At 35.5% G+C, this 288358-nt stretch overlaps 6 protein-coding genes across 7 annotated transcripts; 3 read left to right on the forward strand and 3 right to left on the reverse strand.

Annotated features, from left to right (window-relative positions):
* The first annotated feature begins 2641 nt into the window (after positions 1-2641).
* On the forward strand, positions 2642-27920 carry LOC137406450 (vacuolar protein sorting-associated protein 33A-like). The gene is made up of 14 exons (XM_068093035.1): positions 2642-2741; positions 2892-2957; positions 5306-5445; positions 5703-5898; positions 8462-8578; positions 13994-14168; positions 17936-18123; positions 19704-19794; positions 21438-21512; positions 23641-23720; positions 24495-24581; positions 25708-25845; positions 26996-27155; positions 27426-27920. Exons 1-14 carry the CDS (start codon positions 2646-2648, stop codon positions 27632-27634), a joined length of 1818 nt encoding a protein of 605 aa, XP_067949136.1. The 5' UTR covers positions 2642-2645; the 3' UTR covers positions 27635-27920.
* A 55-nt stretch (positions 27921-27975) lies between these two features.
* LOC137406449 (BTB/POZ domain-containing protein KCTD3-like) lies at positions 27976-62608 on the reverse strand. Its single transcript, XM_068093034.1, has 12 exons — positions 62485-62608; positions 59588-59687; positions 58621-58694; positions 52924-53147; positions 49345-49447; positions 48176-48369; positions 44801-44916; positions 41523-41727; positions 39877-40047; positions 37237-37380; positions 30082-30289; positions 27976-28496 (listed from the first exon to the last, which is right to left on the reverse strand). The coding sequence occupies exons 1-12, from the start codon at positions 62526-62528 to the stop codon at positions 28163-28165; spliced, it is 1917 nt and encodes a 638-aa protein (XP_067949135.1). The 5' UTR covers positions 62529-62608; the 3' UTR covers positions 27976-28162.
* Positions 62609-64604: 1996 nt separating this feature from the next.
* Positions 64605-74438, forward strand: LOC137405991 (thyrotropin-releasing hormone receptor-like). The gene is made up of 4 exons (XM_068092487.1): positions 64605-65180; positions 67529-67791; positions 71961-72184; positions 73687-74438. The coding sequence occupies exons 1-4, from the start codon at positions 64694-64696 to the stop codon at positions 73802-73804; spliced, it is 1092 nt and encodes a 363-aa protein (XP_067948588.1). The 5' UTR covers positions 64605-64693; the 3' UTR covers positions 73805-74438.
* A 13254-nt stretch (positions 74439-87692) lies between these two features.
* LOC137406454 (MSL complex subunit 3-like) lies at positions 87693-159809 on the reverse strand. Of its 2 annotated transcripts, XM_068093039.1 has the most exons (14): positions 159711-159809; positions 158925-158995; positions 156354-156380; positions 154145-154237; positions 145502-145664; positions 141856-141969; positions 140607-140728; positions 138140-138277; positions 133570-133712; positions 129372-129526; positions 102411-102519; positions 99381-99465; positions 95977-96045; positions 87693-88033 (listed from the first exon to the last, which is right to left on the reverse strand). In XM_068093039.1, the coding sequence occupies exons 1-14, from the start codon at positions 159792-159794 to the stop codon at positions 88021-88023; spliced, it is 1386 nt and encodes a 461-aa protein (XP_067949140.1). In that variant the 5' UTR covers positions 159795-159809; the 3' UTR covers positions 87693-88020. The 2 variants fall into 2 exon arrangements, with proteins under 2 accessions (XP_067949140.1, XP_067949141.1); XM_068093040.1 differs by lacking the exon at positions 154145-154237.
* Positions 159810-160093: 284 nt separating this feature from the next.
* On the forward strand, positions 160094-240755 carry LOC137406567 (26S proteasome non-ATPase regulatory subunit 1-like). Its single transcript, XM_068093160.1, has 24 exons — positions 160094-160229; positions 164959-165076; positions 166338-166456; positions 169065-169200; positions 170940-171063; positions 172103-172246; positions 179685-179828; positions 180046-180213; positions 181500-181637; positions 181916-182004; positions 182687-182823; positions 186033-186148; positions 187976-188164; positions 189500-189610; positions 190005-190109; positions 190892-190956; positions 215864-215978; positions 217926-218042; positions 220249-220351; positions 221411-221580; positions 223264-223470; positions 226756-226878; positions 233045-233165; positions 240555-240755. The coding sequence occupies exons 1-24, from the start codon at positions 160208-160210 to the stop codon at positions 240638-240640; spliced, it is 2967 nt and encodes a 988-aa protein (XP_067949261.1). The 5' UTR covers positions 160094-160207; the 3' UTR covers positions 240641-240755.
* Positions 194531-201837, reverse strand: LOC137406089 (D(2) dopamine receptor-like). Its single transcript, XM_068092616.1, has 6 exons — positions 201710-201837; positions 198544-198735; positions 196463-196606; positions 195724-195871; positions 194957-195523; positions 194531-194740 (listed from the first exon to the last, which is right to left on the reverse strand). The coding sequence occupies exons 1-6, from the start codon at positions 201835-201837 to the stop codon at positions 194531-194533; spliced, it is 1389 nt and encodes a 462-aa protein (XP_067948717.1).
* Positions 240756-288358: the final 47603 nt, after the last annotated feature.

Raw genomic sequence — 288358 nt, forward strand, 5'->3', positions numbered from 1 at the left:
TCTGATAAGGCAAAACACTCTTTGTCACCTTTGGTGTTGCGAGAGTGCCTCATATGTCTAACAGGATGCTCCAATATATTTGGTCCTTGGTTCAACATAACCACTGATCATGTTTTGCTGTTAGCTGGGCAGCCCCTCATTTCGCGTATGGTCCTTGGTAAAAAGCTTTGGTGGAAGCGTCTGGAGTTCACAGTAATTGACGTTGGATCGCCGCAAGCCGCCGAGCTTGCAATCATTGTCATCATTGTACGATCATTTACTATCTCGTCATACGCTGACGAGAGTGCACTGTGAGTGTCTTCTGCTTGCAGGATGCAGATCAGCAAGTTCAACCTGTGGTTATGTCATCGCTTTTGAAGCATTTTCAGGCCCAGTTTATTTCGTGCATCACTTACACTTTCCCTTTTTAGTTTGCTTATGAATCGTATTGCACTGTTCTGTACCATCTCGACATCATGTATGATGCTCTTTGACAATAGACCCCACATCGTGTCAGCATTTTCTAGGATTGGTCTGCATAGGCTGGTGTATGCTATGGAACAACCCTGTTTAGAGGCATCATGTAGTACATATTTCAGCATGCCTGGGACCTTACAGGCTTTTTGGGTTTTTTGTTTTACTTATTTCTCAAATCTGAGGTCGCACTGTAGGGTGACTCCTAGATATTTCATTCTCTCCTTCCATTCGAACAGTGTGTTTCCAAGTCTGTAGGTCAGAAGCACAGTCCCGTTGCCAAATGCAATTGCATGGCAGTTCGAGTTGTTGAAGGGCATCTTCCATTTGGAGGACTAGTTATGTACGGCATTCATATTTGACTGGAAGTTAGTAGCATCTTTGTCAGAGTTTACTCGCTGATATACTAATGTGTCATCAGCATAAAAAATAACACAACAATTATCAACACTAGTTAGGTCATTTATGTATGTAAGAAACAATTTTGGTCCAAGTGCAGAGCCCTGAGGTACTCCCGATATTACTAGCAGTTGTTTGGGGCACTGGCCACCGACTAAGACTTTGTCTGCGATTAGTGATAACATCTTGAATTCAGTTTACAATCTGAGTGTTCACAACCGGAATCTGTCATAGTTCTTGGTCTATAAGGCTTCACTTGCAAACAACAAGTCGGGGTTCAATTCCCAAAAAAAACCACTGGTTGTGACAGGAATCCAACCTTGAACTGTTCTTTGCAACTGGTCTCCAGTCATCAGGGTTCTCTTACCACTGGACTCAGACATGTTTAGCCAAGTTCACAGAGCCATTGTCTGAGCAGCAATGATCTTAAAACCACACAACATTTTCTGCTTCTAAAAAGCTAAGCAGACATTATACTTGATCTTTGAGGAATCGCTCACCAGGAATAGGTTAAAGTTGGTTACATCATGCCTTTCTACACTGACCTCTGAACCTATGTATCGCTTGGTCTACGCTTCTAGTCATTTGTCTCTCGTGTAAAGTAATAATAAAAGTCTTTTTTAATAATAGCAATATTCTTAATTTAATTTTTTACATATTGTTTAATTCCCATAGTGATTTTGAAAGAGGTATTATAGGTTGTTTGAGCTGAAGACTATCTTTACATGCTTAACGGGTGTCATGCATTTTTAACTTTGTTCTGAGGTATTGACTCTTCAAGATGTTGATCTTAGTGTTCCTACGAAGCAGTTGTACTGACTAGCAGTTCAAAAAGGCTTTCAAGCCTTAAATTGTAGATGCAGTAAAGAGGTCACCTAAATTCTCGGGAGGTTCTTACCGTTTTTTTTTTGACTTTGCAGTTGAAATAACTTCCCTAAGAGTGATGTAGCTGGTTGCTGATCTTTAACAGGATTTGTTATTAACCCAACTTTTTGACATGGACAGTAACAAGAGTCTTTGTGTTTCTCAATTGCTTTATTCTAAAAATGATATGGTGTAGGTTAGTAACAAGAGTCTTTGTGTTTCTCAATTGCTTTATTCTAAAAATGATAGGGTGTAGGTTAAGTTTTCTTAGCTTTCTAATTAGTCTTAGGTTGCAATTTAGATTGAGAATTAGGTTTGCAGTTCAGCTGCTTTTAAAATATAAAATGACAAAAGAGTATTTTTTCTAATATATATCAAGCTGCTATCAGGGTGTCTTGTCAATAAATGAAATGATCAATAAACACCATATGTCTTTTCAAACCATCACAGGAAGTTATTTCTCCAAATGTATAATTACCAGCTGATGAAATTATCTGCACATCACCTGATGGTTTACAGCCTCATATTTTTGTAGTCTGGCAAACTTAGCACGACTTAACTAAATATCTCACAGTTCTGATGGGTTTTGCGAATAGAGTTATATTTCAACTAATTTATTTTTTAGCTATGTTCAATATGTTTTATTCTATGAATGTTTTACTTGTGATAGCCAGAGAAAGCTCTTTTAACACTTCCATATACCTCATCGCATTGTTGAATCTGTCGGTTGAAAAAGTTTTTTCTAGTCTTATGAAAAACTTGACAATCTTTAGCACAATTTGCTGTTTAAATTACCGACACTTGATATATATATTTATGCTTTATAAACCTTGTTTAGAGTAATTTTAGAATAGTTATACTCATCATAAGTTATACAAATCAGATGATTCATAACAATTAAGACTTACATTCATTTTCAGACAGAGGGTATGGCATCTGACTTCTGCCGTATTAAGCTGTCTGAACTAAAAGATTTCTATCGCTTTGAACTTTTTTCATTTCTTGAAGAGTGTGAAGGGCCAAAGGTAAGTGGGTAGTGATAGACATAACTTATGTGCTATTGCTAATTATTTAATTTAGTAGTTCTACATGCATCAAAATTATTGATTACTCTTCTTAAAGTAAAGCTTCATGAATTTCATAAAATGCAAATACAATAATTGTTACTACTGCAGGCACTCATTTGGGATGATGACCTAACAGGTCCGATATCATCCTTGTGTGAGCTCGGGGAACTAAAGGTAAACTACCATATATAACCTACTTTTGTCGACATTGTCTGCATGTGGTCAAGTCTTTACATACAGTTGCCTTATTTGTATGAATTTTCCAACCTGCAATGTGAAAAGCAAGCAAATATTTGTCTCTACTCCCGAACTCATTTCCAATATATAACGTTTTTAGAAGTATTTTAATTTTGTAAGTAAAAATGAAATAATCTAGTGAAAAGAAACCATGAAAAATACAAAATTGACAAATTATTTCGTTAGTACAAACTTACTTTAGTAAGTCCCTCTGCATATTTTCTTTAAAGGTTGGCTTGCAACAAAAGTCACTTTACAGTTATTTGATATCAAAAGATTCACCATGTTTTACTCTGTCTGTTGTGTTGTAGATGCCAAATATGTGGAAATGTGATTACAAGTTCTTAAAAGCTCAAAAACGTTTGAGCTCATAGTTTGTAGTCTCATTATTTCAATGACGTTCTCAAACATTGTGTTATTGTTTTGACGCGTGATGTTATCATGTGCAATAAAAGGCCAACAAAAGGCTCGATATAGAACTTCTCGTAGCACTAGTTTATGACAAACACTTCGGGTTCTACCGAAAAGCCTGTATCAAATATAGATGCTCACTACTTTACAGTTTTGTTTCGGCTTGGTGTAATCATCTCGTCGTAATCTGATCATGTGATCCATACTTCCTGCCAAACAGCGCGAATAATTTCTGCAACATTTTGCGACTATCACAGGTGACCAACAGGCTCGTCATGTTTATCAGGATTATATGCACTCCTTCGAGCTAAGGTTAAAAATTTAAACGAATTTTCACTGTAGGTTTTGAGATATCAGTGCTCAAAGTGACAGCATTTCAATGATGATGAAACAGACGCATAAAGACAATAGACATGGTTTTATTGAATGCCTGAAGAATATTTGTGAAAATATTTCGACGAATGAAGTTGCATGAAAGTGTGAACAGAAACAATCGCGTTCAATTATGTCCCATTTGAGCCGTTTTGGAAAGGGATTCCAAACTACGGCGTTTTCGTGATGGCTGCGATTAACTGTTCGTTTTTGAGCTTTTAAGAGCTTGTAATCACATTTCCCCATATTTTTAACCTACAACACAGCAGAGTAGGACATGGTGTAGCCTAGGCAAGGCTCTCTTGGGGGGTGGACTCTCTCTTCCCACCTTCCCCCCCCCAAGAGAGCCATGCCCAGACTAGACATGGTGAATCTTTTGATACCAAATAACTGTAATGTGAATTGTGTTGCAAGTCAACCTTTATTTAACCTTCTAGATTTGCAAGGTAAAGTAACAATAAAAACTCATTTTCATTAATTACTTTTTTGTCATTTATTCCTTCATACTGATCTCTAAATTTGTTTTAATGCACCGCATGACCATCTACAGCATTTAGTAAGGAGTTATCATAATTGGAGAGTTTTGGAAATGAATTAGAAATTAGAAATGAATTGGAAATGATCATAAATGTTTAATATTTAAAGCAGGCACTGGAAGGTATAAATTCGTAGCTAGAGGTTGGAAAATCCTGCAAATATGTTGTTCTTTTATGCCTTGTAAGGTTCCAAGTTGTCTGTATAGTTTTTGGTATTATCATCTAGGCCTATCTGTCTTCAATGTCTTAAACCTTAGCTATGAATATGACCTTCAATTTTCCTTTACTACAAGACCCTGACAAACCTTGAACTTATGGTGCTGGTATGTTGGTGATGTTATATCTATTAAAGTACTGAATTGGTTGGAACTTGCTTTTCGTAATTAGTACAACTGTAGTTATCTGCTCCATCTGCGTAATGTGGTTGTTGCTGATTTGGCAATCACTGACCTTATGTTTATATTGTTTTTGTTCTCAACTCCTCATTATTATTTGTGATCATTGGCATCTTTCACTTTTTCTGCCACTTGGTTGACCGCAAACATCTAATAATACACTTGCTCACTGTAGTATTTCAGTTCAGGGTTTAACCCCTTTGAGATGATGTTAGTATCTATTATTCCTATAAACAAAAATCTCCAAGTAGAAAATATTATAGCAAAATCAAATGATTGTAAACTTCTTTACTCGCGTTCAAGCTAATCACTTCTCCAATCACAAAAACAGCGCAAAGATCGCGTGGTAGACATGTAAAAAGTAAGGTAACATAACTCCAAAATATTATACATTACACTGTAAGTTACAGGAAAATGTCTCTCTTATACTCTCTATTTGCCACCGATTATCAAACTTAGTACAGATATCTTTGCACAGATCTCTACTGAGACTCTCTTCCTTAAGGGGCTAATTGATACAACGCTTAATTTGTGTGCTCTTTTCAGCCAGTCGGATGAAAATGTTTTGTAGAGCCGAGATGTGGCACGGATGTACTCTCTTACTATCGAGGACCTTCCAGTGAATACAATAGAAGAAAACTACAGACATATAATATTCCTAGTCAGACCTAACATTCGTAAAATGGATAAACTTGCTCTGCTAGTCAGTAGGTAGGTCTAAAACAAATTGTCTGTATCTCTTTCCTTTTAGCCTGGTAATAAATTCTCTAATGGACGTGTCTATGTTAAGCATTTCACGCACTTTTCACAAAACTTATACCAGAAAATGGAGCAAGTTTCGGAAATCCGATTTTTTTCGATTTCTTTTTTAAATCATGATCTTTTTCAGCTCTGTTCATGGATACTCTGCGCTGTCTGTTAAATCTGACAATTGCTATACAGACACACACACACACACTCTATTTTAGAAGTGATCGCTACTCTAGTCGCAATGCAGCTCGGCAGTTTCACATACTGTTCATGCCGAATGAGAGTGAAGCATGCTGTAGGAAACTAAAGGAACTAAATGTGTTCGGATCATTCAGCAGTATAGAGTCACTAGGTGTCTACCTCCTTCCTCTCGACACAGACTTACTCTCTATGAATAATCCTCATTTTGTCAAGGTAGGTCTTCCTTAACATCTTCTTTACATTTTATACAATTAGCAGTTATCCAAGAAGGAGCTCGAGCAATGGTATTAAATAGCTAAATATTGTTCTATTTCCTGATCAATTGCGATGGTTTGATCAATATATATCAATGAATGATCTTTGATTGATTTTCATGTACTACTACTAGCCTCCATTCATTGAAGTCTTTAAAATATTCTTTTTTTATAAAACTCCAGTTAGCTGATGGTCTGTCAATAGGCAGACTAATCTGCATGAGTTGATTTGGTAGAGAGGGCAATTCAAGCTTAGTTGTCCTTCTTGTTTTTCGATAGGTCGCTTTTTAATAATTGAGCCTCAATCTTCGTTCCAACCACTTTGTTTCGACTGCTTTAAAAAAATGTTATTACTGCCCTTATAACATAAATTCTACTTGAATGTAAAGACTTTATGTAAAGTTCATGCTGCGTATTACTTGGGAAATTCCATATAACGTAAATTGTCACGTCGGTGTAATTGTCCAACTTCGATACATGTGAATTACAAGCGTTCCATAGTTATTCTTAAAAATACTATTTTCTCTTTTGCCACATGACGATTGGGGGTATCCGTATCACATATATTAGTACATTCACATTCTAGCGTGAGAGATCATCATCAGGTGTACCGATAAAGCAAAGAGAATAAGTAGCTGCACAAGTATTCAGGAATACTCAAAGGTGGTCAATTGGTATGGCTCCTACCAACCTGATTATCACAAATTGGAGTACCATTGAAATCAATCTCTCCATCTTGGCCTTTTAAACATGGCTTCGGAAAAATAAACGGACCCACAGACACCGCTCTTACAATAATAAATTTGTTTAACTCTTTTATAGACATATACAAAAAAAATTTTCTGTTCACTATAGACCTCGCTGTCTAAAAAAAGAGTGAAAAATCAATTTAACATGAGATTGAAGGTCTGCGCTCACTTCACCATAAAATTACCGTAATCATGAACTCTAAACCAAGTGAGAATGATATGGAAAACGAGAAGGGTTTTCAATACAAACCTATAATACAACAGTCACTTTACAGCCATAAAATTGAAGAATTCGGTTTAGTTTTTTCTTATTTGAAGGGCCAAAGGGGTGCGGTTAGGATGATTTTTTTACGGATTAAGCAATTTACAGGTATTTTAAAGTTTGTATAGCGTAAAATCCCTTTAACACACTGATTGTTTACCTTGTAGGAGCTAAGAGTTCTACTGTATTAATTATAGCTTTTTTGTTATTTTAAAATAGCTCTTAATCATGTATAATGCATGTTCAGAATGTTGTTGAAATATAAGTATGGTTTGTCAAACTTGTTTTTACCAACATATATTTTTGCTAAGCTAATATACTCTGCTGTCAGTGGCCAGCACTAGCTGTACTGCATGACATAACAACAACATTGGCAGTAGCCAATGTTGAAGGTCATTATTTTCAGTAGTTGTGCCCACATTAAGGTTTCAAGTGTATTTCAGCGTATTCATGGGCACCAGCTGCCATCCTGTCAACTATCATACTATAAATTTCTCACAAACCATATTCTTTTATTGCCTTTGTCCCATTGTCTGCAGAACTACAGCAGTACAATGGACTAAGAAGTTGTCTCCACTCTTAGTATGTTCTATCCTATGTCTATATTTCATTACCTTTGCCTCCAGTCCAATGTGTGTAGATGTTAACATTCGAAAGTCTGCTCAAAAATAGATGAATGCACCAATGAATTGTACCTCGACACACGCGCTTAATGCATGTTGACCGAGTTCATATGTCAAATCTCTCGTATCTCAAAGCAAATTTTCTTATATAAAATAACTAAATACAAATTAATCCGTTCTCAACTCTTTGGAAAAACTACTTGAAACTCCATAATACGATGAAAAAACATGCTTTTAATTGTTGTAATTCACCCCCTATGCTCACAAAGTAATAAATATCTATCTCATGGTTATGAGCTGGAATAAATAGTAACATTATAATGTATAATCCTGTGCTGAGTTCTTATCTTCGAGACAGATGGTAGCGTCTAACAGTGCTGTGAGAGAAACTTGACTTCAACACATAATATAAACTTTAAATTTAACATAAATGAATTTAGCTTAGTAAGCACTCACTTAAACATAAGTTTTAATTTTACACAAAACTTAATTCTAATTTTATCTTCATTCTTATCTTTTCACACTTTCTGCTTGGCTCTTTTTGCCTCGCATTCACATTCAATTCTAGCCAGCCTTTTAAAAAAAATTTTTGAACTGATCCGATGAGAAAGACCGTGCGATGCTGTTCCCGTAAGCAGCCTTTAGCATACTCGGCCACATAGTGGCTGTATCTTGAACCGTCTCATATGCTTGTATCTCAAATTTGTCTCTTATTTCAACGCAAAAAAGTGACTCGGAATTTTCTCTTGTTGTTGAAATTCTCATATGATGGGACATTTGTATGTCAAGGTATGACCATATTTAAAACCATCTGTAGATGTTCCTGTAAGGAATGTTTAACTATCTTGTTAATTAGACATTCCCATGTCAGTCTTACTGTGTTAACAGAACTGTTTCATGGATTCTGACTTCTCCGCCCTGCACGATGTTGCCAGCTCTATTATGACAATTCAGAGCATCTATGGTATCATACCTAATGTGTACTGCAAAGGGGAATGCTCCAAGGTTAGTACAGAGTCTTTGGTAGTTTTATTAACATTATGCGGTTTACACATCTGTGAAACCTAGTGTTTTGTATTTTTGTTTAAAATTAAAGTATTTGTTCAACTGTTCATTTCATTTCACCCCAGCGAGTCACGTAGTGTGGCTTGGTACAGCGTTTGCGCATTGCCAAGAGCCACTCGGCGACGCGCAACATTTCTGGTTTAGTACAGAAATGTTTCTATATCAGGCCAGAAGCATTTTATATGAAGATGACTAAACCTTTCGGTACGGTTTAGTCATCCTTATTTTAAAAGGCCGAAGCATTTTATATGAAGATGACTAAACCTTTCGGTACGGTTTAGTCATCCTTATTTTAAAAGGCCAGAAGCGTTTTATATGAAGATGACTAAACCTTTCGGTACGGTTTAGTCATCCTTATTTTAAAAGGCCAGAAGCATTTTATATGAAGATAACTAAACCTTTCGGTACGGTTTAGTCATCCTTATTTTAAAAGGCCAGAAGCATTTTATATGAAGATAACTAAACCTTTCGGTACGGTTTAGTCATCCTTATTTTAAAAGGCCAGAAGCATTTTATATGAAGATGACTAAACCTTTCGGTACAGTTTAGTCATCCTTATTTTAAAAGGCCAGAAGCATTTTATATGAAGATGACTAAACCTTTCGGTACAGTTTAGTCATCCTTATTTTAAAAGGCCAGAAGCATTTTATATAAAGATGACTAAACCTTTCGGTACGGTTTAGTCATCCTTATTTTAAAAGGCCAGAAGCATTTTATATGAAGATGACTAAACCTTTCGGTACAGTTTAGTCATCCTTATTTTAAAAGGCCAGAAGCATTTTATATGAAGATAACTAAACCTTTCGGTACGGTTTAGTCATCCTTATTTTAAAAGGCCAGAAGCATTTTATATGAAGATGACTAAACCTTTCGGTACGGTTTAGTCATCCTTATTTTAAAAGGCCAGAAGCATTTTATATGAAGATGACTAAACCTTTCGGTACGGTTTAGTCATCCTTATTTTAAAAGGCCAGAAGCATTTTATATAAAGATGACTAAATCTTTCGGTACGGTTTAGTCATCCTTATTTTAAAAGGCCAGAAGCATTTTATATAAAGATGACTAAACCTTTCGGTACGGTTTAGTCATCCTTATTTTAAAAGGCCAGAAGCATTTTATATGAATATAACTAAACCTTTCGGTACAGTTTAGTCATCTTTATTTTAAAAGGCCAGAAGCATTTTATATGAAGATGACTAAACCTTTTGGTACAGTTTAGTCATCCTTATTTTAAAAGGCCAGAAGCATTTTATATGAAGATAACTAAACCTTTCGGTACAGTTTAGTCATCCTTATTTTAAAAGGCCAGAAGCATTTTATATGAAGATGACTAAACCTTTCGGTACAGTTTAGTCATCTATATTTTAAAAGGCCAGAAGCATTTTGTATGAAGATGACTAAATCTTTCGGTACGGTTTAGTCATCCTTATTTTAAAAGGCCAGAAGCATTTTATATGAAGATAACTAAACCTTTCGGTACAGTTTAGTCATCCTTATTTTAAAAGGCCAGAAGCATTTTATATGAAGATAACTAAACCTTTCGGTACAGTTTAGTCATCTATATTTTAAAAGGCCAGAAGCATTTTGTATGAAGATGACTAAATCTTTCGGTACGGTTTAGTCATCCTTATTTTAAAAGGCCAGAAGCATTTTATATGAAGATAACTAAACCTTTCGGTACGGTTTAGTCATCCTTATTTTAAAAGGCCAGAAGCATTTTATATGAAGATGACTAAACCTTTCGGTACAGTTTAGTCATCCTTATTTTAAAAGGCCAGAAGCATTTTATATGAAGATAACTAAACCTTTCGGTACGGTTTAGTCATCCTTATTTTAAAAGGCCAGAAGCATTTTATATGAATATAACTAAACCTTTCGGTACAGTTTAGTCATCCTTATTTTAAAAGGCCAGAAGCATTTTATATGAAGATAACTAAACCTTTCGGTACAGTTTAGTCATCCTTATTTTAAAAGGCCAGAAGCATTTTATATGAAGATAACTAAATCTTTCGGTATGGTTTAGTCATCTTTATTTTAAAAGGCCAGAAGCATTTTATATGAAGATAACTAAACCTTTCGGTACAGTTTAGTCATCCTTATTTTAAAAGGCCAGAAGCATTTTATATGAAGATAACTAAATCTTTCGGTACGGTTTAGTCATCCTTATTTTAAAAGGCCAGAAGCATTTTATATGAAGATGACTAAACCTTTCGGTACGGTTTAGTCATCTATATTTTAAAAGGCCAGAAGCATTTTATATGAAGATAACTAAACCTTTCGGTACAGTTTAGTCATCCTTATTTTAAAAGGCCAGAAGCATTTTATATGAAGATGACTAAACCTTTCGGTACGGTTTAGTCATCCTTATTTTAAAAGGCCAGAAGCATTTTATATGAAGATGACTAAACCTTTCGGTACGGTTTAGTCATCCTTATTTTAAAAGGCCAGAAGCATTTTATATGAAGATAACTAAACCTTTCGGTACAGTTTAGTCATCCTTATTTTAAAAGGCCAGAAGCATTTTATATGAAGATAACTAAACCTTTCGGTACGGTTTAGTCATCTTTATTTTAAAAGGCCAGAAGCATTTTATATGAAGATAACTAAACCTTTCGGTACAGTTTAGTCATCCTTATTTTAAAAGGCCAGAAGCATTTTATATGAAGATAACTAAATCTTTCGGTACGGTTTAGTCATCCTTATTTTAAAAGGCCAGAAGCATTTTATATGAAGATAACTAAACCTTTCGGTACGGTTTAGTCATCCTTATTTTAAAAGGCCAGAAGCATTTTATATGAAGATAACTAAACCTTTCGGTACGGTTTAGTCATCCTTATTTTAAAAGGCCAGAAGAATTTTATATGAAGATGACTAAACCTTTCGGTACGGTTTAGTCATCCTTATTTTAAAAGGCCAGAAGCATTTTATATGAAGATGACTAAATCTTTCGGTACGGTTTAGTCATCCTTATTTTAAAAGGCCAGAAGCATTTTATATGAAGATGACTAAACCTTTCGGTACGGTTTAGTCATCTATATTTTAAAAGGCCAGAAGCATTTTATATGAAGATGACTAAACCTTTCGGTACGGTTTAGTCATCTATATTTTAAAAGGCCAGAAGCATTTTATATGAAGATGACTAAACCTTTCGGTACGGTTTAGTCATCTTTATTTTAAAAGGCCAGAAGCATTTTATATGAAGATAACTAAATCTTTCGGTACGGTTTAGTCATCTTTATTTTAAAAGGCCAGAAGCATTTTATATGAAGATGACTAAACCTTTCGGTACGGTTTAGTCATCCTTATTTTAAAAGGCCAGAAGCATTTTATATGAAGATAACTAAACCTTTCGGTACGGTTTAGTCATCCTTATTTTAAAAGGCCAGAAGCATTTTATATGAAGATGACTAAACCTTTCGGTACGGTTTAGTCATCCTTATTTTAAAAGGCCAGAAGCATTTTATATGAAGATGACTAAACCTTTCGGTACAGTTTAGTCATCCTTATTTTAAAAGGCCAGAAGCATTTTATATGAAGATGACTAAACCTTTCGGTACGGTTTAGTCATCCTTATTTTAAAAGGCCAGAAGCATTTTATATGAAGATAACTAAACCTTTCGGTACGGTTTAGTCATCTTTATTTTAAAAGGCCAGAAGCATTTTATATGAAGATGACTAAACCTTTCGGTACGGTTTAGTCATCCTTATTTTAAAAGGCCAGAAGCATTTTATATGAAGATGACTAAACCTTTCGGTACGGTTTAGTCATCTTTATTTTAAAGGCCAGAAGCATTTTATATGAAGATAACTAAACCTTTCAGTACGGTTTAGTCATCCTTATTTTAAAAGTTTTTTATTAATGAATAGTTAATTAATTAACCCATCAGGTCTGTCCTTGAACATTTAGGAAATTGCCTTAGCTGAGTTTCGCTTTGCAAAATCATTAATTTTTTTATCACAATGGATAGCCACGGCAGACCCATTACAGCTCTCAAGGGGCTTCACCATTTCGATCACCATGGACTTGTGATGATTACCTATTGCATTATAGTACTGGTGACAGTGATTATTTTGTTTTTAATGATAATAATAGTGCCACGGGCTGTAGTAATAATGATAGCTCTTCTGATTCGGAACATGCTCAAATTGTTAGTCACAGCTTATTCTGTAACACATTTGTTAACATTTTCATAGCATCAACTGGTGTAAAATCGTATGCTGATCAGTTTAAGATTGTTTCATAGAGCTTTGTAGCTTAGTAAGCTAGGACAACTTACATGTGCCGTTGTTAAATATTAGATTTCGTCCTGGTAAAAAATAATTCGGTAGCGAAAGAGTTCAGTGAGCTCAAGTCGTACAAACTTTTCTTGGTAACAATTTTTTATATTTAATTTTTTGTTACAACTTGTTTCACGTTTACCTTCTTCAGTTGCTTTAAAAGCATTGGTACGTTCAAACACGGCCGATTAGACATTTTTATTGCTGCAATATGAAAGAATCAGTCGTCTTGCTATTTTTAGCTTAAAAAGAGAGATTTTGTATGTGCTGTTTAATGTACTAATACATGTATTGTATTTAAAAATTCGGATAAAATCGAAAGCAATATTACTGCGGTAAGAGATTGCGAATTCTATCTGATTGGGAATAAAAGAAATCCAGGACATCACCATGTTTTGCTACTAGCTTATAATATGTTTAAAATAATATTATAAATATTTTATTTACACGGAGTTGTCTCCTCTACTCAAAACCTCGAACACTGCGGCCTTTAAATTAGTAGTACACTCTAAAACTGATTCATTAAACCTGAAACACGCATGAGCAGATGAGTCACATTCCAATATTCTTTTGACGTACCATTTATGATGAGTAGCTTTTACTCAAATTAGCAGGTGACAGTGATTGGCTATTGTTGTCTCAAGTTCCTTGCTCACTATTCAAACTGTTTGGAATGTAAATATTGACGTTTTGGATGGTTTGAGCATTAGACACAGTCATTACTCAGTGATCAATCAGCTGGCATAGGATTATGATAGACTTTGTTAATGAAATGTCATAGTTCCTTCATTCCTACTCATTTTTACTCAAGTAGCTAATATAGTGATGAAACTAAAATGATGAGCACCTTTAATTGTTAAGGTTGGATTGTTAGCTATGTTTTACAGTTAAAGTTAGTACATATCAAATCATATCAACTCATCAAATCATATCAGCTCATCGAATCTTACCGACTAATCAAATATATCAACTCATCAAATCAACTCATCAAATCATATCAACTCATCAAATCCTCCTAACTCATAATATATATAAGCTGTGGTGAGTGTCACGGGCTCAGACAGACATGTTCTGTAGAGGGTGCTGAATATGATGACTAGAATGAGAAGGGAGAAAGCAGGTACAGAAGAGCAGATAACTCCTCAAATAGATAATCTCATTATGCTTGACCGCACAGTTGACCTGCTGACTCCTTTCCTTTCACAGCTTACATATCAAGGCTTCATAGATGAGCTCTTCCAAATGCAACTCAGTAAGGAATCATATGTACATTTGTCTATAGTATGTCTCTTGGTTTGCAGTGGGATACGTAACATTCATTCCATAGCTTGACAAGTAGTATACATGTAGAATGTGGAAAAAAATCTTTACTTTTTTTGGTTGGGGGTGCTAGTCAGTACAAGTCGCTTAAGCTCTTTACCAGGGTTTGAGAGCTGAACCTTCAGCAAGTATTGTTTTATCTATGTGAAATCACTGACAATAAGGCTAGTAGGTTGTTAGTCTCTGGCCTGTACTCTTCTTCTTATTCAATATTATGATATTTTCAACAGCGAGTGGGGATGTTTATCAGTTTCACTCCATATTGCTGTCAGTAGTTTTTATCATACAATAAGGTACAGTCAAACCTTTACATACAATAAGGTACAGTCAAACCTTTACAGACAGATTAAAGTACAGTCAAACCTTTATATACAATAAAGTACAGTCAAACCTTTACATACAATAAGGTAAAGTTAAACCTTTACATCGAAATTAAGGTACAGTCAGACCTTTACGTACAATAAGGTACAGTCAAACCTTTACATACAATAAGCTTCAGTCAAACCTTTACACACAATAGGTTAGTCAAACTTTAACATACAATAAGGTACAGTCAAACCTTTACATACAAATTAAGTCATCACGAGATCTGCTTGGTTTGTTAAAACTTACACGTTGAACCAAATGGCTCTCCATAAGAATACCCTGCAATTCGCTTATTTCATTCCTTAATTTCAAAACTGATGATAACTCTTTATTATAGCCTGAAAACAAACGTATTAGATATACATGTACCGTACTTTTCGGACTATTAGCCACCACTTTTTTCTGATGATTTGAGCCATGCGGCTTGTATAAGGGTGCGGCTATTCTGTGGCTTTTTCTGTGACCGCTAGGGCGCCTTAACCAGAATCTCCGGTTAGTGCGCCTTTAGCGGTGAAAGAAAATATGAAACAGTGCCTGACGGTCCTGTTTCGTTAGGCACTAGGTTAAAAAGCGTCGGTTAATACGAAACAGTGCTGTTAGACACTGTTCCGTTTTAAACAGGAAAGTTGCTGCTGCAGTAAAAGGTACCGTGCTGAGTTCTGCAGCCTATACAAAGGTGCGGCCTATGTATTGTTTTATTATCATTTTTTGGAAAATAAAGCAGATGCGGCTTATATAAGGGTGCGGTTTATAGTCCGAAAAGTACGGTATTTATATAGAAACAACTAAGAACAAATGGATTATATAAATCTTTACTATAATAAGAGCCGTGCCCGTCCCTCCGAATCCGCGCTAGGAGCATAAAGAAAAAATATTGCCCCACACATAATATTTTGATTCCTGGCCAAGCACGCAACCATCCGCACCACTCCACTACCCGTCCAGTTCACACCTAAGAATAATTGTGCGCATAGTTATTACACATGATGATCACAGCGCATGGGACTACCAGCGTACTGGTATTTATAAAAACAGTTAACTATAAAATTAACAAAGTAATCTTTATCATAATAAGAAAGAGTTGTGTCCGTTCATTCATCCAGGCTCAAGCCACGGTTAAAGGTTGGGATAAAAGATTATCTCATCTGGGATTCAAACTCGCATCGTTCTGCATCGGTAGACCAACACTTGAACATAAATCGACTGCTCTCTGGCATCTTGGAATAATTGTGCTTATAGTTATTACTCCTGATGATCTCTCACGGTGCACCGGGTTGTCAGGGTACTAGTGATTAATAAAAAGACGGTTTAGTTTTTACTTTGGCTGAGAGACATGCATATGAAAGTGTAGACTTTGTGATACGTAGGTTCAGAAATAGAGTTGGTGATAGAAATGCATAGCATAACTTACTGGAACATAGACTAGGTCAAGTTTTCACCGTCATGTAAGTTTTTATTTATTTTTGTTTTACTTACATCATCACCTTCACTGAAATACATCAAAAAATTTTAGACGCTGTATGTTGGAAATTACTCATAGTGTATGTGTTAATAATTTGCTCAAATTTCACCTTATAAGTCGTAGCGATTTCAAGTAGAGGTTGAGCTATCGTTGAAAACTACTGTGACTATTGAACTGTATTCAGATATAAATATTCAATTACATATTGCCCTACCAGACAAACAGAATGCATTTAGTAATGTTGAAAACTCTGGCCTCTCTGTATATCATTCACAAGACACAGTGCACATCTTCATCTGATATTATTGACATAGTACTCAGGCAGTCTGGTGAGCCGTGAGAGATCGTTATGTGTAATAACTATGTGTACTAGAAATTCCACTGTCATACAGCCCACGACCAAAGTGAGATTGGAAAAAAGAAAAGGTACTGATGGTTGAGAAATGCAATATTAGCAGTCAAATAGGATAACTGCAATGGTAGCTGTAATGTACTGGGTGTTATTATATACAACAAATAGCAATAATGAAAGGAAAAGATTATATGTTTATATCTCTCCTCCTGCAAAAAAAGAAATGCAATATTGGCCAATATTAGAAGTAAAATGCACTGATATTATTAGAATAACCAATATTATTTATATAGTAATAATAAAAAACCAATGCACAATTTTGTTTACATTTCAAAACGGCATAGCTGACAATATCACGAAGTTGTGATATTTATATAGATTTTTAGAAAATCTGTACTACGTAGTCATTGTCCTGTAGTCATCCAAACTTATAATTAATTATTGCAATAATCTCATTAGAACCGTTAGAAAAAATATCATCGTCATGCCTTTACTTACACTGCATTAGATTTTTAGAAAGTCTGTACTACGTAGTCATTGTTCTGTAGTCATCCAAACTTATAATTAATTATTGCAATAATCTCATAAGAAACATTAAAAAGTATCACCGTCATTTGCTTTACTTATACTGCGTTGGACATCAGTTAGAATGGGAAAGTATTCAAATGTGTCGCAAATGAAAATGAAAAAATTGAAATCGGCAAAAAAAAACGATTTCTGTACTCCTACGGTAATTGCCAAAACCTTCGGCAATTCGACAATGCTATAGACTGGCAAAAAGTGCACGTTATTTTTCGTGAAATGCGCAAGACTTCATCGTTCTATTATCTGTCCCTCGGCGTTTCAATTTTCGGTCTTAACTTTTATTAAACCAAGCTTTTCAAGTGTTTTGTGGCGATTTTCGTTGAAATTAATCTGTCTATTTGTGTATAATCCGATCAGATGGGTAAGTTTTAAAATAATACCGACGGTTTACAAAGACTTGGTAACATATTTAAATAGGTTTAAATGTGTTTTGTATCATTATTATACTTTAACGACTTTACATAACGATGCTTAAATTTGTTGATGAAATTTCTTGACGAGGGTTTGTCTCATTGTTGATGAATAATTTTCGTAAGTTGCGTGCACATGCATTTATCATAAAAACTCCCACACTTGGCTCCGCTCGTTTGGTCGTGGGATAATTATTCTCAGTTGTGGAAAGATGGTTGAGCTTTACAGATGGTAGCGTGCTTGGCTGAAAATTTGAGTATCTGGGTTCGATTCTCATGTGGCACAATTCTTTTTCCTAACGCTCTTAGCTTGGTTTCCGGCAGACCGGCGGACACAGCTCTTGTTATAGTAAAGATAATATCAAATACAATGATTCTAATCATGAGAGTATTTAAAATGGCTGTAGGGTCAGACAACTCTTCATTTTTGAGGCTGTAAAAATTTTTCTAAAAATAGTTCAAATATCCAACTCATAATGAAATGTGTTATTTTCAACTCTTCAAGTTATCACGATGGTTTTTAGATGCAATACAAGTGCCAGCAGACAGACTTCCTTCGAGTGCTGAGCAGACATCTTCTGACCCGAATGACAAGAAGAAGGTCGTGCTTACGTCTAGTGATAAACTCTTTGCTGAATTGAGGGACAAGAACTTTAATGCTATTGGTCCAATTTTAAGTACTAAGGCTAAGGCTGTCTCCGCAAAGTATGAGGTAGTTCACTTCAGGTCTTCATTTCAACTCTTTCTCTACCAAATTAAATTGTTTACCAGGACATACCTAAATATTCAATAAAATATAATATGTGACAAGGGCGCATATGACGTGTCATAACTTTTGAACCACATAGTCTACAAAAATTAATTTGATGGCAAATTCATCACTGTAAAATTTTACGTCAATTGATGCCATAAAAAAGTCCACACATGTGTTGCAGTAGGATATCGGACACTTTTTCCCACTTTCACTACTACCATATCGTATTAAGGTTGACGAGTTATCAATATTATTATAGCTTAAAGCATTTTTATTACTGTTAAAAATAAAATAATTGCTTTTAGAAGTATTATTGTTTAATAGATAATTACTTAAAGTCCATTGATCTGCAATTAGTGGCTGTAATGCGTCTGACATGGCTGGTTATTGCGAAGAAGAACTTGCGATAAAAAATGAAGTCTTTGCAGAGCGAAACTAAACTCAGCACAAGCAAATGATCGTTTCCTTTTGTCTTAGTACAATCTCAATAGGCTAATTAATTAACTATTCACTAAATCAGAAACGTTTTCTATGAAGCCGCATCTCGTGGCTCTTGGCCATGCGCAAACGCTGTGCCGAGCCGCACTACGCATCCCGGTATGCCAAGAGTTAAATAAGATGTTATAATAGAACATACACTCCACAACAGTTGAAAGAATGAATATTGCTCTGATTGGCTGTGAGATTGTGTTGACTGAATGTCTTTTCTCAAGCAACTTGAAAAGTTTTTAAATTCATGGAAACCTTAATTTAGATTGCTTGAAATATAAGCATAGTTCAACTGACTAACTTCTCATAGCAACACGAAATCTTTTGCAATCTACATTTTTGCTGACCTACTACAGCATTCAGTTGTTGATATGCAGCGTTACAGCTAACTGCATCACTTTTGCTAGCATGCTGTATGACAGATACTGACAGATGTCGTAGTACTATAGCAGTTCGGCTGTAACCTTCATGACCAGCGGTGTTGTGTATGAGCTCTGTATAATCCCTTTTGCATTTGACGAAATTGGAATTTGCTTTGCTTGTTTGAAATTTTAATGCTATCTAAGCTAAGTATACAGCTGATTCAGTCAGATCCTTGGAGGAGAGGGTGTGCACCAAAATTTACTAGCGTACAAAGTTGAGGCGATAAAGGCGATCTCTTTTTGTCAAGATTTCAATAAAATTTGAATTAACCGATATGATTTGGTAAACAACGAAATAAAAACGACTCAAGCGTGAAAATGTTTAGAATGGAATAGCTAGCGATATTTTAATGCTCAGCATTCGAAAGTGCCGTTTCCATCATTCGCAAGCATGATGGATTTGATAAAGTTTTGCAAATCACAAAACTCGCTTAGCTTGCGGATTTATGCTATTTCCATGATGCGGATAACTTGCGGATTGGCTCAAATTTGCGCATCATGCTCGTCATGGAAACATACTAGTGATTAAAGTTTTCGTTATTATTTAGCAATTGTCTGATTTGCTAATAGTTTTCTTAGTCGTTCTCTTTTTTCCACATATTCACTTCTTAGTTGCTTCTCTTTCAGGAGCGCAATCATGCTAAGACTATCGGAGAACTGAAGCAATTTGTCTCTCAGCTACCTGTCATGCAGAGTGAGCGGCAGTCTATAACAACCAGTGAGTTACTCTCGTGTTGAAGCCCTTGTTTTATTTCCTTGATGCCATAGTTAGCCTCTGTTCTCACATTCCCTTAGCCTGAGGCAGCAGTAATAATAAATAGAATAAATAATAAAAAGAGCTATTGCTTAGAATAAGTAGAATGTGTTCCCAAGCTTGCCATGTCCTCCTCTTTCTTTCTCCTTGCTCTCTCTACCACTCGTAGTCATCACTCAAGCTATTTTCCCATGACCAAACACGAGCGGAGCGATTGTTTGAGAGATTTATGATAAATGCATGTGCACACAACTCATGAAAATTATTCATCAACACCGTCGCAAACCCTTGTACCGAAATCTCATCAACAAATTTAACCATTTTTCAACGGAGTCGTTTACGTATAATAACGATATAAAACACATATAAACCTATTTAAACATGTTACCAAGTCTTTGAAAATTGTCGACAATATCCTAAAACTTACCCATCTGATCGGATTATACACAAATAGACAGATTAATTCGGCCTGAATTTGTTATTAAAACTTGACAAGCCTTATTTTTATCAAAATTAAGACCAGCAAACGAAACGTCGGGCGACAGAGAATAGAACGATTAAGTCGTGCGCATTTCACGAAAAAAAACCTTGCGCATTTCACCAGTCTATAACATTGTCGAATTGCCAAAGGTTTCTAATAATTTTCCCTTTTTAATATCTTGCAAAATATTTAATTATAAAAATAATTATTTGATTTTATAAAATTATCATAAGAATAATTATTCGAATTTATTTGTCCGAAGGTTTCTGTAATAAACGTAGACCGTTTGAGGCGTAGACCGATTTACAGGTACGAAATTGTGGTACACAGTCTATCAGCCTATGTTTTTTCCCAATTACCGAATGTTTCATTAAATTATTTAAAGATGAATTGTTTGTTTCCAGATGATGATCATGATTTTATGGACATCATTGACCTTGAAAATATTGCACAAAACAATATTGCTCCTCCCAACGCTGCCCCTTTCATCATATTCCTCGTTTTCAATTTTTAGATTGTCCTGATTTTCAAGAACTGCATAACAACTTTCTAGGCAGACTTAACAACAACATATCACAGCTCACGTGTACTGAATGTAATGAGAAACATTTCATTACATAATGCTCAAATACAACTATGTCATACGTGCCAACAATTTCCCTGTCAAATTCCTAGATTACTAGAATTTCCTTTTTGAAGTCGTGCTCCCACAAATTTATTTTATATCATCTCGAACAACTCTCATTTACACTATACTCTGTCAATTCCTGCTGACAGCTACTTTTTCAACAACCAGCACTACCCTTTCTTTTTTCCATTATCATTTATTCCATTATCAGGTCGTGGGCTGTATGACAGGGAATTTCTAGTAAATATTCTTGTTTCAAAAAAGGAAAAAATTAATTGATAGATAATTTTATGATATCGCTTGCATTTATTAAATTTACAAGAATTGACAAGGCTAACAGCTTAGAAGCTTTGGTAATGTTAATAACATAATATGACATGATTTTAAGTTTTATATTCAAGCTGGCCTCACTGTAGTTTTTCATTTGTTTGGGAGTTGCCTTCTTCCGATGTGTTAATCATTAAAGAGAGAATAATTTACATACTACCTTCCTTTCAGACACAGCCATTGCTCAGATGATAAAAGAATATATAGCAACTGAATCATTCAAAGATGGACTGCTGTGTCAGCAAGGTATGATCTAGAAGGATTTATGTTAGCACTATGTTTCTCACATGCCATGCATATCTGTTACAACATAGGTGCTAGTGCTACTAAAACCTTGTCATAGGCTGGACCAGTTCCATTAATATTTTGGCTTACTGGGCTTTTAGTTTCATAACAAAACTATGCAGTTACAAAGCGAAAGTTGCAATTAAGCTGGCAAGTACAGATAATACAGTATTTGTTGACTTAAGGCTTCTGCAGAACCCAAACTATAAAAATTAAGTTGGATATTCAGTGTTTCACTTCAATTTTCATCACACTACCTTATATTTTATAATCTAAAAACAAAAATTGTTTTTCATATTATTACACCAGTTTTTTATTGGGAAATAAATTGACATATTATGATGTCTCCAGCTTGATAGTTCTGGTGTGCCTCACAAGTTACTTCCGATTTATAAGGAACCAAATAAAAATGGCCCCCTGATCACATGACTTGTTGCAAAGTATTCAAATTTGGTATCATTGAGTAGCTGAAAGTTCACTTTTTCTGGCTTAAGTAGATTTTTCCATTTAAATAGATATTTATGGTAGGGCAACTCTAGAAAACTTTTGTTACATATGTCCAATGGTATACAGCCCCCAAGGATAGCCGACGGCTTTCATATGGGCGGGGTTTAATGATCGAGCTCTGTTGGGATTGTGCTGGCCTGGGTTTCAGAGCTAACACAACTCTCGCGGGGCGATCGCGTTGCCTTGTTAGGTTTTGGAAAACACGACTCGCTGTTATCGTTTCATTAGCTCATTCAGTCAGTAGACCCCCCGGTTCACAATAGCAAACCTTGAATTTCTACAATGTAGGGGTAATACCTAACCAAAATAATGGATCCATGCAAAATAAAACACTTCAAACTACCTACTTTTACTAATTTTGAAATTGGTAAAGGTCGTAGTATATGCTTAAAGTTGAATATAATTTACCCAAAATTACCCGAACAACGGCCTTTTTTCCCTAGTTTTTGATTAATATTTTGCCACCCCTAAAATAAAATGACGATGTCTTTCATCGTTGTCACATTGTTTTACCTGGCCAGTAAGATGGGGCAGCAGGCAAAGCTGTGCAGTGTAGTAGTTTTCATACTCAAAATCTAAATATAAAACCGAATTTGGGCTATGTTCCGATTGTGACCATTAATATCACGAATGCTTGTGAATGGCAACTGACTGATCATAATGGTGACAATATTGGGATACTATATTTATTTGACAACAAAATGAATTCAACAGATGAGTAAAATAACCACTATAGTTCATAATATCTGTAAATTTACAAGGGGCTTTATTCAGCATATTTGTTTGTTCGGGTGCCGTGTTCGGGTTCATCCCAACAGAGCTCAATCATTAAACCCCGCCCACATGAAAGCCGTCGGCTATCCTTGGGGGGGCTGTATATCATTGATCTGTCACATGAAGCGCTGTTGGATGGAACCTTTGCCTGTCGTGCTCAATTTGCTAGATCTGTAACTTACTCTGGTTACAGGTCGGTTGGTTCACTAGACAGACAAGGTTAATCAGATTTTTAAGAAATTGCGAAAATTACTTTGGCCATTTGGTTCTTTGAGTCATCTATTTGGCTGATCCTGTAACAGTCAATTCATTTAATGCTCTAGAATCTTTAGTATTGTTCAGTCAGACTCAGATACGCTACAGGTTTGTTTGTACACAATGTTAGAAGTACATTGAATATGAGCAGGTTAATTAAGTTTACAGAGCATTAATTGAGCAACCAATATATTTAATATATTTAATATATTTTTTTTAATATATTAAAGAATTTCCGAATGCTCGAGAGTTCAGAGAGCAAGTTGCAACCATCTGAATACTAAAGACTATCAGAGGGTGACGAGTTTTACAGCCTTGCCCTAGGTTAAATATTCTGCCCACGTTTATATTGATATGTTTGCATGCAGGATATTGCTAGAGTCTATTATTAGCTGTTGTGTCAGTCGTGTAGCATTCGCGTGCTCACTTTGACCAGCCTGTTAAGTACTGATGCCATGTCAGAGTTCAGTCTGTCTGCACGTTTTGTCTGCCGGCTCAGAGATTAAAGTGCCCCATGAAGGAAATGAACTAGATAGGGTTGCTGTTATTATAGAGTTGCGCAGTGGATTGGATGTTGACAAAGCAAATGTTTATATAGAGGATTGCATCAGCAGGATGGAGCCTTTACATAAGGTAATAAATAGATTGTAGCAAATTGATAAATTTTCTTTCTAAGACAACTGCCTGCTTAGACATACCTGTGAAGTTCTTTCAGTTTTTCTCTATTTTCTGTTTTTTGGCAACGAACAACCACTAAAAATATACCTTTGACTGTCGGTTGCATGATGTCACCAGCACCCTTGCAATATGTCAATATGTGTCTGGCATGCCGTAATAGGTCAATAGGTCAATTGCGAGTTGCTAGTTTTTTTGATAAAAAACATTTAACAAATTATAAAATTTGTTATTTTTGCTTTGCACCTGGCATGGTCAATGCTGAAGGTTACCGCAGCTCAATGTATTGACGATGTATTGCAATAATCTATAATTTAATGCCATCCGCATGATAAGCGAGTTTTCACAAGTGATTAGAATAAATTATATTATTATATTTCAAAACAGCAGTTTATGTCAACTGCAAGCTTTTCTAAAAATGCTTTAGCTGTGTACTCAACTCAATGTTATGGATGTGCTTTGAAAGCTGGTGATATGTTGTACATGTGCTGCAACATCAAGGCTTGGAACATGTTGCACACATGTTGCAACAGGAAAGCTTTGACATGTCGTACATGTGCTGCATCATAAATGCTTTTAACATGCACAGGTGACGTGGCATAAATACTTGTAACACGCTGTGCATGTGCTGCAACATCAAGGCTTGTAACGTGTTGTACAACAGCTACAACATCAAAGCTCGTAACGTGTTGTACACATGCTCTAACATGAAGGCTTTGACATGTTGTACAGGTGCTGCGACTAATTTCTATTCAGTCATTCTGTGGGGGAGGATTGAAGCCAAATGTCTTACAATTATACAAGACAGCCATAGTGCAGGTTAGTGTATATTAACTAATATAAATTACCATTCAAATAAACATCTATAACAAGCCATTCATCGATGCACATAGTTGTATTGTATCACATTACTAGTTGACATTAAGAACAACCTGTTACCTTTTTATCACTTTTTATCTATGTTCGAGTGTTTTTCAACTCAAGAAAGTTGAGAGTGCTTAATGATTGGGTTCTAGTGATTCATTGATGTTTAGTAATGTTAAATATCCGTTGCAGATATTAATTTCAAAAGATACATTTATTACAAATTGGGTTTTCCTTGAAGACATGGTATTTTAATCTATAGGCTCTAAATATAATATATAGTTCAATCTTGGCCTGAAAAGTAATTACATTTCAATATTTGCTTCGCACTTCAAAACTGGCATTTGTGGGAACAACTATTCTTGCGAATGCAATTTGTGTTTAGTATTATTCCATAGCTAACGAAATAATGGTAAATACTGCAAGTGGTAACATATAGCATTAATTCAAATGCATTTTATGAAATTATGTAAAACACTAAACTGATGAAGTAATAATCGGCAAAAGGATTTTTACACTGGATATCTAAATGAACTTCTCGACAACTATTTAAGACTAAAGAAATCTTTTTTCTGGGCTTATGAAAGAATTTTCGACAGAACACTTTCAAGATCTTTTTGAAACATCACAATAGACGAAAAGCTGGTAAAAATTAAAAATAATACAAAAATAAACAAATATATATTTGTTTATATTTATGAAAAATTCTTATGTAGATGATTTTAGAAGAAGTGTAACTGTATTTTATGTATCTTAAATATAATTTATTAAATATTTATTTTTAATATTTTGTTACATACAAGTGTAAGTTCTAATCCTCATTCTGACTCAACTGTTTCCTTAATTTTTTGGACACCAAAATATTTTCTGATAGCACAAATTTGCGTATGTCCAATTATGTTTAGCCAGTAATAATGAATGAATGTAATTACCTTTCATAAAAATGGCTGTGGGTATATATCGCGAAATACTACGGACTAGTGATGTTTGACTTTAAACTCTCTCACAACTCAAAACCACACAATTCAAACTTGCTATTCACTGTATGTACATGTTCAGCAATTAACCACTCGTTATTTAGGTCTATGGATATCAGAGCATTATTCTGTTAAACAATATGGAAAAAGTTGGTTTAATAAAGATTCAACGAACTAATTCCAAAGTCTATCCAGCATTGAGGAAGAGCTTAAATTTACTTGTTGAAGACATCAATGAGCAGGTATGACCGTATGATCCGTCTCCTACAGGAGCTGGATGTAAATGTTATCACAAGTATTTTTGCTGTGTATGGCGACTATTGTAAAATATTTGATCATAGCCTTTGAACCTAGGCACTGGGATACACAAGTTGAGGTAATCACCTTTCGGACTGCCTATGGTGCGTAATCTGTATAGCAATATTGAGACTAAAAACTAACTTGGACATATGTACATGGAGTATTCAAAACACTTGTGTTAATGATGACGTTGTGGAGCACCAAGTTCTCTCTTTAATAAAAACTTATAAAAGTTTGCTGTAATTTTAAATTTTTTGAGCTAAAAATAGCTTGCATAAAGCAATAATAACCAGCACAGCTGGAAAAAGTCTATACCAAGGCTAAATACAGCCCTGCGTTATTTTTGTTAAAAATATACATTTTTAATATTTGTACTAATGAAAATGATATTGTGTTACTGAACTTAAATATACTTAGATATCCTTAAACATCCTGATTGACTAATATTGGTTGATTGATATCCTGAATTGACTGATATTGATTGAAATATATATTGATTGACTAATAATTGATTGATATCCTGATAACTTAAATATCCTGATTGACTCTCCGTAGCTCATGTACATTTTATCTTTGATTGTAGAATGTATATTTTCATTAAAATATAATTGTTGTCATATTGCCTACAAACAGCCCAAATTTCCGAAGTGTGTTTTTTTTCTAGCCCAATATGTAATTATTGTAATGTTTGCTCGTGCTTGGATTGGCTTGCAAAACAGTGTTTTGTATCACACCTATTTTTATTAAATATAAATTATTGAGCTAGAGAGAATTAACCCAAAGTATGCACACACATTCCAACTGAATTTAAACTTTTCAGGCGAGTTAACTCTTGTGAAGAGATTTTAAAGTTATAGTTAGAATATCAACTATTAATCAGGTCACAGTGCACTTACCTCTACTTAGCCGGTTTTACCAAAGCTAAAAAGATAACTCATTCATTAGAAATCTTCATACATGATACATGTTCAACCACCTGTTACCCATTCAAAGTGTTTTATATTATTTGTGCATTATATTATTATATCTTTATTATTTTTATTGTGTATTATTGTACTATTATTATTGTATGTGTAATTCGTCAACTTGTAGAATCCTTCCGATATTGCCTACGTGTACAGCGGCTACGCCCCAATTAGTATACGACTTGTGCAAAATGCACTCAAGCCAGGTTGGAGGAACTTCACCAGTAGCTTGCCAGGAGAGGCTATAGAGGAAATTCAACAGCTGCCTGATGGCGTTCGCAAGCGACGTCAGTTCATTTCTTTCTCAATATGTTGATTTGTTTACATTTTAATATTATTGAAGTTGAGCCAATCCGCAAAATTGTAGCAAAAAAGCTTGTCCCTCGAGGAATCTATCATCACTGTTCTGAAGTGTTGATAAAATACAATGATCTGTGAGAATTTAGCCTCTCATATTTCTAAATATAAATTGTTGTTTGGGGATGTTGATTTACATATCTCAACTCTAAAGATTGTGAAACGTTTACATCAGTAATAATGGCTGACTTTTGTTTTAGGTGGTTCAATCACGTCATCAACCAGTTTGCAAGCTGATAGAAAAGTGACGTTAGTCTACTTTCTCGGTGGCATCACTTTTGCAGAAATTGCTGCCCTACGATTTCTACAGCAAGAGGACCATCCTACGGAGTACCTTATCGCTGCCACACATATCACGAATGGTGACAGCTTCATTAACAGCCTTGACACGCTATCGCATGGCTTATAGTGACAAGTTTTGCGGGTGGCGGAGCTGTAGGCAGAACTAGACTATCCTGCAAGGACATGCTGACTTCAAAAGTCTTGGTGACGGATACTGATGCAATGATAAACAGCGAATACGTTAGCGTGGTCGTGTGATATTTGTTATAATCATGGTAGATATAATTGCTCATATGTCACACCCATACTAGCATTAACTTCATCACCACACTTTTACTCACCTTATTTATCCCAAGATTAATAATAATTAGTATTATTTTTATATTTCATTATAAATAAATGATTATATTATCTATGGTTTTATGTCAAATTTGAGAAATTGTGCGAATATTCTGACTCGCCAACATGAACCAAGCCTTTGAGGGTTTATTGTAATATAAATTTTTGGAACTTTTGCAGAATCATAATTAATAGTATGAACAGTGTCATTTATTTACAAAGTTAAAATTTGTGTGAAATTACTTCAAATGCTTTGAAAATTGTTAAAAGTTTCTCATCCTGAAAAAAGATGAATCTGCCAATGTGATGTTGAGAACTAAGGCACATTTGAGCCCTGAATGTTTGGGGGAGCTGTCGAGGGGCGCGTGGCTGACACTAGAGGACTTTGAGGAGTGCTCGTGGTACTGACACAGCCCCGCTGTGTTAGGCTGCGCTGTGATATACCCCTGAGCAGGCTAGGTGAAGGACTAACATTTGGAGTTGTGTGTCTCGAGTTACTGACATCGCAGAATTCAAGCATGGAAACCAAATCGCTTGCAGTAGGGCCCCCTGGTGTTTCTCCGACTGTCTCATTCTTGCTATATAAGTCCAAAGCAGTGGTTAGGTCCCAAACTTGAAGGCTTCCATTTGAATGGCCAGTAAACAGGTATCTGAAAATATAATTGGATAGTGAAATCTCCCTGATCAACTTGTCATGGAATTTATGAACGAGGTCATTCTTATATAAGCACATATACACAAAAAGCATACGAATTTTGTAAATTTGAGATTGACATAAAAAATCGAGTCTTAACAGCCACAAACGAGTCTGATGAAATGTTGGGTGGAAAGGTTGCTCAGCCTCGAAGATATATCAAGCAAAGGTTAAAATAGACCCCGAGAATTCACAGATAATTCTATTTGTTTGCACTGAACTCTCCACCTTTCCAAGCATTTTCTAAAGATTGTAAACTGTTAAGCAAAAAATTCTATGGTGTTTGCATGTAGCTATGAACTGCTATGCCTGTCATAGATTCTTAACTACATGTAATTCAATTGAATTTAGATTAAATACCTCCCAACTGTTTTTTATAGCTTTATTTGGCATCAATATAATTTCCAAAGAGAAGTGCTCTCCATAATGTGCTAGTTTCAGTTATAGTATAATAATAACCCATATCACATATTTACTGGAATCCATTCGATATATTAATCCGCATGATATGGTGTCAGGAATCCATTTTAAGGCAGTCTGATAGTACATGGAAATATTCTTTTTTTGGAAGAATATGACAGCATATTCGAAAAACAGACATGAAAAGTTTTATATCACAACGTAACAGTTGCAAGGGAAGACAGATTCATATTTGCATGGCACAACTCCCCCTGAACAATATGCCGGTTAACCAACGCTGGAATAGTCGTGGAACATACGAGTTAGAGCATACGAGATAGACATAGAGACAAGCATAGAGATAGACATCCAATAAATATGGTTTTATCGCTGCTCTTTCATCTCGTGATGTCATTGCTTGAGAACATTTACGATTTTAAGATAGCATAGGCTGGTCTCTGCATCATCAAGTCGCAACATGAAGTGAAATTGGTGGATAAAGTCACAGCTAAGTCTGCGTATTTGATAGTTCGAAACTAGCATTAGAAGTAAGTTCGGTTAAGGTCACATAGCAAATTTTATGCTGTTAAAAGGAACATCTAAAAACATGCGGTTATTATACTCTGCTCTATGCAAAATAAACAAATCCGCGAATTAAATGGTAGAGTACAGTCTCACCATGGACTTTGAGAAAAGGGTTTTTGTTAAGATTTTTTATTTACAGACATGAACAAGGTACCATAACATTTGAATAATGAGCTAAAAAAAAGGTTCAGCTTTGGATTAACTATGAATTCCGAAGCGGAACCTTGGCTGCTGTTTAAACAACTGTAGATATATTTTCTGTCACCATGTGCATAGTTTTGCCATAGAAGTCATGATTTTATCATGAGACATTGAACGGCCACAACGAATACCTAAAAGGATTTCTATAGGTGCCACCAAAATGAGGCTAAGTCAGCAAGGTTAATCTACAAAAAATAACAAGACCCGTTTAGCATTAACTAGGCAAACGTTTTAAAACTTATTTTTAATAATCTTTTAATATATTTTCTGAAAGTGAAATTTTGGACTCCTAGAACCATTTTACTACAGACTTGCAGACTGACATGCAAGATTGTGAATCGATCACATGAACCTACCTTCGAGGTCGAGAACCCATTCGACTAGATCCTTCGCAGTCGTGCACGCAGAAGGAAGTTATCTCGCTGCCATCGGTGGACCTGATAAGACAGACGGTGTGCCCAGTCGCTGCCAATCGAATGTAAAGCATATCGGTTTCAGGGAGAACCTTCTGTACAAATATCTGCTGGTCGTCACTTGAGTCCCCATATGGACCCACATGGTTACCTGTAACAAGCAGTCTATAGGTAGACATTGAAAGGTACTATCTATACATATGGTCTGTCTACTCCACCTCCCTACAACACTCCTTATGTACGCACACTTTACATGGTTGTAATAGCTTCATTGAAGAGAACCTTGGTAAAGTTTGCCACTCTTTTAGAGAGATCGTTGCCAAAGGGTTTACAAAGGCAGAGAAGGAGATAGACCAATATCAAGAATTTTTGTGTATTTTGTAGGGCTAAAATGCTTATAGCTATGAATTCTCAATGCCAGTAAATCTTTTTTGAAGTTATCTGCAAATATTCAAGTAATTTGTTTTTGCAGAGCTTGTTTAAAAAGCATTGAATTATTTTTTATTGTAGCAATCTGACAGAAATAGACATACTAGAAATTACAAAATGAGAAAATATATATACATATTTATATATATAAATGAATAGAAAAATTAAAGAAGTAGTGTATGTAAAGTGAAACCTCAATTTATTAAGTTAATCCACTCTGATATTTCCTTCGTATGTTAAAGCCTTTACATATTGGAGCAGATATTTTTATAATAATATATCGTGTAAAGATAAATCATTCCATAAACCAAATACTCCAAATATTTATACATCATATTAAGAAAAATGCATTATATAAAACTATGTAAAAAACTACATAAAACTTTAAATTATATGTAAAAATTTAATTAATAAAGTAATAAACTACAAAAAGAGATATGGTTACTTTCCTTGAAAGACACTCGAATGAATTGTAGGCTTGAAAATGTGTAGCTTCAGAGTGAAAGTACGTGATAGAAATATACAATACAACTTACTCTTACTTACGCTAGTTATAGTTTAATTTATTATCAAATAAACTTAAGCAAATTAGTAAATAAACTCCATTTATACAGTTTTATTATTTCCATGCCATATTTTTAATTCGTGCCTTTACTTGCAAGTAAATGCAGTTTAAATTTATTTAATTTATATTTGTTGATGTTTCTACTTTAAGTTTAATATTTCCACATATATTTATATATGGTTAGTACTGTTACAAATCTATAACGTTTCTAGTAACCTCAGACACGACGTTCGATGTTAATTCATAAATCAAGAGAAATGTTTCTACAAATTTCAATTCATAACTCAAAAAGTCACACACATAACAAGGGGAAATGTAATGAGGAAAGAATTCATATACATATAAAAAAGGCGATAGCTGTGCCGGCAGAATAAATAGATGCATGCAAAGGGTAGAGATGAGAACAATACATAACAGCATTGACTATGACACTTGTATAACTAGCCCAGCCATAGCACTAGTACAGTTACATAGTAGGACGGAGCCAAGTGAAGACGTAAAGATTTGAAGCATTAATTTTAAAACATGTGAAATTAGCTAAACACACGTTATAGTATTTTACTGTCTATGAACCAGTGTACAAATACAATCACAGGCTAACTCGAAGCTTTGGCTAGACCTAACTGGAATCACTGAGCACCAACCTATCAAAACACACCCTTTAGTATTTTTGAAAACTTGTTACTGTGACATGCCCATCTGCATTTGTTTTATGATTTATCAAAATTGCTGAATTGTTGCATTTCTATAAATTCAAACCATAGCTTAGTTGAAATTGAATAGCTTTCAAACATTATTATGACCTGTTTTGTGGCATTTGTAATAGTTTTAAACTTATTATAACTAATCACTGGCTATGTTAGCCAATCTAGAAGGATTTTTATAGGCATCATTTTCGTTAGTCATATAATGTATTATTGAAATTAAGGTTGTCTCTTATGGAAGTCAAGACAAACAAACTAAAAACATTGAAAAACTCCGCAGTTTAAATGGCAAGCATCTGACATACGAGCGAGCGGGTGACAACAAGTGAGCAGACTGACGTTAACTGGAGAGTCACATTACAAGAACAGATTATATTGTAATTAAATAAATTACATTCCTACAGAGCGCTCATTCGAATTCATATTTATTTAATAAAAATCAAGCATTTCTAGACATTTTCGGCATCTCCTTACAGGTGACAATAACCTCTCTAATAGACACTTTGATCTCAAATGCATAATAGTTTGATGAGATTAACCCTAACTATATGTCCAAGTGTGTCAGAACTCCACACATCCGCAATATGTGTCACCTGAGAACCACTTATATTTTATCTACATGCAGATATGATTATGTGTATCTAATTTCCAGTGAAATGGATGCTTCTAAGTTTTGGGTGACATTTAGATAGCCTCCATATGTTCCAACAGCTGTGAATAACAACTTTGCAAACTTGAATAAGACATGTGTAGCGAATAATGCTAGTAGTTAAAATGTTTGTACCACCGAACAAACCTACAAGCTACAAACCTGCAGTAGTGTGTGAAATAAACTGGACCTCTTCGTTGGTCAACTAAAACTCTCATTTACAATATTGTTACTCATTGTGAATTTTGGCAATCGCCATAAATTATATATTAAATTAATCCATATTTTGTCCTGATTTCAAATACGTAAATCAACCAGCTGTAAAATTATTTTAGAATGATTATGTAGGCTAAATTCTGAAAACTTCACTTACTAATACTTAAAGACAACAATCTGTAGAGATATGATCACATGACATACATTCTTAGTTGCTGATTTCAAGTCATATACATGCATATGACTTCAAATAAGCGAATAAACTATGTCCAGTTTATTTCGCACATCACTGGATGTACTTTTCAGTGTTTATATACCAAAAGAACTACTAAACTATGAACAGCGCAGGTAATCCTAGGCTAATTGAGAAATATCTAGCAAACCCTGAGAGCTGTGGGCATCATAAGAACAAACTGATGAGGTCGTCTTAAAATTATCCAATGTTAATAAATATTGAGGACATCCATCGAAGTGGTTCATTCTGCACGGTTGTGCAAGTTAGTCTTTATTATTGAGCTATTATTGGCTATTGCAATTTATACAAGCAAAAAATGACAAAATCATATGATCTAATCACACATGAAGATCAATAAATTTTATATTTTGCAAAACCAAGCAGCCAGTTTGTTTTTTTTAATAAGAAAATGACGCCAACCTTTCTCAAGAAGTAGTTCAACGCTTTGTTTTTGTGCGACATCATGATTTGACCGAATAACAACAAAGAATTTCCAAGTAAGTCCAATTAAAAATCCAATGATCTAGAACTGTGAAATCATCTTGCTCATTTTCCTAAGAACCCTGAGAGAGAAAGAGCAATATTTACTCTATGAGAATAAGTGTGTTAAATGCAAGATTAAGTGTACTTCGGGGACAATCTAAAAACAAATATATCTCGTCAAGCCTCGGTCAAACATCCGCCGGTTACATAACAACTCTTAAAAAAGTAAACAGGAACTCATCAAATCTACATTTATAGATGTCTATGGAGACGATAGGTCTTCTTCCGACGGCGACCAGACCTACAGATATGAATGAATACTATTGTAGATGGTCAGACAGAGACAATGATTTCATCGCTTCCCAAAAACAAGCGTCGCTGGAATGATTTGCTACAATGGGAGTTGCTAATGTTTCAATAACTTTATGGAGCACAGGATATTATCTGTGATCAGTAAGTTGAGGTAGCAGATGTCATGCTAAACACCTCCTCAAAGCTTAGTTATCCATCAGAGGTACACAGCGTTTGGCAATCATCCTTCTTATCACAATGCTGTCGATGCCTAGGATTTCAAACTAATAAATTACCCACGTTGGAACATATAATCGAGGCATGACATTGACAGTCAGTGCATCGTGCAAAAGTGGTTATGGGTAGACAACTTCACACAAATCCAAATGTAATTTCTCAATAAAACAATCTGTAACTGTTTGACTCGCTTGCACACTATAAGCGACGGCGGGTGATGACAACTGCGATGTCTTGTCTTTATCGTTACGCAGCCCACTATCTAGTCAACTAACTAAAGAGTCTACCGTATTGTTATCACAGCATCGTCTGCTTCTCGAGGCCTTTGAAAACAACATTCTTGTTCGACAATCATCGTTGTGCTCTATCTCATCACTACGAGTTGATATACCTTAAAACCTCTATTTGAACGCCATGGCACTATTTTTCAACCCCTCTATAGTGGTGGTAATATAGATGTGGCCTTCAATTAGGTTTTACGGTACATGTAATTATGGGTACATTGTCATTTCACTTAATCCCTTGGATACACATGGCTAAAGGCTAATTCAAACTGTATCGCTGTAAGTTGAAGTTGTCCTCTCGGCGATTATTCATCGACTATCCGCATAGTAAACTGAGGTATCACTGAGTCGCTGAGGCAACGCAGATACGTCGGGAAAGAATGCAACTGTCAAACGCTCTCAACAGTTTGCCAAACATCCACGACAGCACCACTTCGGCGCTGGTGATTGGCTGTCATAAATAAGTTGCTCTATATTTTTTCTATGACAGTTGCTGCAGGACTAGTTTTTGCAGGACTAGTTTTCGCAAGCACATGCCGCGGACTATTCACCGATGTAAACGCAGATAGGTTTGTGATAGTGTGAACATTGTTATCAGAGACAATTACCGGAGTATTGCGGAATTAACGCCGACACATGAGCAACACATGTTTATGGTGAACACGCATAAGATGTAAACTTATACTTCATCTGCAGAATTTTTAGAAAGAAAGGAGCACTTGACAAAAAAACATAGCTTATTTTAATCTACGAGGGCCGAGTATGTGAAAGTGTTAATTTTCCAAGAAAGAATTTCCTCTGACATTAATTGATCCAATGACAAATCCCTACTTACAGGCCATGATTAATATTTAAATGTTTTAACCGCTGCAGACAGTAATCAGATGTAATCAAAAACATTCGCTGTAACTGTTACTACATTCATATCAGCTTAATATGAAATAATTGAATTCGATTAAATTTCAGGTTACAACTAAAAACTCAAACAGCAGATCAAATGTAAATAACGTTCATAATCTAAAATCACTGCAACTGTGAGTAGCTAATAGTTGTGACTTTCAGCAATAAATAACTTAGCCTGTGAACCAAACGTGTTTTCAAAATAGTAATAATCTACAACCTGGTAATAGTATGGTATTAATCTATATAAACTTGATTGATGATTTTTTTTCACTATATGAAAATCTGCAAGCACTTTTATAAAGGAATAACAACTCCTACAGCATATGCCTTCATGACCAGCAGACGATTATGGTTGCAGCCTTTCACTGATGCGTAGACTCGAGTTTATTTTTCAACAATTTTCCATTTTCTCAAGGTCTCTCAGGGTCACATAGTGAAAGATAAACTAGGAGACTCAATAAAAAAACTGCATTACAACACAACAAGATATGAAACTTCTTGGTAGAAGTCAAGAATATTTTCCCCTCTCTTCATGTCACTCTCATTAGTTTAGCCCTAGTTTCTACTATGAGGTAGGCTAACCTGACAAGGATTCTCTACAGTGCCTCTTTATATTGCAAATACACTTGCCTGTCATAAGTTAATCATGAGCAACAAGAGCTGTGTTATGAATTATAACCAACCAATCATAGGCCAGAAGCGCTGTATTATGAATTATAATCATCCAATCATAGGCCACAATTGCTGTGTTATGAATCATAACCAACCAATCATAAGCCACAAGTGCTTTGTTAAGAATTATGATCAACCAGTCATAGGACAATCCCCATACAAAGCAATCTTTTTATCTCAACGGCCGGCTTCAGACAGATGGATGGACACCATTCTTACCGTAATAAAGATTACGTGTAGCATTTATAGAGGAATATTCATGCACATGTAGAATCCAGAAATGCACATTTTAGGGCTCTAGAACAAATTGAACGAAATTCAGTGCATTCTTACGAAAACAAGTGAGCCAACATAATAGTTTTGCATGCAACATGCGTATCAGGATAAATCAAATTGGTAATCTGGTACGTAGAAGTCTGGCAGCACATCTATATAACGACTCAACATCGGTAAAGCTGCCATTACTCTGCTTTACTCTACACATTGTACTAAATTAATGATGTTATTAACAATAAGGTGACATTCTTTCCCTTAATATACCTGATAATACCTTTCTCTTGGAAGACAAAGGTAATTTAAAAGCAATATGTTAAAACATTTAATGGATTTCATTGGCTAACTGTTGTCTTTTTTTGTTTTGTTTTATGATTTTTGTATGGCATAATTTGGGAAACATTTGTTTGAAATGAAACCATTGCCAATAAAGTAATATATATATTATATTATACAAGATAAGATAATGAGTTTTAATTTGTGCCTATTCAACAACAAGATAATCACATTCTCTATTTTCCAACAACCTGAAACAATCAATTGTAACTTTGGCTTTAAAAATGGAAACCCATAGCGGTAAAGCAGCCGCGGTCTCATACCTCTAGCGGTAAGGCAGCCATGATCTCATTCCCCCAGTGGTAAGGCAGCAACGGTCTTATACCCCTAGCGGTAAGGCAGCCGTGGTCTCATACCCCTAGCGGTAAGGCAGCCACGGTCTCATACCCCTAGTGATAAGGCAGCCACGGTCTCATACCCCTAGTGGTAAGGCAGCCACAGTCTCATACCCCTAGCGGTAAGGCAGCCACGGTCTCATACCCCTAGTGGTAAGGCAGCCACAGTCTCACACCCCTAGCAGTAAAGCAGCCGCGGTCTCAAACCCCTAGCGGTAAGGCAGCCACGGTCTCACACCCCTAGTGGTAAGGTAGCCATGGTCTCATACTCCTAGCGGTAAGGCAGCCACAGTCTCATACTCCTAGCGGTAAAGCAGCCACTGTCTCACACCCCTAGTGGTAAGGCAGCCATGGTCTCATACTCCTGGCGGTAAGGCAGCCATGGCCTCATACTCCTAGCGGTAAGGCAGCCACGGTCTCGTACTCCTAGCGGTAAAGCAGCCACTGTCTCATACCCCTAGTGGTAAGGCAGCCACGGACTCATACCTGCTCGGTAACTGTTGAGTGGGTCAACATCCTCAAGGGAGAGAAGTTTAAAGGAAGCTCGAGGAAGAGGGCCTGGCTGAGTGGAGATCATTCCTCTGAACCTCGTTATACTCCAAGTCCTAACATGGTTGTAGTCTGTACATACTATAATAGTACATGCCTATATTATACTCCAAGTACTAACATGGTTGTAGTCTGTACATACTGTAATAGTACATACAGGTATTATACTCCAAGTACTAACATGGTTGTAGTCTGTACATACTATAATAGTACATGCCTATATTATACTCCAAGTCCTAACATGGTTGTAGTCTGTATACACTGTAATAGTACATACAGATATTATACTCCAAGTACTAACATGGTTGTAGTCTATACACACAGTAATAGAACAAAAAGATACTAGAGTCACTCCCATGTAGCTTTCATGCAAATAATTATTGCTCAATGAATGTGATTTGCAATCCTGTCCAAAGGCATAATTACCAAAGTCAGAGACATAACAAAGCCCCAATGCCCATCCCAAAAACTAGAGAGATTGTAGCGCCCAACACATATTATCATTATTAGTAATATTATGTTAACAGACACTCCATATCTTAGCTCCCCCTCTTCACCCCCCCCCCCTTTTTAAAGCTTGCATTTAATCATGCTGCTGATGCGTGCTTGAGCAGACATCAATATGACCAACATAAATACTGTGACCACAATCATGTATTTATCCACCAGTGACTGGCAAATTGGAGACACTCAAGGTCAAAGAAATACATAATATATTTCTATAACACAAAGAATAATATTTGTTCTCATAAAGCCTCATCTGTGAGATGGATAAAGCTGTCCCAATACTTTATACTTTATATTGTACAACACAAGGTGTCTTTAGTTTGTGCAACATAAAATTAAACAGTAATGATTACGAAGTGCAAACAGAAGCCATCATTTGGTGAATACAAAAGGCAACATATAAAGATTTTAACATTCAATATTAATTTTTTCCTGGTAATTAATTTACACAATAGAATTCAGATAACTTTCACCTAATTCAGTTTTTCCAACAAGTTTCACATGACTGATTTCTTATAGCTAGTTTCACATAATTGATTTTTCATAACTAGTTTCACATAAGTGATTTCACAGAAATAGTTTTATAACTCATTTTACAGAACTATTTTCACATAATTAGTTTCACATAACTCATTTCCCATATTTAGTTTCACATAACTCATTTCCCATATTTAGTTTCAAAGAACTCATTTCCCATATTTAAGTTTCACATAACTAGACCTATATAACGTATTTCTTTAGACTATTTATGACACAGCACTAGTGTTCGGCTGTCGATTATAAGTAAGTCATTGTTGCTGCTAAGCTGTCTGTTGTGAGAAAATTGATCATCAAAACCATCCAACTGTTCAACATGTAAATCAGAGTGTGAGGCAACATTAAACAGAGCTGAAATCGTACATTATATTGTCACTGACTGCTTATCATTGAGATTAACATATTAATCACTATTCAATATCAGAGTTGTATAAAAAGGTTTGACAGATATTACTGAAAATTGAGTTGGTCACACTACGGATGGCCTCGATTAACATGCAATCATGGTTCATCGAAAGGTTGCCTGGTAGTCACATTGCATTTTCACTCAAAAAATGAAGTAAAATTTGTGCTCTATAATTATATATATATATATATATATTATAGAGCAGTAAATATTTTAATTTATCTATATATATATAAATCTCAATGTTTGCCAGTCGTCTATCGTTTGTGTGTCCAGTCGTCTATCGTTTGTGTGTCCAGTCGTCTATCGTTTGTGTGTTCAGTTATAGCGATAAGGTTTTAGAAATGGAAAAGAATTTCGCACTGAAACTCTACTCGAAAAGCCCAGTTCTGCAGACAGGTGTGTTATCCACTACTTGCAATACAACGCGATAATTGTGAACATACTTATTACACCTGCCAATCTTTAATGGTTAAAATATCCACACTTCACGCTTCACCTAGCATGCTCAAACTAATTTACAAAAAGAAAAATCTTACTAGAATAAAAATATATGCCCAAACTTCCAAAAATGCTATAAATATATATGTATATATATATATATATATATATATATATAGCATAAACTTAATGAAACTTATAGCGCATACAAATAAATAAATACTTTTATTTAAAAGTCAGAATGGTGATTGTTGTTCATGTTGATTAAAAATAAATTTTCTGTACAAAACCTTTTTATTACCTGTGCAACGCCCGACATTCAACTAATAAAGTTATAAAAAAACATTATATGAAAATAAAACTTTTGTTAAAACATTTGGATAAATAATACCGCTTACGTATGGAAAATAGATGTGAACAATGCACTTATGTACTTACATAATCTGACTCAACTAAAAATCCATATACTAGATGAAATAAACCTAGTATTTTGACAAATTTTATCCACATGAACAAAAATCTTTTTAAAGTATATTCAACGCCCATCCATGGAAGAAGCAAGATTAATGACAGTTTCAGTATTATCTCAATTCTAGATTGAGTATTACGACACCAGTCTTCCTAATGCGCACAACACTCTGCAGTGATTAAACAAGGTACGGTTAGGGTAGTTGAGAGAAGATTACCTGAGAGAAGGTGTTTATCTGACAAGTCCACTCGGGCGACAGGGCATTTGTGTACGGAGAATGTCTGAAAAAGCTGGGGTCCACGCCCGACTGTTTCTGGGTGCTGTATTATAATATTGACCGTGCCTTGATGGGTTCCGTAGGCCAACTCAACTCTGTTTCCGCTGATACCTATAGATTAAATAGTCGGACAATAGCAAATAACTCCAATATTGGAAATATGGGTCAGTCTCCACAGTATGGGTCACAACACTTGGCACAGTGGTCAGACTTCTACAGCATATGTAATGCCTACAGTACACAGGATGATAACATAGGGCAGGAGTACAACTTTCGGACCATGGTTCAGTCATCCAAAACTAATATCAGTTCCACAGAACATAAGTCAGGCTTCCAGAGTATGGATCAGTCCCCCAAAGCACGGGTTAGTCGTGGAGACCTTGGGGCATCTCCAGAGCATGGAACTTTCCTCCAGAACATGAGTTAGTATTTCCGGGCATGGTTCAGTTCTTAACACATAGGTCAGCTCTGAGGGCCCGAGTCATACTCCTAACGCGCTGATTTCCATGAGCATGGGCTAATCTCGCAAAGGTATGAACCCAAGGATAAATTAGGAATATTGCAACAGAAAACCTAGCAATTTAACCACCGGCCATGAGCTAATAGAAAGCAAAGGGCTGACACCAGGTTCTCTGTATTTTATTTTTAGGTGGTCAGTAAAAAAACTGTCGACAACTTTAAAACTAACGTTAAATATTTGGTTAAATATTTAACCAAATATTGGTTAAATATTTAAAAATACTAACCAATGAGATGTTGGTACCATAAACAAACCTAGTTCGAGAAAGACTAACTGGTACAAATGTGTTGGAGCCGTGTTAGTGTGACCCTTCAAGTCTTGAAAGGTCACTCACATCAAAATGTGAATGATCTTAACAGAAAGCATGAGCATTTTTCTGTAATTTAAGATTTTGTTTGTTGTTTTAGGTGATCTGACTACCAGCATGTTTAAAGATGTAAATCGACAAAATCTGATTGCAGTTAAAACGCTTCAAAGAGAAAGACTTCTCCCAAAAGGACATCAAGAGTCGCACGTCCTGTTTGCCCCTCTCTATGTGACATCAGCTCTTGCGTTCAAGTTGCATTGTTAGGTGTTTCTATTGAGATTTATTTTATTTTCTATTTGCTCATGATTGTTGGAATAAAACTTCAACTACAGCCTCAGATACATTGCTATAAATGTGTCAAATGATTTAAAGAAAGGTTGGTTAGAATTTGTCCCAACGTGTTCCTCTAAATGCTGTGTAAACATGTGAGTACACAATGCTGATTAGACCATATATTACTTGAAAACAATATGCACGGCTATTGACATCATTTTTAGAAAAATCTGTGGAAAAATTTTTTCTGAGCGTTTAATTGCCATCCAAATTTTGTCGATTTTACTCTAAAAACATCCTGGCAGTCAGACCACCTAAAACAACCAACAAAATCTCAAATGGTAGAGCAATATCTCTACATTCTAATAAATTCTTTTAAAATTTAACGTAAGTGACCTGTAAGATAAAGACCCAGGATACAAGAACATTTACAACTGTGAAATACACCATGAAGCAGGGTCAGGGGCACCGGCACGCTAAACTTACTAGTAGTAGGAGAAACATAGACGCTAAGGGCTGTTATTGCATGTTCATTGACATCGTGGAACAGTTCTGATATGAGCAGATCATTATCCTTCATTCTGAGAGGAAACTTTTGCATGTCTATGTAATAGATAGAGCCATTGCGGCAGCCGAGGAGAAGATTGGTGCCAGCCACATCAAAGCTTGTGATGGGAGTTACACCCTGCACCTGTAGAAAATTGTCAGTTACCCTTCAGTTCTGTCACGCATTGTCTATTTTAAAAACCGCCTGCAGCCCATTGTCAGCTTCAATAATGACCATGTTACCTGAGGTAGCAGGTTTCTTTCTCCATGTTGGGATGTAACTATTAGTCAATGACTATGAAGCCAAGTAGTCGACTAAAAGGGCAATATACTAAAAGATCAATAAAAATATCACCGCGGACTCACAATCGCAAAATATAATTCATGGAAGAAAGTCAACAATAAAATACTGATCATTTGATTGACAAATACATTCTTAATAAATTATTAAATTAAACAAATTATTCTCACGAGCACAAAGCAATACGTATGGTGTTTAAAGATTTGACATTAAATATTTCTATAAATCAAACTAAAAAATGTATGGGTAAAATAAAAATATTGATTTGGAGTTGTCATAACATAGTCATGCGACATGAAGCAATAAATATGACCGATTAATGAATCTCATTTGGTAATTGTGTGTGTGTTTTTTAATCCGAGTAAATGATATGCGCTTCTACATTTTCTGGCCAATTTGATCCAAACCTCACGCATACGATTCGCGCCTTCCACCACGTCGCCAAAAATGTTTGGTTTCAAAACTCCGCCTGGTACCAGAGAATCAGCCAATTAAACACCCACCTGGAGGCTGTCTGATTGACAATGAAATAAGTCCTAACTGCTAGTTTCAAATGAACAGCAGTTTAATTTAAAGTATCGAAATGTTTATGACTGATGAATATTAAAGAATCGATAGAAAAAAGAAAAGAAACTTGCATAACTTAGCAATCCATTCCATTGACCTTTGACCTAATACAGCTTCCACTCTCATATTCATCAACACATGAAACAAAATTTCATGGAGCCTTCTTAAAAAGCTATAATGAACTAACTGGCAGATATTGCAATTTTGATAAATTGATTATAAATTGATAAATATTGCAATGGACATAAATTAGGTCATGGCCTGGGAGCTTTTTAATGTGTCAATTTTGACCACTTAGTAGCAAGACCTTCAGGGTCACAACGGCGATTCCTTTCTAAGCCATTCCTAGCTACCCTCAATTTCATGACCATTGCCTAAAAAATTCTATTCTCACTTCAAAAAAATGTTAACAAGTTAGCATTTTATTATTTCTGGCGATAACACAACCAGTACAGTAACTAGTAATGAAGGGTAATTATTGCGTTTATTGATCATTCTTATGATGAAGAGTCCAAGCATAGGTAACAAAAAGTGCAGAAAGGAACAGGATTCAGGTAAAGTGATAAAAAATTACATTGTTCCTATTGAGCCAGTTACGTTCCAAAAAGTTTATCAAAGCCTGTCTATCAAAGTCCATCAATCAAACCGACAAGGATGGGGTAGAATTCATTGTGATTTAGGGCAGTGCATTTAGTTCTATTCCCTACACTCACCATGGTGGGGTGGGTGAATATGACTTAGCCTCCATCCTAGCAACTACTCAGTGGCGTATCTTGCTATAGTCGCTGAAGCCCCGCAACACCTCGTAGCGTTGTAAACATTTTCTTAGCGACAGCGTTTTCAACAACTCTTTTATATTAAACTCTTGAATAATGCGTTGAATATTTAATTATGTTTGCATGATCATTTTTAACCCTTTGACTATCGATGTCATGGTGTTTATCCTCTCAAAGTGAAAGCATGTTAGATTAAATTAGTCCGCTTTTGGTCACACTGAAAACAACATGGTGGTTTGATCCAGAAGTTGCTCTAGTCACACTGGAAACAAACGACAGAGTCATTCAGGTGTTGTTTTGGTGACACAAGCCTTTAACAACCAGCTGTTATTCAAACAGTGTATTTGATTTGGTACAGGAAGCTAACATACCGACGTATAATTAGTTGTTTAGTTATTGTACTCGGGTCACTGAAACATTCCACGCCCTATGAACTGGCCTGGGGGAGATGCAGGAACAGAGACCTTGACCATTAATTAATTAGTTTTAATATCTCTAAAACAACCTAATTCTTTATTACTACTAGTACCAGGGCTATCTAGTGTGCCGTGACAGATCGTCAGGTGTAATAACTATGGGCACAATTATTCTGAGATACCAGAGAGCAGTCAATTGGTGCAGGTGTTAGAGTTTCGGTCAACCTAGCTGAATGTTGGACCTTTTAATCTCGTTGAAAGTAATCGTATAGATGGATAGACAAGGTTATTATTATAGTAGACTAACTGAATGCCCAGTGTTGCCCGGGTAATAAAAAAGACTGCACAAAAAATTTATTTTTATTCAACATATAACAACATTTACCATTCTAACTTTCAAACTTCATAACATGAAATAAGTGTTTTGCGCAGTTCAAATAAAGTAAAACGAAAAATAAAACAAATGTAAAGGTTTTCGAACTTTTTCAAACAACTAACTTTCAAATTCCGTATCATGAAAAAAGTGTTTTATGCAAGTGAAATAAATACAGAGAAAAAATAAAACAACAGTAAAGGAGTTTAAATGTAAATGTGAAATAATTAGCAAGTAATGGCTAAATAAAGTCTGTTTTGCTGCGATTACAATAAGTAATTTGGTATACAATTAAATGACTTTTATTCGGTTCAGTGTTGGGATCGTAAGGCAAAAATGCAGCAGAGTGATATAGAAACCTATAGTAATTATCTAATGCAAACGTCCCCCGGTAAAAATCAACTAAATTTTATATACTGTACGTCCTGTACATGTGCAAAGCGGCATCTTTAATAGATTTACACGACGGAAGATAAGAGTAATGATGTCACGTGATTTCTTGAAACTGGCCCAAATGCAATGAGATATCGACGAAACTGTTTTATAATGTCAAAAGCCCGGGGTGAGTCACTTGATGTTCGAAAACTTTATCTCATATGACATGCTCATTGTAGTTCCCCAAATGGGGCCAAACAAGCATTTCAAGTGGCTAAGATAAATGTTGAAAATAACATTTCTTCAAAACACAAATTAAATTATTAAATTAAACAACAGCGCATGGTTGTCAAGATTTGACAATGAGATGAGACAGAGACAGAAATGACAGTGAGATGTCAGAAGCATACCTGCCAGTGTTGTGACATGGAGTGCCAGACTCCCAGCTTGCCCGACTTTCCCAGCGCCACGAGCTGACTGCCGATAAAAAGTAGTTCATCCACACAAACGGTTAGGTTGAAGTTACCTGGTAACACATCAATGTACAGATGTTCAGATTAAAGTTACCTGGTAACACATCAATGCATAGGTGGTTAGCCTAAAGTTACCTGGTAACACATTAACGCACAAATTTTTAGTTTGAAATTGTGTATTTGGTAACACATTTATGCATCATATACATTAATGTATGTATTAATGCATCATATAAATACATAAGTTAATGCATACAACAATGTATGCATTAACTTGATGCATTAATGCACATTGGTACACCTTACCGTCGTCGATGGTAAGGATTATGTTACCTGATGCATATATTTTTGGGCTGAAGTTACCTGGCAACGTGTCAACATCACACAAACAAATGAAAACTCAGTACAGCAATGGATAGGAATTAAATAGGTGACATGGAATGCTCCTCCAAGAAATGGAATCTGGACTATCTTAGCCCGAGACCATGGGTTTTAGCTTTACCTAGCCACTACGCAATCTGCACTGATAGCAATGATTGAAGTTGGTGTATAGAATGTGGTACGGCAATTAATCTCAGAGGATTCGGAGATGTTCTATTATTCTATTAATAATGTGAGATTTACATTAGAGGGTGCAGCCTCAGAATTGTTTTTATACAAAAATTGAAGTCAGGAACTTTTGAATGTAGAATACAGTCAAGACTCTACTTATTATTGCCTAATATACGAATTTTCCAACACACAATGCACATGTAAAATCCCAGCAAACATTTTAGTCTGCATAAGCAATTTTTAATCTTTTTTTTTTATTTGGCAGTCCATTATCATTTTCATAGATGTTTTTTTACATATGGTGCCACCAAAAAATCAAAAAAAATTCAAAGATATTGGCATGTGGCGTCATAAACGTAAAAAACCAAAATTTATACAAGGAAATTTGAAACTACTAGGTTTAGATATATCTTTCCTCTTTAGACAAAAGATTAAAATAATTAACTGTAGAATTATGTGTAATTGGAGAAATGCAAAATAAACTCTTCACATAATGGATATCTGATACTGTCTATCTATATTGGTCTATCATATATCTATCTATATCTTTTTGTACTGAACTATCAACCTCTCTGCATAAACTGTCGGTTTTTTTTCTACAGTATGCGTAAAGATTCAAAAACACCCTAATCCTTACAGAGTCACACTCTCTTAAAAGTCATGTTGTTTGACTTGTAACTGTAACGTCATGTTGTGAACTTGGCTATTTGTTCTGCAGCATTTCATATCAGTTTCTCATCACTATACACAGTAGCTATTGTGATCGCTTATCTCCCCAATGACACATTACAAATCTTTGGGTAAGTACAAGATAAAATCATTATGGCGTTCTGAGCTTGTCTATACATCCTAAATAAAATAAAATAAAAATAAAATCCTAAATAAAGAAGCGAATGAAAACTAAAAATAAAAAATACAAAAACAAAGAGATAAAACAACTAAACTAATTTAAACTTCGAACGGTGAAAATAGAGCACATATTGGAACCAATTTTCAAGAAAGGAAGTTACTCAAAGAGTTGCATCTCTGTAGGTGAAGATGAAGAATTAGAGGCTGGTGAAAATTTAAAGAAAACATGAAAATTATCAAATTATAACACACATAACAGGTTAGTTTAAACTATACCTAGTTCAAGCTAGAGTAAGTTACAAGTGTACGTTATGTATCTCTACCCCTGTACCATCGAACTGCCAGAACAGGATGCAGTTCCCTGCACCCTGTTCTGGCATCGACAAGCCTATGCTTCCTTTCAGTGACTTCAAAAGTAAAATAATAGTATAATAAAAACCTCTTTGTATTAAATAATTTTCCATTATTTTATTCTTTGCATTTACCTTATACAAATTTATTTGCCTCATTGTTATGTGCAATCATCTGCACTACAATAAATATCACTTTTTCATTGTAAGTGTCTGTTATGTAAACGCTATGCATTTTCACAATTTTGCCATTTTCACATTTTTGCCATTTTCACATTTTTTGGCCGATATCCAAATTTCACATCTATACACTCTATACCTTCTGCAAGATCACTAAAGATACTTACTTTCAAAACTATCCAGTTTCTGGTTTCTAAGTACCAACATCTTAAACAATCACCTGGGGGCTGTCTTATCGAAGATGGAAAAAATTCCGACCTCACTGCTAGTCTGCATCATTTATTACGAAGTTAATGTGGGTTTTTGAATGAATTAAAGGAATTACAGTGTATTCTCATAGGAATATTTGATTCATCAAACGACAGGTTCAACAGAACCCAAAACATATTAAATCTTTATGTGGATTCTTGACTGTATGTTCACATGCATTATAAGGTCATATCCAGGTCAATCTATCAAGGTCAATCTATCAAGGTCAATCTATCAAGGTCAATCTATCAAGGTCAATCTATCAAGGCCAATCTATCAAGGTCAATCTATCAAGGTCAATCTATTAAGGTCAACCTAGGAAGAAAACAAGCTGCTACAGCACAAAGTTCATATAGAAAAGACTAGCCTCTCATCTACCTGCTGGAGCGGCTGAACACCTACCCGCCCCTAACCCTACAACAGCAGAGTAGACACATGACTGCATCAGCAATATATATAAATATCACGACAATGAACAGACAAGAAAAACATTATCCATCAGTTAACCTCAGTGGCTCTAAACAAAGCACTTGCCTTTGACGGAATGATAGGTTTATTTTGAATCTCCAGTCATATTCAGAGAAATTGTCTTGGCCATTCACATGTCAAAGTTCAGATGACCGAGTTTATAACGAGATGCTCAAATTCAATAAAACAAAAAGTTGATCGTGGATGTTTTAACTAGGATGTTTTACTAACTGCAAGCATTAACCAGAAATACACACTGTAGGCCTATATATTCTTGTATAAAAAACACAGGCTACAACAAGCCACTCGCATTTCTAAACTGTTAGAGCCAGTTCATGAGAGAAAAGAGAATTAAGAGCACCCTGTAGCACCTGCTCAACTATACACATAAGTTGTACATGAAAAAGAGGTTTATGTGGTTGCAGCCCCATAAACCTTGCGGTTAGCGTAGCCGCCACAGCAAATGCAGAAAACTGATTTTCCTAAACCCTATTTATCTGCTACAAGAAAAACGGAATTTGCAGGGAGACAAGTTGGAGAAAGAAATATAGAGTTGGATACATACAGTAGATGGACACAATGTGAAGGGAGTACAGCTCTAATTTATAACATAAGGGAGGGTTACATAGCGCACCATAGTGCGCAATTAAGATCGGGACCTCACCTATGTCTGTAGCCTCTCCTGCGCTCGTAACCTGCCAAAGTCTGACGGAGCTGCCATAGGATGCTGCCACTAGACGGTGAGTGCTCTCCTTTGAAGTGCCCGACTGGGCTTTAGCATTTATGGCTAATCTCTCTATGAACTGCTCCATATGAGGACTCGTCCATATGCAGTGCCACAGGCTACGCTCCCGTATTCTGAGATAGTAGCAACCCAAGTAAAAAGACCTTTAGATTACTGGATGCTAATAGTGAGAGCTGTAGAACATGCACAGTTACTGATAATTTACCCACACAACATTGATTCACTTTTTAACGTATAGTAAATGGAACAAAGTGCCCTTTTTTAATTAGATAATTTCAGGAAACAAGATCATAAGAGAATATTGGTGCTGCCAGAATGATCTTCGACATAATAAAATGTATCTCTAAAGTGCAAGAAGCGAAATTCGTACATTTATGGCACCAGAAAAATACACACATCTGGTGTTGAAACCAGGATCTAAAACATTCAATGCTGAGACTGGTTAATTGACACTAGTAGGAACTGCATCTCAAAACTGAGATGGGTCGGAAATATTTAAGTTTTGAGGCCAATTTCCATAAGTGAAAGCCATTGCTAACAGCTTTATGACATCCTTTCATGATCGTTATAAAATACAAGTAGATAAAACAGTGTCAGCAATAAATCTATGGTAAAGTCATCAAAAGGCGCTTTGGCCATTTAGAAAGCTTTATCTATTTTCCTATTTCTACCACGTCCGGTAGTCTGATGATGGCTCAACATCTGGTGATCTTAACTTTGGCAAGAAAGGTGTTTCTTCTATGGTTTTTGTAGAATACTACCAGCTGTTCAGCTGAACCAATTTTTCCACTTTGCTTGGGGCCAAATCCGGGTTCCGGCACATGTTTATCCACATAAAGCTATGAAAACTGATAAACATCATACGTCCTTGGGCAAGGCTTACAGTTAGCTGATCTGAGAATGAAATGTATCTGCTTGTAACATGATGCTGCATACAAAAGTACAGAAGCAGGGACCACAACTTGGCAGCCTTATCAGTTAGTCGCGTAGCCTGTCTTCGCAAACACAGCCAATTATATTTTGAAAACAACCAAGGAACCAATCTGCAATCCCTAAAGTTTCCCTGTTATTACCACACGGTGACTTACTTGTAAATACAAATATTATGTGGGTAGGCTGCAGCTATCCAGTTGTGGTGACCTTTGATCAATGTAACCTGTCTCAGAGCTTTTCCCTTGCCACTCACAGGAACTGCAATTGTGTATCCTTTCTAAGTATAATCATCAGTGGTCTACAGTCTAAACTGCTTCTACATTGTATGGAAACCAGATAAGCGCATGATGGCTACGAGCAATAATGAAATTAAGAAATTGTCTACTGGTCAAATCATACCACCAGCGATTCACAGCATTATTTGTGCCCTGCTCCTACACAATGCAGTCAAACCTTGACTAGCAATCACTTTAACGAAAGAATCTTTTGAAGTATAATATAAAACTTGAGGTAATAACTGCATTTCCACGCTTCAAATGGGTTTGGAGTTGTCCATTGCTGACGAATTCGAACCCTACTGTTTCAGCGATGCGGAGTTGCACTATATATACCTTTTCAAGATTTGCAACATATTACAGCGAATGCTTTTGCACAAATTAGCGATGTGAAATGGCGTCAAATGCGTTCATATTTTGCTGCTTTTACGATTTGGAGTGGAAGCAACTCCAAACCCATTTGAAGCACAGAAACAGTAATTTCCGACAGAACAAGCCAAGTTTACTGAAATATTGCAGTTTTGTGAGTCTCGGATATGTATTGTTTGATTTTAAAGTGCTCAAATAATATTAATGATGCTTCATAGATTTTACTTTTAGTGTCACAATCATGCAAGTCTAGAAGACAAGTGCAAGGGGTAACAGTAGTCAGAGACTAAGGCAATTGTTAGAGTATAGCAATAACTTATAGATAACAATTCATTGAAATACCGACGAAACCTCCTGGTAGTGATCATGAGAAAAAGAAAAGGACACAGGAAAAGAAAGTGATGCAATAAAAAAAAAACACCTAAAATGAGTGAAAGTAGGAATGCTGGATGTGATAGATTTAAAACTGATCATAAAATACAACTTCAAAAATTTTAAACACAAAAAATGAAAAAACATGTTGCGTTAATTCAAAGTTCGTGCAGTCTATGTTAATCTAGCGGCTGTATCTCTATCCCCATCTATCACGCTATCCTTTTTTATCGTCAAGGCAACACCTCAATTCTTGTTTTTAGCATAAAAATAATGTGACCATAAAACCTCTTTTTATCTTCAAAAGCAGATATGTATAGTAAGTAGGCCTACAAGCTGTACATCATGAGGTACAATCTGTACACCATGAGGTACAAACTGTACACCATGAGGTACAAGCTGTACACCATGAGGTACAAACTGTATACCATGAGGTACAAACTGTATACCATGAGGTACAAACTGTACACCATGAGGTACAATCTGGACACCATGAGGTACAAGCTGTACACCATGAGGTACAAACTGTATACCATGAGGTACAAACTGTACACCATGAGGTACAAACTGTACACCATGAGGTACAAACTGTACACCATGAGGTACAAACTGTACACCATGAGGTACAAACTGTATACCATGAGGTACAAACTGTATACCATGAGGTACAAACTGTATACCATGAGGTGCAAACTGTACACCATGAGGTACAAACTGTATACCATGAGGTGCAAGATATACACCATGAGGTACAAACTGTACACCATGAGGTACAAACTGTACACCATGAGGTACAAGCTGTATACCATGGGGTACAAGCTGTACACCATAGGGTGCAAACTGTACACCATGAGGTACAAACTGTACACCATCAGGTACAAACTGTATACCATGAGGTACAAACTGTACACCATAAGGTACAAGCTGTACACCATAAGGTACAAGCTGTACACAATGACTATGGAGTCTTATGATCTGGGCGAGAGTCTCCGCGTTTCATGGAAAGAAACCTTGGCAGTCAGAGCAATCCCTGACAGTTGCTGAGACCTAAAGCTAGGTTTACACTGTATCACTGGATGCCGGCATTGTCATCTCTGCGATTGTTCAACTATGTGCACCATGAACCGAAGGCATCATCAATGCGGATACATTGGGAAAGATTACAGCTGTCAAATTTTCCCGATAGTTCGCCGATTATCCACGACAACCCTGACAATGTGCACCACTTCGGCGATGGTGATTGGTCATCGCGGATTTCTTGATCTATATTTTCTTGCATGGCAGTTGCATCGTTTCATTGACAGTCGTTTCATCGTTTTCGCGGCCACATTGTAAACTGAGAACACTATTCTAAAGGACTATTCGCTGATGTAAGCGCAGACGGGTTTGTGATTTTTGAATACTGTTATCTCAGACGATCACCGAAGTATAGTGATTAATACTGACATATGTTGATATAGTGTGAACATCCGCGATATCAGTGACTCCTGCGTGATAGCTGGGTACTGTACCCAAAACTCACATACGACTATTGTCCGACACATTGTACTACACACACACACAAACGTAAAGTGATATAAATCTGATTTTGTCCCACTTTCCATGCCAACACAAACAAACATTCAGGTCGCCTTGACTCTTAAGAATTATTGTAAAAAATTACTTGATTCAGTTCAGCATAGTCATTGTTAGTTTGAACACAAGTCAAAACTTCTCTCTTCCTAACAAAAGAAAGTCCATCCTGAATCCAGCAGTTATATGAAACATCCTGACAAATTTAACCAAATCTGTGGCATGGAAAGAACTGAAAATTGCTTTCAGACGAATAACTACAGCAGTTTCTCATCTGATCTACACGTATGTACTTAGTTACTTACCTATGCAACCTACTGCGATACTAGAGGTTAGTCAAGTCCAGAATAGCATGCTTTATTCATGCCCATCATGTTTGATAATGTGGAAGAATATCATGAGAATTGCTGGTGATATGTGTACACTGTTGCAGTCACATAGTATGGTTACTAGGTTACATGGACACGAGTGTGCATGTTAGCATTTTCCCCCTCACACCCACTCCACTTTTACCGCATTGCAAATTTTAATATATTATATATATTGAGTTTTATCATTGATACTGACACATAATTAAATAATATATTTAAGAATTCATTTTACAGGATAGAAGAATCAGGCAAACTAATTTACTAAGAACTAGCAAAACTAAAACACTTAAAAAACTGTCGAGGTGTTCATGAAACCTCTGTTAAAATATTAGAACAAAGAAGTGTTATGTAAGTGTAACGACCTTCTGTAAAATATTGCGTATTAAATTGTCAGTTCTTTTTATAATGATGGTTGGAATGGAAAAAGGACAATCCTGGATTGTAAACTTTGTAACTAGTAATGAACAAGTGTTTATGATATATTCATACCTTGCCACTCACCTGCTACCTCTGTTTATTACTTAAGGTTTCACTTATAGAGGGAGAAAGAGAGACAGGGAAAGGGAAAGAGGGAAAAAAAGGGAGAGGAAAAGGGAAAGTCTTATAGGGTGCTTGAGTTCCTTATTTTTTTTCCAGCATCCAAAGCAAAAAGGCTTCAAAATTTTTCCTTTGAGCACTAATTTGTTTTTAATCTGAGGTGTTTGAAAAACAAGGTTAACTGTAATATAATACGAGCAAAGTCTATCACATGGTGTAGTCAAATATCAACACTTACTGGAATGGAAAGCTCCCTCACCATACTCGAGTCCATGCTTGCATTTGAATGCCTCAAGCGGGTCAGCATCTGAGTGAGAGAGTTCTGGAGGTGGAATGAAGCCATGGAACAGGACACCTCCGCAGGAGGCTGACATGAGCTCGCAGCAGAGGGAGAGACGGTTAACAAGAGGGGAAATTCCATAGTATTCAGCCTCTTTCTTCAACGCGGTAAGTTCATGATGCCTAAAGGTACAGCATATTTCTACTACACAATACTCTAGACGGTTCAAAAAAGCAACCAAAGCTCTGATGTTGTAAGTTCCAATTGTGAGGAACAGTTGGAGCTAATATGTTTGAAGCGAAACAGCTATGTCATGCTCTAATTGATCAGTTCAGCACAATCGAAGTTCACATCTGATTGAGTGATTCCATACTAGCGAACAAAACTATAGCGATATTTTTTCGCTACTGCTTTATCAGCAATGTTTCCTTGCTAAAGTTTCAATCATCATCTATTCTATATATATATATATATATATATATATATACATGTATATATATATATATTATATATATATACATGTATATATGTATATATATATATTTATATATATATTAGTATATATATATATATCTCTAAGTTTGTCTTGTGTTGGTTTTCTGTTGGCCTGTCCAGTTATAGCGACAAAGTTTTAAGAATGAAAATTTCAACGTGCACTGGATTTGAACTTGGAACATCCAGTTCTGCAGTCAGGCATTTATTCAATACACTACACGACAACTGGCTATACTATGGAATAAATTGTGCGCACACTCATTGCTCATGCCAATTTTTCACAGCTTAACGCTGAACACTTCAGCTAGCATTAAGCTAGAAGCACTGGCCAGAAGGAAATGTTTAAAATGACATGGGCAGCAAGACTAGCGATCAGTATAAAGTGGTAGTAGGCACTGCAGCCGTTACAGTATGAAGCACACAGGAATAAACACAGAACACAGAAATAAGCAGTTACCATCATTTAAAAGTTAAAACGGTAAATGTTGCATATGTTGATTAAAAGTAAATTTTCTGTGCAAAAACTTCTTTTATTACCCGTGCAACGCAGGGCATTCATTTAGTATTTATATATTTAAATCTCCAAGTCTGTTGTATGTATGTCCAGCTACAGTGATTAAAATCTACGAATGAAAAATCCATGACTTGTTACCAGAACCTCCGGTTCACAAGGCGACAATCTAACTCATTAAGCTATACAGAATACAATTGATTCATTGGGCAGATAGTTTATACATGGGTTAAAGTACGCATAGCGACTCTACATTACATACAGCATCACTAAAGCCTGCTCTCACAGTTCTTATTGGTAACTTTAGCAATACATATACTAGCTTACTCAAATTAGCCAATGGCAACTTGCCACTGTTTATAAACTGTTTTTAATACCCATTCAATGCAGGGCATTCGGCTAGTAATATATATATATATATACATATAAATCAATATATATATATAAATCTCAAAGTGGGTCTGTACTTCGGTTTGTCCAGCTATAGCTAGTAAAATCTTGAAATGAAAAAATTCGCTGTGGGCTGGATTTGAACTGATGGAGATTGCAGCCACAAGTTTCAAACAACACATTTAACCACTGAGCTATACAGTCCTTAGCATTCTATAGCTCTCATCATAATTATATCGTATGCATACGCTAAATGTGCACTTTTGATTATTAACCAATATTACCTTTTGCATTTGTTATTTTTTGAAATTGTTTAAAAACTAATATTTTGCGACCATTACCAATTTTTTTAATTTGTAATTTTCAAATTTACCGTTTTCATTTCAAATGTGCCGTTATACTTCTATTTCCGGTTTTTCATAAGGCTTGATTGCTCAATCGGTAAAGGCTAATACTTCACACGCGAACAATTGTATTATCTCGGGTAGGAATAGCCTCTACACTCTCTCTGTTCGGTCAGACAAAGTACCAAACAAAGACAGTACGATATCTCATATTTACATTTGTACCAGTATCGAAAGGTACCAGTATCGTCGTATTCAAAGTTTTGATGGATAGCTTCTGGTGGAACAGTAACCTTGTTTATACACACACACTTCTATGCACGAATTTTTATTATTAGTTCAACATATTCAGGACTTTTATTTTGTTTTCTCAGTTCATATTAATTGTATCATTACCAAGTCATTTTGTATTGTAATCGTAGCAAAACCGACTTAATTTAGCCATTACTTGCTAATTATTTCACATTTACATTTAAACACTTATAGTCGTTTTGTTTCTTAATTTATTTGACCTGCACAAAACATTTTCTTCGTGATATGAAGTTTGAAAGTTACAGTTGTTTGACAAAGTGTGAAAACCTTCACAGTTGTTTATTTTTTCTCTTAATTTATTTCAACTACACAAAACACTTTTCTCATGACATGTAGTTTAAAACTATAAATGTTGTAAATGTTGTTAAATGTTAAATAAAAATAAATTATTTGTGCAAAGATTTTTATTACCTGGGCAACGTCGGGCATTCAGTCGTTGTCTATATATAAGTGTTTGTTGGTTTGTCGTATGTCCAGTTAGAGCGATAAAACACGTACGAAAAACAACTTCGCACTGAAAGTGAACTCACAAATTCCAGTTTTACAGACAAGCACACTAACCACTATGCCACCTTGCTATACTATTGAATAATTGTGAGCTTATTACACCTACCAATCTTTACTGGCGATTGGTTAAAATACGCACGTTTCACGTCATAGCTACTGGCATGCTTGAACTACTAAAAGAAAAATATGTGGCCAAACTTCCCCAAAATGAACATTTCCCAAAATTAAATATTTGTATATATATAGCATAAACTTAATTAAACTCATAGCCCACACAGAAATAAACTAACACTTTCATTTAAAAGTTAGAATGGTATGTTGTTTATGTTAATTAAAAATAAATTGTCTGTGCAAAAACTTTTTTATCGCCTGTGCAACACTGGGTATTCGGCTAGTGTAAAAATAAAGCTGGCGGTCTAGGAATGACATAAATTTCCAGCAAAAGCAAATTCACATTATCGTTTATAAACTGAGTATATATGTTCTTGGTTCAGACCCATATGACCTCTCCTTGGTAACTTTTGTTGATTAGATCGAAATATGTAGGCGTCATAAGCCTTGGTTCGAGTGTTATCTAGTCAGCCCTGATATATGATACTATGTGTATTATGTATGTGTATTATGTATGTGTATGATGGTTGTTAGATGTTTCACAGCATTTCACAGGAACGTCTTTTTGGCGTAAAATCCATGATGCCTCATTTCAAGTGTTAATGAATGTCAAAATAATATCTCTAACAGTAAAGCAAAACTTGTGTCAAGGTTGTCCATATAGATTGCAGAATTAGGGATTGGAGGAGTTTATTCTGTACCTTGATTCGCTTGTTTTATTGTCTATCAAAAACATTTTTACTGCACAATGATCGCGTTAATTAAACGATTAACGCCGATCAATACAAACACGCGATTAACTGAGTTGAGCCAATTAATCTTCAAATAAAATGCAACCGAGGTGGTTTATGACAAGCAACACTTTTTTACCAATTAAATACAACCACAATTATTTTGCACTCAACTATGAAAACACTAAGTGAGTCACTAACGTAAAACTTGTTTATACAACGAAAAAAGAACCGTGCCGATCTAGTTGTAAGTGGGTCGTGTTGTTAGTTGTTTGAACATGTTTCTAGGTAATAGCAACAACAGCAATTTCAGTATTATTTAATATTTCACAGTCTATTTTTGTTTATATTTAAAAACTTTTTTAGGTAAATTATACATGTATTTTAATTTTTCAAAAAAATCACATTCATATTTCAGCTTTAGAATAATAGTAAAATAAGATTGACACTTTATTAGAACATGAAAGCAGAAAAATGTTCTCCGTACTAGGTAGCGCATTTACAGACGTTGTTTGTAGCGTAAACAAGAAAGTGAAGTGCAATATATGCCAGAAAGAATTTGCCTACCACCACAGCACATCATCATTAAGATGTCATTTAACTAATTCTCATCATACCGCTCAGAATTCATCACCGGCTGTCGCAGACAACTACTACTGCTGACTACCGCCACTACTGTCTCCTGTGAGCGGCTATCCTTTAAAGCTAGCATTATTGTATGTAGGAAGAGGGCATCTCTTCATTCGGATAATGTGAATAAACTGTGCTGCCTCAACTTTTGGCTGGCTTAATTATAGACTTTCACGGGCTATTTTCATACTCATAATAATTAATACGTTGTAACTTATGTACATTGTACATAACATGTACTCCTGTTAACAATAATTGTCTCAAATATAATTAATTTATATGTAGCTGTATTATTTGTTTTCGAATATGCAGGTTTTTGCTAGATTAATTCCAAGATTAATTGAAGATTAACTGGTTCAGACCAGTTATTAATCGTGATTAATTTCTATAATCGTTGTGCAGCTCTAATTTTTACTGAAAAGGTCTTCTCAAGTGTCAGTAAATCGTCCACCATGTATGCTGCTTTCTGACACTGCACAATTTTTAGCAGACATCAGGCGGATGGAGCAAGATCGATTTTTTTTCCATGATTAATATTTTTTAGACAAGATCGATCATTGAAGCTGGATCACAGCAATTGTATGAAACTATTTGCATCGTTCTTTGCTGGCATGATGTCGATCAGGGACTATACAGTCATACCATGACATACGAGCTTTACACATTCCAAGACTCCTATGTCAATTTTCGTGTATCCCAATGCAATATTTCCTATATAAAATAGCTAAATAAAAATCAATCCATTCTCATCCTCTAAAAAACCACCTAAAAACAGATATTACGATGAAAAAACATGTCTTACTTGTTGTAATGCACTACCTATGCTCACAAAGTAACAAATACCTATTTAGTGGTTATGATCTGCAAGAAGATGTAACATTGTTATGCACAATACTGTATGGAGTTCTTACCTTCAAAACAGATGGAGTGACTAACTGCGGTCTGAGAGAGACTTCAGGCCACCAGGCACCGTGTTTGGTTCGCTACACTTTCATGACACTACTTAAGATAACATAAACTTAAAATGTAACCCAACTGAATTTAGCTTACTAAGCACACATTTAAAAATAAATTTCAATCTTACACCAATATTAATACTTATTTTGTGTTACGTTTATTTTTTATTATCTTATTCTGGCTTGGCACTTTTCGACGCGCTTTCGCTACCACTTTTAGCCAGCCTATTTAAAACTTTTTCAAACTGGTCCGACAAAAAAAACCGATCAAAGCTGTTCTCGTAAGCGACCTCTCAAATGGTTGGCCACCTAGCGGTCGCATTGAGACCCGTCTCGTACGCTCATATCTCAAATTTGCCTCGTCCCTCATGGCAAAATAATACTCAACATGCTGCTCAGATCTCAAAGTTCTCATATGTTGGGGCACTCGTATGTCAAGGTATGACTGTATTTTTTACCAATACTTCAATGTATCAACCTTTGGTCGATCATATGTGTGTCCTTGACAGTAACTCACTGCAAAGGTGTCTCTAAAAGCAATGATAATATCCAGGCAAAATACAAAAGGTTAGGTTAGGTCGGCCAACAAACTCCTGGAAGTTAGCTTAACACAGCCGTTAGAGTTTAACGTAAGAACCCTCTGGTAATCAAAGTTTGTTGTGACTCACTTGACATCGATGTCTTTTGTTCGTAGGTAATTGAGAATACTGGCAAACAGACTTGGGTCTCTGTCTATGAATATCTAAAAGTCAAGTGTTCATCATAGTTAGGGGTAATTAATATTACTAGTAGAAATGTGTGACGTTGCTGAGGTCACTTCTATTAAATGAAGTTCGCAGGTGACTTACTTTTCAACTTTACTCCTTAATTAAATCTATGATTCTACAATAATACAAACTTCCAATAAAATCAACAATTTAATCGGGCTATAATATCATAATTTTTAATGACTTAAGACTGGAAATAATATTTCAAAATGTGAATCTAAAACCTCCCAAATACTAATAGAAATTACTGTTTGAATGTTTTATTTAAATCGAACAAATGTAACCCAATTTATAATGATTACTGTGAAATAATAGGCCTTAAGCCACTAGAAGGCCTCCAAGCCAGACCATTTCACACCTCAATATGTATACACTTTCTTTACACTTATAGAAGTTTCCTTTCAAAGATTTGTGTTACTTTCTACAACTGTGACCTAGGTTATAGTGATAACTTTGAATTAATCAAATTTAGCCACTAGATGGGCTTCAACCCAGCCTCCAGAATATCAACATCTTAAACCCATGTTTAAACCCGCAGAAGTTTAACTGCAAAAGTTTCATTTATATCTGAAACTTCCATAAGTGAAACTATACTTAATGTTATAGCGGTAACAATAAAATACATGATGTATCGATGTCGTTTTTGGCCTTATAGGGCCTTTAGCCCCAGTCCCTAGAACTATATAGCCTAAACCATCTCTGGAACCATAGAAGTTGCCTGTCGAAAATTTGATCCAAGTTCGTTCACTGTTTTCAGGATGCATAGAAGACAAACCAACACAAATTATCTATAGATGAAAATATTTCCTTGAAATCAGAAGTTAGCAAAATACATTAAAAAGGAGGCTATTCAATAAAAGCTACTTACAGCGCCTGTGCTGTCCTTAATGGATGGGATTCTTCCGCTCACCAAACTAGAGAAAAACGAGTCAGAGACCCATGTTAATGTCTGCTTGGAGGTGGCAAACCTGTAGCACAAATATTGATATGGATACAGATATAATGTAATACCTGTCAGTCATTGTCATATGGCTATCATGGAGGTATTAGAGTTGGTATTCAAGAAACTTTCTAGCTACTAGAAAGTGATTGTCTTGTCCTACTTGAATTTATGCAAAGGATATTCATAAATTTACTTTTAGCTTGCCTTTTTTACGATACTATACTATGCCAACAATGCAATAGTTTATTTAAGAATGCATTGCAGAAGGTTGCAAAAAATTAGGCTGCTATCATACAAAAAAAATAGAAACTTTTTTTGTTTTTATAAGGCTTACGTAGCTTAAAAAAATTTAAAACTGAGTATTAATAAACTTTACTGGTGTTTTATATATTGAAATATAATACAGTATTTAAACAAGCTTAATAGAGATAAAATTTAAAATGCAGTAGTAGTAGCCTTTGCTGAAATGTCGTCTTGTAATAGCCATCAAGCCGCAATAACTACAACATAATTTGTAGAGATAGACTACAGAAGAATATATACCTCCAATTCTTAGCAAAGCGCACTCACGGAAATGACGTTCGACATTGGAATGGCTGCAACAATGTCAATAGTACAAGTTGTTTTCTTTACTAATATTTGATTACCGTAAATAAGGCTTATATGAATATCCTTCTACGTTATTAAACTATATCAAAATTCCTCCCAGATACCGCTCCTCCAACCACATACCGGCTTTAGTGTATGCTATAATATTGCTACACTTGACACTCCAGCAACTCAATTATGTTAAACTGTTTACAAAATTAAAATTATTTATACTCGCTTATAGCCAATAGTGATAGAAAACACAAACTCACGGAAATATTTTAAACTTCGCAATAATAAGTAGATCGTTATTGAAAACGCTACTATTTTCGTTTATATAAAGACAAAAAAGTTACCAAATCTGATATTTTCAAGTTAAACTATCATTTACTGAAAATCTTGGAAGAGCGACTCCTGGTTCAGACACTTCAACGAGCTTTAAAGTTGAAATGTTTTTAGTGACTGCTGGCAAAATTTACCGCTATTTTTGTGTGGCTAGGAGTGTTTATATTGTTAATATATCTTGTATTTGTTGTTAAAATTGTTCTTGTTATAATAGTTTTCTCATCTATAGTTTGGTGGGGACATAACTATGCAAAAATTAGGAAGTCTTTTCATGCTTAACAAGCTATTTCAGTTTAGCTGAACTAAAATTATTTATTTCATTCCAGTCCTTCTGTTACTTATTTGCAGCCTCATAATTATGCTTGGTCTACTTTGATTATTATATTAAGACTATCTGCAACTTAAAGTAACAAAACAAAGTATTTACGTAAAAGAATTGAAAAAATAAATAAAACAGACTAAATCAAAAAGGGATTTAATGTTCGCTTTGAAAAATGTAGTTACCTATATCGCACACTTGACTGATATAAAGTATTATAATAATTAGAAGAGTTCATATATATATAGATATATCTGACATGAAATTACATGATTAAATGTGTTCTCATTGAAATCTTCAAATGAGAAAAGAGTGTAAGAACTTTTTAGTACACGGTTTTAACTAAATGTTTATTTGTTGTGAACTTTTTGTTTTTGTAAAAACGCCAGCTCTCTTGAATAAGTGTGCCAAGTTTCAAGTAGCCACGATTTTTTTTTAGTGAACAAAGGCAAAAAGTTAGTTTTTATCAACACTTTTGCCGCTGTCAGCTTAACAAACCTAAAATAAAAGCAGCAGATGATATGAATTTATTTCCTTTGTTGAAGTGATTGAAAAATAAAACTGTAAGCAAGCTGCCAAATTTTAGGCTAGAGCTGATGTATGACACACTAATCTCAAGGACTGTAAAACAAAGCATCATCTGACATTTATAAGTGATATCACAAAGCTTAATTCGATTAAAACCCAAAAACCTTAGAAGACACCTGATGCGACTTCACAACAAAAAGGTATCAGCTTGTTAATGACAACTGTCTGGTTTGGATTACAAAAAAAATTTTGCACATCATTTGTAATTTCAAGACTTATTCCAATCCTGATTCAAAAGGTTTAGTCCAGTTCTTAAAATCTATAATTTAAAATTTAGGTTTATCAAAGCTATGTGTAAAATAAATTCTTACTCTTTGTTGAGAGCCAACTCATTAAAAGTACACCATTGTTTGTCACCCAACGCTATATTTCTGAAAGCATGTTAGAATTTCTCTAATGGCTATTTGACAGAGAAAAAATTTGATATGTATTGCTAAAATGTTCTGTAGGAAACTACAGGCTGGTAAAAACAACAAACCACTCCATCATTTTGATTGGCACTTTCCAATTCTTTTACCAATATAAAATATATTTAAGCGTTTTCAGCGTACGTCATTATTAATTTTAATGCTGCGCCAAGCAAGCAAAAATATTTTACAATAAAACACCAGGTATCTTGGCAATACTATATAAACTGAAAGTTTAAATTTTCAGCTCAGCAAAAACATCGTAAAAGAGAATTTTCATTTGGCCCAGTTGACACGAAAACCAGCCAAATCAATAAAACTAGCTCTATAACCAAACAGAACAATTTTTAAAATTTGTATATGTTGCCTGAATAGATTCAATATTAAAATTACACATAATACACAGCGTCAGCTCATTTAAAAGCTCTGCTCAAACGATGATCTTCCATTTACATATTTAAAATCAAATGTTCGGCTTTGTTAAATAGAGTTAATATTGAAACAATTCGGTAAAGGGAAGCGTTTATAGGAGCAAGATGGTCGCACTCAAACATTTCAGTACCTAAAAGTCTAACCTTGTTCCCCCAACATTGAAATTCACTATGTCTCGATCATCCATGAGATGAAGTCATGTTAACGTAGGTCGCAACTAAAACATTTCCTTCCAGCTTTTGCCTGACCTTTTAATCGACCTTTATAGCCTCAGTTTACTTGCAATTTGCTTTACGGTAGACTTGACTTGATGAATATTGCGTTTACCACAACGATATTTTTCACGCAGCTCTCGTGCTTGATACGGTGTGTGGCGGTAAATTATTTGATCTACGGCTCCGCGTGTTTTTTGACGTGGAGAAAACAACTCCTTCCACAAGTTTCAACTAAAAAATGTGATTACACATTGGTATCAAATATACCGGTATATAAACCAAATATACTGGTATATTTGGTTTACACATGATTAAAGCATGCATATATTAATTGAAACACAGTCTATTTCAGTTTACATGCTATCGTATTGAGCATGCTGGCTGATATACGTAATAAATATCTAATAACTATTGTAACTGATTTTCACTGTCCTTTATCTCTTGTGTTTTTTTAATGTTTTGTTTAGTATCTAGCCTTTTTGCTAAATTTAATAAGTATGTTAATTATAGTTTAGTCATAAAAAATTTCATAAGTCACTTTTAGAGTATGAAGTTGTGATTATCTTAGTCTTTATGTATTTTTGTTAGCTATCCTAAATTGCATTAATTTAGCCTTGGGCATTTTATTGAAGCTGCGCATAAAAAATGAAGATAATTTAAACTTATCTGCAAAGAAAACATTATTGATAGAGGTTGACGTAATGAAAAACACACTGATTTCATAACTCTATTTGTCAAGACCAGCATTCTCTGTAGTCTTTCTAGTTAAAGTAGGATGTCTGCTTGCATATTAGTGATAGTTAAATGACTCTCCTAGTTCTATCATGAATCTGCTCAGATGATTGCAGTGTTGACATTAAAAGTCATCATTCATCTGAGTTGCTGATGAGATGAGCGGTTCTTTTCGCAAAACAAGCATTACAATTCAAATGGTGCGTAAATCATCAATAGTATTATGTGCTTTCTCTCAACTTTAGCTTGCTGCTATGTATATTTACCCCTGACCTAGTTTTATTAAGCTGAAATAGGTATATCTTTATTATCATTATTAATAAAAAGATTATTAAGCAGGTGCTGGCAATAATAACACTGCTATTTATTTACAGCCCTAAACATAAATAGACAGTCCCTCTCTTAAATACCTTCATAGGGCATGTACGGCAGTTTGTTACTCTGGTGTTTGTGGTTGCTTTGAGTACCCGCTCCCTCCCCTCGCCAGTTTATTTACTCAGGGTGTGCATAACCCTAGGTGCTCCTGTTACTATCGGTAGCACCATCGCCCTTGTTTTCCAATTTCAATTTGCTTCCATTACTAGTTTGTAGCTCTTTAACATATTTCCTTTTATTATTTTCTGATTAATCCATAAACAATAATCCTAATTTCAGCGTATTTTTATTATTGCAGGTTTTTATCACAACCTTTAAGGTTGGCCGTAAGTGAGCTCGGGATTAATCTAAAAGCCAAAGGGTTGCCACTGCTTTCTTTTACAGTAGAGTCTCTCAAAATCTGTGCTGTTCCTAACACAGCCATTTTTGTTTATTATTATTATATTAGTTTCTGAACACAACCAAAACTAGATTTGTTGGTAATTGGCTGCAGCGTGGCCCCTCATTTCAAGGCTTAAAGCTGTAGGACCTTGCGAATGATACAGCACTTTCCAAGCAGTAATTTATCTTACGAATATTGTTGTTGTTGTTTCTGGTGAAAATTCTACAGTTAAAAAACTTACCTAAGTTTACATTCTAGCATAAATTATGGCTACATTCAACATCGTAAACTTAGTTACTTACAAATAGGTTCTTAAATGGGCAAAGGTCTTTTTGTTGTAAAATCTTAAATGCTGTGCATTTTGAGAGTGACATTCATGACTTGTCTTCTCCTGTTGCACAAATAAACTGACCTATCAGGTACTTTGTTTGCTATTGCTATAGATTGCGTCATTCATTCAGCGGTTGAAGCCTATTCGCTAAGCGAAAGCGTGAGGAATGTCCACAGAGGGAAGGCAGGTAAATATCCAGGGACGTGATCAGCTGGCTGTGAAGGAATAGAGGCGTGAGAGGGAATTCATTGTGTGAAAGGAGCGCGGCAGGACTAGATGCTCTAGCGTGATCTGGTCGTATATCACCAATACACAGTATGGAGTTTCTTAGTTTGACTAATAGATATACATTCTTGAATGAAGGAGTAATCTACGTTAACGGCACAGGCAATGCCGGACAGCTAGGACCATACCTCTTCGTCGCCTTCCCAGTTGCCATGCTCGCTATGGCTGCTGGACTCGTCGGTAATGTATTGTTGATTATAGCAACACGTAAAAGTCCGAGACTAAAAGCGCCCATATTTCAGTTGTTATTCGCCATAGCTTTTGCGGACATTATTCTTCTTATTTCATTCAGTTTGCCAGAAATAGCTAGTAAGTTCAACGATGGGCGGTGGATGTTCGGCAGCAAAGGATGCACGCTGCTCGCCTTCTTTCAGTTCTTACCCGCACATGTCACTTCGTGTCTAATCGTTGTCTGCTGCTGGGAGCGATTTAACGCAGTCTGCCGACCTCACAGTGCAATGATGATCACATCGAGAAAGATGTCTGGAATTATAGCCATCACCTGGCTCCTGAATGCAGGTAAACATGCTATTCATTTGAGGTTCTAAGGCCAGATTGACTGGGTTGGGGGAATAGTCCTATACTCTGGCCTGAAGGAGCGAAGGCCATTTGCCCAACAGGTACACACAAACATGGGCTGCACAAATAAATATAACTAGAATGTTATACCTCTGCATAAAAAATATAATGCCAAATATTTTTTTACGAAAACTTGTTAAAAATATATATATTGTTGCAGTATGGATCAACTTTATAATCTTTTAAGTAAAATTATTTTACACTAGCCATGAAAAACTTTAGGACTTTTTCTATTTTTTGTGCATCTTTCCAGTCTGATATTCGAAATTTTTTGTAGCAACTAGATAGTAACATTCTCTTTTTCTGACTTTTACCATAAATCATTCGTTGTTTCTATTCTCTGTATATAATTTTTTCCTATTTTTCTTTCAAAACCTTTTGCTGAAAATCGAGGTCGAAAAATTATTTTTGTAATGAAAGTATGTAGGCCTACAGTTTAGGACAAAGTACAAAAATGAAAAGTGCTCAAGTTGATTCGCTCTTAATCTATAAATCTCTAAATATTTTTAAATTTTTATTAAATTTATATTATAATATAATATAAATATTTATTATATTTGTATTATATTATACTGCTCTAATGGGTTTTGCGTTTCTAACGCTTGAAAATATGAACTACATTTTAAAAGTTTATATTCTGGCTCCTGGTGGTACCAGGTTTTGGAAGCGCCTGGCATACTTCAGGGGGGGGGACATCTTATAATATCTTTATTGTAGTACCAGTAACAAAAACGTCATGACTTGATGCGAACAAGGGCTGCGCTGTCATATTCTGGCAGACTGAATGGCAGCATTCATTACATTATTTAGAACTAATGTTGCTGCTGTACACGCAAGCGAATGAATAAAATAGCCAATAAGCTACATAATAAATATAGTGATAGGTACAAGCGTAGGTAAATATAGCGATAGGTGTGTTGTACAAGGCCAGATCTGAAATACTTAGTTAAATTGCTTTCTGGTAAAATATTATGTATGCCAGCAGCGCTGTAGAAACTGTCTCTATACAAGAAGTAAGTGTATCATTTCACTACCTGAAGATGTCTAGGTTATAGTGACAAACGGTCTCTTTGCCATCTTTCTCATTCGCTCGGCTGGTTGGTTCTTGGGAATCTGAGGTTAAATTAACACGAGGGCAGCGCTAGTCAGCATTAGGCACATTTAACTCTGTTGCTTAGATGTTATGCTATATTCATTCCCTCAATCAATACAGTTAATTTGATAGGCAGCCGCACGCGGCAATCCGCTCTTTTGCAAGCGCTGCGCTGAAAAGGCCTCTTAACGATTTCATGCATTTGGCAGCACCTCACAGCAATAGCAAAGTAGAGTTCTTTGAGCTCAGCAACGTGATGTTTCTCTAGCTATATATATAATTCGTATAAACAAAGGGCATGGCTAGCCCTCGCTCAGGGGACGCTTAGCTTTACATACATAATGCCAATACAAAAACAATAAAGATGAATGCATAGAAAATTGACCGGCAATGGTGTAACCTAGATGCTTTGATGGATGTGCACGAATCTGTTCTGTTATGAACAATGTAATGCATCGCAATAAAAACATGTCTCCGACGGTATTCGACATTGTTGAATCGCTGTGGTTTTACTCATCAATTCTCTTGCCAATAATGCGCCAACTATTATGACGGTTTTTGTCGACCAGTTAAAACAATTAAAACTTGTTAAAACAGCTTCAAATGATAATAGTTGCGCGAAATAAACTGAACAGACATTTTTATTTACTCATTTCTAGTTATATACAGGTAGGCCTATATGACAAAATAAGCAAATAAAACTTATAAATAATTATTTTATATATTATTATATTAATTATTATTTTAATGCATTGAGTCTAAGCATTGCAAATTGGTCCAAGACAATTGGTCTAACGAGTGGTTTAATCTCAATGCGTCTAAAGCTAATTGGTTTAAAACTAACTCGCCCAGCAGATCCAACGACACGTTTAGTCTAAAACCAACTCAGTCAAATATTGGCGCGTTGATCTAATTTGGAGTCTCTTGTGTGTGAGAAAGACTAACAATATTTTATAGTTTTTACTGGCACATGACATAAAATTTGGAGTTAGCAGTATAATTATAACATTGTTTATCATGTTACATTTTATCTCCTTTTTGTATTTTTTAAGGTTTTTTGTGCAGAAACTGCAACTAGTAAAAAATTTGTTCATTTTTAAACCTGATTTCATATCTATGAATAGATTTCTGAGATGGAAACAATATTTAAATTTTACATGTAATTTTTAATTATTATTTGATTTTATTGTTTCAGGTGTTTTAGCGCCCCTCATAGTCATGACAAAGGAAGTTTTACTAAAATATCCAGCGCCACACGAAGGGGCTGATTTACCGACAGCAACCTCGTGTTACCTAGAAATGGAGCCCCACATAAAGCAACTCTATTTCACCATAATGGGTATGGTCTTCTACGGCATCACTGCTATTGTCAGCATCGCCTACTTGGCCTGCACTATTTGTAAGGCCATGAATGTCGACCTAGAAAACTACTTCATCAAGGACGACTTTAAAAATCACGTAAGTGGAACAGTTGGATGAGAGGGCTATATGACTATTTACGTATTTGAGATACGAGTGAATTGACAATGCGAGATCGATCCGCATTAAGCTGGTATCTCAAGGTATTACTGTACGACTTTTTTTCTCACGGAAACATTATTTTTGTAGATAGGTAGTCGTCAAAGTAGTATTTTAATTTAGATGAAAACTATTAGCATGTAAGTTTTTATTTTGGATAATTTAGCTGAAATTGATACGCTATTACAGTTAAAGACTAGTGTAGATCGGAACACATTTGCTTATAACAGTCAATTGCTTTCAAATATGATAATTAAGTGTACATCAACAAAAAGTAATCAAGCCTTAGTTGGCATTCAGTGTATAGTTTAAAGAAATTGTAATCTAAAATTCATATGGCCTTCAGAGCCAGTTTCCATATTCGGCAGTGCAGGCAACTCTTTTTGGAAACTGTCTAGGGTAAGAATGTTCATAAAAACTATCCAAAAGAAGAATATTTAGATAAAAACAAGTTATATGAAAAATATCCAGATGAAATTATCCAAATAAAGAATATTCAGATAAAAACTATTCAGATAAAGAATATCCAGATAAAGAATATCCAGATAAAAATTATCCAGATAAAAAATATTCTTATGAACTAACTAGGTGAAAAATATCCATATACAAAAGACCCCACCATACAACATTATTTCGTTCCAGTGTTGGCATCGTATAGTGAAAATGTCGTATAGAGGGAAATAGAAACCCATAGTAATTAGCTAATGCAAACATCCCCTGGAAAAAAACATCAAAATTTTACATACTTGCTGGACATATTAAAAATTAGTAACAAAACAATATGTTAACCTAAGTAACTGTAGTTACCTACAGTAGTTTTAGTGTATTTAGTGGTTATGGTCATAAAATGTAAGATTCCTATGTACTATATGCAGTAGCAGCAGTACGTAGCATAGGAAGCTCTTACCTTTGAGGCAGACGTGTAACAAAAATGTTGAATTTAACTTAAAGAATTTAGCTTACTAAACACATACTTAAAGTTAGGTTTTAGTATTGAGTTTACTAATCTAAATTTCAACTTTGTCATCGTCTAAAATTTTATCACCTATCTGTTTCCAGTTTTGTTTTCACTATAACTAATAACAAATAACGCTGAACTAAGAGAGAGAGAAAGCATCATATCTCTTTCAGGCGTTGTGAGAGAGATTTCAGCGAATACCATATCAGAATTTTTGTTATTTCGACATTTACAGCACATCAACTGCCAAATTTTAAATTCGAAAGAAATTTTTGTTGATATTGTATGGCGAAAAAAATGTCATATGGGGGATGAAAAAAACATTGTGTGTGACATCTTAAGGAGAAAAAATCATATAACGGGGATATCGTGACCCGGGGGAAGGGGGAGGGGGGGAGGAAGGCGCACTGAAAAAACTAACTCGAAAAAAATGTTATTGGAATGTCTTGCCAACATTAAAGTATCCAATTATGGGCTGTCTAAGTAATGACAAGCCTATAATGCAGTATGGCAGCAATGCCATTATTGGCTCTTTCTACAGGCCGGCAGCTCGGCAGCTGGACTGTAGAAAGAACAAATAGTGACATTTGATTGCGCTCTAGGGCATATCAAGAGTTCAACCACGAAATATTAGGTAATCATCGCCACTGCTAGTAATTGCTTGTTACATTGTACAGCCAGCCATTGTGTGGGGGGCTGTTTCGCATTTTGCCCTTTCTGTACGGCTACTAGGGTGTTTCTATTCATGCTTTCTTTTCCATTGAGAAGTATCAATAGAACTACAGATATAGTTTCATAGGGCAAATAATCAATAGATAATTGGCATATTTATTTCCGGGAGTAACGGGAGTAACGGGCGTAGGCCAGATAACAGTCGGGTGTTGATGTGAGAGACGAAACCGTAGTAAATGAGATGCTTCTTTTTTCCTGTCTGATGGCAAGAATCTTTCTAAAATAATAATCTCTTTTCCGTAGATATTTTTGAGCTTGTATTTATTATGTATTCTACCCGTATAGGGGGCACATGAAAAAGATGTATTAACCACAGGGATTAGGTAATGGATATTCAATCATTAATGGATGACTCACGTCAAATTTTTAAAAACTTGATCAAAAAGTCTCGATATTTTTCTAGCATTTCAAATTTTGTTTGTTGTTTTAGTTCACCTGAATATCAGAATATTTCAAGATTAAAATCGGGAAAACTTGATCATATCTGGGCACGCCTTTTTCTTTCGAGTGTTTTAACTGCGATCAAGTTTTGTCGATTATAATCTTGAACCATCCTGGCAGTCAGATCACTTAAAACAACAAACACATAATGAATAATAGAAAATTATTTATACATTTTGATAAAATCTTTTGACAGGAGTAAGCCATCAAGGTCTAAGTGTAACCATAACTGGAGTTATCTTCCACACAAGGAATCACTCTATTGATTAGAGTATTTACTCTATTCATTTGAAGAAAACTTGCAGATGAATTTACTAAAAACCTTAGCATTCACCAAATCTGTCTGTTATTCACTAAGTGGTCGGTTATTCTAACCTATTCACAAAGATCACAGGCTAAATCTTGAATCTGGAAGAATCTGGAACTTGGTTTTTGCGCAGCATCGTGGTAACCTATCTGGAATAAAAACTACTGTAATTCCCCTACAATTGTCAGTTATGTAATTGGAACCTGAATTCTGTTATTCTCCTTCGCTATATGCATACTCTCCGCACGTAGGAGGCCCAAAAGCATCCTTAAGTTTTGGGCTTCAGGCTAAGTTAAATCGAAAGGTCTGTAGCCAGATATCTATAGAAATGCCCTCCTTTGTGTTAGTTCTATTAAAATAACTTGCACCTCACATTAGGCAGAACCTTTCATCTTATTTGATTCACGAAATGTACTGAAAAGCAGATAAAATTGATCATGTAATCCTTTTAAGGAAGACAAACAAGATTACAAGATGTTTATCTAAAATATCTCTTTCTCCTGGGAAGATCAATGATTTTAGTCATCGGCTGATTGAACCCGCTGAGAGAATGTTCGGTGCAGTCGATTGTTGACCATCTTTATTCATTTCGTTTATTCAAACAAGATGAAGTTCTCAGCGATGAACTCTCTGCCCTTGATCAATTCTACCCGGTCCCTATTGACCGGCTGGATTTGATAATAATCGCGCCTGGCTTCATTAACCAGACTAGCGTTCACATAATAGATACCAGCGCTTACGCACTCCCTCAGCCCTCCAAACAACATCTCCTCAATTTTGGCAATACAGTCATGGCCAGTAGTATAGGACCGCCTACAACAATCTAGCATTTCTGAAATATATGTAATCAGTTGTACTTTGCTTAAAAAAGCATGTGAATACAGAAACATGGTCTCATTTTAATACTCAGAATCTCCTCTATCTGTTTTTTTATCTGTTCGTCTTTAAAGACGATACTCTAACTGTTACGTCGCTAAGTAATATTAAATGTAAATATTTATTTACTAAAAGCTATTTGAAGACATGAGTGCTTGAACTGTCAAAAATGACTGAATCTATACTTTGGGGAAGTAGAAATATCCAACATTTGAGAAACCTTTAAACAGACTTAACACATAGCTTGAAAGAAAAAATAACCATTTAGTAACTTTTGCTAATGTTTCATTAATACAGAGCAGATCTCCTCGCCTGAGAGTATTATGTAATAAGGAGAAATAAATTTAATATTTAAATAAAATTTAAATAAAATAAACAATATAATAACATGAAAAAAAGGTTTTAAGATTAAAATGATATATAACTTTAATCAAGAAATAAATTTAATATTTAAATAAAATTTAAATGCTAATGTTTCATTAATACAGAGCAGATCTCCTCGCCTGAGAGTATTATGTAATAAGGAGAAATAAATTTAATATTTAAATCAAATTTAAATGAAATAAACAATACAATAACATGAAAAAAGTTTTTAAGATTAAAATGATATATAACTTTATTTTAGTTGACTATATTGAGCTTATTGAGACCTATAATTAAAGCGTATGAAAATGATTGTGTGGTCTTCTACTTATGCATATGACTGTAGTTCTAGAAATCCATATCATGTTTTATGCCAGTGCGCCGATATTGTCACTTCTCATTATTCAAAATATTTTATAATGATATTTGTAGATTCTCAGATCCACAGCTGTTATCACCACAATATCTATAATATTCTACTTGCCATATCGATATATCTACTTCTACAACCTGCATACTCGTGCCACTGTAAACAATGACAACGATGTCATGATACTTCTTGGCACCGTCATGGTAATCCTAGGAGGAGCTGTAAAACCATTTGTATATATCACAGCTTCCAGCCGTTTCCGCAAATCTGCATTTCGGGCTCTCAAGTAAGTTTTTTTTTAGAATAAAAGTGAACATTTTATGACTTCTTTATTTGTGAATGATTGGTGTGATGTCATAGTCGCGATTTATTAAACAACAGTATAATTTATTGTTCAACATATTTTATTGGTCCTCGATCAGTCAAGTGGCTCATCAAGTTTGTATCACTATGTTTCCAAATGTTTTCCTTTTTGGTGCCTTTTTTACTTGTTAACAGGGGTACTGCGGATACTGCCTAAAAACAGAATAATAATAATAAAATATTGTACCATTAGTGTGAGTTTAGTAACTGGGACTGGAGAGGAGCGTTAGACATGCTAGGCAAACGTTATGATAGCTTTTGTCGACTTCTCAGACAGAATCTGTGGATCTTCCGCTTGAAACAACACTTTCTGTTAGCTTTACTCCTTATAAAAATATTTGGTTATCATTAGGAAAAGAGAAACACTTTCATTGGAATGTAGGCTATATTCACAGAGACAACCAATTGCGACATGATTGGGCATCATCACCAAATCACCCTATTGAAAATATTTCACATGGAAGCTACACACACCGCTATCTCGTGTTGAATCAAGCATTGATGAATTAAGCACCCGGCAGCAGACGTTAGGTCTAGTACGTTAGTGATTTTTCAGAGAGCTTGTTTCTCAAGCGGCCATTCTGTTGATGACAGTTTTTAAAAAGCTTTTTTAACTTGAATTTTAATAAGCTGTCATGCCGCATAATAATGATAATAACTGCCTTTAACATCAACTTCATTGGGTTACATTCAGTCGAAAAGAGTGTTGAAAAAGACAACCTAGTACATATAGTATCGAGCAGAAAACATTAGCTCTTGCCCTTGGCGACCATTGGTGCCTTGAGAGGTCTGCATAAATAGGAAACCTTTAAAGGGTTGGCCAGATGGCAACCGACTATGCCCAGATGTGGATATATCAGCCAGTACCAAAGTTTGTAAGAAGTTGTGATTAGTATTAAAATCAAACTCAAAACACTAGTAGGCCTATCATTCCAAATATTTCTTGTACTTCAATTGCTCGATTTTATGACTTGCATTCTGAATGACGATTATGTTATGAACAAATACTCTAAATAATGCATTCGCTAATAATCAATTATCCAATCACACGCAAGTCAAACTAGACTGAGCACTATAGCAACCATTCAGCTGCCAGCTATCTGCTTCGATTACTTTGATTGGTTCAATTCCTAACCGTAGCATCCAATGGGGGCGCTTGAATGTAATAATCGAATGAACTGGAGTGGCTTGTAAATTGACAATCAGTGTGATATCCGCTGTGATATCACACTGATTGTCACTGATACATCACATAATTATTTGTGATGTAATTAGTTTCTTAATTAGTTAGTTAACTTTGCTTCTAGAATTTATCTCCAAACAAAGCGTTTCTTTTGATCTTTATAAATTGTGGTACTTACATTATAATTGAAAATATCCAAGGATGGTATGATAGGCTTTAACAAGCCTTTCTGTGCATTGCAGATGCTGCGGGACAAGCAGGAAAGAGTACGAACAAACCCACGGATTTAGAATGAGCGAGAAGTTCGTAGAGTCCGACAGACCTCTCCTCAATGTCAATAAATTAGCCGTGATCTCTTAAATAAGGAGAGAGTACGAGAAAGCAGCTGTGATCAACCTACTACTTCCCAATTGAATCTTATACAAGAATCTTCTGGAAACCCGTCTGCAGCCAAGCTGAACTTTTTTTAAATTTTTTTTGTAAGCCGTAAATATCTGTAACCACGCTAAGGTAGGAGGTACGAGTCCTAACGATAGATTTTGTATGTAGCCAGCTTCTAATCTCACTTCCATTGAAATTGGTCTTTTGTGCAATATATGATTTTAAAGGCGAAGAATTGTTTCACTATGTTTAACTAGTAATGCGTGAAGGCTATTAGGTGTTGCTTGGCTGTCAGCACGTAGGGTCAGCGTGACTCTGAATCATTGCATCAGAAAGCCCTGCTTTTCAGCTAACAGCTAGTACATTTTTCTATCGCCTCAAGCTGTTAACCATACATACATGCAAATTTTACTTGAATTCTGATTTCTGTATGAGTATTTTGATGAAAGAAATGATGAACGGAGTTCTTTGTGCCTACAGAATATTTTTTTAATGAGCTCCTGATAGTTGTATAAGAGGAAAGGCTATAAGCAGGCACATTTATGAATTATGAAACACTTGAGGGTGTTGATGTAAGCCATATGAAATAAAATATACAGCAAGCAAACAGTTATTTATAACTTATTGACTCAGAGAACAGGTGCTTGATCTTTGCAAATGGGAACTGTCAGTAAATACATTGTAGTTCTCCAAAGGCTGGTTCATATTATATCGGAACATGTCGGAGCTGTCCTCTCGGCGATTATCCGTCGACTATGTGCATAGTAAACTGATGGCACTATCGAGGCGATGTGAATGCGTCGAGAAATATTGTGGCTGTCAAACTTTCTTGATATTTTGCCGAGCATCCATGACAGTCTGTATAATCTGCACCACTTCAGCAATGATGATTGGCCATCACGGATTGCTTAATCTATATTTTGTTTCATGGCAGTTGCTGCGGGGCTAGTATTTTATCAATTCCGCTAGCACCTGGTATAATTAGAACGCCATACTGTAGACTATTCGCTGATGTAACTGCGGATGGGCTCGCTATAATGTGAACATTGTTGTCACATACAATCACTGAAGCATTGTGGGATTAACGCCGACATAAGGGGATACTGTGTGAACCAGCCTTAAAGCAGCGCTTCCTGTTCGTTTTTACCTCCGAACCCCTACGACTGACCAGGGCAATCTCATATCCTCTTGTTTTGAATAAAGCAAAAACAGCTCAAAACAATGAAAAACAAACATATTCAGAATATAATAGAACATTAGGTCATTGAAAGGTCATTATAGTAAGAGTCAAATGGTTTCGCACAGTAGAAACATATACAAAAAAAAACAACACACTATATGATCTTTGAATATTTTCCTGTCTCTTTTCTGCTATTGTTTGATTGAAACATGTTTACTTGTAGGTGAGTGAAATGTGTAGATCTTTTTCAGGGTTGATGACGTTACAATATTTATTTTTTATATATGGAAGAGATGAAAATCCGGATTCACCTAGCTAAGCTGTTGAGCTTAGGGTCAGCTTGACCCTTGTTTCATACATCAGAAAGTTATGCTTTTTAGTGACCTGTTGGTACATTCCCTAAAAAAGTGCCTGCACTAATAAAACCACATATGAGGATTTCATGCTTGTTCAGCTCCATATTGTACACTGTCTGGCAGCTTTAATGTAAGGAAATCATAAAATGGTTTAAACCTTTGACAGCTTCAGAAATTGGGCAGCACATTCTTTGGATGTCAGATGCCTACATAATGCTTGAGGCAACTCGGAGAAATGATTAGATTACAACATAGAGTTTTGGAAGAGACGTGACAATGGAAAAGGGTTGGGTATGTCAAACCTACAGGTCCCCAGAGAGACTGTGTAAAACTATGTTGATATCATTTGTCCCATAATGCTTTGCGACACGTAGCCTTGGCTCATTCCTAATAATTATAGCGCTATCTACATGGTAAAAACCTCAGTGTACAACAACTTGAAAAAGAACATAGGTAATTTTCTATATATAATATTATAAATATTATATATAAAATATAATATTTTATATTATATTTTATATATAATATTTTATATTATATTTCGTATTATATATAAAATATATAATATACATATTGTATATATAATATATATATTCTATAATATATATTATATATATATTTATAATATATATATAATATATCATATATACATATGGGCAGGCTTGGGGCCACTAGCAGTGCAGTGCGCACTGCACTGCACTAGTGCACTGCACTAATGCAGTGCATAGTGCAGTGCAATTTAAAAATAGAAATGTCTAGTGCAATGCTAGTGCAAATTTGACATGAGTCCCTGGGTGCACTAGTACAAGTGCAGTGCTTAGTGTGACATGGTATGTACTAGTGCAGTGCCTAGTGCAGATTAGAAAATTCCCATAAACGCACTAGTGCAAGTGCAGTGCACAGTGCAACATAAAATGCTCTAGTGCAATGCCTAGTGCGGATTGGAAACTTTTTCATAAATGCACTAGTGCAAGTGCAGTGCCTAGTGCGACATAGTATACACTAGTGCAGTGCCAAGTGCAGATTGAATATTATTATTTTCCTTTGATGGAGATGATGGAGATGGCATTACGCTTTACTTTAATATTGGTATTGAATATGGAACTTTGATATTTCTTTGCAATGTTGTTAACTACTCAAATGAGCATGTGTTGGGAGTTTCCATGAATCCCTAGAACTACAATCAAGCCAACTTTAATTATTTACCATTTGTCTATTGTCTTGTCCATTTGTCTCCATGTCAGTATTTGTGGATGTACATGGGTATGTAGGATTTCAGTTTAAATTTATCTTTGATAGAGTGGAAGTAACTTATTGACTAAATTTCAACTTTCAATAAGTTTCTTGTAAACTTATGTTTTTAAATACATGTATTTAAGTACCAATTACATATGCTTATGTACATATTCACAAGCAAAATGAGACCAATCCAGAGATGGTATGATTATATAATAAATGTAGGCATCTTTGAAGTAAAATGAAACTTGATCTATGAGTAATATGTTTATACCAGCGTGAGCGTGACACACCTCAGACCCAGACTTTTTTGAACATGACTAGAGGAATTTTGCCAGTAGGTACTGACTGTAGCTGTAGTTGTCTGAAAGTCAATGGAATTGCTAAAGAGATAAAGTTTATAATAATTGCCCAACTGCAGCTCAGTGGTGTAATGAGTGCCTAGTGCATTTATGATTTTACACTGCACTAGTGCTAGTGCAATGTCTAGTGCACAAGAATTTTTGCTATTGCAGTGCCTAGTGCATTTTTGACTTCACTTTTCGATGCACTAGTGCTAGTGCAGTGCCTAGTGCACAAGAATTTCTGCTAGTGCAGTGCTTAGTGCATTTTATATTATTACTATGCCATGCACTAGTGCTAGTGCAGTGCCTAGTGCACCTTACAGTTGTCTAGCCAGCAAATAGCGCAGTGCGCTCAATACTCACTAGTGGCCCCAAGCCTGCATATAGGTATATATATGATATATATATATATATTATATATATATCTCTCTTGATATAGCGGGTAATCTCGCTATATCAAGCAATGTGAAACAGTTTATGTGAACATCTAACTCACCGAACTAGGTGAAAACTAATTCTATAATTTAATACAGAATATTCCAATATTCCTAACCTGTGTTAGCAGCATTAACAATCGGTAGATCGATGGTACGCCAACGATTTAACAATGTGCTGGTACATTAACCAATGCAACAATTTTTTATACAGAGACTTTATCCGGCGTACAGTGCTTAACCAAGGGTTAAGACCAAATAGAGCGACTGGCCAAGATGTGCTCGGAGAGCCAGACCCATTCGTCTACAAGATAAAACTGATATTAAAAACAGCATTTGTTGTAATACCTTTTACAGTCGCCCATAACCAACATCTTATCTGACTTGTTAAAATGTAAAGTTGCAATTGTGGTTTAGTAGAGCAATCACAACTTTACACCTTGACACTATGCATGTATTTTCACCAATGCTGGCTTGAAGGATTAGTTCTAGCTACATGACAAAGGGGGTGTTACATAATACATTACATAATACAATGCAAACTACAACAATATTTCTCAGTTAGTCTACAACACTTGGCGACATCAACCTTCATAATAGAATCCATGACATCAAAAGCTGAGTTCATAAACAGATTAAATAATAATTGGAGAGGTCATGCAGTAGCTGTGTCAAGGTTGATAGCATGCATTGTATTTTTTTTCAATTGAGTGATATTAATTTGCCGCTTAATTTTTTTATTAATCGGTTTATGCTAAAAATACGATACGATTTTATTGCTGAGTAGTGCTCACACGATTTCATGGCAATTAGCGAGTCGATCTCTCAAGCTCAGGTTTTTTTATTCGCAACATTTACTTCACAGTATCGATCTTTAAGGTTGTATTGCAATAATTTTATCGACTTAGTTTTTATCGATCTTTGCTGGTGCGGCATCGATCTGTTGCTATATTTTTATCTGTTGCAATTAGCAGTCTATCACTTTTGTAGACATCAAAGTCCGGGTGAAGCCTGGTTCTTACCCCACTGTGGACAGCCTGTGGTCTTCGGGAGTACCGGAATGGCTAGCAGTGCCTACGGTACCAGCAATGATTGCACAATTTGAGATTGACAACCGTATCTTTTATGGTTGGAGTTAAGATATGACATGTGTTTCCGGGTCAATGTCGTATTAGTTCCTTTTCCGTAATCGGAAAGGCAAATTAATCAGAAAATTGAAATTACGGAAATCGTACGCACAGTGCATATTGGGTGGGAGAGCCGCATGAGTATGGTTCTCATTATCGGCGATACCCAGCAACCTACACTAGAAACTGTAGAAAAGTTCAACTTGTTGAGCTTTGCCAACGGCCACCATCTGCAGAAAAAGTATCAACCAGTCTTGCTGGCCTACTAGTTCTCAGCAACTGCGGGCAGCCGCCAGTCCGCACGGCCACTAATGACGGTTGTGTGAGAACCGAGCTTTATTAAAGCAATACTAGCTAGTGGCTGAAGGATATTTTAATGGAGGTGATTGCTTGTGAAGCAGCTAGTAGGCTATTTAGATATCACTTATGTATGTTCATGGGCTGCCTCTATGGTCATTGAACCGGACACTGCCCGTTGAAAATTGCCTGTGACCTCAAAGGTCATCCTACTATTTTGATTGTGGAAGCATTCGTTCTGTTTTAGAGGGATTCATCAGTGGAGCTTAGTCATGTATATGTAATCTATTTAATTATTAATTATTCCATTATAATATACTGCCATGTGATATAATACTGCATAATATAATAATATATGAATGATATAATATGATATAAATTGCACTATGGTACAATATTATATAATACAATATAATATTTACTATAATAAGAGCTGTGTCCGCCTGTCCGAAGCCACTCTAAAAGTGTTAAGAAAAAAGTGTTAACAATTTAACTCAGATATTCAGCTTGCAACAAAGCGCACAGCCAACTGCACCTTGCAGCACTATGGAATAATTGTGCACATACTGATTACACATGCCGATCGCTCACGACGTATGAACCTGCCATGGCACTTGTATATATAATAATCATATGTATATAATAGCATATAAATTATTCTATATATTATTATATATATAATATTACATATATGATATTATATATAATATTTTATATATATAATATTATATAATAACATATATAATAATATATAATACAATATATGTCATATAATACAATATCATCAAGCGTGTGAAACAAAGAGCGTAGGTAGATGTAATAGTATATACATGTATATAATATTATATATATAATATTATATAATATTACCTATTATATACATAATATTATATAATATTATATATAATATTATATAATAACATATATAATATTGTATAATATGATATATGTAATATTATATAATAAAATATATGTAATATAATACAATATAATCAAGTATGTCAAGCAAAGAGCATCTAGGTAGTTGTAATAGTACTTATATATTTTCCGGTAAAATGTTTTCATTTTCATTCTGGTCGAATGCTATAAAATGTAAGTTAATAGCTAGTTTTTTCGTTGTCAATATAGTAGGCTATATACTGCATAATAATGGCATGTCCTTCATAGAATACTTCTGATACAAAATCTTTAACATTGCACATACCGTGAAACACCTCTAATTGAATGCCCCCCCCTATTTGAATGCCACTTTTGTTTGACCGCCACTATGGGAAGAGGCTTGAAAAATAGAGACCCATGGAGTTCCCTTAGAGGTTTTACAGTATAGCTTGAAGCATCGCTAGTGTATTTCAAGGGATAATATGCTAATCTTCTAATTATTGGGAACTGGACAAATGCTTGACTAAGCCTGAATTGAACCCCTAAGCCAAGAAACGCTTAACAGCTTGTACATGAACTCTCTATGACAGGCAGGACACCAGATGTCACATACCGGCAGCACTCAGTTAGCATAAACCTCCTAGCAACATCAGGCCATACATGTGTACCTAGCGCTGACATGCAAACTGAAATATTGGGAAAAATATCGCTGGTCCAGGCACGTAGCGCGGCACTTTATGTGAATCTATAGAACCTGGAGAGAGATGAATACATTGCACATGTAGCACTCAAATGCCTCAGATTATAATCAGTTTCACAACAAGACCTGAAACCAATAATTCACCCGCTAGGCTTCCAGGCACCTCAGGCTACGTAATCATAAATGCACTCAAAAACGAGGTAGGAAGTTATACTGCATTAATAAAATAGATACAGTTCAAGTTTAGGGGAGGTCTAAGGGCGCCCCGCTGTGTTAAACTACTTTAGTATAATTATTGCCTAGCAACATCTGTAACATTAAGTTACCTATATTTACTTTGATGGAGATGAAACAGCTTCATGTTAGATACTAACATACACCGTTGCAACATGGGCTGCTGAGCATCTCGACTGCAAAGTAAAGGTTTTTAGGGGAGGTCTAAGGGCGCCCCGCTTGCCATGCTCATAAGTAGGGGAGGTCTTAAGCCACAGTCACACGATGGCCGAACCGCCTTAGGTTTGGTTTGGAGGTTGTTTTACTTCAATTCGGCTAAGCCACATGTCACATGGCATCCGAAGTCACTTCGCTTCCTAGATACCATTTGTATGGAGACAGAACACTGTTTCATTGGTAGTTTTTATGTATTTGAGCTAAATAATTCTATTGTAAACAAAAAACTTTGAGGAACAATTATTAATTATAATTACACAGCAAATTTACCAGAAGCTCGTTCAGCTGCTCAAATTAAATCACTGGATACAGAGATTTTGCCAACCCTTCCCATTAACATAATTATAATTTTTTTTAACATACATGTATGAATGCTTTTATAAGCTGAGTACATAACAAACAAAAACAGTCTTTATCGTAGTACTGTGGTTTTACATAAATAAATCAGTCAACGATACTTCATCAGGATGAGTATGACACATTACTTATATTCTACATGAAAGAAAACCACAACTATTCTCTTACATTTATGCAAAACTTAAGCGCAACATCTTACATTTATGCAACACAATCACAAGTTCGGGTGAGCTTTGTCGTAAATTGCTTCATGTTGTTTATTTAACGAAATGAAAGTATATTCTACTGATCACTTGCTAATATGGGTTTGTAAAGATCATTCTTTACGATATATATATATAGCTATATATCGTATAAGCCTCTATAATTGAACGTCACCTTCATGTGAACGTCATCTCCATTTGACTGCCGCTTTAACAATCTTGGATCTTCACAAACCCATATTAGCAAGTGATCAGTAGAAAAGTGTCCACAAAATCATATTAATAATGAATCGTTCACAACATTAACAATTAATTCTTTTATTGTCCAACTCCAAAACTTTTGTCTTTTTTTGTTAATAACGGTCTCAGGTTAATAGTATTTCTTTGTTTAAAGCGGTATAGACACTTCGAAGTACATGTACATTGTATATAAAAACGGTTTATATTTACTATGGTACAAGAACGACTAGTTTTAGGCTGAAGGTTGCGTTTAGAGAGCAAAGCTTTTGCTATTTTATATACATATATATATATATATATATATATATATATATATATATATATTAACTAAAACCAAGTGCAAAAGCATATAAAAAGAGAACTCTACACTAAAAACTAAAAGATTATTAAAAGATTATTAGTGGAGTATGAAATATTTGAAAAATTATTGCGAAAAAAGTAAACTTTTAGTATTTGCGTTATATATATATGTATATATATATATATACATGTATATATATATATATATATATATATATATATATATATATATATATATATATATATATATATATATAGGGTACTAGATTTCAACATTAAACTGTTGCTTTGCTGCATGAATTATATTTTCATAGCTAATTCTATACTAGGTGTTGAACTTGCAAGAACTGGTGTCTTAAACAGCTGACTGCTGTTCAACATATCAACTGTTTCAGATAACTAGCATTCAATTTAATATATCTATTAAATAAATTGATTTTAAATTAAGTCCTTTTGACACTACAAAATTACAAGTGTCAAAATGCACCATGTGATCGCTGACATGACAGGTGTGAAATCTTTGTCTAATAAACAAGCAGCGCAGGGCAGCGTCCTCACATAGCCCATGTGGTGACTGAGTAGCGAGCAAGGGGCTGTCTAGCAGAGGCTTGCATGTCACTTGAAAATTTATTTATGGGTGGCTCTCTTTTGTTGACAGGAAGGGTGACTAACCAAAAAACTGTTGAGAGCTGACACTATACTTCATGGGTTCCCAACCTTTTTCATTCAGTTCCCGCCTTATGCCTTTTCGTAAATTTGATTCCCCTTTCCCCACCCCGCACTTTTAACTCACATGACTAAAAACAACCGTTACAAATTATAATCCCATTTTATTGTACATATCTAAACATATAACAAATAGTATAAATTTTTATACAGCACACATACAACACACAACAATACACGATTTTTGACATGGCAGTGAATTGGTTTATGACTAGGTTAACTTACTGTCTAATATAAATCTGAATGGATGCGTTCTTATACATCTGGGTTCTGATTAGTAGCTTATTGTTAGCAATTAGTGTTATAGATGAAACCAAAATGTTAAATGATGAAACCCTAACTCACAGGCACTGCAGCACCTAAATTGAAAATTTATCGAATTAGACACCTCTCTGTTCCCTCTTGTGTATTCGAAATTCCCCCTAGGGGAGAATTTCTCTCTGGTTGGGAACCCCTGCTATACTTGATCGGAGAGAAACTCAGACTATCCCATCAGCGAACTGGAACCTTTTGGCACTAATCTTGACTGATTTATTTAGTTCAACGATACTAAGTTTAAGCTCTTAGCTGTTAAACTTCTTAACAAACAGTCAAGGTCAAGGCTAAATGACGAGTAAATAAAAATGTACATTGAAATCACCGACTAACTTTGTAATTAATGGAAGTGTTACATAACTAAACATGAAATATAAAAATAAAACCTCCAATATTATCCTAATTGTGGCAATAGACATTGCAAATTATAATAATATGTATTATGTATGCAGGCTAAGGTAAAGAAACAAATAACTACATAACTTTTAGCTCCTCAAAAACCAGCTCCCCAATATCAGCTCTATTCGCAATGCTCAAAATCGTTATACTGTCATTTGTTATAAATATCTTATTGAACTAGAAATCAATACGCAACTGCCGCAGTGAGCGCTCCTATGATATAAACGCTATGACTTCGGCAATTGGCCTGCACACCTGCACTATTGTATTCTGCGTTGGGCACAATCATCTGTACTGTTGTATTTCACAACAATCCATGAACTGAGAACATGATGTCCAGATGGTTCTGGCAACTGGCCTGAAAGAGACTATTTTCTCGAGAAAAAGCTATCAACAATCCTAAAACCCAAATGTCTTGAGTACCAACAGAACTTGGGTACAAATGTCGCTGACCGAGCAGAGCATGAACACAACAGCTGTCTGTCTATAAATTGACATGTGCAGCGAGGTCAAAGAAACCTCACTTACAGTCTAATTGTCCAAGTCTGGGTGTTTGAATGGGTTAAATGAAACGTGTGGCATTCAATGATCACACAATTCTTATGTAATCAATAACCAGCAAAAAGTTAGTCCGATGCTCTGCTGGGTGTCGTAAACTATTCAAAGCCATGAATGCCTCGGTCACAGGGTCGATAAATTAAAAAAAATATTGCTTTAGTCAAGAACAAACAGACATGTTTACATAAACTTCAGGATGCAACTTAGGAAGTTTGAGTTGTCTTTTTTGCGATTGTTCGGTAAAGTGAGTTTTTGTTTTAATATGTATTTTTCTTATAACTATTCTTATAAAAAGTATGTTTTGGCAGATCATGACGCCACTATACAAGTTTCATGGAACAATAGTTATTTTTTAATACATTATTAACTTTGGTAGGAAAAAACATAAAATTGCATATAGTTTGCAACACTGAACATTAGCCATGCTACAAATTATATTTTGTGAGCAGCTTTTGCTCTTGTCAAGTACAAGGATACCTTTCCAGCATGTGAAAGACGTCTATACTTAATACGAATCATATTTGTAAACTTTAAGTAATTTTAGCTTCCAATATTTACTCAGCTATATTACTCCTTCATGTTGTTATGAAATATCTTAGTTGAATCTTTAACTGTATGCGTAGCTAACTGGCCTTACTTAATCGGAATAAAGATAGTTTCTGATAATAAGGCATTTTGGTCAAAGTCGTATAAACCAATTTTGAAAGACATTTATTATTTGTTAGAGATTTTGGTGACAGCCTAAAAATCTATTTACATGAAAAATTTCCACGGAACAAAAAAATAAAAAGGAATATTTTAGTAGTAATACTGCATTTTTACACAACGACTCAATATAGGTGTCGTGAAACCTCTAATTGAATGCCACCTCTATTTGAATGCCACCTCTATTTGACGCCACCCTGAGAGAAGGGTTGAAAAATAGAACACCTCTCTAATTGAATGCCACCTATAGTTGCCCGCCACGAGACAATCCTTGATCTTTACAAACCCATAATATCAATTGTTCGGTAGAAAGTGTCTACAAAATCTTATTAATAATGAATCGTTTACATCAATAACAATTAATTCTCTCGTCAAACTCCAAAGCTTTTCTTTTTTTTTCGTTAAAACTTTGAAAGCAATAGCATAAAAATAATTAATAACGGTCTCAGGCTAACAGTAGTGCTTTGTTTAATGCGGTCTTGATACTTCGAAGTACATATATATAAAAATCATTTACATTCACGATGGTACAAAGGTTACATTTAGCGAGCAAAACATTTACGCGTTGCATTTGTGCTAAATGCAACGAGTAAAAGTTTTGCTCTGCCGAAAAATTGTTTGGACGGTAATATCGATTAGTTCAGCAGTACAGAAGAAGAGTTGAAGTCAGTAGAAACTGTGGACGGTATTGGACAACCAGAAGATGTTCATTTCATCGAAAGCAACAGTCAGAACGCAGCTATCCGAGCAAACGATGGAAAGATTTTTGTTTTAAAAACATTAATTTTTGTTTTTGAGTGGAATATAAATATGGTTCGTTTGAGCCACTTGTTCATGAATATATATATTTGTAGCATTCGGTAGATTATCATTATATAACTTATAAATTTGCAGATTCATAGCCTATTATTTGATAGCATCACTGCAGTAATTTGATCTTACAGTTGATTGATGCTCATAATTCCTTCTATTGCACATAAAAAGCTAGTTTGTTGATAGCTTTCTCGCATAAGAAGCTATGATTGTTGATAGCTTTCTCTTGAAACTAATTTCTCTCAAGCCAGTTGCCATCTGTAACCAGTGTGGAAGGTATTGGACAGCCATATTCTTCATCCGTAAAAGGGCTAAATTTATTTTCCCAAAATTCTGACAAGCCATTTGAAAAATACAACGCCAGCGTTGTAGAAACATGTTGCGTTGTAGTAAAATAGAGCACCATGGCATTCAATTAGAGGTTTTACGGTATTTTTTAACAAGGGTTCTCAACAGTTAGTTTCATATTTCTCTGCTTTTGTTGTCAAATTGCCAAATACACTAATATGAACAACTGTAAAATTTCTGCTATTCACAACATGACTACACTTAAAAATTCTACATATGAAGTTAATTTATTCCAAGATCTGCTTCAAATATGTTCAAATAGTCATATGATGAATAAAAAATTCCCATAAGGATACACTTTAATTTGTTACAGTCCAAAAACCTAGAATAATGCTTCAAGTAAAAGCTAATTCATTACACAAGGCTGAAAAACTGAATGTAAAAATTTAAATTATACTCAAAAATGAAATTAGTTTAGTTTTTGTTGAAATGGAAGTTTGATTGTTACTATAAATTACTTGTACGCATTCAGATGTAGAAGCGCTAGTAAAAGTCTGAGTAATTCATTCAAACTTCAATTAGGTCAAGATTAAAGGTCAAGTTTAAACTGAGCTTATTTAGTTTTTTCATTTTTAGCTTTTGCTAGACTCACACATACGGAACTGCGATGCTTCGAAATAATTTAATGTCAAATGTAGAACATTATGTTGAATGTGGAATCCAAGATTTACTCAAACTGTGAATTGCATGTCGGAAAATACGTCAGATAAGATGATTTTAAATAGAGGTTTGAATGTATATTGAGGATTGATCTTTGTTATCCAAATCATGATGTCACATCCTGTCTGCTGATATAAGTCAAATCAATAACTGTAACGGTCACACAGACGATTCGCGAAGGTTGATAGCAACTATTCATGTAGATAATTAAGCCTTGTGTTTCTGCACTTTGCCAGCCAAATTTATTACTTTGCGATGTTACGGCTTTTTTGGGTACAACTGGATAGATCTTTGGTTTTTATTTTTCTATGAGCAATATTCTTTCGACAGGACTAATCCTTTAGACTGTATTGATCTAATTTGTGTCAATCACTAATGGCGTGATAGCGGTTCTTTCCCATATTCTGATCAATCTTCCAAGGTATCAACTTTTTATCGACACCTTGGAATATTGATGATGGATGAGCTTTCAAATCATGTTGACCTTATTTCTGTCTATCTGCATTGGTGCAATCTTAGTCCACAGATGTATTTTTATCAATCTTCTAAGACATCGACCTTTTGTCGATCTGATTTGTGTTGTGAATAGCGGCTCATCATGCCGATTCGAAAGATTCAGCCAATTTTCTCAAGTATCAACAAACGAACATTGAAACTTCAAGCGTTTTAGCATGGGTTGACCTAGAACTCTGGTTGAAGTTTAGACTATTTAAAACAAGACTTGCGTATCAAATAGTTTTACTACGAGTAGCTCTACTTCAGTGTCAAATAGTTTTGTTGCCCCTTCAAGCCAGGCAAGCCTCGTAAGTAAATATTTAGTCGACAACAGGCAATCAAGCGTGACAGCCCTTCAAGCTTGTAAGGTAAGGCCGAAGGAAAACACGTGCTAGCAACATTTGTCTGATGCATGTACCTGTTACATAGCATTCTTCTATTTAGCAGCGCAAAACAAACATTTTTAAAGATTTACCTTGGTGCTTTGATTTTCAAAGGTACTTTGACGTTGAGCAATTGAACCTACAAGTTAGTACTGACACAAAAATAATATAGAAAGAAATGAGTGATGCTCAAATGTGAGTGTGACAAGTAGACACGTTTGTGCAAGTGCCTTAGCTTTCATTCATTCGTGCATTCATTCATTTATAGTGTTATTGGATACCTTTCCTTAGTCTGCCATTTCTTTGTCAACACTCTGCTCACTAAAATTATTTTCAAAGAATTTTAGATAAGGAATAATTTATTGGCTAACACGAACAAGCAGAGCGACCAAACCGGGGTCTACACCGATCAGCAATGTTCTATTATGATATCAGTATCTCATCAGATGATCATTGGAGTTGTCCACTATTTTCGTTCATAGACTTGATACGGACTGTTCATAAAGAGCTAATAGTTCTCTCATAAGAGCCATGAATTAATGGTTAAACAAGCAGACAGAATCTATGTGTTAAAAAGAAACAGAGAAAGCTGTGCCAATTCGCTGTCGATAGCTGCCGCAGACCCTGTCATCCATCATAGAGCGAGCTGGATGTACATCAGTAAATAGAGAGAGAAAAGCTTCCAAGATGTCAACTCTGTGTTCTACAAAACAAGATCTACATGGATGAATGTCATATGGTGGTCACTAGCTGAGTGGCTGACAGGTATGAAAAAGTATCTCACTTTGGCTAAACAGTAATTACTGTAAAACCGCTAATTGAACGCCACCTCTATTTGAATGCTACCTCTATTTGAACGACACCTCTATTTGAACGCCACCTCTATTTGACCGCCACCCTGAGAGAAGGGTTGAAAAATAGAACACCACTCTAATTGAACGCCATCTATAATAGTTGCCCGCCACTTGACAATCCTTGATCTTTACAAACCCATAATATCAATTGAACAGTAAAAAAGTGTCTACAAAATCTTATTAATAATGAATCGTTTACATCAATAACAATTAATTCTCTCGTCAAACTCCAAAGCTTTTCTTTTTTTTCGTTAAAACTTTGAAAGCAACAGCATAGAAATAATTAATAACTGTGTCAGGCTAAATGTAGTTCCTTGTTTAACGCGGTCTTGACTAGGGATGGCATTTGTTGTTTGAAAAGGTGTTATCGACTATCGTTGGAGTTGTTCCACCGATAGCGATAGTATCGAATTATCAATGAGCAGACAGAGTTCACCAATAGTTATCGAGTGACTTGGCAGTTGGTAAAACTATCGAATTATCGCGCCTGAAAAGATCGAGGATTGTGGGAAGGAATAGGAAAAGGTGTTCGAGTTATCAGAGCGTTCAAGTTATCAGAGCACTGTCACAAGTCCATGTATTTATCAATAAATACAGTGAAACATGGATAACTCGCCCTCGGATATAGCGAACACATGGTTAACTCGACTGGATTTGCTTGGTCCGTTCCCACGCAATGATAAATGGCTCTATATAACTCGAACTCAACACTGTTAATTCGAACTGTTTTTTGCCCAACGGCTACCGAAACGGTTGCTATCGCTTTAGAAAATCACTTTATTTCAAGCCATAGAGGTAAACCTCAACTTTTCGTAATTCATAAGCGTCGTTACTACCTCCATCGGCAAAATATTTTTGTCAACGACTGTTCTAAAGGTTTGGTGAAATTTGATTTATACGTACTACTATACGATGAATAGCACGGGCTAGCCGGGTCACGGGCGCAAGGATTTTCGCCATGCACATACAAAACAAAAACAGCATGTTGTTTTTGTTTTGCATTTGCATGGCGAAAATCCTTGAGTGCGTGACCCGGCTAGCCCGTGATGAATAGTTTTCCGACGTGGATTCCGAGTTGAATCAACGTCGGAATGTTGAATGTTTAAAACGTCTTAAAAATTGTAATTAAACGTATACGTTGTCTTAGATAAAAAAAACTATTCATCGTTTGACCTAAACACAGAATACGTGTGTACATTCAATAAGTATCCATTCAAAAAACGTTAATGATATACAATGTAACCTCGTAAAACTTTTAATTGAACTGCCTCGGAGTGTTGCTCTTAACGAATGCCAGGTAAAGTAAGGTAATCTTTGGATAAACTTCAAGAAAAATCGGCAAAATTGATCGTGGGTAAAACCAATGATATACAGCTCAAAAGGATAGCCGACGGCTATCACATGGGCGGGGTTTAATGATGGAGCTCTATTAGGATTGTGCTAGCCTGGGTTTTGAAGCAAACACAACACTCGCGGGGCGGTCGCGTTGCCTTGTTAGGTTTTAGAAAACACGAATCGCTGTTATCGTTTCATTAGCTTATTCAGCCAGTAGACCCCGCGGGTCACAATAGCAAACATTGAATTTCTGCAATGTAGGGGTAATACCTAACCAAAATAATGTATCTATTCAAAATAAAACATTTCAAATTACCTACTTTTAGTAATTTTAAAATTAGTAAAGGTCGTAGTATATGCCTAAAGTTGAATATAATTACCCGAACAACGGCATTTTTTTTCTAGTTTTTGATTAATATTTTGCCACCCCTAATATAAAATGACAAAGTCTTTCATCGGTTTCACATTGTTTTACCTTGCCAATAAGATGGGACAGCAGGCAAAGCTGTGCAGTGTAGTTTTCATACTCAAAATCTAAATGCAAAACCGAATTTGAGCTATTTTACGATTGTGACTATTAATATCACGAATGCTTGTGAATGGCAACTGACTGATCATAACGGTGACAATATTGGGATACTATATTTATTTGACAACAAAATGAATTTAACAGATAAGTAAAATAACCACTATAGTTCATAATATTCGTAAATTTACAAGGTGCTTTATTCAGCATATTTGTTTGTTCGGGTGCCGTGTTCGGGTTAATCCCAACAGAGCTTCATCATTAAACCCCGCCCATATGAGCGCCGTCGGCTATCCTTTGGGGCTGTATATCATTGGTAAAACGCTCAAAAGAAAAAGATGTCTTTTCTTTTGAGCATTTCAGCAACGATCAAGTTTTGCCAATGTCAATCTAAAAAACGTCCTGGCAATAACATCACCTCAAACAACAAACCAATCTCAAGTGATAGAAAAATCTCTATATTTTTTGATAAAAAACGTTTCAAACTTTACATTAGAAGCATTTAATTTGAAACAAGTCATTTGTGCTTTTGATTTATATTATAGTTTGTATATGTTCATGTATCTACTAATAAATAAGTAAATACATGGACTTGTGACAGTGCTCTGATAACTTGAACACTCTGATAATTCGAACACTTTTGCTCGGTCCATTGAAGTTTGAGTTATCCGAGTTTCACTGTAAATGTACAAACTATATATAAATCAAACGCATAGATGGCTTGTTGCAAATTAAAAAGCTTCTAGTGTGAAGTTTAAAAAAAATTTCATCAGAAAGTAACTGAGTGCAATGAGTTTTTATGCGACATTGGTAAATATAGATATAAAATAAAAAGATGTCTTCAAATTTAGAATGAAATAAAAATTGAATGCTCGAACAAATTGCAAAACAGTACATAGGCTATAATATCATCATAGGTTAATTGCAAGCAATAGATATCAACTGGTAAAAATATTTCTTGGTTTTTCAATGCATAGTTATTAAAAGATCTTTGACAAGATGGAGGTAAGTTAGCAGATTTATTGCATCCTAAAGATTTAATATCGCTCCACCGAAAAAAGGTGGCAAAATATAGGCGACATTTTCTGCACCCGTAAAAGGGCTACATTCAACTTTCCGACATTCTGACGAGCCATTCGAGAAATACGTCAGCCTCCATTTGAACGCCACCTTCTATTGACCGCCATTATAGAGGGGTTAAAAAATAGAGCGCTATGGCGTTCATTTAGAGGTTTTACGGTCCATAGAATGTATATATACTCGCTAGATATGTGCTACTTCCAGACTGATTTCAATGCAATGTAGATTCTAACAAAAAGTATCAAATTTTTTTATCTTTTGCGAATTTTTGTGATGTTTGTGGCCATCTGACCGCCAGGATGTTTTTAGATTAAAATAAAAAAAAACTTAAATCATGGTTAAAAAGCTCAGATCAAGCGAAAGTGCAACTATGATGTCCATAGTTGAGAAGAAACCAACAAAATAGAGACACACAAAGCTGCAACTTGAACACAAGAGTCAATATCAACTGTAGCAACTAGTGATGTCATATCAACTGTAGCAACTAGTGATGTCATATCAACTGTAGCAACTAGTGATGTCATATCAACTATAGCAACTAGTGATGTCATATCAACTGTAGCAACTAGTGATGTCATATCAATTGTAGCAACTAGTGATGTCATATCAACTGTAGCAACTAGTGATGTCATATCAACTGTAGCAACTAGTGATGTCATATCAACTGTAGCAACTAGTGATGTCATATCAACTGTAGCAACTAGTGATGTCATATCAACTGTAGCAACTAGTGATGTCATATCAACTGTAGCAACTAGTGATGTCATATCAACTGTAGCAACTAGTGATGTCATATCAACTGTAGCAACTAGTGATGTCATATCAACTGTAGCAACTAGTGATGTCATATCAACTGTAGCAACTAGTGATGTCATATCAACTGTAGCAACTAGTGATGTCATATCAACTGTAGCAACTAGTGATGTCATATCAACTGTAGCAACTAGTGATGTCATATCAACTGTAGCAACTAGTGATGTCATATCAACTATAGCAACTAGTGATGTCATATCAACTGTAGCAACTAGTGATGTCATATCAACTATAGCAACTAGTGATGTCATATCAACTGTAGCAACTAGTGATGTCATATCAACTGTAGCAACTAGTGATGTCATATCAACTGTAGCAACTAGTGATGTCATATCAACTGTAGCAACTAGTGATGTCATATCAACTGTAGCAACTAGTGATGTCATATCAACTATAGCAACTAGTGATGTCATATCAACTGTAGCAACTAGTGATGTCATATCAACTATAGCAACTAGTGATGTCATATCAACTGTAGCAACTAGTGATGTCATATCAACTATAGCAACTAGTGATGTCATATCAACTGTAGCAACTAGTGATGTCATATCAACTATAGCAACTAGTGATGTCATATCAACTGTAGCAACTAGTGATGTCATATCAACTGTAGCAACTAGTGATGTCATATCAACTGTAGCAACTAGTGATGTCATATCAACTGTAGCAACTAGTGATGTCATATCAACTGTAGCAACTAGTGATGTCATATCAACTATAGCAACTAGTGATGTCATATCAACTGTAGCAACTAGTGATGTCATATCAACTGTAGCAACTAGTGATGTCATATCAACTGTAGCAACTAGTGATGTCATATCAACTGTAGCAACTAGTGATGTCATATCAACTGTAGCAACTAGTGATGTCATATCAACTATAGCAACTAGTGATGTCATATCAACTGTAGCAACTAGTGATGTCATATCAACTGTAGCAACTAGTGATGTCATATCAACTGTAGCAACTAGTGATGTCATATCAACTATAGCAACTAGTGATGTCATATCAACTGTAGCAACTAGTGATGTCATATCAACTATAGCAACTAGTGATGTCATATCAACTATAGCAACTAGTGATGTCATATCAACTGTAGCAACTAGTGATGTCATATCAACTATAGCAACTAGTGATGTCATATCAACTGTAGCAACTAGTGATGTCATATCAACTGTAGCAACTAGTGATGTCATATCAACTGTAGCAACTAGTGATGTCATATCAACTGTAGCAACTAGTGATGTCATATCAACTATAGCAACTAGTGATGTCATATCAACTGTAGCAACTAATGATGTCATATCAACTGTAGCAACTAGTGATGTCATATCAACTGTAGCAACTAGTGATGTCATATCAACTGTAGCAACTAGTGATGTCATATCAACTGTAGCAACTAGTGATGTCATATCAACTATAGCAACTAGTGATGTCATATCAACTATAGCAACTAGTGATGTCATATCAACTATAGCAACTAGTGATGTCATATCAACTGTAGCAACTAGTGATGTCATATCAACTGTAGCAACTAGTGATGTCATATCAACTGTAGCAACTAGTGATGTCATATCAACTATAGCAACTAGTGATGTCATATCAACTGTAGCAACTAGTGATGTCATATCAACTGTAGCAACTAGTGATGTCATATCAACTGTAGCAACTAGTGATGTCATATCAACTGTAGCAACTAGTGATATCATATCAACTGTAGCAACTAGTGATGTCATATCAACTGTAGCAACTAGTGATGTCATATCAACTGTAGCAACTAGTGATGTCATATCAACTGTAGCAACTAGTGATGTCATATCAACTGTAGCAACTAGTGATGTCATATCAACTGTAGCAACTAGTGATATCATATCAACTGTAGCAACTAGTGATGTCATATCAACTGTAGCAACTAGTGATATCATATCAACTGTAGCAACTAGTGATGTCATATCAACTGTAGCAACTAGTCATGTCATATCAACTGTAGCAACTAGTCATGTCATTTCACACGTACTTTTCTTCTGAGCATTTTTCCTGTGATCAAGTTTTGTTTTAAGTCTTGAAACATCCTGGCAGTCAGATCACCTCAAACATCAAAAACAATCGCAAATGCTAGAAAAATACCGATACTTTCTCATAGAATCTACTAAAATTTTATGCAAATTGTGTCATGATCACAGAAACCATGGTTAAGTCGAGATTATAAGATTTAGAGTTATCTGCATTTACAGAAGGAGAAAATTCTCACAATTATTTTGCAAAAAAAATTTGATTCTAGCTTAATTACAACAGATTTTATGGTCAATAAACTGAATGCATGTTTACCATCAGTGCGAAAACCTAGTTCCGAGAAAACTGGTGTTAAAGTCTGAGAAACGAAAACCGATGCACAGTTTTGTTTGCATTTCAAAACGTCATAGCAACCAATATTAAAAGGTTGTGATATTTATCTAGATATCTGTCTTTATATCAAAAAAATTATGCTGAATTTAAAAATGTAAACAGATTTTGGCTGGTTGTCATAGAAATGGCTGTATATCTATAAGAAAATGTATCACCTAATTTTGCAGATATTAAAAGCGGCTTGGCAGTGCCGCGATATTGAGCACAACCGTAGTACGATCAACAAAATGTTAAAAAAAATAATAACAGTAACATATTGCACATCATTGGTCACTCTATACTTTGATCTTGCAAATTCGAATAATTTTTCTTATAATCAAATCTTATAAAATCGAATAATTATTCTTATAATTAAATATTGTAAAAATCTTATATGATTGGTTAGGAATATATCATAGTCATTCCCTTTACTTACACTGCTTTTGGCATCAGTTGGAATACCAAAGTACTCATTATAAGTGTCCAAAATGTCAGAATTATCCTTCAAATCGGCAAAAAAGAAACAATTACGTTTTTCGGACACCATTTTTCAGTACTTCCTGTTTAGCATAGCAACGGTTTTAAGGGGTTTTTCCGAGGTTTTAAGACATTTATTATCTAAACTGACTTCAGATTCAAAAAGATCACTCTTTGATTGGTCCAGAAGCACGTGATACCAAAATCCTTACCAAAAATATAAATTCAGTTAGTGCAACTTTAAAGTCGAATAACTCAACTTCGTGATTTGCGACATAACCATGGTTTCTGTGACCGCGACCCAATTCATCTGTAAAGATGAACCTACACAAATTCTTTGTAGATTTCATCAGAAAGTATCAATATTTTCTATCATTTGCGATTGTTTTTAATGTTTGAGGTGATGTGATAGACAGGATGTTGCAAGATTGATAAAACTTGATAATGGTTAAGCGCTCAGAAATAAAATACTGGCGAAATGACATCACTAGTTGTTATCGATGCGATAGCTGATATCGGCTATTGCATTCAATTTGCAGAAAAAAGTATGTGCCAATCACATGGTTGGCAGCACTGAGGCTTAAAATTGGCCTATATAGCCATATTTGAAACCCAGCAATTAGTAAGTCATAAAAACTATCAAATACTGTAAATATGGTTTTTCAATGCATGAGCTGAACAAATAAGCCTATGATCAAATCAAAAAGTTGATTAGAGTTCAATTGAAGATGATTGATAACTTTCAGAAACCTAGTGAACTGTAAACCTACTTTCTGATAACTATATTATATTCAATATATACTAAATTGAAAGACAACTGTATTGCTAGAAGCAAACACTGTTCATCACTTCCTATGAAAAGCTCTTTAGATAGAAAAAGTACTCCGTTTCACCTTTGACAAAAACATATAGTAAATCACATTATGTTTAGAGAGGCTCATTTACAAATTGAACAGTTTAAATTTGTTCTTCTTCAGATTTTCGCATGCAATTGTTTGCCATATAGTAACATGGCAAACAAAATAATTGAAAACTCATATAAGTGGCTCTATTACAATGCATAGAGCAACTACTTGAAAAAGTATATCAGCTTATAAACAAGATGGTTAATAGACAACTCCAAAGTCTGCTGCCGCGCACCCTACAAATTGATAACGAGAGGAAATAAGAGCTCACGGGCTGGCACTGTCAGCGGGCAAATATCTCATCTGATCAAAAAACTGGCAGCGTTCCTCCAGGAGGTAACTAAAACATCAGCAGATTTATTAAAGTTTGACAACTAAACAGACTCATTTACAGAATCAGAACAAGCGTGTGTTTTATTTCATCAATTAGTAGGAATATAACATTACGTAGAAAATAAATATAGGTAAATGTTGATTAAATGAAATAAATAAATAACAGCTTAAGTCCTACATATTAAGGCATGATGAGGCTCACATGCGCAGTAGCACTGCAGCTAATCGAGGTGCTGACAACGCAGAAGTTGGCATATTTTGGCTTATAAGTTGAAATATTTGAAATATTTCATCGAAATTTAAATATTAGGCCGGCCTTGATTAATCTAGACTTAACAAGTAGCTCTTAACATTCCTTTTAAAGCTACTAAATGTTGGAATTTGTCGTAAGTCTATTGGAAGACTGTTCCATTGTGATGGAACTCTGTATTCAATTGTTTTTTTTAACTGGAAACAGTATAAAATAATGGTAATGGTAAATTGGTTTTCAAAAATCTAGAGTTACAGGGACAACTTTTTTAACTTTATAATAATTTGAATAAAATTTTGAATTCGTTATCAAGAGAATTTTATACTGATAAAGTTTATCAACAAGCAACACAAAAAGCTGACCAAACAGGGATTAAGATTAATTCAGTTGTGGTTTATCAAAGATTATGCACATCAGAGGCTTTGTGATATCAATACTTTCTTAAATAGCAAAATGGAGCATTTCCCCAACACTCCTGACGGTAACTAATTTTAGAGTTAATAGGTGTGTTGTATATTAGTTTCATAACACTTTTGGGACATAATTTAGAACATTTACTTATCAGACTCGACATAGATCTTATCTGCTTATTTCGCTTACCAATGTTTACATCTCATACCAGGTATCTGTCCAAATGAATTTCTAAGAATTTGATCGAAAATGTCTCCTAAAGTTTCAACTTAAATAATTTTATTGGTTTTTCTAGTTTAATTTTGATTTGATATTTATCATTACAATGTACTTTTTTTGTCCATGTTTACAGTTAATTCAACTGTTTTACACGATTGTTCAGTTATTTTTAGTTCATGATTAACTATATTTATGCCATTATTTAAATTGCTTGACTCAAAAATTTTTATTGACAGCATAAAGAATAGGTTTCAAATTATTAAAATCTATTCTGTATGCTGACTAAAATAAATTAGAAGAACCAATAAATTATTTGATTTGAGTGGAGACAAGGTAAGGAAAGGTGGAAGCGATGAATAAGGTAGAGATAGTCGGAGAAACAGGTTTGATACAACTATTCGTTAACTTCATGAGTGAAGGACTAGAAATACAGTAGAAATCCCTATAACATAAACCTACTTTTATATAAATTGCACATAAAATACAGTAGAAATCCCTATAACATAAACCTACTTTTATATAAACTGCACATAAAATACAGTAAACATCCCTATAACATAAACCTACTTTTATATAAATTGCACATAAAATACAGTAAACATCCCTATAACATAAACCTACTTTTATATAATTTGCACATAAAATACAGTAAACATCCCTATAACATAAACCTACTTTTATATAAATTGCACATAAAATACAGTAAACATCCCAATAACATAAACCTACTTTTATAAAAATTGCACATAAAATACAGTAAACATCCCTATAACATAAACCTACTTTTATGTAAATTACGCATAATGTAAAGAATTTATGTGAAGTTTTTGCTTCGTATTCTGTAAGAAATTCCATATAACATAAAGTGTCAAGTTGATGCAAGTTTTTAAATTTCATTTAAATAACGAACGTACTTTCGGTTAGCCTCAAAAGTATCATTTTCTTTCTTGTCGCATTTAGGAGAGAAAACGATGTATGTATCTATTGAAAATATTTTTTACTTTATTTTACGCATATGCAATATTTTCTTGTTTTTCTTTGCAGCATAGACCTTATTGTAATGAAACAAAGTGAAAAAGAATCAATTTAAATTGACATTGAAGATGTGTCCTCCATCAACTTAACATAAAATGGCCGTAATCCGTAATCATGAACCCTGAACCAAGTATAAGCAATAAAAAAAAAGAGAAAAGTTGTTGAGAAAAACCAATAATACCAGATTTACTGTACAATTATTACATTAAGAAATTTAATTATTCTCTTTTGAAAGGCCAAAGGAGTGAGTTTGAGAGGATCTTGGAATGAATTAGGCTGCATTAGAATTACATGCATTTTACTGTTTGTATAACATAAAATCCCTACAACATGAATGTTCTCTAAACTGATTATTTACATTGTAGGTGCGTCTGCTGTAAAATTCAGTTTGCCGACAATAATACTTGTAAATGATAATTCTATGGCAATATCGATCGATAGCGGCACTGAAAAAGAACGGTGCAACCATGATTATTTCTCACGAATAAATAACTTGAACACATCCTCATGCAATATTAGAAATGTCTAAATATTGTTATTTTTGAAAAATCGATTCTTTTTCCCACGAGTTGACGCTATTTCATAAGGGTGATAGCACCGGCGTATCAAAACAAAACAGGAGGATACGCAACACTGAATAAAAAAGATAAACAATATTCTAAAATAGAAACCTGTCTTATGTGCCAGTTTTTAGCACATATCAACAGGTGTGTACTGGCACGTGATGGGTTCACAGGATTCATTCCTCAAGAGCAGTACCCACCTATTGCTCAATGAACAAATGACTAAAATCGGCATGCCTTATGAAACCAGTTGTGCTGGATTAAACTAGTTGCAACCGGATTAAACGAGTATTTAGTTATATCAGCTAGTTATAGGTGTTGAGGACATAAAGGAGAGTGGGATGGTGAGTGTTAACATGAATTCCTTAGACGTCAACTGTCTGCTGACCACCTGCACCATGGCAATGAGGATCATAGCCTAAGAACTGCAGTTTTAAACAATAAATTGGAGAAGCCTCGAGTTCAATTAACTTTAGGCATCATTGTCAGGTCATCCAACTGGTGGCATGATTGAGCAGTCTTTCATTAGAGAAAGAACTTAAATTCTACCAGCTGACATGGCATTGTACTTCCTAACCATGATACGAGAGAAAAACGAGAATTTAACATACAAACTAAAAAACAAGTGAACAAATATACACATAGGTCATATGGAAAGTTTGACAAAAAATGACATAGTGGTTTTATGTAGAGCGAGTTTTCACAACTATGCTTACAAGTGAATTTGTATATACCGATAATCGATATGTATTTAAACAGATTAAGAAGCAGACATATGTCATCCTGATTGGTGCGGTTTATTAGGTCAAAGTGAAGGTGTATTATAGCCTGTGAGATCAGGTTAAACTAAAGCTGAGCACTCACCTAAGAACGGCTGTGAAGATGCTAAGTAGAAATGACCTCCACTCATCTCCAAGTTTCATTTTTGTCAGCACTTGCGGCAGCATCACTGGAAGCATATAATCAGATCAGGTTTCTGATTAAACATCTAAATCTGACAGATATTACCTTAACGAAAGATTAATTGTAAATAGATATTACAAAACCTTTTATTTATGATATTTACATATTCTAGATAGGACCAATTACTGATACAAAACGGCAAGACGAGAGCTTTGCTATCTACAGACATCCGCTAATGGTAACAAGCGACTGATCGGCCAAATAAACCTCAAGACATAATACAAATTTAATCTAACTTAATGCTATTATTACAACAACCTTCCAAAAGAGTTTAACCCTATTTCCAGCCACTGGATTGGCTGTTTTTCGCAACTGACATAACGTAAGGACAGATCGACATGAGTCTGTTTACGATTGCAGTAAACTACCATTTCTTTCAGCAACCTAAGATCGTGCTTTCAATGAATGGATGAAAATTTGTACGGGATTCTTGACGCGTGTTCCTCACAACCTAACTAATCACGATTCATCGCTGACACCTACTACCACTTACCCAAAAATCAGATAAGTTCACTTTTTAAAGACCGCTGCTGTTGCCATAGATACCGATGCCATAAATCAAACATGTAATATTTTGAAAATGAGTGAAACCGAAATGTCAAACTATAAGGTAAACTACACGCTACATACTTTTACCAACTTTGACATACGTCAGAGGTATTTTAGGCATTGGATGATTAAGTCGGAGTCAACAAGTATCGGAGTCAACAAGTATCGGAGTCAACAAGTGTTTGACGTTATGGAGGATGACCTGTCTTCTCTGTAGTCTACTTACATGCTAACTAAACACAACTTCTCAAGGAAACAGTTTTGTCGTAAAGTCTCTTGTGAAAATTTGTTATAAATCAAATAAAGTCAAACCTACTTACGAGTTCCTCAACATACGAGAAATTTAAAATGTGAGCAAAATTTCGAACAAGATTTTGTCTTAAGTTGCAAGAAATATTTGAGATACGAGTATACGAGACCCTCCTTGATGTGGCCGAGTATGCGAGAGGCCGCTTTCGAGAGCAACATTCTCGATCTTTCTCGTCAAACAAGTTTTACAAACGTTTAAAAAAACCGGCTAAAAGTGATAGTGAATGTGAGGCAAAATGTGCCAAGCAGAAAAATGTTGATAAAAAAATAATGAAAATAAAAACTAAATTAAAATTAAGATTAATGTAAGATTACAGCTTATTTTAAAACAAGTGTTTAGGAAGCTAAACTTATTTGAAGTTCATGCTATGCTACGTAGCATCACAAAAGTGTAGGGAACCAAACCTGTTGCTGTGAAATCTCTCTCATACCGCCGTTAGCCGCTACTATCTGTCTTGAAGGTAAGAACTCCATGCAGTACTGCACATAATAATGTTAACTTTTATTGCAGATCATAGCCACTAGATAGATATTTGTTACTTTAGGGAGTGCAAGTAGTGAATTAGAACAATTAAAACACGTTTTCCATAGTAATTCTGTGTTTTGTTGATTTTTTGAGAAAAGTAGGAACGGATTAATTTGTATTTGTTATGTTTTATAGGAAGTCTTGCTTTGAAATACGAGAACATTGACATACGAGTTTAGTCTCAGGGCGTGTTATGCTTGTATGTTGAGGTACGGCTATATACCAGCATTAATAATAATGTACTCATCTGGATTAAACAGACAATTCTCTAGATGCATGAATTGAAAGATGGCAACAGAATTCTACGAAACATCACATATAGGCAAACTTGTTTTTTTCATTTTTTAATAGATACAACATGTGACCCACTAAAGGAGTAAGTTAAAAATTAAATTGAATTTAATTGAAGATTTTGTACAAGTCTGAGAGTCGGCCGACAGCACTCACTTTACTGTTTGAAAAAATCGAGGCACTAGAAGCAGGTGCTCTCTGAGTGAACTAGGTTATCCATGAGGAGCTAGCTGTAATAGAGCAAAAACGATGTGAGTTTGTGCCATAGTCCAACAATTTTCAACTGAAGAATAGATGACTACAGAATCTTTTTCTATCCGAGTCCGCATTCTTGGACCATGATAGATTGAGAAAATCTGCTAATGATTGATGTGCATCCTGCCTGATTCCATTCATGAAGAACGAGGAACTCACAATCCTTGCCTGAGCTCCATGTCCTGTTACTCGACTACCTCTGTCTGAGAGGTTGATGAGCTGCCTTTCAAGGGTTACTCAGCATAAACTTCAAAATCTTTATCAGCAAATTTAAATATTTTTCTCTCATTTGAGATTTTATTTGTTGTTTGAGGTGATCCGACTGCCAGGATGTTTCAAGTGAATCGACCAAACTTGATCGCAGTTGAAACACTAAAAAAAAGACGTTTACAAAATTGTCGTGTTTGTCCCTCGTGTTGTGACATCAAATATTTTGTTCAAGTTGCAGTGTTATGCGTATTTATTAACATGTATTTTATTTTGCATTTGATTGTTAGAATAAAATTTCAAATATAACTTCAGATACATTGCTATAGATTGGACTAAAGATAGGTTGGTTGGAATTGTCTGATTTTCTTCCTCTAAATTCTGTGTAAACATATAATTACCGTATGCCGATGAGATCGCATATTTATCACTTACAATTAATATGCAAGGCTACCATGTCATTTTTGGGAAAGACTGGGAACGTCTTTTTCTTCTTCTTAGCGTTTTAACTGTGATCAAGTTTTATTGATTTTTATCTTGAAACATCCTAGCAGGCGGATCTCTAAAACAGCAAACAAAATCTCAAATGACAGAAAAATATCTTTACTTTATGACGAAACTTTGTAAAATATGACATGAGTGACCCTTCAAGAAGGTAATTGACTAAACTAACCAGAACAAATACTCATCGACTACGTGTTACGAAACTATATAAAAACTATTTCCTGTGAAATAAATACCATGTATCCATCAGCCACACCTTGGAGAAAACTTAGTATATTATGTTATATTACCGAATAGACGAAGGAGGTAAATAGCCCCATATTTAGAACTTGGTAAGGGGGCGCCTTTGCCTTCCATCTCGATTAATGCCGTTTTGGACACCAGCTTCCATTCATTTACCTAAAGCCCATAAGTTATGTGTCATTCTTTACAATGTTGTACTAGTTTGCAAATATCCAACCTTGAGTTGACTCTTCTCAATACTGCTTTTACAATCATGCTGCGCTTGACAAGCTAAAGCTAACAGAAACACGATAACTCAGAAAATGTCCCAAAACTATTTGCTTATTTGTAGGTATGAAAATTTGGAAGTGCGGAAAAAGGATTACTCAAATCAAATTTTAAAAGATTTTATAAGGAAGTATAAAAATCTTTCTATTATTTGAGATTTTGTTGGTTGTTTTAGGGATCTGACGGCCAGGATGTTTTAAGATTAAAATAGAAAATACTTGAGTGCAAGTAAAACACACAAAATTTAAAACACAAACCAGAATGTTTCAAGATGAAAACCATCAAAACTTGATCGCAGTTAAAACGCTCAGAAGAAAATGACGTGGCCAGACTTCTCAAAAAAATGTCAAAAGTCAGATTTCTTTAAACAACAAACAAAATTTCAACAAATAGAAAAACATCTATACTTTTTGATGAAATCTTTTAAAATCTGACATGAGTGACCCTTTGACCTTTGACATGAGTGACCCTTTGACCTTTGACATGAGTGACCCTTTAAATGTTAATTGTTATTCTTGCAGGGATTGAGGCGATATAGCCACTGTTCAAAATGTTGGCAACATTATAAATGATACATCAGAAAACCCTTAATACAGCAACAATATTACCTGATTAAGGCAATGAAGGCTCTCATGCCAGTCAATCAGTATGCAGCCTACCAATAGTAGCAAAAATATTTGCTTTCATTTATCATGCATGCAAAAAAATTACGAAATTGCAAAGTTTTTTTTACATGTTTACTCATAGAGTGATCATGCACAAACCCCTCTTAGCGAATTATACAGCCAAACCAACTTATGATCACCTCCGTACAGATTTTTCAACATACAACAAAGTAAAATTTACCCCTACTATACATATTCGTTCCGATAATTCAAAGGGAATGTCAGCATACGACAGCTAAAATTTTTTTGAAATACTAAAATTTTGTAGTTAAAAGTGACAAAGATGGTACAATTAAACAAAAAATTAAAAATGATGAAAATCTCCAAATTAATTTCAATGGTGTTCAGAGTAAATAAATTAAATTCGAGTAAGTTACACAACATAATTCTATTACTCTACCACAGCATTTATGCATGACCGAGTTGACTTTTCGATTGTTTAACGTAATTACAATAATAATAATAATGAAAGCTTCCTTTTAATGATTATTACTTTTACTTCATTATTAATCTGTTTGTCATACATTTCAAATTTCAAGTTTTCAAATCTACTTTTTTTACATAGTTATACACAATACATTTGTTTGAATGCTAGATATAATTACTTCAGGAACTATCTATGTTTTTTAACTTTGGAGCAAATTAAAACAGAAATTTTCAAGATGTCAAGCTAGTTGGAGATGCACTGAAACCGTTCTGGCATGACGGCACTTTCACATCAAAAAATGGGTAAATTAATAGTGTAAATGTGCCTTTAGGTTTGATGATGAACGCTAATAACGATCATCCTGTGGATTGCTTGGAGACGCTAGCAGATCTCAGTCTGAGCGACGAATGAAGTAAATTTCCCACAACATAGGAAGAGTGGCATTTAACTACTCCCACCATAACCGAGGGACAGATCGACATGGTTTTGTTTTCTCTTGCAATAAATTTATTTCAGCAACCTAAAATCGTGCTTTGAATAGCGAATATAATTGGGATGAAAAATAGCATGTGATCCTTGACACACATGTGTTTTTTAACCTAAATATTCATGACCCCGCAAGATTTTTGTCTCCCATGGGTCCCCAGCAGTTCACCTATTCAAGGTCAAATGGCTGATGAGTGCTAAAGACAGGCTCACACAAGGCTCAGCGAGATGTGCCTAGATGGTTGCGCAAGTGTTCTACATAATAACGCTATACATGTACAGTGATTGGTACATTCGCAGCCAGGCTCTGCTTGTGCAATATATTGCGCAACAAGGTGTTGAATAATAATTCAACATCTTGTTGCTGCGCCTTGTTGAATACTAATCAACGCCAGATAAAACTGTTCATCTCATGAATTCCATCTGCTTAAAATTATGCGTTTATTCTAAATACGTACTTTTTTCAAGTAAACCTCAGTGCTTTTTTCTAAATAGCATGTAACAAATCATGAAAAGACCAAATACAGCCAAACCTCAGCTTATGATTGCCTCACCGTGTGAACTTTCTGATAGATGACGTTAAACAAATACCTGACTCTACATTCGAAGTGATTTTCAACAATCGACATTCTCCAGTTTTTGGAGTATTATCATTTTATGAATCAAAGTTAAAATGTGGTTGAACACTTAAAGCGGTGGCGAAATAAATAGAAACTGATAAGCAACACATAGGCTGGTTTATACTGGTTCATACTGGTTTTGAGTTAGTTTAAACTTGACCCAATGTAAGTTAGAGTAAGTTACACATTGTAAGTTAGAGTAAGTTACACAGTGTAAGTTTGAGTAAGTTACACTGCGGGTCTACACGTCACTTGGTGTACATCTAAGGTGAAGTAACAATAGTTCTTTTTATTGATTGTCTCTTTGTTAATCTCCGATCAATGTTAAACCATAACTGTCACATACAACTTTTATTGTTTTTTTTAGGTAAATCAGACACGCTGATTCCGATGTTGTACTCAAAATTAAGATTGGTCCACTAACCTTCAAAGTCGTTAAGGCTTTTTTTTAAAGCATTTTAATATCCTTTTCGAAAACAACACAATCGGCATAACAAGCTCCGCCCATAAATATGTGACTAAACCTAGCTTTTTCAGGAATGGAAGTTAGAGATGTTTAGTCCGATTTAGAATAATAGAGATGGGTGTCTTAAAACCCATTATTATATAAATCCAGCCTGTGAAATAATATCAGTCTCTTATGAAAGGTATATAAACTATTTAAAATTGCTCGTAGCTTGTTACATGATGTTTAAATAGGCTGAACGCCGAAAAAAATGAGCTCAATAAGCGCAATTTTATCACAAGCTAGCGTTTTTATCGCGTTTTTTTGAGCTCATTTTGAATTATGCAGTGTTAAATAGCTTATCTACCTTTCAGAAAAAACAGATTATTTTTAAGGCTGAATTTAGAAAATAATAGATTTTAAAACACCCATCTCTATTATTCTAAATCGGTCTAAACATCCCTAACTTCCGTTCCTAAAAAGCTAGGTTACGTCACGTATTTATGGGCGGAGCTTGTTGTGCCGATCGTGTTGTTTTCGAAACCGTTATTAAAACGCTGTAAAAGAGCATAACTCTGAAAGTTAGTAGACAAATCTTTATTTTTTAGTACAAAATCGCAATCAGCATGTCTGATTTACCTAGGAAATACGATAAAAATTGTACGAGACAGTTATGGTTTATTCTTTGCTAATTTCTACTTACATGGCGGATATTCTGATAGAAAAAGGTCTAAGATGGCTGGGACACGCGCGCAGAAGTGGACAATTTTATATTCACAACTTCACGAAGGAAATAGGCATCAGGGCAGACCCATACTGAGAATGACAGATGTAGCTTCGCGCCACATGATGTTGAGGGAACTAAACCCAAACAGATGGCAAGAGAAGGCGGGAAACAGAGCTGCATGGAAGTCAGTGATAAAGCCTAAACAAACAGACAAATCATTGTTGAGACGACCAACTGTAAAGAGAGAAAGACTTTGGTAATTTAGTTATTTTAAACATAAGCTGGTTGTTTGTATATAATTATTTACTATAATAAAAGCCGTGTTCCTGGTTCCATCTGTTCGAAGCCATGGCTTAAGGTTGGGAAACAGACCCAATCATATGGGATTCAAACTCAGGACTTTAGCATACAGCAATCATACTGCTAACTGCAACAATCAACAACCCATTACTTTGTCGAATCATTGTGTATAGATATTACACCTGACGATCGTTCACAGCACACTAGACTGTCAGATTACTAGTTTATGTAATACTCTAACGGCGGAACACTGATCAGGGCCGTAGCGATAGACCTCCTGGCCACCACGATAGTAGAACCGAGCCTCCGAGATACTGAGGAAGGCTCAGCCACCGGTAAAAGCTCGGACTACCGAGAAGAAGACCGTGTGAGAAACAAAAAAGGGGCGGAGCCTAGACCGTAAATAACGATATAAGAGGAGGAAGAATCAATCGTTGAGGCAGTCATACTGTGTATACACTCTCCGCATGTATGTTCTTAGTTGCCTATCATGCATGTATACTTACATGTATAGACATTTATTTAGTAAATATATATGTCATTGCCACTTCGCCCACCGTGTTGTCATTTGACAGTCTTGTGGAACCAGACTGGGAGGAACCAGCAGTTAACCAGAGGAACCAGAATAAAGGGAACCAGCAGTTACCTTTACAATACTTAGTTATTCTATCTTTTTCTATTCGTATACAGTTCACCCCGAGTTACGATGTCCCTGTTATACGGTGTTTCGCTTTACGATGTTACACATGTTACGATGTTACACATGTTATGATGTTACACATGTTACGATGTTACACATGTTACGATGTTACACATGTTACGATGTTACACATGTTACGATGTTACACATGTTACGATGTTACACATGTTACGATGTTACACATGTTACGATGTTACACATGTTACGATGTTACACATGTTACGATGTTACACATGTTACGATGTTACACATGTTTTTTGTTTCTGCCATACAACATTTTTTTGCTATACGATATCAACAAAAATTGGTCTTAAAATTCAAATTTGTCCAGCAGTTTGCTGAATATTTCATAATAACGGAAATGTTAATATGCTATTTGCCGAAATCCCTTCAACAATGCTTGAAAGTGATACGATGCTCTCTCTCTCTCAGCTCAGCGTTATTCGTCATAAGTTACAGTGACAATGGAGCCGGAAACAGATGTGATAAAATTTGAAACGATGACAAAGTTGAAGTTCAGTTTAGTAAAATACGTACTAAAACTTAGCTTCAAGTGGTTGTTTAGTAAGCTAAGTTCATTTAAAGGTTGACTTGCAACAAAATTCACATTACAGTTATTTGATATCAAAAGATTCACCATGTCTTATTCTGCTGTGTTGAAGGTGCAAAACCTGTGGGAATATGATTACAAGCTCTTGCAAGCTAAAAAACGAACAGTTAATCGCAGCCACCAAATAACTGTAATGTGAATTTTGTTGCAAGTCAACCTTTAAGTTAAATAAAAGTTTACGTTATACGTCTGTCTCGAAGGTAAGAACTCCCCACGGTATGTACTGCACATAGTAGGCCTACTGTTATACTACATTTTATTGCAAATCATAACTACTAAATACACAACATTTTTGCCTTACGATGCCAACACCGGAACCAATTAATGTCATATGGTGGGAGTCCACTGTAGTTCATGACCTTATTTTATATAAAACGTTTGTTTTAATGCTACATGTGGTTACCTGTCCTAAAGGCATTATCATAACTTTTACGGTCGGAAACGAATTAAATGAATTACAGTGCACTCTTATGGTAACATTTGCTTTAATATACAATAGTTTTAACCTATGAAGTAGATTTTGGAATAAATTAGCTTCATATGTGGAGGTTTAACCCCAGTCAAGGACACCAATTTGTTTGGCAACCCATTCACACAGGAACATACAAGCTACTGCTGACCATATTGATAGCAAATTTGTGCTTCACTAAATAGAAAGAGAGAACAGCCTTCATCAAGGTCAATTGAACAGCGAGCGATAAAACAGTAATACACTTATATATACATTAATGTTTACAAGGTGAGTGCATTGTAAGCACTACATATATATATATGAACGAGCAGGCGCACAGCCATTATCCACAGAGATATTGTTTGATAAAGCCTGCATGCACGCCATAGCACCATCCCATGTCCTTGAACTGTGCATCACTTATGGCTGGTTCAAACTATATCCCTGCATGTCTCTGTTAATCACAATACTTAGGTGATCGTCTGTGATAACACATAATAGTCCCGCAGCAACTATCATGAAAGGAACTATAGATAAAGCAATCCGTGATAGCCAATCACCATCACCGAAGTGGTACACATTGCACAGGCTGTCATGGATGCTCAGCGATCTATCGGGAAAGTTTGACAGCTGCAATCTTTCCCGACGTATCCGCATTGCCCTGACGATGCTATTAATTCATGGTGCACCTAGTCAACAAACAATTGCTGAGAGGACAACTCCGACATGTTGCGATGTAGTGCGGAATCAGCCTTTAGGCCTACAGAAATTAGTAATACAAACAAAATACCGAACACGAAGACATGAAGCTTAACGCATTCGAGATGAGATTTTAATTTACCACAGTTTTCCTTTTTTACGCTATTTAGCGAGGTTCTATGAAAAGTAATTTAATAACATTATATGTATTTCAATAAAACCAGTTAATATATAATAAGGAGGAATTTCAAAATAACACAAGTTTAGTCACCTTGCAACCGAACTTGTAGTAAGAAACTAAGTTAGAGGTTATAAAGGGACTAAAGGAGCTGATTGACTCTTTAAAGGGGCCACTCATGTCAAATTTCACACTAATTCATCGGAAAGTATAGATACCCTTCTAACGCGTAAACTTTTATTTGCTGTTTTAGGTGATTAGACTGCCAGGATGGTTCAAGATTAAAATTGACAAAACTTTGACAATGCGGTTAAAATGTTCCGAAAAAAACTTCTTCAAAAATGATGTCAATCCTCGCACTTTGTGTTTGTCCCTCTCGTTGTGACATCAGCTATTGCATTTAGCGTGCATTGTTACTTGTCTCTATTGACATATATTATATTTTGTATTTGCTCATGATTGTTGGAATAAAACTTCAAATGCAGATGCAATATTCAAATAGCCTCAGATGCATTGCTGTAGATGTTTCAAATGATTTAAAGATACGTTGGTTAGAATTAGCCCCCCCTGTTTTACTAGAAATGCAGCGTAAACATGCGAGTACCCAATGCTGTTGAGACTATATATTTATCACATATAAACAATATCTTCTGAGCGTATTAACCTCGATCTAGTTTTGTCGATTTTACACTTGAAACATCCTGGAAGTCAAATCAACTAAAACAAGAAAGAAATCTCAAATAGAAAATAAATATCTATACTATATACAATCTTTTAAAACTTTACATGAGTGACCCTTTAAGACAGTGGGTGACCCTAAAATGCAGTTACAAAATCAGGAGGGCAAATTTTAGATATTTTTCACAAAGATACATAGTCAATTTTAATCACCTTTGAAGGGATTTTCACTAGAAAGATATACCAGTCAAACATGAAAAACTCAAACCTCACAGGACCGAGCGAAAGAGTTCGAGTTATCAGAGCATTCAAGTTATCAGAGCACTGTCACAAGTCCATGTATTTATTAGTAGATACATGTACACATCCAAACTATAATATAAATCAAAAGCATAAATGGCTTGTTTTAAATTAAATGCTTCTAATGTAAAGATTAAAACATTTTTATTAAAAAGTATAGAGGTTTTTCTATCACTTGAGATTGGTTTGTTGTTTGAGGTGATGTGATTGCCAAGACGGTTTTTAGATTAAAATTGGCAAAACTTGATCGTTGTTGAAATGCTCAGAAGAAAAGACATCTTTTTCTTTTGAGCGTTTTAATCAAGATCAATTTTGCGGATTTTTTAAAAGTTTATGCAAAGGTTACCTCACTTTACCTTGCTTAAGAAGGGCCATCGCTAAGTGGATGTTTGGTAAAAATCGAATTTCATCAAAACTTTAGAAAAGTCATTGACAAAAATATTTTGCCGATGATGGTAATAACGACGCCTATGAACTACTAAAAATTGAGGCTTACCTCTATGGCTTGAAATAAAGTGATTTGTTAAACCGATAACAACCGTTTCGGTAGCCATTGGGCAAAAAACTGTTCGAGTTAACAAAGTTGAGGTCGAGTTATTTAAAGCAATTTATCATTACGTGGGAACGGACCAAAGAAAACGTTCGAGTTAACCATATGTTCGAGCTATCCGAGGGCGAGTTATCCATGTTTGACGGTATTACACAGAGGAGAGTTAGAATTTAGTCAAGTTATGTTTTTCACTGGCTCTGAACTCAGACGGGTTTTAGCTGCCGACACGTAGAGACGATAACTGTGGCTCAATATAACTCAAATAGGCGGAATTTGCGTAAAAGAGTCTTTGCGTTGTTGTCTCCCTCAAATAAGTAGTCGTTTTCCCTCAAATAAGGACTACTACAATTCTATGTAAATAATAACCACTAATAGGACCGTTACGCTGTATATGTTTAATATATATACGCCCTATATAATAATATAATTATATTAATATATTATATACACTCTGTAGTCATGATTCCATGTTGTATATATCACTGGCTTTTTCTATATTAGCAAGTGATAATAAAATTCCATTTTAAGCAATTTTTATTCAAAAGTGGAAGCAAAGACAATTTATCAAAACTAATTTGCTAAAGAAATTAAAATTCAAAAAGAATTTGTGCTATCGTCCGTAAATAATGTTTGATTTTGACATGACAATTAACTAAAAATTGTGAAAGGTCTCAACATATAAACATGTTTCTGCATGATGTCTTTGAATGGATAAGTATGCCATGATTTTGAATGCACTACAATCAAATGAAGAGAAGTGGAGTAATTAGCAACATCTTATACCAATATAACATCTTATAAATATATAAATCATAACTATATATATCTTCCCAAATCTTTTTAAAAACTCTAATCATATCTTCAATCTGCCTGACCTTCCAATACAACTTTAAATTGTGCAAAAAACCACTACAGCTTATACCAAACACCAAAACATTGCCAATCTACGTTATAGAACAGCATTACGGAAAAAGAGCTTTTTTCAATACGCCTCATTTACTTTACTATTTTTTGTTTTTATTTTATGTCTCATGGCTTAAATCGTGCTAAACCGGTGTAAATAAAGTTTACATTTATCTATGACAATCCTACAAAAAGATTTATTACTGCTAGCTGAGTTGTTGCTAAGGCATGCAATGCGCTATATTGTTGCTAATCTAACATATATGCCGTAAACCTCTAATTGAACGCCCCCTCTAATTGAACACCACCTCTATTTGAACGCTACCTCTATTTGACCGCCACTACGAGAGAAGGGTTGAAAAATAAAGCGCCACACACTACGAGAGAAGGGTTGAAAAATAAAGCGCCACACACTACTTGAATGCCACCTCCATTTGACCACCACTTTGACTATCTTTGATCTTTATGAACCCATAATATCAAGGAATCAGTAGAAAGGTTTCCACAAAGTAGTATTAATAATGAATTGTTTACATTAATAACAATCAATTCTTTTGTTGACCAACTCCAAAGATTTTTGCTTTTTGTCGTTGAAACTTTGCAAAACCTTAACTAAAACAACACCATAGAAATAATCAATAGCGGTCTCAGGTTAATAGTAGTTCCTTGTTTAATGCGGTCTTTCTACTTCGAAATAGCTTCCATATATAAAAAACGGTTTAAATTCACGATGAAAGATGAACTTTCAAAGCAACACCATAAAAACAATTACTGTCTCAGGCTAATACTAGTTCCTTGTTTAACGCGGTCTTAATACTTCGAAGAACATGCATATAAAAACAGTTTGCAAGTTTTGAGTCAAAGGTTACGTTTAGCGAGCAAACTTACGCGTTGCATTTGTGCTAAATGCAGTGCGTAAAAGTTTTGCTCGGCCAAAAAATTACTTGGACGTAAGATCGACTAGTTTAGCAGTGCAGAAGAAAAGTTGAGGCCAGAAGATATTGTGGTAGGTATTGGACAACTAGAATATGTTCGTTCCATCAAAAGCAACAATCAGAATGCAGCTATTGGAACAAACGATGGAAATATTTTTTTTAAAGAAACATTAATTTTTGTTTCTGCATGTGATATAAGTATGGTTCATTTATGTCACTTGTTCATGAATATCATTTGTATCATTTGATAGATTATTATTATCTAAATTGGAATTATGCAGATTTATAGCATGTTGTTTAATAGCATCCTTGCGGCTATCTTAACACGGCTTACCACGGATCGATGTTAATAACTCCACTTCTATTGCACATACAAAAAATGTAAAAAGCCAGTGTGGCTGCAAACTGTAGCAAACATATCAATGAGTGCAAAAAGCTTTTATGCAACATTCTTGTAGGGATATTTCTCGGTTTCCCGATGCATATTTATTAGGAGATCTTCGATAAGTTGGAGGTAAGTTAGCAGATTTATTGCATCCAAAAAATTTAATATCGCTCAACTGGAAAAAAATGACGAAATATAGGCGACATTCGCTTCGCCAGTAATAGGGCTAAATTTATCTTCCCAAAACTCTGACGAGCCATTCGAAAAATACACCGCATGCCTCCATTTAAACGCTGCTTCCAATTGACCGCCACTAATAGAGGAAGGGTTGAAAAATAAAGCACCATGGCGTGCTTTATTTTTCAACGGTAATTGAAGCTACTGTAAATATTGAAACTGCTAGTTTTGGAATAAATCTCTTTCAAAATTTGCTGAGCAAAAGTGTTTAGTAGAGGCTATTGAAACATATCGCTCTTGTCAAAACAGTTGAATATCGACTCACAATCACTTTTACATACTACACTTTCAACATACGATGAGAGCAAATATTTGTCTCGAAACACGAATAAATGTTCAACATTACGACATTGCGCACATTTTGAAATATTGCAGTTTTGTAAGTAATGATAAACGCTGGCATAAATTAATGTAATTTAACTAGCTTTTTTATTACTGAAAAAGCTGAAATATTTTAAGACGTGTGCGATGTCATAGGTGTGATGCGTAAATACGATAGTAAAGCGATAGATATATGCGGCGTAACTTATCGTATATCCCTGCATATAAACCGATTCTGAATTGCAAAATTTTTTTCTCCAAAACTTATGGGTCTGCCTTACACGCCTGTAACTCTGATTGAAAGCAAACAAAATGACATTATGCTACCTTAATTTTAACCACTAAACTAGAACCTTTATTAACTCAACTTTATTAATAAAAGTAAAACAACAATAATGGTTAGCCATTAATTCTTACACTAAAAAATACATTTTTTTGGAGACAAATATTTGGTAAACCAAATGTTTCACATTGGCCCATAAATGTGAAACAATGTTTCACATAAGTTGTCAATCTGAATATCATCTGATGCCATAAAAACCACAAATGTGCTGCAAAATCAGTTTGGACACTTTTTCGTCCTCATCATACTGTCATGGTTAACAAATTAAGCATGTTTTGAGTCAGACGAGTTACCATTATTACTATAGCTCACAACATTATTATTACTGTTAAAAATAAATACTCACTGTCACTACTACTATTGCTCAATAGATAATCGTCAGAAATCCATTAATCTACAATTTGTGAAACCTTCGGAGTTGTAATGCATCTGATCCTCGCGAAGAAGAAATAGCTATAAAGGTGCTTTTGAAACGCGAAACTAAAGACAACATAAGAAGCAAACATGCTTTTCATTGGCTCAACGCAAACACATGATTGTTTCCTTTCGATTAAGCGGAGACACGATGCACAATTATACAACATCTCACCAATTCGCAACGTTTTGTACTAAGCTCGCAAAAGCCCCGCCATTTCCTAAACCTTTTGCTCTGATAGATACATATGGTATGTTACGATTTAGGCCTATAGGATGGACTTATATGCGAGTTCCTATAAACTACCTAATTTCAACGCTATTTTTCTAGGGATGGCTTATATCCGGAGATATAGGGTACTTGACTTGGACTGGGTAGAGTTTAAAATCCCCTAATTTATGTTATTTTACTATTTTTGTCTTATTTTTAATTAAATTAAAAATTATAATTAAAAATAGTAAAATTAATATAAAGTAACATAATTTAAACTACACCCAGTCCAAATTAAAGTAAGTCAAGCCATATGTGTCTATCACTCTACTATCATACCTACACAATGCCGAACTCACATCGCTGTTCACATGTATCCAATGTACATTAAATCAACAATAAAAACCTACTGTTAATGATTATAACTTTACTAGCCGAATGCCTGGCATTGCATAGGTAATAAAAGATTACCTGATGAATTTGAATAACTCGCCTCCTTAGCAAATACTGTAGTTTAAATCTTTACTAAAACAATAGCGGTGTTTTAAGCCAGCTTAATAATCGTTACGCTTAACGATCAACTGTGTAAAGGTACGGCCACACGTAACGAATTATTCGTTCAATCTGACCGAAATCTCGAAATGAACAAAATTGTCTGAGCTGTGCATGCACACCGAATTCGTCGACGAAACACTTTTAATTGGCTAAATGAGTTATTACCGAGCACGATTCTAGCAGCTTTTGCAATTAGTATAGTCCAAGACACGTAAGACGACACACAATAAAAGTACAAGTGCAATTCAACATAGTATAAACGATGCAGCTGCTTAGATTGCGCTATTGTTGGTTTTTATCATTCGGACACCATGGCTACAAATCGTTTCTTTTTTAATAATAACAATTTTCTTTTTAGCAGCAAAAGTTCCGTAGTAGAAAGAGTTGCCATCTTTAGCTCAATCAAGTCAGTTGCAACGTATTTACTATGGCGAATTGCTGTAATATTTTTTTTGCGTGTTGCTTTATGTGCTTCAAACTATGTAAATTTTGAAAGCTGTTTGAATCGTTTTCGCTAACCAACAATAGCGCAACTTAAGCAGTTTTATCGTGTGTATTATGTTGAATTGTACTTGTACTTTTATTGTGTGTCGTGGTATGTGTCTTAGACTATACCAACTGCGAAAGCGGTTAAAATCGTGCTCGCTAAAATAAAAACTGTTTAGCTAATTAAAAGCGTTTCATCGACGACTTCGGTGTGCGCGTTCAGCTCGGATAATTCTGTGAACTTCGGCCGAATTATTCGTTCATTTCGTGATTTTGGTCAGATTGAACGAATAATTCGTTATGGGTCGCTGTACCTTTAGTTTATAACCGCAAACGCTTTAAAAGCCTGTTCACACTATATCGTCGTATTTCGGCGCTGATGCCACAATACTTCGGTGATCGTCGAAGATAACCATGTTCACATTATCCCATACCCATTCACGTTTGCACCAGGAAAAACTCAGTGACATAGTGTCTTCATTTATCTTTTTAATTTTTTGCGAAAAACTCCTTTGTTTTCGCGGGCTAGAATCAAAAACTAGTCCCGCAGCGACTATCATAAATGGATATGAATAAATCACTCTATCAGAGACTGCGAATTACCATTGCCAAAATGGTTCACATTTGAAAAGCGATCGTTGATGCTCAGGGAAGTATCGGGAAAGTTTGACAGCTGCAAACTTTCCCGACGTATCCGCGATGCTTCGTCGATGCCATCAATTCACGGTTCACATAATTGACGATAAACGCTAAAAGGGAAACGCTGACAAATGTCGATATAGTGTGAACCGGCCTTTAGAGTGAGTATTTTAACTGATGTAATGAATGTGATCACAATCATTTATTGCTATGGTCGGTTGAACGACCGTAGTGGCTTAGATCCCTGGTCTTCAGACCTGGAGGTTTTGAGATCGAATCCTATGCGAGGTGGATTTTTTATTGCTAGATTTTTATCGCTGTAACTGGACACAGGGATGACCAACAAAAGGACAAACACCCAGATTTATATGTGTGGTAGCTAGATACTCTGGTCTATTACACTGCAATGTTTGAGTAATAGAATAATTACCTAATGAATTTGAATAGCTTGCCTGGAAAGCTAGATCTTTAGTAAAACAATACCCACATTATGGGTCAGCTTAACAATCGTTGGTGTAACAGTCAACAGTGCTAGTTATTAACTGCAAGCAAGCGCTTCATGTATGAGTATCTTAACCAATGTAATGGCTATTTGCCCAATGAATTCATTGTATTCTGCGCAGCTTAATGGTTAAGTTCGTCGCCTCTAGATGTGGAGGTCCCGATATCAAATCCAGTGCCTTATGGATTTTTTATTGCTTGACTTTAATCGCTCTAACTGACCACATGGTTTAACAAAAAGATAAACATTGATATTTACATGTATAGATAAATTTAGCTTTACATATAATTCTGATTTTTCCATTTAGGTTTTTGCGTAGTTTTATATAAAGGATATGTGTAAATGCTATATAATTACTTAAAAAATGCATAAATTTCTTTGTGGGCTCCGGAACGACTTAAACAACATACAATGTGTACTTATAAGAACACATGCCACAACATAGAACAGCTTTGACATCCACAACATATATTACAATGTATAATCTTTCTATTTTCAAATTTCGCTGTACATTGGGCTACATCATTCCATACTTACTGATATATATTTTGACAACAATTTCATACAGAGCTTATATGTGTCGCATTACTCGCAAAAAGAGTAAACATTTTTCAATATTTGTCCTTGACTTTGTTTATTAGAAACCAACATTTAACTCGTTGTGGTTTCTAATCAATGAAAAGACAACTTCTAAAAAGCATTTTAATAGTATTACTTGACATAACTCACTCTCCATTTGTTATATAGCGCCAAAAACTGCCATCTTTACTATAATAAGAGCCGTGTTTGTTGACCAGCCGATTGGCTGACCAACTGAAGCCATTATCGAGGACTAGGACAAAAACATCGCTTTCAACTAAATTTGAACTTGCAACTCTTGGCGTTGTAGACTGACACTCTGACACATGCACGGATCGATTGCCTTACTAGATTTTGTAATAATTGTGCAGTTAGTCATTACATCTGACGATCTCTCATAGCGCGCCGAACCGTCTGGATACTAGTAGTAATAATATTATCAACCAGTAAAACAAAATACCAAAGATTTATGCTCTTCTCGTAGCCACTTTAGAAGAGCGATGATGAATACTATTCTGCCATGGACGTGAAGAGAAGGAAATACAGTTCAACTTTGGTTTTCTATCATTTCATAGCTCGAATAAAACTGAGACAAGAAAACAATTGTGAAGATTTGTGTCAAATCATATTCGCAAGAATAGAATTGCATTATCAGATAATTAAAAAATAACAAAAGGACCCACGATATCACAGATGCAGTTTCGTATTTTCTAATTGGTTGTTGGTTAAAGATCACCTACAGCTCATCGCTCATAGTGTGTACACATTATCGTTGGTGATGATGTAAAGACAGCTAATCATTGCAGTTCATCGCGCAGCTAAACGCTGATTTGAGCGATAGTGTGCACGGGCCTTTATATATGTTTGGATGGTTTAATAGATGTACCCACACTGACTAAAACACAATATTTGCAAACACAAGCTATCCTAAGGCTATATTACCATTCAATTCACTTTTGAGATTCCTTCCTCTACCAACTCTGTTAACAAGTGTGTTTACCAAATATCAACATAATTCACGCTCACAAATATTAACTTAAGGATATTATATTTCTAATGCAAGGAATTTATTTATTTTGACAGGTGTGCAAAGGTCACAAGCTGTGCTGTTTTGTGCAACTGAGACATACCACAAAGGCTCCTAAAAGGTTTGTTTACGATGTAGACAGTGATAAAAACATAATTCTTAAAAACAATCTATTGCTTTCCCAACACGATGAAGTTTTGGGTCAGCACGCAAGCAAGTAGCCCCTACTTGACAACTACAGTGGAACCTCGACGCTCGACCTTCTTCTTACTCGAGCAATTCGGTGCTCAACAAAAATATTCGAATAAAAAATTCATCTGAATTTAAATAGAATTTTGGTGCTCAAATGAGCAAAGTCGGGTCGAAGAACGCGGAGTGAGAACGAAAAGAGCCGAACACACTACTCAGTTCTTCACAACCATTTGGAAGGGTCTGTTCTAATCGGAACGTTAACGAAGTAAGACGTACGTAGTTCAAGGGTTTTTTGTCAGTTTCTATTTTTTGTGTCGTTATAGCCCTTAATCATGAATCCAAAGAAAGATACACATATTTAATATTTTAGGTCTTTTTTTGTTACGAAAACATATTAAACTAGAAATTCTACTGTCATAAAGTCCACGACCAAAGTGATAATGGAAAAAAGAAAGGGTACTGTTGGTTGTTGAAAAAGTAGTTCTCAGCAGGAATTGACAGAGTATAATGTAAATGAGACTTGTTTGAGATGATATAAAATAAATTTGAGGGAGCACGACTCTAAAAAGGCGTAACAGAAATAACAGAAATGTGACAGAAATAAATATTAATAAAATAAATAATTAACTATCTCAAACTTATGTTTTACAATAATAAAATAAATATTAATTCAAGCTGTAGACCTAAACTACTTTACGTAATTTAAATAACAACAGCAAAAATGAAATATGTTTATTTTATCTCTTATTATATTGAAATGCAATATTAAAAGTAAACGGCAAGCTGCCGTTTAATATACAATTTTAAAGTTGGTTGTTGGTTAAAATAAATATTAATTCAAGCTGTAGACCTAAACTACTGTAAGTAATTAAACTAACAACAGCAATAATGAAATATGTTTATTATATCTCTTATTATATTGAAATGCAATATTAAAAGTAAATGGCAAGCTGCCGTTTAATATACAATTTTAAAGTTGGTTGTTGGTTAAAATAAATATTAATTCAAGCTGTAGACCTAAACTAATGTAAGTAATTAAACTAACAACAGCAATAATGAAATATGTTTATTATATCTCTGAAATGCAATATTAAAAGTAAAATATATTGTAATATACAGTTTGAAAGTTGATTGTGTTGAATGTAGAACGGTTTTGACAGCGATATGTAACAGAAATAAATATTAATAAAAGAAATATCTAACTATCTCAAACTTATGTTTTACAATAATAAAATAAATATTAATTCAAGCTGTATAGACCTAACCTACTGTACGTAATTTAACTAACAACAACAATGCCAACAATAAAGAAATATGTTTATTATATCTCAGAAATGCAATATTAAAAGTTAAACGGCAAACTGATGTGTAATATACAGTTTGAAAGTTGGTTGTGTTGTGATGAATGTAGAATGGTTTTGACAGCGATATGTAACAGAGAGCAAGCGTGGTCATTTACGCGTCTGGGAGTTTTATGCAAACTGGAGTGAAATAAAGAAATATTCTTGTCATGAAAGGGCATTGTAGTAACGCCCTACCTTGTAGATAAGATGTAAAGAAATCTGGCTGATGTTCTAGATAATTTGAAAAACCTACGGTAATTGGACAAAAACGTAGGCTGATAAACTGTGTACCACATTTTCGTACCTGTAAATCAGTCTACGCCTCAAACAGTACACAGTAAACAGTTCTACTATCTGTCGCACGGCTTTATTGGCGTTTCGTAGGTCGGTCGAAACTATTAATAAACCAAGCTGTTCAAGCGTTTTGTGGCAATTTGTGGCAAGACTTTATCGTTCTATTCTCTGTCGCTCGGCGTTTCAATTTCCGGTCTTAGATTTTATTAAACGAAGCTTTTCAAGCGTTTTGTGACGATTTTCGTCCTAATAAATCTGTCTATTTATGTATAATCCGATCAGATGGGTTAGTTTTAGAAATTTGTGGTAACCTTTTAAAGGCTTGGTAACATATTTAAATAGGTTTATATGCGTTTTGTATTATTATTATACTTAAACGACTTTACTGAAAAATAGTTAAATTTGATGATAGGAGTTCGTTGCAAGGTGACGGCCGTTAACGGATAATTTTTCGGGAGTTGGGGGCACATGTGCATTTATCATAAATCTCCCAATCAATCGTTTCACTCTTGTTTGGTCGTGGGATCACACCTAATCACACAAAAAATCACACCTAATCTATTACGATCTCAAACCTGTTTTACAACGATAAAAAAAAAATTAATTTAAGCTGTAGGCCTAACCTACTGTAATGTATGTATTTTAACAACAACAATAAGGAAATATGTTTATTATAACTCTGAAATGCAAAATTAGAAGTAAAATGGCAAGCTAATGTGTACTATACACAGTTTGAAAGTTGGTTGTGTTGCATGTATAATGGTATTGATAGCGATCTTTAACAGAAAGCAAGTATGAGCGTTCACGCGTCTAGAAGATTTCTGCAAACTGCAGAAAAATAAAAGCTGTTATAAAAGTGCTATAAAGCTGTAGGCCTAATCTACTGTAATGCATGTAATTCAACAACAATAAGGAAATATGTTTATTATAACTCTGAAATGCAAAATTAGAAGTAAAATGGCAAGCTACTGTGTACTAAACACAGTTTGAAAGTTGGTTGCGTTGAATGTAGAATGGTTTTGATAGCGATCTTTAACAGAAAGCAAGTATGAGCATTCACGCGTCTGAAACTGCAGCAAAATAAAAAATGTTCTCGTCATAAAGGGGCGTTGTAGTTCCGCCTTAGCTTGTACATAAGTTGTAAAGAATTTCGGCTAACGTTTCAAATAATGAAATCTTCGGTGATTGGACAAAAAAACATAGGCTGATAAACTGTGTACCACAATTTCGTACCTGTAATTCGGTCTACACCTCAAACGGTCTACGTTTATTACAGAAACCTTCGAATAAATCCGATTACAAGTAAACAATGCCATAGACTGGTGAAATGAGCACGGTTTTCTCGCAAAATGCGCACTGCTAAATAGTTCTATCTGTCGCACGGCTTTATTGGCGTATCGTAGGCCGGTCTTAACTTTTATAAACCAAGCTTTTCAAGTGTTTTGTGGCGATTTTCGTCCAGATTAATCTGTCTATTTGTGTATAATCCGATCAGATGGGTAAGTTTTAAGATAATGCCGACGGTTTACAAAGACTTGGTAACATATTTAAATAGGCTTAAATGTGTTTTGTATCGTTATTATGCTTTAATGACTCTACAAAACAATGGTTAAATTTGTTGATGAGATTTCAAAACAAGGGTTCGTCTCATTGTTGATGAATAATTTTCGTAAGTTGTGTGCACATGCATTTATCATAAAAATTCTCAAACTTCGCTCCCGCTCGTTTGGTCGTGGGAATACCAATCTTTTTTATTGGAAAATGGGTTTCAGTTTTCGAACAAACTAGTGCTTGACCCGATATCCTAACGAATTATGGTTGAACACAGAGGTTCTGCTGTACTATGATTAAAACCAAACCACACATAAAATGTTGAACTACGCACTATGGAGGGAACATGAGACTGGGAACTTTAAACTGCCAACCATTATTGACTATGAGAAGGTCATCTATAACCATGACCTCACAAGTGAGCAGCCTATAATAAATAGAGCTTCATGATTTTCAAAAATCGTTGATTCAATACTGCAAATAGAAGATTCACGATATATAGCAATATTATTATTATGTAAAACACTTGTAAACTTTTGTTCATACTTTTTGTATATTTCAACTTGAAAAGAAGCCGTTTTGTGTTTGTGATAATTAAAAACATTTGTTTCACAAATGCCCGTGTGCGTGGAAGGTCACGGAATGAGCTCACTATAAAACCAAAAAGCCCGCATGTTTTAGTTCAGGTATCGCTCATTCTGCAAATCTCAAGAGTGATCGATTTATCTAACTCAGGTGTGACATAAATCCCCATTACATGATTACATTGTTTACACGATTGATAAATCTCTTAAAATGGTGGCGATTTTTAAATCATTTACCATAAAAAGGCTACTAAACAATTAAAATCGCTACCAAAGAATTAAGAACTAATATCTTCAAGCTCGACTTATAAATTGACTAGTTACCTAGATATTAGAACCAAAAGAGCAATAGGTAGCAGCCGGTGTCAAACGGCACAACAACACTTCACTAGACTCAAAGTATAAAATTTCAGAGATTAGGGGCATCGCTGACTGACAACAACACCTTCAGGCCACACGCAACCGACAGCATTAGTACACTTGAAAGCTAACATTGACAGGCTTTACAACACTTGAATGGTCGCTACCCCTTGGCCAGCCGACACCTGAGGGTATGCGTGCTGATGTATACACGTTCCTTTCATTCAGCGCCTCTGACGCACGAGGATAATTATATAAGAGCTAGAAGGGTCAAGTGTCACCTGGTGGAGCCCCACAAAAGATGCCAGTTTATAAAGATTCTTCATCATTAAAGCTGGACCACATGAAGTTAAATGAATAACGACTCCTTTCAAACAGTGCAGGTTACTAAGTATACAATCCATACATTTCCGATGTTATGAGAAGTGATAGTGAAGTGATAGAGATTTCTAACCGCAACATTTTCTCAATTTGAATTCTAATTACTGCTATAATTTTGAACCTTTTGTAATATTTTCACGTACGTGTGTGAGTAACTGATGCAGCTTTATGTGAACAGAGGCCGCCGAGCCTAGCGTCACAAGCGCTTTGCTGCGCAGGGCACTGCCGGAGTCGCGCAATCGATATGGGAACCAGGCTTTACCAATGCGAGACGAGCAAACCGAAGGAGGTTCACCTAACATTGGAACAACAAGTTGTGCGTGTGAAATTAACAGCTTTACGTGAGCACTATAAGAAAACAAGCTAGGTAAATCGATATTCAATGCCTAACCATTACCATAAAAATATCTCTATAGCTTATCTTATACATATCATTATATAAATTTAATAGTGGCCCAAGACCATGCAGCAAGCGTGTATGTTCTGTGACGTGTTCAGCATCGCAGATGTACGTGCTAACATACATCCAAACCATGTAGAAACGTGACTGCCTACCGTTTAAACTACAAAAAGGTTTGCAACAAATTCTTCGACACAAGTAATTATTATCCTTGGCAAACCCCTACCCGATTATACAAACATAGAGATTAATGGGGTCAGAGAGTTTAAGTTAGAAACTACTTTCTTGAAGCTCAAATATTTCAAGACTCAATGAACTTCAACTATGATTTTGGAGTTGCTCTTCCTACATTTTATAATTATCTCAAGATATGACTTTTGCCTGGTCACATGATTGGTGAGAGGTTTTGTGTTGTATTTTGTGTTTAAAAGGAATAGAGAAAAATTTCGACCGTAAACTAGGTTTTTAACTGTTCTCTATATATGGTGAAATGTCATTGCATTATTTTTTTATACTTTCGAGCTTATAAACCAAACTTAAAAAACTAAATTACAAATTAAAAAAAATTAAATATAACCAGTCATGACTAAACAATATTCTAACATGACACAAGACTGCAAAATGAGTAGATTTGTAATCACATGCGAAATAATGCAACAGATGTACACGTGTGAGATGGACTCGCCTCTCATGCACGTGCATGCTGATTACGACTGCTAGAGGATTCTTCTTTCTCACGTTGCACTTGTCTCTTGCCATCAAGCTAAGCGAGAATGCCCTTCACATGATAATTTGATTAAATACAGACAAGGTTATTGAATACAAAGATGAATCATACTTATGCATTCGCCAAACTTTAGAATGATTTGCATTATTATACAATGTGCGAAATCTCGTTGTTTCATATCACATTATTATACAATGTGCGAAATTTCGTTCACAATGCTTGTTTAAATAACTACAAAATGTTTAAATGCATGAAAATAATCTCACATAGAACATGATGTTTTAGAAGACGGTATACTAAGCTATGCTGTCTTAAAGCCTGGTTAATATTGGTAGCTGTTCATGTGCAAGATATGTATGGGACTAATGGAAACATTTAACCCGCGGCAGCTTGTTTCACGTGAGCAAAAACCAATATGAAAATATGAACCAGCTTAAGATATAATTATGTCATTTCCTTCATGTAGAAACCAGTTTCAGCTAGCCAAGATACTCCTACATGCAACATTGCTGCGAGGAACAGCCTATCCTATAGGGTGTCACTGTGAAGCAGCAAATGCAGCGTCGGTTGTGGAATGATCATTCATCTTACTTCATACACCCCGAAGCTGCCTCTATATCAGTCAATAATCAATTAATAGCTTTTTGTGACAGCTAATTTGTTTCGCAAGTAATCCACGCTGCCGTTTGATATTATATTCATCTTTCTAAAGGCTGGTACACACTGTATTTGCAGTAAGACGGCAGTAATCACAATACATCAGTGATCATCTGTGATAACTTTGTTCACACTATCACAAACCCATCTGCGTTTACATCAGCGAATAGTTTGTGGCATAACATTATGATTATACAATGTATACTAGTCCCGCAGCAACTATCATGAAGGCAAGTATAGCTCGAGCAATCCACGACAGCAGATTGCCGAAATGGTACACGTGGCACAGACAGGTGCACTGAGAAAAATCAGAAAGGTTTGACAGTTGCAATAGTTTTCAACATATCTGTGTTGCCTTGGTGATGCCATCGGTCTATGGTATACAGTCTGAATATTCGGCGAGAAGACAACCCTGACAAACTATGATACAGCATATACCAGCCGTTATTGGCTATCAGCCAACTTGAGCTTGTTCTGCCTGAGAAAATAAAACTGCTCAAATCGTTACAATAGAACAATCAATCGTTTGCGAATTGAACAAGTTCAACCGATTAAGATTTTGGCAAAATCTGCCTGATTATCATACTTTGAACATCCATCTTTATATAGAACTTTGTTGTATGCTATGTGGAGAGTATATTTAAATATGCGACAACGAGAAATGGCAACTTTTCAGTCACCTGCCTGTGTATTATCTCCCAAGCTCCCTACTACACCTTGTCACCTCTACTTACCTACTCAATTAAGCATCCTGGCTTCAAAACCTTTCATAATCTGAACGAACACATGCTACTACTGTAATACTACTACTACACATGGTACTACTGGCTGGTTTACCCTATATCGCCTTTTGTCAACGTTTTCCTTTCATCATCAATTATGTGAACGGTGAACCGATGGCATCGACGAAGCAATGCAGACACGCCGTCGGGAAAAGTTTGCAGCTGTCAAACTTTCCAGATATTTTGCTGAGCATCGACAACCGCCTTTCACATGTGAACCATTTCGGCGATAGTAATTCGTGGATAGCGTGATTTATTTATTTCCGTTTACGATAGTCGCTGCGGGACTAGTATTTGATTCCAGCAGGTGAAAACAAAGAGGTTTTTTCGATGAAAAAAAAAGAGAACATTACATCACAGAGTATTTCCTGATGCAAACGCGGATGGGTTTGTGACAGTGTGAACATCGTTATCATCGACGATCACCGAAATATTGTGGCTTCAACGCCGAGATACAGCGATAGAGTGTGAACCAGCCTTTATGTACATTTAGTGGTGTGAATCCATCAGCCTGAGTATCAAGCAGCTTATAGAACATTAATAGGTACAGTAATGAGCTGAGGACATTTGGTAAGTATCTGGAGAGGATGTCATGACAACCAACTGGTGAAGAGGGAAAACATTGAAACATGCAATGTGTGAAACTTTACTAGGCTGTTTGTATAGGCCTACAGGTAACTAATAATATCATTTTCAAAATAACAATATCCTTAAAGCGCCTTAAGATTTTTTATATTTTCGTATCTCATTTTCATGAGTCTAATAATTATGCTGTACCTTTAAAATAAAATATAATACAATTATGTCAACTATTCTATTGACAGTCCAACGTCTACGTATAACTGCTGTAACTTATGAATGCAATATTTGAGAAAATATTTAACTCTTTCTGAAGTGAAATACAACAAATAGTCGTACTTTTACATAACATTTGAATTTTTTAAAGGTTGACTTGCAACAAAATTCACATTAAGGTCATTTGGTATTAAAAGGTTCATCATGTCTTACTCTGCTGTGTTGCGGGTGGAAAATATGTGGAAATGTGATTACAAGCTCTTAAAACGCAAAAACGAACAGTTGATCGCAGTCATCACGTAAACGACCGTAGGATGGAATTCCTCTCAAAAACGCCTCAAATGGGACGTAGTTGAACACGATGTGCTTCTGTTTGCACTTTCATGTAACCTCATGCGTCGAAATATTTTCACAAATATTTTTCACGCATCCAATAAAACCATATCTATTGTCCTTACGCGTCTATTTCATCATCATTGTAATGCTGTCACTTTGAGTACAGATATCTCAAAACATAGCCTAAAAATTAGTTTAATTTTTTAACCTTAGCTCGAAGGAGTGCATATCATCCTCTGATAAACATAGGAGCCTGTTGGTCACCTGTGATGGTCAAAAGATGCTGCAGAGATTGTTCGCGTCATTTGGCGAGGAAATATGGATCACATGATAAGATTACGACTAGATGATTATACCAAGCTGAAATGAAACCGTAAAGTAGCGAGCGTCTATATTTGATACGGGCTTTTCGGTAGGACCCGAAGTGTTTGTCATAAACTAGTGCTACGAGACATTTTATATTGGCCTTTCATTTCGCATGATAACATCACGTGTTAAAACAATAACCACATCGAGTTGAATACGTCATCAAAATAAAGGGATTCCAACCTACGGAGTTGTCGTGATGGCTGCGATTAACTGTTCATTTTTGAGCTTTTAAGAGCTTGTAATCACATTCCCACATATTTTGCACCCACAACACAGCAGAGTAAGATATGGTGAATCTTTTCATATCAAATAACTGTAATGTGAATTTTGTTGCAAGTCAACCTTTAAACAAATATTTGATATTTGTTTAGGACTCTGTTTGCGTGTCTAAGATAAAAAAGAGAAATAACTTTTTTCCGATTATTACATAAAATGTAAGTTTTTTTTGCATTTAATATTTTAGTTTTGCCACTCACAATATTTATTAAAAAGTTACCATAGATTTTTTATCAGTAGAACAAATTAAATGAATTACAGTGCATTTGTAAGAAAAAATTTGTTCCATCCTACGACTGTTTTAACATACAAAGCAGATCTTGGAACAAATGAACAAAGAAAATTGATCGTATAGCACTGAAAGCTCGTCAGTGCAAATTAATTACACTGGTTGTGGATGCAATTGCAATCACAACATGATTGTAAGGTATGAATGCTGCTCAACTTTAATACGAGTGGGCAAACAAATTGATCCCAATCATCATGTTATATGTGATTGAAATGATAATCTATTATGGTATGATATATAATGTTATAATGTTAATGAAAACACAATACAAAGACCACAATTTCATCAATCAGAATGGTGATAATGACCGTCTCTTTTTTACGAATTTATATGGTATTGAGAGTATTCTGAGGCTATTGAAACAGGACCCCGCCCATCACATGAACCCAGTTCAATTTTTCATCACTTTTTTTTCGCAAGCAAGTGAGTTTGACATTTAAAGGTCGGGCTTTTGACTTCATGGATCATCAGCTTTTTATAACACACCTATGATCCTACATAATTGACAAGATGCTGCCATCAATATGCGGGTAATCTAATTTACTCATATCGACAGCATGCAGTGACCCAGCTGCCAGGTGAATGGGCATCTCCTATTAATAGTTTTAATAAGTTGGTGAACAAGCTAACATTTTAGGAAGCCAAGGTTCGACAGGCACAACGGAACCCCCCCAGGCATGCCTTCTTTATGATGATCCCAACACATACGCTATTCTGTTACACATTGCTAGTACGATGGCAGTTCTGTGTGCCGTGAGAGATCATCATGTGGAATAGCTACATGCACAATTATTCTACCATACAGCCTGGCGCAGTAGTCGGTATCTGAAGATCTTGTTTTGATTTCCGTGCGTTCCATTAATTTTTCTTAACGCTCTGAGCATTGCTTCAAACATACGGATGGATACGGTTCTTATAGTTAAGATTCGTAGTGAGTGTATATCTCTTGATGAAGTTGACCATTCAAAAAAATTATACATGATAAATCAGCAATGTATGGCAGGCGTATCCTCCCTCCCCAATGTGTTTATTAAGGCTTTACAACATAATTGTTTGGCAGCGATTTTGAAGGTCTCCGGTTCAATAATCGCTACCTTTTTAGAAAGATGTCGTCAATTTTAGAAATGATATAATCGTGTAACAGTGATTTATCTCACCCCTGATGATTTTCATGATTTTCAGAGTTAGAACAATAACGCACAGGGTCTTCTAGTCTTATACTAAGCTCATTCCATGGCCTTTCATGCACATGAATTAAATGCTTCTAATTACCACGAACCCAAAACTGTCTTTTTAAGTTAAAATATACAAATAAATGTTAACAAAAACTTAAGAGTTCTTTTTCCATAATAATATTGCAATATATTGCAAATCATCTATAAATAGACATTCACGATATATCGTGATTCAATATTGCCAATTTATAATGCTGAAACGTCTGGTGATTTTGTGAAGCTCTAGCTTTGTTATTGATAACTTTCAAAAACAATAAATGAGACAGTTGCATAAATTAGCCAATAGGAAGTGAGAACTGCAAAACTACTCTGAACAGACACTAAAGCCTCGTTCCCATATCCGCTGCGAGACCCCGGCGGTAATCTTGCGCAGCAAAACACTTGTGACGCTAGGCTCGGCGGCTTCTCTTCACATAAGGTTGCATCGCTAATAATCGCACAAAAAATGTTTTCTCGCCTTGCTGTTTCGAAAATGCTGACTTTCACCTAAACAATGCATTTCAGGAAGGTTTTGCCTGCGGATTTCAGCGAAAGTTGAACAGCGCTGAACTCTTGCGTTGATCGCCGGCAACTACCGGCGATACTCGGCGTGTAGGTTCACATTTCATCGCTGATAGCCCTGCGGTGCTGTCGCCGGTGCTGTCGCCGGTGCTGTGGCCGGTGCTGTGGCCGATGCTTGCGGCGTATATGGGAACCCGGCTTAACACACTTAATCAAACGCTGAGGCTAAATATCTGCCTGCGCAGCTTCCACCTTTACCGATCACTCTATTTCTGACTAGATCATCAATATTTTACCTCCTTCATAAATAACTCTGCCTGAAGGTTGTGAGTAGGAGTCGACCTCCCACTCGTCGAGTTATGAATATTTGATTGCAGGTGGGGGGCCAGCCTTTGTTTTTTGCTTGCTGAACATTCAATAGAGTTTTCGCGGCTTCCTTCCAACCTCGCCACTGTAACGCAATAAGAGGACATATAGAATGTGAACACGCATTGGCTGACTTGTAAACACAAAAAGTCACCCAATTACGTGGAAAGATGCATATGTATAAATCTAATCTCACACAAGCTCTCAGATCACACAATAGTACTGATATTACATTGGATCACACAATAGTACTGATATTACATTGGATCACACAATAGTACTGATATTACATTGGATCATACCAACAGTCATACAAATTAAAGCTTAATTAAAAAATTAATTATTTTACACTACCACTCAGTTTTAAGATTACCATCAAACCAATAAGTGAACGCCATGATGTATTATTTTCCAACCCTTCCTCTATTGTGGCGGTCAAATAGAGGTGGCGGTCAAATAGAGGCTGGCGTTGTATTTTTCAAATGGCCTGTCAGAACTTTGGAAAGATTCTGCCCTTTTACGGCCAAAAAGAATTTAGCCCTTTTACGGCCAAAGCGAATGTCGCCTATATTTCACCATATCCTTCAGGTGGAGCGACATTAACCTTTTGGATGCAATAAATCTGCTAACTTACCTTCAACTTGTCAAAAGTCTCTAAATAAATATGCATTGAACAGCCGAGAAATATCTCTACCAGTTGATATCTATTGCTTGCAATTAACCTGCAATGACATTATAGCCTTTTTCCTGCTTTGCAATTTGTTTGAGCTACCAAATTTTATTTCTTTCTAAATTTGAAGACATTTTATTTTATATTTAACAATGTTGCATAAAAGCTTATTGCACTCATTGATGTTTGCTCCAGTTTGCTGCCAAAACTAATTTTTATGTGCAATAAAAGAGGAGTTACGAGCGTCGATCCATTGTAAGATCAGATTACCGCAATAATGCTATCAAATACTATGCTATAAACCTATTTTTCAACCCTTCTACCATAGTGGCTGTCAAATAGAGGCGGCGTTCAATTAGAGGTTTTACGGTAATTTTAGTCTACATTAATAAATCATACTTGAGTTATCCAGGGACCGGAGAATTATATATATGCATATATATAATTCTCCGGTCCCTGGATAACCCAAGTGTGATTTATTAATTACACTCGGGTAATTAATAAATTACAAGATTTATTATTATCATACTTTTACACACACCAAATATATATATATATATATATATATATATATATATATATATATATATATACATATATATTTGGTGTGTGTAAAAGTATGATAATAATAAATCTTGTAATTTATATATATAGACTTTTTTCAAAGTCTGTAAGGAAACTTGGTAGGAAGTCAACTCTCATTGGCAATGGGATTTATTTCCCTTGCCAGCTCTGCGCTGCACTGATGAGGCTTAAAAATTGAACGAATGGCAAAGTTACATTTATGTTGATACAGTTACATACAATATGAAAGTATTTAGGAATGCTGTTACTTTAGCTTTAAGGTTACATACCATATACCCCCTCAGGACTTCTGCACAACAGGTTAAAAATTAAACAGACTGCAGGAAACAGGTCAAGAATGAACAGTTTAAAGCTACATGATGGTTTAAAACGATTCACGAACATCATCGCGGAGAAGCAGCGCGCTGCCCTGAAGAGTGGTCATATATAAGAATCCTTCTGAAGCATGGCATGCAGTTGCCCTTCACACAAGCAATCATTTAAGGAGATTACGAGGGCATAGGGCTATAAATGAGCCATCAAGATCTGAAAGCTGCCAAAACTGCCAAGAGGAAATGATAAACGAATTGATGGTTAAAGCAGAAGCAAAACTGTCTCTCGAAGGAAAGCATGGCAGGCGTCGAGGCACCTGCAAGCACCTGCTAAAAATAGCCCAATGGGAAACTAATAGTTTTAATAGTTTACTGAAATAAGACTACTGAGTATTACATAAACTTCTTCTACTATAGAGAAACCATCAACTCATGCGTAGATGCATCAAGTGACAGGCACTAGACGTTGGAGAGAAGCCTAGACTAACAATATGAACACAACTTGCAGATAAAGATGGTGACAGCTTTAGACACCCTGCAGTCATCTAAGACGATCAAAGCAAAAAGAGCATGCTTCCATTCACTGATTAGGTTAGAAAGTGGGATAATATTATGATGTGGATCTTGCGGTCCGACAGCATAAACACACGCAAAGACTACATGCCTAGGTGAATGACCTTTGAGACAAGAGCTTTCTGGCTTTGGAGATACACTTGCACAAAATTTTAGTAGGTTTTACCAAAAAGTATCGGTATTTTTCCAATATTTGAGACTGTTTTGATGTCTAAAATGGTCTGACTCTCAAGAGGTTTCAAGATTAAATTCGACACAACTTGATCGATGGTTAAAACGCTCAAAAGAAAAATACATGCGAAATGACATCACTAGTTGCTATTGTCACTGTAGTTGATATCGGTTATTACATTTGGTTTGTAATTTTCGGTTATCGGTTCGTTTTTTAAAATTAGTAATTCTTGTTTACCACCAAAACTTTTAATCACAATGTGCGGATGATATAGGCTAAAATATACAGCTATAAGCTATGTGAACCGTGTTCCTCAAAGTTGCCGCGTTATGCGTCTCTATTCCGTCAGTCTCTTTGCAACTATAGACATCATATTCGAACATACGCTTGATCTGAGCATTTTAACCGTGATCAAGTTTAGTTGATTTTAATCTTGAAACATTCTGCCAGTCAGATCACCTCAAACATAAAAAACAATCCCAAATGATAGACAAATATCGATACCTTCTGATACAACCTACTGAAGTTTTGCGCAAGTTCTTTTTTAAACTTGTTTGGACGATCAACATCTATTTGAGCAACTGCGACTAGTAAACTGTATAAATAAAATACAAGAAAATCAAATAAAAATAAAATCAAAAACTTACAGGTGAAAGATATGTGTGAAAATGACTATGAGACAAACACTTTGTGTTGATACAAATGCTACTCGTAGAATAATGTTTTAACCATTAGGCAAACGAGCAAACTAAACTATCTTGTAAATCCAATGTCTTGACAGAATTTGTTTATAATAACATCATCTTGAGAAAATAATGAATTGTCAATACTTATAAAAAATGGGGTGCTATGCTACAAACCTCTAAGTTGAAAATCACTCAAGAACTTATGCTATGTTGTATGGCTATTGTAACATCTCAACATGTAAACAAATTTTATATTTGATCCACTTTTATCATTTTTATGAAGCAAATTTAAACATTATATAAACAAAAATTGCAAAATTCCTACTTTCACTTGACCAAGAAATATGAGAAAAGAACAACTAGTATATTTTACTGCAGCGATATGTAAAAATACTGCATGGTCAGCAGCTCTCGTATGCTAGTCTGTCGTACAAAAAGGAGACAATCCAAATTTGGCTAAACAAAGAAATTACTTTACACTTTATAGGAGTAGCTACTTTGCTTGTAGTACTTAGCTGAGTACAAAAGTAGCAATGACAGCGCTGAGAGTGGGCACGACAGCATTTAACTAAGTTGCGGCAGCGTTAAGCTAAAATTGTGACATCATTTATATTCAAATGATATCCTTATGAGAAGCATCCAGCTAATGTTCCTGATATAATCGTTGACTAATAAATCATGAGAAGTAATTCTATGAGACAATATGGCTAGTCGTTGACTTTTGAGTAATGCGAATGCTCTTCGCTGGCCAACGAATAGCAGAGAGCCAAACGTATCGCTACAACCCTCTGGGAACTACTAGTATACTAGGCTGGCACTAGAAGCAATCTGGAATCCATTTGAAACAATTATGATGCAATCTTGATTGTTGCTGAATTCCGAGTGCAAGACCAGTACACTCCCTAATTAAGAGACTAGAGAGTTACGATATGTTGACCGATATGTTGACCGGGATTCACACTGCAATTGCGCATGATTATTGCTGCTAAAGGAATAATGACAATTCGAAGTTGTCTTGTCAGCAAACTCATTGTGGAGACAACTCTCAAATACAAGCAAACAATGCTTTGTAGCATTGTTAGAGGGTGAACATGCATAGATGAATGCTGAGAGAGAGATACAGGCACTTACTCAATTGATGAGCAGTAGCGCGAGCTTTAGATGCATCACTGGCTGACCGCTGCCGCTCCTGAGAAGAACTAACAATTTCTGAATGCAGAGGAGTTTCCGTTTTGGATGATCTCGTCTGCCGCCGTATCGGTTCTGGAGTGCATCTAAAAAACACAGATGTATTTCTTTCTAGCTGACTGACGCCCAGAGACGCAGATGAAGGCAAACGTACCTTGCATGTACCCTACAGGTACCTTGAAGGGAATGCAAAATGTGATGATAAAAGTAAAAACAACGACTAGAGAAAAAAACATTTTTTACTACTTATTATAATCCAACAGAACTAAAAGGAGCTATGGCAACTGCCTAATGCAAAGAGATACAATAAAACAGGAAGAGATGCGCCATAACAGCGACCACAAAAAAGTTTTTCCTGACTTAAGAACCAAAAAGCCTAAAACTGTATGCACTGGTCAGCCACATCTTCACTTTAGTAAAAGCCATGTTTGGAGAAAAAAAAAAGATTTCATCTACATGGATTCAAACTTGTGGCTTTCAGCATGGTAGACCGACACTCTAACAGCTAAGCGAATTGACCAACTCCTGACCTTTCAGAATATTTGTATGTATAGTTATTACACTTGACAATCTCTCACAGCGCACTGGACTGCCAGTGTACGAGCACTGGCAAATAAAATACGCTCAATCTTATATTTAACGGGACAAATACTCGATGTAATTTTCAATCTATCCCTCTACTGCGAGCTTGGTTATATTGTTTATTTTGTGAAAATGGCAATGGTTAAAAATAGAAAAAATAACACCTGGAGAGATCTTAACTTTTTGAGATCATAAAATAGTTTAGTCGCATTTAATCTGATGAGTTACTACAACAACTGCAGTTTACTCTATTTTTTGCTTTATTCAAGTCTTAAACGGAGACAACGTTTTAGTTCCAGTGTGAAACACTGACAAACATTAACCGATTAAGCATGCATAAAATTACTGTGCCATAAAAATGCTATCATTTCCTAGCGTCTGATAATTGCAAAATCAAGAAACAAATTGTAGTGCATATTCTTACCGTAAAACCTCTATTTGAGCACCATGGCATTCTATTTTTCAACCTTTCTCGTGTAGTGGCGTTTTATTAGAGGTGATGCTCAAATAGAGGGTGGTTTTGTATTTTTCAAATAGCTCGTCAGAATTTTGGAAAGCTAAATTTAACCATCTTACGGGTGAAATGAATGCCGCTTATATTTTGCATTCACCTTTGAGCGGAGCGACATTAACCCAATTGGGTTATAAATTGGCTATAACTTAGCCAACTCCTCGTAGTTCTTAAAATAAATAGGCATTGGGGGGCTGAGTTATATCTCTATCAGTTGATATATCTCGCTTGCAATTGACCTACGATGATCTTACAACCTGCGTTGCAATTTGTTGGAGCTTTCAGTTTTTTTATTTAATTCGAAATTTGAAGGCATATTTTTATTTTATAACTATATCTAACAGTGTTGCATGAAAACTCATTGCACTCATTAATATGTTTGCAACAGTTTGCAGTCAAATCTGGCTATTTATGTGCAATAAAAGAGGAATTATAACTGTCGATCAATTGTAAGCCGAGTTTAGATAATCGCTAAGCTTATAAGTTATATAATAATAATAGCCTACCAAATGCTACAAACATACTGTATATTTAAGGACAAGTGACATAAAAACTATAATTATAATACATGCAAAAACGAAAATTAACATTTTTGACGCAAAAGTATTTGCATCGTTTGCTCGCCAGGTTGGGTTCTGATTGTTGCTTTTGTATGAAATCATTTCATGTTCTGGCTGTTCAATACCTTCCACAGGGTCTTCTGACCTCAACTCTTCTTCTGCATTGCTGAACTAGTCGATAGTAAAATTAAACAATTTTTTTAGCATAGCAAAACTTTTATGCATAGCTATTTAAAATACTTTTTTTGAAAATAATGATAAACTTTTAGGCGCATGTGCCCTTAGCACAAGTTATAATCTGAAAATAGTACTACATATTCCGTCATAATTGTAAACCGTTTTTCACAAACGCCGAAGTACCCAGAATGCGTTAAACGAGTAACTACTATTAGAAAGATGCAGTTATTAATTATTTCTATGGTTTTATAGAAAAGGCTGTAAACTTTGGAGTTAGAAAGCGGATTTCGATATGAACAGCAACCACGAAAGCATTAATTGTCATTGATGTAATCGATTCATTAGTAGTTACATCGGTGATCAGTAGAAGTGTTTTGTGGACGCATTTCTATTAATCACTTTCTATTATGGGTTCGTGAAAATTAAAGAATGTCAAAATGACAGTCAAATAGAAGTGGTATTCAACTAAAGGGTGGAGCTCTATTTTTTTCAACCCTTCTATCGTGGCAGTCAAATAGAGGGGGCGTTCAAATAGAAGTGGCATTCAATTAGAGGTTTTATATGTGTTGAGATACTTGAAAGCAAAGAAAACAATTATTCTATTATTGGAAAGCTCAAGAATATATTCCCACGACCAAACACGAGCGAAGCGAGTGTTTGGGAGCTTTATGATAAATGCATATGTGCACACAACTCCCAAAAATTATCCATCATCGGCTATACCCAAACCCTTGTACCGAAATCCATTCGAAATGTTTAATCATTTTTCCGTGGAGTCGTTTAAGTATAATAATGATACAAAACACATATAAACCTATTTAAATAAGTTAGCAAGTCTTTTAAAAGTGTCAACAATATCCTAAAACTTACCCATCTGATCGGATTATACATAACTACAAAGAATAATTTGGCCTAAAATCGCCATTAAAACCTGACAAACCTTTTTTAATCAAAATTAAGACCGGCCAACAAAACGCTGATAAAGCCGTGCGACAGATAGTAGAACCAAAAAGCCGTGCGCATTTCACGAGAAGAACGTGCACATTTCACCAGTCTATGGTATTGTCCAATTGCCGAAGGTTTCTGTAATTAACGTAGAACTACTGAAAAGTAATCGTTTCTTTTTTGCCGATTTTAAAGATAACTTTGACATTTTGGACACTTAGGAGTACTTAAGTATTTCAACTGATGTCAAAAGCAGTGAAAGTAAAGGAAATGACGATGATATTTTCTTAGCGATTCTTATAAGATTATTACAATATTTAATTATAAGAATAATTATTCGATTCTATAAGATTATTATAAGATTTAATTATAAGAACAACGATCCGAATTTACAAGATCGAAGTATATAGTGACCGATGGTGTGCAATATGTCACTGTTATTATTTTTCTAAAGATTTTGTTGATGATACTACGGCTGTGCCCAATATCGCGGTACTGCCAAGCCGTTTTTAATATCTGCAAAATTAAGTAATAGGTCTACATTTTCTTATAGATATACAGTTACTTCTATGACAACCAACTAAAATCTGTTTAGATTTTTAACTTCAGCATAATTTTTTGGATATAAATACAGAAATCTAAATAAATATTACAAATTATTGATATTGGTTGCTATGACATTTTGAAAGGTAAACAAAATTGTGCATTGGTTTTCGTTTCTCAAACTTTAACACCAGTTTTCTCAGAACTATGTTTTCGCACTAATGGTAAACATGCATTCATTCTATTGACCATAAAATCTGCTGTAATTAAGCTAGAATCAAGTCTTGTTTGCAAAATAACTGAGAATTTTCTCCTTCTGCTAGTGTAGATAACTAAATCTCACACACCCGATTTAACTATGGTTTCTGTGATCATGACCCATTTCTTCATTTTGCTCCAGTTTGCACAAAACTTCCAGACACACGTGAATGCTAATGCTTGCTTTCTGATACAGATCGCTGTCGAAACCATTCTACATTCAACACAACCAACTTTCAAACTGTGTATATTACACAGCAGCTTCCATTTTACTTCTAATATTGCATTTCTCCTAATGCAGGGGAGAGTTATAAGCATATAATCTTTTCCTTTCATTATTGCTGTTTGTTGTACATAATAACACCCAGTACATTACAGCTACCATTGCAGTTATCCTATTGCACTGCAGTGCCATTTGACTGCTAATATTGCATTTCTAAACCAGCAGTACCCTTTCTTTTTTTCCAATATCCCTTTGGTCGTGGGCTGTATGACAGGGGAATTTCTAGTTTTATCATTCATTAAAGCTTTTTGATACTTATGCTTTTTCTAGCTATAAAACTAACAAATTGCTATATAAATTAAATCACATTCCGTACTCATCAGTCTAATCTCAAGTTACGAATAAACTACAACTGTTATTCAAACACTGGAAGGACTCAGTATTTTAAACCTTTGAACTAACCACATAGACTTCAAGTTATTGAGAAACATAACAATATGTATGTATGTATATATAATAGTAATATAATAATATACATGTAAAATCTACTCGTATTTTAGTATAATCGTTTTCCTTATTCTGACCATAGCAAATATTTCTTGTGATTGAACCTGTTTTGGGTTAGTCAACGATGCACACCATGTTTTGAGTTACTTAAAAAACCTTTCTTGGCTTAGGCCAGTCCAAAATGTCGATGCCAGAAATACTACTCACTGCAGATTTTCAGGGAATGATCCTGTATGCTGAAATGTCTCATGAGCAGGCAACTCCTCATTGTAAAGAAGATTGGTTGGGAGCAGTGTATCAAATAGGCATCTTAGGCCTTCTAGTACTTCTTTCGTAAGTGCGATTCTAAAACAGTACACATATGAGTTGCTACATTCTGTCTCGCGGGCAGCTGAATACATGTATATGTACTCGCTGGATGCCTGACGTTGCACGTTTTTAATAAAAAAAGGTTTTTAGGACAGAAAATTAACTTTTAATCAACATATTCAACATCAACATTTAGCATTTTGACATTTAAATCACGGTGTTCATTTATTTCAGTGAACTGTGCTATTTATGTTCACTGCGTTCCTGTCTAATGCATACCATACCTGCTGTAGTGCCTACAACAGATCTATACTGATTACAATAGTCTTGTTGGCTATATGAGTTTAAGCATTTTCCTTCATTTAGGAGCATGCATTTTCTTCTGGTAAGGCTTCACGGATTTTCCTTCTAGTATGGCTTTACACATAATGCTAGCTGCAGTGTTTGACGTAAAGCCATGAAAAATTGGCATGTGTTCCAAGTATGTGCCAAATGTATTACATGGTATAGCAAGTTGGACAGTTTATAGTGTATTGAATAAATAGTTCTCTGCAGAGCTGGAGGTTGTGAGTTTAAATCCAGCTCACAGCAGATTTCTCGTTCTTAAAACTTTATCGCTATAGCTGGACAGACAGATGGACAGACAGATGGACAAAAATTGAGATTTATATATATAGAATAATGATTTACGAATCATTTACGACATCAACAAGCATATAAACACCTTACTAGGAACCAATCTAGTTATGTAATGTGAAGATGTCAAAAGAAGCCCTAATTTTAGTTAATCACAGTGATCTCAGAACTATCCCTAATTGTTACTAATTTCTACTACCTGGGCAATGCAGGGCAATTATCTTGTTGTTACTAATTTGGAACATTAAAGATCTCTTCTCAGTAAAACAGTGAATTTAAATGAAAAAAAATTAAATATTTCTTTAATCCAATTACTTTCTACCAGCTGCCATGCTAGTCAGTAATCTCAGTACTTTGCTAGTCAAACATAAAAACTGTCTCATCCTATTAGGCAACTAATCTACACAACTACGAGGGTGATTCGATAAGTAAAGATAATTTCCTTATAAGTTAGAATATTATTGTGATACATGCATAATTTTTTAGAGTTCTGTTCTTTTAGGTGTTGTCTTCACACTGTAATTTTTTTCAATAACTTTGACGCTATATATTCTTTTGGAGACTATTTCAAAATGGCTTCCCCTCTTGAAATTTGCTCACATGTTGAACAGAGAGCTGTAATAAGATTTTTGTCAAATGAAGGAGTCAGACCAAGTGACATTTATAGGAAAATGAAAGCTCAATATGGTGACAGTTGTTTAAACCAAAACAGAGTTTTCAAATGGGCTAGCAGTTTTAAGGAAGGATCTCTATTGAGGATGAACCAAGGTCAGGCAGGCCAAAAGAGGCAGCCACACCATCCAATTTGGAGGCTGTGGACAAGCTTGTCAGAGCAAACAGGAGGATAAAGGTAGAGGAAATTGCTGAATCATTGAGCATCTCCATTGGAACAGTGCATTCCATTCTTCATGAAAATCTTGGGTACTCAAAGGTGTGCTGCAGGTGGGTACCCAAAATGCTCAGTGATGCTAACAAAGCTAAGCAATTGGAAATGTCTAGGAAGAACCTGGACAGGGTTAAAAAAGAAGGTGATTCCTTTTTAAACAGACTTGTGATGAGACCTGGGTGGCTCACTATGAGCCAGAGTCAAAGCAGCAGTCATTGAGGTGGAAACACCCATCATCTCCTGTCACAAAGCACAAAGAAGTTCAGAGTACAGAGAAGTGTCAAGAAAGTGATGTTGACAGTGTTTTGGGATGTGAGAGGCCCCATTACAGTAAGCTTTCTTGAGCAGGAAACCACAGTAAACAGTGAAAATTACTGCCAACTGCTACAGCAAGTCAAGAAGGACATTAAGAATAAGACAAGAGGCATGCAATCTCGTGGCGTCATTCTCCACCAAGACAATGCAAGGCCCCACACTGCCACTCGAACCATTGAGATCATAAACCAACTAGGTTGGGAACTGTTGGACCACCCACCTTACAGCCCTGATCTTGCACCTTCTGACTATCATCTCTTTGGTGCTCTAAAGTCCTATACCAGAGTGATCCATATGGAGACTCACGACGAGGTCAAAGCTACTGTGAGCGAACGGTTACGAAGGCAATCTGCAGAATTTTATGCAGATGGGATCAAGAAACTGGTACCAAGATGGCAGAAATGTGTTGACTTGTCTGGCAATTATGTTATGGTGAAAAAAATAAAGTACCTAACTCAACTACAACTTGACTTATTGTAAAATTATCTTTACTTATTAAATCGCCCTCGTATATAGAGATACTCGCACCTCTGTTCTGGCTTATAATGATCTTTGACACTCCGCTGCTTTTCGAAGAGGAGACAACTTGCATAGTGTCTCATAAACGACTCAAAGATGTCTATGACGCTGGGGCCGCAGTGCACTAGAAGCTGCAAGATAGAGGCCGACAGCAAGGGCATTAGTAGTCATATAAGCAATGTGAATGCATATTTTAAAAGCAAAAAACAGGAACTTTGTTAAGATAAATCTCACTTAAAGATGAACTCACACAAAATTTTATTCAACTTTGTCGTCAAGTAGCGGCATTTTTCTATCATTTGTGATTTTTTTTATGTTTGAGATGATCTAACTGTCAGGATGCTTCAAGATTAAAATTGATAAAACTTGGTGGCGATTAAACGCTCAGATTGAGAGAAAGTGCGACTATGACGTCCATAGTTGCTACGAGACCAACAGAATAGAGACGCGTAACTATGCAAGTTGAATGCAATAGCCGATAAACTATCACATTGATAACAACTAGTGACTTCATTTTGCACATGTTTTTCTTCTGAGCGTTTTAATCGCAATTAAGTTTTATCAATTTTAATCTTGAAACATCCTGGCAATCAGATCAACTCAAACATCAAAAACAACCGCAAATGATAGAAAAATACTTTCAGAAATTATGTGTAAGCTTATCTTCAACATTAACTTTTTACAGATAAATGTTCAAAAAAAAGAAACATTTAAAAGGAAAAAGACAATAAAATTATAGCATTTTTCAAGCACAGAATAAGTTTGCCAGTTTTATCATAAATAACTAAGTGTCATAGATCTATAGTGTAACTAACACAGTGTTATAGATCTATAGTGTAACTAACACAGTGTCATAGATCTATAGTGTAACTAACACAGTGTTATAGATCTATAGCGTAAATACAACACTGTTATAAATCTATAGTGCAAATACAACACTGTTATAGATCTATAGTGCAAATACAACACTGTTATAGATCTATAGTGCAAATACAACACTGTTATAGATCTACAGTGTAAATACAACACTGTTATAGATCTATAGGATAAATACATCAGCGAATAATTAACTCGTAGCGAATATAGTATAATATTATAATAGTATAATATTATAATAGTATAATATTATAATAGTACAATATAATAAAGTATTCATGCATGTTTATTTTATCAACGAATTGAGTGGCAGAAAATTCATCAAAAAAGCTTTTTTAAAATCTTAACATTTGAATACTTGGAGAGTCATCCAACGAGTCACCTTCTGTTTGTTTTTTATCTCTGAGCAATCCTGTTCCAAAATTCTCTTGAGTTCCTCATCTAGCTCAATATCTACCTCAAATTCGCCTTCTTTGTCATCATCTAGCTTCTCGGACTATAAATGACACCATTAGCCTTAGGCTAAATGTGAAACTACAACTTTTTGTGAATTCATCCCATACTGAGCAAGTACTTGCTCAGTATAGTATGACATGTTTGACGAAAGTATAGAAGATGATTTGAACTATAGATATGTATAAATATAGTTCCATAGATATAGATAGATGACTATAGATATAGTATGGATATGAACTAGAATAGAATTCTCGTATAGAGTTATGTACAAGTAAATCTTGATGAAAATCTAAAAATATCAGGATATAAGATTGAAGATTTAATAGAATTTCAATCAAATATCAGCGCTAAGCCTCTGATGCTTGGTATTCCTTCCATTTTTAAAGCAAAATGTTTCATGACAAAATTCATGAACACATTCATTGAAAAAATTTGTTCTTATGAATATGAAGACGTATTATTGAGTAGTTAATCATATAGATTGTGGCAGATTTATACAGAAAATGAAAATTGTAAGAGTACCAATTGAGCCTGACATTGCTAGAAGCAGACCCGATTTTGTACATTAAATAAGCCGTGATGCGTCTGTTCTTATTACTCTTCCCTCAGTCTAGAAATTGTTTATCTTAAGGAAAGTCACTTTCATGTTACTAAACATCATTCTTCAATCATGAAATTCGGTTTAGCTGAGTAAGTGACAGGGTGTCTTGTCTCCCACGCCAAATGTCACAGGTTCGAGACCAGATCAAAGCGATTTTTTACAAATCACTGTAATTGCTTCCTTTTAAACAAAATAACAAGATTAGAGTTTTAGATTATACTAAATTATTGTTATCATCTTACAATATGTACAGAAAAAATAATTAGGCGACATGCATTCAAAGACAGATTCTTGAGTCTTAAATTAGATCGATCGTGGGATATTTATAGCGACAACGAAAGCTCCAAGATTACCAAATGAGTCTGACATTGCTAGAAGTGGACTTGATTTTACACATTAAATAAGGAGTAGTGAGTCTGTTCTTGTAACCCGTCACTAACTCTAGAGTTTGTCAATATCACGGAACATCACTCTATTATAGTACAAATTATTCTTCAACTTTAGAATGCGGGCGAGTGGTGCCAGTGATAAAATCTCACAGGTTCGAAATCAAAGCGATCTTTTACAAAGCACTTTAATTACTGGCTAAATTATTTTTCAGTCCGATGGTCTCAAACAAAGTTACACGATCAAGGTTTTATAACATAGTAGATAGGTAGATAGATTAACGCGGTAGCATTTAACATAAGCAGAAATACTTACTTAGTAAACTACCTATGCATAACACCGCTACAGAAAACACAATTGACATACGCATCCTGTTGTTAGAATGTCGAGCTAAAGTCTCAGAGACATACTAAGATAGTATGGCTCAGAGCTAAAGTCTCAGAGACATACTAAGATAGTATGGCTCAGAGCTAAAGTCTCAGAGACATACTAAGATAGTATGGCTCAGAGCTAAAGTCTCAGAAACATACTAAGATAGTATGGCTCTGAGCTAAAGTCTCAGAGACATACTAAGATAGTATGGCTCAGAGCTAAAGTCTCAGAGACATACTAAGATAGTATGGCTCTGAGACTAAGATAGTATGTCTCTGAGACTAAGATAGTATGGCTCTGAGACTAAGATAGTATGGCTCTGAGCTAAAGTCTCAGAGACATACTAAGATAGTACGGCTCTGAGCTAAAGTCTCAGAGACATACTAAGATAGTATGTCTCTGAGCTAAAGTCTCAGAAACATACTAAGATAGTATGGCTCTGAGCTAAAGTCTCAGAGACATACTAAGATAGTATGGCTCTGAGACTAAAGTCTCAGAGACATACTAAGATAGTATGGCTCTGAGCTAAAGTCTCAGAAACATACTAAGATAGTATGGCTCTGAGACTAAGATAGTATGTCTCTGAGACTAAGATAGTATGGCTCTGAGACTAAGATAGTATGGCTCTGAGACTAAGATAGTATGAGTATTAAAGAAGGTGAAACTTTTACAAAATTAGTAACAAAGATTAATGACGTAAAGAGAGACAAAAATTGTTTTGAAATATTCAAAAAACTGTACGAAATGCTTCAATCTTTGGCAAAATCGACTCAGTGGTTTTTAAACTGGTGACTTATGATATTGGTTGTAACAAAGACAAACAGAAGCAATCACAACTTGCTGCTGTGTCATTTTGTGCCCATGCTTTACCAACTGCATCTCATATTGACTTTCTGTTGCGATTCTTTGGGTGAAAACAGCTAAAACCGAATACAATTATGTCTGTTTACACACATTGAGCCTCTGTAGTTGTGAGACTTCTTATTTCACTATATCAATTACTAAAAGTTAATTCTTCGTGTGAAAATTTTACCAAAAAAGATCAAAACAGTCAAAGCATTTGTCAGTAATTAGCAATAATCAGAGTGAAATGTGAGATTTTGAACCAGATGAGAACTTTTTACAAGACCGAGTGAAAGTTGACAAGAATGTGAGTTCATGCGATGAGTATCTCCTGATGCACCTACCCTCTGACGTCTCAGTCTCCGCTACAATAAGGCCACATCAACCAACCACGCAGACAAAACAGGAGTTTATAGATGCTATGAGAAGCATGAAAAATACATAATGGTATTCAGCAGCAAGTTGAAGGTGACGTGAGAATGTTATAGACTTAAATTCCTTCACCAAGTGTAGCGTAAGCATTTAGGGCAGATAATAATGTATCCTAAAGGTGCGTTTACTCAAGGCCGATTTGTCAGATTTGTGAATTCATCGAAGGAGTCGGAGTTGGAAAGGCTTCTAATCAGTTTGCGATTTTGAATACATCTTTGCAAAAAAAAACTTTACACAGAGTCAACTCAAACTCTGACTATAGAAAACGTGTCACAGTTTTTAGCCAAAGAGATACAACATCGATATCCATTCCAATTTAAACGCTTATCAGCATAAACACTAAAGAGAGTCACATACCACATTCATGTATGCATAATAATTATGTTAATTACAAATTAATTAATTAAAGTAATTATAAATCGTCCTGGTTTAAACACGCCAAATTCTATAAATGTTATTTTTAACCGATATATTTTAACGTATATCCGGCAGTATTGCGAGAAATAATTGGTCGCGTGTCACGTTAAAAATTCACGTTGTACTCCGTCAATGACGGCCATAAAAACTGGACAAACATTGAATGCAGCATTTTACCAATTTTGTGTAGGTGACTGAGACACAGCCTTTTTATACATCCCTTTTCTATTTTACACCAAACTGACCTGGTCAGTGAGGAAGCAACTCCGATGAATAGGCCTGGTGTAAACGCATCTTAAGCTATAATAGTATTAAAATCTGTTTTCTGATAATTACTGATCCAGGAGGAAACAACTCTTGATTAAGATAATATTGTCTGCTACGTAATGATTTTTTCAAAATAAATGACAGATGCTATCACATCTTTAAATAGAGTCTAATAAACAATCCAATAAAATTTTAAACAACTTAAATAAAACTATCCAATATTATGAAATAATGATCTATCAATGAGCAATACCTTGACCTCAATAAGAGGGAGATTCTCCTCAGGACTAGTTTCGATTTGTTGCTTGTCCTCGGCAGCGGTGAGTCCAGGTGGCAGCTTGCGAATTTTTTTATCTTTGTAGTACTGGAGAATAATAGCTGAGGCTAGCTTGGCTTTTTCTTCCTCGTCACCTTCACTAGGTAACAAAGATGGGGAGTAGTATTAGCGAAACTGTCTTTATAGCAGAATATGTATGGTAGCTCTATGTATAGTAGCTCTATGTATAGTAGCTCTATGTATAGTAGCTTTATGAATAGTAGCTCTATGTATAGCAGCTCTATGTACACTAGCTCTATGTATAGTAGCTCTATGTATAGTAGCTCTATGTATAGTAGCTCTATGTATATTAGCTTTATGTATAGTAGCTCTATGTATAGTAGCTTTATGTATAGTAGCTCTATGTATAGTACTAGCATTAAACTTTGATGTGTGAAGTTACTCTGTACCAACAGTCGCTATGTACTGTGATGGTCATATCATAATCATGGGACCAACTAAAATTTTTTTAATTTTTTTGTTACTTGAAGTCTCCTCAAAAAATGTAATCTATTTATTAGGCACCCAAGGACTGACCTACTAAATATTAAGACGCTACCAATATTCTGATAGCCCCCAATGTAAATTCATATAGTCACATGTCTACGTATGTTCAAAAACCATAATAAAGGTAGATAATTCTGTCAACGAATATAAACTTGTTCTTCATTGGATATTTTGACATAATGAGCAGATACCGCTATGTTAAACCACAGCCAGGCTGAAAAGGCAAATATCACGTTTAAATATCAAATATTAAAATAGCATGTTTAATAATATTCATGCGTAGAACATCCTTCGCTGTCCATTGATTAAATAAATTACAATAAATTATATCCATAAATTATTTAAACTATGTATTAGACTAGAAAATCCCGTCAAAAAAGAAAGGGTACTGATGGTTGAGAAATGCAATATTAGCAGTCAAATGGCACTGCAGTGTGTCATGCAAGTGCCAAGTATTATTGGTACTTTGCCAACAAACATTATGCTTATTAGCTAAAGCTTTATACAAGCTAATATTATATAGTACTGTCTCATTATAGCTATTAATAATGCTTGTAGCTTTTTACAAAGCTTTTCTATGACCAAACATATAAATACTTGGGTTTTCTGTTATCAAATCAGTTGTCTCTGGAGTGTGCAATAAACCATTTCTCTAATTTAATACTCTATTTAATTGCTTCTGTGCAGAAACATAACAGAAGCTAATTGGCGACAAGGATTTCTCTTTTGAACAGTTACAAAGAGTTTTGTTCAGATTTTATCATTGATAAAATCGATACAAAGAGTTCTAGTTTATTACAAGAGTAACTGTTCAAAATTGCACCACTACAATGGCAGAAGTAGCAGACCTGATCAAGCTAATGCAGAAGCAGCAGGAGGACCAGAGACAGCAGCAAGAGGAGCAGAGAAAGCAGCAAGAAGAGCATAGACAACAGCAGCATGAGGAGTTCAAGCAGCAACAAGAGGAATACAGACGTCAGCAAGATGAAAGAATGGAGGAGAATAAGAAACTGATGGAGCTACTACTACAAAACCTACAACGGAAACAAGAAACAGCTGCAACCGCTGTTCCAGCCTTCCCAGGTTTTGACCCAACAGCAGAGCTACTAACAGATTACATAGACAGATTCAACACATTCATTGCAGCAAATTCTATTCATCAAGACAAGATTGCTGGCACTTTTCTCACCAACCAACAGCCTACACTCTACAAGCAGCTTAGTAATATGGCAGCTCAGCTTTCAACACCCAAGCAGATCAACGACCTCGACATGGATGAAATACTGGAATTTCTCAAAGACCAGTATGACCCTAAGCGCTTCATTGTTAGAGAGCGTTACAAGTATTGGAGTGACATGCAGAGGAAACCTGGAGAAACTATTCAAGAGTTAGCTGCCAGAATTCGTCAGGATGCAACTACATGTGCCTTCATAGACATTACAGATCCATTAGATGAGGCTCTCAGAACAAGATTTATCTGCTCTGTAAACAATGAAGCAGTTCTCAAATCTCTCTTCAAGGTCAAGGACAATGAACTCAACTTCAACAAAGCTATACAGGTAGCACAGGAGACAGAAGAAGCAGCTAAAGTTGCCAAAGAGACAGTTTATGGAAACTCGTCTAAAGTCAACAAGGTTGCTCAACAGAAATCAAGATACAAACCAATCCAGAAAAACAACTCTACACCTGACAAGCAGAAGGGAGGAAAGCTATGCTACAGATGTGACCGAACTAACCATACAGCGGATGACTGCAGATTCAAAGCAGCCACCTGCAACTTTTGTTCTAAACAAGGTCACATAGAAAGAGCATGCAAGAAAAAGAAATCATCTGCAGCAGAAAAACCAGTAAAGATGATAGAATGCACATCAACCAAGATGGTGAAACTTGCTGAAAACATCAAACTGGAGGGAGACAACTTCACACTTGAACTGGACACTGGAGCATGTGACAACTTCATCTGTAAATCAATATGGGAGAAGCTAGGAAAGCCAAACCTAAAACCTACTACAGTTAACTACAAATCAGCCTCAGGACATCTCATAGAGACGCTTGGCAGATGTGAGCTAACTGCTCAATTGGATGCACAGAAAGAAGTCAGACTACCATTTGTGATTAGTGCTGTACAAGATCTCAACCTACTAGGAAGAACTGCTATACAGCAACTAGGCATCTCTATTGATGACAAGCTACAACAGAACCTTGTATCAACAATCACAGAGAACCTTAGCCAGATGGGAGGTTACAAATCAAGTGTAAGGAGATGTGCAAAGAATTTCCAGAAATATTCAAAGACGAGCTAGGATGTCTCAAGAACTTTGAACTAGAGATAAACTTCAAACCTTCAACAAAGCCAGTCTTCTGCCGACCCAGACCAGTTCCTATTGCCTTGACAGAAGAGCTCAACCAAGCATACGAAGCAGGTGTAGCTAAAGGCATATGGGAACCAACTCAATTCAACCAGTATGGAACACCAGTTGTACCTGTACGCAAATCTACAACAGATCAAGCTGCAGGGAAGATCAGAGTATGTGGAGACTACTCCAAGACTATCAATAATCAGCTAGAAACACATAGGAAACCTATCCCACTACCAGAAGATCTAATCAGAAAACTAGGTGGAGGCTATTGCTACACAAAGATTGATTTAGCAGATGCCTACAATCAAATATTGTTGGCACCAGAAAGTCAACGACGACTAGCACTATCAACACACCGAGGAGTACTACTACAGAAGAGGTTGCCCTTTGGCATAAGCTCAGCACCAGGGTATTTTCAAGAAATCATGGAGCAACTGACACAAGACCTCCCAGGAGTAGCAGTATACCTAGATGATATACTAGTGAGTGGAGCCAATGCAGAGAGCCATCTACAAAACTTACGTCGACTTCTTCAAAGATTAGAAGAAAGAGGGCTCAGATGTAGAAAAGACAAGTGCTGTTTTGCTCAACCTACAGTAGAGTATCTGGGACACAAACTCACTTCAAAGGGAACCACTAAAGGAAAGAAGGCAGATGCAGTACAACAGATGCCAGTCCCAACAGACTTAACTCAGCTAAGATCTTTCTTAGGAGCTACACAATTCTACAGCAAGTTCATACCCAATCTGTCACAACTCACAGGACCATTGCACAAACTGACACGCAAAGGAGAGACCTGGAAGTGGGGCACTGAACAAGAAAAGAGCTTCAACAAACTGAAAGATATGCTATCAACTGATAGTGTCTTAGCACACTTCAACCCAGATCTTGACATTGGAATCTCATGTGATGCTTCAGAAACTGGACTGGGAGCTGTACTATTTCATCGTTATCCTGATGGAAGTGAGAGACCAATAGCCAATGTTTCAAAAACACTGACCAGCACACAGAGGAAATATGGACAAATACAAAAAGAAGCTCTCTCAATCATATTTGCTCTAAAGAAGTATCACCAGTACCTGTATGGTCGACGGTTTATCTTGGTAACTGACCACAGACCTCTTCTCACACTTCTAGGACCTACCAAAGGAGTTCCAGCTCTAGCAGCCAACAGACTAGCAAGATGGGCACTGGTACTAAATCAGTATGACTACACCATAGAATACAGATCTACCCAGCATCATCAAAATGCAGATGTCCTCTCAAGACTGCCAGTTGGACCTGATAAAGAGTTTGATGCAAGAGAAGATGAGGATGATGTTGATACAGTATGCACTATTCACACTATTGGACAACAGCTCAACTCTACAGACTACAATGTTCTAGCAAAAGAGACAAAGAAAGACCCAACACTAGCCACAGTAATGCGCTACACAGCAGAAGGATGGCCTGGTAACAAAGAGATGAAGGAGACTCAGCTGTCACTCTTCCACAAGATCTCAGATTCACTTTCTATCACTGAAGGTTGTCTTCTATATGGCAACAGAGTAGTCATTCCTGTCAAGTTACAACAGGAAGTATTAAAGATCCTTCACCTTGGACACTTTGGAATGGAAAGAATGAAGAAGCTAGCTCGAACTGCTGTCTATTGGCCTCGCATTGACTCTGATATAGAGAAGACAAGCCGACAGTGCACTGCCTGTGCTGAACACCAGAAGCTTCCACAGAAGTATCCTATACATCCCTGGATGCTACCTGAGAAGCCATGGAGTCGTCTTCACTTAGATCATGCAGTGAACTTCATGGGCAGCCAATGGCTAGTGATGATAGATGCCTACTCAAAGTATCCATGCATACACAGGACGTCATCTACTTCTACCAGAGCTACCACAGACATCTTAGAGGAGATATTCGCACACTTTGGATACCCTCACACCATAGTCACTGACAATGCTACCAGCTTCACCTCAGGAGAGTTTCAGCAGTGGTGTCAAGAGAGAAGCATTGTTCACCTCACTGGAGCACCCTACCATCCAGCTACAAATGGCGCAGCTGAAAGACTAGTACAATCCTTCAAACAAGCCATGAAGAAATCGTCACTCTCACCTAAATCTGCACTACAACAGTTCCTGATGCACTATAGAAGGACACCACTTCCTACAGGATACTCTCCCAGTCAGCTGCTGAATGGAAGACAGATGAGATGCAAGATTGACACCCTATTGCCATCACCCGCACACATAGCACAGTTTCATCAATCCAGAGAAGTCAACCGATCGGCAGAAAAGACAGTTAGCAAGATACACAGCTACAATCTTGGAGCACCATGCTATGCCTTGTATCATGGACCTAGACGCAACAGACAACCTAGATGGGTTCCAGCCATTGTTACTAAGATATATGGAACTCGTAGTCTCAATGTCAAAGTGGTACCAAAGGGACCTACTTGGAGAAGACATGTTGAACAACTCAGACCATGATACTCAGCAGAAGAAGATCAAGACCCTGGAGATAAACCTGATATAACAGAGGAGACAAAACTGCAACTACCAGCCCCTACAACTGTAACAGAGCAACCTCCGTCTAGAAGAAGACCACGCAACCCTCGTCTACCTGATGGAGATGAGTATAGCAGAGACAAACCCCGAAGGTCTAAGAGAACCAGAAAGAACCTTTAGCTTAGTGAGGAGGTGTCATGCAAGTGCCAAGTATTATTGGTACTTTGCCAACAAACATTATGCTTATTAGCTAAAGCTTTATACAAGCTAATATTATATAGTACTGTCTCATTATAGCTATTAATAATGCTTGTAGCTTTTTACAAAGCTTTTCTATGACCAAACATATAAATACTTGGGTTTTCTGTTATCAAATCAGTTGTCTCTGGAGTGTGCAATAAACCATTTCTCTAATTTAATACTCTATTTAATTGCTTCTGTGCAGAAACATAACACAGTGCAATAGGATAACTGCAATGGTAGCTGTAATGTACTGGGTGTGGGTGTTATTATGTACAACAAACAGCAATAATGAAAGGAAAATATTATATGTTTATACCTCTACCCTTGCAATAGGAGAAATGCAATATTGGCCAATATTAGAAGTAAAATTCACTAATATTATTAGAATAACCAGTATTATTAATATAGTAATACAGTAATAATAGAAAACAATGCACAATTTTGTTTACATTTCAAAACGTCATAGCGACCAATATCAAGAAGTTGTGATATTTATATAGATTTTTAGAAAATCTATTTAACAAAGTTATTTAGAAAAAATAATAACAGTAACATATTTCCCAACATCGATGTTGTTAGTGTGACTATAACACTTCAATAGTTAGAAAAAAATATCATCGTCATTTCCTTTACTTTCACAGCGTTGGACATCAGTTAGAATACCAAAGTACTCAAAAGTTTCAAAAATGTCAGTTGCTTTGCAATCGGCAAAAAAACTATTATATTTCAGTACTCCTACGTTAATTACAGAAACCTTCGGCAATTCGACAATGCTGTAGACTGGTGGAATGTGCGCGTTATTATTTCGTGAAATGTGCACGACTTAATGGTTCTATTCTCTGTCGCTCGGCGTTTCAATTGCCGGTCTTAATTTTGATAAAAGTAAGACTTGGCAAGTTTTAATAACGATTTTCGGCTAGGAATTAATCTGTCTATTTGTGTATAATCCAATCAGATGGGTAAGGTTTAGGAATATGTTGACAATTTTCAAAGACTTGGTAACATATTTAAATATGTTTTTATGTGTTTTGCATCGTTATTATACATAAACGACTCTACACAAAAATGGTTAAATTTGTTGATGAGATTTCGGTACAAGGGTTTGCGACGTTGTTGATGAATAATTTTTGTGAGTTGTGTGCACATGCATTTATCATAAAACTCAAACATTCGCTCTGCTCGTTCTGTCATGGGATTATGTATACTTGACCTACATTAGCTTAATACTTGTACTCAATATTTATATACTACCCTGTGATTAACAATAAGAGCTGACCAACTAAATATTAAGATGCTACTGATACTCCAGAGATCACCAGTTTACTTTCATATAGTTACATGGTATACTTATGTCCAGAAACCATACCAAATCTGGTCAATTTTTTCGACGAATGCAAACTTGGTATTTATTTAATTTTTGTCATAACGTGCAAATACCACTATTTTAAACCAAAACCAGGATAAAAAGACAAATACCAGTTAATATTGAATAATATTAATGTGTAAAATTTTAGCTTTTAATTGATGTGTATATTGCCATAATTCATCTATTTAATAAACTATAAATCATTAAAAAATAATGTGTTTATTTTAACTTCTCCCATAATTATGATCACAACTGTATATTGAAATTGTGTACTGTTAGAACAAAAATACATTGTTTTTGTTGTTTATTACTAAACCTTACAATAAATACTTCAAGTGATTGCACAGAGAATTGAAACAAGTGCATTATTTACAACTAAGTAAAAGACTAGATGAACAAACTTCAATTATATGTAAACGATTAAATTAATAAAGTAACAAACAGCAAAGAGTTTTTATTATTATTTTAGAAACAGAAGTACAAACACAGTGTGCATAGACTAGGTCATTTAGTGAGTGATAGGATCAACCCTATTCTTACAATATATAATTTACATTAACTAAAGTTATATACTTTGTAATCATTTTCGCATTCGTTTTAGATATTAAGTCACTTTTTAACTTCCATATATATAAATCATAGTCTATAAAGTTTGTGTGTATGTGGGCGTGTGTGTTGATCTCGAAACCTCCCATTCCCCGGACGATATGCTAAACCATTGAGCTACACGAGATTGATGGATTCATTGGGCGATGCATGCTAACTAGGGAAAAATACGCTCTCATTATGTAGTTAGTTACTCAAATTACTAGTTTACTAAAATTAGCCATTGGCAATGTGCCAGGCTAATGGCAAGTGGCAGGCAACTACATTACCTGTCACTGGTTATAAGCTGATTTTTAATACTCGTGCATGCCAGGTATTCGGCTAGTTCACTTACAAAACTGCAATGTTTCGAGATATTTTAAAAGTTACTCATTATGTCGAGCAAATAATTACGTAAATTCTACATCATATGTCACAAAAAGTCTTATGTAAAGGTGATGTAAGTGTGTATGTGTAAATGATGAAAGAGTTTCGGTTTGAATTCGATTAAAAATAGTTTTTTTTAGTTGAAACGTTTGAAATATAATCAGGAACATTCGTGCAAACATTAATGTTTTGAAGAAGTGGTCGCAGTATCATTTTGTAGTCATTAAGTTCAACAAGGCTTTGCTAACTCAAAAACTGCCGCTGGCTAAACATTTTTTCTTATGCAGTATAAAAAAACCAGCTGCCAGCTTGCTTATAAAACTTGTTTAATGTATAACAGCAAACACCAAATACCGTGGTCATAAATTTAAAATGATGTCTAAAATTTTTAATTTTTAAGCGCAAAATCTTTGTTTTGTCATGAAAAAGTATTAAGACATTATGTATCTCACAACTGTTTTGAAATACGTCTCGCTACCTAACAAACACACTCTCCAAAAAATAACTAAAACAATAAACAGAATGGGTAGCCAGCTTGCTATTAGAAGTATGTACTATGAAACCAATATCTAAATAGCTAAAGTTGTCTTTTCATGTATTGAGCAGACAAATCTTGACCAAAAAGTAGACATACCAATTGGTAACAGAGCGTGAGACTTTTTGCATAAGACGAGAGACAATCTGAGTAGCCTTGCACACGAAAGCCTCTGGTACATCATGATCATAACTAAAACAGACAAATTAAATGTTAAATATTAAATCTGAATATTTGAGAAAATTAACAAACACTTGTATGTGTCAGCATTTCGGTAGAGCAACATATTTAACTGGAATAAGTCTCTAAGAGACCGTTAAACTAGCTAAAGGAAATATGGATACATGTTAAAACTGGATTTTTATCTAAAAATACGTAAGATAATTCCATACATCGATATTAAGATAGACACTCTTATCACTAAATTGGATCACATTAAATATCAGTGAATAGAAATAGAATGGTATAATAGAATGATAGAATAGAATGATATAATAATATAATGAACGCTAATATAATATATATTATATATATAATAATATATATAATAATATATATTATATATATGATATAATGAATGCTCGCAATAGAATGATATAATAAAAAAAGTCATGTTTTGCTCATTAGACCTTCAAACCTAGTCACTTTTAAAATCATGGCTTTCCGAGTCAGCAATGAAACCAAACCGTATGAGTAAAGGATTTGTTTTCTCTTTCAGAAGTATCTTTTTTTCTTCGTTATATTGGTTCTAAGTTCATGAGCCCTTCACATTCACGACAAACGATGCCCGGAGTATATGTCTGAGGTTTGACTCACATGGTGAGTGAATTTCAAATGGCTACTAAAAATAGTTTTTCATAAATTAAAACCAAAAAGTCACAAAAGAATTTATCCCTCATACATCATGGTACTTGTATATAAATTATATACTATAAAATCGAAAATTAGTTACTTTCTTCATGGTTCAACATATCTTGTCACTAAAGCCAAGAGTTGATAACTGAATTGCTTGCCAACACATGTTCTTCTCGCTAGTTGTTTGATATGGAAAAAAAGTCAATTAAAGTCTATGAGGTGAGAGTCATATATAAAAGGCACCATTATGTCCAGATATAGAAGTTAGTAACACATGTATATACAGCCAAATAGAAGTAAGCAATACATGTATATATACAGCCAGACCTCTACATAAACAGTTGAAGCCCAGCTTAAAAGACCAGCTTTGTACACTAAAACTATTGTGTATTGGAGCAAATATGCTTGTGGGAGTATTTGTTAGTATTTGTTCAACAGCCCACAAATCTACTACAATTCCTCTAAAAAAGAGCCTTAAAACAAATCTTTTATACAGAACTATGTAAAACATTAAATGTGCAAAGCTAAACTATATGTAAAAAAATAAAATAATATTGTAATAACCAATAAAAAGAGATTTTTATGGTCACTTATTTTAGATTCTAAAAACATGCAAACACAACTGTAGGTTTGATAATACATAAGGTCATAAGTTCAGAGGTAGATGAAGAACTTACTGTAACTTTGACTACGCATGTTTAAATCAACTCAACTTATTGTTGATATATGTTTTATGTCTTTCTGTTAAATTTTTTCCAGCCTCTTCACTTTTATTAACAAAATTGTGATGCTTAGAAGAACTTCAAATGACTTATTTTGATTTTGAAATTTACTCTGAATGTTGCATACTCGAACTTTACATGTTATATTAGACAATTTGTATGTTAAGATAAGTGGCGATGCTAGTGATATATGCTGATATACTATGCTAGTGGTATATAAGTATATCCTTGAAATAACATAATCCTACATAAGTTCTGGTATCTTGTGAAGATTGTCACGCATCAGGTGTAAGTCTCTACTCGTTAACAAGTCACCATCTTACTTTATGAATGAATTGACTTATGAATTTGTTCGATGATTATACAAATAATTAAATTTTAAATGTTTCATTTTATATATTCAATGTATATTTATATAATCTTCTTTTGCCTATGACATTCTCCTCCTTAACCAAACTCTAAAACTAATATGAAGTTCTTACAAGTCTTATGAAGTCTTTACAAAAATAATTCAAATTGCCTAATGCACTGTGACAACTCCATTTATAGTAATAAAATAAAAAAAAACAACTATGAAAAATCTGCTACAGTTATGTGACTATTATACCCCTAGCCATAGTGTCACTTGAGATTTCGATCAGAAATGTTAAACACACACAATAGGTTAGCTGTTACCACAAGGACACGTTAAATTACAATCAACTGTTCTACTAGATACAAAGGTAACTCACTCGCACTTTTTCCTTCTTTCTGGATATCTGTAACAAAAAGATCAGCCATATCAACCAAACATACAAATACACCAAACAACCCAAGCAACATTTGTTGACAATCTGTGGAAAAGTAAGCTACAATACGATCTATCACCAACAACAGTATGTATGGTAATGGCTAACTAAAGTGTACGGAAGATTCAAGAAGAATGTAAAGTAGTTGGTGTCAGAAAGGGCAATCCGTCTGAAAAAGCTGTCGTAATCTGATTGGACAACAAGGTCTAAAACCTTCTAAAGACCAGCCATTGCGTGGTGAATTGGTTAAATAGAGCATGACGATATGTCATTTATTACCTAATACGCTTTCATAAACTTGAATGTCTGATCCTACTTATACTCAACTTCATTTTTATCATGCCTTATTATCATTTTTATTATTCATTTTTATTATGCTGACTGCAAAGATAAATTAAGTTGCGACAAGATCACTGCGATTCAAATAATTGCCTTTATATTATAACCATTTGATAATTTGAAAATGATATAAACATATTCGAGATTAATTTTAGTGCATTAAAATGAACTAAAACTCGGTCTACTTTTAATTTGGGGAACCAAGTTTGCTACCTCATCTTCAAACTGTTCAATCCATCAAAAAATCTCATTGAAAATATGCACAATTTTATAATGGTATAAAACAGGCTCTTGCAGAAAATACAAGAACTGGTAAAAGCAGCAGATTAATAATTCAACATACAAGCCATAACACCCAACAAAATGATAAATTTGCCTTGGAATCGGCACCATTGAAAACCAACTTATGTTGCAAGTATTACAACGTAAAACATGTTTTCAATATCTTTAAACAGAATGACAATATTATGATTATTATGGACAGGTGATATTAATACTCAATGTAAAGTTGATATTTATAATCCAACTAAAACACTGTTCAGATATATTACAGCTTCTATGGAACTGTTCACATACAATATGACCTTTTAAAGAAACAGTTTACACACATTTGAACTTTCAATAAAATGATTCACAAGCATGAGGGCCTTATAAGAAACTGTTAAGCTATATTAGGGCTTCTATGGAACTGTTCACGTACATTACGACCTTTTAAGAAACTGTTGGCATACTTCAAGAGCTTCTATAAAATGATTCACAAGCATTAGGACTTTCTGTGAAACTGTTCACACAACTTATGCTCTTCCATAAAACTGGTCCAACACATCAGGGCTTCTGCAAAACTGTGCATATAGGTCTTTCCATAGAACTCGCCCACAAAGTGTGATTAAACAAATGAAATATTTCATGTTTAAATTATCCCAAAGTAAAAACAGTGTCATAATGGATCAGTGTTTACTTGGATGGCACCAATCCAAACATCAATTGACACAAAGTACGACTTCCAGCGACCAACACTTATTGATATAAAAGCATTATTATGTGGTGTCCCCGACAGTTTTGTTGCAAAAAGTGTGACATAAAAGCATTGGGGTCTGAAATTTTGTTAATAATCTGAAGATTTTGGTAAATATATTAACCAAAACATAGAAACACATTATATGTATGCTGAAGGTTAACATTAATTCAAATTATTGACTTATTGTTTGCAATTGGAAATGGTACCAATGTAAAAGGGACAACGCATCACCTGGTGTCCTGTTACATCGGCAACCTGTATTAAGGATAACTAACCTAAATAACTGGAATCAAAAGATGTATGATGTATGAAACATGTATGATCACATTATTTTATGTTGGAATTAACATTACTTCAAATTAATGACATAGTGTGATCATTTGGCAATATTACAAATGCAACCGGGAACTGGTGTCCCCTTGTGTCTCTGTTACATTGGCAACCTATATGTATGGTAAGACAGGCCATTTTTTAGCTAATGTAGACTATATTGTTTGCACTCCATAGTTAACTGTTCTTATGACATTGTAACCTTATTACCCAAGTATTAAAGCAGGTGAAAGATGATTAAGTTTGTGTCTTTTTGTTTAATAAAAAGTTTGAATAAAGGTGACTGCATATTATGTAGTTTTTGATGACCAAGTGGACATACCATGTGGCGTTACTCTTATTACACTTTATTTTCTGGCCGTAACTTTTGTGGTATTTACAACTTTGTTGATGAGTAATTGTAAACATGGCAATGAGATTTGTCAGAGCTTTTTTTGATAATTGATGTATTCACCTAAAGGTATGATATGGTGTCCCCTGTTACATCGGCAACCTGTCCCTAACCTGTTGTAGTAACACCAATATACTGCGAATTTTACCAACAACACAGCAAAAAACTGTTTTGTTTACAAAATTTGAATAGTTAGGCTTCCTAAAAGTAATGCTAAATCTAGTGTAGAAGTAATTTGAGATTTTGACCTCCATGTCACACTTTGTGGCCGAGTTTTATGGAAAGACCCATATGCATTAGAGCTTTCTGCGAAGCTGTTCACATAGGTTTTAGCTTTTATAAGACTGTTCGTATTTGCATAGCCATTTGTGTTGCTCCCAATGGTTTGAAATACAAGCGCTCTAAAAAGTTTTAAAATCTGGCATTCTTGACTCACATTTTGTTCCAGTCTAAAAAACGAAGTCGATATGCCGGCTCTCTTGTCCTTCGCTTCACCACACCAGTCACCTTCAAGCATAGTAAACTAAAAGCATAGTCCCAGATCAATCAGCATGGGAGACAATAACCCTAATTAGTGAGCAGTATAGTGTCCTTTGAACAATGAGAACATGCAAGCACTGTCACTAGAGTATTTGCATACACTGTAAGGAAGAGAACTTCTTAATTAACCATTCTTTGTATTTATCAGTCACTTTCAAAACAATGGAAGACTCTTCTAAAGGTATTATGACAATAAAGCACAAGCACATAAACAAACATCGTTATAGGGATAAGAAATTCTTCTTTAAATGTGATATCTTTTAGAAGATGAGCCTTTTTATTAATACTGAAGGTGATGATGTAATACATTAACTTAATTTATTTCCTCAACATCCTTGATCAAAACCAAACCTCATTCAACATTATTCATATATGCAAATCAAATGAGAACATACCAACAAGAAATATTTTAATAATAACTGTGCTGTTAATTATATATCAGATATTCTTGATTTAGATAGATCACATTAAAATATTTTAAACCTCATTAATCATGCTACCCTTACACTCACCATCTCAAACAACACCAAATGCTTTGCAAGACGCACATCCAACAACACAGAAGAACTCCACATTAAAAATATATCGTACTGTTGATGCTATGCTATAATTGCCATATATGCCTTTAAATCGATTTGCATTACAAAGACCAGTAAGTTGCTTTTTTGAGTTTGCAACTCACCTTAGCTTCATAAAGAGCACGTATTCTACCTAATAAAGGTTCATAACAAATTACACTATCACCCTCAACAAATGCAGGTTCCATTGGACTTTCCGAAGAAATGCTGTATTTAGTTATTGTTAAACGAACTTGCTTTTGAAAGTTTTATAAAACGAATCGCAAGGACTCGGTGTTAAAAGCTTAGCAATGAGTTTCGGTTTTTTATTCACATTTATATTGGTTGTTTTTATTTATAAAAACATGTATTTTAATTTAAAAATACTTAAAAATAAATGTAAATTGTTTAACATGTGCATTTTTATTTTTATTTAAAAATAAAGTTTAGCATGAAATAACATTTGAATGCGAAACCAAGTTTTATTAAAAAAGTAGCTACCCATTCATTTTTCATGACTGTGCCTGTTTAAAAGGCATCCAAGCCGAGGGAGCACATTTTAAAATAAATCGCGCCATCTAGCATAACTTTGTCGTGGTGCTGAAGTATAACACAAGGCACCATGATACACGTTACTTCTGCAGGTATGAAAGACTGGAATTAAATGTTATTACATCGTGACGTGACTCCTTCGCTTTGACCATTTTGTATTGTCTATCCTAAACTACTGCTCCGCACATATTTATAATCTAATCTAAAATTTTCTCACTACACCCTTTTAGAAAGAAGGAAAGGTGTGGGAACTCTTTTATTACAAAAATTCTTTACTAAAAACCTCTCAGATCTCGAGTTGTTCTCGGCCAAAAAGACTTAAAAAACGCATTTGTCCGGATTGTTGTCACAAACAGACCTGCTTTCTGTCGAGTGTTGTGGTGCTTGATAGTATTTTTAAAATATCTTTATATATATAAATATATATACCTTTGTAAGATAAATATATATATATTTATCTTACAAAGGTTTTAGCTGTTTCATATTTTGGGGTATATATTTTTAGTTTATAAGTAGTAAGTGCTTTATATAGGTTTTATTTTGAAATAGACTAAATGATTACATTTGTTAACTGGATATTTATGCAACCTAAATCGGTGTTGAAGACGCAGCTAGAATACTCATAGGACCTAAACCAGTAGAAGTGCAGCAGATACTGGTATTTGCTCGATTTTTATATTAGTAAAGCAGGAACTGGTTTCAAGCTGGCGCAAAACAGCTGAAGTTAGGCTGATTAACCACGGGTTTGAGGTTTGTCGACATGAAGCTCATACATACTATGACCAATGATATACAGCTCCCACATGGGGGGCTGTATATCATTGCTATGACACATGCGATTAGACGCCACACCAAATATAAACAAACGAAAGTTTGGTAGAAATATGCTATCACTAAAACTTACTCCAGTACAGATTACACCATTGCATCTTACTTGAGCAGTGTATTTAATTTTAATATTCAAATCATTTTATATGTAATATATTCAAAATATTGGTGTATCACCATATCCTGAAATAGGAATGGGACTATATAGGATCAAAAACTTGAAAAACATCAAAATTCAACAATATTGTTATAGTATTCAACATAGATATAGTAAACCCTATATCTATGGGTTTACTATATCTATGGTATTCAATAAGGCACAGAACAAGACATTTCAGAAGCGTTAGCCAAATAAATTCTTCCATTCTCAACTATATGTATCTAAACTCCTTTATTCATACTAAGTGATACCATTCTACACATTCACCCTATTTTATTGTTTTATATATTAATTATTGTTATACGTTGTTATATTTTTTCTAATATTGATTTTTGTTTTTAATGCTTCGTCAGTAGCGATCTTTTGTAGAGTAAAAGTGTAGCGATCCTTTGCAACACTTTTACTCTACAGACAGTATTTTAAGATAGTTCAAAATTCTTTTACATTGATTTTTTTGCCCAAGTAATAAAGATTGAATATTGGCTTGAGTGAACATTGGTTGCACTCCTTGAAGTTGCCGATGTAGCTTAAATGGTCGCATTTCAGTGCAGCTGTTTTATAAAACCTAAATTCATATTTGGAATATTTTACTCCGTATAAATTTGTGTATTCAATAGCGCTAGTCAATTGTTATTAAAGCATTTAGTTTACATATGGATCGATCAACAAATTTTTAGAGCTAATGAATAGCAATGCAAAATCTTTTATTTCAATGTATGCATTTGTGTCAAATGGTATGAACATACTGATAATGAAACCTGCAGAGCATACGCATTAGTTTGCTTAGAAAAGGAAAATGCTTTTTAAGTATATGGAAATGCAATATACTGTTAGAGTTGTCAACATTTTGTCGCAATAGACAAAATGACTACAATATTGGAACGTATTTTGTTTCTGTTCAATACCACTAATTGTACATGAGAACTATAAACAGTAAGAGTAGGCTACATGAAAGGTATCATTAATACCTATTTCATAAGATTCGCATTGATCATACACGGCACTCTAGGCTGTTAACTTCTCTTGTTACATAACAGCAGCAATTATTAACCTTTAAATAACAAATCAATGTATAAAAATGTAAAGAATATTGATGTGTTTATTGATGTAAAATTTTACCACAGTGATCTGTTATTGAACTCTTTAATCAATCAACTTGTACGTCAATTGATATACATGTAATCCCATTTAAGATAGCTCAAGTCAAATTAATGTGGTCTGGAACTGGAAAAAATTGTACTGTTTTTACTGTAAATTAAGTAAATGCATTGTCAATTTTTTTGAATAATAAGTACTTGTACAGTGTATATTTATTAACAGACATGTGATAAAAGCAAAAAAGTGATTATATAGAAGAAAAACATTTAGCTTGGTTACCTTAGCGACAGATGAATTAATGTTTGACCAAACCACAATGTTTGAGTACGTCATCGAAATAAAGAGATCCCAGTCTACATCATTTTCGTGATGGCTGTGATTAACTGTTCGTTTTTGAGCTTTTAAGAGCTTGTAATCACATTTCCGCATATTTTGCACCTATAACACAGCAGAGTAAGACATGATGAATCTTTTGATACCAAATACAGTGAAACTCGGATAACTCGCCCTCGGATATCTCGAACACATGGTTAACTCGAACGGATTTGTTTGGTCCGTTCCCACGCAATGATAAATTGCTTTAGATAACTCGACCTTAATTTCGTTAACTCGAACAGTTTTTGTGCCCAACGGCTACCAAGGCGGTTGTTATCGCTTTAGAATATCACTTTATTCCAAGCCATAGAGATAAACAACAACTGTTAAGGTATAAACACACTAGGCGATATTTAGAGCGATATCGCGCTGCGTGGCGCTAATCTGCGCTAGAATTCACCCTGCGTGCTCATCCAGAGCGATATCGTTAGACTTTCTCTGCACAACTTTATCGCTAGCGAGATTCATTTCGATTGGTTGGATTTTACCAGAATGCCATTTTATGGCGGGTAATTATTTCTTATCGATGTTCACCAATGTACAGCAGCGACAATTTGCTATTTTGTTAATATTGAAACATCTTCAGAACAAGCACTGAATTGTTCATAAATTTAATAATAGCACTCTCAGTCCTGTGCACCATAACAAACAAAAATTACAAAAAATCCATGTTGAAAACCAACTTTTGGAGTCAATCGTTGCGCAGATTGACCATCTTGAGAACGGTAAATATTTATTACATTAGGACTAAATATAAAAAAACCACTACAAAATAAAATATGTATAAAAATGGTAAAAAATATTACAGTTAAAAATACAATAATCGTTTTTTCTTATGTCTCCTTGTAGTGTAGGCAGTGTACAATCCGTGAAATTGAGATAGGTTTAATAACAAATGCGTAAGTTGTTTACGTTGTCGCCTAGACGGCGCCATATTGATTGACCTAAATTTATTAACAACTCCGAAGAAACTAATGATACGGAATTTAATTGGCAGTTTGTGGGCGTGCCCATTATATCGCTTGCTAGAGAATCGCTCAAGTGTGTTTATGCACACGCTAGCGATATCTCCGCCCTCCTCATGATGCTCACGATAAAATCGCCTAGTGTGTTTACACCTTTAGTAGTTCTTAGGCGTCATTATTACCACAATCCGCAAAATATTTTCGTTAACGACCTTTCTAAAAATTTGCAAAAAATCAAATTTTACCAAACATCCGCTTGGGGATGACCCTCCGCAAGCAAGGAGAACCTAGGTAACCTTCAGATAAACTTTAAGAAAAATCAGCAAAACTGGTTTTTGTTAAAACGCTAAAAAAAAGTCTTTTTTTTTAGAGTTTCGACCGCGATCAGGTTTTGCCTATTTTAATCTGAAAACGTCCTGGCAGTCATATCACCTAAAACAAACTAACGAATCTCAAGTAATAAAAAGAAAATATTTATACTGTCTAATAAAAATTGTTAAAACATTACATGAGAGGTCTTAATTTGCAACAAGCAATCAATGCTTTTGATTTATATATAGTTTGTATATGTACTGATAAATACAATAATACATGCACTTGTGACAGTGTTCTCATAACTTGAACGCTCTGATAACTGGAACACTTTCTCTCGGTCCCGTGAAGGTCGAGTTAGCCGAGTTTTACTGTAACTGTAATGTGAATTGTGTTGCAAGTCAACCTTTAAGCTGATCAATTTTTATGTAAGGATGGTAGAAATAATCAATCTGTGCAAGTTGTTGAAGTACGTCATTTGTACTGCTTCACAAAATCAATGACTTGTTAACCACTCTCATGCTTTTCGATAAGCTTTGCTTTTTTCCTATCAACATCCTTTGTTTCTTCTTACAATTGTTCTTTGCACTTCCTATTGTTTTGATTAAATGTATATTTGTAGCATTTAATAGATTATTATGATTATTTTTATAAAACTTATTTAACGGTTATTTAAATGTTCTATTACAATAGATATAAAATGATAGCCATTGATATACGATAAAGCAGATCTTGATCACTGTTTGCACCATACATGTAGAGCCAGTTTCCTAGAAAACGGTATCTTGTATACCAAAGATTTGCCCATATGACTATCGAAAAATTGGTTTACTTCATGGCATGTTAACCAAAAACTCGTATACTGTGCTGCTTGTATTTTAACGTTTTACTGTACCTTGTACGTTGTACGTTGTACTGTATATAATACACGTAGAATGCTATGTTATACGATCAGTTTCATATTTGTCTGTACCACAAAAGCATATGAAAGTACTTTCGGAGCTGTTTCAGATTCCGATTTTTGTAATGATACAAATAGAATCTTTTAGCAGTATTCTCTGAATAATGTAAATGTTTTGACAGCTGGAGTTCTTGCGCTTCTGGAGGACCCTGAGCCGAAGGTGAAGGTGTTTTCTTTGCAGAGACTAGACACGCTTGTTGACTCATTTTGGCCTGAGATCTCCGAGTCTATCGATAAAATGTATGTAAATCTGTAGTTTGTCTCGATAAATCATGTTGCCGCAGTTGTTGTGTAGTCAATGCGACACATTCACATAACATTTAGATGCATACACGAGCTTTCCAACTGTAAAATAATTACACTAAGACTTGCAGCTTGATACATTTGATATACAAAATATTTGATTACAAAATACACAAATTTGATACACAAAATTTCATTAAATAATTACAGTAGACGCGCCTACAACATAAATAATCCATTCAAGGAACATTTACGTTATAGGTGTTTTACGTTATAGGAGCAGTAAAATGTAATGAGTAAAACATGTAGTAAAACAGTAAAACAGTAAAACATGTAAATTGCCTAATCCGCTCCAAGACCTAATCTGTTGCAAGACCTATTCAAACTCACCTCACAACTAGATTCGATTTTCAATTTATTGACTGTACCGTAACTGCAGTATTATTGTTTTGTATCATCAACTCCTCCTTTTTTTATTACTTTCACTCTGATCACTTTGATTGCGGTAATTTACAATGATCTGTTTCTTTAGGCAACAAAATCTATTCTGCAATGGAAAAATAAAAAAAAATTTGATTTTTGGAAAGAGCGGTTTATATCTGTCCGTTTATTTGTCTTCAGTGTTCAAGGTTACTATATCAGATAACTTACAAAAATACGATCAGATTGGTAGATTAACACTAACACCTGCATCAATCGATCGACTTTAAGTATTTCTTAGTAATAGTGCTACTACCGATTCTCTTTGCTTTATCGTTACATCTGATGATCGATCTCTTATCGTGAGCCAGACTGCCAGGGTATATGTACATATCATAGAGATTTACGTCATTTTCTGTCTCAAGTGCGGCACAAGAGCAAGCGGTATTTTTAAGGCTAAATTCGAGAATCTTATTAAACTCAAATTCAAGAATTTGCCCCGACTTGACATTTTATGTTATATGGAGTTTTTTATGTAATATGAAGCAAAAACTTTACATGAATTCTTTATGTGGGTTTTACGTTGTAGGAGTTATACATTATATAAGTGCCTGCTGTGTGTCAATAGCAAAGCATTATCTTTTTACTAGGTCTGCAAAACATTGTTAGTAGGTGACATTATCAGCATAGCTTAAGGAAATAAAGCTATACTTAGTAGAATGTCTTTATTCTTGTTAGCTGTTTCCATTACTGTAGCATTTGAAACCTTTTCATATCAATGCATCTCATCACTCACAAACATGTTTGATGTGTTTATGTTTTTGCTGACGATTTGTAGAGAGATTCTGTATGAAGATAAAAGTTTTGACTGTGGAGAATTGGCAGCTCTTGTAGCTAGTAAAGTCTACTACCACCTTGGATCATATGAAGACTCACTGACGTTCGCTTTAGGCGCAGGTGACTGCTACCAATAACCTTAATGGTTTTTAAGCAGTTGCTTAGCAGCACAAATAATGTGTTGTTTTCGGACAGAGAAGCGAGAACTCTTTTTATAATACCTATTGGAACATCATTGCTGCTACTGAACAACTTTATTTGGTTCGTAAGGTTGTAGATGAAACTTCTATCATCACTTTGTACTGGTTTGTTGGGTGAAATGTGCCCTCAACCTATTGATATGTTACCGAATGAAGGCCGTGCTCGAATATCTTTTCTAAGTTGTTATATTCCCATAGTTGATGTCGTTTAGTGGCGACCTCTGAACAGAGGTTGCGGCCTGTATTCTCAGAAAAGGTCAATGGCAGTGTCAGGAAAAGCACCTGACTTTAACTTGATCTTTGTGATAAAATTATTGACTATTCATAATAGGCTGCAAGGTCGGAGTCAGTTTAGGTAGAGAAAATTAATCATTTTTGACAAAACTACATTGTTTGCTTTTTGCCACAAAAAGCTGTTTATTTTGGCTTTGTTTCTGGATAACAGTTGGTCTTAAATGAGAAGGAAGTGCACATGTAATAAACCATCATTTACAGATAAATAACGGAAAACCTTTATTTGAATGCCATGGCGCTCTATTTTTAAACCCTTCTCTTAGGGTGGCGCTTTATTAGGGGTGACGTTCCATAAAGAGTGGCGTGGTATTTTTCAATCCCCACATTAGAATGTTGAGAAGATAAATTTAACCTTTTCCCGGACAAATCAAATGCTGCCTATGTTTTGAACTCTCTTTCGGGCGGTGCCACATTGACCCTTTTGGATTCAAGAAATTCGCTAACTTACCTCCAACTTGTAGATCTTTAAATAAATATGCATGAGGAAGTTGATAGATGTCTCTACCAGATGGTATCTATAATTGCTTGCAATTAACCTACGATGATCTTATAGCCTGCGTTGTAATTTGTTGGAGCTTTAGTTTTTTGTTTAATTTTATATTTAAAACCATATTTTTATTTATAACTATACTTTACAAAGTTGCATAACGACTCATTGCACTCATCGGTGTATTTACTACAGTTTGCAGCTAAAACTGGCTTTTTATGTGTGATAGAACAGGAGTAACGAACGTCGATCCATTGAAAGCTGACTTCAGATTACCCCAATCATGCTATTCAATCATGATATTCAATCATACGCTATAAATCTGCAAATTTATAAGTTTTATAATAATAATCTATCAAATGCTACAAATATATATGCAAGAACAAGTAATATAAACAAACCATAATTATAATACAGGCACCAACCAAAATTAACATTTTAAAACAACTGTTAAAATTTATACCGGTAAAACAAGAATATTAGCATTGTTTGTTTGGCCAGTTGCGTTCTGATTGGAACCATTTCATATTCTTCTGACTGTTCAATACCTTCCACAATGTCTTCTGACCTCAACCCTTCTTCTGCACCTCTTAGCTAGTCGATAGTAGCATCCAAACAACTTTTTAGCAGAGCAAAACTTTTATGTGATGCCATTTTGAATAGAAACTTCTAGCGCCAATAGTGAGAAACTGTGTAATCCAAATAGCCTCAAGTTTTAGCCTCAAAACATGTTGTAGCACATTTTCTACCATGAATGTGAAAACTTTCTACCACATACATCGAAGTATCAAGACCTCGTTAACAAAGTCTCCTAATAATCTGATACAGTTACAAATTATTTCTATCGAGTTGTTATTAAAGTTTTTAACAAAAACCTATCAACTTCGAGATGGAAAACGAATTTCGATACAAACAGAAATGACGAACAAATTAATTATTATTGAAGTAACCGAGTCATTATTCGTACGGTTTTGTGGACACTTTTCTACTGATCACTTGCTATTATGGGTTCATAAAGATCAAGAATATCAGAGAATGGCGGTCAAATAGAAGTGGCAGTCAAATAGAAATCGCGTTCAAATACAGGGTTTACGATATGCTCACAATTATTCATCGCTATGTAGCCTGTCTGTAGACCTTGAGGTTCCGAGTTCAAATCCAGTGCGAAGCAGATTTTTCATTCTTAATTAATCGAATCATTATTAGTATGGTTTTGTGGACACTTTTCTACTGATCATTTGCTATTATGGATTCGTAAAGATTAAGAATGTCAAATAGTATTGGTAAAATAGAAGTGGCGTTCAATTAGAAGTGACGTTCAATTAAAGGGTGCCGCTCTATTTTCTAACCCTTCTGTTATAGTGGTGCTCAGAGAGAGGTGGCGTTCAAATAAAGGTGGCATTCAAATACATGTTTTACGGTATATGCTTTTAAACAGTCGAATTTTATTTTGCCGCTTGACCTTCGATTTCATGCATTACAGAGTTGTAACAGAATTTTTCGGAAATAAGTGCATTTGGTTTCAAAGTACCATTTCAGCAGTCTTTTTATTGTACTAGACTTGGAATAGTTTTGAAGTTCACCAAAAATAGTGTCGGTTCGATATTGAAGGACTTAGACATTAGACACTCTTGTATTTTCAAGATGATGGTATTTTTGCTGTCATTTGGTATTGTTCCTTTACGGATGACGAGTCTCCCTTTTGGTGTTGCGATACTATGCTTCAATCGATATCTTTCATTTTCAGGACAGCTTTTCAATGTGAATGATACGAGTTTGTATGTGGAGACGATTATTGCGAAATGTATAGACCATTACACTAAACTGCGTGTGAGTAATTATGAGTCTGACGATGATACCTACAGGACGACCATTGATCCACGGTATGTCTAGCCATGTTTCCTTTCTTATTCACACCGATCACTGCTATTTTAGGCTTGGCGGTAATCATGCCAGTTATATGTGTGTGGACTGAGAGAAAGATGACTTATTTGATGCCTAGCAAAATCTGCGAACTTTGTTGCTCAGACTCGCTGGATCTGGTTGAACAAATTAGGGAGCATTGTCTTTTTCTTAGGATTTAAGTTGATGTTGCATACCGTAAATCCTCATGTATAAGCTGTACCTGTGAAACTGAAGTTTTAGGAAGTTTGGGGTGTGGCTTATACAGTCTAAAAATTATACCTTGTAAACTTTTCACTACACTAAGGTTCTATCATGGGAAAAAAAACGTAACGTATAATGAAAAAATATAAATATAACCATATACAGTGCACCCTCTGGTTACGATGACCCTGTTTTATGGTTTTTTTGCCTCACCATGTGGAACACGATGTTTTTTGTCTCTTCGTTATGGTATTTGTTTCGTCTCACGACATCGACAATATGTTTCTCGAAATTCAAATTTGGCGATTGGTGTGCTGAATAGGTCGGAATCACGAAGATGCCAATATGCTACTCACTGAAAACCCTCTCACAGCGCCTGAAAGAGATATGATGATGATGATGCTCACTTTCCCTGTCACTCAGCATTCTTTTTGTTTCGGAAATGCATGATATTGTATGAATGTAAAGAAAATTAGTGAAAGGAAGTGAAAGCGAAAATTTATTATTGTTCATTTAATCGTTTAATATGTTTACTGTAAACTTTAATTCATTATACATATATAACTATATAATTACATTACAACTTTAATTTGTTAGCCATCGGTCCTAAGTTTGGTAATACCTTTGAAGGAAGTAATAAGGAAATGATTATCATTGCTATGAAGCTAGAGTTATGAGGTTAACTATGAGTTAACTACAGTTACTAAGGGTATTATACTATTTTGTTACTAATTTTTTTTAAATACAGCAGATGTAGGATTTAGATATTTTTTACCCGCGGGTGTTTGCATGAGATAATAATTTCTATAGGTTTCTATACCCCTCTATAATGACATTTTCACTCTACAATGCCAACACCAGAACGAATTGAAGTCGTATGGCTGGGTCCACTGTAAACGAATTATATCAAATATTGATAAACTTAGAAGAGGTTTTTCTAATAATTATTAATGCGTTTTCAATTAAATGTGGAAATGTGCAGATGCTAAAAATAATTTATTCAACCATAAGATGCTAGGACATCTCCAGAGCTTGTTCGCGCGTAATGAGAGCATAAGTTGCAGTCAATGTCATGCGACATCGTCAGCACTTGATTCCATTGCTTTTCGGTGAGGGCAAAACTGCAGCTGCATTTTGATTAATAGTTTCCGAAGCTACATTCAAGTATTGTGTCCTTTGTGATAACAAGTGTTACAAAATGTGTTCGTTGATTTGGTACTTGTTTTCTGTGATTTGCTGAAGGCGTAACACTTTCTCCGCAACGGTGAGAACACTCATTGGTAGATTGTCATCTCATCAGCCATCTTGAGTCACATGCTTTTATATGCCTGAACTATTATCATCTTTAGAAAGGTTAAATCAAAGTACAACACAAATAATTATTCCTAGTAGAATATACTGGTAAATACAGTACTTATCAAGTGAGAAACAATATGCTTTGATAGTCCTTAGTTGATGAGATCGTGTTATCTCTCCTTTTCTTGTCTCTTTACTAGAATAAAGTATTTTGTTGTAGACTGGAAACTATAGTAAACAGGATGTTTGAGAGATGTTTCCACGATAGACAGTATACACAGGCAGTTGGTATAGCTATCGAGACGAGACGATTGGATATTCTTGAGAAGGCAATTGGGGACTCTGTTAGTAACTCTTTTATTATTAATGGAAATTGTCATTTGAATATTATAATTGCTCATATACAACCAGTTCCAATAGTAATATTGTTACATGGAATGCTTGAAAGCGTTTGAAAGAGTTTTCCAAGTGATAAGAGAATAACTCCCTTCTGCGCTGTGGTAATACATGGTAATGTATTATGTAATGGTAATGTATATCTGTAATTCACACAAGTCACTTATATATGATCTTGTACCATATACTTCAATGATTTAGCTTCCACGAGCCGCATATTACGGCTCGTCAAAGCGTTTGCGTATGGCTAAGAGGCGTGTGGTACGGCTTTAGTAGGTTTCATACAAAATGTTTCTGATTAGTGAGTAGTTGATTATTTAGCTTATCATGTCTGAACTTAGATGAAAGGAAACAGTTATCTGCATGCGTTGGGCCAATAGAAAATGTGTATACAACCCATCATAAGCGCAGTTTTGCTTTACAAAAACTATTTTTCATCAAAGTTTCTTCTTAGCAATAACCAGTTGTGGTTAAATACAGTACAGTTACGGATGATTCACTAATTGTACATCAACGGACTTTGGGTGATTTTTATTGAGTATTAGTACTACTGAGAGTTGTTATTTTATGAGTGGTTATTTTATTTTTCGCAGTAATAATAATGCCATAAACTAATAATATTGATAACTCTGCTGACTCATGCTCAAGGTAGTAAACAAAAAGTGTTTGAACTCATTCCGCAGCACAATTGGGGTATTTTGTATGGCATTGGCTGTTGTAAAATTTTATGCTGATGAATTTAGTATCAAGTTTTTTATAGATTGTGTGCTTCAAAAGTTGTGGCAAGTTATATGCGCTTTTGTCAAATAATAGGTTTTGCCGAATATGTAGTTATGTCCCGAATAAGAAATTATATGGTAGTGAAAGAGCTAATTAGTGGCTTGTCAGGAGATGTACTGTTGGACACACCCTCTTCCCCCAAGTTAATTTTAGCAACGGTTTGTTTGTATAGTCTTAAAAATGGTTGTAGCACGGTGTGTTTTGTAGGATGACAAAGCTGGCATGCTCACCTATTGTCTCAAAGTCTGCCTGTCACTCATAGAGAGTCGTGCCTTTAGGAACACTATACTTGAGATGCTCGTACGACTTTACCTCGGATTACCCACCCCTGACTATATCTCTATGTGTCAGGTCAGTTAATCACAGTTGTCTCTCTTGTCTCATTCACTGCTAATTCTTTCCCCATTTATCCGCTGTACCAGTACATCACCAGTGAACATAAGCAATCGATATTTTCACAAATTGCCGTTTATTAAATCTGTTGCTATCTCCTAATAGCTTATTCTTTAGTTTTTTGTTCTTTTGACAAGTGGATTTTCTTTTATAGCTGCTGTGTTTTACGATGAGCAAAAGTCTTCCATTGATATCATTATATCACTTTCATCGTTACATAATTTACTTGGCTTTATTCCATAGCTTTGTGTAAGGTTCTTTGCATGGCTTGTTGACTTACCAAAATTTACTTAATCTCCTTTTTGAAATAACATGAATATGTAACTAAATTACATGAATGCCCAGCGTTGCCGGGGTAACACCAAAAGTTTGCACAAAAGATTTATTTTCATTTAATATAAACAACATTTACCATATTAACTTTTAAACTTCATATTATGAGAAAAGTGTTTTGTGTTCAGGTTCAAATAATTTTAAAGAAAAAATAAAAGAACTGTAAAGGTGTTCAATTATGAAATAATAAACAAGTAATGGCTAGATAGCCTGCTCTACTACAATGAAAAACGATCTGACACTAATACAATCAATACTAACTGAGAATGGCCATACCCAAACCCTTGTACCGAAATCCCATCAAAAAATTTAACCATTTTTCTGTGGAGTTGTTCAAGTGTGATAATGATACAAAACACATATAAACCTATTCAAATTTGTTACCAAGTCTTTGAAAAGTGTCGACAATATCCTAAAACTTACCCATCTGATCGGATGATACATTACTAGAAAGATTAATTTGGCCTAAAATCGCCATCAAAACCTGACAAGCCTTTTTAATCAAAATGATTAAAGAGCCAACAAAATGCCCATAAAGCCGTGCGACAGATAGTAGAACCATTAAGCTGTGCGCATTTCACCAAAAAAATGTGGACATTTCACCAGTCTATCTCTGATATTACCGCTGGAATATTGTTTGTTGCTCTCTTTCGGAAGAGTATAGTTCATATTGGAAAAAGTTCGTTTCCTGTTACAAAGGTAAAATATTGAGAATAGTAACTTTAAGATCTTGAGATTAGATTTTACCGAACTATACTTTTCCCTATTATTAGGGAAACTGAAAAATTTGCGCACCTTTAGTGAAATCCAGAAAAGATCTTAAAGTTACTATTCATCAGCTCACACAAACCAACTCTCAATATTTTACCGTTGTAACAGGAAACAAACTTTTTCCAACATGAACTATAGTCTTCCCTCTCTTGAGTTCGAAACATTAATGACTTACTTATTAACAACTTCACCAGGGAGCGCATCACTTGATTAGCTATCAATGACCAAATCCTACAACGTAAAAGAGAGGAGACTAGACTGCACGACCTTTAACAGAACACTGCACTTATCTAACAAAACTATTTCTATTATTTTCTATATGAACTTTTTTTAAACACTTTATATGTCTCATTTTCTATATTTCTATTATATATTTCCTTTGTTATTAGTTCGTATACAAAATACTTTACATATACTTATATAGGGCCTACATATAAATATATTTACAACATTATTCTATATCGTATACCATTATTCCATTCTATTCATTTCATACTCCATTCTATTATTTTATATACAACTCTACATTCCCCATATACAGTGAAACTCGGATAGCTCGAACACATGGTTAACTTGAACGGATTTGTTTGGTCCGTTCCCACGCAATGATAAATTGCTTTAGATAACTCGACCTTAACATCATTAACTCGAACAGTTTTTTGCCCAACGACTACCGAGACGGTTGTTATCGCTTTAGAATATCACTTTATTCCAAGCCATAGAGATAGACATCAATTTTTAAAAGTTCTTAGGCGTCATTATTACCACTATCAGTAAAATATTTTCGTTAACAACTTTTTTAAAGGTTTGCAAAATTCAAATTTTACCAAACATCCACTTGGGAATTGCTTTTCGGAAGCAGGGAGAAGCGAGGTAACCTTCAGATAAACTTTAAGAAAAATCGGCAAAATTGTTTTTTATTAAAACACTCAAAAGAAAAATATGTCTTTTTTTCTGAGCGTTTTAACGGCGATCAAGTTTTGCCTATTTTACTCTGAAAACGTCCTGGCAGTCACATTACCTAAAACAAACAAACAAATCTCAAGTAATAAGAAAATATTTATATTTTCTGATAAAAATTGTTAAAACATTACATGAGAGGCCCCTTTACTCGCAACGAGCAATCAATGCTTTTGATTTATCTATAGTTTGTATATGTACTGATAAATACAATAATACATGCACTTGTGACAGTGTTCTCATAACTTGAACGCTCTGATAACTCGAACACTTTCTCTCGGTCCCGTGAAGGTCGAGTTAGCCGAGTTTCACTGTACTTTCCATTCATAATATTCTTAACATTTTTCTATACTTACACTTCTAAAATACAACTTTTTCACTTTTGTATATCTATTCATAATTTATATTACACTACCAAATACAACTGTAATATCAACAATTAACCAACTACAGTCAAACATGGATAACTCGAACTTCACGGGACCGAGCAAAAGTGTTCGAATTATCAGAGCGTTCATGTTATCAGAGCACTGTCACAAGTCCATGTATTTACTTATTTATTAGTAGATACATGTACATATACAAACTATAATATAAATCAAAAGCACAAATGGCTTGTTTCGAATTAAATGCTTCTAATGTAAAGTTTAAAACGTTTTTATCAAAAAGTATAGAGATTTTTCTATCACTTGAGATTGGTTCATTGTTTGAGGTGATGTTATTGCCAGGACGTTTTTTAGATTGACATTGGCAAAACTTGATCGTTGAAATGCTCAAAAGAAAAGACATTTTTTTCTTTTGGGGGTTTACCCACGATCAATTTTGCCGTTTTTTCTTGAAGTTTATGCAAAGATTACCTTACTTTACCTGAGATTCGTTAAGAGCAACACTCCGAGGCAGTTCAATTAGAAGTTTTACGAGGTTTTACGTACATTCTATATCACTCACGTTTTTTTAATAGATACTTATTGAATGTACACACGTATTCTGTGTTTAGGTCAAACGATGAATAGTTTTTTGTAGCTCAGACAACGTTAAAGTTTAATTACAACAATTTTTAAGACGTTTTAAACATTCAACATTCCGACGTTGATTCAACACGGAATCAACGTCGGAAAACTATTCATCACGGGCTAGCTGGGTTACGCCACGCACTCAAGGATTTTCGCCACGCACATACAAAACAAAAACAACATGCGATTTTTGTTTTGTATGTGCATGGCGAAAATCCTTGCACGCGTGACCCGGCTAGCCCGTGCTATTCATCGTATAGCAGTATAAATCAAATTTCACCAAACCTTTAGAAAAGTCGTTGACAAAAATATTTTGCCGATGGTGGTAATAACGACGCTTATGAATTACGAAAAGATGAAGTTTACCTCTATGGCTTTGAATAAAGTGATTTTCTGAAGCGATAACAACCGTTTCGGTAGCCGTTGGGCAAAAAAACAGTTCGAATTAACAGTGTTGAGTTCGAGTTATCTATAGCAATTTATCATTACGTGGGAACGGACCAAAGGAAATGTTCGTATTAACCATGTGTTCGAGCTATCCGTGGACGAGTTATCCATGTTTGACTGTATCTTGAAACTTAGAAGAAAAAAGAAATTTGTTGCTAGCTTTCTTCTTATTGCTCATATATCGAGTATGCTTGCTAATTTCTTCACACTGTCTTTACGTGAAAACATCTACTTCATTGCAAGGAAATCAACTCAGGATTTTCTGGGGCTGCATACATGTAACAGCTGATTTAAACTTTTTGTAATTTTGTGTGTTTCTTTTTAATATCTGCTTGACAAGCTCTAGTCACGTAGTATATGTCTATAATTTGTTTGTTTATTGAGCTATGTTATTATCTATATTTGCATGGAAATATTTATTTGTACAGTTTTTTGTATATATATATATATATATATATATATATATATATATATATATACATACATGTATATACATGTATATATACAGTGAAACATGAATAACTCAAACTTCACGGGACCGAGCGAAAGTGTTTGAGTTATCCAGAGCGTTCAAGTTATCAGAGCACAGTCACAAGTGAATGTATTTATCAGTAGATACATATACAAACTACATGTATATATAAAACTAAAGCATAGGTTGTTTGTTGTAAGTTAAAGGGCATCTGATGTAGAGTTTTAAAGTATTTATCAGAAAGTATAGATATTTTTATACACTTGAGATTTGTGTTTTTTTAGGTGATGTGACTGCCAGAACTTTTTCAGATTAAAATTGGCAAAACCTAATCGCGGTTAGAACGCTCAGAAGACATTTTTTCTTCTGAGTGTTTTATTCGAGATCAATTTTGCCAATTTTAATCTTAAAATGTCTTGTCAGTCACATCACCTAAAACTGCAAACAAATCTCAGCCCAATAGAAAAATATCTACTCTCTCTGATAATTTTTAAAACTGGACATAAGTAAACATTTATGACCAATGCAAAAAAAGCATGCTTTACATTTGATCAGTTGTTTCATTTAAAAAATTTATCGAGTGTAGTCTGTGACAAGGTATTTTTTTGACAAAGATCAACAGTGTGACTTATTGTAGAAATAGATTTTAAACAGTTATTATAGTCCTTAAAAACTTGTTAGCCTTTTCTAACAAAATTGGTCCATCTATAGGTACGCCTTCACTTTGCACTTGTCTAAACCAAGTCAATAATACACCATCCAAATCATCGTGCCACGTTGAACGGTCTCTTAGCCTTGATGAATTTTGGTCACATAACGATCTTATTCTTTCTTTTTGTTTAATCCATGTTGACACTGTACTTTTTGGAAGATTTTCTCTTTTTGATAATGCTGATAGCTTTTGTCCTGCTTTGATTTCCTCGAGTACTTTAAGTTTGTCGGAAGTTTTCCACGCTTTTCTTTGCTTGCAGGATGCCATCGTATAGCGGATGTCTGTTGTAGCGGACGCCAAGCCACGAGCCTATTTGTGACATTTTATCTTTATATATTCGCATATAATCACTGTTACAATATGTATTTTGCATGCTGTGTCTATCTTTATTAAATTTTTATCGCTAATACCTTCCAACGTTTATAGCTTGGCCGTAACTAAGCGAACGTCTTAGTGACCCTATTAATAATTTTTATACGATTTCTTTTTCGGTTCCATTATACGGTACGGGGGAAATTATATGTACACTATACGCGTATAAAAAGAGCTTTCGTTAAGAAAGCAGAGTAGTCTCAGCTCCGCGTCTAGTGGAAACTCCTTTGAAATAAATTGAACGGAAACCACGTTTGTGAATTCGGCAAAAAACTGTTTGAGTTAACGTTGTCGAGTTATATAAAGCCATTTATCATTGCGTGGGAACGGACCAAGCAATTCCATTAGAGTTAACCATGTGTTCGATATATCCAAGGGCGAGTTATCCATGTTTCACTGTATATATATATATATATATATATATATATATATATATATATATATATATATATATATATATATATATATATATATATATATATATATATATATATAGCTGGGGAGCTATGTCATTGGTCATAGCAACCAGTATCAAGAAGTTGTTATTTTTCTAGATTTCTGTATTTATATCTAAAGAATTATACTGGATTTAAAAATCTAAACAGATTTGAGCTGGTTGTCATAGAAATAGATGTATATCTATAAGAAAATGTAGGCCTATTACTCAATTTTGCGGATATTAAAAATGGCTTGGCAGTACCGCAATATTGAGCACAGCCGTAGTACCATCAACAAAATCTTTAGAAAATAATAACAGTAACATATTGCACACCATCGGTCTCTATATACTTCGATCTTGTAAATTCGAATGATTATTCTTATAACTAAATCTTATAAAATCGAATAATTATTCTTACAATTAAATATTGTAATAATTTTATAGGAAATATTGTAAGAATAGTTAGAAAAATATCATCGTCATTTCCTTTACTTTCACTGCTATGGACATCGGTTGGAATACCAAAGTACTTGTTATAAGTGTCCAAAATGTCAGTCTCGTAGAATCGGCAAAAAAGAAACGATAACTTTTCAGTACTTTTACGTTAATTACAGAAACCTTCGGCAATTAGACAATGCTATAGGCTGGTGAAATGTGCACAGTTTTTTGTGTGAAATGCGCACGACTTAATAGTTCTACTATTTCTCGCACAGCCTTTTGGCGTTTCGTTGAAATGTCTTAATTTTGATTAGATAAAGCTTGACAAGTTTTTATCGTGATTTTTGGCCAAATTAATCTGTCTATTTATATATAATCCGATCAGATGGGTTAGTTTTAGGATGTTGCGGTAACCTTTCAAAGACTTGGTAACATATTTAAATGGTTTATATGTGTTTTGTATCATTATTATACTGAAACGACTCTACAGAAAAATGGTTAAATTTGTTGAAGAAATTATGGTACAAAGGTTTGGTGACAGCCGTTAGCGGATAATTTTTCGGGAGTTGTGTGCACATATGCATTTATCATAAATCTCACAACCAATCGCTTCGCTCGTGTTTGGTCGTGGGATGATATATATATATATATATATAAAATAATACTATATAATAATATATATAATATATATATATATCTAAATTATATATATATCTAAAGAATATATATATATATAAATCACAAGTATATTTATATATATAGATTGTTTAAAAATTTTTTTATAAAATATATTTATGCATTGGGCGTGTAAATAAACATCGTGCTATGATTAAGTGCGAACGCACAATTTTTGAGGTTATTATTATCTAATGGCCATTATGTCTTCACCAGTTATACCTTGACTTATGATCACCTCTATATGTCAATTTTTGACACATGATATGAAATTTGTGTAGGTGGTTGGCTTATCACGTGAAGTAATTTTCAACATACGTTTGTTGAAACATTGCTATTATATAAGTGAAAAATAGAAAGTTGTTAGAAATTAAAAATAAAACAAAAAAATTAGAATAAGTAAATTAGTTAAGTAAGCTAGGTTAGTAAGTAAGTCAGAGTAAGTAAAATTTTGTGTTTATATCACTCACTTTATCGCCATTTTTTTTTGTGCTTCTTAGATACGATAGAAATGTCTCTCTACTGATTATTGTTTCAATAATTTAGTTTTTACATGTAAGTTAACTTTGTGTATTTAGTTGTTTGTATAGTTTTATACCACGCGCTTGTTTTAAAGCCCCATGTAATTACTTAAAGTATTATTTTATCATTTTTACCCTGAATATGAAAAAACAAATATCGGAACAAATTAATGTCATATGTTGACTACACTTTTTATCATCAGCCATTCTTTAAGCAAACTTGTTTGTTATTTCAAATTTTAGTGCTACATCTTCTTGGATGATGCTCAGAGCTGTGCTGACATTCTGGAGAAACTGGTCAAGTCTGGTGACCATGATAGCGTGCTCATGGCCTACCAGATCGGGTTTGATCTCTACGACTCAGCTACTCAGAAGTTTATACACAAGGTACGTGCCTTGAACTCTCAGTTCCATCTGACTTCATCACTGCATGGTTGGTGTAAATGGTAGCAGGTGCTATACACTCGGTCATATCTTTTTACAGATAGCAGTTCTATTACAAATAAGGTTCTATGCTCAGTGATACTTAACTATAGCTGGTACTACTCAATTTGCTATTGTAACAATGCCTGCTTGATACACTGTTCACTTTGTTGACTGACAGGTGCAAGCGAGTATTCGAGCGTGTGCTCCCATTCCTCTAACATCATCAACTGGTGGAGATCACCCTCTATCAGCCAGCTCCCCCATACCGGAGAGTAGCCAAGGAGAAGACGATTCTACTGCTGCTACCGAGGGTTCAGACTCAGGTCAGACTGAGCCCAGAGTCCTAGTGAGTGTCTTTTTAATATTTTATTAATGAAACTTTGTTCATTATTTCTACAGCGCTGCTCTTTTTTATCTGGCATGTTCACATATCAAGGTTTATAATGGCTCAAATCTCCATGTATGCTCTTTACTGTAATAAGCTCTGTGCCCTTCTGTCTGGTCAAAGCTTCGCTAAGAGTGAGGGAAAAAGATCGCGGCGTCTGGGAGTCAGAAACAGATACTCCACTTTCCAGCCAAGCGAGCTACCACCCGCGCCACTCAGCCATCTTTCCACATCTAAGAATAATTATATACCGTACTTTTCGGACTGTTAACCGCATCCCTATATAAGCCGTGTCTGCTTTATTTAAAAAAAACCAATAATAAAACGATACATAGGCCGCACCTTTTGTATAGGCCGCAGAACTCATAGCTGTGCCTAACGGAACAGCACACCGTTAGGCACTGTTTTGTTTTTTTTCACCGTTAGAGGCGTGCTAACCGAAAATTCTGGTTAGTACGCCCTAGCGGTGAAAGAAAAAACCACAGGATAGCAGCTCTCTGCATAAGTCGTATGGCTCAAAACATCTGAAAAAAGTAGTGGCTATTAATCCGAAAAATACGGTAGGTAGTTATGATCTCTCACGACGCGCGTCACTACCAGCATGCTAGTTATAATAATACTAGCGTAAGCCAATAAAGCATATCTATAAGATGGTCTGTATTATGGTGTCTACTTTCAGGGTAAGTTGAAAGTTGATGGTGACATCCGTGTTTTTTGCATCAGTTAATTTCTATTTATTTTCAATCGACTAGAGTCATTTTAGTCCGTATATTCCTTGTGATGTGGATAACCTCTCTTTGTCAAGCCAACATTAACACATTAACTAATCCCTGTATTTCTATCACTGAGAACCCCCTTCACAGAAATAATTGCAAGCAGCTTGTTACTGGGATGGAAGAGCGTAGGTAAATAATCTTTATAAATTTTACATGTAGTTGGTTATCATGCCAAACTATTCTGACAAGCAAGTTAACTGCCGAACACATACTTGTAGTTGTTATCCGTTACCTGTTGTGTCTTGCTATCCATTTGCATCATCTGACTTTTTATACTATAACTCAAAAGCTTAGTAATACTAAATTTGTTGCAGTTCTTACTTTAAACTAATGCCCTGGCAGTTCAGCACGCCATCAGCGATTGTCAGGTGTAATAACTAATTGCACAACTATTCTAAAATCTGGTAAGGCAGTCGATTGACTCTGGTACTTGACTAGCTACTAACATACTCCATGCGCTTCCTTTCGTAGACGGATAGTGAGGAGGCTGTTCAGTCTGTGCTAAAGAAATTGGATCTTATACTATGCGGTGAATACACTATCAACTTACACCTACAGTTTCTCATAAAGAACAACAAGACTGACATGCTCATACTGAAGAACACCAAGGTGAGGTCTTTGGTTTTTGGCATGGTAGTTTATAGCCAACTTGTCAATGCAAACACCGGCATTCAGTAAATTGGTCGCATCGTCTTCTATATATGATTTAAATTCTTCTGAATTTTGCAACTCCTTTTAACGCCAGTATACTTGAACCAAGTTGAACCGATATCTAGCTGACTCGCATTTTTGCGTATCACCCTAGCAAAAGTATATTTTATGCGAGTTGTGTATTCCATGCTTTTTCATGAACGCTGCTATAATATTCTCTTTGTAACTTGTTGTAGGATGCTGTGCGGAATTCCGTGTGTCATTCAGCTACTGTGATAGCCAATGCCTACATGCACTGTGGTACAACCAGTGACCAGTTTCTCAGGTTTGTACTTATCTTACTCCTAAACATTCCCTTCGATATATTCCCTTTATATATCTGGTATACTGAGCGTTTGATGCTCATTTTCTTTCATGCCTACAGCTGGCAGCGGCAGCCTAATTTCGCTGGTCATTTCCAAAACTATCTAGATTACGCGTCTGCTTTTGTTTGAGGTGGTTTTTTGTTGGTTTGCGTGGCACCTCATGAATAACTTGTATGCTATAAGTGATAAGAAAATGAATGTTAGATGTGGGCAAATGAGAAAGAACTATGGATTTTAGTTCCAGTATTATTTTGATAACCTAAATAACACATTTCTGTACAAATGTACTGATGTTTCATTGTTATCTCCACCTGTCGGCTTCGTTATGACAATCTTTCCTCAGAAATTGTCAAGACTAGTTAACTAGGTTTTCTTCGATGCCAACGTAGTACTTGACCCAGTGCTTACTTAGTACGTGTCCCAGTACTTAATTAGTACTTGGCCTAGTACTATAAGTTTGCTGACAATGCTTTACACTGTTTAGTGAACATTGACTATTTATATCATAATTGTGTGGCAAATGGATATTTGGATATTTGCTTCTTTACCTTGCATAAGTATTAATGGACAGAGATTCTAGAGTGTATTTACTCATGTTTGTCTTTATGATTGTTGTTTGGCTAAAGGTATTTTAAAACACAGGGACAATCTGGAGTGGCTGGCCAAATCGACCAATTGGGCCAAATTTACAGCTACAGCCTCCCTTGGAGTTGTACACAAAGGGCATGAAAATGATGCCCTAAGCCTTATGGCTCAGTATCTGCCAAGAGATAGTACCGGTGGGTTTTGGTAGCCGCTCTTTCCATATACTTAGATTTTCACTGTATATACTGTGCCTATTATAAAAAAAACTATACCTTTCATTTGCAAGCATTTGAATTTGAGAGTTGTGCTCCCTTAGTTTCACTCAACTTATTGTACAGCCGTTACACTATCCTTTTTCATGAAGCTGTTATTGTTAAGTCCCTTAACAAGCATTTTCATCAATTTGACTTATCATGCGCCGAGTTGTGTGAATGGACACATCACAACCAAACGAGAGCTTGTGAATTCAGAATTGTTGGTTGAAAAAAATCTTCGGTTGTACTTCGAAGTAATTCGAGTGTACAAATTTGCAATCCGCCAAATCTATCATGCCCCATTTTGGTTGCCGAGGTGTGACTAAGTTCGCATTTTACTGAACAACGTATTTTCCTTGAATGCAGAACGGTGGACCTTGCTATACGACATTGCTTCATTCCGGTGTTGGCATCGTAAGGCGAAAATGTAGTATAGAGTGGTATAGAAATCCATAGTTATTATCTAATGCAAACACCCCTGGTAGAAAATTTCATATAAATATTAGAAATTAGTAACAAAATAGTATACTAACCTTAGTAACTATAGTTACATACAGTAATTTTAGTAGATTTAGTGGTTATGACCCGCAATAAAATGTAACATTACTATGTGCAGTACGTACCATATGGAGCTCTACCTTGGAGACAGACGTGTAATATAAACTTAGAATTTAACTTCAATGAATTTAGCTTACTAAACACACACTTGAAGCTAAGTTTTAGTATGTCTTTTTTAGCTGAACCAAACTTTAATTTTGTTATCGTCTTAATCTTTATTACCCGTTTTCGGTTTTGTTTTTACTATCTTATTACGAATAATGCTGAACTGAGGGAGGGAGAGAAATTGGAGAGCGGGGAGGGGAGAGAGTAGAGGGAGAGAGTAGAGAGGGGGAGAGTAGAGAGAGGGGAGGGGAGAGAGGGGAGAGCAAATATTGTCTCTCTTTCAGGCGTTGTGGGAGGTATTTCGGCAAATAGCATATCGACATCTTCATTATTATGACGTATTCAACACAAAACTGCCAAATTTGGATTTCAAGAGCCATTTTTATTGATAGTCTCGTATAGTGAAAACAATGCCATATAAAGGGGTAGAAAAAACATAGTGTTCTACATCATAAGGCAAAAAATCATAAAACAGGGACGTCGTAACCCAAGGGTGAAATGTCCTTTAATCATGATTCAGACTGGAACAAAATAAACAACAACAGGACAGGAATTACCTGAAGCAACGCTAATGCTTTGATTTTCGGTGTGGCTGCTTTGGTGGTGTTGCTCAATGGCCGGGTGCCGCTTCTTTAATTCTGTACTTGTGTCAGTCAGAGAGCGTTTCTTCAATAGTAGTTGTGTCAGTCAGAGAGCGTTTCTTCAATAGTAGTTGTGTCAGTCAGAGAGCGTTTCTTCAATAGTAGTTGTGTCAGTCAGAGAGCGTTTCTTCAATAGTAGTTGTGTCAGTCAGAGAGCGTTTCTTCAATAGTAGTTGTGTCAGTCAGAGAGCGTTTCTTCAATAGTAGTTGTGTCAGTCAGAGAGCGTTTCTTCAATAGTAGTTGTGTCAGTCAGAGAGCGTTTCTTCAATAGTAGTTGTGTCAGTCAGAGAGCGTTTCTTCAATAGTAGTTGTGTCAGTCAGAGAGCGTTTCTTCAATAGTAGTTGTGTCAGTCAGAGAGCGTTTCTTCAATAGTAGTTGTGTCAGTCAGAGAGCGTTTCTTCAATAGTAGTTGTGTCAGTCAGAGAGCGTTTCTTCAATAGTAGTTGTGTCAGTCAGAGAGCGTTTCTTCAATAGTAGTTGTGTCAGTCAGAGAGCGTTTCTTCAATAGTAGTTGTGTCAGTCAGAGAGCGTTTCTTCAATAGTAGTTGTGTCAGTCAGAGAGCGTTTCTTCAATAGTAGTTGTGTCAGTCAGAGAGCGTTTCTTCAATAGTAGTTGTGTCAGTCAGAGAGCGTTTCTTCAATAGTAGTTGTGTCAGTCAGAGAGCGTTTCTTCAATAGTAGTTGTGTCAGTCAGAGAGCGTTTCTTCAATAGTAGTTGTGTCAGTCAGAGAGCGTTTCTTCAATAGTAGTTGTGTCAGTCAGAGAGCGTTTCTTCAATAGTAGTTGTGTCAGTCAGAGAGCGTTTCTTCAATAGTAGTTGTGTCAGTCAGAGAGCGTTTCTTCAATAGTAGTTGTGTCAGTCAGAGAGCGTTTCTTCAATAGTAGTTGTGTCAGTCAGAGAGCGTTTCTTCAATAGTAGTTGTGTCAGTCAGAGAGCGTTTCTTCAATAGTAGTTGTGTCAGTCAGAGAGCGTTTCTTCAATAGTAGTTGTGTCAGTCAGAGAGCGTTTCTTCAATAGTAGTTGTGTCAGTCAGAGAGCGTTTCTTCAATAGTAGTTGTGTCAGTCAGAGAGCGTTTCTTCAATAGTAGTTGTGTCAGTCAGAGAGCGTTTCTTCAATAGTAGTTGTGTCAGTCAGAGAGCGTTTCTTCAATAGTAGTTGTGTCAGTCAGAGAGCGTTTCTTCAATAGTAGTTGTGTCAGTCAGAGAGCGTTTCTTCAATAGTAGTTGTGTCAGTCAGAGAGCGTTTCTTCAATAGTAGTTGTGTCAGTCAGAGAGCGTTTCTTCAATAGTAGTTGTGTCAGTCAGAGAGCGTTTCTTCAATAGTAGTTGTGTCAGTCAGAGAGCGTTTCTTCAATAGTAGTTGTGTCAGTCAGAGAGCGTTTCTTCAATAGTAGTTGTGTCAGTCAGAGAGCGTTTCTTCAATAGTAGTTGTGTCAGTCAGAGAGCGTTTCTTCAATAGTAGTTGTGTCAGTCAGAGAGCGTTTCTTCAATAGTAGTTGTGTCAGTCAGAGAGCGTTTCTTCAATAGTAGTTGTGTCAGTCAGAGAGCGTTTCTTCAATAGTAGTTGTGTCAGTCAGAGAGCGTTTCTTCAATAGTAGTTGTGTCAGTCAGAGAGCGTTTCTTCAATAGTAGTTGTGTCAGTCAGAGAGCGTTTCTTCAATAGTAGTTGTGTCAGTCAGAGAGCGTTTCTTCAATAGTAGTTGTGCCACTGCTTCCTTTTTGTCTCTTTATTAAATCTTTTGTTCTTTTATTAAATCTTACAGTGTTCAAAAGAAATAATACATATTACTCAATAGTTTGTATTCTTCATGTTGGGTAGTAAATGCTCTCCTTCGCTTTTAGGTGGCTCTCCGTACAGTGAGGGTGGTGGCCTATACGCTCTCGGTCTCATACACACTAACCATGGAGCAAATATTATGGAGTATCTACTCAACCAACTCAAAGATGCAACAGATGAAGTATGTTTGTAAACCTACTTATTCAAGTATATTTTTTCTATTTTCTCATTTCGGATTGGCGTGTCCATTCATTTTCATTTATGCACTCACATTTGTATATCTTTTACATCGACTTATCGGTGAAGAGCAATCGTTATGCGCTTGGAAGTGTTTTATGAAATTAGTGCACAGGCTGTTTATTGCGAATTTGGAGTTATCACGTCGTAGCTCCGCCTCAACTACCCTACCAATGTTTATGAACGGTTAACTTTAGCCGTGTCAAAAAAGTGATCAATTTGGGTTATCGCTGCAGCATTAATATAAAAAAGTATTAGTATACTGCTGTTCAACCTTTGCTGGTAGCATATTGAACAAAACATTTTTTGCAGGGACCTTTTATTAAAAAATTTGAAGTTGTTAATCAAATTTACTTCCTGTTGTATAAACAAATAAGTTTTAAAGAGTATTTCATGTAAAGCTGTAATGAATAGTCTGTGGAATAGTCTGTATTGAATATTGTGAATAGTAACAATATTTAATACATTTTATAAAGTCTGAATAGTTGATACGCTGTTGAACTACGAGAAGCTCAAACGAGCTGTTATGTAATTGTAGCTATATGACAATATATTAACAGCTGCTCCAGGGCATCTAGTAATCTACAGTGCTCTCAAGTAAACATGTCATATATTTGCATCATGTATTGTAAGTAACAAGACTGCTCGTTTATTAAGATAGACGGGATGTTTAAAATATTTTACTTTGATAAAAGTGTACCGTGTTTTTCGGACTATTAGCCGCTACTTTTTTCTGATGTTTTGAGTCATGTGGCTTTTATAAGGGTGCGACTATTCTGTGGTTTTTTCTTTCACTGCTAGGGCGCATTAACCGGGATCTCTGGTTAGTGCGCCTCTAACGGTGAAAGAAAAAATGAAACAATGCCTAACGGCACTATTCCGCTTTAAACAGCAAAGTTGCTGCCGCATTAAAAAGCACCGTCCTGAGTTCTGCAGCCTATACAAAGGTGTGGCCTATGTATTGTTTTATTATCGTTTTTTTGAAAATAAAGCAGATGAGGCTTCTATAAGGGTGTGGTTAATAGTCCAAAAAGTACGGTAATTTATAAAAATTGATTTTTGTGGACAGCGTACAAATATTTTTGAACATAAAATAGTAAATTCACGTTACACTGTTACAGTCTTGAGACAAACTTTCAATCAAAACAGCCATGTATATTTCACTAAGCTGAGATGTGATGACCAACATAATATAGAATAAAACTTGACACCAATGAGTGCGGGACTGCTCACCATTGTCTTTAAATTAGGACCGACATAGGTTTAATGTTTGTAAAAAATTGTTTCGGGTAACTTTAGGATTTGTGATTCTTGGTGCTGCTTTCAATCGAAGTTGGTCCCAGCTACTGAATAGGATGTTATTATTGCTTGTTTTGGGGACACAAATGAAAAATGTTAGATTACCCTACCTCATTTTCATCAGTAAATTTGCTATCCTAATATCAACGCAGCTTTTTATAAATTGCTACTTCGTCATGGTTCTGATTAAATCTGAAACCAAGTGTTTATCTAAAATGATTATAAACCTGTAAGGAATAAAATGTCAATCCTTATTAAGTGTAAATATGGTTAATTGGTAAATATCTATGTTAGTCAGTCTAGTGGACATATTAACTTAAATTATTTTCTCTGTTAGAATACATCAAAGAACTAATTATTTTTCATGCCTGATTCTTGAAGGCCCATCTTGTTGATGGTTTTTAGCATGCGCTAGACCTACAAACGGTGTACATCAGTATATCCTTTGCTCAAAAGATTTTTATTATTTTAGCAAAATCGGCATGGAGGGTGCCTTGCTCTAGGTCTGGCAGCCATGAGTACAGAGCGATCAGATGTGTACGAGCAACTCAAGAGCAATCTTTATCTCGATGATGCCGTGGCTGGTGAAGCTGCAGGCATTGCGATGGGTCTCGTAATGTTGGGCTCGAAGAGTGCAGGGGCAATTGAGGATATGGTCACGGTAGGTGAATCCTTTTTCTTTATCTCCTATCTACCCTTATTTTCTCTATTCGTCTATTCATGGTCTTCTCTTGTCTCTCCTTTTTGCTTCCTTTTTTGCTTGCGTTGCCTATGCCTCTCTTTACTGCTTCGCCTCTCTTCTCGACTTCTTCTCTGCCTTACCTTTTTCTCCCGTATTTTCCCTCCTCCTCACCTTGCCTCCCTCCTCACCTTGCCTCCCTCCTCCTCACCTTGCCTCCCTCCTCCTCACCTTGCCTCCTCTCTCCTCACCTTGCCTCCCTCCTCCTCACCTTGCCTCCCTCCTCCTTACCTTGCCTCCCTCCTCCTTACCTTGCCTCCTCTCTCCTCACCTTGCCTCCCTCTTCCTCACCTTGCCTCCCTCCTCCTCACCTTGCCTCCCTCTTCCCCACCTTGCCTCCCTCCTCCCCACCTTGCCTCCCTCCTCCTTACCTTGCCTCCCTCCTCCTTACCTTGCCTCCTCTCTCCTCACCTTGCCTCCTCTCTCCTCACCTTGCCTCCTCTCTCCTCACCTTGCCTCCTCTCTCCTCACCTTGCCTCCTCTCTCCTCACCTCGCCTCCTCCTCACCTCGCCTCCTCCTCACCTCGCCTCCTCCTCACCTCGCCTTCCTCTCCTCGCCTTCCTCTCCTCACCTCGCCTTCCTCTCCTCACCTCGCCTTCCTCTCCTCACCTCGCCTTCTTCTCCTCACCTCGCATTCTTCTCCTCACCTCGCCTCCCTCTCCACCTCGCCTCCCTCTCCACCTCGCCTCCCTCTCCACCTCGCCTCCCTCTCCACCTCGCCTCCCTCTCCACCTCGCCTCCCTCTCCACCTCGCCTCCCTCCCCACCTCGCCTCCCTCTTCCCCACCTTGCCTCCCTCTTCCCCACCTTGCCTCCCTCTTCCCCACCTCGCCTCCCTCTTCCCCACCTTGCCTCCCTCTTCCCCACCTCGCCTCCCTCTTCCCCACCTCGCCTCCCACCTTTATTTGTGTCTCCTCTCTTTGTCCCTTTTTTCACCTTGCCCCTTTTGTCTTTCCTCTCCACTCTGTGACCCTGTTTCTTCCTCCGCCTTAGTTCTTCTCTACCTTTCTGCTTTTTCGCTGCTTTGGTTATTCCCTGGTTTGTTTCTCTCCCTTGTTCTCTCTGCCATTCTTGCCTTTTCTGTATTTTGCTTCTGTTCTATCATATCTCTCTTGGACTGCTATCCATTTTTTTCTGATTTTTCTCTAGCTTTTCCTCGCTATAACTTTACAACTTAAAACTTGCTGTTTTAGATTGATGTAATGACAATTATTTTAAACTGTTAGATTTAAAGGTAATTATTATAACTATATGTAGTATGCAAAGGAGTCACAGCATGAAAAGATCCTGAGAGGCTTAGCAGTAGGCATCGCTCTTACAATGTATGGAAGGGAAGAGGAAGCAGATCCACTCATTGACAGTCTCCAGGTAAGTCTTCATGCGTACTTATATTCCTTCTTTGATAGTGTTGTTGTTATAGACGCTATTCCAGCACATACCATGGATAGTTAATCAAAGTGTTGTTGTTATAGACGCTATTCCAGCACATACCATTGATAGTTCATCAAGTTAATCATATTTATTTCACTCGGTCATGAAATACAAGTTTCTGACTGACTCAAAAACATTCTGACCGATTTGATGCATAAATTGGATTTCAAATGAATAGTTGCCTTGTATTTGCTGAGTTGGTTTTTGTGTTTACAACTTTATTCATATCTGGCACTCCTTTCTGACGAAGTAATTTTTACCAAAATGGCACATTACCAGAACATGTTGCTCGTAAGGCTGTCTATTGATGACTGGTTTTGTGCTATTGTAGAAGGACAAGGATCCCATTCTCAGATGGAGTGCCATGTACACTATAGCCATGGCGTATGCCGGCACTGGCAACAACCAGGCCATTCGCAAGCTTTTACACATTGCGGTTAGTTTTAGGATTTTCTTTTGTAACTGATATTTTAATAATAATATATTTATTTTGTTAAGTGTTTGTTGTAAATACGGTAGGGTATGCGTTTGCGTATAAAGTTATGAACTGTCATTTCTGGTAAAAAATTCTTCACGAAGACTTTCTCAATAGTCGATGTAGTGACTCAGTCAGTTTTTATAGAATATCTTTGTAAACCTTGCTCATGATAGGTCAACCAAAATAAATTCTGTTGATAAAATTGTTGCTCTATTATCCATACTTGTTTTAAGTTGTATATCGCTAAACAATTAAGTTTATTATACCTGCTGCGGCTGCTAGAAACCTTGTTATAATGCCATCTTAATATTTCAAGGCCATCAAAGTTCTATTATTAATTTTGTTGTAAAACTTGTTTAAATGTACACTGACACGAATTTGACCTTCCATACATTTACTATGTATACCTGAGAAGACCTTCCTCTTTTCAGCTACGTTTGGTCCTATTTTATTCACTGTTGTGTAGTGAGCTGTAAACATTCATTGTTGATAGCGTAAAACAGAGGAAACAATCCAATGCGCTTCTATTTCTAGTCCAAGTAAAACAACAAAGACCTATGACTTATAAATTATGTTGTGCTGGTGCCACACTTGCAGAGCGTGTCAACACTTTTTCTTAGCAACATTGTGGTTGCTGTAGTGTTTTCATTCTGGCTAAATAAGATCATAGTTTAAAATAGAATGTGATCTATTGAAACTTGCGTGTAGGTTTTAATGGAGCTTTATGATTGTGTCCTTAGGTGAGTGATGTGAATGATGATGTCAGACGAACTGCTGTTACATCTCTTGGCTTTCTTCTTTTCAGGTTAGTGCTGTTCCCTTACCATAATAGTTTATGGGGCGGGGGGGGGGGGGGGGGGGTTATAGAATGGTTTATGAAAGCATGTGCAGGCTTTCTTGCTTAGTCAAAGCAGTTAATAGGTTTCGTTTATCTTCATATATAGCCATTTTCGTTAGAGTATCTTTTTAGTTGTTTATTTTCTTCATTTTTTTATCTTTGCCGATCTATTTACCACTCCATCTGTACAATGTAGGCTTTATTCCACGACCAAACACGACCGAAGCGATTGTTTTGGGAGCTTTATGATAAACGCATATGTACACACAACTCCCAAAAAGTGTCCACCAGCAGCCATACCCAAACCCTTGTACTGAAATCCCATCAAAAAATTTAACCATTTTTCTGTCGAGTCGTTTAAGTATAATAATGATACAAAGCACCTATACACCTATTTATTTAAATATGTTACCAAGTCTTTGAAAATTGTCAACAATATTCTAAAACTTACCCATCTGATCGGATGATACGTAACTAGAACGATTCATTTGGCCTAAAGTTGCCATTAAAACCTGACAAGCCTTTTTAATCAAAATTAAGACCTGCCAACAAAACGCCCATAAAGCCTTGCGACAGATTGTTGAAAAACGGGCACATTTCATCAGTCTGTGGCCCAAATTACCGCTGGTATATCGTTTGTTGCTCTCTCGAGTTCGAAACATTAATGACTTACTTGTAAGCAATTTCACTAGAGAGCGCATCACTCGATTAGCTATCAATGACCAAATCCTACAACGTAAAAGAGAGGAGACTAGACTGCGCGACCTTTAACAGAACACTGCGCGATCTTTAACAGAACACTGCACTTATCTAACAAAACTATTTCTATTATTTTCTATATGACATTTTTCTAAACACTTTGTCTCCTTTGCCATATTTCTATAATTATATATTTTCTTTGTTATTAGTTCGTATACAAAATACTTTACATATACTTATATAAGGTCTACATATAAATCTCTTTACAGCATTATTCTATATCATATACCATTATTCCATTTCTATTACATTATATACAACTTTACATTCCCCGTATACTTTCCATTCACAACATTCCTAACATTTTTCTATACTTACACTTCTAAAATAGAACTTTGTCACCTTTATATATCTATTTATATTACACTACCAAATACAACTGTAATATCAACAATTAACCAATTACTCATATACCTGGTTTCAACCCAACTTTACCTCTAAAATAAATTGTTAGTTGCACCTTTTTGAAGTCGTGCTCCCTTAAATTTATTTTATATCATCTCAAACAACTCTCATTTACGCTATACTCTGTCAATTCCTGCTGACAACTACTCTTTCAACAACCAGCAGTACCCTTTCTTTTTTCCATTATTACTTTGGTCATGGGCTGTATGACAGGGAAATTTCTAGTTTGCCACCCCATGTACTCCCTGTACTATGTAAGCTTTATTTACCACCTCAGTTACCCTCTGTACTATGGATGATTTATTTACCACCCCATCTACCCTCTGTACAATGTAGGCTTTAGCCGAAAATTTGACAATAGTTTTGCTTTTTCCAAGCCTAGTAAGGGCTATCTATGGACCTATAACAGTATTACTTACAATGCATTCTAGTTTGGATCAAACTTTCTAACTAGTCTGTTTGAAAGAGGACATAATAGAATACAATATAATAGCGTAATAAGACAATTAAATGTTCTTTCAGGAGTTCAATATCATTTTATTCTCCATCCTTTGCTCAAACTACTAAGCTAGGCATTTATGTCTAACAGGTCTTTTCTTAGTACATTTTTGATCACTTTCAATGAATTGATATTCTGTGATTGATGTTCAAATTGATCCTTTTCCAATGATTGGCTATGGGAAGTGCCATTATATGTGAATGCGAATTGACGTAATGGCGCGCATGTGAAGGCTAAGCCACCTCTGAGGCTCCATGTAATAGTAGTAGCTGCCAGCGTATACAGACTACTCAACAATAAAAGGTTTATTACGGCAGGATTTATTCACATATATGTAGGGCAAATTGTTTTCATGTCAAATAACTTTTTTGTTAACCAACTGAAGCTGATCAATGGCAGGTTCAATAGAAGTGGTATGAATACATCTGCCCAGTCTGTCCAAAGGAATTCTCATCACGTTTTTATACCCAGTCCATTCAGAACTTCGGCTCTTGGGATAGCATTCTTTGTAACACCATTTATATGATGGTTGAACATCGGCGAAGTCCTTACTTTATCTCTAAAGCTTTCTCGGTTGGAAGCACTTTCAGCCAATGATTGTCGTTTACACAGGGTTAGCTGGCATGTTAATATATTCCTGCAAGAGTTTCACGTAATTCATAGATATATCTGGCAATTGCATGAACCTACATAGAACAAACCAAAAGAATCAGGTTTGATGTTTTATGTTCAGTAATTTGTAATGATCTATCAGTTATTAGTTATTATTCATGCGCCACAATTCCTATTGCTCCTAGATTGAGCAATAAGCATATGCGAGCTGTTAGTAAAACTATGATTTTCTTATTTCTCAATATTAAAGGTTAACTGGTAACACAAGTTTTTATTGCATTAATAACATCATAACAATACAGATTGGAATTTCCATAATTTTTTTGTGTAATTTTTACTTATACTTACTTATACTTTATTATCAGTTTTGTTGTAGAAGTCATTAAAATAGAAACAAACATTCAGGATCTTTGCAAAATATCAACGGATAACCGCTGTGATGCTTTATATTTATAACAAAATTGCTCGTTTTTTGAACTAGATTATCGAAAAATTGTATGTTAAAAATCCTTATTCTTTAAAGTAGAGCATGCATTAATAAGCTTTAAACAAATGACTGGCGAGAATAGTAAATTTTTACAGACTTTTTAAATTTTCTATTTGTAAAAAATAATTTTTTTTTCATGCACTCCAAAAGATGTATGCGCAAGCTGATTGGTTTAATTCGAAGTTAATGTACAGCACACGAATACGGCGCAGACGTTTTCACTATTCATGGAATCTGCTTTGACCTCACATTATAATTAGCTGCCATGCTAGTTAATCAAAACATGTGGCATGGCGACTAGAGAAGAGAGTGCATCGGAATGACAGCGGAAAGAAGCGCTTTGTTTCCCATTCACGCATGGGCTAATCGTTGGCATTGACACATATCGCACGTCAGTTTTGCGAGAAAATGACTTCCTTATGCCACAGTTTGGCACTGTTGCAATATTGCAATATATCAATTTTGCAATAAAGTGTGCAAATGCAATTTTAAAATACTGTCAAGTAACCTTTAATACAATGATCAGCCGGAACTATTAACCTGAATTGATGAAAAATATGACAAAACAAATATGACATTGACATCAGCATGTTCCTGCCATTGCGTCAGCACCATTATACCATTATATATACGGTAGGCGTTGCTAGTAAACTGCTGATTTTTGTGGTTTTTTTCACAGTGCAGGTATTTAATGTTTTTGTAATTTTTACTTTCCAACCCAATCTGACTTGGCTACTGTCTGTTTGCCGAGAATTTTTTTAGTTGCTAAACTAAAATATTTACCTGAAGGCCTGCTGGAAATCCTTATTGATGATCGTGTAGATGATTGGGTTGATAATACTCGAACAGTATCCTAACCATACAGCAACATCCATCAGTGCTACCGGTATTTGACACCCGTCTTTTTCCTCGCAGATTCCGCTTATTAAGTTTAAAATGAAGAATGGACTCCAGCAGACAAGAAATACCATAAACACAATCATCAATACCTAAAAAAATTATTCAGAATGATTACCCTTGTATTGTTTTGTCAAAATGATACAGAAAAAGCTGAAAATTGAGAAAGAATAATTTTAGTACACAGCGCTGATGCATTTTTGTGAACTTTTAGTTTTTATTTAATTTTTAACTGTCGCACGGAACCTACTATCAAAAGGCAAAAAACTAGTTGATCTGCGCTGTTTAATTGATTCAGACAAGCTTACCTTGGCTGCCTTCTGTTCTCTGCTAACAACACCGTTCTGGGCACTTTGCTTTGTCCACATTTTAAAGTCTATAAGTTTAGAAGCCCTTTTATGAAATTGCTTTAAACCTGGAAGATGTTCAATTTTTTTTTGCTGCACGTTCAATGTAGGCTGATATGTGTGCTGGTATTTGATCGCTAATACATATTTCTCACTGTCACTCCGACTTAGTCGCTGTCCGATATACATCTGCCGCTTCTTCACTATGTCTATTTGATATCGAGATGGATTTACTGTTGAATAGTTTTTGGTATAGGTGTTAGAAAAGGATTGTTGTGAGCTTTCTTGTACTCCATTTTCATCGGCGTCCTTTTCTCCATTAATTGTTCGCAAATCTGAGTTTGTTTGAAAGCTCCCACTTCCCTGTTTCGGTCGACAGATCTTCGTGACTCTGAAGCCCTGCGCTCGTCGTAAACTATAGTTGTTTTTGTGTCGAAGATGTTGTGTTTTTAATATTCGTGTTGTAGTAATATGAGCAATTGTCATGACTGTTACCGGAATGTAAAATGCAAATAAACTCCCATATATCTGTAACATATAATAATAATATCGTTTTTTAACATTTAAGAAGCAAAAGCATTTTATTTAAAGCTAGAATATGTCAGCTCTTTTCCAACAGAGCCTTCTTTTAAAAAAAACTTACTACTTTTTGCAAGATGATATAAGCAATTTTAGCAGTGAATCAATTAGTGATAAAGACATACAGGCTGAAGGTACCGAACACTTACTTGAAACTCTTGTATGCCAAGTATGCATCTTCCTTCCATGTAATACTTATCATCTAGGGCCTCATTCACAGATGTAAAAACAGGTAATGCAGTTCCGATGGAGTAGCCCCAAACGATGACCAGTTTCATTACAAGGATTAAGGATTTCCTGCAAACAAAATTTAACCATATCTTATAGATCTGTTGTAGGGAGCGCTGGCTAATACATTTAATAATAAATAACGGATATTTATAAAATATGATAAAGCTCTGTCGTATCAAAAATAGCAATTGAGATAAAAGCCAAAGGTTGTACTTATTATTTCAAACATATATAGCGTTATTTGAGCTGATGGCTGGAAATAATGTGCAGTAATGAAATAAATTGGAGGCAGCCATTTCTTAGTTTCTTCAATGTCGACTGAAATTTTGATGTAAATATTGTTCTTTTTTCTTATTCAACTTTTGAGATGTCTGTTAAAACAACAGGAATACTGTAGTTGTGAACAAGTTGTTTTCTAATGTGGAACATAAAACTGTATAAATCTAAAATCAGAAGTAGATCACACAGAAAGGCTTATTTGACGGTATTACATGTTTAGATTGATCAAACTTGTTGCATCACAACTATAGCTCGTGATGCAAAAGTTGCCTGGATAACTAACCAAAGGATAACTGACCTTTAGTTCTTGGCCTTGTAATCTGAATGAAAAAATAATTTTAGAATTAATTCAGATGTAGCTATGGAAATATACTTCACCTATAGCAAGTTCTGTTGGCCAATGGAAAGGCAACTCCTATACACCTATCCACAGATATGGAGCAGATGTGCATTATGCTTGCTGTGCACAGACAAACATCGAGGAATATAAATATGCTACATGTTATCTTTCCAAGCTTCCAGCTGCCTGCGGGATACAAATGGAAAACCATATATGCAATTCTTACGATCAGTCTAAGTACCAGTGTCAGTCCAAGTACTAGTATCAGTCTAAGTACCAGTATCAGTCCTAAGTACCAGTATCAGTCCAAGTACCAGTATCAGTCCAAGTACCAGTATCAGTCCAAGTACCAGTATCAGTCTAAGTACCAGTATCAGTCTTAAGTACCAGTATCAGTCTAAGTACCAGTATCAGTCCTAAGTACCAGTATCAGTCTTAAGTACCAGTATCAGTCTAAGTACCAGTATCTGTCTAAGTATCAGTCTAAGTACCAGTATCAGTCCAAGTACCAGTATCAGTCTAACCAATTGTCATAATAATTGTCTAAGTACCAGTATCAGTCTTAAGTACCCGTATCAGTCTAAGTACCAGTATCTGTCTAAGTATCAGTCTAAGTACCAAAATCAGTCCAAGTACCAGTATCAGTCTAACCAATTGTCATAATTTTCCTTATTAAACACGTTCAGACATGTAATGTCACGCAGCACAGTGAAGGCAGCAAACCCAGTGTTATTAGTGAAACAGTTTTAGCAATGTATGAAGTGATCTTTTCTTGATGTCTAAACATTAAATATATTAATTTAGTCAGTCTACAGAGATACAATGGTATGCGAAATAAACTGGACCCTTTTGTCGGAAAACTAAAATTCTCTTTACAACATTGTTAGTCATTGTGGATTTAGTCAATAGCCATAAATTATATATTAAATTAATTGTCATTTTGTCCTGATTTTAAATATATGTAAACCAAACAGCTGTAAAATAATGTTTTTGAATGATTATGTAGGCAAAAATCTCGACATTTCATTTTTAATGGTTAAAGATAATCGATACAGATATGATCACACCACATACATCGTAATTTCAAGTCATATTGTTGACTAGAAGACTAGAAGAATGGATATGTATACATTTTAGAAACGAGAAATCTTCTCATCAAACCTGGTGATATGTAATCTAACCATTTTTATTACATTACTTCTAGAAACTGCATCTATTCCAATTTGGGTGTGTCCTATACATTATTTGATGGGAGATTCTGAATCTTGATATGATTCTGAATCTTGATATGATTCTGAATCTTGATATGATTCTGAATCTTGATATGATTCTGAATCTTGATATGATTCTGAATCTTGATATGATTCTGAATCTTGATATGATTCTGAATCTTGATATGATTCTGAATCTTGATATGATTCTGAATCTTGATATGATTCTGAATCTTGATATGATTCTGAATCTTGATATGATTCTGAATCTTGATATGATTCTGAATCTTGATATGATTCTGAATCTTGATATGATTCTGAATCTTGATATGATTCTGAATCTTGATATGATTCTGAATCTTGATATGATTCTGAATCTTGATATGATTCTGAATCTTGATATGATTCTGAATCTTGATATGATTCTGAATCTTGATATGATTCTGAATCTTGATATGATTCTGAATCTTGATATGATTCTGAATCTTGATATGATTCTGAATCTTGATATGATTCTGAATCTTGATATGATTCTGAATCTTGATATGATTCTGAATCTTGATATGATTCTGAATCTTGATATGATTCTGAATCTTGATATGATTCTGAATCTTGATATGATTCTGAATCTTGATATGATTCTGAATCTTGATATGATTCTGAATCTTGATATGATTCTGAATCTTGATATGATTCTGAATCTTGATATGATTCTGAATCTTGATATGATTCTGAATTTAGTGGTAAATAGTTTGTTTACTCGTAACAAACACGGAAGTAACAAATTATAAATAACTTTGAAAAATTTGTTTAATGAACAAAGTGGGCCAGTTGATTTTGCACACTCCTGTAATTAACTAATTCTGTATGCCAGGCTGAAAGCAGTATTAACAATATTTGACAGAAACTTGCCTGTTGCCAGTTGTGTAGCGCTGCAAGGCATGACCAGAGCACAGACAAGAAAGTCTGCCGTTGCTAGGGAGCATAGCATCTTGTTCATGTCATTTCTTAGTCCAGAGACTACCTTAACCGCTAATAGTACCATTATATTTCCCGTAACACCTACTATTGACATTGTAAGTGTCAGAAGTATGACATATCTGCAACAGAAGAAGAACATATCTGCAACAGAAGAAGGACATATCTGCAACAGAAGAATGACCAGAATAACTATAGTCTCATGTCATCACTTAATTTTTTTAATTTTTAATTTAATTTTACAAGTTTAACTTATGCAAGTTATTGTTAGTGCCAATCCCTGCCATGGTGCGGTCAATAAGTAAGCTAGCATCCGCAAGAAGGAAAGAGCAAAAACCCGCGAGTCAAGTGAGTTTTGTTACTCGCAAATTTTTACTGCATGTTTTAAGCTTGAGGAAGATAGAAAGCACACTTTCGGGTGATACACAAGAAAGTGCGGCACAAGCTATTCTATTTTAAACTGTTTTCACATTTCAGTCGTTCTTATTTCGAGTTGAGAAGTTCCGAAAGTGCTGTTATAACCTCTGGCGTAGCAGTATTTTTTTAACAAAGTGCCCGCGTTAATCCGCAACATGCGGATGTTCGTTAAAGATGAACTTGCACAAAATTGTGGTAAATTTTATCAGAAAGTATCGTTATGTTTTTATCATTTGCAATTGTTTTTGGGGATTGAAGCGATCCGATTGCCAGAATGTTTCAAGATTAAAATCGATAAAACTTTGCGGTTAAAACAATCAGAAGCAAACTACGCGCGAAATGACATCGCTAGTTGTTATCGTTGCCATAGTTGACATCAGCTATTGCCTCTATACTGTCGGTCTCTTTGCAACTAAAGATGTCATAATCGCACTTTCGCTTGGTCTTTGCGATTATGACAATGAAGTTTTGTTGATTCTAATCTTAAAACATATTGGCAGTCAGATCCGCTCTACATCAAAATCAGTCGCAAGTGATAAAAAAACACAAATGATAGAAAAATACCAATACTTTTTGATAAACTCTACTAAAGTTTTGTGTAAGTTCATCTTTAAAGGTTTACTTGCAACAAAATTCACATTACAGTTATTCGGTATCAAAAAGTTCACCATGTCTTGCTCTGCTATGTTGTAGGCGCAAAATATGTGGAAATGTGATTACAAGCTCTTGAAAGCTCAAAAACGAACAGTTAATCGCCGCCAATTATTAGAATTGCTGCCGTAGATTAGAATTTCTTTCCAAAATGGCTCAAGTGGGACGTAGTTGTACAAGATGGCTTCTGTTTACACTTTCTTGCAACCTCATTCGTCGAAATATTTTCACAATTATACTTCACGCGTTCAATAAAATCATGTCTATTGTTCTTGCGCGTATATTTCATCATCATTGTAATGCTGTCACTTTCAGCACTGATATCTTAAAACCTACCATGAAAATTTGTTTAATTTTCTAATCTTAGCTTGATGAAGTGCATATTATTGTCTGATAAACATGACCAGCCTGTTGGTCACCTGTGATAATCGAGAAATGCTGCAGAAATTATTCGTGAAGTATGGGTCACGTGATCAGAATACGACTAGATGATTAGACCAAGCCGGAACAAAACTGTAAAGTGGCGAGCATTTATATTTGATACCTGCTTTTCGGTAAAACCCGAAGTGTTTGTCATAAACTAGTGCTACGAGAAGTTTTATATTGAGCCTTTTATTGGCTTTTCAATTTACGTGAGAACATCATGTGACAAAACAATAACCAAATGTAATGACTACGTCAAAGAAATAAACTGATTTCAATCTACGGCGGTTTTGTGATGGCGGCGATTAACTGTTCGTTTTTGAGCTTTTAAGCGCTTGTAATCACATTTCCACATATTTTGCGCCTACAATATAGCAGAGTGAGACATGGTGAATCTTTTGATATCAGATAACTGTAATGTGAATTTTGTTGCAAGTCAACCTTTAACACTTGTCGCTCTGTAACTCAATGTGTGCACAAGGAAACAATCAATTTCGTTAATGAATTTTTAGGTGATGGTGTCCTGCATTAGTACAGTGAGGTTGTGTGTAACATATCAGTTTAATCAGAATGCACAAAAGAATATTCGTTAAGTCATGAAATGTGTCTGTATGCCCTTTAGCGCCACTGTATCCTCAAAACAAAACTGACCACTCTTCCATTGGTATGGCAAATTGTTACGAGGCAGACAAATTTATTTTACTCAAGAGGTACCTTCCTCATGAAATATTGGACAGCAACATATATAGCGAGACATTTTTCTTACCAAGTTCTCTTCCAAGAAGTTTTGAGAGAAATGGTATATGATTTATTGATTTAGTAAATTGCATTCTATCTTTATCTCCAAAATTTGAACTGTTTATTTTTGTTACCTATTATATGGGAGGCAAAATTGGTTTCAGTGAGGTTTTTATTCAATCGTCATTTTTCAGTGATGAAAAGGCCTAAATCTGATAAGTTTCTGGGGACATTGAGTGAGAACTGTATGTGACATTAGATTAGTCTAACTCGACTTTGAGCAATCATGATTCGTTTTAGCTACAATCATGTACTGGATCATTGAGTGTTTAAGATTGCTAGGGAATGGGTTTGCAAAATATATTTCAACACTTTCAGATTAGCAGTCTCTTCTAATTTTAAGGGGATTGCTGTTAATAATTAGTTCAACCATTGGCACCTTTACGTATTTAGAGAAGAAAGTGTAAAACTTATACTCTCACACTTTTCTGCATGTAATGCTTAGGATATACACGCGAAGCTAGCGTAAAAGGGACAGTTGTGGAATACTATTGCGAAGCATCTAGTAGAGTAAAAAGTATGTGCATTTTTTATTTCGATTTATGTGCAAAGTTATGAAGCTAACAACCATGTCAAGTTTGCCATGCACAAATCAATTCCTGATGAAAGAGAGTAGCTCGAAGGATGAGAACAAATATTCAGCGATGAATGTTTAATTACTAGCATTATCAGTCATTGAGATGTCGCCATTACCTCGAAGGCTTGTTGATTTATTAGTATAATAATCAATGGAGTTTGCTGAGCATCTAGGAAATGTTAGCAGATCTGCTGACATTTTAATATAAACAGTTATTCTGCTTACTTCACCTCTTTATAACTCGGTCCTCTTCATTACTAGCAGTAGTATTCTCTGTCTCATTCCAGTTATTAGCGGTAGCCACGATGTGTCGATAATGTTCCGTTGTTACAGTTATTTGCGATTCAGATATGCCCATAGTTTAGTGTGCTTGCTAATGTCCTTCTTGGTTTTTCTTTCATAGTCTCTGGCCTTTTCTTAGCAATCTTTTCAGCGGCGATAAGATGTGCTACTTTCTTACGTGGATGCGCAAAATCCACATCAGGAGATAGCTCTCCACGAACAAATCTTTGCCAGTCTGTAAAACAAGAATGATGATGACCTAAGTTACCTTTAGAGACATTAGGAAAGAAGTAGCTGGCATGATAGTATTTAAGTCATGCGACCAATCTTCTTGCGTTGCTCAGGTCACTGGTCTGTAAGAGTTTATTATTTGTGACCACAACGAGTCATCGGAATATCACATTTCGTAAAGCAATGACTCTTGCCAGTTAGACAACTTTGCGATAGGTCAACTTCTCTACGCTAAAACTGATAGCAGTAACGAAGAATCTTGTTAAGTAAAAGTATATGGTCGAAGGCTGTTGATATGTTTTGCAGCGTAATGTATTGTGGTTTAACACGATTTTAAATGTTTCAGAGGTTTAAAACTTTCACTAGCTCATGTGTTTTTTGGTAACATCGATGCGAAATGGATTGGTACTATATACTAAATACGAATTCCCAGGCTGTCTGATTCTCATCAGATCAGTTCGAATGCATCATTGACATTGTCAAGTTATGAGAAGCTCATTTCCAAAAGATTGTAATTATTTTAGGTATTACATAATAAACCTACCTAAATGACACTATCATTTACTATTTATTACAATAAACCTCTACATTTGAAATCAATTCATTTTGAAATTTGCTTCATATGTTAAAACTTACATATGTAGTAGCAAATATTTCTATAAGAATACCCTGTACATTGAGGCCTTGACTTATGAACGCCTTGACATACAAATGTTTTGGCATACGGTGTAAAATTTTACTTTCAAATTTGAAATTTAAAACGTTTAACTCAAAATCTAAAGTAATTTGGAACATACAACACCCAGAGTTTCTCAAAACATTGTAATTTTGTTAATCTCTAGCTACACACGCAGTTCTGCATTACGTAATTAGGATTTATGCTGTTTGAGTGATTGTAAACATTACTTCATACCTTTTTATAGTTTAGTCTTGTGGATTCCAAGAAGACTAGTGTGAGTTATAGTAATGATGAAAAGAAGAAAGCAATGCTTTGCTTTACAAGCATAAAAATTATAGTAAAACATGGGCAAATATTTGGAAATTAGTGTTTTGAAAAATCTCCGAAGCCAATTTTTGGCAATGATGTGGAAAAGATGAAAAGTAATATGAAGACGTGAAAGCCTGAAGCAAGTGATAATCGAGACGCTGGCCATGATAATCCAAGTTAAAATATTAAATATAAAAAAACTATTTTTGTTAATCTATTTAGCTCACAGTTAGACTAGCTTCATTTCCCTATTACATCAATCTATGCACCATCTATCTACCATATTTTTACGCTATACCTCCATTCGCCAAGAGGAAAAGTGGCAATAGGAATAAACTATTCTGCTTCGTATGAATTGAAACATCAGAGTGTCTGTCATATTAACATTGAGCAAATCAATGTTATGAAGGCAGACTGTACTTTAAGTGTAATGTAGGAACTAGCCAGCGGGTAACTTACACAATAGAGCAATTAACATCCCAAGTTTGTTGTTGTTCTTGGCTACAAACTTCTAATTAGCTAGCTTAGCGGTCGTCGCCTCATTTAGACATGTAATGCTTAGAACCTACATGTACAGCGCTGCAGTAAAGCAAGTAGATCACATTCTTCTCCTGGCTTACTGCATTTTTCAAGTTTTCGTAACAATGTAAGGTTAGCACGATATAAAATTGGTCTCGAACATAATCTCGATTGATGTCAGAGCGGTGCCTATTGCTCTTAAATTTGAGTGGTATTTTAAACATAATGAAAACCCTCTAGTTTTGTAGGTGCTTCCTCCAAACGCTTTATTGAAAAATAAAATATGCTTTTGTTCACATTCAAGACATAGATGTATGTTTTGCTGGTGCACTACATGAATTGTGCAAGTCCATACAGTGCATTAGTAACAAAACTAATGCAATGTATGAAGTCACATTGAGAGTTCACACATTGCGTTGAACATCTGAGACCTGCTCACGGAACCCACTGACCCAAGACTAACCAATGAGACTTGCACTTGCAAAACCTGTGATGTGCTGCACTATAAAAATGTTTCTATACAACTGTAAGGTTTTACAAAGTTTGATCGGTACATAAAATCACTATCTAGTTAATGTTCGCGCATCAAGTCTATGATGTCTGAGATTTTTCTGTTAAACTTTTTGTTTTGAGTTTTGAACTTTTGTAAATTGTTTGGTGTTTGTTCAACGCAAATCTAAAACCACTCATAGCCCTTGAGTGATGGATTGTAATTCATAATAATATAGCTATATGCATTTCTTAAAGAAAGGATTTTTGTTTATATTATTACATATAAATGGTTTATTGTTCCAACTACTCATTGCATCATTCTTGGCAATTTTTGGTGATGCAGGCGGTTTTCTGGTGTCTTTCACTTGGTGATCCTATCAGCATTTTAAAAAGTGGTACCTTCCAAAAAACCCTTTTGGATGCAACTTATATATATGCTGTGCATACATCAGTATTCAGCATCGAGACACCTGTTAGTAGCAACACAGTTTGTTAGATTATGCTAAACTTAAGGTTGCACAACAGCCATAGCGCATACAATGAGATAACACAAATTGAATCTGTTCAAGAATAATCAATACTCGATCAAGAGAATCACTTGTTCTCTTGTCTCATATAAAGATCTGTGCTATTCCTGTACTTTTCGAAAAAAGAACAAGAAGATTGTATTAGTTCTGCCCCATGGTCTTTTTCCACAGCCCCTTACACAACTACTTACAATAATCATCCACTCGCTCCCTTTTTTGTGCTAATATCTATTTAAGGCTTGTCGGGAGTGAGTGCCACGCAAACATCAAGTTTTTTCATTTTAATTATCATAGGCAGGAATAAAAATAACCAACAAACAATATGCAACATTCACTGAACATGCCACCTCTACATAAAAAATGTCTATCTATTTCAGCGCTAGTTCAAGAATGAGAGGTTATTCTCCTTGTGGTGAATGATATATTTTAATAAGATGCCCTAGCTTTGCTTACTCTTTTGTCTGTGAAGAGTGTTTTGTCTTGAGCGTCTTGAGCGTGCTTTCGAATTCCCGGCGCATATCCTAGAGGAGTATGCATGACAAAATGTCGACAAATATGTATTATGAAAGGGGGTACCCATGAGCATTTGTTCAGTCTTACGATTATCTATCAACTTGGAGTCATGCTCTATATGCCACTTTCAGTGATGAGATCAACAAAATAATTGCGTTATCAAAAATCTGAGAAAGAGTTCGATAAAAAAATTTAATATACCCGAAACACGTTTGCTATAAGTGGTATAAGCCAAGCATTTGATTATCAGTCTCAAAACGTTAACACGCCTATTAAGATCTCATTGGCTGCAGCTTCACTCATGCATTGCTATTCATGCGGCGTCTGCTGTCAATGAACCTTAACAGACTCGGTTATTGTGCGCCCCGAATGGTGAGAACAGCTATGTTTTTCCTAAAATTATGGCTAGTAGATGACGAGAGGCCAAAATCCTCACATGTTCCCCAAAGCGTACTTTCAAACGGAGGGAATCTGAAAGTATCATTTTTATCCTTAAGACAAATCCCGTCTGTCGATTAAATACTTATTAAATATTTCATAAGCTGACAATATGGCTAAACTAAAACTATTAAGGATGTTTGCTATGAAAACTAGCATTGAGAATGCCTCTCCTTCTTTGCAGAGTTTTTTATAATGGTAATTTTGTGTTAGAAACCAGTAATGGAGTGCAACGTATTAGGGATCCGCCAGACAAATACATGGCCAAGCTAGGTTTTACGTGGTAAAAGTTTGATCACTACATGTATTCATGAACACTCTCCAATGTCTGATTGATCAATTAAAAATGTAATTTAATATTTCATATAAAATCTTTTAATTTGGTACACGTAATTTGTTTGCCTTTTTTGTGAAATTTATATTATCTTATCACAAGTGATGTTAATATGTTAATCTTTTTCTGTTAGTTTCATATCTTTATGGTTTAGTTCATGATATCGTTTAGAGAAATGCTATATGAATACATGGAATATGACTAGTTTAAATCTGTAATAGATCTATCCATAAACTCAAGTGACAAAGACGCAACCTACTTTGGAATCTTAGTATGTCGCTGTTGAGTATCAATACATTCAACCTACATATGAAAAAGTGGCGCAGATACTGGTCTCTCACCTTGCAGGCCCAAAGAGTAATCCTTCGCGCCAGCAGTCTCTGAGTCTCACTGTAGCAATTTGGCCATTTGATGCCAATAGTATCGTATCGCTCTTCGTAGGCTTTTACTCGCCAACAGATTGAGCGTTATTGAAAACCTCTAAAGCCTTTGTCTACCGTATACACCCAATACTTCCAATGGCTCTCTTGTATTAGTAGACCCAGCACTTGTTACATGTATATATAGACAATAGTTCCTCCATTTTCACTGTACAAACCAAAGGCAGTAGTACTTCTACATACTCTGATAATGTGTTTGTTCTGTTATCTCTTTATGCCTAGAATTTTTTATTTCAGACATTTTTTTTCAAAGAAGTTTTTAAAAACTAACTACTCCTTTCTTGCCCTCTCAAAAGTACCTAATATAACATAGGCCCTATATGCAACTAGTAAGTAAACGATAGGAGATAACTTAGCAAAATGAATAAAAAAGCTCGATTGAAATTGACATAATACATTAAATTGGTTGATGTACGTAAAAACAGTAGCCATACAGTGAATAAGGTGATTTCAACAGAATAAAGTATGTGTTCATTACAAGCATTTACTGTTGTGTAAAGGCAGGTTGGCTGCTCTCTTTGAGTCGTTTTCAGCACAAAGCATTAATTACATTTTACTGATTATACTGATTATCATCTCACCAACATAGCCAAATTCTTACAGTGAAATAAGTGGGTTGGTGTATGGATACTCGTAGATGAGTGAAGGAGAGTGCTGTAGGAGAGTGCTGTAGGAGAGTGCCGTAGGAGAGTGCCGTAGGAGAGTGCCGTAGGAGAGTGCCGTAGGAGAGTGCCGTAGGAGAGTGCCGTAGGAGAGTGCCGTAGGAGAGTGCTGTAGGAGAGTGCCGTAGGAGAGTGCTGTAGGAGAGTGCCGTAGGAGAGTGCCGTAGGAGAGTGCCGTAGGAGAGTGCCGTAGGAGAGTGCCGTAGGAGAGTGCCGTAGGAGAGTGCCGTAGGAGAGTGCCGTAGGAGAGTGCCGTAGGAGAGTGCCGTAGGAGAGTGCCGTAGGAGAGTGCCGTAGGAGAGTGCCGTAGGAGAGTGCCGTAGGAGAGTGCCGTAGGAGAGTGCCGTAGGAGAGTGCCGTAGGAGAGTGCCGTAGGAGAGTGCCGTAGGAGAGTGCCGTAGGAGAGTGCCGTAGGAGAGTGCCGTAGGAGAGTGCCGTAGGAGAGTGCCGTAGGAGAGTGCCGTAGGAGAGTGCCGTAGGAGAGTGCCGTAGGAGAGTGCCGTAGGAGAGTGCCGTAGGAGAGCGCCGTAGGAGAGCGCCGTAGGAGAGCGCCGTAGGAGAGCGCCGTAGGAGAGCGCCGTAGGAGAGCGCCGTAGGAGAGCGCCGTAGGAGAGCGCCGTAGGAGAGCGCCGTAGGAGAGCGCCGTAGGAGAGCGCCGTAGGAGAGCGCCGTAGGAGAGCGCCGTAGGAGAGCGCCGTAGGAGAGCGCCGTAGGAGAGCGCCGTAGGAGAGCGCCGTAGGAGAGCGCCGTAGGAGAGCGCCGTAGGAGAGCGCCGTAGGAGAGCGCCGTAGGAGAGCGCCGTAGGAGAGCGCCGTAGGAGAGCGCCGTAGGAGAGCGCCGTAGGAGAGCGCCGTAGGAGAGCGCCGTAGGAGAGCGCCGTAGGAGAGCGCCGTAGGAGAGCGCCGTAGGAGAGCGCCGTAGGAGAGCGCCGTAGGAGAGCGCCGTAGGAGAGCGCCGTAGGAGAGCGCCGTAGGAGAGCGCCGTAGGAGAGCGCCGTAGGAGAGCGCCGTAGGAGAGCGCCGTAGGAGAGCGCCGTAGGAGAGCGCCGTAGGAGAGCGCCGTAGGAGAGCGCCGTAGGAGAGCGCCGTAGGAGAGCGCCGTAGGAGAGTGCCGTAGGAGAGTGCCGTAGGAGAGTGCCGTAGGAGAGTGCCGTAGGAGAGTGCCGTAGGAGAGTGCCGTAGGAGAGTGCCGTAGGAGAGTGCCGTAGGAGAGTGCCGTAGGAGAGTGCCGTAGGAGAGTGCCGTAGGAGAGTGCCGTAGGAGAGTGCCGTAGGAGAGTGCCGTAGGAGAGTGCCGTAGGAGAGTGCCGTAGGAGAGTGCCGTAGGAGAGTGCCGTAGGAGAGTGCCGTAGGAGAGTGCCGTAGGAGAGTGCCGTAGGAGAGTGCCGTAGGAGAGTGCCGTAGGAGAGTGCCGTAGGAGAGTGCCGTAGGAGAGTGCCGTAGGAGAGTGCCGTAGGAGAGTGCCGTAGGAGAGTGCCGTAGGAGAGTGCCGTAGGAGAGTGCCGTAGGAGAGTGCCGTAGGAGAGTGCCGTAGGAGAGTGCCGTAGGAGAGTGCCGTAGGAGAGTGCCGTAGGAGAGTGCCGTAGGAGAGTGCCGTAGGAGAGTGCCGTAGGAGAGTGCCGTAGGAGAGTGCCGTAGGAGAGTGCCGTAGGAGAGTGCCGTAGGAGAGTGCCGTAGGAGAGTGCCGTAGGAGAGTGCCGTAGGAGAGTGCCGTAGGAGAGTGCCGTAGGAGAGTGCCGTAGGAGAGTGCCGTAGGAGAGTGCCGTAGGAGAGTGCCGTAGGAGAGTGCCGTAGGAGAGTGCCGTAGGAGAGTGCCGTAGGAGAGTGCCGTAGGAGAGTGCCGTAGGAGAGTGCCGTAGGAGAGTGCCGTAGGAGAGTGCCGTAGGAGAGTGCCGTAGGAGAGTGCCGTAGGAGAGTGCCGTAGGAGAGTGCCGTAGGAGAGTGCCGTAGGAGAGTGCCGTAGGAGAGTGCCGTAGGAGAGTGCCGTAGGAGAGTGCCGTAGGAGAGTGCCGTAGGAGAGTGCCGTAGGAGAGTGCCGTAGGAGAGTGCCGTAGGAGAGTGCCGTAGGAGAGTGCCGTAGGAGAGTGCCGTAGGAGAGTGCCGTAGGAGAGTGCCGTAGGAGAGTGCCGTAGGAGAGTGCCGTAGGAGAGTGCCGTAGGAGAGTGCCGTAGGAGAGTGCCGTAGGAGAGTGCCGTAGGAGAGTGCCGTAGGAGAGTGCCGTAGGAGAGTGCCGTAGGAGAGTGCCGTAGGAGAGTGCCGTAGGAGAGTGCCGTAGGAGAGTGCCGTAGGAGAGTGCCGTAGGAGAGTGCCGTAGGAGAGTGCCGTAGGAGAGTGCCGTAGGAGAGTGCCGTAGGAGAGTGCCGTAGGAGAGTGCCGTAGGAGAGTGCCGTAGGAGAGTGCCGTAGGAGAGTGCCGTAGGAGAGTGCCGTAGGAGAGTGCCGTAGGAGAGTGCCGTAGGAGAGTGCCGTAGGAGAGTGCCGTAGGAGAGTGCCGTAGGAGAGTGCCGTAGGAGAGTGCCGTAGGAGAGTGCCGTAGGAGAGTGCCGTAGGAGAGTGCCGTAGGAGAGTGCCGTAGGAGAGTGCCGTAGGAGAGTGCCGTAGGAGAGTGCCGTAGGAGAGTGCCGTAGGAGAGTGCCGTAGGAGAGTGCCGTAGGAGAGTGCCGTAGGAGAGTGCCGTAGGAGAGTGCCGTAGGGGAGTGCCGTAGGGGAGTGCCGTAGGGGAGTGCCGTAGGGGAGTGCCGTAGGGGAGTGCCGTAGGGGAGTGCCGTAGGGGAGTGCCGTAGGGGAGTGCCGTAGGGGAGTGCCGTAGGGGAGTGCCGTAGGGGAGTGCCGTAGGGGAGTGCCGTAGGGGAGTGCCGTAGGGGAGTGCCGTAGGGGAGTGCCGTAGGGGAGTGCCGTAGGGGAGTGCCGTAGGGGAGTGCCGTAGGGGAGTGCCGTAGGGGAGTGCCGTAGGGGAGTGCCGTAGGGGAGTGCCGTAGGGGAGTGCCGTAGGGGAGTGCCGTAGGGGAGTGCCGTAGGGGAGTGCCGTAGGGGAGTGCCGTAGGGGAGCGCCGTAGGGGAGCGCCGTAGGGGAGCGCCGTAGGGGAGCGCCGTAGGGGAGCGCCGTAGGAGAGCGCCGTAGGAGAGCGCCGTAGGAGAGCGCCGTAGGAGAGCGCCGTAGGAGAGCGCCGTAGGAGAGCGCCGTAGGAGAGCGCCGTAGGAGAGCGCCGTAGGAGAGCGCCGTAGGAGAGCGCCGTAGGAGAGCGCCGTAGGAGAGCGCCGTAGGAGAGCGCCGTAGGAGAGCGCCGTAGGAGAGCGCCGTAGGAGAGCGCCGTAGGAGAGCGCCGTAGGAGAGCGCCGTAGGAGAGCGCCGTAGGAGAGCGCCGTAGGAGAGCGCCGTAGGAGAGCGCCGTAGGAGAGTGCCGTAGGAGAAATAAGTAGGTTGGTGTATGGATACTCGTAGATGAGTGAAGGAGAGTGCTGTAGGAGAAATGTAGATGTTCAAGTTACAGTTGACGATGTGTAAGCACATATATTTAGGGAGGAAAGTTAACATTTAATGAAAGAATCAATTTTTTATTACGCTAAATTTTTTGTTATAGCAACTGGATTTTGTTCAGGCGGCACCTGAAAGTTTTGGTAAATAGCCAGTTGTAAATAGTTACAGATTCTGTTGCATAAACCCTGTACTTACATTAACTCTACTGTATATACTTACGTTTCCACTATTTTTACTGTATGTACCCAATACTTAAACTAGCTCTACCATATATATATATACTAACATTCATGCTTTTTTTCTTTATTTACTTTATTCTTAAAGTGAATTTATTGTATACAGGGGATACTTTCATTGTTTTACCATATAAACCCATTGCTTGTACAAGTTCTACAAAATGAGCCAGATATTTGTACTATTTTCATTGAAAATCAGCAAAAAGATAGATTGTCACAGTTAAAGGCATGGGGAGTTACTTGTATATCTGCAGTGTTTATGCCATCTTGTTTTTTGCATGCACATTTATAATTGCTATTTGTTTTATTCATTAGCTGCTCATGGCAGGTGATAATGGCAGCAGGTGATATTGGCAACAGGCTACCAATTATTTACCCTAATTCTCTCATGCCAGTTACAAGCGTTCTTTTTGTCCTACTTGTTTGATACATTCTCAATAGCTAGTACCGGTGAAATGGTCATTTCTGTAATTGACTCACTATTATCTATGTTTAATGCTCAATGTAATGGGTTCTATATTTGCCTATCTTACATGATAATGGGCTATTTGCTCAGATAGATTAATGTTAAACAAGTGGCAAATGCTGTTCTACTAATTCTACTATAACTAAATGTTCTAGTTTTTGTTTGCTAGTTCATAAGTTAATAGTATCCGTCTTGATGCATTCCCAACTCGATAATAATTTGCAAATAGGTACAAGTTTGTAGAAAGTGTTCTCTTTCTGGCAACCCTCTCAGCATTTGCCTGTGAAACCTCAAGTTTGATTGGCTGATGAGATTGTGATGCCATGTCCATATCTTGTTCATGGAGAATAAATGAAATCATGCATTGCTTCAGCCACCTTGGCGTAACTTCCAATGATATATACATGTGTATGTCAAAAATTCATGTTCGTGCGGACATTGTTGTTTACTGAACACCTGGCTATACACACTGACGAAACGCACGACTGATGCTTCGTGTGTGTGTGTGTATATTGGTTCTGGCTACACATTACAGACGTTCTAAAAAAAGTGTCGCACTGGCAAGCAGATTGACCAATAAGAGTCAGTCCATATTACACAAAAGTCATTATATCCTAGCCAATTTTTCCATTTGTAAAATTACCATTATTGTCACCATATTTATTCTCTGTCATGGATCACTATCAATTTGTGATAGTAATTAGCTATCTGCATTGGTATATTTTGCTCAAAGAAAAAATGCTATACTTTAACAATGTATGATGGTCGTCCTTCCAATATTTGAGTCTGCCATTGCAATGGTACTGCACAATAACCTTAGCTAGACTACTATGCACATGTATTTGGTTATATAATTTATATTTTGTATATTTCACGTTATTGCGTTATTTGGCACTGGACATTCCGTAATTTTCATGAATAAATTTTTCGTTTGCAGTCGAAGTTGCAGTCATATCTCATCTTTTGAATGTTTTTGGTCCTGACCATTTCGGATTTCAACCATAAATCGGAAATTTTTGCATGGACTAAAATATTTGAGTTCATTTTCCCATCTGAGATTGACTGAAAGTTTGACTTTTGACCAAGCCGAAAGGAAAATAATTTTTACTATAAAAATGGAAAAATTGAAGAAATGTTTCTGAAGAATGTTTCTGCTGCGTTATTTTTATTTCACACAATCTTTGCTAGGATATGTTGCTGTACTCTTTCCTTAGAATTTTTAACCAATTATCTCAGCATAGGCTATGGTTACGTTAGCATTGGTAAATATAAAATGTTCGAAATGTTTCTTTATTTTTTGATCTTAGATAGAATATCTAACTTCGCAGTGATACATCATTGTCGATGATTTACCAATACTTTTAGCAATATCAATGATTAAATGTTAAATAGCTTATGTACTTTTCAGAAAAGACTGAGATTATTTTGAAGGTTCAATTTAGATAATAATGGGTTTTAAGACACCCATCCCTATCATTCTAAATCGCACTAAACATCCTTAACTTCCATTCCTAAAAAGCTCGGCTACTTCAAATTTTTATGGACGGAGCTTGTGCCGATTGTTTTGTTTTTGAGACCGAGATTAAAACGCTGTAAAAAAGCCTTCATGACTGTGAAAGTTAGTATATCAATCTTTATTTTGAGTACAAAATCGGAATCAGCGTGTCTGGTTTACCTAGAAAATACGATAAAAGTTGTACGTGGCAGTTATGGTTTAAAAGATTTGGTTGGAGAAATGGTTTGATGACAGTTGATGAAATGAAATGATTTGGTTGACCGTGGTAGTCACTATACTGTGTACTTATTTGCGCTTCCAGAGTACAACCGATATATTCTATAAAATTCTAATTACGTCAATTCTTCGCTGTAGCATGAGTCGCAATGTTTATACACTAGGTTCCAATCCAATGCATCATCACATCATACAACCTTTCAAGTAAAATAGAGATCTTTGGTTGTGAGACTATTCGATGCCTTATCCATGTACAGCTCACACCTAGTATAACTTTTATCATACTCGCAACAAAATGAAATTTTACCCTTAAATATTTTTTTGTATTAAGGTTTTTTCCGTGCTGTTCACAGATCATTTTTGGACAATATCATGCTGAGATTCTCGTTACTACTACATATAGTATAAATGCTGACACTGAATTTGTCTTGTTGATAGGTGCTAACTGTATCCTATGATATTGTGACTAAACTAAAAAATAAATCAACTAAAATATCTGTCAAAATAGCCTGATGAAGGTTCGTTAGTGATATATTTTGCTTTCTTTACGTATTCCGCATTGTTCACCAAAAATCCTTCCGTATCAATAAAGCTTTAAACCTCCAAATATTTAGACATGTGAATATGTAGGTTAGGATATTGAATAACTATGTGAGGCAGCAATGTTATACACTTTTTGTGTTTTCATAACAGCCTAGTTAACTCAGCTGCTCTCCTAAACTGTAATAGTCCTGAAATCTATTGCTAAGTACGTGTCAAAGATCGTGAGTGTGTGATGGCAGAGTGAGACTCGGGCATACATGTAGTTCCTAGACAACTTGAGGCAGTCCTCTGTTAGTTGGTCAATTAAATCAAGTGTTTGCGTGGAGCCATCCATTTAGCTACTATGCTGCCGATTTGTTAGACTATTAATCTGCCCTTCCCTCGACCTCCACTATATTTTTCCCACCGGACACGCTACCATCCACTTGATGTTAATTCTGTTACAAATTATGCCAATCATTGTAAACATTTTCTAAACCAAAACCTGTGCTGATTGGCTGATTGCTTTAATAAGATTCTTTTAAGAAAATGAGTTTATAGCTATGGTAGAACAATGTGAACAGCCAACTATGTCGTCTACAACGTGTGGAATAAAATCTTTGTTTTATCCGTTTGAAGCATCTTCCACCCTTTGCTTACAGACTTTTTTGCTGTTGAAATATTGCTGCCAAATCATGGCCGCCGAGGGCGCATCTGATGAAGGTGTGGCTCTGTGGGTCGGTGCATGAATTATAAGAATGCAAATGTCAGCTCCCATGGCATGCTATACAAGCCTTAGGTAGGAGTTGTCTGTAATGCAGACGCTGCCTACCTGTTTGGTTAGTATGTACTATCAAAATACTGATAGAACATTTGCGCATCGGTACCAACGAATCAGCAAAAACTCTGATTTGAATGCCTCACTTTTACAAATCACGTACCCTCCTACGTATAGGTCATGCTTCCCTCATCAAGGTTCCCTACACCTAGAGAATCCCTATGTGTATCTGCGTACCTAAAGTACTCCCTATGAAGCTATACTATGACTATCTGTCATTTCTGACTATTGAAAAGTCTAGTTTCCGCCAGGTAAAAAATATATATATAAATAATATATATAAATATATATGTATGTACCATAGATTATAGGTTATCATGCCGGGTTTATAGAGCCTTTTAAACATCTTGAATATCAAAAATCATTATGCACATGTATAGATGCCTGGTGGCAGGTCTATATACATGTAGATGTGTAGTTATGTCCAATAGACATATATTACCTCCCTATGACCATTATGTTGAAGTGGTGGAATAGTGCCTTGGGCACGTTCATAAATCAGATTTGATTTCTATGTAGTAGCATATTCGTTTGGACACTGTTATTCAGTAATACATGTAGATTGCCATACATTTGCATACGAGTTTTTATGTAGGCCAAATTAAATTAACTTGAAGTTGAGTTAAAAGCATTTTTCAAGTAAACAGTTCATTTTAACAGCTAGGCCTAACTACTAACAACGTTAAAAATGCTAAAAACTAAGAGTGCTAACAACCTGCAGCATCACGGGTAATTGTTGAGAAGTCACACATTTGGGTTATAAAAGTATTGTATTGTCATAACCGATTGAGTTCACGATTTATTGGCATAAGATCTAAACAGCTTCTATTGTGGAGATAAACTAAGCTTCGTTTCTGTTTGAACTATATTCACTCAACCTTCATTTAAGTTACATTACTAAAGCAAATTATTTTGAAATATGATTGTTGAAAAAACGAGAAAGAACTTGATCATGATGTTACGTTCTTTATTGACGGGATTAGCGGTGAATATAAAATGATCTGTAATCATTACTGCTCAACAATTTGTTACTTTTCATGATTCATTTTTTGTACACTTTAGCTGACAGCTGTGAATTATTTGTATACACTTCTTTGTTACCAAGAGTAGACATAATGTTGCTGACTCTCATCGATTGTTTAAGTATCACGAGGAGACAACCCTTAGGCCTAGCAAAATTATTGTATCATATATTAATCTGGCTGTGTGATGGTAAGATGCCAATATTATTAGCTTATTTTGTCTCATATTCTTAACAATGTAGTAGTTAGATTAAGTCAGTATTCAATCAGATAGTAAATTATTAGAAGCCAAATGATAGTTTGCATGGCCTCTCCATCTATTGCCATGCCAATTATATGCTCCTTCAAAGATTTGCTGTCAGACCTTAGTGTGGAGTACTCTCTGATAGCATGTATTTATTGGAACTCTGTCCAGCTGTAGTCTCCTGTCAGTAATGCATGTAGCTGTAGCCAGCTAGCAAATTAGATATTGGCAAGAAGCTTATTTACCTTTTTGCAAAGGTCCGCCATGATGATATGGACATACGTTGCAGCATATGACATCATTGTTTGTTATTGAGTTTTGAAACATTCAAACAGCTATGCTGCCTACACTTTGGCTTTTAAGCTTTTGTGTTGAATTTAGGTGATGTTCACATTTGTAATCTTAGTTTCTTTGGTGTTGTAGGACTCCAGAGCAATGTCCCAGTGTTGTCTCACTTCTCTCAGAGAGTTACAACAGCCACGTGCGCTATGGAGCTGCTATGGCTCTGGGGATCGCTTGTGCCGGTACTGGACTCAAGGTTGGTTCCCCTATTCAAAAGCGCATGCTGGGACAATTTGCTTAAACCTGAAGGTATTCTCTCACTCAGGCAGAAGCACTCAAAACACAAATAACAAATCGTTTTGTCTAAAAGTTTAGCCAGAATAATCAAAATATTAAGTCATACACTTTTTACCATCTCAGCTGCAGGGTAAATTTTATGAAGTACATCTAATGTTGGCACTAATTTCTCTGAATAATCAACCTATGCCTGTTAGGCGAGCTGTTGTTCACGAATATGCTAGAATCGGGTATAGAAGAATCAATCATGAAGATGGAGAAAATGTGTGTTATCACAATGACTTGCCTATGTGGATCTGGATGTTCATATTTTCTATGCATCAAAAGTAAACATTGTAATGCCATCAACCTAGAGAATAATCTGCACATTTTATTTAAATAAGATAATAGCAAACAGACAGGAAAAATTTAATGACCAAAGAGTGAGTTGTTTTTTTCTATGTTGCCTCTGTGGGAAAATTTTAGACTCAGAATGTCCTTCCTATAAGATATTGTTTTCATATATTCCAAATATATCTGTTTTTCATTATGTTTTGACCCATTTTTGTTTAATTCAAAACAAGGGGTGTAAGATTGCCCCGTTAGTCGTGAAGGGTTTGGCAATGAAAACGAATAGGGAAGCGCAGGAATATGCATATGAGGCTCAAAAATCTGCACTGTTGTTTTTTTAGTTTATGTCCTTAGTTCTCTACAGTGAAACATCTGTATTTTCATCACTGGAAGTAGACGAATGAGTCAGTTGAAAAAGTTAACTTTAATAATCCGAAAACATTTCTGGAACAGACGCAAACATAGAGGCTTGTTTGTGGCCATAGCTACAACAGAACACAGAACACAGAACACAGAACTGGTTTTAATTACACACCATGTGAAGTAGAAATCGTAGCGCTGTTTGAGGCACTTTAGTAAAGGTTTAATTTCAGAACAAAACTATCTGTGGTTTCCTATAAACTATTTTGTTTATAAGCCAAGTAATTAGTATAGTGCGGTAAAGGATTTTGACTGTTTAGCGCTAATATGAAAACAGGTTACGCAAAAAGTAAATCAACAGTTGCTGAAAAGTTGTTCTGATTTTGCGAAACGATAAACCAAGCACTGACTTTTTATTTAAAGCATGGAAAATGAGAATATTCGCATCATTCTAAAAGTTACCTGGCCCATTTCAATAAGATCACCTCTAGTTTTTTAAATTTGAAGACGAGTTTGTAAGATAGATTGCTGACAAAAGTGTATGTAAGTGATCTTCCATTGCACACTTTCATCAGAATTGTAAGAAGATGCAGGCAAAGCTTACTAAGAGCTTGATGAATTGGTTCGAAGGTGTAAAATACTTATTCTTTCTAACAGTTTCAAAGTATTTGATAAACGAAAAAGTACACCATTTTTTATCAATTCATTAACTGCGCCTACTATCAAATTTGAGAAGCTAAGAATTGTATTATTGAAGCACCCTAAGCAACTTTTTGAATGATACAAATATTTAATACATTTCATACACAATGTTGTAATAAACAGGATCCTACTTAATCTATCCGCTTGCTGCAGAGAATAGTTATAGTTGTTTTTCATTGAGATACAAGTTCAACTTCATAACACTGTAACAGATAGGTTGAGTTTGTGGCTCGAATTAACATATGAAGCAAATGCTCTTAGCTAGCAAATCAGCATAGCGATTGACGTTGTGATCTATTTGTTGTGATGATGAAACAACTCTTGCCATTTTGTTATGTAAGATCATCCCATGTTGTTGATGAAATTTCATGTATTAATGAAAGATTTCCTCAAATTTTTTTTGCTAGGTTTTTAACCAATTATAACAAGTTGGTAGCCCAAATATAGTATGGCGCCATATTTAGAGGAGCCGTAGCTATGCTAAAGTTTCCCTCATCAACTCTCTTTTATTCAGGAAGCAATGCTGCTACTGGAGCCGCTCATAAACGATTCAGTGAACTACGTGAGGCAGGCAGCTCTTATAGCCTCAGCTCTTGTCCTTATTCAGCAAACAGAACACACGTCTACAAAGGTATCATTCTAAAACTACTATGAAAACTGGCTTTGATTTGTTACTCAACTGTTCCATTTGTTCTATTTTACAAATGTTTGCTTAACCTGATAATCAGCCACTAAAACCTAGGAAAAGGTAACAGTTCATTGGATTCACATGAATCATAAAAAGTTAAGTTACATAGAGATGTGCCATTAGAATATGAAAGAGTTATCATTGTTAAAAGTTGCTTTAACCCACTTTTAACTCATTTACTCATCCAAATCAACTGAAGTTCCTTTAATCCATTCTATCTCGAAGAGTTTGACTGTAGTTGTCATTTCAAATATAACTCCAAGTTACATTGATCGATACCTTGTCTGTTAGAAGATTCAATTTTTGACTTTTGGAAACCAAAGTTATAAGACATTTTAACTTTGTTCAGATCTGCTCAGAAAGTGTTCCCAGACGCTTACAAAAAGTAATTTTTTTTATTAGCATGAGGTCCAGAGCTGATCATTTACAGATAGCCATAAACCTACTTGTTTGGTTGGCTTAAGGGTTGGAGGTGTGATACTGACACGTAGACAGACACCTTCAATTCAAACTTCAGTAATTTCATCGCGGAATAATTGAGTAGCATTGCAAGGTCAATGGCTAACACTGATTATTATCTCTATTGCAAGGAAGTCAATAGATCAGCTGAAAACTTGAAATGGGATTATTACAATATTTCCAAAGTTAACAAATTTTATTGATGTTCAATTTGAAACTTGGTTTTTTCCAAATCTAGGAGTTCAAAAAATTAACACCGTGTATGCTTGGATAAGCAATTGTTTAGGCAGCAGGAAAATTGTCTAATCAGCAGCATTTGAATCATCAGATAAAGAAAAGAATGGAGAGAAAAATTTAGGATTCCCATAAACTAGGGTAGGACGAAGTTGTTTATTTTTAAACTTTGTGTATCTCACCAATAAATCCATTAGCCTTTAATCAGTAGAACATTATTAATAACTGTAATATTACAGCTAACAGTTAGCTCGTCTGAAGATATTAGCTTTGTCAAACAAAATTTCAAAACCTTTTTAACCATAAACACAAAAAAATGTTTTAATAGCTTACTTTTGCTTCAGCGACTACGATATTTCTTTGCAAACAAAAATCTGTGTTTTTTCTGACACTTTCTTTGCGTTGAATGAACGCGGTGTGTTTCTTATTGCCATGACGATACCGATCTGGTTTTGCCGTTTTGAAAAATAATTAGAAATGGAATTGTTGAGCTAAAAAAGTTTCTATTGGTTACACGTGATTGGCAACAAGGTTGTTTCGTTGGAGACAAAATTTGATTATTCTAGCTAATGTGTGGGCTTCATAATAAAAAGAAAAGTGAAACCTTATTGATAAGCCGATACATCAGCTTACGGTCTGTACTTATATTACCGCAAAAGCCGATACATCGGCTTTTATCAGCAATTGATCGTCTAAGACAATACTTCTTGAGGTAAACAATTGTAGCTCTAGTATGATCGAATTTTGTCGAATTTTCAAACCGTTACATAATATTACCCAGCCTTTTTAAAATGACCCATAATCCAACACGCTTGTATTTTAAGGTATATCACTCTATAATCCACTCTCAAAGTATCTCAAGTAGTTTCTCATAGCATCTTTGACTAGAAGATAATTTCAATGTTATCTTTTGTTTTGAGATGGGCAGAAGGAGAATCAGCAAGGTATAAACTCGACTATCTGTTGCAGCATGTCATTAAACCTGTCCATAACATTTGCTTCTTGCGCAAACCTGTTTTTCAATTCTTATATCTACTTTCACTCAATGCAGTATTAATCATATGTTGATAGCACTTGAAACGAGATGCATGTATGGCACCTAAACAGAATTTTCAAGAATAGAGCTTGTCAAGTTGAACTCATAGCGAGAATATGATGGATTGCAGCGCGTGAAAAAGCTTGAATTAGTCGCTATCCCATTCTTCTTGCACGAGTTGATCAATGCTGCCAATAGCGCTGACCATTCTCAGCGGCACTCGTTGATACTTGTCGGCGAAAACTCACTCCATTAATCATTGCTTTTCTCTCTTCAACCCTTATTAGTGTCTGTAAACTTCATGTCTTGTCTGTTTCTTCATCAAACTTTCTCATCTTATTTTGAATAAATATCGCTCTACTAGAACCACTGCAAGGTTCATTAGAAGCTTCAAAAATCTGTGTCTATCTGTTGAATCAGGTGAAGTCCCTTCGAGAGACATTTGCAAAAGTGATCAGTGACAAGCATGAAGACGTGATGGCCAAGTTTGGAGCCATTTTAGCACAGGGAATTATAGATGCAGGTGAATGCTACCATAGTATATTCTGATAGTATATTTGTAGGCTGTAGAGGGTAAGGTGAATCCTTCTGTTGATGAGGTTCCTTTAAATAATATCCAGAGGAAATGAATCTTTGGACCTCGAACAAATACTGATGTTTTGTGAATTTAATAGTTGCAATCCACCTCTCCGTACCTATCGAAGCTATATTTAATCGTGTCGCTATTAGTGGTTCATTTGTACAGAACAAACTCTTAAATTTTTATAATTAGCGCTGATATTGATGGTTCGGCAAGTGTGAGAGTCAACTTCTGGCTTTTGCGCTGGAACAGCTATGAACACCACGCTCTTATCTAGGTGGGTCATGTAGAATGTACATGTAAAAGACACTTCATAGTGAATTGAAAAAAAATTTAAAAGTGGTTAGCTTTATTTCTGTCAATGAACTCGGACAATACAGCTTGCAGCAAATCCTCAAACAGCAGGACACATTTGGTATAAGATAGAGTGTAAACCAAAAGCATTGCATGTAAAATCCATCATCATTGGTCAACCCTTGAAAAATTTTCTGTTAAGCGTAAATTTAACAAAAATGATAAGTCAAAACATAAATACATAAAATTTAAAAATGATAATGGTATCTTGAGTTCATAATTAAATAAGTTTGGAGTTGTCACCCTTCAAGTCTATTCAATTTTAATAACGTGTTCTCATTTGAGATAACAAACACAATTACCAGTTTAGCATGCAGTGTTTGTAAGATATATATATACAAATATAGAAAGAAAGTATTCACCATTGGCCCATTGTTCTTTTGCCACCATGCTATTAACTGTTTTGGGGTTTTGAGATAGCGCTTGCCGAGTCTGTACTTCTCTGAAATTTAGTATTCCAAATGTGGTTGTCAAGGTTACAACTGTGACAATCATCTCATGAGCCAACAATCTGCGACACCCACATCATTTGTTGATGAGTTGTACAGCTGCACATTATTAAACACATCGATTGTAAGTCTATTTTATTACCTCTCACCGTTTAAGTCTTACATCCTTTTTTCTGAACGAAATGGATTATTATTTTAGGTGGCAGAAATATGACTGTCGCTCTGCAGTCACGCACTGGCCACATGAACATGGAGGCTGTAGTCGGTCTACTCGTATTCCAACAGTTTTGGTACTGGTTCCCTCTCAGTCACTTTCTCTCTCTCGCATTTTCACCTACCGCTATCATTGGCCTCAATTCCGACCTTAAGGTGAGCAAAACAAAATTTCCAACTGAATATTTCTCAAATGAAAACATATTAATTGTATCACTGGATGTAAGTTTGTAGCTTCACATCTGTAATAGATGATGTGTGGGTCTTGCCAATCAGCCATCATTATACACTGTTATTGGATAAAACATGTGATAAGGAAAATTGCTTTTTAGCTAAAGATCTCTTGGTCTTTAGAAGACATTCCTGAAAGTAGATTACACGTTCTGGTTCCACAGTTGTAGCAAAACATTTACGTACAATTCATTGTATGTACAACTTTTCAAATAAATGTTATTCTTAATACTTGAAGTTTGATGATGCTAAAACAAAGCTCAGGCAATGAATAATAAGTCATTCTGAACGAACATTGCTGCGTTTGAGGTTGTAATAGCTCCTACATATGAATTTAACATGAGTTATGGCCCTCTTGTAAGCCATTGTATGTTGAATCAAATAGTCCCATGAGAAGATGCTGTAATTCATTTATTTTGTTTTACAGTCTAAAACCTATGATAACTTTTAAGTAAATTTTGTAGGTAAATACACATAACAATGAAGTAGGTAAATACACATAACAATAAAGTAGGTAAATACACATAACAATGAAGTAGGTAAATACACACAACAATGAAGTAGGTAAATACACATAACAATGAAGTAGGTAAATACACATAACAATAAAGTAGGTAAATACACATAACAATAAAGTAGGTAAATACACATGACAATAAAGTAGGTAAATACACATAACAATGAAGTAGGTAAATACACATATCAATGAAGTAGGTAAATACACATAACAATGAAGTAGGTAAATACACATGACAATAAAGTAGGTAAATACACATAACAATGAAGTAGGTAAATACACATAACAATAAAGTAGGTAAATACACATAACAATGAAGTAGGTAAATACACACAACAATGAAGTAGGTAAATACACATAACAATGAAGTAGGCAAATACACATAACAATAAAGTAGGTAAATACACATAACAATAAAGTAGGTAAATACACATGACAATAAAGTAGGTAAATAAACATAACAATGAAGTAGGTAAATACACATATCAATGAAGTAGGTAAATACACATAACAATGAAGTAGGTAAATACACATGACAATAAAGTAGGTAAATACACATAACAATGAAGTAGGTAAATACACATAACAATGAAGTAGGTAAATACACATAACAATAAAGTAGGTAAATACACATAACAATAAAGTAGGTAAATACACATAACAATAAAGTAGGTAAATACACATGACAATAAAGTAGGTAAATACACACAACAATGAAGTAAATGTATTGTTTAAAATTTAGATAGGCACAATAAGTAAAAAGCATCCATAAAAATAAGTTTTTATTGTTACTTACTCCGCATTAGAAATGGTTTAGCAGCAATATAAATTTCATGATGTCAGAGTCGATTGGTGTAGAGGTGATGTTAGATATATACAGGGTGACTTACTTTAACTGGGACTAGTTTATGTCTTATTTTTATATTTTAGTTTTATTATATTATTTGCACTTTTAGCCTCAACTTGGTCTACGAATCTTTGATGCTTCAAAAAACTTCAGTTGTCATAAAATATTAGAATTTTCTTTGAGTCTAAAAGTAAAATCTTTTCAAGTTTTGTATATTGTACTGAAGTGCTTTGATTAACTTTAGATGCCTGAGTTTGAAGTGGTGAGCAATGCTCGTCCTTCTATTTTTGGCTATCCTCCTAAACTTGAGGAGAAAAAGGACAAGTCACGAGAGAAGGTGGAGACAGCGGTATTGAGTATCACAGCTCGGCAGAAGAAAAAGAAAGGAGAGAGAGTTCCCAGCTCGACAGACACCACTGTGGATAGCAACCGAATGGAGAAAATGGACACGGTAATAATTTAATCAACTTCTTGCTGACTTTCCCAGACATGTATCTTCAGAGAATAAGGCATCGTGCTGAGAACTGTAGAAGTGACATATTGTGTGACCCACACACTCATATACAGTCAAACATGGATAACTCGAACTTCAAGGGACCGAGCAAAAGTGTTCGAATTATCAGAGCGTTCGAGTTATCAGAGCACTGTCACAAGTCCATATATTTACTTATTTATTAGTAGATACATGTACATATACAAACTATAATATAAATCAAGCACAAATGGCTTGTTTCAAATTAAATGCTTCTAATGTAAAGTTTAAAACGTTTTTATGAAAAAGTATAGAGATTTTTCTATCACTTGAGATTGGTTTGTTGTTTGAGGTGATGTTATTGCCAGGATGTTTTTCAGATTGGCATTGGCAAAACTTGATCGTTGTTGAAATGCTCAAAAGAAAAGACATTTTTTTTCTTTTGGGGTTTTACCCACGATCAATTTTGCCGTTTTTTTCTTGAAGTTTATGCAAAGATTATCTTACTTTACCTGGGATTCGTTAAGAGCAACACTCCGAGGCAGTTCAATTAGAAGTTTTACGAGGTTTTACGTACATTCTATATCACTCACGTTTTTTTAATAGATACTTATTGAATGTACACACGTATTCTGTGTTTAGGTCAAACGATGAATAGTTTTTTGTAGCTCAGACAACGTTAAAGTTTAATTACAACAATTTTTAAGACGTTTTAAAAATTCAACATTCCGACGTTGATTCAACACGGAATCAATGTCGGAAAACTATTCATCACGGGCTAGCCGGGTCACGCAATCAAGGATTTTCGCCACGCACATACAAAACAAAAACAACATGCGATTTTTGTTTTGTATGTGCGTGGCGAAAATCCTTGCGCGCGTGACCCAGCTAGCCCGTGCTACTCATCGTATAGCAGTATAAATCAAATTTCACCAAACCTTTAGAAAAGTCGTTGACAAAAATATTTTGCCGATGGTGGTAATAACAACGCTTATGAATTACGAAAAAATGAAGTTCACCTCTATGGCTTTGAATAAAGTGATTTTCTAAAGCGATAACAACCGTTTCGGTAGCCGTTGGGCAAAAAAACAGTTCGAATTAACAGTGTTGAGTTCGAGTTATCTATAGCAATTTATCATTACGTGGGAACGGACCAAAGGAAATGTTCGAATTAACCATGTGTTCGAGCTATCCGTGGACGAGTTATCCATGTTTGACTGTATATGTATATATATGAGTGGCTATATATATATATATATATATATATATGTATATATATGTGTGAATGTCTATCGTTCGTATGTCCAGTTATAGCGATCAAGTTTAAAGTACTAAAAGCCCCTTCATACTGCATTTGAACTCGGAAATCCTAGTTTTGCAGACAGGCGTGCTAACCACTACACCACATTGCCTACCTGCCATACTATATAATAATTGTGCACATACTTACTACACCAGTTAATGTACGCACACCTAAAGCGCTTGCGAAAATGCTATTGGTTAACAAAAACAAAACATATCATGGCTTGTGCAGCACACATTCATGTCTCTCTTAACCGTGTATGGCAGTTTCCACACTGCCGCAACTGCTCCACTGGTGTCGCCACATAAACATCCTGTAATCAATAAAACAAGTGTAATAAATATATGTCATTCATAGATACGTCGTTCTAACGCGTATCTACTGAAAGCTTTCAAATTGGTAGTCAGATAGGTTGTGAGTGTAATTTTTAAAATAAATAAGTGTTTAACAAAAGCATAAATACACCAAGCCAACAATTCGAAGCTTCGTTTCTGGGAGTTAAAGATGAGCATTGATGAATCGATTTTCCTCACTTTCTACAAGTGAAAAGTGAACATCAATTCTAATCATGAATTTAATTTACTAGCTAAAACTGCCAAAGAAAATTTGAAGCAAATATAGGTTGGTGAAACGATAAAGTTATGAAACGATGATTGGTGATAGCAAAAGGTAATAATTTATTAATTAGTAAATGTATTCATGAGTACTAAAATTATTACCTTTAACACAGGTTCATCAATCTTTATTAATAATTAAGAAGCCGTCAATATAACAATCAACTTCGTTTATTTTGTAGCATGAACTCACTGTGCATCCGTATCACACACGCGCGCGCACAGGAAGTTATATTATATTCTCAAACAGGAAAATATAATCTGAATGTAACCACAACAGTATATTTATATATATATAGGAGACTCAGAGTTAAAGATAAATTTACCTCTATTCTTTTATTTTCCTCTGCGGCATAATGCTGTTGACGCATGTCAGCTCTAACCATAAGCTGTCTGCCCCAAACTTTAACCACCCGATGCTCAGAAAACTCTGAGTCACCTTCGCAGGAGCTGGAGGCATTGTTACTATTCTGTTGTTCGTCAATAAAACGTGTCGATGGAGTAATTCAATAAATTAATGATGTCAATTAATTCGCGATGTCAATGCAATCTAGTAACTGAGTAAACCCCTAACTTTGAGATCACAGACGACGTGTTTTACGAGCGATAACATTTGTTATGACCTATGTAAAAATTTCGTGCTGATGATTGGCTAAAGAAGAAATCTTATATTTATCGCTCATGGACTCTTTTCAAATGTATCACTCACTATACACGTCACGAATGAAGCACCCACTTGAATCTGACCGTTTTAAAAGATGACCTCATTCAAACGCTTATATCTCTGGACAGGGTTAGTCTACAAAGACAAAAAATGACATCAAATTGAAGCCGATGTTTTAGCCTTTTTTTGCTCCTAATTTCATTTGATTGACTTTTTTGACGCAATCTCATCTTCAAACAGAATAGTTACGTCATACATATGACTTTTAGTCGCGTATATATGGTGTCTGTCATCTATTCATCATAATGGCAATCAGAACATATAACAGGTATGATGGTGAAGTGTTTGAACTTGGCTCAAGTTGTATATTAAGGTTAATAAAGTTTTAATTACCCTTGTAAATGTTCAGCGTTACTTACACCTAGAGTGTCACATTGTAACTGATGCCACTGACACTAAGCGGCTCTGTTGGTCGATTGAATTTAATTTGAATGAAAATCTTTTTGGGTAATGGTGTAATAGAACTGCGGGTGCGTTTTTACAATAGTTAAACAGTCTGGGGTTAGCAATAGTTAAATGGACTGGGGTTAGAAATAGTTATATAGACTGGGGTTAGAAATAGTTATATAGACTGGGGTTAGTTGGTCTGGTTTAAATTTCCTGTATCTTTAACCATCTTTTAGGAAGAAAAGAAAGAAGAAAAAAAGGAAACTAAAAGTGGAGATGAGAAAAAGCCTGCTAAAGAAAAGGAACCATCTCTTGAACTTCTCTCTAATCCTTCAAGGGTGATGAGACAGCAGTTAAAGGTATCTCGAGATCTATATATACCGTAGATAATCTCTGCCTTTCTATTCTTCAAATGTTGATCTGTTGTGGCTTTATTTCATGTGTGAACATGCCCAAAATGGTGAAGATTTAACCCTTCAGAAGAAACTTTTCTAGCCCTGTTCGAATAATGGTTCCTGTGGTCTGTCGATGAATAATGGTTTTTTGGCCCGTTGACAAATATTGGCTCTTTTCAACCGTTGACGAATAATGGTTCTTATGGTCTGTCGATAAATAACGGTTCATATGATCCGTCGATGAATAACAGTTCCTTTGGTCCGTCAATGAATAACGGTTCCTGTGGTCTGTCGATGAATAACAGTTCCTGTGGTCTGTTGGTGATTAACAGTTCCTGTGGCCTGTCGATGAATAACAATTCATTTGGTCTGTCGATGAATAATGGTTCCAGTGGTCTCTTGATGAATAATGGTTGCTGTGGTCTGTCGATGAATAACAGTTTTTATGGTCTGTCGATGAACAACAGTTCCTGTGGTCTGTCGATGAATAACAGTTCCTGTGGTCTGTCGGTGATTAACAGTTCCTGTGGCCTGTCGATGAATAACAATTCCTTTGGTCTGTCGATGAATAACGCTTCATGTGATTCGTCGATGAATAACGCTTCATTTGATTCGTCGATGAATAACAATTCCTTTGGTCCGTCAATGAATAATGGTTCCTGTGGTCTGTCGATGAATAATGGTTGCTGTGGTCTGTCGATGATTAACGGTTCCTATGGCCTGTCGATGAATAGCAGTTCTTATGGTCAATGAATAATGTTTCATATGACCCGTCAATAAATAATAAATGGTTTCTATGGTCAGTTAGTCTTCAGAGATGTCAATTGTTACAAGTTGTAGTCAGTTTGTATTGGAGACTTTCAGGGTGTAATCATCACAATGGTTCCCTTATCAGCTTGCTAAAACAAAATATTTAAAGGCTGATTACTACTATACTTGAACATAGCCACAAGAAGAGTTGCTGATATTGTGAATCGGTGGCACTAAACAACCGGAACAGATTAACGAAAGCATGGAAATGCAACAACTGTCTCTCTTGCACCATTTCTTACATTTGTGCGTCTGCTTACACAACACATATCCTCATTGTAGCCACCTATTTTTTCTTGTATCCTAATATATATAGAAAGCAATCCTGATATATATACATATATATATATACATAATCCTTATATATATATATATATATATATATATATATATATATATATATAGAAAGCAATGGCAAGTTAAAGTTTTTTAAGTTGGTATCAACTTTGGTGTCAAATGATTGCAAGTTAAACTAAATCAGTAAGCAATCGCACTCAAAATCATAGGTAGTACAAATCATTGAGAGTAATCTACACCTGCATTTCATTTCACTTTAATAAAATGGACACTTGTATGGTTGCACAACTCTCTCTGTTCTTTATTATTCAAAGCTATGATTTATGGCTGATTGAAAATCCCCTGAAGCTCCTAACTTGTCAACGACTAAAGTGTGTATATACTATTTACTGATATGCCTTCTTTGTTTAAAACCTTTAATAATGGCGGTACAGTAGACACTCCAATAAGATATATATATATATATACTAGCTGTACAATCCGGCGTTGCCCGGATAATCAAAAAGTCTTTTGACAGAAAATCTATTTGTACTTAACATATAACAACATTTGCTATTCTAGCTTTCAAACTACATATGAGAAAAGTGTTTTGTGTAGTTGAAATAATTTAAGAGAAAAAATAAAAACAACTGTAAAGGTTTTCAAACTTTGTCAAACAACTGTAACTTTCAAACTTCATACCATGAGGAAAATGTTTTGTGCAGGTCAAATAAATTAAAAAAGATAAAACAACTATAAAGGGTTAAGATGTAAATGTGAAATAATTAGCAAGTAATAGCTAACTTAAGTCTGTTTTGCTACGATTACAACAAAATATGATACGGTAATGATACAATTAATACGAACTGAAAAGACAATATAAAACTCCTGAATATGTTGAATTAATAATAACAATTCCCGCACAGAAGTGTGTATAAAAAAGGTTACTGTTCCACCAGAAGCTATCCATCAAAACTTTGAATACGATGATACTGGTAATAAAAGTCTGCACAGAAAATTGATTTGTATTTAACATATAACACCATTTTTCATTCTAACTTTCAAACTGCATATCATGAGAAAAGTGTTTTGTGTATTTGAAATAAATTGCGAGAAAAAATAAAAACAATTGTAAAGATTTTCCAACTTTATCAAACAAACTGTAATGTTTAAACTTCATATCATGTGAAAAATGTTTCGTGCAGGTCAAATACATCAAAAAATAAAGCGATTATAAAAGGGGTTAGATGTAAAAGTGAAATAATTAGCAAGTAATAGCTAAATTAAATCTGTTTTCCTACGATTACAATAAGAGATGATTCAGTAATTATACAATTATTACGAACTGAGAAAACAAAATAAAAATTCTGAATATGTTGAATTAATAATAAAAATTCTTGCATAGAAGTGTGTGTATAAAAAAGTTACCGTTCCACCAAAAGTTATCCATCAAAACTCTGAATATGACGATACTGGTACGACGATATGTAAAAATGAGATATTGTAGTGTTTTTGTCCGACCAAACGGGGAGAGAATCTAGTGGTCTTCCTACTCGAGATAATACAATTGTCTATGTGAGAAATATTAACCTTCACCGCGATTTAGCAATTGAACCTTACGAAAACCCGAAAAGAGAAGTTCACAAAAATGAAAAAAAGCATGGCGTTTCATAGAGTTAATAAAATTTAATCGCCAAATTTAAATTTTGAGAGAATCTATTGTTGATATTGACAAAAAAGCATCGCGTTTCATAAAGCTAAGAGTTCATAGAGTTGTTATTAATACGTCATTTTGGTGTGAAAACGGAAAACGATGTATATGTTATGTATAAAGAGTGAGCAATTGTATGAGCTTCCATGATCTCGCGGTAACAGCGTGGAATTGTCAAGCTGCGATCATCGTGAGTTCAATAAGCATAACGAGGAATTTTAAATCCAAAATTTTAATAGCTACAGCTGGACATACCGAAAACAGACATACTTTGAGAAATATATATATAGATATGCCATATACCTCTACCTACATATACCTAAAACATACATATACCTCTACCTACATATACCTATAACATACATATACCTCTACCTACATATACCTATAACATACATATACCTCTACCTACATATACCTATAACATACATGTACCTCTACCTACATATACCTATAACATACATATACCTCTACCTACATATACCTATAACATACATATACCTCTACCTACATATACCTATAACATACATATACCTCTACCTACATATACCTATAACATACATATACCTCTACCTACATATACCTATAACATACATATACCTCTACCTACATATACCTATAACATAATGTAAAGAGTTTATGTAGTTTTTGCTCTGTATTGTGCAGGCCCGTCCGTACTCTTTGGGGCGGCTGGCCGGCAGAGCTGGCCAGCCACCCCAGAGAGTCGTTTATAAATTCTTTTTATAAACGAGAACTATATATAAAATGAGAAGAAAAATAGCAAATAACTGTAACAGCGATAATTGTGTTTGCCTATCGCCCTGCGCTAGTGCTCGTGTGCAAGCATGGCAAACGATTATATATTGTTTCATGTGAAAATGACTCCTTGTTAAAGTTGTCTCGTTCATAATGATTTTAGCAAAGCATATAGACTGCCACCGCTTGATGTGTTACAAGTATTTTATCTAATAGGCTGGCTTACTTACAGAGCTGCGATTAAGCATACTAGAGTTCTTTTTTCGTTCCTTATGGTGATGAACAAAGAGAAATGTGAATAGCACTGTTAGTTTTTAGTGTTTCGGCTCTGTAAAGATGCTAAATGCACAAATACATACATGTATACTTGGCACCTGCTCTAATAGATGTAAGATGGCTGGCCGGCAGAGCCGCCGTAACTTTTTGCTTTGTATTGTGTAAGAATATCCATGGAGCGTAAAGCGTCAAAGCGATGTAAGTTCTCGAATTCGATTTGAATAACAAGAGTATCATAGTTAGCCTTCAAAATATCGTATTATCTCTTGCTGCGCTTGCGAGGGAATACAACACAAGGTTATTTTTATTATACAGTATATACTAGTAACTTGGCGGTCAAGTGCGCCATGAGAGATCATCGTGTATGCCGATAGAGCAAATAGAATAAGTAGCTTCATAATTATTCAGAAATATGTTAAGGCAGTCGATTGGTGCAGGTGTTACTGTCAGTCTATCAAGCTTATTGTCACAAGTTGGAGTATCATTGAAAGCTATCATTTATCCTACCCTCTAATTCTGGCAATGGATAGACGAACAGACAGACATCGCTCTTATAATAAATATATATTTTTGTTTTGCTCTATTTTAGACATATACAATCTTTTTATTACTTTGTTTTTACAGCATGGACCTTGCTGTCTACAAAAAAGTGAAAATCGATTGAATTAAATAGACATTGAAGGTGTGCACTCACCTTAACTTATCCTAAAATTACTGTAGTCATGGATCTTAAACCGAATGAATGTGATAGGAAAAAGAGAAGATTTGTCAATAGAAACAAATAATACCACAGTAACTATACAGTCATAAATTAAAAACTTTAGTCGAGTTTTTTTCTTTTCGAAAGGCTAAAGGGATAATTTTGGAAGATCTTAAAACGAATTAGTCCATTTGCATGTATTTTCCTGTTCTTATAACACAAAATCCTTATAACATAAATGTTCGCGGAACAGATTATTTTCGTTGTAGGAGTGTCTACTGTATATAAAATTTCAAGGGGTTTGAATTCAGCATTTGTTTAAATAAACATCATATCATGAATTTTTATAACAAATACATGTACATAGTCTGTGTCAGCCATTTGAATAGTCTGACTGGATAAACTCTGGATTAGAAGAATAAAGATGCATATTCTTATCATGAGGGTTCTAATAAATGAAAGCAAATACCATAATGGACAACCTGTTCTGACTCTCCGTCAAGTATTCAATAGTGGTTGGTATTAAAATAATAGCATATATACAGTAATCTCTCTTACTTGGTTGGGTTACATTCCCCCAAAATAGAAGCTAGATTTTTTGAATAATTTTCACTTCAAAAAACCCAAACTGCTTCCTAAACTTCCACAATTGTTATGCGTGTAAATACATGTCTTTCTACAAGTGACATACTTTTATAGTACATTGTATAATACTGAAATCTGTAAGAGGTTAACAAGAACTGAATGGGGTAGCAAGACTGGGATAAGAATCAAAGAGGCAAGGTCAATGCCAAATATTTTTGAACGAATGATGCGCTCATTGAAAATTCTCGGCAGATGAAGGAAGAATGGTTAAATTCCATTCAATAGTTATAAAGCAGCCTCGAGCTATTCGTGTGAGAGATTCTACTTTTTATCACTGACATGAATCAGCTCATTATTAGGTTACTTTCATATCAACAGTGTATTACTATAGACCTATTAACTATACATTTAACTATTAGCTTAGTAATAGTTAATAGGTCTATGTGCATTACATGTATCCAAATGAAGGCCACAGCAGGTGAAGAGAAGGACCTAGAGTCACAAGTGACAATAGAATATGCTGACTCCCAAACGTATTCATTATAAAACGAGAAGTATATAGAAAATGAGAAGAAAAATAGCAAATAACTGTAACAGCGATAATTGTGTTCGTCTCTCACCCTGCACTAGTGCTCGTGTGCAAGCATGGCAAACGATTATATATTGTTTCATGTGGAAATGACTCCTTGTTAAAGTTGTCTCTTTCATAATGATTTTAGCAAAGCATATAGACTGCCACCGCTTGATGTGTTACAAGTATTTTATCTAATAGGCTGGCTTACTTACAGAGCTGCGATTAAGCATACTAGAGTTCTTTTTCATTCCTTATGGTGATGAACAAAGGGAAGTGTGAATAGTGTTGTTAGTTCTTAGTGTTTCGGCTCTGTAAAGATGCTAAATGCACAAATACATATACATGGCACCTGCTCTAACAGATGTAAGTTTAGCCAGCCCTTAATTTATAGCCAACCGGTATGTTGCTATAATGAATACAGAGCATGTCTTGGTGTATTTAGGTTTTATCGCTTCCTAGCTCCTGTCGCTATACTACAGTGAAGCCGATAACGACCGGAGGCATTCTGCTCCTCAAGGATAGTCAGCCGGGTACAGATGAAAAACTTGTGGAGATCGTCAAAGGTCAGTATCTGCTCTAGGCTGTTCTGCTAGATAGGTTGTGTGGGATGTGTTTCGCCTAATTCATTTCATGATTGATATTAGCCGTAGCCCTTTGGGGTATGGTGAACTGGCTAGTAATTATCTGCTCTAGGGAAATTATGTGAACGGTATCCATCAGTATAGAGACTCTTTGGTGATAGTTCAATTGTATTGAGCTCACAGGATAGTTTAGTTAAAACCCTATAGTCAGACATGCAAAATTGTACAATTAAGGGCTTGTTCTTGCTTGTGAAAGTTTACATCATTACCAAGCACGCATAGCTTATCAAAAAGTTTCTTCCCTTACTCTCCGGCTTGATTTTGCCTGAGTATAGGTGTATATACCTGAGTATAGGTGTATATACCTGAGTATAGGTGTATATACCTGAGTATAGGTGTATATACCTGAGTATAGGTGTATATACCTGAGTATGGGTGTATATACCTGAGTATGAGTGTATATACCCGAGTATGAGTGTATATACCCGAGTATGAGTGTATATACCCGAGTATGGGTGTATATACCCGAGTATGGGTGTATATACCCGAGTATGGGTGTATATACCCGAGTATGGGTGTATATACCCGAGTATGGGTGTATATACCCGAGTATAGGTGTATATACCCGGGTATAGGTGTATATACCCGAGTATAGGTGTATATACCCGAGTATGGGTGTATATACCCGAGTATGGGTGTATATACCCGAGTATGGGTGTATATACCCGAGTATGGATGTATATACCCGAGTATGGATGTATATACCTTTGGGCTGAAATCCTATGGCAGTCTTATGTAACACTAGTACCAGCGTCAGCTTTGTTGCGAATGGTCTGAAAAGCATACTAAAGGCATCAAACACACGCCTAGTTTTTTGTCTTTGATATTTCTACAAATCAACAATAATTCATGGCAATAGTCATAAATTATATTTTTAGTATTCAATTTCAAAAGTTTGATGTTTCTGATTTAATTTATATTATTTGAGATGGGCCAGGGTTTTGCTATGAATCTAATGACCTTTGACCTTTGTATCATTTGAGCTTTCATTTTAATACACTGTATTTACTCAAGTATAACGCGAAACATTTGGTACTGATTTCAATGAAAAAATTAAGGATACGTGTTGTGTTATACACAAAAAATATGGGTAGGCGTATTGCAGACTGTTGCCTAATAAGTCCTTATCGTGGCTACAGCACGCAATCTAATCATCTATCAAAACAAGATGTACAAAAGGGTTTCATGACAACTCTACATAAAGATCATACTATTTTTTCCGTCGAATAGCAATTGCTTTTCTGTTTGCGTTTATTTTTTGCAAGGGTGTTTTGCTACCTCGCTAATAAACAACGTTGTAGTTGACGCGAAAAGATTTTAGTCAAAAATAGTGTAATTTTATACATATATATAATTATATATACAGATATATGTAATATATATATGCATATATATATGTATATATATTATATATTTAATATATATATAGTTGCCGTATATATATATATACTTGCCGTATATATATATACTTACCATACTTAACATATATACTTACCGTCGATAGTACAGTGTGGCCTACATATACAATACATTACCTACGTACCGCTTTTAGCATCACTAGCTGACTTACACATTCTAAAGTATTGAAATAGGCAAATACCAATTACATTTTCGAGAACTATTTAATGCAAGTCATATGCCATAAAAAAGCTCTCTGCGCTGTTTGTAGTATATTCTGAAAGTGCTAACACTACATTTGTTTTACATTTTAGTGTTGACACCAATATTTGAGCAAATTATGTATCAGTAAAAAATTTGTTAACTTCAGCAAAAAAACTGCATACATGCCGCTCAGATTCCAGATGCCATAAATATTTATATATTATGCTATTTATAATTTTACCAATAATTTTGCGGTATTGCAGTTTGTATTTGACCTACTGTATTACAGATTTGAGCGTCTGTGAGTTTTAGTAATGTTCCCACCCTTCCTATTGCATGTTTTCGACATTCTGAGGTAACAATAAAATCTATGAGTTGAATTTCTAACAAACTATTAATTGCAAATTATTGTGCAACTTCAGCAGCAACTTTTATATATCATTCGCCAAACCCATTGCCTTGATTCATCAAACTTCACCAAGTCATTCAAAAGGCAATACATATACTTAGTATCCCTAATTCTTCTACATGTGTATCTTGAAACAAACAAATTATCTGTCCATCTCATGCTTCTAAATATAGTATCTCAAATCTGATAATTACTCTCAGTGTTGGTTGAATAACTGAGACTGGTAATGGATAGAAAGCCTTTCATATTATATAATTGTACAATTGCTGAGCAATTAATACAGTGGAGCGTTGAGACTAAGAAGAGCAATACCAGATCTCTTTGCTAGGCTACATCCCCGACATACATTGGTTGTGCTAGGTATATTATGTAATCTGCCAATAATAGACCAATCGAACACAAAAACTAACATAATGGTTTATGTAAGTGACTAAAACAATACCACGCTTATAAAAATTGACAACTTTTCTTACTGAAGCTATGGCTATAACAAAATAATCACACTCGCTGCATATTGCCGGCATACCATATATATAATCGGCTCGCATGCATATTGTGCTAGTTTAGAGCATCTCATTGCAATATCACATACCTTTAATTTGATGTCTGAAAATCACTCTTTGGCGTTGGCCATCAATGTTTGTCACCCTGCCCTTAAAACTAAAGCATCATTGATTAGTTGCTAGCAGGGATCGCGAAACATATTATGGAAATGTTTACTTTTCCATATCCATAAACATAAATATTTCCATAATTTTATGGAAATGGATATGGAAATCTTATTTTAGAAATATGGAAATGTTATGGAAATGGAAATAATATGGAAATGAATTATCGAAATAGAAATAATATGAAAATGGATTATGGAAATGGAAATGTTATGGAAATGGAAATAGTATGGAAATGAATTATGGAAATGGAAATAATATGGAAATGGATTATGGAAATGTTATGGAAATGGAAATAATATGGAAATGAATTATGGAAATGTTATTGAAATGGAAATAATATGGAAATGAATTATGGACGTGGAAATGGTACGGAAATGTTATGGAATATGGAAATAATAAGGAAATGATTTATGGAAAATGTAACATACAGGTAATCCAAGATATAAACAGGCAAGTTATACTGGCTAATACGTCTATATAGGTGTATATTTAAATGAAAGAATATTTAAAGTGCTAAGTGTATACATAACAGGGATCGCTAAACATATTATGGAAATGTTTACATTTCCATAAACATAAATATTTCCATAATTTTATGGAAATGGATATAGAAATTTTATTTTAGAATTATGGAAATGGAAATAATATGGAAATGAATTATGGAAATGAAAATAATATGGAAATGAATTATGGAAATGGAAATGAATTATGGAAATGTTATGGAAACGGAAATAATATGGAAATGAATTATGGAAATGGAAATAATATGGAAATGAATTATGGAAATGTTATGGAAATGGAAATTGTGACATACACGTAATCCCTGGTTGCTAGTAAAAAAAATTACTCTTAGGCGTACTGTTACATTCTTAAATCAGGCATATATATATATATGCTAGTTACAGTAGCGCTACATTTTGAAAAAAAATTATTTTGTGTTGGTGTATCTAAAGTTTTGCTTACCATTTTAATTTGGCAAAAAAGTCCAATACTATTGCATTTTAAAATACAATCTTACTGATATAATATTTTGCATTTTGTAATCTATAATTACTGTATATGTTTATAAATCTTATAAACCCTGTGAGATAAAATCTTGATTATTTTGAGGTTTTTTGGTGCGAATCAACATTTAGTTACATCCTTTAAGAATTGTAATAATTGAAACATACTTTTTTCACACTAGTCTTAAGTTCCAATTAAATAATTTTATGCTGCTTTTCTAAAACAGTATGGTCTAAGTAAATAAATTATAAATTAGCAAAAAGAACACGAAAAACTTACCAACTGTGACGCGCTCACTTAGTACTTCTGCTGCTACTAAGCTCTAGTTGACTAGACGTGTGAGGAGCCAACAATCTTAGCAGCAAAAATCTTGCTGGCGAGTTTTAATTTTCCATTGCTCTGTTGCTGTTATAAACTGCAGTTGTAATTTTGCTGCTGCACTTTAATAAGTTTGAAAAATCAAACTCTTCACTTAAAAATCATCTCTCAGGTATTGCATTCGATTGCAAAGTTTCAAAAAAAAATTTTTTTGGATAAGTGCAAAGGCCGCAATAAAACCCGAGTTGTACTAGTCATAGAAATATTTAAAGTTTCACCACAGCCATGGTTAAACATCGGTTAGAACCAAAGTGTGCAATCATTGTGAATCTTCACAAAAAAGGCAGATCAGTGAGAAATATTGTAAGAGAAGGGGAGTCCTTAAATATCAGTCTTGAACACTATATGAGGGTCAACAAATGAAGTGTAATCTATTGTATGTTGTTAATATATAGCTTTATTGCTCCTATCCAACAAAACTATCCAAAATATTAACGAAATTGACCGTCTCCAACATTGCTGCTAATTCCATGTATTGGCTGATGCTTAACCATAAGCTTATTACAATATTTGTTCAAGTAGAATGTGCTGTCAACTGAAGCAACACCAAGCCATTTAAAAGCAAAAAATATGTTTAAATTGGTATATGGGTCATGATCTCAGAAAGTGGGGTCAAGTTGGAAATTATCAAAATTTAGATAGTTGCGCATCTTAACAGGGGGAAATTTACAAATTTCCCTGCAGAAAAAATTTTGTTTCTACGTTGGTTAGAACTGATTTTATAGTCAAAAGTCTATATGTATCTTTTTAAAACAGTAGAAACGCGAATCCGAGAAAATCGCGTTTAAAGTTTTGAGTGACGTGACTATTTGTTTACAGTTAGAATCACCTTAGCAACCATTAAATTTAGCCGTAACTCCACAAATACATGGTTTTAAGACATAAATTTATACTGAATCTGAATATTTAAATTAAAGTCTTAATTATTTCATGTTTTTAGATACTATTAGCTACAAGTTGATAACAAAATTTTGTTGATTGCCAAAATTTAATTTGTTAGTGCACAAGAATATAGCAACATGTAACATAAAAATACCTTTTCCCTTACAGACAATACAATGAAACTTAATTCTAAATCCAAATGGTTCAATTAAAATCTTTCCATTAATAACGATCCAGATTAGTCCATATCTAACGGCTTCATATCGTATCCAATAATGATCCATATCTAACGATTTCTTGCTCTTCTAAGTGCGCAATTATTTCTTCATAATCATCTTCGGCATCGGTTGAGCATGACAAATCATCTACATCAAAACCTTCCTTTTCATCAGATAATTTTGCATCAGTTAAATTGTCAAAGTATTCTTCAAAATTATCATTTATATCTTGATTACCAATCGTGTCAATGAAAAAAAACGACCGTTTGACTTATGCGACGCCATTTTTTATTATTTCCGGTTTGCATAGCAACGGCTTCGCAAGGCAAATTTATGCTGTTCTAAGCTTCTATTGGTTAAACAGAGTTCAGATTTTGAAAGAGCATACTTGATTGGCCTAAATACAAGTAACTTTAAAAATACAAAAAATGCACGTGGCATTGAGTTTACTAACTTGCTATCGCTATTACGCAAACTTAATACGAGCGAATTAACCCCACTTACCAAGATCGCGGACCCACATGCTTTCTAGCTCCATGTATAAGAACCTTAAACAGTTTATTATTTATCGACAAAAAAACTGCATATTTTTGTTGTAGTTGTCTCCTCTTTTCCAGATATATGAATTAAGATATATTAGGCACTTTGAGAGTCATGTTTACAATACTTCTATAGGTCTGTTAAGCACTATAATTACTGCTAGTATTAGGAGGCTCCCTGGACACCTCCTAATTTTTCAGAGCCTAACATGGCTTATATATTGGTATGAGCCTCCCAATCGGAAAATATAGATCTATATATCTGGCAATCGTCAGGCTTCTGATGATTGACAGGAGAGGTCATGAAACTGCCAATAGCTGCAAAGATAAGTGCAACTATCTTGCATAAATGGTATATAAATATATACATATACATGTATATATAACAAGTGGGGATGTTCATGTCTATATAGAAATAGTTTGTCTCTGTGAAACCCTGTCATCGTTCTTCGCAATTGAAGCTTACACAAAATCAGCTTAAGCGGAAAGGAATTAAATGGAATTGATATTTTGTCAAGTAGGAATCAACATTTTTGGCTAATCCCGAATACTTCAGTTTTTTCTTTAGAGACGCAGATCAACATGTTGGTTTAGACAATGACACAAACATGATTTTTATTCTACGTTATTTGTGCTTATGTAACATCAACCCTAGCACCAACTTGTTGTTTTTATTCTCATGTTTCCTTAGAAGCTATTTCATAGTTTTGGCTATTATAGTCATCTTCATAAATCACCTTACAAACCATAATCGTTCAAGAGCGTTACTCTACCTTTATAACTCCAGATGATTTGTTTCCCAGATGCTTCATGCATTTTGTGAAAGCTTCCAGCACTCACTATCTTTTAAGATAATTGTTAATTTGATAATACATGTAGTTGGTTGTTTAGCTGAACTCAAAACCATTGAGAGTACTAGATTACAGTTTAAGATGTCTCAATCAGCAGCTATGGGTATATTTACGCCTCATGGTTAGAGGCTGCTTGTATCATTTTTGCTTTGATGCAACGTGCATGCAATAAAGAACCTACATGAAGCAGATGATGTTTGAACTGTAATACAGATTCATACAGTTCATATGAAGGTTATATTGTATTATGTAAGTTATACCATATTATGTTATACCGTATTATCAGGGTTATACCGTATTATCAAGGTTATACCGTATTATCAGGGTTATATCGTATTATCAGGGTTATACCATATTATAATATGGTACAACCTTCATAGTATAATATATATATATATTATTATACTTAGCCACGCTGGTTATATTCTGAACTATGTATCCTGTGCATACATAGTTCTAATAATTTGAAATTGCTTCAAAGGTATTGAGTAAAATGTGCTCCTATCTTGAGTCTTGTTTCTGTGTGTCAACAGATGTAATGTCAGCTACCACTTCATCTCCTGCATGTCAACAAATTTCATATTTGGGATTAGCTTTATCCCCACATGTGTATAGAGGTCATGTCTGTGTTTAGCTCTATCCTTACTTGTCAATAGATGCCATTTCAAGTTATTTCATTTTGCGTAACACTTTTGCAGGATTTGATAGGTGTTTCCTTTAACATGCATTATTTTCATGTCCTTTCATTTGTTATAGCTGGAGGTCCTAAAAAAGAAGCTGATGAGGATGAAGGAGTTGAGCCAGAAGCACCCGAACCGTTTGAGTGGCCTGAAGATATATAATTTGGACGCAGGAGTAAAGTTATTACCTGTATTTAATATAATCTGTTATGATCTATGTTGTGCCCATTGCAGCATTACAATATTTTTAGTTAATACAACTGTCAATAACAATAGAGGTTATTTTGTCTGCGTGGTTGATGACAAGAGGCTGTTCAACAGCGCAATTACTGACACACAGAATGACGAGCTAATAGCTAACAGAGATGAGTCCATATAATGAAAACTCCTAGTTTATAACATCTTCATAGCGTTTAGGATGAGGTTGGTTGGTAAGGCGGTATCTCCTGTTGCCGGAGTATTCCTTTTTGGGGAACACCGGATGCAGTTCTCGGGACAGCTCTCTCTCTTCCTGCAGCTTTGTTAGCAACGAAAGGAGCACAGAACTTGTGCGCATTTCCAGTGATGAAAGCTCATCATCAGTTCCATCCCCAGCGTACACAGCTGAAAGAACATTTGTAGGGCTAAAGTCTAGTTAACATATAGAGATGGTCTGGCTAGGCTCGGCTTAATCAATTTGAAAGGACCTGTACAAGTTAAGGTGCTGATCAAAGTCACATGACAATCAGAGCTAGCGGTTTATGTATAGCAAAATTAATTAATAACTAAATTCATTGTCTGTATGAATTCTATACATGCACAATGCTTCTTTAGCAGAGGTATGGTATGTAATATATACCATACCTCCATATACCAGATGAGCTATATAACTATATATTATATAGTTATATACCTCATCTCACTTGGTCCTCAACTTGCGCTTATTATACGCAAGTAAATTCTAGTAAAATGTTCTTTTATTTTAATCAATATTTTCATTCCTAATTTTTATTGTGAAAACTTTGAAGGAGAATTTGTTCTGGCGAAAGACTACATTTCTTAACAGGAAACTATTCTAACAAATGTGTTTTTATAAGCAAAATAGCTGTACAACTCGGCGTTGCCTGGGTAATAAAAAGTCTTTGGACAGAAAATTTATTTGTATTTAACATATAACAACATTTGTCATTCTAACATTCAAACTGAATATCATGAGAAAAGTTTTTTGTGTGATTAAAATAAGTTGAGAGAGAAAATAAAAACAATTGTAAAGGTTTTAAAACTGTCAAACAATTTTTAAACTTCATATCATGAGGAAAATGTTTCGTGCAGGTCAAATAAATTGAAAAAAATTAAACGATTATGAAAAGGTTTAGATGTGAAATAATTAGCAAGGAATAGTTAAATTAAGTCGGATTTTCTACGATTACTATAAAAGATGATTCGGTAATGATACAATTAATACGAACTGAGAAAACAAAATAAAAATCCTGAATATTTTGAATTAATAATCACAAGTCTTGCATAGAAGTGCGTGTGTATAAAAGAGGCTACTGTTCCACCAGAAGCTATCCATCAAAACCTTGAATATGACGATACTGGTACCTCTCGATACCGGTACAAATGTAAAAATGAGATACCATACTGTCTTTGTCTGACCGAACGGAGAGATAATGTCGAGGCTTTTCTCATGGCGACAATATAATTGTCCGCGCGAGAAGAATTGGCCTTGACCCCAGATATAGTAATTGAACCTTACGAAAAATATTTCTTACCAGGGGCATCGTAATGCGTGGCCGCATTGGTAAAATAATCGGTGTGTGCTATAGCCCGAATGACACACATATCCACACACATATCCACACACATATTTTGAAAAATATAGATTATGACCCATTTAACAAATTGAAAACAAAAAATAAAATTAAATATTTCAATGTTACAAGTGAGTGGAGACTTACCATTCCCAAGTGTCAGAATAAGTATTTGAATCAAAAGTATATAAAACATCTTCATTGCTTCTTGAACCGCAGTTCATCCAAAATGCCAGAATCCTATGTGCTACCGATTGCGGCTGACACAGTTAATATACCTTTGAGAAGGCATAAAATCAATTGGTCATTTCGAAATATGATGTTAGTACGTGCATTTATATTTACTACTGATGATTCGTGATCTCAACATCTGATTGGTCTAGAACCTAAGAATAAGCAGACATGGCTTTCAACTTCCAATAAGATAGAGCCTATTGGGTTATCTGCAAGGAAACAACAATTGCATGTATAGTACAACTACATCAAGGGCATCATGGCACAACATCGACAAAAGGTAGCAGGTTTAAAGTTTTGAATGAGTCTAAGCAGCTGTAGCCCACCTTCCAGCCATTTTATTGTTATTATTGTGCAGACAAGATGTAGAACCATTGCCATTTACTAATACCTTTGAGAGCTGGAATCTTTGAGAGTTGAGAGTTTCTTGGAATCTTGTAAATGCTGCCTCGGCGGTAACTGTACAGTTTCTGACCAATGAGAAGCTACCCAGCTATAAGCTACTGATGATTAAGTTTGTGAGAAAGTAGGCAGCAGGCATTTTTGTTGTCGAGAAAAGCAACGCAGTTGTGTTTTAAGGATATGCCTTATTTTGAAATATTTTTTACAAAGATTTCCCTATTAGAAAAAATAATTCATGCTTTCATGTTGTTTGCTGTCAACCGCTTGATGACAATCAAAAACTTGCAAGGCTGCAAAAAATGCCTGAACTTCATTTCTCATATCCGTCGGTCTATGAAACGATTTTCTAACCATTTGGTTAGTGTAAATCGTGATTTCTTAAAGCTATCAAATGAAAACACGCAACAAGAATTCAAAATATATAACATGCTTCTATTACCCTCACATCTGGTATGAATGTTGCTAAGGCAATCCTAAAATCGTAAAATAATGCTGCAGTGTGACATGTATCTGTCTACTCAATCTGTGGCTACAACTATTCAAAAGCTATCAAATTTCAAGTAATGGAAGGTGTCCTATTAATGTTGAGACACTAATGAGTTGCGCTGTTGCAATGTAATTCATGTACTAGAATACTAGATAATAGTCGACTGCTCAAGAGAAAGCAATCTATAGGTTCGTGGCACTACATAAAGGAGGTCTTCAAACCAGGTTAGGAATCAGATTGAACAGATTGAATGATCAGATTGATGAGATAGCGAGGAACTAGGTGTTTCCAGATATGATGTTGCCTACTTCACAGTTATTAGGTGTAATTATTTCAACTTACACACACCACAATCATATCACTAAATTGAGAACAAACTTCCAGTACCCAACTATAACATGTGATTATCGTGTCTTTCAATTATTTTGTAAATTTTTTTAATTTAGCTGTATCTGAGTAGCTAAACAAAGTTTTATTAATAAGACAGGTTGCCCCTAGTGAAAATGGCCAGCGAAGAGCTAGCTCAATTCATATCATATGCAATGACTATTAATTTGCAAGGACCTGTGCAAGCTAAAGTGAACTACCGGGTTTGTGTATAGCAAGGTTGTTGAATGACTAAAGTCAATGTATTTGTAAATCCTATACATGTACAATCCTCTTTTGTAGCGGTAAGGTAAATATGTATGTAAATTATCGCATTCAGTGTTCAAAGAAATCGACTTGCTCATAGTATGTGCAAAAAATTTTGTTTTGCTGTATGGGATAGCGTAGTTAATTTTCTTAAATGTTATCTAGTATATTCATTGCTAATTTTCAATGTGAAAACTTTTCAGAGAAATTGGTTCTGGTGAGGAAAACACATTTTTTAACTAAAACTATCTTAATGTGTGTTTTATCAGCAAATTGACAAACATGAAAACAAAAAGTGGAGTGTATTATTTTAACCTTACAAGTGATTTGAAACCTATCTATTCCTAAGCATCAGAATAAGTATTTCAACCATAAATATATAAAATGCCTTCATTGCTTCTTTAACTGTATCTCATCCGAAATGCCAAAATATGTTACCGGCTGCTTCAAGAGCATTTTAAAGTTACAAATGACACCGTAAGATTCCTATTAGTCATCATTTAACTAAAAGTATCAATTACGAATAATTATTGACATTATAAACATTGGAATGAACGATTTGTTTATTTATTTAACATAGAAACTTTCCATGGTCAAGTATAGCACGCCGAGCCAATGGTTCTCTTGTAATTTAGATACCGCGAAAGGCGTCAGTTTGAGGAATTGTCATCCTTGTCGTACATATACTGGTACACCTCTAGTAGTCCATTATTTTGAGCTGCAAGTAATCCAACATAATAATAGTGAAGTTGATGTGTACAGAATTATGCTTTTCTCAAATTGATGGAGAAAAGAATATGCAGAACGTTTTCTGGGTAACGATGAACCCTAATAGTGGGAACACAACTCCTTTATTGTCAAGCTTCTTAGCGAAAGTTTGTAAGCCTTTATGCCATGACTGCTCCAAATTTACCATAGACTTACAAACAAAAGCTTTATGTTATATAGAGAGAAGAGGCTTAGCCTGTGGATTTTACCGTAGAAAAAAAACAAACATAGATAGATTCTAAAGAGATGTTTCACAGTAGATATATTCCTAAATACTCTAACGATAGATATATTCTCAAACACTAGCAATTGATGTATTCCCAAATATTATAAAAGTAGATGTACTCCCAAATACTTTGACAATAGATGTACTCTCAAATACTGTAACAATAGACATACACTTAAACACTTCTTAAACAACTAATACATATAAGTACTCTAACTATAGGTGTATTCTCAAATTTTCTAACCATATATGTACTCTCAGGTACTCTAACAATAAATGTACTTTCATGCGTTCTAACAATAGAAATTCTAAAACACTGAGCCATAAAAATCAGCAAATTTTGCATTAGTTGCAGCGTCAGGTCAAAAGGATTTAAACAAATGGTTTTTTCTGTGCACTTACTAAAGTGACTTGTCTCTGCAGAAACTCTCTCAATCTACATCCACCCTTTATCTCAACCTTTCATTGCAAACTTGAAATGTTTGGTAAAATATATTTTAGTGGTTGACAACATTGATTGTAGGTCTCAGTGTTGAACTTTAGCACAGAGAATATAAACCTCTGCCAGAATCTGCTCTACGGAAGTTTTGCAACTATGTTTGCTGCCTTTAGAACTGAATACTGTTTCCTATAACTTTTGTATTACGCTTCATAAATAAACAATACCCATCATGCTAATAATATGCTCTTAAACTTTTGACTAAAAGCTAGCTTTTTCAAATGTGGCATACAAGAATTGATTTCGGTGTTATATATCCATTTGAAACAAATAGCATTATTTTTTATTTAATAATAAGGCTTATTTTAAAAGTAGAAAGATTATCTGTTGAACCCACCAATAGCGATGTAGCAGCTATCATAATATGTAACATCACGAGGGCGGGAGAGTTTACCCTCCAGTATCTTGCAATGTAGAACTGAAGCGCGCCGGCAGATGACATGCACCTAAAATGAGATTATCACCATTGCGGATAACTTCAAAGGACTAGTCCAAGCATCGATATTAGCCATAGCGTTAGTGGCAGGTAAATACTTTGCTATAATGACATTGATTGTTCTGATTAAAGACTGGTCCACGCTCTCAGGCTCAATGTTCTAAGATCATCTAACGTGATTACTAAACCTACTTTGAAGGAAATGGCATGACTAACTGGTTTGAAGAAAAGCTGAGGAGGTTAGCTTAAAGCAGGTTCAAAAGAATATACCTGAATGGTCTCAAGGCGAAAGCACTAGTTAGTTGAAACAACTTTTCTTTCTGACTAGCAAAATTATAGCCAAGTAGTGACATGGTTTTGCATAAGCAACAACCATGATTTCCATGGTTTATTTAACTCTTTGACTGCTGCATTACCCGTGGCACCAAGTGCCTCAATGCCGAACTTCTACGCTCAAAAAAGCAGAATTTTTATTTATTTTGGTTATGTTATTATTTGTTCTATCTAGCCCAAATTAACAATACATCATTAGAACCCTTTCAAAAACAGATTATGACTAAAATTACCTGTCTTGGGTAACTTTACAGCAAACCAGATGATGCCGAATACAAAACACATGTTTTTTGAAATTTAAATACAACAGTCTGGGCTCTAGTTCATATTCCATAAATGCTATAATTTTATTTTGTTGCTAGAAGTGTTAAGATAACATGAAAGCAGTGTGGACAAAGTAGACTAAATTAATGCAGAGTTATATAACACAATATGAATATAAAACAAACCTGAGCTCTGAAAAAGTGTAAAATGAAAAAAAAAACCAAATAGAAAGTGAGATACAGAATTGTAGATTGTGTACCAGCCCATTTTCCCACCACCTACCGAATTGGTCAAAAGGTCACATACTAATATGTCATCAAATTGATCAACAACTATTCCTCGTGGGTTGATGATAGGCACAACATCTCGGCCATAGTCTCCATACTTGAACAATAACTCTCCATTCTTGCTATAGCCTACAGGCAGATTGACAATTGTATTAAAAACACTCATGTGGTGGAGTTATATATTTATGGAAATTATATAAAATTAGCACAATTAGTTTGTCTATATTAGTGTTTTTGCTTTAGCTACTTTTAAGTTGAAACAAACGCTTTTGATGTTAAAGAAAAAATTTTCACGTTTTAGCGACAAAAATGCTTGCTACAGAGAAATGGTCAATTCTTGTACTATCTACAAAACTTGACTTGATGACCATTTGCAGCACCTGCTATAACTTGTCCTCAAAATTACGGTAACTATTAATGAAGTGAAGGAAATTTTTTAGAATAAGTAGGACAACTGATTTGTTTAAGCCATTGTACAACTTTTGTTTGACAAATGAAACTCTAGATGAAGTTGTCTTCACATGATGTTTCAGAGATATATATATATACATTATATACAATTTATGAAATTCTCCGACTTTAGATGCATTCAGATAAGTGGCATTGTAGTTATTTTTGATAATTGCTTGCATTGCTTATTAAACATTTGATGTTATTGTAACCAATGGTGTAATTGTAAAATAATAAGGCGAAGGTAACTTTATAAGCATTTGGAGGTTATCTTTATCTAAACTGTGATTTACTCGCATATGTCAAAAACTGTTTCGCTTGATTTAAATGAAATCCTTCACAGAACGTATATATTATATTACTTTTATTGAAGGAGAAAACAACTCCTATATCATAGAAACGGCTTTTCCAATAATCTAGTGTGTTTGTATATTGAGAAAAGACTAACTTGTTATTTGCACTCAAGCATTCTTTATATTTGTTCTATTCTTAATAAAAATCACACTCAATCATAGCATGCACCTCTATAACATTTTAGCTTCCAGTGTGAGAAATTAAGCACTACATAAGGCATATATGTCTCCTTACTGATAGTATAAGTTATTGCAATATGAAACCTGCATATTTGAATGAGCCGACGACAAAATTATTTAATTATTATTTTTACATTTATTATTTTTACATTTTTTATTTTACTTATATTTTTACAAAATTATTTACTTAAAATTATTTGTTTCAAAAGAAGCTGAAACCGATTATAAAGTGTTATTAGCTAATGCACCCAATTAGGAGCTAAAAATGCTCTGAATAGCAGACATTTGGATTTTTTCAAAATCTGTCAAATTGAGAAATTGTTGTAGGAAAATATTTGTAAGGTAAAAACTGGATAATTTTCATTCGAGCTATTATTGTTTGCAAACAGCTAATCTTTTTTTGTTTGGTTGAAAATTTTTTTTGAAATATTGTCACCATAATATTGCAAAGCTGTGATTTGCATGACAGTTTCACCTTTTTCCCAATTTTAGCAAATCTTTCAAAAATTGCAAAACAAGTTTGCATACTTATGACTAAGCTATCAAGCATTATCAAACTATGCGCCTCCTGAGAGCTTGCACTCTGCTGTTATACACAGTACCTTGTACCTGATCTATTTGAGGCGAGAGAAATACAAATCTTACCTATTGCCTGAAAATTGCATGGCTTACTATGCTCACAACTTGAACTATTTTCTACTGCCTGATGTTAGACATGGACTAGCTGCAGACTCTTTCAACTGAAAACTATCAACAAAAGTTTAGCAGATAGTGACCTAGCAATACTAGCTCATACGTAGAAATAAAATGTTCACTATATATATATATATCTCAAAGTTTGTCATCTGTTCGGATGCCTGTCTGTCCAGCTATAGCTATTAAAATCTCGGAATGAAGAATCCGCATTGCAGAAGACTTGATCTCGGGACCTTCCATTTCCTAGGTGATATGCTAAACCATTGAGCTACGCAAAACTGATAGATGCATAGGGTAGTATATGTTGTTATGCGGTTGAAAATATGCATACCGCTCCTCATAATGGCGCAATGTCATTTTATGCTTGCTCTCACGGCCTTTATTAGTAAGTTTAGCAATAATAGCTTACTCAAATTAGCTAATGGCAATGTGCCAAGCTAATAGCAAGTGGCAGGCAACTACATTACCTGCAATTGTTTATAAGCTGTTTTTTAATACCCGTTCAACGCCGGAAATCCAGCTAGTCTTTACCATGATAATACTTTTGTTCATCTGTTTGTTTGTCCAGAGCGACATTGAGAGCGTTAGAAAAGAAAATTGTAGAGCACAGAAATCAAACCCAAATATTTGCATTCGCAGCCAGTTCATTACCACCCACACCACTCCACCACTTTGCCATATCTAAGTATAGTTGCGCATATAGTTATTACACACAACAATCTCTCACGGCACGCGGCACTGCCAGTTCGCTAGTCTTTGCTATAATAAGAGCCGTATCACTATGAAGCCACGGTTGGAATCTGGAAAAAAGATTGCATCGTACGGTATTCAAACCCACAACAATGGGTTCTAATAACCGGCACACTGCTACCTGCACCAGTCATTCCATCTCCATGTTACTTTGCAAATATATATTCTCTGTGTTTTATTGGTACAACTGACTGTCTCTCACACAGCACATTGGATTGGCAGAGAACAAGGATGTATAAGAAATAGAGTAGGAGCTTGAACTACTCTGATAGCTGAAGAGCCGTCTACATATTTGATTTAAATAAAACAACAAAGAAATAAGTGAAATGAGTACATATCAAAGTTATACCTACTGCGTGCAAGATCTATATTGTGTCTACCCGAAGGGACGTGTGCGGGGCGAACAAAAACTCCCAAACTGCCTAATTCATAAATAGACGCAGAACCCTATGCAAGCTACATAGGTTGCATAGGTTAGACTGTCTATGATATAGGCAGCGATACTGCATAGGCATACTGTCTATATGTACTATTTTAGAAAAGTGATGAAGGCAGTTTTGTTAAAATAATTTTTAGTAAGAGTAATTTTTATCATTCTTTTACAAATTTGCTTTTTTGTTAATCCGCTTTTTATATACATTTTAAAACTATATTATGATTTATTAAATTTCAAATGCTGCCATTTTATAAAAGCAACAATTTTCTCTATGTACTACAAAATTACATTTTGTAGAAGTTTTTCTTTTGTTTATTTCTGTGAATTGTACAATTCAATATTAAAAGCATTTGTTACTCTTGTCAATTGATTTTTAAGATGACCTACCATAATGACATGGTAACATGTCATTATGCCTTTTGTGCCTGTCATAATACCTTTCGTTATGTCTTTTCTGCCTGGCACATTGCCAATGGAAAATTCCACTAAGCTAGTTAGTAAGCTTCTAATGCCGGTAGGCAAGGACATTGCATTATCATTGTTGCTCAGCTCCGCTATTCTAATAATAGCTATAGCTGGAAGGACAGACATACTTTGAGAAGTACATGTATATAGGTATATAATAGCTGTGCTACCCGGCTTTGTCCGGATAATAAAAAAGTTTTTGGACAGAAAATTGATTTGTATTTAACATATAACAACATTTTCCATTCTAACTTTCAAACTACATATCATTAGAGAAGTGTTTTGTGTAGTTGAAATCAATTAGGAGAAAAATAAAAACAACTGTAAAGGTTTTACAACTTTGTCAAACAACTGTACCTTTCAAGCTATTAGCCTGGCATATTGCCAATGGAAAATTCCATTAAGCTAGTTAATAAGCCTAGGCTTCTAATGATGGTACTCCATGATGTTACATCAGCATTGTCCAGCTCCGCTGTTCCAATAATAGCTATAGCCGGAATGACAGACAGACTTTGAGTACTATATATATATATATATATATATATATATATATATATATATATATATATATATTTATATTTATATATATATATATTTATATATATATAATTATATACAGATAATAGTTGAGACTTCACTGATATAGTGCTCAAAGTTGTCCACCGAGCCTGTATAAAAACAAAGATGGAAAATTTTTTAGCAACAGTTTATGACTAAAAGTTTTATACTGCATGCAGTAATCATCAGATGCTATTGCGAAGAAATAGACATCTGATGATTTCGCATGCATCTGATGCGAAATGTGAAAGACTTCGCAATAGCATCTGATGATTACTGCATGCAGTATGAAACTTTTAGTCATAAACTGTTGCTAAAAAGTTTTCCATCTTTGTTTTTATATATGTATATATATTCATATAAAAAATTGTTTCCTCACTCCGGATACCCCGTATGGGTGGTAAATTCTACTCTAACTCGGGTCTCCTACCAGAGACCTGGGAGTTTGAGCACTCGCCTCAAGATCTTAGCTGTTCCCAATAGCGCACTTTTCTGCAACTCACCTGAGTTGATTGTTGTTGGTATTTGGGCAAGCCACATTTTATGCGGCGGTGTTATTGCGCCCAGTGCCCCAATGACTACTGGGATTACAGTTGTTCTTACATTCCAGCATTTTTCAATTTCTTCTCCAAGAGGGAGATATTTCTCTACCTTTTCTTTTTCTTTGCTGGCTATATTGTAGTCATTGGATACTGCTATATCTATAATTATAGTAGCTCTCTTGTTCTCCTTGTCTACCACCACAATATCTGGTTGGTTTGCTAGGACATGCTTGTCAGTTTGGATGTAGAAGTCCCAGAGGATCTTAGCGCGGTCATTTTCATTGACCTTACCAGGAGCTTCCCACCAGTGTTGTGGTTTACTAAGGCCATACTCATCACATAGGCTTCTATACACAACACCTGCCACATGATTATGTCGCTCAGTGTATGCGTTCCCTGCTAGCTGTTTGCATCCACTGATGATGTGTTGGATGGTCTCAGGTGCATCTTTGCACAGTCTGCATCTAGGATCGTCTCTAGTGTGATAGATTTTCGTTTGGAGTTGCCTTGTTGGGAGCACTTGCTTCTGGGCTGCCATGATTAGTGACTCTGTATTGGCCATTAGGTTTCCTTTGTTCAGCCACATATATGTCTGGTAAAGATCGCCAACCTTAGATATTTGTTGGTGGTAAGCACCATGAAGAGGTTTCGTGTGCCAGTCAATTTCTTCATCATCAGGGCGTAGGTCCGTTGTAAGAAATTCAGCTTGAAAATCCCGTTGAAATTCAGCTAGCAACTTATCTGAGATGGCCATGGAAGCTGCATATGCTTTGATGCTTTGCTCCTCCTCTTTCACTGTCTGCTGCACACTTTTGAGTCCCCTACCGCCATCTTTCCTATCAAGATACAATCTAGTAGTATCAGATTTTGGGTGGAGTGCTCCATGCATGGTCAGCAGTTTACGAGTTGCTATATCTGTTTCTTTGATGGCTTCCTCAGTCCACTTTATTATGCCTGCTGGATATCTTATTACTGGAGGTGCGTAGGTATTTATTGCCATGACTTGGTTCTTGGCATTGAGCTGGCTCCGTAAGACCTGCCGAAGGCGTTTCTTGTATTCGGTAATGGCTTTGTGACGTACCTCGGCTTCGTGGTTGATGTTGCTTTGCATAATCCCCAAGTACTTGTACCCTTCTTCTATATCTTTGATGGTACCATTTGGCATTGTTAGGCCATCTGTGAGCATAGAATGGCCTTTCTTAAGAATTAGCCTTCCACATTTTTCAATACCGAAGGTCATTCCATATATATATATATACATACATATATATGTGTGTGTGTATATATAAATATATAGATATAATATATATATGTGTGTGTATATAAATATATAGATATAATATATATATATATATTATAAATCTAAGTGTTTGTCTCTTGCCTGTCATATGTCCACTTATAGCAATAAAATGCTCACAGAAAAACTGCTTTGTACTGGAATTGAACTTGAAAATACCAGTTGTGCATACACGCATACAATGGGATGGTTGTGGACGTACTTGTTGCACTTTCCATAAGTGTAAGTATGTACATAGAGCATAAACTTAATTCAACTTATAGCGCACAATAGCACACAAAGAAATATACAAACACCTTTACTGGAAAGCTAGAATGGTAAATCTTGTACATATGTTGGTTAAAAATACATTTTCTTGGCAAAAACTTTTTTTTATTTTGTGTGGCTTGCCTGGCATTTAGCAAAACTCCTGGTAACACCAAGTCTCTGCAAGTTTTCTCACCTCTGATACTATTAGTGTTGGGGTCACTGACGTAGACTTCTTCATTTGATGAGATGGCCAACTCTTTCCTCACAAACTCAAAACCTTTGTCATTGTTTTTGTACCTGTCAGAGGTTGTCAAGTCATCAGGATATGACCTCAAGAACTTTCCGTCCATTGTGTAATATTCAATTACATTTGGTCCAGCGATTATGATATTATCTTCAGAGTCGACAACCACACCTCCTATATCGCATCGAGTAGGGAAATTGGTTGACTGCAAATTATTGGAGAATGATGCATGGATACTGTTCACTGAATACGACCATTATTTGCCATCAAGAATATCAAAGAGGCTAATTTTGCTAGTTTTCTATGTGTGACAATCAGACTGTTGGTCGTGACCAATTAAGTTGTTTATAAAATAGTGAATTTTAATCTATATGTATATCTGTATATATATTTCCCAAAGTACATTTTCTGTTTTCGGTATTTCCAGTTATAGCTAATAAGATTTTGGATTTAAAATTCTACGATAAGCTGGACTTAAACTCTCCAAAATCGCAAACTCAGATTGATAAATCAACGCTTTAACCACGAGACCACGGAATCTCATACCATAACTCACTCTTTATACATAACATATACATTGTTTTCCGTTTTCACACCCAAAATGACGTAATAATAACAACTCTATGAACTCTTTTAGCTCTATGACACGCGATGCTTTTGTGTCCTTGCCGTATTAGGGCTAGTTTGTTTTCGGAAAAACGATATCAACAATAGACTTTCTCGATATTAGAATTTGGCGATTAAACTCTATTAACTCTATGAAGCACGATGCCTTTTTTGCGTTTTTTTGATCCTCCATTTTCGGCTTTTCGTAAGGTTCAATTGCTAAATTGCTGTAAAGGTTAATACTTTTCACGCAGACAATTGTATTATCTCAAGTAAAAATAGCTTCTAGATTCACTCACCTTCGATCAGACAAAAACACTACAATATCTCATTTTTACATATCGTCGTACCAGTATCGTCGTATTCAGAGTTTTGATAGATAGCTGCTAGTGGAACAGTAACCTTTTCATAACCAAGCACTTCTATGCAAGAATTGCTATTATTAATTCAACATAGTCAGGCATTTTATTTTGCTTTCTCAGTTTGTAATAATTGAATCATTACCGAATCATCTTTTATTGTAATTGTAGCAAAGCAGACTTAATTTAGCTATTACTTGCTAATTATTTCACATCTACATCTAATCCCTTTTATAATTGTTTCATTTTTTTCAAATTTATTTGACCTGCATAAAACATTTTTCTCATGATATGAAGTTTGAAAGTTACAGTTATTTGACAAAGTTTGAAAACATTTACAGTTGTTTTTATTTTCTCTTACATTATTTCATTTACACAAAACACCTTTCTCATGATATGTAGTTTGAAAATTAGAATGGCAAATGTTGTTATATGTTAAATACAAATCAATTTTTTGTTCCAAGACCTTTTTATTACCCAAGCAAAGCCGGGTAGCACAGCTAGTATTACATATACATTTTACATGTACTTTACTGTTCATATAACATAAATTCCCTATAACGTAAACAATAATAATTAATAACAGTAATAATTAATTCCTCGAACAAATTATTTATGTACTTACTGTATACACCCATATAGTTTAGTTTTAAATCAAATTTAAATTAAATAGATTTTTTGTTAATGAGTCAGGTTACAATGACATTTGAAATACTCAGCAGCATATTAAAAGCTAAAAATGCTCCAACATACCAAATGTTGGAGTTATCTTCTAATTTAGTGCTTATTAGAAACTATTGTATAGTTAAACATGGGTGAGCCATCTCTTTACTTTCTGCCAGTATTGTGATTATCTTTGAGTGACTAGTAAAAGTATGGCCACAAAGAAATGCACTCGTGGAGAATATGTTAACAAAGCCTCGCCTTACGACCACTCTTCCAAAATACATCTATGTTATTTTGGCCGTAATGGCCACCTGACACAACAATCTGGTCCTCCTTGCCAACAGCTAGGCCATAGACTACTGCGCCATATGCCATGTCCATCTTAACTTCCCCAAGCCTTCCATAAATCTGTAGGCGGGTTCTTGTGCAATGCCTCGTCTGCAAAAAAACTAACTGGAATATCCCAGGCTGAATAGGTTATGGAAGGGGAGGGAGCTTTTACAAGCATATTCACTTAAACCATAACTGTCACGAACAACTTTTATCGTATTTACTAGGTAAATCAGACACGCTGATTCCGACTTTGTACTCAAAGTAAAGATTAGTCCACTAACTTTCAGAGTAATGAAGGCTTTTTTACAGCGTTTAAATATCGGTCTCGAAAACAACACGATCGCCATAACAAGCTCCGCCCACAAATACGTGACGTAATCTAGTTTTTTAGGAACAGAAGGTACGTAGGGATGTTTATACCGATTTAGAATAATAGAGATATGTGTTTTAAAATCCATTAATATCTAAATTCAGCCTTAAAAATAATATCAGTCTTTTCTGAAAGGTAGATAAGCTATTTAGCATTGCATATTTAAAAAAGCGCGATAACAACGCTAGCTTGTGATAAAACCACGCTTTTTGAGCTCAATTTTCTCGGCGTTCAGCTCATTTAAACATCATGTAACAAGCTACGAGCAATTTTAAATAGTTTATATACCTTTCATAAAAAACTGAAATTATTTTACAGGCTAGATTTAGATAATAATGGGATTTAAGACACCCATCTCTATATTCTTTTAAATTGGACTAAACATTCCTAACTTCCGTTCCTGAAAAAGCTAGGTTTCGTCACATATTGATGGGCGGAGCTTGTAATGCCGATTGTGTTGTTTTCGAAACGGATATTGAAACGCTTTAAAAAAGCCTAAATGACTTTGAAGGTTAGTGGACTAATCTTTATTTTGAGTACAAAATTGGAATCAGCGTGTCTGATTTACCTAGTAAATACGATAAAAGTTGTTCGTGACAGTTATGGTTTAAAGGTTGACTTGCAACAAAATTCACATTACAGTCATTTGGTATGAAAAGATTCCCCATGTCTTACTCTGCTGTGTTATAGGTGCAAAATATGTGGAAATGTGATTACAAGCTCTTAAAAGCTCAAAAACGAACAGTTAATAGCCGCCATCACGAAACTGCCGTAGATTAGAATCCCTTTCCAAAACGGCTCAAATGGGATGTAGCTGAACAAGATAGCTTATGTTTACACTTTCATGCAACCTCATTCGTCAAAATATTTTCACAAGTATACTTCACGCATTCAATAAAACCATGTCTATTGCCCTTACGCGTCTGGTTCATCATCCTTGTAATGCTGTCATTTTGAGCACTGATATCTCAAAACCCACTGTGAAAAATCGTGTCATTTTTTACCCTTAGGTCGAGGGAGTTCATATCATCTTCTGATAAACATGACGAGCCGGTTGGTTCCCTATGATAGTCAAAAAAGCTGCAGAAATTATTAGAGCTGTATGACAGGAAGTATGGGTCAAATGATGAGATTACGGCTAGACGATTAGACCAAGCCAAAACAAAACTGTAAAGTAGCGAGCATCTATATTTGATACGGTTTTCCGGTAAAACCCCGAAGAGTTTGTCATAAACTAGAGTTTATGACAAGCCTATGTCATATGTTTATGTCATACACCAGAGTTTGTCATCAACTTAATTATATTGAGCCTCTTATTGGCCTTTTAAGAAGAGAACATCATGTGTCAAAACAATAACCAAATCGTTTGACTACGTCAGAGAAATAAATTGATTCCAATCTAGAACGGTTTTATGATGGCGGTGATTAAATGTTCGTTTTTGAGCTTTTAAGAGCTTATAATCACATTTCCACATATTTTGCACCTACAACACAGCAGTGTAAAACATGATGAATCTTTTGATAATAAATAACTGTAATCTGAATTTTGTTGCAAGTCAACCTTTAAGCCAAAGTTCCACAAGATTTAAGTAAATTCTATCAAAAAGTATTGGAATTTTTTATCCTTTGCAATTGTTTTTTATGTTTCAGGCAATCTGGCTGTCAAAATGTTTCAAGATTAAAATCCATAAAACTTGATCGTGGATGGAACACTCAGCAGAAAAATACATTCGAAATGACACTGCAGGTTGCAATCGTTGCTGTAGTTGACATTAGCTATTGCATTAAGTTGAAGGGTTAAGCCTCTCTATTCTGCCGGTTTCTTGGGCACTATATATGTCATAATTGCACTTTCGTTTGATCTGAGCGTTTTACCCGCGATAACGTTTTGTTGACTTTAATCTTGAAACTACTTGGCAGTCAGATCACCTTAAACATCAAAAACAATCAAAAATTATACAAAATACTGATGCTTTCTGATCAAATCCACTAATATCTTGAACAAGTTCATTTTCACAAATTCATAGTTCAACAGGCCCTAGAAATGACCATTGTATTCCTAAAATCTTAGTTGGTCTATTATATAACTTCAAAGATGAGGAATTGTAGCGCTCACATTTCTTCATATAACAGAACTCTTCAAAACACTAGTGCATAATGCTGCAGATCTATAGCTGACCTTTAATTAATTTAATCTGGCTAATCAAATAATTGCTGTGTATCATATTACTAGCCGAATTCTCGGTGTTGCACGGGTATTGAAAACAGTTAGTAAACGATGGCGGGTAATGTAGTTGCCTGCCACTTGCCATTAGCCTAGCACATCAGCAATGGCTAATTTGAGTAAACTAGTAGTACTAAATTTAGTAATAAGAGTCATGAGAGCAAGCTTTAGTGACGTTGTATCGTAATGCGGAGCGCTGTCCGTATTTTAATCTACATAGTGACTCACTCATATCGCCCGCATAATCTACTGCATCCCATGTAGCTCAATATGCTAGTATATCTCCTGGTGAACTGGAAGTTCTGAGATCAAATCTTCTGAGATACGAATTCTTTATTGATAGATACTAATCAGCTGTAGCTAGACAGACTGAATGACAGACTTTGAATTTTATATATATAGAAGAATAATAGTAGCAACAATAATATTATCTATTCTAATAACAAAGTAGGCTAATTTTCCGATTAAAACTTTGCTGATACAAATCGCATTTGATACACCCAGCTGAATACAGGCGACAGGCTTAAACACTGTATATGCAATAATAGTACTACTAACAGTTGTAATAGTACCAGTGTCGATAATAATAACAACCATGCTAATAATACTAACACCGATAATTTTTACTATAATAAGAAATATATATATATGTATAATCGTTACTGTAATAATAATTATTATTCCTTGTTGGAGAACAGACTGACAATGCAGGCAAGGGTCATTGTGAAGAGCAAGGGTCAATGTGAAGGGTCATTGTAAATGAGCAGAGGCTCACAAAGGAAGAGCTGAATGAGATCAAAACAAGAGAAACCAGAGAGCCAATGTTGGAGTACTGTCAGGAAGAATGTGATGAGACAATATCAAAAGACTTCTCAAGCACTGTAAAAGCTATCACCAATGCGGGTTCTATCTGTAGAGAAAGGGAAAACTAAGAAACTGGAAAACTTGTGATTGGATCACTGAGAGGGGAGGAGGGGGACAAATCTAGTCTAGCTACTAGTCGTCAGTGAAATATCCCTACTTACCTGTTCGAAGTCATAGTTTCTTTGAAAGACTGCCGCTACGAGGTCTCCATTAGACATAGACGCTACTTTCACAACTGAGCCACCTTCTGTAACCAGAAATACAACTAAATCACTTTTCAAAACATGAAACATGTGAATAAGGTGAAAGCAAGATATGAAAAAACAACAAGCTTTAGTTATAAATTATCTATAATTTAAAAGTCTGAATAAATGACAGACGCAGTTGATACTGAATGCTCCTCTCACCAAAAACAGCAATTCAAGAGGTTTGATCCTCAACCACTTGTCTAAATTACAAGTAGTAGTACTTCTAACAGACTGCACCAAGCAAAACTAACATAATAAGAAAAATTTTATGAAATTGGAAAGCTCCTTTTTTAAATACCGTGGCTACATACTCGGTCGACAAGTCCAAGAAGAGATGAGCGTAGGCAAGCCAATGACTAGATTTTGAATTGGTTGTTTCACAGTGGACTTCCTTCTATGATTGTAGAACTCTATACATTTTTTGTAGTCAGACTTGTGGACTGAATGCCTTATTTCGTCTGAAATAAAACTGCATGTATTAGTGAGTGTATATATTTTTTGATTAAAAAGAAAAACATGTTCAAAAAATTACGTGACATTAAAAACCAATGAAGCAGATTAAAAACTTGATGCAAAAAACTTTCACTAAAAACTACAAATATACATGTATTAATAAAGTGCTTTGTTGGGCTGTACAATTTCCATGTTACTGTATTGACATGCAGTTTTATAGCGTGTGCTCTCTGAAGTGGTGCCAGACTAGTCCGTTAAAGACTTGGGTGTAAGTTTTATATACAATCTATATGGTATGTATACGATATATATATATATATATATATAAATTGTTTCCTCACCCCGGATACCCCGTATGGGTGGTAAATTCTGCTCTAACTCGGGTCTCCTACCAGAGACCTGGGAGTTTGAGCACTCGCCTCAAGATCTTAGCTGTTCCCAATAGCGCACTTTTCTGCAACTCACCTGAGTTCATTGTTGTTGGTATTTGGGCAAGCCACATTTTATGCGCCGGTGTTATTGCGCCCAGTGCCCCAATGACTACTGGGATTACAGTTGTTCTTACATTCCAGCATTTTTCAATTTCTTCTCCAAGAGGGAGATATTTCTCTACCTTTTCTTTTTCTTTGCTGGCTATATTGTAGTCATTGGGTACTGCTATATCTATTATAGTAGCCCTTTTGTTCTCCTTGTCTACCACCACTATATCTGGTTGGTTTGCTAGGACATGCTTGTCAGTTCGGATGTAGAAGTCCCAGAGGATCTTAGCGCGGTCATTTTCATTGACCTTACCAGGAGCTTCCCACCAGTGTTGTGGTTTATTAAGGCCATACTCATCACATAGACTTCTATACACAACACCTGCGACATGATTATGCCGCTCAATGTATGCGTTCCCTGCTAGCTGCTTGCATCCACTGATGATGTGTTGGATGGTCTCAGGTGCATCTTTGCACAGTCTGCATTTAGGATCGTCTCTAGTGTGATAGATTTTTGTTTGGAGTTGCCTTGTTGAAAGCACTTGCTCCTGGGCTGCCATATATATATATATATATATATATATATATATATATATATATATATATATATATATATATATATATATATATATATATATATATATATATATATATATATATATATATATATGAATGATATATACACGGCATATATATATGTATATATATATGTATATATATATGAATGATATATACACGGTATATATATGATATATATACCGTGCATATATATATGATATATATATATATACACACGGCATATATATATGATATATATATATATACACACGGTATATATATAGTATACATATGGTATATATACAATATATATATACACGGTATATATATGGATATACCGTGTATATCCTGAAATATATTTATATATATATATATATATTTCAGTGTTGGTCTGTCTGTCTTCATGTGCGCACTTATAGCGATAAAGTTATGGTTACAAAACACCTGATACTGGAATTGAACTCGGAACCTTCAAGTCACACTATCTACTAGATTACTATGCAATAGAATAATTATGGTCATACTCATTACACCAGTTGAAAGAAGCATGCTTGAAGCACCTGCAAAAATGCTATTCATTGCTACTAGCATCCCTGAATACCATGATTGATTGCCAGAGTGATTGCGACATGCACTGTACCAATGAGCACGGCTCTTATTATAGTAAGGTAATTTACAAGCTTATCAGTTAAATGTAGATAGCTTAAATCACTAGCTTGAGTTACTCAAATTTATTGGGTAACCAAAGTTAGTCAATGGCAAGTATATTACCTGCCACTGTTTATAAGCTGTTGTTTTATTACCCGTACAATGCCCGATTCAACTAGTACATGTATATATAAATACATATATATACATGTACGTATATATACATGTACATACACGTATATAGAAAAAAAATCGGTGAAGATTACCATGGAAAGCAACTCAAAAGCAAATGCTGCTGCTATGTGTGTGTCAGGAAAAAAGTAAACTTTTCGACTGAAAGTGTTTTAAAATATTAAAATATTGGTCTTTTAGCAAAAAGAGGACAAACTGACAAAGATCATTTTAAAACCAAAATGGTCATATAGCAAAAACTATAACTAAATTTACACTAAAACCCACAAATCTAACCTTTTGCTAAATTTTCTTTTTCGGCTTCATAGACTCCCATAGATGGAGAGACCTTAGTAAGGATTGTATCCTTATCATCAAATTGGTTATAAACACAAGGCTCATCTCGTAAGTAGCATTGTGTCAAATCTTCAGATTTCCCTACAAGCAGAAAAAGCAACTCATAATAAATTTATCCTCAAAAATATATATATATATATATATATATATATATATATATATTCATATGCATATATATAAATTTTGGGGTTTGTTATTCATCTGTTGTTTATGTGTACAGTTATAGCAATAAATTTTTAGCAACAAAATATACCCTTTGCACTGGATTTGAACTCAGAATCTTCACATATTTAGGCTGGAGTACTGAACCACTAATCCAATGTTCAACTGGCTTTACTGATTAACACTTAATTGTTCACATCTTGTTCACATAACTAGCAAGCTTGATCATTACATTAACATAACGTTTATTAAGCTGGCTTCACACACTACTCTTATCATAGTAAAGATTTAGATTAGCTTAAGTTACTAGCTTACTAGACAAGTTACTCATATTCATTGGGTAATTATTTTATTACCCGTGCAACACCGGGCATTCAGCTAGTCTTGTGCTAAATCTGACATGAATCTGATTGGTTACCTGTGGTAAGGTAGCCGTAAAGATAGCCAATAGCAAGATGCTTTGTGTTTGGTATGCTGAACTTCAGGTCCTTACACTCTGGGACAGCGGGTAGGATACTCTGTTGAAACTCACTCTACAGCAGCCGATACAGTTACAAGCGATAAACATATTAAAAATAGGTACAAATAGAAAACATGACAATATATATCCCTTTCGCTTTTGTTCAGGTTTGAATTGAATTAGATGGTAGCCAAAGTTAAAGGTGGGTTCAGAATCTTAAAAAAATCAAACTTTAAAGGTTGATTTGCAACAAAATTTACGTTACAGTTATTTAATATCAAAAGGTTCACCATGTCTTACTCTGATGTGTCGTACATTCAAAATGTGTGGAAACCTGATTACAAGCTCTTAAAAGCTAAAAAGCGAACAGTTAATCGCAGCCATCACAAAAAAGGCAGTAGGTTGGAATCACTCTCAAAATGGCTTAAATGAGATGTATTTGAACACGATGGGCTTCTGTTTACACTTTCATGCAACCTCATTCGTCGAAATATTATCGGAAATAAACTTCACGCATTCAATAAAACCATGTCTATAGTCCTTACGCGTCTATTTCATTATCATTGCAATGCTGTCACTTTGAGAACTAATATCTCAAAAACTCTTAGCCTAAAGACCAATTTAATTTTTTAGCCTTGGCTCGAGGAGGTGCATATCATCCTCTGATGAATATGAGGAGCCCATTGGTCACCTGTGATGGTCAAAAAATGCTGTAGTAATTGTTCGCGCCATTTTGGCAGAAATATGGGTCACATGATCAGATTATGACTAGAGGATTATACCAAGCTGAAATGAAACTGTAAAGTAGCGAGCATCTATATTTGATAAAGTCTTTTCGGTAGAACCCGAAGTATTTGTCACAAACTAGTGCTACAAAACGTTTTATATTGAGTATTTGAGTAGCCTCTTATTTTACGTGATAACATCACAGTCAAAACAATAACCATGTCGAGTTGAGTACGACATTAAAATAAAGGGATTCCAACCCAAAACCGGTTTTTCAACTGTTCGTTTTTGAGCTTTTAAAAGCTTGTAATCACATTTCCACATATTTTGCACATACAAAACAGCAAAGTAAGACATGGTGAATCTTTTGATACCAAATAACTGTAATGTGAATTTTGTTGCAAGTCAACCTTAAAAACCTTTCTCAAGTGATTTATATTACAAATAGTTTTGCGCATTTTGCTATTGAAACATTACATTCAGGATTCTAGAGGTTTTATATGACCAGTTTAAACATAGCTGCATAGCTTTTTATCTAGTACTACTACCCTGGCAGTCCAGCATGGCATCAATGATTGCCAGGTCTGCAAACAAAGCATAGGGAACAATTATACATACAGTTAATCTGAAACTCTAAAGGTGAAAAATTAGGGACGATGGTAATGCGCCTTGTTGTGAAACCAACTGTGGTGGGTTGAAACCAGCAGGATTTCATCATTTTCAAAACTCAAATTTTGACACAACCTAATTATAGAATTAAACAGACACGGCTCTTATTATAGTAAGAAGTATTTTGGTCGGTATACAATTACCATTGTACTCTCCAAACTTCTTTCATGATGGCGTAAATTATGTGAATATGATTTGCTATTAACTAAAGATAACCTTGACATAGTTTGATACAATAGATGTAACCTTTGCTTCAAGTTATCTCATCTAAAACCATTAGCTGAACTATTACACACAGTTTTTCTACAATATGTTCTCATTATTTCTATTTAAATGTTATTATACTTGGGAAGATTGCAAACTGTTCACCAAAATATTTTGCACCGTTATAGCTGTTTGCGAATTGATTGCAAATACATCACAAATCACCCACAAATACATCAGAAATCACCCACGAATACATCACAAATCACCCACAAATACATCACAAATCACCCATGAATACATCACAAATCACCCACGAATACATCACAAATCACCCACAACTACATCACAAATCACCCACAAATACATCACAAATCACCCATGAATACATCACAACTCACCCACGAATACATCACAAATCACCCACGAATACATCACAAATCACCCACAAATACATCACAAATCACCCACAAATACATCACAAATCACCCACAAATACATCTCAAATCACCCACAAATACATCACAAATCACCCACAAATTTGAGAGCAATTTGGGTTGTTGTTGACAAGCTTCATTTTCTAGAGTTACGTTTTTTAGTAGCTCATCCAACCTTCACAAACTGAACAAACAAAAAACTCAAAATATATTGTTACTTTATTTCAATCATAGTAATTAGTGATTATTTTATTATTGAGCCTGGTTTTACGCCCAATTCTACTGCTATAGTAATCATTCATATTTTTTATTATATTTTGCAATCGTACGGTTATTAATATTATTAATACTACTACTACTAACTTAATTACGAGTAACGTAGATAGTTTTATTATCAGTATTATTGCTACTATTGCTTTTATTGTAATCATCATAAATACTGTTTATATTAGTAACATTAACAATGTTATCGTTTCATTACTATTACCAATTTTATTATTAACTTTCCGGTGTGTTTGATTATTATTATGGTTATTATTATTATTATTATCACGTATCTTTGCAAGTGTTCTTATTAGAAGAGCTACTATTACCATAGTACCACTCTCATGCTTCCACTTACTATTGAACTTGTTTCTACTAATCTTTACCATTATGAAAGCCAAAGCCATGGTGGAGGCTGGAAAAAGAGAATGCATCAAACAGGATTTGAACTCACAGCTTGCAGCACAGAAGTCTGACACTCTCACAATTACACCAATCACACCTACCCGAATGTTATTATTATTATGATTGTCAGGTATTTCTGGCGATCATCACAGTGAACTGCTTGGGAAATACATAGTGGAGACAATATCTCAGCTTTACTAATGATTGTAAAATATTTACGTGAATTTTGTCAGCATAATGATGTTTGCTAGCGAGTAATTCAACGTCCGTCCCTTGGGTTAGTAGCCGATCAGAAAGAACTTTTAAGCTCGTGAGCTTAAACAAATGACTCTTCAGCAATGCTTCAGTCTAAAATCATACAAAACAGCTAAATATTCTGAATAAATAAATGATCAAAAATCAGCTAATCCTATATACGATATAATTACGTACTGGCAACTTATCTTACATTTGAGGACTTTTGATTTTCGATACTGTAAATGATACTACAGCGCATGAGCCCTCTAGTCTTACAATACGCTCATTCTATGGCCTTCCACACACACAAGCAATTAGGAAATAAATGTTTTTAGTAATCATGAACATCAAACAGTTTCTTTTTGGATTAAAACATATTAATAAATAATTAGATGTTAACTAGAAATTCCCCTGTCATACAGCCCACGACCAAAGTGATAATGGAAAAAGAAAGGGTACTGCCAGTTGAGAAATGCAGTATTAACAATCAAATGGCAATGCAGTGCAATAGGAGAACTGCAGTGGTAGCTGCAATGGTAGCCTCAGTGTTCTGGGTGTTCTTACGTACAACAAGCAGCAATAATGAAAAGAAAAGATTATATGTTTATATTCTCTCTCCTGCAATAGGAGAAATGCAATATTAGAAGTAAAATGGCAAGCTGCTTGGTAATATACACTGGCTGGGAGGGGCTGTATATCATTGGCCATAGCAACCAATATCAAGAAGTTGTGATATTTATCTAGATTTCTGTATTTATATCTAGAAAATTATGCTGAATTTACAAATCTAAACAGATTTTAACTGGTTTTTATAGAAATGGATGTATATCTATAAGAAAATGTAGGCCTATTACTTAATTTTGCAGATATTAAAAACAGCTTGGCAGTACCGCGATATTGGGCACAGCCGTAGTATCATCAACAAAATCTTTAGAAAAATAATAACAGTAACATATTGCACACCATCAGTCACTATATACTTCGATCTTGTAAATTCAAATGATTATTCTTATAATTAATCTTAAATAATTATAAAATCGAATAATTATTCTTATAATTAAATATTGTAATAATCTTGTAAGAATCGTTAAAAAAATATCATCGTCATTTCCTTTACTTTCTTGCTTTGGACATCAGTTGAAATACCAAAGTACTCATTATAAGTGTCCAGAATGTCAGAGTCCGGTAGAATCGGCAAAATAGAAATGATTACTTTTCAGTACTTCTACGTTAATTACAGACACCTTCGGCAATTGGGCAATGCCATAGACTGGTGAAATGTTCACGGTTTTTTTGGTGAAATGCGCACAACTTAATGATTCTACTCTCTGTCGCACGGCCTGATTGCCGTTTTGTTGGCCGTTTTTAATTTTGATTAAAAGAGGTTTGTCAAGTTTTAATGGCGATTTTAGGCCAAATTAATCTGTCTATTTATGTATAATCTGATCAGATGGGTTAGTTTTAGGATACTGCGTCAACTTTTCAAAGACTTGGGTACATATTTAAATAAGTGTATATGTGTTTTGTATTTTTATTATACTTAAACGACTCTACACAAAAATGGTTAAACTTTTGATGGGATTTAGGTTCAAGGGTTTGATAACGGCCATTGACGGATAAATTTTCGGGAGTTGTGTGCGCATATGTTTTTGTCATAAAGCTCCCAAACAATCGCTTCGCTCGTGTTTGGTCGTGGGACAACAATTTACAAAGTTTTTTACATAAGCATATCATGATAAATTGCGAATTGTTTATTTGCAATATCAAATTGTCTGGCGATTTTTGGAGATCGTGAAGCCCTATGTTATAATGAATAAAAAGCTCTCAGTAAAGTATCCTCGCTGCATAGATGACCTTTGTTTTTGGCAATGACTGCCTCAAACACAAAAATTAAAAAATAATATCCATAAAATGTTTAAAATTGACCTGCCACATCAATTGACTGTAATCTCACACTTGCCTCATCAGTCTCTTTCATGTATTCTGCAAAATGATTGGCTGCTTGTGTTTTCAGCTGTTTTGTATAGATGTTTAGCTGTTCTTGAAAATACTTCACACGCTTGGTCATCGTTTCAATGAGCTCACAGCGATGTTTGTCAGCAGCCTCACGCCTCTGAGATGAACAAATAAAAATCAATTCACAGAAAGTAAAGCAAAATAAGCAGCACATACATCTAACCTTAAAGTCAGCAAGCAGCCCTATAGCAGACTTGGCTACAAGTGAGAAAGCCATATATCTATGAATCTTCAATAAAACTAGTTTTTCTATTAACAAACAACATGAAATACTCTCTAGTAACTAAACAGTCATTGTCTTCCCTTTCTCATGCTCAACATTTTATTTAGGTTTACACTTTGCAGGTGCTTCAAAGAGTGCCAGAAAGGAACTATAGTAGAAGAAGCGATGTCACAGCTAAAGGCTTGGCTCATGGCAGTAGATTTTATAGCGGACAGCTTAGTTCTTGCTCTGCAGAGTTCAAATTCATTTTATCAACACTTTTAGCGAGCAAATTAAAACAGCTAACAACCTGCCAATATTGTCATTTTTTTTCAAGCTCATCATATCGAGACAGGCTTTCTATCAGCATGGAGCTGAAAATCTCTTCTTTGCCATGAACTTTCAAGTCAGTGAGGAATGCAACAAATTTTAAATTATTTAATCTCAATGTCAGGCTCATAACCTTGTTAGAAAGTCATTTTGTACTACTTATGTGATTTTCAATAAATTATTTATTAAATTATTTAAATTATTTAATCTCAATGTCAGGCTCATAACCTTGTTAGAAAGTCATTTTGTACTACTTATGTGATTTTGAAATTTTTACTGACTTGACTCTGCAATATAATTGACATATTTACATAGCCACATTTTATAATCAGTTGCAATTCTTTACTCTGTAGTCTGTATCGCTTTGTTTCTGTAAGTAGGTGTTCTCACACCTTGTTAGCTCTAGTTATTGACCTCGTCTAGTGTGACTCGCGGCTTTTTTCATATCAGTTATGTAGTTTATTGCCAAGGGTTGTAGAGCCACGGTGTCTTGCAATGTTTGTACTCTGCTAACCAAATACTACCACATTATTACCAAATAAGCCAAAATCAATCGAATAAGTCACTAAAAAATTATGTAAGTATAAATTTAAGATTCTTTCTTTAAAGCTTTTAACTTCCAAATTTGGCACAAACTACTGAACATATTAAACTGCATGTTCCTGAATACTAGTAAAAATCTTTACAATAATAAAAAAAGACGTTCAACAATCTTTTTATATTTTGAACAAAAGACTATATAACCGATTTTGTAGCAAATAAAAATAATGTCCAAGCAGATAGAAAATCATAAAAAGCATGTTGGTAAAGCATGAGAGACAAAATGTTCATGGTTCTCTTGTTAAGTGTTAAAATCATAGCTTTAGCTAAGATAAAGCTTTTGTCAGTTAGCGATATTAGAAAGCTGCCGCTCAAAGTTAACACGAGTCCACCAGAGTTAAACCTATGTTTTATGTCGATTGGTTACCTGATCACAAGGAAATATGGATGGATGGACAAACAGGTGGACAGACAGACAGACAGATAGACATGGCTCTTATCATAGTAAGGATAAAGATTGGTTACCTGATCACAAAGAAATAGCAGTTCTTCCACTTCTCGGATATTGTTCTTTATAGCATACTGGTCAGCTGTGAGCCGCTGTCTTTGGGTTGAAGCTGCCGGGAGCAGATCTGTGCAGATGTGGTTGTTATGGTTAATCAGCTTACACTGAACACAGACCATCTGAATGTATAAAACAACTTATTTTTAACGGATTCCCACTTGGTTTTTTTAGATTTCAACTAAAAAGAAGGGTAACTCCTAAAATTATCTCATTGCTGCTTTTTAGCAAAAGATCTTCTTGGATTCACTTTAAAAAACTGACAAAACAATATATTTAAAGAAGCATAAAAAATATTTACTGCCTTTTAGTACTAAAGACTAACCAATCATTTTGTGGCATTGTATTTAGTGCACATGAAATTTGGATGACCAGAGTCCAAACATAACTTTACAAAGTGTTGCTATTTGTCGTTTTAAATTTGTACACTCATTACCTGGCTGCATGAAAGACAATAGAGACAAAGAGGCTTATCAGGGTGATTCTTGCAAGGCAAACGGAAACGTCGTTTTCTTTCTTCTTGTTTGCTGCCATTTATGATCTCAGTTATGGAAGCTGTAACATGGTGGTTGGTGCATCGAGTCTTTGAATGAACTTGAGAGCATTCTTTACACAAAAGGTCTAAACAGTCCAAGCACTGGTCGACTGCGGCAACAGGCTACATAAAACAAATAGATGATTCTTACAATATCATTGAATCTCATCACTTAAAACGCTAAACAGTGAGTTGAGCTGAACAGACCAGCGTATCTCGCAAGCTGAAAGCAAAATCTCTAGCAGTTAGTCTGATTTTAGTTTAGCCTGTACCGAACTTAGCAAATTGCTAAAATATATAACTATTAAACAGAAATTTGAATAAATAGATTGTTTCTTAAGCTAACGATAGACATAATTTAAAAAATATAAATCCAACATGACAAGGTAGGCATTTATCTGAAAATGCTCACATTCACTGGGAAGATGATTGCTGACAAACAAGGGTGTACATGCGCGTTTGCATTTCTTTTTTCTCTCTCTCATCCTCTTTCTCTCTCCTCTCCCCTTTCTCCCTTTTCCCCCTCTCCCCCTTTCTCCTTCTCACCCTTTCACCTTCTCACCCTTTTTTCCTGCTCTCTCTCCTTCTCTCCCTCTTCCTCCATCTTTATTTTCTTCCCCCTTATCTCTATCCCCCTCACTCTATCTACCTCTTTCTCTCTATCTATGGCTGTGGCTTGCATTACAATAATTGTCATTTATTCCATAAAAATGCAGACTTTCACTTACTAGTCTTGTTGAGCCCTAAATAGCCCTAAATTATTAGAAAGCATTCATTTTGAAATGAAATGTGCAAATACATCTATGGAAATGAGTGTCAGTATGACTGACATAGAATGCAGAGATGCTTCGACAAATTTATTTATAGAAACGAGATTAAGATAATGAATGCTGATACCTCTGTTACGTAGGATAAGTACAGATATACATGTATATACATGTATGAAAGATCTTTGTGGCAGAAGAAGCTGCTATCTCTATGAAGAAGTGTAACTCTATAGAAAACAATCCGTAACTCTTTAATAAACTAAAGTGGTATCTCTATATCCAGTTGTATTTTTCTAACTGCATTTAAATTGCAAGCAGGCAAATTGGTATATTGTATTTTGCTATAGTTTGTCAAAATTATGATATAGCATGCTTAAAACAATTTAATAAAGTTTTATTTAGCACTTTCTTTTTGACAGGAAATTTATTATACCACTCAAGTCCATTATAAATAAATTTATATCTATATAAATTTCAACGTTCTTTGTACCCTCTCTGTGCAGTTATCGCAATTAAAGTCAAGCATTGAAAAATCTATACCGCTGTAGATTTGATCTCAAAACCTTCTGTTCACAAGGTGACAAGCTAACCTATTTGGCTACAGGAGTAAAATGCATTTAATAGACCGATAGTCATTATCTGAGTTGAAATATGAATAGCGACTCTGCGTTATGCGCAACGCCCTTGAAGCTTGCTCTCACAGATTTTATTAGTAAGTTCAACAATACGCACACTAGCTTACTCAAACTACCCATTGGCAACTAAATTACCTGCCACTGTTTATAAGCTCTTTTTAATACCTGTGCAACACTAGGAATTCCGCTAGAATAAATACAAATATGATTATTAGAATCCTCCAATGACATACTTTGTAACAGGTATAAACATGTCATATGGACTATTTTCCAATAACTGCTTAGTTTGAGTATCTAGTGAATCTCCTGACATCTTGTCCTCGGATCATTAGCTAAACATGTAAAACTACATGCAACTGTACAACTGTTCGCTAATATCATTCATTAAAACACTAACCTGTTTATGGCTGTCAAGGGAGCAGACAGAGCAGAGTGTTGATGACAGAACATTTTTGCCTGTAATTAGCTGAGCAAATGCTTTGAGAGGGTGAATCAGATTCTTTGAGTCCGCAGATTCTACTTCACCTCCTGTTTAATAAAAGTTGTTGAAATAATATTTGTATCGAAACCCTGATTAACACTTTCTTACGGAAGCAATAAACAATTGTTTAATTGTATATGTAATTTTTCCAAAAACTACAAAAGTGCAAATAATCTAAATGCAAAAAGGAATGTTTTTAAGTCATGGTTATGTCTACAAGAAACCTTTTATTTTTAGAGTGCTTTCCAACACTTGTACTAAAGCTGCTTTCAATTCTGTACCAAGGCTACTTTTAACAATGGTACCAAGGCTACTTTTAACACTGGTATCAAGGCTACTTTCAACACTGGTACCGTGGCTACTTTTAACACTGGTATCAAGGCTACTTTCAACTCTGTACCGAGGCTACTTTTAACACTGGTACCAAGGCTACTTTTAACACTGGTACCAAGGCTACTTCCAACACTGGTACCAAAGATGCTTTCAACACTGGTACCAAGGCTACCTTTAACACTGGTACCAAGGCTAAGTTTAAAACTAAACCCTTGAGCTCAAAACACTTCAGTACTAACATTTGCATGAGCAAACACAACTAGTCAAGTTTGTTCACTCCAATAAGTCAATTAAAAAGGAATTTGTTTTCAATTTGCAAACTTCTAGCTGAGAGTTGTGAGTTTAGCCTCTGAGGCTACCCATTTACTGTTTTTTTACTCTGAGTTGTTATAACTTTGTTAGTGTTTAGCTATCGCAATTATCTCTGCACCCAAAGGCTAGTATAGTACTGCTTGAGAGCAACTTAAAAACTTCCCATCGTTTATTTTATAATTTTCAAATGAACGCAAAATGGTTAGCAATACATTCTCAACCAACTCACTACATGTCTAATCAAGTTTGTTAGAGTTGTCAGCTCTCGTCCTAATACTGGCTAGAATGTAAATAAAACAGCTCTTCAAATTTCAAATTACCCTTCAACTCTGGCATGCTTAGCTTCACAGAACTCATATTGCGTACGCTTTACATATGCTCACCTAGATTTAAGTTCTTGAATATTTCATGGTCAAGAATGGCTAGATTACTCCTGTGGGCTACATTCTTTTTTTTGCAAACTGGACAGTCCACACATCCAGCATTCTCGTGTTCAGAATTTTTGCCGCACCCGGGCAGAAAGGTAGCATTTGGTAAACATTTCTAAAAATGATCAAAATATGACGAAAGTTAGAAAATACTCAGTGAGTGTTTTTATGCTTGAGATTATAAAAAATTAGCCCAGAGATTTTAGTAAACCAGGTGGTTTTTTATTAGAAACAAACACCAAGTTTACAACTTCTCAACAAAGATATTTCAGTACACACTTGTAATAGACATTGAACCCTAATGAACTTGAAAGAAAAAAATACAGCTCCGAGCTTTTCTCTGAGCGATGACAACATCTAAAATCAAAGCACCTCCAATCTGTCCTTACCTACACCAGAGCTAATGCACTTGTTTGGAGTTGTCACCACTCATCAAAGCGATAAATTATAATTCCCAATAACAACTTGGTGAAGCAGGCCATAAAATACTTATAGCACCTGATATATTACTTATATATGATGTCGAGCTACAAACAATAAACAACTAAAATAAATCAGGAACAAGTGTGGTATGGGAGATTATTTAAAAAAAAACTGTTATTTAAAACCTTTGTTGTTGACGGTGTACTTGTGCCACTATATACAGAATTTCAGTGTTTATATCTTCTATTTTCTAACCAGTTAAGTTTATCAGAAGGCTCGTAACCCATTAATTGTAATGAGGAATAACATAATATCATCCGCACATGCAAGATCAAACACATCCATAATCTACCAAATGTATTTTTGACACATGCATTAGGAGCTAAAAAGACCGAGTAACCAAAGTTCTATTACTGAAATTATACAGAACTCTTGTAAATCCGTTCCCATTTCAGTATTTCATATCGGATTGTAAAAATTACGATGGCTTCTGGTGGGCTTGCAAAGGCTTCAAGGTTTTGAGAATATGGAGAATTAAATGGTATTTTGACAGAACCTTTTAAACCAAAAATGAAAAAAAATTAAAATAGCAAATAAAATTGAAATCAAAACACTAAACCTTGGCAGTGTGGTGTGTTCTTTGAGATTATCAAATGGAATAATTTACTGAAAAAATATTTCTAAATGTAGCAAAGCATGGCAGTTCATTGGTGCAAATGGTGGAGTGTTGGTCCACGGGAGCTAAAAGTGGTGAGTTCCAATCCCATTGAAAGAATTATTTTTTCTAACTTCTGAGAATGGCTTTAGACAGATGAACAGACAGACACAGTTCTTATTATAACAAAAATTGGTTTTTATAGTTGAAGATGAGAGAAAGTCAGTGTAACTGTTCAATCTTTAGTAAACCTTAGTAGCACAAGTAGTATCCTGGCTCAAAATTCTCTACAATTTGTTTATTTTTCTTTTCGTTAGAAAAATAGTGAGTCATTTTAACACTTGTTCAAATATGTTAGTTTAAACAATTTTGACACCTTCGTAGTTCAACCGCAAGGATGGCAAAGTTTGAACACTTACCTGACAGACAACATCTCCACATGGTAAGTAATAAGGCTTGTTGGAATCAGTGCTACAATTGGAGCATGTGAGTAAATCCTTGAAGGTTAAAAGAGCTAAACTTGAAGTGTCATTAGCATCCATTGCAAGAAGGGAAGTGATCTCCTTACGCTAACAATGAAATGATCAATGAGATGATTATTATAACATTAGCTATATAGGTCAAGTAGTTGATGCTGTCGGCTGCAAAAAAGTTTTAACACAACACAACATGTCTGTCATATGCTCCCAGGCAGCATCTGTGAAACTCCTGAAAAATGTTTCTAATTTTTTGAGAAAATTTTCTCCTTTTCCATTGTTTGGAATGTTGAAGGTAACTCGCAAAATACAAGACAAGGACATTATTACGAATCGAGAATACAAGACACGGTCACTATCATGAATTGAGAATACAAGACACAGTCACTATTACGAATTGAGAATACAAGATACGGTCACTACCATGAATTGAGAATACAAGACACGGTCACTATTACAAATTGAGAATACAAGACACGGTCACTATCACGAATTGAGAATACGAGACACGGTCACTATCATGAATTGAGAATACAAGACACAGTCACTATTACAAATTGAGAATACAAGACACGGTCACTATCACGAATTGAGAATACGAGACACGGTCACTATCACGAATTGAGAATACAAGACACGATCATTATCACGAATTGAGAGTACAAGACACAGTCACTATCACGAATTGAGAATACAAGACACGATCACTATCACGAATTGAGAGTACAAGACACAGTCACTATCACGAATTGAGAATACAAGACACGATCACTATCACGAATTGAGAGTACAAGACACAGTCACTATCATGAATTTCTTTTCTAGGCGATGAAGCGATTCTTGAAAAGCAACTCTATGAAAAATGAGCGAAACATTTGATTGGAAAGTTTTTTCTGTAAATCGTTAATTATACACTAGTTTGTGTTGAGTAAAGTGCTGTTGATTTTAGCGGATGCTGCTGCACCAACCACAGACATGCCAGTCTTGAGAAGCAGAATGTATGTCCATAGCATACATGGACATACATTGTCTATGTATGTCCATGTATGGACATACATTGTCCATGTATGGACAATGTATGTCCATGTATGGACATACATGGACAATGTATGTCCATTGCATACATTGTATGCTATGGACATACATGTATGTCCATAGCATGTATGTCCCCTTTCTTGGTACACCTAATAAACTAAAATTTGTACCTGTTACTAGTTTGCTGCATCAATCGATCTACACAACTACTGATAATGATAACTAGAAAAATAGTTGCTGACTTTGCATTATTAGACAGCAATAAATGACTTTATATAGAGCAGAAGCAATAGTGTGTCAACTAGACTTAGCTGCAACCGATCCTGTTCAAAAAATAGGCAAAATTAGTGTAACAAGAAGCTACACGGAAGATTTTCATGTTTTCAGACACGGCTATATTTTATGTAAGAAAAAATTATTGAGTGACCAAACCCTGGCAAGGTTATTACTGTATATTTTCAATTAAGCTGACCCCAGGAGAACATCTCTAAATGGTGAACTTATAAAGATTTGCATGTAAGCTGATCTTACAAATGGTAACACCCTGTATGAGCATTTTAAAGCCAAAGGCTGCAGAAGAGAATCAATAAAAGTGATAACCATTATTGTTAAGTTTTACTTTTACTAGTAACGGTAAAAAGATTAAACTGTACTAGCAGCACTATTAATGCTGATAAACTGCGTGTAAAATTGTATGTGATGAGCGTGAACACTCAAGCACTCACTAGTATGACCAACCAATCGCAGGTTGCTATTGCTGTCATAGCGTACTATTCGCTAGAATAAAAGCTAGACAGAAAAAGAAGTAAAACGTGCCAGTTTTGTTGCACTTTTTTCAAAGAACCTTTACATGCGATTGTTTTCAAGTGCAAGCCCTCGTATGGTATAAAACAAGCTGTAAATAACAGGCTATCATGCATATGCTTAGCACGGCTCAAGTTGTTGGAGTTAAGTTAGCATAATGTCATTTTGTTTGAGTGCGATCAGAGCTATGTACACATATACTGACACCCTTCGATTGATAGGTGTTTTAGTTTTAAACTCAGCTTATATGTGAGGATATGTGGTAATTATATTTATACACCAGTCATCCTGATGCTTTGAAATACAAAGAAATGGAGGCATTGCTAAAGCCAAAAAAGGATGCGTAAGCATTATTTTCAATACCACATGTAACATTTCTAACATTTCTTTCTGAAAACTTATGTTAGATCTGTAATGTTAGTGAATTGATTGCATTCACTCTGTATTCATTCAGTCAAATCACTACGTAAGATTAAATTGTTCTGAGATCTGGTTCACATTCAACTCCAGGGTGTGCTGAAGCTCATTCTTATAAAATATATTACGATTTTCATTCTCCTCGACAGCCAAAAAGTCCTTACAAGCAATCACACATAATGTTTAAATTAACAGAATTAAATTAAAAACTAAGTTGAAAAAGCTAAATTACTTATGCTAAGTTACTAAGTTTTATGTTAAGTTGAGGTTTTACTGAGTTACTAAGTCTTACTAAGTTGTCGAGTGTTAAGTGTTACTCAAATTAATAATGAAATAGCTGGTAAAACTAGTTTTTCATCATTATCTTAAAGGCATGTGAATGGAATGGAAATATATGTTTGGCAATACATAGGCATACAGGTTTTACTGAGGATACATATATGTGAGGTAACTTACTCTAACTTACCATAATGTAGTGTAAACAATTTACCTTATATATCACCTTTTTTGTTCTACTTTTTATTTTTTATTTAACTACATTTGCGTCACCAGATCACTAGGATGAACAAGGTTGATTTGTTGTTGGAATTTAATTTAATATATGAGCGTGCTAAGATCCTCTTGAACTTTTACATCGGGACCTGACAAGCATGTTCTAGCAAACCAATCAGATATAGTAGTGGTTGACAAGGAGAACAAGAGCGCTACTATAATAGATATAGCAGTACCCGATGACTACAATATAGCCATCAAAAAAAGAAAAAAGTGGAAAATATCTCCCTCTTGGAAAAGAGATTGAGAAATGCTCGGATGTAAGAACAACTGTAATTCCAGTAGTCATTGGGGCACTGGGCGCAATAACACCTGCGCATAAAATGTGGTTGCCCATATACCGACAGCAATCAACTCAAGTGAGTTGCAGAAAAGTGCGCTATTGGGAACAGTTAAGACCTTGAGGCGAGTGCTCAAACTCCCAGGTCTCTGGTAGGAAATCCGAGCTAGAGCAGAAATTACTACTCATATGGGTTAACAGGGATGAAGAAGCACTTTTTTTTATCTATATGTGAATATAAATTCTATTCACATATATTTATATAAATATATATATTTATATATATGTATATAAATATATAGTTTCATATTGCTTAGCAATGTAGCTCTTACATATGTTTGTTGCAACATTTGAGCTATGTAGAGGTTTGAATCACTTGTTTTTCTTGTCTATTGTATTTTTGTTTTTGTGGTAGTTTTTGTTGCGTATCGGAGTTGGTGGTTATAGCCACTTTGTTTTAGTGCTTCTTAGAGCGGTTGTTTCATTTTGACAACTTCTTGTTTGTTGAATGAACGTATGCTTAGCTGCTTTATATGTTTAAAATAACACTATGTTGTTGATTACTATTGCTGAGATGAACATTACATTTGATTGGACTAATATGATTGAACCAATATGATTGGACAAATATGATTGGACAAATATGATTGGACTAATATGATTGCACCAACGTGATTGGACCAATATGATTGGACCAATATGATTGAACCAATATGATTGGACTAATATGATTGGACCAATATGATTAGACCAATAGGAGACAACCATGCAAAGATTAGCTTATAATTGGCAGTCACTGCAGGTTTTTGAAATATATTTTTCCTAGCAGCAAACAGCAAGACTTTTTGCTAGTAAGCAATAATCTATCAAAATAAATCATTTTCATGTACACTTGCTTGGTGGATGTAGATATCAATAAAACTCAATTGTCTGGTGTCTACTACAGAAAATTATTAGACACAAAGAGTAAAACTCCCTCTAACCGGCAACTTGTGAGAACTTGTTAAGCAGAAATAAAGAATAGACAAAGTATTTACTATAATATATTATACTTACCAAAACGGAATTTTTAATGTGACTGAAAAATAGGATTGTGCATGAATGTGCAGATACATGTACATGTATTTACTAGTACAATAAACCTTATTTAGATGTCTGTTGAAATTGAAGAATAATTCTGAGTATTTAGAGTTTGTAAAATATTGTAAGATCATTAAAGAGCACATGGAACTTGCATATTTTATTAGTACATCTCATATACGGGCCTGGTCCCAGCATAAAAACTACAATACGCCCTAGCCTAACCTTGGCCTCCTCGACCTTCCCTGTCATTCTTGGGCTCTAGTTTGTCTTCCTTGTCCTTGCCTTTCTTTACCCTAGTCTTACCTTTGTCTCTCCCTATCTCCTCTTTGTCTACCTTGTCCTTACCTTTGTCTTCCTGGTCCTTGCCTTTCTCTACCTTGGTCTTACCTTTGTCTCTCTCTATCTCCTCTTTGTCTACCTTGTCCTTACCTTTGTCTTCCTGGTCCTTGCCTTTCTCTACCTTGGTCTTACCTTTGTCTCTCCCTATCTCCTCTTTGTCTACCTTGTCCTTACCTTTGTCTTCCTGGTCCTTGCCTTTGTCTACCTTGTCCTTGCCTTTCTCTACCTTGTCTTGGCCTTTCTCTACCTTGTCCTTACCTTTGTCTACCTTGTCCTTGCCTTTGCCTTCCTCCACATTGGCCTCCACTTTGTCCTCTTTGCCATCTACTAAATGCCTGTGCACCTGGACAAGCACCCTAGAGAAACATACACAAATCATGTGTTGAGCTTGCAGACTAGTTTCTCATTTAGCTGACCAGGGGTTTGGGACTAATATTGAAAATCTATAAAAAAATGTTGGGTCTCGACTCAACATTAGGGTGTCATCCATAAATGTTGGAGGCCGACCCTATTTTTATGCCCAAGAAGAAAACACAAGCTAAATGTTAACGGATAACATTTTAAAATCGCATTTATTCATACCAGTATATTCATAAAATTTTATATTTTAGTAATTCTTTTGAGGTTAAAAGAACAAAAACTAATTTTGAAGACAGAAACACTCGCAATTAAAGCTTCCAGCTGTGACATTAGGTGTCATTTTTTTGGTAAAATGCAAACTTGCAGATTACGATAACATCGCTGACAAATAACCAATGCATGAACATGGAAGCAAAGCGCCTATTTTGGCCATCGTTCTTTTACATTTTCTTCATCTAGTCGCCATGCTAAGTTGTTATTGTTGTATTGTAGTTGTTGTATTGTATTATCACGATAAGTCTTGTATCACAGAAAACACAGCTAACAGGTAAGAAGCACATAAAGGAACTGACTTAGTTAGCAAGCCCATAGCTATGGGTTATTAGACAATTATGCGATTATAGCACAGCTAAAAGAAAGCTGACTGCACAGCTAATATGTAACACATCTCCCTCACTATTCTGAGTTTATGGTTAGTCATAACCTTGTTAGAACTTAAAACTGTCATAGTAATCAGGTCGTCTTCTATTACGAGTAGGATATCTGAGACTTTGTACTGGCCTCTCATCAGGTACAGATTGGGCAGGTTGGATGTTAAGATCATTTGAAGCTGTGATGATATTGTCATTGGTCGATGTATCATTAACTTGAAGTCTAGCTTGTAGCTGATTGGCATGTCGTCTCCATACACCAAGGTCTGTTCGCACAGCATACAGTATGTTACCCAGCTTGTTAATTATCGTTCCAGGTATCCACTTAGGTCCAGAGCTATAGTTCCTTGCATAAACCAAAGAGTCTACTTCATACCGTGATGATGTAGAAGATGCTTGACCTGGTGAAAGAGTTTTTTTGTTCTGAATTGGTTTCAGCAAGGTCAGAGTATTTCTTGGCTGTCATCCATGTAGAACTTCAGCAGGTGGTTTCCAGTTCAAAGAGGGATGAGGCAAACATCTGTAAGTGGTTAAAAACAGTTGTAGGGCAGTCTTGATTTTCTCCCCTCTTGCACAATTCTTCTCTACAGATTGCTTAAGAGTCTGGACATATCTCTCCGCTTCTCCATTCGATGCAGGATGGAATGCGGGAGATGTTATATGTTTAATGCCATGCATGGTGCAGAACTGGTCAAATTCATTTGACATGAATTGTGGGCCGTTATCCGTAACAATAGTCCGAGGAAGACCTTCATGTACAAAGATCTGTCGTAGCACGCCAATTGTGTCCTTAGAAGTAGTTTTTCCTACATCTAGCATAGCAACGTACGGATATCGGGAATGTGCATCTACACAAACCAACCACATCTGACCTTTAAAAGGTCCTGCATAATCCAAATGAATTCGTTTCCATGGTAGTTGGGTGGACGGCCAACTTTGGTAAGTCTTGGCTGGGTCATTAGCACAGATTCGGCAAAGTTCACAAGGTTTGGTTAGCTGTTCTATGTCTGCATTGATGCTAGGCCACCATGCATATCGACGAGCAAGCTGTTTTACTCTTTCTACACCCCAGTGTGATGTATGCAGCAAGTCTAACACTTTACTCTTCAGAGCCTGTGGAATGACAACTCTAGTAGTGTCATCACGTTACAAAAGCACAGCCTCCCCATGAACAAAAAGAGACTCCCTCATATTCCAATATGGCCGCAAATGTTCATAGCTAGCTGTAAGCTTATTGGGCCAAAGGCCATTCAGTATCCACTCTTTCACTATCTGTAGTGATGTGTCTTTCATGGTTTCTTGTTTAACAGCCTCATCGTCAAGGGGACCATGATCGAGCTCCTCTTGTATAGTGTGTGAGACCTCAATGCTCTCCTTCTCTTCATCATGGTCAAACTTTGGGTCTGCCCCTATAGGTAACCTGGACAAGCCATCTGCATTGCCGTGCTGTGCTGTAGGTTTGTACCTGATGTCATACTGATAAGCCATCAGTGTGAGGGCCCATCTCTGCAGTCGCTGAGCTGTTAAAACGGGGATATTTTTTCTGGTGAAAACATGGCAACCAGGGGTTTACGATCAGTAATGAGCGTAAAACGTCTCCCATATAGATACTGTCTAAACTTAGTCACTCCATAGATGATAGAAAGCGCTTCTTTCTCTATCTGTGAGTAGTTCTTTTGGTGTACGCTCAATGTCTTTGATGCATGTGCTAGTGGTCTTTCAACTCTATTTTCCTCTTGTAGGAGTACTGCCCCAATTCCATAGTTAGATGTGTCTGTTGCTAGAACCAGCGGTTTACTCTGGTCAAAATGGGTAAGTTTGGTAGCCTTGATGACACTTTGTTTAAGAACATGGAAGGCCTTGTCACACTCGTCAGTCCAGTCAAACTCGACATTTTCACGAAGAAACTTGTAGAGGGGGGCTGCTTTGCTAGACAGGTCAGCAATGTATGAGCCATAGTAGTTGATCTTGCCCAAAAACGCCTGTAGCTGTTGTAAGTTCTGCGGTCGTGGAAGCTGTTCAATAGCCTCTATTGCAGAATTCGAGGGAGTCTTGCCGTTCTTGTCTATTATGTGACCTAGGTATTCAACAGCATTCTTAAAGAACTCGCATTTCTCTCTTTGTATGCGGAGCCCATACTCCTGTAGTCTAGCTAAGAGTTTGTCGAGCTTAGACCAGTGCTCACTCTCACTGCTACCAGTGACAATCAGATCATCCAAGTATGCTGCAACTTTAGGTAAGTCAGCAATCATTGAGTCCATGCATCGCTGAAACTGTACAGGGCTTGATGCCAATCCAAAACACATCCTGTTGTAGCGAAATCATACCACATTGAGTGTTGATGACACACAATTTCTTTGCATTATCATCTAACTCTAGTTGCAAGTAGGCATCTGCCAGGTCTATCTTGGAAAAGTGTACCCCGCCTCTCAACTTCTCTAGCAACTCTTCAAGGCTTGGTAATGGGTGTTGATCAATTGATATTTGTTGGTTCAACATCTTGAAATTACCACATATACGCACTCTTCCATTTGGTTTGGAAACTGCTACTATTGGAGCAGCATAATCACTAAAGTCCACATGTTCCAAAACACCAGCTTTAACTAATCGATCTAGCTCTTCTTTTACAGCTTGGCGTCTAGAGAATGGCACTACACGAGGTTTAGAAAAGCTTGGTGTGCTTCCTGGTTTCAAGCGTACTGGTACTTTTACCTTTTTACATCGGCCAAGACCTGTCTTAAAGACATCAGAGTACTTAGAGGAGAGTGCAGCGATTTTTTTCCCTAAATCCAATAGGGTTACTTCCTGTGATAGTACAGGTAACATCACAACTACCCTGTGTCAATATAGCTAGCCCCTGCTGCGAGAGACCGAATTTGTTACTCCAATCTAGACCAAAAAGGTTTGAGCCTTGTGTTGTGTTTACAACAAGAAGCTTGAGATTTTGTTTTTCCACATCTTCTACCTTCACACAAACTGAACATTGTCCTTTAATCTGTAACTCACTCTGCCCATACGCTTTAAGATGGGTACTGACAGGTAAGAGGGGGGGGGGGGTGATCCAAGACTTTGGTAGCCTTGCAAATCAACTATAGAGCAAGTAGCCCCTGTGTCCCATTGAAACACTGCATCATGACCATTGACAACAGTTTTGATCCAAACCTTTCTATTGACTCGTTGGAAAAGATTTTCTGAAACTGCATGTACTGAATGATAAGGTTCACTTGCATCAGTGAGCACACTTAACACAGAGTTTTCAACTGTCCTAGCAGACTGTTCTGTCTGACTTTGTGCTGCTGTCTTAGCCATACAGACAGCCTCAATGTGACCTTTGACCTCACATTTCCTGCAGACAAATGCTCTGCAGGGACAATTTTTTCTGTCATGTTTAATGTAACAGCTAGGGCAAGACTTCAACATACCTGTGTTCTGTGCATTAGCTTGTTGCTTTCCAATGGTTTGTTGACCTCGGCGGTATCTTGGCTTGTACTGACCTGACATTTTGTTTACTGTGTCTTCAATAGCTGGAGAAGTTGTCTCCCCTTGAGGATTTTATCGGTCTCCGTTGTCTTGATGAATGCTGCAGCCTTCTTAAGAACATCATTAAGAGAGGGATCAGCATCAAGTAGACACTGGCGACGTACATCAGCATGTGGCGTCTCTTTAATGATTATGTCACGAATTTGTTCATCAACATAACTAGTGCCACAGCTTGTGCTTTTGCACATGAAAGACAGTACCGTGCGAGTCCACAAAGTTCTGCAGCCCTATCAACATAGGACTGACCAGTCTTCATCTTACATTGAGAAAATTCAAATCTTGCTGCCTGAACATGTATGGTATCTGCAAAGTGTTCATTAAGTTTCTCCGACAACTCAGTAAATGACTTGCTTGTAATATCCTCTGCGCCAAAAAAGTTTGACAACAAGTCGTATGTCTCAGCTCATACCCAAGATAGTAAGCATGCTCGTTTCTGACTGTCATCTACCACCCGATACACATTAAAGTGCTGATTGAAACGTTGAAGGTACTGGTTCCATTTTTCTTTACCCCTGTCGTTTGCTTCAAACTTGGGTATGGCGACAGCTACTGGTATTGATGCAGCACTATCACTCTTGGTAGCTTCAAACAAGGAGATAAACTGCTTCTGTAGATCAGCGTTTTGCTGCTGGAACTGTTGTTGCTGTTTCTGCATAGCATCGATCAAAGCTTTTATGTTAGGATCCATAGCAAGACAATAGAAAAATGCTGGCTGTGAGTCCACAATGTTCGTTCCTGACACCAGTTGTTGTATTGTAGTTGTTGTATTGTATTATCACGATAAGTCTTGTATCACAGAAAACACAGCTAACAGGTAAGAAGCACATAAAGGAACTGACTTAATTAGCAAGCCCATAGCTATGGGTTATTAGACAATTATGCGATTATAGCACAGCTAAAAGAAAGCTGACTGCACAGCTAATATGTAACAGTTATAGTTACTCAACATGGTGGATAATTATAACATAAGGTTGAACCATGTTCTGTCAATGTAGAAAAAATCTGTGCTGTATTTATTCTTCACAATTCGTCTTTCAATGGCTTGCGATGTCCTCAGTCGAAATTCGACATTTAGTGAAGTTTTTATTCACTTTTGAAAGGTGCTTATAGAATTAAACCAATCAGCTTGCTCATATGTTTTGACTAGCTGAATGCCCAATATTGAAGGGGTAGTAAAAGGTTTTGAGTAATGTATGACTTTGTATGAATTCATGACCATAAATATATGAATTGTATGAACTTGATTAACTTAATCTAGGTGAATGCCAGGCGTTGCGCGGGTAATAACAAACATTCACCATTATAAATTTCAAATGATGGTGTTGATTTATTGTGGTGTTTTTGGCCAAAGCACAATTAAACATTTGAAGCAACAGACATAGCTAAAACAGATCGTTGAGAAGAATTTTTTACTTTCAACGCCACACAATTGTTCAAGATCCGAAACAGCTTATTCGTAGTGGTAGGTAAAGTAGTTGCTATTGGCAAAGTTTTTTCACTCAATGAATTTGAGTGACTTAAGCTAGTTTAAATCTTTACTATAATAAGAAACATGTTCGTTCTTTTGTTTGGGCGTTAAGAAAAAATATTGCACCTCACAAGAATCGAACCAAAACATTCAGCGGGTGCACCATTGAGAAGCCGAGCACAGTACCACCAACCATGCAATTGGTGCAAAGTATTTTTTCCGTTAGCATATTCTATCGCTTGAATGGACATACGAATGAGAGACCAACCAACCAACAACCACTTAAATTGATCTGTATGCATAAATTAGTGCACTAACAAAAAATTCTTCCTTTACACAAAAATGGAATTTAGTGTCTTTAAAAATTAACGATTCTTGGAAGTTATCTGTTTAAAACCTATTAACGAAAGGCTCTAGTTTTATAGAAAAGATTTTGAACACGCATTTCCAGATGATCTACTTCATAAAATGAGCGATTCTAATGTAATTATATAGTCACAGCTGTTTCCAGTCAATATTTTGCAAAAGCCATAAAACTTTCTGTCCATTTTCACAACTTGAAAATCTTGATGAAATTTTGTATTTGGCCAGAATTACGCAAAAGATTTATTGAAACCTCAATATTTGTTGTTATGCTGTTGATCTAATACATTTTTATGTTGTCAGTTAACAATTAAAATAAAGATTTCTTCATTGAATTTGAAATAAAATTGAAAGATTTCTTATAAAAGGACAAGAGAGTCCTTTGTTCAGTTACCTCGCCGCAGGCTCGACTCTCTTGTGTTGATCCTGGACAGTCTTGATCCGGAGTTGTGCAGACCCGAGTTCTAGATTGGATGGAACCACAACAAGTTACTGAACATGGTGTCCACTGCAACCACTCTGTCCATACTCCGCCAGTCGGACATACTGTCTGTTAGATTAATCATAAAATTGAAATGCAGATGTCCAAAATTTTTTTTTATTTTTGGTATTCAATAGGCTAGTTGAGAAGAACTCTTGCCCTTTCATTTTACTAAATAGACTTACAGAAATAACTGCTTACGATGTCATCAGTGCCGGAGAAAAATTTGATCAAGTGAACTTGGCAAATGCTATTATGGACCCTAATCTGCTATGGTCCAATAACTTACAAAGCTTTTGTTTAAAGTTTTCTTTTACACTATAATGGGTTTTTCACTTACACTGCAGTGAGTATTTCAATTACTTTAGCATGGGGGTTTCACTTACTTTATGATGGGTATTTTACCTATACTACAGTGAGTATTTCACTGCACTCTATAGCAGATATTTCACTTACCCTATGGTGAGTATTTTACTTACCCTATGGTGGGTGAGGTAAACATATTCTTAAACGAGCAGTGAATGTGGTGAAGTAAAAACTCCACAAGCATGATTAGGAACTCACAGGTATTCCAGGACAGCTACTGGTATCCGTTACAGGAGGAAGAGGGAAGAAACAGTTAATACAGCTTTGACTTTTTTGTCTGTTTTGAGACGTACCACAAGAAATACTACAGGTAGTCCAGGTACTCCAGATAGTGCAGTCACAATTAGGACATGGCTCCTGATAACCAGTATAAACACGATAAGTGACATGCAAACACAAAGTGCATTGCGGTAGTTGCTACCGCAATGTAAATGATCTGTTTCAAGAATGTTTCTTTTATAGAGATTTTATGTTATATGAAGTGTAAAATACATGTAAAGTGTCAAATTCATTTCAAGATTTACTCAAACAAACCCCTTTGACCCTTTAGAAAGAAACAAAATCTAAGCTTAAATTCCTAATTTATTGGCAGTGCAGTAAATGTGATATTGCTGGTTAGTATTGACAACTTTTTCCTTTTTCCTATTCACTTACATTAGGTTTAGGGTCAATGATTACAGAAAATATGCATTAAGCTTTTTTCTCAACAGCAACGTCTGTGACATAAAAATACAAAGGTCAATATAACAAACTACAAAACATTCAAATTGTATTAAGAGTTGCTAATGATTTAAAGAACACCATAGCATATATTGGTACACCAGTTTATTTGATCATCTGATGCTTATGCCTATAAAGCTACATAGATTACAATCTCTACTAAACCAATGTTTTGATATAACATTATCTGAAAGTTCTACAATACTTTCCTATGTAAACAGCCTAAAAAGTGGGTTTGTCTGCTTGGTCTTTCTGAAAACAGAGCAGACATGAAAGACATGCTGTCTTGTTTGTTACAATTGAATAAGTTAAGTAATGCTATCTCCATGCTCATTTTTCACACAACCAACATATTTGTTTAGAACCTATTTGCTTGAACAAAAAAGATTCATCTACTCAAAAAATACTGCGCATAAAAAATTTGGTCGCTGTAAAGTGTTTTTTAAAACCTTTCTACATGTACATTGCTAACAGCATCACGATCTACAAACACATTTCAATAATTAGACAAAATACTCCCATATAATATCAAGCAAACTATGTAGAATAAGGTCTTTGTATCGGCACAGTTCCGTCGCTACTCACACTAATGATATACAGCCCTTCATAAGCCCCACCCACATGATGCCCGTCAACTATCCTTCAGGGGGGGGGGGGGGCTGTATATCATTGCCCACACCAAAAACTAGTTTCTTACTAAGTAAAATAAGCAAGCTGCGTATTTGAAAAGAATATGTGGCAAAACCTACTACATCCCTAAAAATCATGTACAGTGTATGGTCGACTGTCAACGTTATCGACTCATTATTGGTATCAATTTGTAGAAAAAAATTCCCTGGTCACATTTGATTAGTTGATTCAAGTACTAAACAAATGGTCGGACTATGCCAAACTGCCTGTCCATGCAGCTCTGATTGCACTTCAAAAATCCATCTATCAGACAAGATTTCAGCACAGGTGTCAACGGGGCTATGATGTATTCAATGTTCTGCAAATCATGTTTTGCATTATCTTCAACAATATTATTTTATTATATAATTTTTAAAAGCAAAAAAAATTTCATCTCGGCATTAAGATTTTATTAAAAATATCTATCCATAATCCAAGTCGTGGCCACTCGCATAGTTTCAGCTCATACAATAAGACAAATTCATCTATTACAGCAAACTCAAACAAAACATCATGGTTTATGCTGCACACATTCAAGTCTCTCTTTCCCATTTCTGGCAGTTTCCTCACTGACAAAGCTGCTTTGGCTGGTGGGACCACATAAACATTCTGTAATCAAAAAAACAAATGCAATAAATATATGTCATTCATAGATATGTCATTCTAACGTGTATCGACTGAAAGCTTTCAAATTGGGAGTTAGATAGATTGTGAGGATAATTTTAAAAATGAACAAATGTTCAACAAAAGTATAAGTAAACCAAGCCAACAATTCAAAGCTTTGGTTCTGGAAGTTAAAGATCAATTGTTAATTGATCAATCAATTTTCTTCACTTTCTACAAGTAAAAAGTGAACATTTAAAGTCAAATCATAAATCTAATTTACTAGCTAAAACTGCCAAAGAAAATTTGAAGCAAATATAACTAAGTGAAACGATAAAAAATTATAAAACAATGATTGGTGATAGCAAAAAGTTATAATTCTATTAATTAGTACATGTATTAATGAGTACTAAAATTATTACCTTTGGTATATTCATCAATCTAAGCCATTGTATTGCTATATAGATGCTATGGATTAAAAAGAAGCCGTCAAGTACTCACCGTGCATACGTATCTCGCACGCGCGCACCGAAAATTACATTATAACCTCAAACAGGGAAATATAATCTGAATGTAAACCCAAAAGTGTATCTATAGGAGACTCCAAGTAAAAGATAAATTTACTTCCATTCTTCTATCCTTCTCTGTAGCATTTTAACCATCTGATGCCCAGAAAACTCGAAGTCACTTTCGCAGTAACTTTACAATAATTTTTACAATTCTGTTGTTCGTCAATAAAACGTGTTGATCGAGTAATTCATGATGTTAATTAATTTAGTAAATATCGATGTCCATGCAATTTAATAATAGAGTAAAATCCTTAAATTTGAGATCACAGACAACACGTTTTCCAAGTGATAACATTTATTACGAACTATATAAAAATTTCGTGCTGATGATTGGCTAATGAAGCGATCTTATATTTATCGCTCGTGGACCCTTTTCAGATGTATCATTAGTTACGTCACGAATG

Source organism: Watersipora subatra, chromosome 10 (assembly GCF_963576615.1).
Source record: "Watersipora subatra chromosome 10, tzWatSuba1.1, whole genome shotgun sequence".
NCBI classification, from domain to species: Eukaryota; Metazoa; Bryozoa; class Gymnolaemata; order Cheilostomatida; family Watersiporidae; genus Watersipora; species Watersipora subatra.

What these genes read in the sequence shown, in the direction of transcription:
- LOC137406454 (XM_068093039.1), bottom strand. Translation starts at nt 159,794, where the DNA reads ATGGAACCTGCATTTGTTGAGGGTGATAGTGTAATTTGTTATGAACCT. An exon ending in TTTTTAGACTGGAACAAAAT is followed by an intron (nt 156,381 to 158,924) that starts GTGAGTCAAGAA and finishes TTTTTGTTACAG; the next exon opens with ATATCCAGAAAGAAGGAAAA. An exon ending in TTACCTCCTTCGTCTATTCG is followed by an intron (nt 99,466 to 102,410) that starts GTAATATAACAT and finishes ATATGCTTCCAG; the next exon opens with TGATGCTGCCGCAAGTGCTG.
- LOC137406567 (XM_068093160.1), top strand. Translation starts at nt 160,208, where the DNA reads ATGATACACGTTACTTCTGCAG. An exon ending in CTCAGAAGTTTATACACAAG is followed by an intron (nt 179,829 to 180,045) that starts GTACGTGCCTTG and finishes GTTGACTGACAG; the next exon opens with GTGCAAGCGAGTATTCGAGC. An exon ending in GCCTCAATTCCGACCTTAAG is followed by an intron (nt 221,581 to 223,263) that starts GTGAGCAAAACA and finishes GATTAACTTTAG; the next exon opens with ATGCCTGAGTTTGAAGTGGT.
- LOC137405991 (XM_068092487.1), top strand. Translation starts at nt 64,694, where the DNA reads ATGGAGTTTCTTAGTTTGACTAATAGATATACATTCTTGAATGAAGGA. An exon ending in CACCTGGCTCCTGAATGCAG is followed by an intron (nt 65,181 to 67,528) that starts GTAAACATGCTA and finishes TTATTGTTTCAG; the next exon opens with GTGTTTTAGCGCCCCTCATA. An exon ending in AGGACGACTTTAAAAATCAC is followed by an intron (nt 67,792 to 71,960) that starts GTAAGTGGAACA and finishes TGATATTTGTAG; the next exon opens with ATTCTCAGATCCACAGCTGT.
- LOC137406089 (XM_068092616.1), bottom strand. Translation starts at nt 201,837, where the DNA reads ATGGGCATATCTGAATCGCAAATAACTGTAACAACGGAACATTATCGA. An exon ending in GAGGACCGAGTTATAAAGAG is followed by an intron (nt 198,736 to 201,709) that starts GTGAAGTAAGCA and finishes CTTCTGTTGCAG; the next exon opens with ATATGTCATACTTCTGACAC. An exon ending in GAGAACAGAAGGCAGCCAAG is followed by an intron (nt 194,741 to 194,956) that starts GTAAGCTTGTCT and finishes TAATTTTTTTAG; the next exon opens with GTATTGATGATTGTGTTTAT.
- LOC137406450 (XM_068093035.1), top strand. Translation starts at nt 2,646, where the DNA reads ATGGCATCTGACTTCTGCCGTATTAAGCTGTCTGAACTAAAAGATTTC. An exon ending in AAGAGTGTGAAGGGCCAAAG is followed by an intron (nt 2,742 to 2,891) that starts GTAAGTGGGTAG and finishes TTACTACTGCAG; the next exon opens with GCACTCATTTGGGATGATGA. An exon ending in CTGTCTCCGCAAAGTATGAG is followed by an intron (nt 18,124 to 19,703) that starts GTAGTTCACTTC and finishes CTTCTCTTTCAG; the next exon opens with GAGCGCAATCATGCTAAGAC.
- LOC137406449 (XM_068093034.1), bottom strand. Translation starts at nt 62,528, where the DNA reads ATGGATGATCGAGACATAGTGAATTTCAATGTTGGGGGAACAAG. An exon ending in AGGAGAGGCTACAGACATAG is followed by an intron (nt 44,917 to 48,175) that starts GTGAGGTCCCGA and finishes ATGTGTTACCAG; the next exon opens with GTAACTTCAACCTAACCGTT. An exon ending in AGATAAACACCTTCTCTCAG is followed by an intron (nt 37,381 to 39,876) that starts GTAATCTTCTCT and finishes GTACTATTATAG; the next exon opens with TATGTACAGACTACAACCAT.